Below are 217023 nucleotides of genomic sequence, written 5' to 3'. Positions count from 1 at the left end.
AAGAAGTCCTGAGTCCTCCGCAGCCGGGTTTCCACTCAGCAAAGGCAGGCGCTGATGAACACTGGACCCGGAGCCTGGGTCCCCCCCAGGCCACAGGTGGTGGCGGCAGCAGGGCTGTGCGTCCCCAGCCTTGCCCACCATTAAGTAGGGGTGGGGAGGAAGTGGCAGGGCCGAGCCTGTTCACGGAGAGGAGAGGCCGCGCCGGCTGCTGTGGCTGGCATGCCAGGGAGCAGGGGCGTTTGGCCTGTCGGGTGTCCCTTGTCACAGCTCGCCGGGAGCTCTGCAGTGGCTGGGTAGCGGGCACGCAGCTCACTGCAGTGTGGAGGGCACCTGCAGGGGGACAGGTTTGGGGGTCTTTGGTTTTCCCTTTTTTTTTCTTTCCCCTTTGCGTCCTTGGCAGGAGCTAGCAGCCAGGGCAGCGCCCCCTGGAGGAAGGAGGCTGGCGCTCGCTCTCTCCATGGACAAGAGGAGTCTCCTCTTGCAGGCTGCTGCCCATGAGTGGGGACAGGGAGGGTGTCCAAGGGACAGCAGGTGCAGACCCCTGCTTTGGACAGAGAATGTGCCACCCCCGAGCTGTGGGTTCAGTAAGTGGATGCTGTTGTCCCCCCATTTTACAGATAGATAAGTACACTAGGTGCAGAGGGAGAAAGCCGCTCTTCTGAGGGCCGACAATTGGTAAGGGCAGAACTGAGGCCCGAATCAGGTTCTGACCCCACATCCATGCCCTTTCTAGTCTCTTCCACAGTCCTTCTGTGGGGGGTGGCCTGTGGCGTTCTCCCTCCAGAGACAAAATATTCTTTGGGATTGAGCTCTGGCCCCACTGTGGGGGTGTCATGTAACTCCTAAGCCTCAGCTACTTCATCCTTTCCCTAACAGGCATCACTGAGCCCTGCTGGGGGCCAGGCCATGCTGAGGTGCTGTCACCCAGATGGGGATAATGACATCTGTCCTGCTGCCACCTAGGGTGACAGTGCTGCCCAGCCCCAGCCTGCTGCAGACCCTCCAGCCACGCCCCAAGCATCGCAGCACAGTTCTCCGGCCAGAGATGGCCGTAGCCACTGGCCACGTGTGGGGCTGGAGTTCAGGGCGGGCCATGGCCTAAGGACCTGTCTGCAATCAGGTGACGCACCACAGACCTGCTGCTAAGAAACAGACACTCAAAGTCCAGGCAACAGGCCAGGTTGGCCCCCCTGCCAGCAGAACGTTCCAGGATCTAGGGACACCCAGCAGAGCCACTGTCGGGAGGGGTGGGGGTGGGTGGAGAGGAGAGGCTGAGTATGTCACCTCTTTGGGGGCACAAGGTCCTCATCTACTCCCAGATCTTCCAACTCAAGGGTCCACATGGTACCAGCCCTGTGTGAAAACCCAATTCAAACTTGGTTATCCAACAAGAGAGTTTATTGTCTCATGTGACTTACAAGTCCAGGCCTGGCTGGATCTGGGTCCCAAGAAAGTCCCAGGCTGACCTGGGGGCCGCCCCACCCAAACTCCCACAAGACAGAGGGAGGCAGCATGGCACCAGGAGGAGGACAGGAAAACAGGGGGCGTCCACACTGCCATTGTGCTGATGTGCAGCTGGCAGTGGCTGGGACATCAGGGTCCTCAACACCAGCTGCGCGCCTACCCCCAGGCCCGGCGGCTCCAGCGCTCCCTCCTCCTTCAGGTCAGATGGACAAGGTCCCTGCAGAGGCTGGTCCTTCCCGCTGGGCCACTCCTGCCCCTCAGGGAGGCAGGCGGGAGCTGGCAGGTAGGAAAGGACCAGAGGTGGGGACGCAGAGAGGGACATGCACACGGCCCACCGCATGCTCACGGTTCCACCTCCCACCCCAGCGTGATGACCCACCACTCACTGTCCCTCGGAACTGTCCCGCTTTAGGTGGTAAACATATCAGCACTTGACGTTCTCTCATTTTTTGTTTCTTTCTTTTTTAAGATTATAAATGCAATATGTATTGCTGTAGGAAATTCAACAGAAAAGTATAAAAAGAAACCAGAAGTCATCAGAGCCTGAGCACTGCTAATGTCTGGGCATTTCCTCTCGGCCCTCTTGCCGCGTGGGGAGAAGTGTTTGAACAGTCTGGATTGGCCCATACACCCAGCATGGTATGGGGCTTTTTTGCTTCCTCTCCTTTAAGCCCCACAAGTGTTACAGCCCCTGTCCACACGAGGAGACTGCTCAGTTAGCATGCTGCCTGGTGTCCTGCAGACAGCACCTGTCAAATGCAGGTGCGCGGGCCCAGCTCAGGCGCACAGTGGGGCCCGCCCGCAGTGCCTTGCAGCCGGACCAACAGCAGGGCAGGGAGCCCCCAGGCCTGTGCCTCGGGCACTATCCTGATCTTGGCAAATCTTGAGGTGCAGGGGAGCGTGGCACTCTCCTTCCCCTGCTGCGGGAGTCACCAGGGTGAAGAGCGGGGCAAGCTGGGCTGGAGGGCAGATGCTGCTCCCCTGGGGCCTCATCCAGAGCACAGGCCAGCACCAGGCCGGCGCCCAGCCAGGGGCCTCACCTGAGGAAACAGCTGAGGGGCTGTTAGGGGCTGGTGGCCTGTTGAGGCCACTCTGTGCCCTCTCCTCGGGTGGGGAACGTGTGGGAGCCACTGTGCTTGCAGAGCCTCCCCTGGCCTCTGCCCTTCCAGTCATGGGGGAGGTGAGGCAGGGTCCCTGTGTCCCTGGGCCTTGGTGCCACAGGCTGCCAGGGAGGGGCTGGGGAGCTCCCCGCACCCCAAGCAGCCTTGCTTCCCCTCTATTGTGAACTAGGCGTTCATAGGCCATTTTGTTTGAAAAAGAATCTGCTGCTAAACACAAAAGAAACAAGAGTCTAAACGGAGAGCTCAGGCACCTCAAAGATGTTCTAGGCAGAAGCTGTGGTCAGATCATGAGGGCAAACACGGGGTCACAAAAATTAAGCCTCTCCAGCCTGTCCTCAAGGCTGTAAACAGCATGGTCTCCTGAGTTGGGTTAGCCAGGGGCCCCCAACGGAGGGCCAGGCCAAGGGACTGATGCCAGGAGCCACTCTGGGCTGAGCTGCATGCACTGGCATCCCTGTGGCCCGAGTGGTACAGGTCTGAGCCAGGCTGCCTTCCGTGGAGTGTGGAGGCCCAGCCTATGCCACCTCCATGGCTATCCTGGTGGGCAGGTGGCCCTACAGGGAGCCAGGCCAGCCACTCCATCACAGTATACCTGGAGCCAACTGCCATGTGGCCTTGCCTCTCGGCTGAGGGCTGATCTGATGGGCTCACGAGGGCTCTGTGAAAGGCAGCTTCCCATTGCTCCTAACTTGGAAATTACACAGAGGGGTGTCTCCACTCTGCTGTCTCGGGGTCCCTGTTTCCTGGCTGGAGTGAGGAGCTGGGCCCTGTCAACCCCTGAACACGCACACCTACACGCGTGCACACACACACACACAGACACAGCCCCGGGCTGTGCTGCTTGGACCATGCCTCTGCAAGGGCTCCCCCGTGCCCACAGTGGTGGCTGGGGCCAGCCCTCCCCCTCACAGTCACTCACACAGCCTCCTGCGTTCGAGGCTGTTGACAGCTCCGAGATGTCCGCATCCCCGTTTCATTGACCCGACCCTGAGGCTGAGGGGACGGAAGGGTCCAGTCTCTGTCCCTGCCAGCCCAGAGCCAGCGCGCCCAGGGCAGAGGGGGGACCCATCGATGCACCACTCCCAACAGAAACCACACAGCAGGCTCCCACGGGCAGGTGCTGAACCAGGAAGCTTTATTTACACAGTAAAAGTAACAAGCAAATTCCTGAGAGACTAGAGCGGCTCTAGTGCAAGACAGTCACGGCCTGCGCGGAGGACAGGCTGCGGCAGGCGGGAGGGGACAGACCCAGTGCCTTCCGCACCAGATCACTCTGCCCGGGCAGGGCCTGGCCCAGCACATGTGCTGGCCGCCACACCTCCCAAGGCTCTGCAAGACCAACAATGTATGGTTCGGGAAAGCACGCCATGGCTCCAGAAACAGCCTACACACCATCACCCGAGCCCCCAGGACGTCTCCTCCACGCACTGAAAACACAACTTCTTTGCCAAAGAGACTATGCTAGAAGGTCAGACTATCCTATCTAGGCTACAAGATCTCTGCTGCAGTCTGGGATTTTTTTAAAAATCTTTTTTTCTTCTTTTCTCTTTAAAGAGGCATGGTTTTCTCTTGACTGGTGCCCAGGGCAGGGATTTGACCAACTGTGCGGACCTGGCAAGATGTGGCATCATTGCCCACAAGGGAGCCGGGTGCCAGGGCGGTACCCGCTGGGTCCTGGCGAGGCTGCCAAGCCTGCTGCTGGGCTGTGCTGCTCACGCCCCGGCGGCACAGCCCGAAGCTTCCACCGTTCAGGTGACCAGCCCCAGGCCACAGAGTGCGGACGACCTGAACCCTGGGGGAAGACACGGAGGAGCTCGAGCCCAAACCAGTGCACAGCCCCCAGGGCGCGGTCTAGACGCCATGGCCGCCTGCTCAAAAGCGGGGCCCCTGCACTGGGGACCCACCGGGACATTTGGGTTTTTCTTTTTAATGTGGGCTTTTCCTTTATTTAAATTTTTTTTTCAGCATACAAATTCACAAAACTTTCCTGCTACAAAAATTTTGTTGAAAAATAAGGCTTTCTGAGAATGAAAATCCATGTATATGGTGAGCACAAGCTCCACCGTGGCCGGACGGTGCGTCTGCCCGTGGCCCTGCCAGGCCCGGCTGCCACCGCGAATAAGGCAAGGGGGTTGCAGGCATGTAAATGGCAAGGCCATGGCCCGAGCTGGAGGACGCTCCTCTGGAGTAGGGAGACGCGGGCCAGCAAGCTGCCCCTCCCCACGGCTCTCCTGGAGCCCTGATCCCGCTCTCGTGGTTCAGGCCCCGGGCAGGCGGGCAGCCTGGTACAGCCCTCCTCCCTGGCGCTGAACTCCCCCAGCCTTACCGCAGAGGCAGGAGTTTATGGGCATCGGCTGCGAGAGGCAGGGCCCCCACAAAAGTGAGGCTCCTGCAGGGCGAGTCCGCCAGCCCGCAGCTGGCCCGGCAGGACAGCCACCTGGGGTCGGAGAGAGCCACCTGGGGTCGGAGAGAGCCTCCTGGGCGAGCGTTCCTCCAAGAGCAGAAGTCTTGGTGCCAGCGGGTTGTGCACGAACGGGCCTCTCTGGGCAGTGTGGGCACCTTCTAGCTGGGGTCTGCTCTCTCCAATCAAAGACAAACATGAAACCAACTGACGGACATTTCTTTCTCTGAGCAGAAAGGACACTGGCCGTCTTCTCCCCTCACTGCTGCTGGTGTGGGCTTGGGCTAGGAGCTTCTGAGGGGGCAGGGACAGCCAAGAGGGACCTGAGGAGGCTGGAAACAACCAAACTCTGCCCTGCCCTGGGCCAGGATGGCTTCTGCCCGAAAGCGCCCTGGGGCTGGGCCTGTGGGTAGATGGGACCGGCTTGCAGGGAGGGCCATTTCACAAGCTCCTGCTTGTCCTTCCCTGCCATGAGGCCTGAGAGGGGGGAGGCGGCAGGCAAGGTCTGAGGGCAGGTCACCTGCACCACAGCCCTGTGACACACACCCACCACCGTGTACCTCCCCTTCTGGTCCCAGGAGAGGCAGCCAGGGCTGCTGCCCAGGCCTATCCTCGCTCAGCCCTCTGTCCCTCAGTGTGGCATGGACCAGGAGATGGGGCCCTGCCTCCCTTCCCAAAGGAAGGGCTGCTTTAGAGGCCATGCTCCTCTGTGGCCACTCTTGGTGTGGGCCAGGTGCCACACCTCCCACCTCAGAGGCATCAGCTCATGCTCTCCGAGTTCACATGCTGCCAGACATCACACAACTGCCCCAGCCTCCTCCGGATTTGCTCTAAGATGTGGTCTCTACAACCCACCAGGCAGGGATCAGGCAAGATGTCATCGTGGACCCAGAGCCGCCAGCTCTCTGAGTTGGCTCTCCAGGGTCCCAAGGGGATGTGCCTCTGGTGGGAGCCACCGAGGCATAGCTGGTTCCTGCCGCAAGGTGGCCCAGCACCCGCACACCCATTACACTGTCCAGACAGAGGCTTTCAGTGCAACCTCAGAGGGCCACTGAGTTAGGGATTCTGCCAGCATCTTAAGGCTGATTTTTAAGAAAAGCCACCTACAATCAGAACTTGAGCCATGACACTTTTGATGCAGTAAAAAAGTGAAGGTTTAAATAAAGTTTCCCAAACAGGGTCATTCTTTAGGAGAAAGAAGGTGAGAACCATCTGTACTCAACCTGTGGAAGTGCGGCATTTGCTGTCAACAGGAGAGGAGCTGAAGCAGCAACGTGAAAGCGCCTTGATCACATGTTGGCAATCCCGAGAGAGAACACCCCAGTGATTTTTAGCCTCATGGGAAAAGGAGCCATAAGTTGCTCATAAGTTGACCAAATTGCTATTGTCTGTAGAAGATGCCAAGTTCACTAAAAGCCAGATTCCAAGAGGGCAGAGCCCATGTGGTGTGTCTGCCGGCCAGGCAGGGAGGGCTGCCTGAGAGCAAAGCCTCAGGGGGTCAGGGAGTCCGCGGGTGGAACCAGGGCGGGTGTGCGCGTCAACCCCTGTGCGTGTGGTGGGACCACAGCAGGAGGCAGCACTTAAGACACTCTGTCCCACAGCCGACCAGCAGGTGGGCTTGTCTTGAGGTGGACGGCACACCTTGATTAAGGCCAGCTCTCCCCACCCACCAAGGAGAATGTGCCTGGAATCCTGCAGGGGCCTCGCAGGTCCCCCACCCAGGGCCCCCAAGAGCATCCAGCAGACATCCTTCACCCTCAAAATGTGACAGGGCCTAGATTTGTGCACCTGCTCATAGCTCCTGCCTCCTGAGGACGTTTTCAAGAGGTCGCTCTTTTATGGTGACATGTCTCCACTCACCTTAATCAACTCAGCTAATCATGTAGGGATACGTTAGCCACGAGGATGGCTGCCAGCTGCCAGCACGGCCCCCAGGGTAGCAGAGTGCCATGGGGCCAGGCTCTCCACACCACCGGAGAGGCAAGTGGGCCTGTCTTTTTGGCCAAGAGATCCAGCAAATGCCTGCCCAGCGCAGGGGACCTCTAACAAGCACCCCAAGTCGTTCCCTGGGACCCGAGAGTTCAGACGTGGAGGGCCACCCCAGCACCCCAGGGCCTCTGTCTCCCACACTTGGAATTAAGGCCAAGGTGCTACTACAGAAGGAAGCGTCTCCCGAACCTTCCCGAACCTGAAGCAGGGAGATGTGGGAGAGAAGGCACGGAATAAAACTGAGTGAACGGAGCTGTGGGGCCGACTCCCCAAAACTGAACCTGAGCAGGAGGCCAAGAAGGGCCTTGACACCACTGGATGGACCTGAGCCCAGGCCGCCCGACAAGCCCCGCCGGCTGGAAACCGGGATTCGCACAGAGAGGCCAGTCCTGCCGGAAGTGCCACAAGTGCCAGGCGGGGTGGCTGATGTCCCACAAGGAAACAGGGGCAAGAGACCCAAACCAAGAAGCTGCTTTATCGGCGACAGCAGTTCGCGGACCATGGCTGCCGTGCTGTGAGCGGCTGAGCGTTCCACCGTGTGGTGCGGCCGGGTCGCCTGGCCCTGGGCCAGGACCCCTGCAGGCTGGACAGCCTCTCCAGGAGGCGGGTGGGCTCGCTCCCTGGGACCCAGCGCCTTCCAGGAAGCTTTCATCAGGCCCAGGAGTGGGGCTCCCCCCTTCCAGTGCCCACCCTGTACCCAGAGGGAGGCCGTCGATTCTAATGCACCCCCACCCCTGACCAGGGGCCCGCAACCCCCTCAGTTGTTCTCTATCTGTTCAATGTCCAGCTCGCCGTCCAGGGAGCAGGGGCTGTTCTCGGTGGCCCTGCGGTCCCGCCAGGCCGTAGCCGACTCCCCCCTCCTGCCGCAGCCCTCGTCCAGGGCACAGCCATCTGACTCCTCACAGCACGGCTCCTCCTTGCAGGCCAAGTGGTCGTCAAAGGGCGGGGCGAGAGACTCGGGGACCGGGGTCCCGGCAGGGGTCCTGCCCCCCGTGCCGGAGGCCGAGGCCGAGAGCAAGGCGGTCCAGGACCTGGTGCCACTGATGAGGGCAAAGGGGCTGTGGGGGCCGCAGTCTTCCATCCCTGCGCTCAGACAGCTGAGGCTGCTGAAGGTCTGACAGTTCTGTGGGAGAGACAGACACACAGGTCACTAAGGGTCACACTCCCTTCCCAGAACCCAAGGACTGCACACCCCACAAAGCCCACGGGCCTGTCAATGGGGTCGCCAGGGGGTGGAAGACCACTCAAACCCTGGCTTCCTCCACCAGCTAGGCAAGGAAGAGGGGCCATCGGCAACTCACTCACGAAGAAATACCCCTGGCCAATGAATACGTGTTAATAAAGAAACGCAAAATTCAGTTATTCACCTACAAATTGGAAAGAGCGCAACTTGATACTCCCCAATTTGCGGAGGCTGCAGAGAAAAGAGCAGGCTCAGAACCCTTCCCGCACAAGCTTTCTGAAGGGCGAGGTGGTAAAAACAGATCAGATTCCTTCATCGGGCAACTTCACTTCTAGGATTCCTACCTACAGAAAACAACTGAGGATGCACGCACAAATTCAGCGATGTGAGCATTCCTATCAAGCTGCCAAAGGGGAAAGGAGAGAGCAAGCCAACCCCCTCAATGATGGCTACACAGGACAGGTCTTTTCAGGCGTGGGAAGGCTCTTCAGCAATTAAAAAGTCCACAGCAGGAGAGAATTGATGGATGCAACTGGAGACGTTGCCAGGCTGCACTGCTGCACATGGAGGGGCGTAATGCCCACCCCACCCACTCGCCACCCCGCAGATGGGGAGATGGCTCCACAGGGTTGAGCTGGCGTTCCAACCTGGTGCACATCACAGCCATCCAGGGAGCTGGTCTCCACAGGAGCCCTGGGCCCCGCCTGGAGATGCTGATTCTCCAGGTGAGTCGGGCCCTGTGCTCTCCACAGGCCCTCTGGTGGCAGACGCCACAGCTCTGCTGGAGGAGAGGCCCAGCTCTAGGCTGGTTCTGGTGCTCATCAGCTGGGGGTGTCACGCAGAGCCATCAGCCTCCCTAGGCCTTGGCTGCCTCATCTGTAAGAGTCAAGCAATGGTCCCTGCCTGTCCCACAGGACCCTTTGAGATCCCAGTGAGAGAGTGTGGCTGTCAAGAGCTCTCCACCCAAGTGCTGCCCCTGTGTGGGGCTGGCCTGGAGAAGTAGGCAGCCTGGGGCCTGCCGGAGCGGCGGACGCAGACGCAACTAGAACACCAGGGAGCTCGGGGCTACCGGAGCTCACAAGGCGGGGCAGGCCCAGCACTGTGCACAGAAGGTTCAGTTAAATGCCTGCTTTCATGGCAGAGCACAAAATCAGGACAGAGGATTGTGGCTAGGGGCGCCCACAGCCCAGCCCTGGAGATCCCCAATAGGACCAGCAGCAACATGGTCCCTTCTCAGAGGGGACGCAACAGAAGAGATGTGCGTGGAAGGCAGGGGAGAGGACTCTGGGCTTTTGCTTCTTCCCTGCATGCTGTGGGGCACGGAGGCACAGAGGCAAGGACGTGGGGCATCACACGCCTCCGATGCCAAGATCACAGGCCTGTCCCGAGGGCCCTGGTCCTTTCACAGGCTACAGTGTGTCTGTCACTTTGAAATAAAGATGACCACTGCTATCACAATGAACAAGCTGCTGAAACAGGCTCGGCAAATGGAAAATAAAAGGCGCCATCTCTGGAGGAAGGCGGCTAAGCCTGTCGTGCACACGCTCATTGTTCCCAAACACTCCATAGAGAAAACTGTTCTGATGGGTTTGCTTTTCATGGAATCTTTTGATTAAATGAGAAAAGTGAAGGCTAGCATATTGGGAAGCTCTGGGAAAGAGCGCTGGGATCAAGGAGAGAAGGGCTAGGCCACCCATTAGACCTGAGATGCTGGCCCAGGCCACGGCAGGAGTCCAGTCACAGCCTCACTGGACTGGGGACCACACAGTCCCCCGCCCCGGGCCACTGTAGGGTTCAGCAAGGCCCCCCAGTCTGCACAGAGCACATCCCCTCCCTCGACACAGCAAAGGCTGGCAACGGCTCCTCATGCAAAACAGGTCAGAATTCAAACCTGATGCTGGGTGAAGGCCCAAGATGCCTGTGATGGGAGGGTCTCTGAGCCCCATTCTCCTGGCTGGCATAGAGCTGAGCCAGGACAGAAGGAGAACTGGGTAGGGGCACAAAAAAGAGCGAAGACAGCCCAGCCTGGGCAGGAGGCATTAACCCCCACCCCCACCTGAGTCCCCATCCTTGCTGGCCCAGGCTGCCCAGGGCGGAGGAGGCCCAAGTGTGAGGCTGGGAAGCATCATGGAGCTCAGGAGCCGGGAAGCCAGCTCCAACCCTGACACTTGGCTGGGCAATCTGTCTCTTTGCCTGAGAGAAGTGGTGGTATGTAAGAAATCTCCCTCAAGGGCAATGTGACTCCTGCTAGTATAAATAATAACATTCGTTGTCAGTCCAGTGAGCTGCGAATGGCCCACAAGTGACACGGAGACACTGATGCCTCGGCCCTCAGGATCGGCCACATCCCTTCACCCCAGCGTGAACACCCAGACAGTGTCACTGTGTCTTGTGAGCCGTAAGGTGGACACAGTGGGAAGCACTGGCATCAACTGAACAGAAAGTGCCCCCGAGTCTGCATTCACCTCTTCATGCTGCTCAGATCATCCTGCCTGACCCTGTGCATTCCAATACCTAAGATGTTGGGGGGCAGCTCTTGTGCCTGACTTTATGGCAAATGTGACAGTGTGTGTCTGAGCACTGATCATGTTAAACATTAGCCATGCCGGCAGCCGGGTGCTGGGGGACCCCGGTTTGCTGGAACCTTTCAGAGACATAGCTTTTATCTCAAGTATCCCCCAGAGAAGGCTGAGGTCACACAGGCTGTGACAGATCTCTGCTACACACAGGCATCATGGCTTCAGACAAGACTCCACAACTTCTGGGCTTTGGCCCACCTGCCAAATAAGGGGTGGGCGAAGGGCACTCAGGGCCACCTCCATTCTGGCTGTCTGGAATTACTGTGTCCTGTTTGCTCTGCAGCAGGACAAAAAGCTGCAAGGTTTGGCTGGTGAATGTTAACACAAGCCAACTCCAGGATGCTAATGAACCCCACCCCCCAACCGTCCCAAAGGCATCTGCTCCTTGGCTGCAAAGCCAGTGTCTCCATGAAAACTTTGTTGACTCAAAACTCAGCCACTTCAGCCACCATGAAAACCAAGACCCGCCTGCTGAATGCCCCAGCTGGTGGCATGCCCCACCAGCCAGGGAGGAATGTGACTGCCACAATGAGGCAGCGTGTGTCCTGCCGAGACTCTATCCCCAGGTGAGCCCATCCCCTGCCATGTCCAGGGCGCAGCCCATGCCCAGGCCCTGTGCCCACCATGCCCTGGGGGCAGGGTCCCAGCCAGTCTCTCCTGGCAGCTCAAGCTGCCGAGAAGCCCAGCCCCCACAGAAGAATGCTGCATGGGCCTGTGGGAGCCCTGGAGGCCTGTGTGCCCTCAAAAATGTCTGGGGAAAGTTACTAACAAGCCCAAGGTGCAACATGAACACATCACTCCAGGGCAAATGGCTGTTCTGGGACAAACAGCCCCCCACTCCAAATTTTGTTCTCTCGAGGCCCAGCCCTGGCCCACCCATACAGGCTCAGGCCTGCCCAGGTAACAAAGCTCAGAGGGACTGTCCACGTGAGCTCAAGCTAGTGGCTGGAGACATCGGTCAGCACGCCAGTCCTAGAGTCTGGAATGACTTCAGAATGGAGCCCCTGAAAGTCAAGTTGTTCCATCAGACCCTCCAGACCTCAGCTCTGGCCGCCACGTCTCAGCCCACCCCAGCCAGTCTCCCAGGGCTTCTCAGCCAGGAGCAATGGCCTCTTCTGCACAGCCTTTCTGTGCAGATATATGTTCTGACACCCTCCTGGGTAGGAGGCCCCTGGCCAGGCTTTGGGGACAGAGACAAAGGTCCCTGCCTCCCAGTGCTCACCCGCCGGAACTCTGCAGCCCTCCTTGCAGACGGAGGCCCATCAGACCTGGGCAGTGAGAATACCCCGAGAGCCAGGCCTGGCTCTCCTCTCCACGCCTGGGCCTGTGCGCCCCACTGTGAAGAGTCTGGAGAGGGCTCAGCTCCTCGCCAGTGGAGGGCACTTCTGCCTGGAGCTGCAAGCTGAAAACCAAATGCCCCCTCGGAAAGCTCTCGCTAACTCAGCAGACACTCAGCCCCATCTTGCTGTGTGTGCCGACGGCCACCCACCCTGCCAAGTCCCAGGCGCTCGAGCTCCTTCCCTTCCCCAAGTACTAGGGCTCCCATGCCAGCCTGGGCAAGCACGAGGGAGGGACTCCAGAAACGTCTACTCAGCTGAGCTGCACCACACACCGTGTCAGTAATAACCCAGAAGTAAGGGGCGGGGCAGGGCACAAAAAGCCTCCCTGGGAACACTGCCTGCGTGCCTGGAGTCCCCACAAGATGAAGGGTAAAGGGCATCCCGGGGAAAAGGCAAGGGTGGGCTGTCGGCAGCTGTGGCTGAGAATGGGCAGCAGCAGCCCCCTTTCTCCTGGTCGTCTTGCCCTAAAGAGGACAGGCTCATTCCTGTCTCCCTGGGCCCTGACATGCCCCGAAAGCTGGAAGAGCATGGGGATAGAGATTCTGGAGTCAGAGAAATTGGGCCCAAGTCTGGCTCCTCCACTGACAGTTGCCTCATTTGGAAACAGGAACAGTTGTTACTGGCTGGGCTGCTTCACAGGAGAAAACAGAGGCCAAGACGGGGCACCCATCCCTCTGCTGATGGCTCCCCGCCCCTTCCTCCTGAGAACTGCCCTGGGCTGGAAAGTCTAGGAGGTTACCCCTCTTGGTGGGGGGGGGTGGGGGGGGGTGGGGGGGTAGCCCACAGCCAAGGTCTGGCTGACACAGGTGCCAGAGCTGCCCCAGGCCTCAGAGGGATCCCATCCCAAGGGCTCTTCACATTGCAGAGCTCCTTCCCCTGTCCCATCCACCTCCCTCCAGGTTTCTCCTGAGAGCCACTCCAATCAATCACTTGGACCAGAATCCCCATCTCAGGCTCTGCTTCTAAGGAACAGCCTAAGAAGGGAGGTGAAAGCACTTTGTATGCTAACGTAGTTGTGCATTATACAACTGCTCATCAGTACTGCAGTTCGTTCCAGAACAGGAACACCAGGCCCTGGCCAGAGGTGGCCATCAGGGCTGTCAGGAGTCCAGCTGCCAGAACCAGCTGGCCTTGCGTCTGCTGGGGAGCAGAGGTTGTGGGGGACACCTCTCCTTGGTAAGTGCGTGTCCTAAGCATAGTGCCCACATGAAACTTCCTCTCAGCATCGTACTGGGACAAAACCCATCTCCCCAAGGCGCACGTGTGCTTCCCCTTCTCAGACAAGAAGTGTGACAGAGTCCCCTCCACTTCCCTCTCCTGGCTCAGTTCTTCAAGGCTGGCACATTCGCTTTTCCTCTTTTTAATGCTATCTCCCTCTTTTTAACCCAGTTTTATGGATCTCTTTGTGTTACAGATTTCTAGGGGGCTACCTCAAATTCCTCTAGAAAGAGGGGCATAAACCAGTCCAAGCAAGTGAGGATCATCAGACCAGGTACCCAGGCTGGCCTGTGTTTCCTGACCCCCTGCAGCCACTCCGCTGGAAGCTAGGCCGAGGGATCCAGCTAAGCTGAGGCATTTCTTTCCCAAACAGACACTTTCACAAGAACAGAATTCTCCAAGTATCAAGAAAATACCAGGCCATGAGGATGGCTAGTGGCCTGGAAATATTCTAAGCCTCATTCACACTGGAAGCTGGCACAGAGACAACCAGGATGGCAAGGCATGTGGTTTCCGGGGTGGGGTTTGGGGGGCACTTATTAACTTTCTCAGAAAAGAGGGAAAAAGGCCCCAGCATATTTTTGGCCTATCTTTAATCCATCTTTGGTTAATCTGAATTTTGCATGAAGGCCAGACTCTCTCTCACAGGAAGGCCCGGCACAAGGGGTCAGGTGGTGGGGCTGCTCCCCCAGGCTGCCCTGGGTCGGAGCTGTGTTTGGTCTGGTGTCAGGCAGGGGCTGGAGAGGGCCAAGCGCAATGGGCGTGGGCTGACCCCTCTCAGGGCTGCTGCACAGGTCCCGCTGAAGGCCAGCCCTTCACTCTTGGCATCTTACCGCGCTCCTGCTACAGCCCAGTTTCACTTCCTGTGCGGGCCGGGTCAGCTGCTCATCCAGACCTGCGTCAGGCCCAGCCTGCTTCTGCGAAAAACTTACCTTTGGACCCCACAAGAGGCAGCCCTTTTGAGCCTGGGCTGCTTCCCTACTCTCCAGAATAAGGGAAATGCCAGCCCCGCAACCCAGACAGGGAAGCCAGGTTGCTGCAACCTGAAAATAGGAAATAAAATTGCCTTGGGGGGAGCCCCTGGGGCCCAGTGAGCACTGCTGATTTGGCAATGGATACTCGAGGCTCTTCCCAGATCACAGGTTCTACCACCAACAGCCCGGGGCGAGGGGGGCAGGAAAGATCTGTGGGGTGGAAGGATGGCCTTGAGCAGTTACTGGAAGTCCCTGCCTTCCTGCACCACATTTCCTCAGCTCACTCTGCAGAGGCCACAAATGTTGACTGAGCACCTATTCACTTGGCAGGCTCCTTCTCACCCACTAACGCCCAACTTTGCCTTGTCTCCTCTGGAAGCCAGCCCCAGCCCATGAGCACCTAGCCTGGCCCTGCACAGCCCTGACCCTCTGCCCCATTGCCTGGCTCAGAGGCCAGCTCACAGTAGGTGCCCAGGGCAGCCTGAGGGGACAGGAAGGAAGGACCCGCCCAGTCAGCCCCGCCTGGCTCAGCTTGTGTGTCGAGGCAGCCCTGAGGTCCCCAGGGTGCTGTGGGCAAGAAGAGGCCTTGGTGGCCCAGAGTCCCGCACGTCCTCTGACTGGTGGCCATCCCAGTGGCCCGAAGGCCCCTCTCTGCTCACACCCCACAGGCCACATTGTGGCGGACGATGTGTCTGCACCAGGCCCCCGGGGGGCGGATGGCCTGCCCAAACACAGAAGGTGTGGAAGCCGACGCCAAAGGGCCTCCGGCACTCTCACAATTGGAAAACAAACATTTTGTTTCTGTGGTGTGCATTCCGGCCAGCACACACTCAGGACGGGACATGTGAAACCACCTCACTCTCAGCTTGGCGTGAAGAGAATTCTTTGCCTAACAAAAGTTGAGGGACCTTTCCAAAGCACACAGGGCTCTGGCGGGAGGCCAAGGCTAATATGCTGCCGGGACTCATGCAGTACCTGGGGCGGCTTCTGCAGCAGGGTTAGGGGCATGGAAGATGGCTCCAAGGCCCTCAGAGGGCATGGTGGGCACTGGTTCTTGTTCAGCTGCCTGGAGCTGGGTGCCCCAAGGGCCATATCGGGCACAGGGAGATGGGCTGCAGAGCACTGGGGCCCTCTCGGCTCCACCCCAGCAGCTCCATGTCTGCGTTCCAGATATTGGCTTCCAAAGAAAGGGGATCCTTTTCGGAAAAATGAGCAAATTGCCAACCAGTTTAACAACCTCATCTGCAGATGGGCAGACTGAGGCCAAGAGAGGGGATGAGACTTGCCCCAAATTGCAAGCTAGTTGATGTGCAACCAGCCTCTTGACTTCTGGGCTGTGCTCAGGAGAACATTCGATCCTTGGGCAGGATGGTGGCCTAGGAAAGGCTGGACAAGCCTGGGCTGGAATCTCAGCTCCGGTCTGCCCTCTGGGGGACCTTGACAATCATTAAACTTCTGAGCCTCGGTTTCTCATTTGTATAAGGTTAATAAGAGCCCCAAAGTCACAGAACTGTTCGGAGGGTTAATTGCAGCAAGACCACCTAGGAGGCCAGGGCGGATGCTTGGCAAACCTGAGCACCCCCCTCCCACCCTCCGCCTACCCACTGCCCGCGGGCTCAGAGCTGTGCCCGTGGCTCCCTGTGGACACAGTGCTGCACAGCAAAGGGAGCTGTGGAGGCCAGGGGCTCAGCTTTGGGAAGAGAATCTATACCACAGGCAGTCAAACACAACTGCCCTTTTCAACTGTAACCTACTTTTAGGAGCAAGAAGGCATGCCAGCAACAAAAAAGGTAAAATCTCTAGGAATAAAAATACAAGAACTGGCAAAACTGATAGGAAGAAAACCTTAAAGAACACAAATGTAGACTCGAACAAATAAAAAGACATCCTGTGTTGTGGACAGGAAGACTTGAGCTCAAGAAGGTGTCAATTCTCCCCAAGTTAATTCATAAGTCTCGTACAATCCCAATCTAAAATATCAAGCATCCCCCTTCCCCCCACCATCTGCAGAGAAGATGATTCTCAACTTTTTAATGAAAAAATAAACAGATGAGATTAGTCAAGAAACCTCTGTAAAGAACAATGAGGCAGGACTAGCCGTATCAGGTGCTAAAACATATTAACAAAGCCGCAATAAGTAAGAGTATACTACTACATGAGGACGCACCAAGAACGTTCTGAAATAGACCCCATTCAGTAGAGGATAAAGGTGGGGTCTCAAAGCGGAGAGGAAATGATGGCCTTTTCAGTAGCTGGTATTGAGACAAATGTGCCAGATCAAAAAAAAAGAGTTTGGATCCGTATTTACACCACACACACAGGATAAACTCCACATGGACCAAAGATCGCAATATAAAATCGTAAAAGTACTAAAAGTAAACACAGGCAAATTCCTTTATAATCTTGGAATAGACAAGCTTTTCTAAAACTCAAAATCCAGAGTCACAAAGAAATAAGTTAATAAATTTGATAAAAACATATACATGTCAAAAAATAAAAGAACTGGTGGGAATGTAAAATTGTGCAGTCACTTTGGCCAACAGGTTGGCAGTTTCTCAAAATGATAAACAGAGTTCACAAATGACCCAGCAAGTCCATCCCTAGGTATATGCCTAAGAGAAATGAAAATACATGCCCACACAAAAGGGTGTACATAAATGTTCATAGCAGTATTACTCACAATAGCCAAAAAGCAGAAAGAACCCAAATCCCAATCCATCAACGAGCAATGGATACGTCAAATGCGGTCCTTCTGTACAATGGAATATTATCTGCCCATAAAAGGAATGAAGTACTGATGCTTGCTGTAACATGATAAACCGTGAAAACATTATGGAGCTCAGCGAAAGAAGCCAGTCACCAAGAGACCACATATTGTATGATTCCATTTACGTGAACTATCCAGAATAGGTAAATCCAGAGAGACAGAAAGTACATTAGTGGTTGGTTGGCTGGGGCTGGGAGTGGCTGAGGGCAATAAGTAGTGACTGCCAATAGGCATAGGGTTTCTTTTTGGCGTGATGAAAAATGTTCTAAAATTGATTGTGGTGATGGTTGCACAATTCTGTGAATATACTGAAAATCACTAAAATTGTACACTTTAAATGGGTGAATTTTATAATATGTGAATTATACCTCAATAGAGCTGTTAAAGAATGCCAAAAGCAAAGTCAAAAAACAAAACAAATTAGAAATAAACACTTGCAACTCATATCACAGGCAAAAACTAATCTCCCTAATATACAAGAGAGTAGAAAAAGACCAACAATTCAACTTTTTTAAAAGGGCAAATGAACACAGTAAAGGACCTATGAATGGCCTTTAAATATACAAAAAGATGCTTAAGTGATTAGAAAAATACAAACTAAAATGACAAAGAGAAACTATTTTTCACCTATCTAGTTGGCAAAATCCACATTAGACCAGTGTCTGTTGAAGGGGCAGTGGGGAAATGGACCACCTCCAGCCTCCATCACGGTGCACAGCTCCCACAACATCACCTGGGCAACATCCTCCAAGACAACAGACCACACAACCTGTGGCCCAGCAATCCGACTGGTGGGATGTGCCCCACATGAGATATACCTGCCACATCTGAAAGGATTCATGAGCGCTGCAATTCACAGCTGAAGGAGATTGCACACCGCTGAGGGGTCCATTAGCAGGGGCCTGGGAGAGAAAGTGGGGCACATCCATGCACCAGAACATCCTGCAGCAGGAAAAAAGGAGGTAGCAGCCTTTCCAACATGGAAAAACCTCCAGGATCTATTATTTAAGAAAGCAAGATGTGGAAAGGTAGATATAGCGTGCTATCTTTTGTATAAGAAAGCAGAATAAAATAAGAATCAAAATTTTTATTTGATTGTATCTGCATAAAGGAATTCCAGAAGGACCACAAGAAACACATAAGCAGTTAACCTGAGGGCATGGAAGATGGGAGAGATGGGGGTAAGACTTTCCACTGTATACTGTTTTAGTTTTTGAAGATGTGAATGTACCATGTACCAAAAACTAAAATGTGTGTGTATTTTAAGAGAAGGGGACACAATAAGTTAGGAATGGAGAAAAGGATGACCCACAGGCCAAAATCTTATTCAAATCGCCACTCATATTTCCCAAAAAAGAAGCCCCTCCTCCATCTCTATACTAAATCATTTTTGATGTTTCTCCACCAAAGTTCTTTTTGACTTTTCTTCTCTACTTATTGGCAGGAACAAAACTTAAGCATTTTTAAAAACGGCACTTTGCAAAACTGTTCGGACAAAAAACTCCTACCAGTCCCAAGGTTCCTGCACTTAATAATCACCAAATTAAATAGGAGTTTCACACAAGCACAGAATGTGAAAACATCAGGAAGAGCCAATCCCTGTATGGTAAATGGGCCACACATGTGCCAGACATCTGCATGAGGGTGGTCGGTCGTGCAGGCCTTTCCCCATAGCTGGTAGGCGCTTTCATAGGACACAGAAAGGGGAAACCCCTGGAAAACATCTTGCTGTTGTGGAGGTTAGCAAGGCCCTCTGCCTGCCTGACAGGGGCTGGCTTGGGGCTTCTTGCTCCATAGGAGAACACTGCCAGTCTTTGTAGGTGACCCAAAGCGGGGCTGGGGGCTGCTTTGTGCCTGAAACTCTGGCTTTCCTTAAACAAGGCTGCTCTTGGACTGCACACCAGCCTTGTCCAAATGGGCCAGCGTCAGCCATTCAGAGCAGCTGCCTGGCCCTGCCCACGGCAGCGAAAGAAGGAAGCTGCTTGTTTGTCAGAAATGGTCTGGGGGGAATGGCCCCTCATGTCTGCCGAGGCTCACTGCCACAGGAACGTTATGACACACGGAGGAAGATGGACGTTTGGGCCAGGTGTCTACAATTCTGGTGCGTGTGAACACGGAGCCCCTGTTTCCACCTGTCATATTTTTACACCTGGCAAAGAGATGAGAAGCAGAGATTAAGTTCAAAGTGTCAGATTCAGCTGGATTTCCTTTCACTTTGGGGGTGGGGGGAATCTCTTCTCTCCTCCCCAACAAAAAAACTTAAATCATAAAGAAAGGCAGACAAACATTGCAGAAACACAATTGACTGATTTATCTCCTCAAATAGGCCTCAGCATGGAAAACTCCAGAAGCAAACCACGCCCCTTAGACTACCCTTTTCATTGGTGAAGCACTCCCCTCTGGCTCGAAAGGACTATCAAGTGCTTTCATGCCCCTCTCACTCCCACCCTCTCTGGTTTGGTTCAACCCCTTCCGAGCTCTGCACCTTTAGGGCCCTGGCCCCGCACTTCAGGGAGGACAGTGCCTGAGCAGGACCTGGAGGACCACCTGCATGGCCAGGACCCATCCCACATCATTGGCTCCTTCCAGCCTCCACATCGAGATCAATGGCATTGCAGGAATGGACTTCACAGCAAATGGCCACTTAGCACTCATTCCAAGCTAAATGGCCTGTGCCAGAGGGCCAGGAGAGGAAAAAGAAACACACCCCCCACGCCTGCTGTCTAGAACCTCTGCTGTCTCCTAGGGCCAAACACTGGAAAATCCAAACACAACTTGCCACAGTCAGACTGAACTCCAGGCAAACCCGAGGCAGAGAGAGCCTGAGCCAACGATCATAGGATAAGGCCAGCTCCCTACTGTGCACGCACACCCCTCTTAACTCCTAGGAGCCACCATCTTGGCCAGTCCCACACAGAACGAGCTCACCTCAAGCTCAGAGCCTGTCAACGGAGCCAGAATGGGAGAACAGGTGTGGGGAGCAGGGACATGCTGGAGACCCCAAAGAAGGGGCCTCTCCCCCATGAGTGGACCGGCCCTGACCACCCACAGGGCATCCTGGTCTGCCCAGGTCCCCTGAGAGGGACATAGTAGAGCCAGTACAAAATGTCTGGCTGCCCTCACTCCTGCAGCAACAAGAGAATTCCCCCACCAAATCCAGAGGGGCTCCTCATTGGCTACGAAGCTGGCCATGTCACAAGCCATCCAGCCTCTCCCTTGCTCTGTGACTTGGTCCAAGGTCAGGAGTCCAAGGGCAACAGTACCCCCTAGGAAGGCACTGCTGGTGGGATAGTGAGCCCTGGCAGGGGCATCAGAAATGGGGGCCTCAGGCAAACCCTGCTCCCCTCTGGGCCTCCAACTGTCCTCTGTTCTGAGGAGTGGTCCCTCAGGGTCCCTCATGGCTCCAGGCCTCATGGCAGTCTGCAGAAAGCAGGAGACAACAAGCACATTCTAAGGGCACCTGATGGGGATGTGGGCACCTGGCTTCTGGCTCCAGCCTGCCTCGCACTGGGTGTGTCCTGGGAAAGTCCTGCCGGTTCTGGGCCCGTCTACACAATGAGGGAGTCATCCTGCACGAGCCCAGGGTGTCCCTGCCCTTCCTTGACAGGCTGCTGTGCCAGACTGGCTTCGACAGGACATGAGGCCTGGCACCAAATACAAATCGGAACTATACCTCCACTCCAACGTTTCATGGGCCTCTCAGCTCCACGAGTCTCAAACCTGACCCAGCACCTTCCTTCCCAGACCCTCATGAAGAGCAAACACCTCACTTCAGGGCCAAAGGCCTGACAGCCCCATCCCTGCCTCCTCGCGCCCTCCCTGCCCACTCAGGCTCCTCTGGATGCACTATGCTCTCCTGGGGGTGCCCTGCCTCAACCCCCTTAATAAACCTCTCTCTCCCTTCACAGTCCAGCTAAAATGCGCTCCCCTACACCCCTCCAAAGGCCTCTTAGAGCCTCCTTGCCCCACACCCTCAATCCTAGAGCCCCCACACCCACATCCATGGGCTGCTGGCAGGGCTGCAGAGGGCTCAGCCAGGGAGCAAGGCTTCTGCTCGCTGTATCCCTGATGACTAGAGGAACTGGGTCGGGTGGCTGAATGAAGTGTTGAAAACACTGACCCATTTGGGGTGGAATCCTGCCTCTGCCACTAGGATTGGTGTTCCCTTGGGCTCCTTATGCAACCTGAGTTTTTCTTTCTCTATCTGTAAAATGGGGAAACAAAACTGCCCTCACAGGGCTGAAATGACATCATAAACAGGGCCTGTCTCAGCAGGATTTCAACACTTTATGGTGCCCAGCTGCACCAAGATGGAGCGGAGGGCCCATGTTGCCACAGCAGCCCCAGCAGAAGCAGCATAAGGAGAACCATTTACCCGAGCTGCATCCCACCTGGAAGTGGTCTGTGAGAGCAGAAATCCAAGGCATGCTGGGGAAAAGAGAGGCTGTGCTGGCCTTCGCTGGCCACTGCGGGGGCGAGGAGAGGCGGCAGCCCAGCTGGGCTTGGCCAGCATGTCCCAGCGTGCCTGGGCAGGGCAGGTGGCCATGGACATGCCTGCTGGCGGTGGGTGCGGCAGGACATTCCTGGGCACATTCCGCCTCTCTGGGCTCGGCTGTCCCCACCCACAGAGCCAAAGGTGAGTGGCAGGGACACTATGGGGCCCTGGTGCTCCTGAGCCCTGGAGGCCCTGTTAGAGGGCTGCCTCTCCTGACAGCTTTATCTCACCTGGAGGCAGGCAAGACACTTAATTGGCTATGGGGGGTGGAGGAAGAGTCACCCCGGACTCTTGCACAGCAGGGACCCTTCCTGGGGTGACCTGCCCTCTCACCTGTGTCATTTCTGTCTCCAACCAAACTGTGGCAGGGCAGGGTTTGCATCACAGGGTGCCTGGGCAGCTGGGCAGGAGCCCAGTAGAGGGCCAGGAGCCGTGGTTTGGAGTCCTAGCTCTGCCCAGTGCCCCAGGGGTGACTTGAGTAGGTCTCTCATCCCCTCTGGGAGCCCAGTTCCTCTGAGCTGCAGTGAGAGACGACAAGGGACAATCTTGGAGGTCAGAGAGGGTGCAAAGATCTGGGAGGCTGCATAGTGCTCACCAGAGTTCTCCTGGATGCTTGTGGTCACCAGCCCAACACACTCCTCAGTCTTTGCTGCCCAGGGACGCCCTGGCAGGGAACCCCTAGTGCAGAGGCTCCTGGGCTGCAGGGGTGGGGGGTAGGGTAGCATGGGAAGGGATTCTGTATCTTCCCCCAGGACCAGGACAACCCCCCACCCCAGCAGGAGGTCCAGATTCTGGGCCAGGGGCAGGCACCCAGGAGACATTTTCTTAAAGGGCACTGGATGTGCCAAAGAGGCCAGAAAGCGGCCTCAGCAGCACAGCTGTGGCCTGGAGCACACTCTTTGCCACCAAATAGACGCAGGAGTGGAGGATATGCTGCTCTCCAAGTGACTCTGGGCAAGTCATTTTCCCTCTCAGAACCATGATAGGAATCATGATGCTGACCTCGCAAGGGAGCCTGTGGAGGGCCCAGCCCAAGGCCTCAGTGTGCTGACAGAATGTGGTTCCCACTTGCAGGCCTGACCGTGGGCTCCGGAAGGGCTGGCCAGGGCGAGTCCCTGCTTCTTTGACTTTCCCAGGGACACACCTCAACATAACTGTGAATTTCCTGATAGGCTTATTTTTTCCCTTTCTATTTTTTCCCTTTTGTTCATTACTATTTAAATGCTTGGCAGGACATACAAACACAGCACCCGCATCTTGAGGCATCTAGAAACCTCAAGAAGCCCTTGCAGTCAAAGTTAACGTACCTTAGGTGGATGCCAGTGGCCAGCTCTGGGGAACCTTTCGCCTCCATTATCTCAGCACCTAATCCCAAGAGACAGGCTCTGCCAGCATCCCCATGTGCATGCAGAGAGCCCAAGGTCAACTCCCACAGAGGGGCAGCGCAGGGCCAGGCTCAAGCCCAGTTCTGTCTGTCAAAGCCTGTGCCCTGACCCACCACGCTGCACCTCGCTGCTGCCAGAAACGCCAGAATTCAGGATGGAAACCCAACCTAAACTCTACCCCCAAGAGCGTCCAGCAACCCCCACTGCTCCTTGCTAAAAATTCCCAACTACAACGGCCGAAGGCTCTTGGGCAAGGACTCCAAGATGGCCCCCGAGGAATGCGCAGGGCTTGGAGCGACCCTAAATCACTCTTAAATCCAGACATTTCTTCATGTATAGCAAACCAAGCCACAAGGCTGAGCTACCATAAATTCCTCCCACCATTCCCTGGACTCTTGTCTGTTCCAGGGCCAAAGTCAGGGAATTTCTCAAAGTCAGGGTCTGTCTCGTGTCCTAGCAGCTGTGGGGCCTCTGACAATAGTAGAGCTAACATTTATTAAGCATTTACCCTGAGCTTCTCGGGGATTGTTCCACCGAACCCTCACACAACTCTGGGAGTGGTGGGGGAGGTACACTCTTGTCCCTGGAGGTTCAGAATCTTGCTCAGGCCACCAGGGAGCAAGTGGGGGGGATCTGAACCCCAGCAGTCTGCCTCTGGGACCAAGTGCCCAACTGCAGGAAGGAGAGAAAGAAAGAAAGGACAGGGCCTCCATGGTGCAGAATGCCAGCAAGGCAACAGCTATGCAAGAGGCCAGAGAGAGGAGGTGCCCTGGCTGACCCCACGTGGAGCCAGGCCCTTGGCCAGATGGGAGAGAGGGGCAAAGGCATCTATACTTTCCCCTAGAGTCCACCCCTAGGTGATGAATGATGTGTCAGGGGCAGAGGCTGAAAGTGCCAAGGAGGAAGGAAACCAACGAGACAAACAAAAGGAGCCAGCAGAGCACCAGTGACAAAACCCTTGATGCACACAGAATCCGGCGTCTTCCCAAGGGTCCCAGTTTGACCCTTGCTCCCTTCCTCCCTTTTGATGTAAATGCATGCACATGTCAGTGTGCATGCACATCTCAGACACACAACAGCTCCACCATCTTGCAATCATTTCAAGATGCTGCAATTCCCGCAGCATCTTGACTGATGACTGATGATGATACAGTCGATTTGATTCGGACCCCTCAGTGGTCCTCCCAGTCCAGACAGGTGAGGTGAGCTGTGATGGAGCAGTGGTGGTAGAAGAGGTGCCCACCACCAGGAGACCAGCTTCTGGGCCTAGGGCCTCAGCCTCTGGCCTAAGACCATCACTGGCTGAGCCCAGGTCAGGAAATGAGCCTTCTGTCTTGCGAAAATGTCTGATGATTTGGAAAAAGCACAGAACCCACAAGGAAGTCCCTCACTTTCCATCTGTAAGTGGCTACTGCAAAAAGGAGTATCATCAGCTGAGGCCCAGGTTCTCTTGGAAAAGGGAGCCCAGAGCCATGGGGGGACCTTGGGAGATAAGGTTCTAAAATCCCTGTGGGAGCTACCACCACGGCCTTGGAGAAAAGCAGACGTAGAGCCGACCCACCCCCAAGAGGCTAGGACACCTGCCCCTTGGACCACAGAAAAAGAGTCCCTTCTCTATCCTCTGTCTTCCAAGCAGCTACCCTCTGTCTTCAAGGAAACAAGAGCTGACGACACTTATATTCCCTTGAACTGGATGCCTACTAGGTGCAGGCTCTGCACTAGAAACTTCGCCCACTGTGGCCTCACTCGTTCCTCCAGAGCCGCTAGGAGGAAAGTGTGAGTGCTCCTACTTTACAGATGAGGAAACTGAGGCCTAGAAAGGCGGAGGAGCCTGCTGAGGTCACCAAGCAAGAGTAGGAGCCTAAGGCCATTCTCCATCTGAACAAAATGGCATGTGCATACACAGGCGCACACACGTGTGTACAACATGCCAGCGTGCACACACACACGCTGCCCTGCAAACCTCAAGGGAGAATGAGCCGTGGGGGCCCTAACCGGCAAGTCACTACAACTGAAGCCAGTGATCGAGCCAGGCAGGCTCGGGAGACAGAGCGCTCATTATTCTCTCCCTCTCAAGGACACTGGCCCTGCCGAGGCTTATCAGCAATCTGCAGAGCAAGCAGGTCAAGGGATCTTAACGAGGCTGGGGCTCCAGACAAGAGGGGATGAAAGCCAGAGCCACGCATGTGGACAGGTCCACAGTGATGGTCTCCCTCCCACACCAACACCTCTCCGGGCCGTTGTGGGGAAAGTAGGCCAGCTGCAAGGGTGGTGTAGAGGGCACAGAGTGATTTTGTCGCGACAGACGGGCTGCCTAGTGTAGCCCAGACAGCCCCAGATGCTACCTTCTCAAGCCTGGCACCTCCTCTCTGCAGGAGAACAGGCCTGGGTTATGGGCCCCACCCTAAAGGCCCAACAGAAATCCTGTGGGTCAGTACCCACCACGAGACATGTACACACACAATTTACATTCACAGAAGCTGTAAGACTGACTCCTGAGAGAAAATGTGGCCTTCTTGTTCTTTTGCACTTAAAATTGGTTCTCACTGCAAAACTAAGTATGAGCCAAGAATGCCCCCCTAACTGTTCTGGCAGAGTGGGGGTGAGTCCAGAATAACCCCCTCCAGACTGCATCATAAAGCTCTCGGCGGTCAGACAGCGCTGCCTTTCTAATTTCCGTGTTCACTTGCTCTCCCTCCTTCTTTAATCTCCGCTATTGTTCCCTCTAAGTGAGACCTCATAGTGTTTTCATGAAAGCAAGAAAAACTGACATTCCTGAAGGTATTGTGGGACCTGTCGAGGCGGAATCACTCACATATGCCTTTTTTCTCACTATTAGCTTGAGATGATCTTAGAGAAAGGAAAAAAGAGAGAGAAAGACACAAAACACAAACAAAAAAGTCCCCTCCTCGATGGCCGACGAGAAAGCAAGCGCTTACTGTCTCTCGAGAGAAACATCAATTGTTGGAGCGCTCAGGTTAACAGAGAAGCACAGACTCAAGCATCCCACTCACCCAGCTGAGAACAAGAAAGCAACTTCCAATTGATTGGGGGAAAAAAATTAATTGCAGCTTCAGGAAAACCTTTTCTCTCCGGCAGGGCCTCGGGGCCATTGAAGCCCAGGCGGCTCTGCGGGCTCTCAGCGGCCACCGCTATTCAGCGCTCGCAGGTGGCTGATACGTTTCCCAGGGCTGATCAGCGCGTGCTCTTTCAGCGAGGGCTGCAGGAATCTATGCAGGTCCACTTAAATCAGTCTGCAGCTGTGAAAGGCTCCATCACTCGCAGCCCAGGCCCAGCCGCCCAAACAGAGTCCTGGGAGGGCCGGCGGGCAGGCGCAGGGCCGGGAGGATGGTGCCAATTAAAATCTTGAGCCTGTGGGCCTTTCTCTTCCTCGTTTTCATTCCTACAGCTACATTGTGTCCACTGGCAGTGGACTCCAAAAGCAAGACAGCCGCTTTCACCTCCCAGGGCTTTAGAGCAGCCATCCCCAAACTAGGCTAATTAAAAGTATGGTCCCTCCCAGGCTGCTCATGGGGAGGAGCTAAGGCTGAAGGCTCAGAAAACAAGGCACAACTCTGAATACTGGACTCTCCCACGGGCGGGTGACAGGTTGGGAGGATGGGTCCGCATCAGACCATCGCCCCATCCTCAGAGGCACAGGGCTTCTGGAAGGAGTAGGGCCCGCTTAGGCATCTGCCCCCAGAAAAGCATGGCCCCTCAGGTCTCTGGAACATTCTAGTGCTCCCTGCATGTGCCAGAGGCCTCCAAACCTGCTCAGGAAAACAGGGCAAACTCGATGTGGATGGGAGGTTGGTCTTCAACTCACACAGCCCTGCTCCAGGCTGATGTGCCTCCGGGGTAAATTCACCAACCGATGCATGCTGAGGGTCAGCAAGGGGGTCACTGACTACTGAGACAGTCATTGGTGGGCGGTAAGAAGGGACCCTAGCCACTTTCTAGCTGTTTATCTAAGGCCCAGTCACTCCACCCCTCTGGACCTGTTTCAACTGGAAAATGGCGATAATGAAAGCGACCATGCAGAGTTGCTGGGCTAGCAGTGCATGGCACACACACAGCCTCACCCAGTGATAAGCCAAAGCTGCAACAACTGACCACAGCACTACCAAGTGGCCACCACCCTTTCTGAAGCTCTGCCGGCAAACCAAGGAGCTTTGGTTCCACAAAGGTAAATCAGAACCTCCGGAAGCGGGATGGGGAACCCTCGCTGCCCTCCCTCCTGCCTTCCCAGTGCCCTTTAGAATTCCAAGACAGCTCCTAGCCCAGCAATGGATGAAGATGTGGGTGGCAACTCTGTTCTTTCAGTGAAATGCACGTTAATTCCGGCTGACCTGTGAGGCATTCAGCAGCCCCTCTCCAAATTACCCGGGTATTGAGCTGCTGGATGAGGTCCTCCCGCAGGAACGTATCAGAAATGCAACACTCAGAGGTTTCTGCCAGAGAGGGAGGCCGGAGGCGACCTCCCTCGGTTGCTCACAGAGGCTGGGGATGTCGGTTTCCCAGACGGCAGTGGGAGAGACCAGCAAGGCCCAAGAGCTTGCCTGACAGGATAGGCGGGTCCTGAGGTGGCAGCAGTAATGAAAATGGGAGAGGGACGCAAAGCAGGGCGGCCTGGGGCGGCTTTTCCAGAGCCTCCTCTGGTCAGGAGGCCAGGAGACAGAGGGGATGGTGTGTTGGGTCCCTCTGCTGTGGGACCCTGCACTGCCTAGAGCATCTGTCCCCGAGAGGGTGAGGGTGGCCCCCACCACACCCAGAATCCTATGGGGCCTGCCTCTCACATTGTCCCCTGAATGAGAGGAAAAGGAGCTACATGTGACTGTCTGTCCACAGGACAGAAGCCAGGCCCGAAAGGCAATGACCCCAGCAGTGGTCACCTGCCTCAGGGGCAGCTGGAGAACAATGACCACACTCAGTCTCAATGTGTGTGTTGGGGGGACATGTCCCAGGGTGCTCAGGGCCCTGCAAGGAGCTGGGCTGAGCCCTCAGTGCAGAGAGGGGCAGCCGAGGCCAGCTCAAGAGCTCCCAGGAGGCCTCCACGCAACTCAGGCTCTGCCATCACCTCCTCTCTGTGGCCACACCTCGCTCCGGCTCTCTCAACGTCTTCCTCAACAGAATATCTGGGACTACTAGTCCATCTTCCTTTTTCTCTTTTAAGTTTTTTAAAATTGAAAATTGGGAATCATAATAAAATTAACACTAATTCGAAGTGAGTGCTTCCTCAGGCCCTGCTGAGAGATACAGCCTTAGCTCCTGAAACAGGCTCCAGGCCAGGGATGGGCCAAGGTTGGTGGCAGTGCCCGCCCCCATTCCAGCCCCCCAGGAGGGGCAATAGATAGAGCCAGCTCTGAAGGCAGACAGGTGATGGTAAATCAAGGAGGGCTTGTGCCAGGCAGCTGCTAAGATTGCTCCAAGAATCCCGAAATCCTGATTAATGAGCAAGATGGCTCAAAGCTCTGGCAGTGGGACGCAGGCGCCTTTTCTTATGAAAAGCAGTGGCGCACACTGCTGGCGGCTGTCTGGCGAAATGCCTGCTTGCCTGGCCTCCCTGGAGGGGCTCAGGGGAGACCCTGGCATTGCCCGAGAGCTGGCGGGAGAATTGGGACAAGAAGCCATCAGTGTCCACATCCTTCCCAGCTCCTGGAGACATGGACTCAGGGATGGAGAAAACATGGGGCCAACACTGCTAACTACCCAATCCCAGGGGGCACAGGTGCAGCACTGCCTGTGTCTTCAGGGACCAGGACACTCTGCTGCCCAGCGCCCCGCCCCCTGCATGGCACTGGAGCTGAGTGGACACTGAGAAGACACCTCTCCGTTGCCACTGCCCACTTCAGAAGGATCGGACTTCTTGTGTGAGGCCAGACACAAGAGGGCCCCAGGGACTGCAGCCACCAGGGAGGTCAAGATCTTTCACTCCCGTCAGTGATTCTCAACAGCGCAACGTTACCTCTGTCACACTTGTGGGGGAGGGTGGCGGGGACTATGGGCATCTGGTGGGTAGGGGCAGGGATCCTCCAACGCAGGACAGCTCTCCTGCCCCCAACAAAGAATCATTAAGACCTGAATGTCAACAGTGCCAAGGCTGAGAAACTGCTCGTGTCTTAACATCACAGCACTTCTCCCTCTGCCTGCCTTTTGGAAGCGCAGCTTGCTTTCTTTTAGGCATTCGCTAGGTGCCTCAAAGAATACTCCCACTGTGGCTCAGTGCAGACTAGCTAAATTGGCTCTGGCTCCCCAGTGGCGCAAACATCTTCCCTAGGCTTTTGGTGCCTGCCAGTAGAGAGGAGGAGAAACACACAATTCTACAACCAAGCATAGAAGGAATCCTAGAACAACGAGAGCCACTTTCTGACCAGCTGTCCCAAACTGGGGCTCTCCAGCTGTCAGGCCTCCACCCTCCGTGTACTCCCCCTCCATCCTTTTGCTCCCAGCCCAGGGCCTTTGTGATGTTAGGCCAAGGGCTGAAGACACGAGATTAGGCTCACAGTGGACACAGGGGTTTGTGGTGACTCAGCGTCCCTGCCCTCAGCCCAAGTGGCAATGGTCACTCTCTGTGGCTCTTTCCCCCAGTCTCTTCCTGCTGCTGGGAGACCAGTCTGCACCCACCCCCATCACGTGAACCCTGACTTCCCTTCTTTCTGAATCGTCAGCCTGTGATAGTAGGGTGATTCATATGAGTACAGGAGACTGGAAGCAGTCATGACAGAGGCCCAGGGATTCTGGGAGTACTGCTGGTGTCTTTTCCCCACTGCAGAAGTGCCTACGGAAGCAGAGTCAAAGTTTGAACACATGGATGCCACTCTCTCCACGTCTAAAGTGAGGTCCTATCCAGAGGATCCAAGGTGCCCAGGCACCCTTGGAATCAGCCCCAGGGACCATGACAGGGTAACAAGGTAAACCTCCTGACAGGGCCATCACTAGACACTGAGCCCTACCTGGGAGCCCAGGACCGGAAGGGATCAGTCCCGCCACTGCAGAGTTCACAGTTGGGCAAGGGGCAGAGCCAGTGAGGGGGTGCTCAGAGCAGGGTATGGGGCCAGCATTTGCAGAGCACTTGGCCTGTACCACGCGCTCTGCCAAACACTTTTGAAATATCTCATTTAATATAGCACTTCCCTAAGGGACTCAACTTTATTATTATCCCCATTTCATAAACGGGGAATTTGAGCCTCAGCAATTTGAATGAATGGCTGGCAGAAAGCCACTGCAAGTCTCCCCACCTCCAAGGAACTGTGGGAGCCCCCAGTCCTCGGCTGTTCTCCTGCCCCAACCCCCACACCATGACGATCAGGTGCTTCAGGGCCTCAAACTGGATGCTGATTTGTACATTTTGAGGAACCAAATTAACTGGAGGTGCCCTTCAAATGGGCAGGCAGGAGAAGGAAGGGAAGATGACCTGCTGAGGACCCACTATGTGCTGGATCTTTTATAGGAGCATGATTAAGTCCTTACCACAGCCCTGAGAGGAGAAACAAATGTCACCCACACACTAATGTGGAAGCTAAGGGCACACGCCCAATGTCACAGCCAGGGTGCAGCAGAGCACGAGGAATCTCCCCTGGGGTTGTCCCCCAGCACCTGGCTGGAAGTGTTGAGGGCAGACCCAAGATGAGCCAAGGAAACATGTCTGGCTCCACGAGATACACACTGTGGCAGATTTAGGATTCACGTGATGGCACTGTACTGGGGTCAGGGTTCCCTACAGGGCTTAGGACAGGCAGGGAGGCAAACACAGAACGCATTAGTATCTATACTTAGCTCTCAGCCAGCAGGGCGATCAGGGTGGGGCAAGGGATGGGAAAGGAAGTGGGTGTGGGTAAGGAGGGAGTCAACAGGAAATGCATTTGGAACGTGCGAGAAGCAGGCTGAGGCCACGCTGCCAACCCCCAGACTTCTGCATTCTCGGTTCTCCCTCAGATGTTGAAAATCTGCTCGCCTATGCAGGGCAAAATGGCACACCCTTCCTCCTTGAGAAGGCCCTTTCTGGGAGCACTGAGAGCACCCAAGCTTCTGGAAGGAAACAAAGGTACTGAGGCTCTTTGGCTCTGGGGACATTTGTGGGAAAACCTCAAGTTTGAGACCACAGGCCAGGGTACAGCAAAGGGCCAAGCCTGGGGCAGGAAAACTCCAAAACAGAGGGATGGATGGGCAGTGGCCCAGTACCCATGAGCCAATAGTCTCCAAGTAGGGGGAAAGCCTAGGGCCGGGCAGGGGGATGAACATCAGCCTACCGTGTCCCGGCCTGGCTCTACACCACCTGCCATAAGGCCGTCACCCATCTCCTTCCCCTCAGAGCCTCCATCTCCCCATCTGCAAAATGGCAATAATGGTCTCTGGCCAGCCCACCTTGTAGGATTGCCAGGAGGCCACAAGAATAGTTGTCATGAGGCTTTGGAAGGGAGAACCCACTAAAGTAGCAGCAGCAGAGCCCTCAACAAGCCCCTACCAACAAGCCCTGAGAGGTGTTTTTCTGACCTTCGCTTTTAGATGAGCAAACAGGCTCAGAGAGGCTAAGTAACTTGCCCAAGGTCCCACAGCCGAAAGTCGCCCCACCAAAACTTGGACGCAGCGACCTGCCCCGCCTGCTCAGCGCTCCTCTTGCCACAAAGAGGCCTGGCCAGGATTAGGAATCGTGGGAAGCTGCCCTGGGAAGACAAAGCACCATCTCAGCCCTTGAGGAATGTGCAGCATCACTGGCGAGAGCAGTGGAAAGTGCTTGCCACAACAAGAGAGACACTTAGAGGCTCAGGGCGAGGGCTGCGTAGACAGGACAGAAGCAGTGAGAGATGAGGCCACATCCCACCCACTTGCAGGAACAGCCGCAGGCCTGCTGGGGAGGGTGCCAAGATGGGAAGGGCAGGCGACAGAGGTGACAGAGGGCTAGGGGCTAGTCACCACCCTGTCACCATCTCTCTCACTATATGACCCTGGGCAAAGAGTTTCTCCCTCTCTGGGCCTCAGTTTCCCCAGATGTACAGTGACAGGATTGGACTAAGGACTCTTCAGGATCTGAGACTTATGGGTTCTAGCTAGAATCTTCCGCACCTCTTCATCCTCAAAACTGGGAAACCAGCCCTGATTATTGGAAGTTTTAATGTTGTCTTCCTAGAGGAAAATACTGTCATCTCAGTAGACACTAGCACACTGACCTTGGCAGGGGCCCCTGTATTGTTCTTGGACCAGGTTGGCACCCTCTGACCAGCCACCTGACCTACCAGGATGGGGGACGAGTCGAGAAAGTGCTGCCCAGCACGTTGGCCCAGGCATCAAAGGCAGTGGTGGGAAGCAGAAAGATCAGTCCTGGCCGGTCCCCACTCCACGTGAGTCAGCAGCTGTTTCTCCCAACATATTTTTCCTGCACCACATACCAGAGGGTGTTGCCAACATCCCAACAACTGCATAGATTTGGACAATGCCAGTTCTAAACAAACTTCCAGGTTAAGCCTGAGTCTGCGTTCACACAACTGTGTGAAGGATGCCTGCCGTGAACAGTGCCCAACTGGAAGATGGCAGGATTCACGACCCGAGAGCTGCCCTCCCCAGGAGGCACTCTGACAGTGCCGTGGTCTCCCTGGCACGCATTGGGAAGTGTCACTTCATTCTTTCTATTCCTTCAGGCTCCAGATGCAACTACCATTTACTGAATGCATATCTATCTCAGGAAATATGTTGTACATCTTTAGCCCTCACGATGCCTCTACAAAGCAGGTATTGTTAGCACCATTTTTCAGGAAAAAAAACTGAGGCCCAGAGAAGTAACTTGCCCAGGATCCCGCAGCTAGTGAATGAGAGAGGTGGGAGGGCCCTCTCAGCCCGAGGCCACTGTGCACGCAGATCTCCAGTCACCTACTGAGATATTTATAGCATTAAGAGCTAAAGTCATAAGATGATTTGGCGACACATACAGACGACATAATTATCTACCAGAAGACTATTCTCCCTAATGGAGCCAGAATATTTTATTCTTAGTAATATAATTAAGTACAGGATAATTTTAAGATACTGTAGGCTCTGCCTTGCTCCCAGAGTAAGCACTAAGGAGACAGCAACTAACATTGGGACCTCTCCCTACAAGGAAGAACTTTCTACCAGTTAGAGGAGGTCAAAAGTAAAAGAGCCTACTTGAGGGGGCAGAAGCCCAGATCATTGCAATATCCGTGAGATGACAAGTATCTTCCACTACGATTCAGAGAGCCAGGCATGAGACTGAGTCTTCTCAGTGTACTGGTTGGACTCTCCATGCTAGATGACAACAATGATGGTGACCATGGTAGCAGTAATGACGATGGTGATAATGGTGATGGTGATGATGAAAATGATGGTGATAATGGTGGTGGTGCTACTGATGGCAGTGATGATGGTGATGGTGGTGGTGGTAGTGATGGTGGTGATGATAGTAGTCGTGGTGGTGGTGATAGTAGTGTTGATGGTGATAGTGATGGTGGAGATGATCGTGGTGATGGTAGTGTTGACGGTGATGATGGTGGAGATGGTGGTGGTGGTGATGGTAATGATGATACTGTTGATGATAAAGGCAATGATGATGGTGGTGCTTGTGACAAGCAGCTACCATTTGCTGAGCACCCACAGTGTGGCCAAATACGCTAGGTGCTTTAAACCCTTTGGCTTATGTGATCTTCACACCAACCATCTGAGGTAAGTTGTTATTATCCCCATTTTACCAACAAGGAAACTAAGGCTCAGAGTGGTTACCGGGTGAGAGTGCTGAGGCTGAGATTCAAACCCTGGTCCACCGGATTCTAAAGGTGCTATTTCTCCTCTACCTCAAGCTTCCCCAAGTGACCCACTACAGATGAGAAACCACTTCTTCTGCTGATGATCAATTTCCAGACTCTATTTCCTCAGTACAAATGTCCCCAATCCCCCCATCAAGCCAACCTCCCTTAGCCAGCAGCATTTGTTTTAAGAGGCAAAGGCTTAACTGAAAGGAAAGCGTTCGTCCTAAAGTGGACTTTGTGAGCTCCAGACTCTGACCCCTCCCCTGCCATCGTCAATGAGAGTGGAAGCAAACTTCTTCATACAACAAGGAAGCAAGAACAGTGGGGACTGAGGGGTGCTGGCAGGGCACCAAGGGCTGCTGCTGGGCTCTATGCACCTCCCTTCACCAAGGGCCCCCCAACCTCCCTTCATAGGCTGCTTGCAGCTCAAACCACCCTAAGGCTAAAGCCACAGCAGCAAAGGGGGCAATGAGGCAGAGTGGCAGAGAGGGCCACCTGCATTCTAGCACTAAGGCAGAGCAAGCCCTTTGTCCCTGCCAGTCTCAGTTTCTGCCTCTGCACTATGGGGAGAGGGGGCAAGGTCATCCCTCAACCCTTCCCTCAGGGCCTCTTATGGTCCTGCTGCCAGCCTGCTACCAGGAGTTGAGGCCCCAAATGCCCTAATTTGGCTCCCCACATTCTATCTCCATCTGTGTGGAAGGGCAAGAGGAGGCCAGGAGGAAGGCAGGAGGGGCAGGGCTGAGTGGAGGGTGCTGCCTGCAGTCTCCCCAGGGGTGCCCTGGCCTCCAAGCTACATGAGACAGGCAGGGATGGAGCTGAGGAAGGCTGCTATGAGGAGAAGTACAAGGGCATGGCTGTGGCCAAGTCTTGTTCCTGACCGGCAGGCACCACAACTGGAAGCTCAGCTGCTGGACAAAAGCATGAGACCACACACATGCCCCAGGGACCCAGACTGAGCACCCCACTCTCCTGCCTCCTCCTCTTCCCCACCTCCCCAGCAACAGACATCCCAATCCAGTGGCCTCCTGGCTTCCTCCTCAGGGCAGCGCCCTGCAGATGGTCAGATGGTGGTGGTTCCTGCCCTGGGACCTCATCTCTCTGGAGGGGCAAGGCCACAAAGCCAGCTGGTGAACACTCCCTGCAGACACCAGGCCCCTGACCCAGGTCAGCATACCTCAGCTTCTCGAGCACTGACACATGGCAGGGACTTCCATGGTCCCTCTGATGGAGCCCAGAATATTCATGCCAGCCCTAGTGTCCGGATGACCTGAAACTGAGGGCCATTCTCAACCCAGAGGCCTTTCACTCACTGGCTCCTTTACTCGTCCCCATCCGTGAAGCACCCACTGTGCACCAGGTGCTGTCCTGAGGTCCATGGACTCAGGGACCAGCAAAACAGGCCCCTGCTTCCAGGAGCCCCCTCCCAAAGGACACACCTGCAGAGTTTCACCACCACACACACCAGCACAATTAGGACTCCTCCAAGTACGATAAGAATGAGAGTTTTTTTGAGGCTGAAATTATCTCCCCAAGTTCTTCATTTCCAGCCCTCTTTTCCACTTGGGTCCGAAACTTTCCCAAGTTTGTGAGGGGAAAATCATCCATTCCCCAAATGTTTCTACTCAGAAGGTCTGCACCATAACAGTGCTTAGGCCATGTGGGGTTTTATCATGCACACAGCACATCCACATCCAGCCCTGGGGGTGGGTAGAACGAGCAACTTGGGTCCAATCCGCAGATCAGGAAACCGAGGCCCTGGAACTTGTCCAGTGCATGCTGCTGCCAAATGGCAGACGAGGCTGTGGCCAGGGCCTCTCTGCTGTGGGCTTTGGGGAGTTCTGAGAAGGAGGCTGGCCCGAAGCTGCCCTCAGATCTGGTCCCCTGGTAACAAGCTGCTGGGTGACCGTAGGATAGCCACTTCCCTCCTCCAGGCCTCAGTGGCTTTGCCTGCAGAGTTGAGTGGTTGAAGAAGGTGAGTGATGTTTGGTTTTTCTGGGTGCCAACATGCCGGGCTTAATACCAGAAGTCCAGTGCCGATGGGAAAGGATGGTGTGTGTTCACATGGTTAGGGAAGCATCATGGCAGGCGGCCTCTGCCCTATCTGGTTCCCAGCTCGGGAACCCAATTCCTTCAATACGGAGAACAGCAGGAATCCCAGGGGAATGCTCTTGCCACTGAAAGGAAACACACTCTTTCCAGCTGACACCCTCAGGCGAGTCCCCAGGTCACAGGCCCCTCCTGCCTCCCTCCAGCCCATGGCTGCTCAGGCACGGGATACCCTACGTTGGCGTGGGTTTGACCAACCAAACTCTTCCAAGGGTCTGAGAATAAAAGGCCCCGCCTTCCCTGGTGCACCTGGCGCCCTGGCCATGAGGATACCCTGCTGCCAGCCCTAAGAGGAGGAGCCAGGCACCCATGACACCAGGAGAGTGCTTTCCAACAGGGTCCCCCAGGGCCATGCAGAGAACTCAGCTAAAGGGAGTCTCAAGCGTTGCCTGCTTGCACCTCAGGCGCCCCAAACACACGGTCAGGGTCTTGTTCTTCAAAACTACTTAGATTGGTGGTTTCTATCTCCACCCTGGGAAACGGCGTCCCCATTCCAGCTCCCTGGAGAGAAGTGTCAGGCTTTGATGAGTTTCTCTGGTGAAGTCCCAAACTCAAGGCCTACTAGAAAGTGGTGTTTTCCAGATTTCATGAAGAGCTATGTCTGAGACCAGGGTGACAGGCTTCCTCTTCGCCAAGAAGGTTGGAGTATGGCAGGGGCTTACAAGAAGGGCCCTGCATGGGGACTCCGATGCTGACTCAACAGGGGCATCTATGCAGCCAACAAAAGCTTGACAATGCGAGGGGCCCAGGCAGCCTGGCCTCACTCTCTGTCCTCTACTTTCAAGTGGCTCTGCCAGTAGCCAAGGATGGATAGGCTATGGGTCTGTCACTAGCGTGCCACTGGGATGGCAGCATCAGGCTAGGGGCCAGACAGACCTGCAAAGCCCTCTCTGCAGCCTCCTCCCCACTGTGTGGCCTTGGGCAGGCCCACTACCCTGGAGCCTCACTTTCCTCATCTATCAGTTGGGCAAGTAGAGCCTATTCAAGGGGCCAGTGGCGGGGGGGGGGGGGTGGGGGGGGTTGGTGTTCCATGAAAAAGAAGCAAAACAAGTTGCACAAACGTATTCTGTGACTCTAGTGCATTAGATGAATAGGAGGGCATACCCCACCACGTCTGGAACACCTGTTGTCCAGGTCAGGGCCAGCGCTGGTCAGACTCTCCAGCTTATGTTTTAACACTGATCAGCACTGGCCAAAGGCTCAGCTGGCAAACCACAGGGGCCGGGTTCTACCTGGCAGCCTTCTGGCAGCACCAGTCAGGCTTTTTCCCAGGCCAAAGCCTGTGAACGCAGGAAGGATGGATGCTCAGAGCCATTAAGGAACCCATGGGACACCAGCCACTAGCCTAGCTAGGCTGTCACATTTCTCCTTATTTGGAAAGAATGTGGCTCTGGAAACTCTTGGGTTTAATCCTAAAGAAAAAGGCTCATATCATTACCAAAGGAAATAATTATGAAGCATTAAATGGGAAAAACACGTCATGAGCTAAATGCTGTGCCCGGCTCATGCTAAGTACAATTGTCCTCTTCAGCCAATGCTACGGTGCTCAGAAAAAGATCTGAAAACAGAGGACCCGAAGTCTTGGTCCTGACCAGCCCTTCCAACCCCTGGGTCTGAGCAATGACATTCTCTCCACACTGGGACCAAAGCAGGTCTGCAGTGGAACAGAGCTCTGGGAACGGGGCATTTCACCTCAGTTGCCACACTGGAGACGACGGGAAGGAAGGGATGCTCCCAGGTGTGAGGATGGTGGCGGGGGTGGCAGGGTGGTGAGGGCTTATTTTCCACATAGAGTAGAACAAACAGAAGTGAGTTACTGGAAGGAAGAATCCACCTCTGATTCATCTCATCCACAGCCCTCCCTTCCCACGGCCAGGGCAGTGAGGCACATGCAGGGGCAGCCCAGGGCAGAAAACCTGAGTCCTCTCGTGTGCAAAGGGGCCGTGGCAGGAACTTGCTCCCTTCCATTACCACAATGGCCAGGGCTGACGAGGTATGCGTTTTGGGCAGGGCTGCAGGTGGCTCAGCCCGCCTGTGGCTGCTGACTTCATGATTTCCCGGCTCTAGAGTTCCTGGGTCTGCAGGCTGGCACTTGACAGAAGGAACCCTCATGTGACCGTTTACCCATCCATGTTTGGCTGGAGGAGGCTGGAGGGCGAGTTCAGAGCAGTGCACCCCAGTTTCTTTTAAAAGTGAGACAGGCAGGAAGGGCATGGGGATCGCTTTGCCAACAGTCAAGACTGACATGAGCCATGGGTCCCAAAACAGTGATGAGGTTACATGAGCCCAAGGCATACACAGGTCACAGGCTTCTCAGAAATCCTGTTTTAGCTGATGGTGACACGGGATACAAGCTTTAGTGCCCAACACTGCCTCCCCAGGCCCTCGGTCTAGCAGCCCATTCATAACTTCACTGCCACACCAGACACTCCCAGCCGGAGAGAGTGGACCATCCACTGTGTCCTGCTACATTCAGGTGACAGGGCTGCTAAGAAGCTCAAGGACCCCGTCATCCCCCATCTCCCACCCACACCCCAGGACCACTGCCATGACAATGCCCCCTCCCACACAGTAGGCAGTCCATTCTGAGGCTAGGTGTTTCCACGTGAATTAGGGATTTGTGCCAAGACCCACTGGGCTGGTGAGGGGCCCAAAAGCCACAACCCTCTTGGATGTCAATAGGAAAATGAGGGGCTCCTTGAATTTGACACCTTTCCCCACCTTGTCGCCTTTCTCCACCAAGACAGTCCCTCCCATGGACTCCCATGGACTTCCACTGCAGCCAATGCTGCAGGACATACAGGATGCTGAGGAAAGAGAATGGGGAAAAACCACCCAGCACTGGGATTCTGGGAGACAGCCTCTTCTTAGCCGCACCAGGTGATGGACCATCATCATCCAGGGCACTGCTCAGTGGCAGAGCTGGGGCTGGGCCAGGTATGAGTGCCTGACCCCGCACCGTGCTCATGCCCCCTGCCCCAGCCAGCTGCTGCAAACACAGCCAGCCACTGGGTTAATTCTAATGCCACCTTTCCCCACGGAAAGTCCTTCTGCTTCTGCCCATCATCTCCTCCATACCTATGTCTCTGGTCTTCTCAGCACTGACTCTGTCTGACTTGATCTTTTTTGCTCCTGCTTATTGTCTCCAGGAAGCCTCCGGAGAGCAGGGCCTGTGGCTATCCTGCTCCACACTGTATCCTCAGGGCCAAGAGCAATGCCTGTACACAGCAAGTACACACCAAACAACACTGGCCCCAGAACGAGTGGGATCCATTGAGAGGGAGAGAATGGGGTCTGGTTTCTATCCTTCCTGCTCTGTGGCACCTAGCACAGTGCCCAGCACACAACAGGTCCCCAGAGAGAGGTGTGCTGGACTGAAAGGAAGGTGACAGAGATAGACCTGAACCTAGGCCCTACAAAATTCAGAAAGAAGCCCAGATTCTGCCCCTGGCCTGGGGCAAGACCTGAGAATCCGGGAAGCAGACAGTACGTAGACACAATCTGGGTTTTCTCACACAAAATGCACACACTGGCTGTGCAGGGGCAGTGTAGAGGCACAAGAAGCCCCACAAATAAGTGTGTCCTGAATGAGCTCAGGGGGCCTCGGGCTCCGGGGAGTACTGCTGTGGTGGGGATGCCGGTATTCCCAGGCACCACAGCCCCAAAACGGAATGGTTTGCTTAGAGAAAATTACACAGTCAAACCAGCTCCGTGGACTCACGTGCATAAAGAACAAAACCGAACCAGCAGCAGGGCCCTGCCCACACGACATGCCTGCTCCAAGTCTGTGGTACAAGGCTGATGCTGGAAATGACTCTCGTGCTTGGATGGGCTAGAAACTGTGCTCAGAGCAGCCAGGCCAGCTCAGCTCTTGTACCCAGGCCCACGAGCCCCCGGAATGGATGGTGGGATGATTAAATCACATAAGGCATGTTGTCCAAGCTCATGGAGTGTGTTCTGTGGTGTTAAACAGCATATGACAAACTCATGATATAAGAGAATCAATACATTCAGAGCTTGGACCAAGGAGCCTAAAAGAACTCGACTCTATTTGTGCAGGGCCAAGAATTTTGTGGTATCTTTTTCTTTTTTTAACTATGTGTCTCCTTTTCTTATTGGATAGAGTAAGAAACTGGTAGTAGGCTCAGATATTTTCTATTTTTAATAAGTAGTATTTTTTTCATTTCTCTCTTTCAAAGGGAATGAATTCTTATTTCATGTTGTCATTCCACACACAGCATATCTGAACCTGAGGACTCAACAGACTCCAGAGGCTAGAAGGGGTGTGAAGAGTCTCCATTCAGTGTTTAGCTGTTTAGAAAAAAGACTGCAAGGATCTACATCAAAGATTCAACGATTATGTCTGCAAGAGGATTTCAGAGGAATTTCACTGTGTTTTTACATTTCTGAACTGTAAGTTTTTACTTTCTGAAGGTTAAATTTTTTCTATGTATGTATTGATTTTGTAATCAGAAGAAACAATAAATGTCAATGAACCTGGAAATTAATTGAGTTGGTACACAAGTTTGTCCCTATTCCAAGAATTGTTAAGTACCATTATGTCCTCAGTGTGAGAGAGACATCACCTCATTTAACTCCCTATTATTATACCCATTTTACAGATGAGAAAACTGAGGCTCAGGGTCTCACAGCTAAATCCGTACCCAGCTCTGTCTGCTTCCAAAGGCCTTGCTCTCAGCCAATCTGTTCCACAGCCTCTGGGCAAACTTGAGGGCTCCTTTTTACCTGCCTTGTTTTCTACCTGGCCCCCGAAAGCAGCTGTCAGACTAACCATAAACGGTTCAGAGACTATGGAACTGGGTGGGCACTCAAGGCATCTGGGTCATGACTGGTGACTTTTCTCCCACAAAGAACCAGGTCAGTTCCCAGTTTCACTAAGCAGACTGTCCAGTGCAGGGGAAAGGGGCAGGCCAGAAGGAGCCCAGGGAGGGGACATTGCTAGACACTAAACTGAAGAAAACACTAGGAGGAGGGGGATCCTACCAGGCAACATGGAGTTGCATCTTCTGTACTGCTCTACACTGTGCCACCCTGGGAGGTTTCAGGACCAGAAGCCCAGGGTCACCTCTGCAGAGGTCCCAGGCCACAGACCCCAGAAGAGATTTCAAGTGGGTCCCCTTCTGCTCACTGCCACATGCCCAGCCCTGATAACATGTTAATGGTGCTTCTCAAAGGCTGCTCTGCCACAGGGTCAGCCCCCACATGTTCATGCAAAATGCTGCCTTCTCCACTCCCTGTGGGGATACAAGTATGTTCAGGCTCTGAGAAGCATCACCCTAATGAGACCTTTTTAACCACGTTGGACCTTTGAGAACCTTCTGTGCAAGTCCAGCAGAACAAGAGTCCACAAAGCCCACCTCAGGAGACAGGCACGAAGGTGCACATGAGTTCCTGGGAACGGACCTGGCACTCTGGCAAACCTACCTTTACTTCACCCAGCGACCCAGAGGCAGAGCTTCGGTGCAGGGAGGTGAAGGGCATAGGCTGCCAGTGGCAGAACTCCAGGGCTGCATTCCTCACCTCCACCCACATTCCCCATCTCTACCTATGAAATCTTCTCCAGCCTCCAGCCCTCGGACCCTCTTCCCTGCATCTCCCGAGCCTGTGCCATGACCCGGCTCAGCACCCACTCCTAGCCACACCACCCAGGTTCAAATCCCATACACGTCAGGGACTGGCTCTGTGGCAAGGGGCAAGTTATTAACCAAGTCTCTGCTTCTGTGTCCTCGGTGGTAACCTGGCATGACAGTAACAGTATCTGTGTCATGGGTTGATGTGAGCATTAAGCGAGTTCATACAGAAATAGCAGTTGGGGCAGTGCTGGGAGCACACGGAGCATTAGAGAAGTGGCTGCAATTTCATTATCATCACCCAGTCTTTCTCAGGGATCCCAAAATGTTCCAGGGACCTCAGTTTAGCATAGGCCTCACCACCCCCCCTCATTCTGGCTAACTGCTTATGCATCCATCTCTCCCAGGCTGGGACTGTGGCTAATGCACACTCACCTCCAGCATCCTGTACACAGTAGGAGCTTAGCTTAGATTGGCAGGACTTACAGACTGTGTACAACCTGTGAAGCTAAACTCCTCTTTGGAAAATTGTGACCCCCCTCCCCACCCCCCAAGCCAGTCTTCCTGCTTCTCTGCTTAGGACCCTTAAAGGCTAAGCAGAGTTGCCTACTGCAGGCTGCCCCTGCAGGATAAGGCAGGAACAAGAGGACATGGGAGCAGCTCTATATAAAAGGAAGATACACATCTCATCATCATCCTTTCTTCCTCACACCTCATTTTCTCATGTCAGCCTCACAGCAGGCCTGCGCCCACAGCAATGGTGGAAGTGGTTCTTGGTTGTACTAAGAACTTTCCAACCACATTCCTGGGTCCCCAAAGATGCCCTGGCCCAGGCCACAGCCTCCTGGCTCTGGGCTGGCTGCTGCGGATTTCTCAGGCACAGGGGGCTCAGCCCTGGAACAAGCCAGGCTCTGTTGACTGGATCTGAGGTGGAGCACAGGATACAACCACGGCCATCTGAGGCTTTTAAAAGTCAGAGCCAACTCTCCCACCCTTATTTTCACAATGCTGTTCCAAAACCACCTCGCAGGCCAAGTTCTGTTACCACAAAGTTAATATCCTCTAGCAACTTCCGAGCTGGTTGTCCGCCTTGGGGGCCAGAACACATCTGGCCAGCAGAGAGATTTGTGGATCCTCAGCCAGGATGAACTTTCTAGGGGTTTGTCATGAATGACGAGAACCCCAGGGCCACCCCTGCTGTCTGCATCTGAGTTTTGTTCTCCCATACTGAGCAGAACAACCTCACCAAAAATCTTCAAGGGACAGGAGGAAACTGAGGCAGTGAGTGAAAGCAGAAGGAAATGAACAAGCCTCACTTGGGCCCATGCTTCTCAAGCACGGCAAGGAGGGCAGAGCAGCTTGGAAAAGACGGTGGCCTTGGGACTGGACAGGCAACCCAGAGCAACACCACTGTGAGGACGCGATTCATTAAAAAACCTGAGATGCTTTTGTGCACTGGGACACAGTGAACAGCTTGTTGCAACGCCAGGGCCCCAGGTAGCCGACACTCACACACTCCAGCTGCTCCTTCTCTGCAGCCCCCTCACCAGCACTGCGTTCTTATTTGCCACTTGAGCACAGGAAAAGCCCGCCCAGGGGCCAAGTTTTGGCTCCGCAGGGCCTTAGACAATTGGGCGGGCCGCGTTACATCACCCCACATTCCTGACCGCCAGGATAATAGTGCCAGGCCCTTTCTAGGACTAGCTTTCAGTGAGAAACTGCCAAACAAATTCCAGGAGATTTCCAAATGAGGAAACTGAGGCATGGGGCCATTTAGATCAGGGGCTGGTAAAATTTTCTTACAGGGCTAGACAGTAAACACTTTAGGCTTTGTGGGTTGTGTGGTCTCTGCTATAACACGAAAGCAGCCACAGGCGACAGTAAATATGTGAGTGTGGCTGTGTGCCAATAAAACTTTATTTGCAAAACAGGCAATGGCCTGTGCCCTATGGTTTGCCGACCCCTGATCTAGATGGTTTGAGGTGATGACTGTGCCCACTCCTGGAAGACGTGGGCTAAAACCGTAGAGTACCAATGAACCCCGACTCGGGAGGCCCCAGGGGTCCACTCGGCAGAGCTCTAGGCAGATTAAGTCTACTATTACAAAACATTAAGTCACATCCCATACAGAACTCAACAGACACTAGGCCTCAAGTCCCCTGAGGTCCTGCTCCGTGACAAGGACGCTTCCTATACCCCCTTCCCCACATAGGCCCAAGGGCTGAGGGCTGGGGGAGGTGCAGGCAGGGAAGGACTCATGGCTCCCCTCTGTCCCACCTAAAACCCCAGAGGAAGAGGAGGCGCCAAGAGACTGGAACAAAGGCAAATCCAGCTGCCCTGGACACCAGCCCTCCCAAGAGGCCCAACGCGGATTCTGAAACCAGGGATGCGGACCATGCTCCGCCCTGTGCTTCTCCTTCTTCCAGCTGGCGGGCTCTGGGACCAGCCTCACGCCCACCACCCTGCATTGTGGGGTCTCTCCAGGGTGCGGGGCTGGGGCAGTTGGGAAGGTCCACGGAGAGGAGGGAAGGGCTCTTCATTTTCTCCACCCACCACATCATGCTAGGCCTCAGAAGCATGGAGCTCCTCAGGCCAGTCCCTAGGCTTCACCAAGGCCACCATTAGCGCCCCCGTTTGGGCACTGCTCAGTGTTGCAGCTTCAAAATAGAGTTTCAGATTTCGGTCATAATCCAATTTTAGCCTACTTCATCCAGAATGGGGACAACTGTCACCTCAGACCGTCTAGACGGTTCCAACAGCTGGCAGAGCAAGGGCCGGATCAGGCTCCCCTGGAGATGTCATGTGAGATCCCAGCTGCCGTCCCAGAACTGGGCAATGACCCCTGAGTCTAACTGCTTGACTGTCCTCAAACCAGAGAGTTCACGTGTCCAGGAGCAATCAGTCCCACCAAGGGCCCACCACCACCGAGGAGGGAAGACCTGCGCCTGGACAACCCGCAGCTCTGTGACTCCGGCCCCTGCTGGCCTGACCCGCCATGCAGACACCTGAGATGGGATGGGCCTGGCACCCTGAGCCCTGCCAAGGCCCCTTAATGGAGAGTAGAATAAGCATGGACCTCATAGCCATGCCTGGCTCTGCCAGGCCTAGCCCTGTGAACTCAGCTGCCACTCTGAACCTCGGTCTTTTCTTGTGCAAAGGTGGGAAAGCAATCCCCATTTTCCAGAATTGTAATGAAGACAACATGTAACTACAAGAACACAAGTCTTGACCCTGGCCCATAGGGCATAGCGGAGCACAGGAACACAGGTACAGTGGCAAGCATGCTGTCACACACAACAAGAGACTCGTATGTTATCATTTGCACATTGACCAAAGTTTTAAGACCACACAAGGTGCAGGGAGAAAGGTTCCTAACATGAACCATGTCCTCATTCCTGAGGAGAAGGGACAACATGGGCAGCAGGCTGACCAGGCAGGTGACTCAAACCAAGGCACAAGTCCCCACTGTCTCCCTGCTCAGGAGTGTCACCTCCAGCTTTCTTGGCTCCCGGAGAAAAAGGAAGCCATTTGTGACTCAGTTTGCCTTCCCAAAGACAAACTTGGTCATCCTCCTCTTCCCCTGATGAACTTCCCTGACTGGGAGGGAAAGAAAGAGCTCTCCTGAGCAGCCATGCAGAGGTGGACTCAGCCAGCAGGCCCCCGAGTCCAGCCTGTATCAGGTCCCGGACTCTCGGGCCTGTAAGAACCAGAAAAGAAATTCTCTGAAGGCTTCAGGGCCAAGCAGTTCACTCAACATGGGCTCCCACAGCCCCCTTCTCCACAGACCACAGACATGGGCATAGCCTTCTCTCTCTGCCCTGGGATGTTCCCCAAACCTACCCACAGCCAGACTGAGGTTTAAAACCCCAGTCACCTTGTTCAAAACTGTCCGACTCCCCGGTGCACACAAAATAAGGCCCCAACTCACTCTCATGGCCCTCCACGCTCCATCCCAACCACAGCTCCAGCTGGACAGCTTGGTTTCCGGTCTTGGGAACATCTCCGTGCCATGTCTCTCCTTTCCACTCCAGGTGAGATGCAGCCCGGACTGCAGCTGGGCACCATGCCTGGGCCTACCAGAGAACTTCTGTGCTCCCCTACAAAGGAGCTGAGCCCTGCATGTGACAGGGAGAATCCATGACATGCCCCTTGTCCCTCCTGCTGGATTCCTGGACCACTCCTGCAAGTGTCCTAAGAGCCAAGTGAGCACCCTGTATTCATCATCTTACTTAATCCTGACCACAGCCATCTGTTTAACAGGCGAGGAGACAAAAGCTCAGAGGGCAGAGCTGCAAGAGCTGGTCACACTCTCCACATACATTTCTAAGTGACAACATGTTGGGGCTGTGACCTATGGGAGGCCAGGGTTGACTGTCCTGTCTACTGCTGCATCCCTGGAGCCTAGAGGGCCTGACACACAGCAGGTGCTTGGTGAGTGTGGCTGACTGAAGGGATAATGCCACAATTTGAATCCAGGCCTTCGAGGACACAACTATCTCATCAGCTTGCAGATGTTGCAGAAACACAGCTGCTCCCACCCCCGTCCCCAGAGCCTGCAAGCTCCTTGAAGGTAAGGACAGGGTCTTACGCATGCTGGGTTGCTGCTGCCTGGAGTCTGAGGGGCCAGAAAGTTCCCACAGTGCGTAGGGCCGTATTTGAAGCTCCCAGGCTACTGATTCTGCAGGCCTCACCTTCCTCTAAGTCCCTCCTGGCAGGGAGCACAAACTAGAACCACAAATGCAGTTTTCCAGGAAAACTGTGGATAGAAGGCTGCCAAGCCCCAAGGACAGGACTGCTCTGGAACCTTCTGCTTGGTCCACGGCCTCCCCTGCCACATTCCACATGTGCCGTTGCAGTCCTCTAGGCTCACACTCACTGCCGGAGTGCCAGTGGTCGTGGGACCCACCCCCGGAAATGGGGCCTGGAGCTGGTCAGCTGTGCAGAGCCTGGCTCAGGTGGTGTGCTCAGGAGATGTGTGGGGACAGATGCACAGCCCAATCATCAGAAGGCAAGACTGCAGCATACAGAAGCAGCCCAGGGCTTGTCATGCTGCAAAGCGTATCTCAGCATCCCCACCTGGACCCCATGAGAAGAGCCAGCCTCCCCACCCCTCGCCATCTACTGCAGCCTGCCTTCTCCCTCAGCCCTGCCCTGGCCATACACCAAGAATATTAGACTAAGTGGGGCTGCGTGGGTACAGTAACTTCTGTAGAAACGAGCACTCCAAAGACAAGGGTAGGATCTCAGAGAAATGTCCCCCACTCTGCCCTGTCTCTTTGACCCGATCTGCCCCACAGTGGGGCGGGGGCAGGCAAGCGCACAATGTTCCGTTGATGGAGCTGTCCCATAAGCATCCAAATGCTCATTGCTCAGGCCTCCTGGGGCTTGCTCTCCCCTCAGGCTGGTGCCCCGGCAGAGAGCACACAGCCCTGGACAACCCAGCACAGGGGTCAGAGCAGGGGCCTCTCGCCAGCCCCCTCCTTTACCAGCTGGCGCATGGGGCCTATCCAAGAAGAGGGTCTGAGTGGCAGGGCCAAGTCACTTAAACCAAGGCCGATTCCCAGTCCCATCTCTTATGTCCACATCCCAAAGCCTCCTTACGTGCTGTGCCATAAGCTCTGGAGTCTGAGAGCTCAGCCCTTAATGCAGTGCCACCTTGCACAAATGATCTGACCCTGCACTGTGCACTACGGGAGCCACCAGCCACGTGCGGCCAGTGGGCACTGGAAATATGGCCAGTGTAAACCAGGACGTGCTGTAAGTGTAATAAACGCCCCGGATCTCAGAAACTTAGTACAAAAAAATGAGTATCATCTCATTAATGACTTATTTCTATTGATTACATGTTGAAATGAGAGTGTTTTGGATATATTGAGTTAAATAAAATATACTGTTAAATTAATTTCACCTGTGCCTTTTTTCTTTTGCATTGAGGCTCCTGGAACATCTTAAATGATCGCTGTGGCTCACGTTCTGTTTCCAGTGGACGGAGCTGATGTCAACCCTCTGAGACACAGTTACCTCCTCCTAAAATGGGTCAGATGCGTGTACCTCACAAGGCTATTTTGAGGAGAAAATGCGATAGGTGAGTTTCTTCAGCAAATCTGCTCCCACCTCACAGCTGCTGCCTCTCACTCCACCCATGTAGTCAGAGGCTGCCCCTAGAGTGCCCCCTGTGTCCCCAGGCGTCCCATGCCACCAGGGAGAATGCTGCTTCCTTCGCGGGGCTGCCCATCAAACTAATGACAATGTGCTTCCAATGGGAAACTTGTAAGAAACAGCAATCCTGCTTTAACGCCACAACCAACAATTGGTCAAAGAAATAATAATAGCAATAGTGGGGACAATATTGATCCCAGCAGGACCAACACCTCCTGAGGGCATAGTGTATCAGGTCTGCTTTAAGTACACTTATATGCTCAATCTTCACATCATGCTGAAGAGGACAATGAGGGCCAGAGAGGGACAGTGACTTGTCCAGGGCACCCAGCTGGTGAGGGGCACGCCAAAATTCCACACCAGCCCATGTGGCCCTGGAGCACAGATCCTTCCCACAGGAGATCCAAGCCAGGGCCTGCCTTCCATCTCCTGCAACCTAGGTTTTGGGGCAGATGCTGGCACATGTATTTGCTCATAGTTTCCCCGTGTGCATCACGCTGAAGCTGTGGTGTCTCTGACAAGTGACAATTAACCTCACACCATTTCAGATACCATCTCCTTTCTCTTGCCAAATAGTTAATGCTGCATAATCAGTCCACATCTGCTAAAGCACACTGTGCTGTATCTCTCCTGCCTGGACTGTTTCTGAGCAGGCCCATACCCAGCAAAAAAAGGGTCTTTTCTTCCACTAGCTCCCCAGCCTGCATACTTGTTCCCATTTTAATTTGCCATCAATTCTCGGAAAATTCCATTGTTCAAGACTATTCCAGACTAAAGTGGGATGGAATTTCTCTAGGTGGACTAGGCCTGTTTAAAGCTGGTCCCAACTATCCAGGGGCTACAGGACACATGCGTTTGCCCAGAGTGGGTGCAGTTAGAACTGTCTGGACAACTGGACCATGGCACTGAGCCCCAGGCAGGATCTATCCCTCCACAGGGACATGCAAGGCTCCGAGACAGAAAGGCATGACAAGATAGGAACCCAGGCAGACAAAGACAAAGGCGAGAAAATGAGGTGACAGGCAAGAAGAGAACCGTGGAGAGGTGGGGCTGCAAGGGCCGAGAGGAGCCCGGGCCGCCCCCCACCTCGTGTGAGTGTGAGCATAGCCCAGGACCAGGCCGGGCCGAGCGCCCCCCAACCAACCCTCAAAGCCACCTCTCACGTTTTTTGCCAAGTCAGTTCAGTAAGGGGTGTGCTAGGCATCTTCATTTCACAGAAAGCCCTTTCCTCATGCCTCTTCTCCCCATGCCCAGGCACGCCGGTCACTTCAGAGGTGCCTCTCAGGGAGGACGAGCAGGACCAGGAGGGAAGGGAGAGGAATGCCCAGGGGCTGCGTCCAGAACAGCTGGCTGTTCTCGGAGGGGAGGCCGGCCAGGCCCGGGGCCTGGGCAAGTGCAGAACCAGCTGGGACCCCCTCCCCTCCCTGTGAGGAAGAGCCACACTGGGGATGGGGTTGGATGGCAGTGGCCCAGGGACCAGAGATCTTCCAGCAAGTTGCAAAAAATGGGAAGGCAAGGCTCTGCTTTGGGCACTAAAAGGATTATCCCAAATTCTGGAGAGGTCCACCTGAGGGACATAATAGCATTTTCTGGATGCCTCCTCTCAGCACAGCAGGGTCAGAGTGCCGGGCCGGTCTCCCTTGTGCCACAGCCTTGTACAAGAGGAGGACCTGGAACAGGACAGCTAAAGCACACTGCCTGGGCAGAGCTGAAGCCCCTCCTAGAGAGGCCCTAGTGCCATACACAAGCCTCTCTAAGGCCCCCGGTGCCCTGTCTACCAGCCAGAAAACTCACAGCTCAAGAAACGCAGTCTGCCCAAGGGCTGGGAGGACGAGTCTGGGCAATGGGGTTTGGATGGTCAGATATTAGAATCTCGAGGCAACTTCATCAGTGTATGGTCCAGTGGATATGATAAATAACAGCCATGCTTCCTGAGAATGTCCTGTGCACCAGGCCCTGGGCCAAAGGCTGTGAGCAGTCCCATGGTGAGGATGTCACCATCCCCACCTTATTGTCAGGGAACCCGAAGCCTAGAACAGGTCCCAGACTCACCTGGGCCAGTGATTCACAAGTGGTGGCAGAGCTCACCCCAGGAACGGGCCCTTTGGAGAGGTCATGGCCCAGGGGCCATGGGGGGGCCAAAGACTGAACAGGACTCCAGTCACTGCTCTGTCACTTGGCAGGTGAGCAGACAGCTGACACTTAATTTTCTTCCCTGAAGAGGAAGCAGAGGAGCCTCTCCCTGTGGTCTTCAGTGAGAAGACCACACCCCTGAAGGAGGGCCCAGAACAACCAAGCCCCCTGCAAACGCAGGCCAGTACAGTTGGGAGTCAGGACCCCGCTTCCCAGTGCCAGAGCCAGGATGATGTGTAAAAATGTGGAGAGGGGATGAGCCAAGGACCACGCGCTGCCACTGGCCAGCAGCGGGGGATAGGAGGTGGTATTCCACTGTGAGAGACACATGGCAGGAGGTGTCCAACTTACCCCTCCAGCCCCTCAGCCCCCCAGTGCCTGGGCCCCTGCCTCAGTGCTTCCCTCAGTGTGGTTTCTCCCTCACACACCTTCTTGCCAGGACCTCTTTGCACCACAGTCTCCCCCAAGTGCAGTCTGAGGTCCAATTCCCAAGGCATTTGATGCAGAGGGTCCCATCCCCAGTGAACCACATCAGATGATGGCTCAGAAGCCCCTATGGCTTCCTCCTGGGCTTAGCGCAAGGCGTGCCCAGGGCTGGCCCTGCCAACCCTCCAATGGCCTTCCTGCATACCCCCTCGCTCAGGACCCTGTCACATGGACTTGCTTCGCCCTGAACTTGCCACATCCATCCCACCTCCCAAGGCCTGTGCTTGCTATTCCCTCTACTTAGGATGCTCGCCCCCATCACCTTTGCGTGGCTGAACACGTCTCCTCAGTTGGCCCTTGGCACAAAAGTCACCTCCTCAGAGCGGCCTCTTCTGTCGCTCCAATCTAAAGCCAGCCACTGCCATCTCCTCTCCTCCCTCCTGGCACTGCCAGCCACAGCGGCCTGGTTTGTTTCCTTCGTGGCACTACCACCATCTGAACCGATGTCACCTGCTGCTTGCTTGTTATCTATCCCCTATCTGGAAAGGAGTTTACATGAAAGTGGCAATCAGGTGTGTCTTGCAAAAATATCTCCAGGGCCTAGCCGAGTGCCAGGCACCCGGCACACACCAGGTAAGTACCTGCTGAGTGAGGATGAAGTAGTAAGGGGTGGAGAAGAGAGAACAGATCCCTAGCTTCATGTTCTAGGATGCGAGATGGGAGTGAGAGAAGCATGCTTGGCCTGATGTTGACAGTCTGCCCTCTGGCCAGTCCCTCGCACATAGGAATTACGTGAAGGTAAGGGCAAGCAGTCCCACAGGCAGCAATGGTCAGCTCAGATCCTGGAGCTCCCCAGGTGTCTCAGCTCCAGGCTCACTCCTGCTTCAGCCCTCTGCTCAGGGGGCAGGGCTATTCCATCTGCTCCCGGAGAGGCTCTGCCAATAGGAGTATTAGGGCAGACCCTGAGGCTGGAGGAGGGAGGACAGCCTAGCATCTTCCTGTCTGCTTCCTATGGCTGTCGTTGTCACCCAGCCATGCTTCCTGACCCAGCAAGAGCAGTTTGCCCCATTCACAGCAGTTGCCTCCAGTTCACAGCTTTTCCAACACGTGCAGAACCAACTTCATCACCCTCCCTTTCCTCAACCCCAGCAGCCAGCGCCATCTCGTCAGGGTCTGGGTCCCAGCCTTGGGAGGCCCGTGGATGCCAAGCCTGCAAGCTTTCAGAATGGAGCCTGTTCCCTTGGCTGCCCCAGGCAGGGTGGGAGCAGCTTCCTGCGGTTGCTTCCTCTATGATACCTGGTGTTAGTGTCTTTGCTTCTCAGTTCTTCAGAAACCTAGTCAGCACTGCTCACAGTGAATTCTCTGTGGACACACAGGCTGGTTTCTGTCCCCTGACAGGGCCGCGGCTGGTCCAGGCGGCCTGCTGCACTCTCTCCTTGTGCAGAACTCTGGCAAGAAAACAGCTGCAGCCCCCCACAGCCCCCACCCGCTCCACGAAAATTAAATGCATGATGGGACCCTGCACTATTTCAGGGAAGGGGCTAGGCGCCCAGTGGCCTTCTGTGACATATGACTGATGTGGGCTCACTGCTACTGCTCACAAACGCAGCTTCTGGTGGTTGCGTTGTATTTTGGAACCAACTATTTCTTTTGTTTTCCAAAAGAGAAAAAAAGTCACCCCTCCCCAAAAGGAATTATCCAAGAGTTCCACTATGCCTAACTTTCAAAGGAGGCATTGTTAATCTTTTGGCCATAAATAGCCAATTAACACCCACTTCAAGTCCAGTCAAACCAAGTTCCTGCTGGCTTGGGGACGGCAGCAAAGGGTCTGCCCTCCTGTGTGGCATTTGCTTTCTGTAGTTCTCGACTGTGGCCTGAAGTTGCAAGAAAGGGCAGTAATTCAGGGCAGCTAATACCACAAAAATGTTATAGATAAATGTCTCATGTCAACAGGGGAAACCCTGTGTTGATGCCTTGCTGGGGACGACAGAGGACTGTGTCACAAAAGGCAAAATGGGCTAAATTAAGCTTTCATTCTGGGGCCAGCCCAGTGGTGTAGCAGTTAAGTTTGTGCACTCCACTTCGGCAGCCTGGGGTTTATCGGTTCAGATCCCAGGACCTATGCACTGCTTATCAAGCCATGCTGTGGCAGGCATCCCACATATAGAGTGGAAGAAGATGGGCATGGATGTTAGCTCAGGGCTAATCTTCCTCAGCAAAAAAAGGAGGATTGGTGGGTGATGTTAGCTCAGGGCTAATCTTCCTCTCCCCCCAAAAAAATAGGTTTCATTCTGTGCTGGTCCCCACGAAAAGCAGTGGCCTATACTGGGTAAAGCCAGCAGCAGGCATCAAAACTATTGGCTCTGGGCCTGGCCCATAATTAATCACATGTCGGTCTCAGTGACACCTCTCTTTGCTTCCCTGCCTCCAGCCCCTGGGGCTCTCACAGCCCTCCCTGGGGCTCTGAACGCCTTGGAGATCCTTCCCAGGAGGCGCTATCCCATCCCAGTATGGAAACAGGAACAGGACAGGGAATGCTGTATTCCTTCTAGGTCTGTCGAGTGCCCCCTTGCCCTGCATCCTTCCAGGTTGGGCTGGGATGACGTGGCTCTATTAGCAGATTCAGACAGGCCATCAAGGCCCCTCATTTTCCAGAGATGCTGCCCTAGCTATTGTAAACAGACCAGATGTGGCACAGCTGAGATGAGATCCAGAGTGACAAGCATTCAAAACTGAGAGAATCCTCCTGTGGCCTTATGCCACCCCAGCCTTCTCCAGGCCCAGTCCCAAACGGGGCACCCAGTTTCAAGTGGACAGGGACAAAGAAGCTTCAGCAAAGGAGTCAGAGGCTCAGAGACAGCACTGATGGGAAAGGGTAGGAATCAAGCTTCCACAGGATAGGAAAGGGCAGCCTGGGCTGGCAAAGCACCGATACATAAGGATTTGGGGGTGGGACGGCTTCAAGGACACTTGTGGAAACAAAATGAATCATGGTGATCGATTAAACTTCATTTCTACAAGATCAAGAAGAAATGTGAGCAAAGTGAAGACTGCGGGTTAGATAACAAGAGGGACTTACAATCAGCAAACACTAAACAGGATAGCTTAAAGGATGCTATCATCTTTGGAGATCAGGGTGCTTGATTCTTTGCCCATTGAGGTCTATGACTAGGGTGGGTTGGAAACCAATGACAGGATTAACCCATCGGCTGGCCCTGTTGATCCCACCTCCAGAATGCTTGAGCCTCTAACAGGAATCAACATGTCCACTGCCCCTGTCCTGGTCTTGCCCACTAGTGTGCCTGCCCACAGCCTCCTGCTTCCCCCAAACCCCTCAGTCCATGCTGTTCACTGCAGCCAGAAGGAGCTTTTTTAGGGGTGCTGTTGCTCCCCTGCTTAAAACTCTCTGATGCTTCCTGCTGCACTCAGAATAAAAGCCAAACAGCTCTGGAGGACCTACCAAGAAGGTCCCCTGTGCGCAGGACTTGTGTCCCCCTCATCCACTCTGCTCCAGCCACACCGGGTCTCCTCCTAGCCCCCTCCTGACTCCAATCTTTGCACGTGCACTTCTCCTGCCAAGGCCGACTCGCAGCTTGTTTCCCTCATCATACTGATTCCAGTGCACTCCATGACAATATTCTGGAAGCCTGGCCTCTTTCAAACACTACCAGGGACCAGAGAAGCCCCCCACACACAGCATCTGGACAGGGTATAAACACCCACACTGGGTCCTGGTCATTCACCCTGCTGCCGAACATAAAACTCGGGATATCGAGTGGACCTGCTTTTAACAACCCATGCATAAGGACTTGCCTTGGAAATGTCCAACACTACATATTAGACGTTTTTCCAGACAATTCTGAGGTAGCTACATCCCCAACTCAGCATAAGTCAACCCCAACCCCTCTTTAGTGCTCTGGAAGCTTCACTAGCAGGTGGGGATGCCATTGCTCTGCTAGGCACAGTGGCTCAGGAGGCCCCCGTCCTAGGGCTTGGAAGTTAGAAAACTGGGCTCTTGAATCCATTCTCCAGGTCAGGCCTTTCCTAATCCAGGCTGAGCCAGTTCCTCCTGACCGAGGGGCCGCAACTCTCAATGCAGTTTCCACATGAGACAAGCCCATCCCCCAGCCTCTGCAGAGTCACTGAGCTGGGCCTGTGCCCATCTCTGCTGCTTCCAAACCCCCACTCACCTGGGGAGCTTCCCAAACACCCAGGTACCAGGAGCCTGGCCCAGACCCACTGATTCAGACTCCGGGGAGAAGCCTAGCAAGCTGCAGCTTCTCAGCCACACTGGGCAGAGGTGCTTATGGTCAGAAATCTGGGGCTCAGAGAAGCGGGACAACTGGCTCAAGGTCACAACACAGCCGGTGCAGAGCTGGGTCTCAACCCAGGTCTTCTGACTCCAAGTGCAGCTCTGTTCCAACAACAGGCCACACTTTGTCTCCCTTGTGATATGGGAAGCATCTACACTGCAATACCAGGGGAAAACCCTGAGCTTGAAGTCAGAGAGCCCTGGGTTCAAAACCCAACGATGCAACCCAGCAACTCAACTCAGGCCCTCAGGCAAGCCTCTGGGCTCCAGCCCCTCTTCTGGGGAGGCAGAATACGGCTGAGAACCTCAGAGCTGCAGAGGCAAAGAATCCCCATGGTGAGGATCGCTCACATTCGATGAAGAGCAGTTTCTTCCTTCTGACAAATTTCTCTCCATACTCCTAAAAGGTGACTCCTAATAGGAACGATCGTAGCTAACTCTTACTGAGCACTCACCCTGGGCAAACACAAATAAACTCTTTTAATGCTGCCAGTAATACGATGAAAGAGGGCATTGCTACCCTACCTCATGGATGGGGAAAGTGAGGCACAGAGAGGTCACATAAGTTGCCCAGCCCCTAGGCAGGGCTCTGGCACAAGGCCCCAGTCTCCACAAGCCTCTGTCTCCTGGTGTCTCAACCCATACTCTGATTCTTCAGCAGGCTGGGAGTGACGTGAGGGTGTCTCTAAACCACCCTCTGTGGGCCCTTGGAGTCAAGCCGGGCAAAGGAGCAAGAGCCAGTTGGTTCACTGGCCCTTCCTACTCTGGCTTCCATGAAGCAGGACTGGGATGTCTTCAGATGTGCCTCTCCTGGGAAAGTTCCCTCTCCCTCCCACCCATAGGCTGTGGCCTCCTGAGGGCAGGGTTGTGTCTCCGGGGCCTCCACGCCCAGCGCTAGAGCAGGGCCTGGCAAGCTAAGGGTGCTCCAAACACGTCAACTGGGCAACTGGCTAACGAAGCAGAGGCCCTGACTCCAGAAAGCCCTGGGTGTCCCCAGAGCTTCATTGCCTCACGTCTTCTCAAACACTCTTCTACTCAGAAACGCTCTCAATTAAAGCATGGAAAATCACCAAGTGGCATTCAAAGCTGCCTCCCTGGCATGTCCCCAGCTGAACTCTTTCTATTTTTCATTTCCCTAGGAGATCAAAGCTATTGTGTCAACACTCGGCCCTGATCCGAGTGACCTTAAGCAAATTGCTTATGCAACCTGGTGACTGCAACTGGGGACAGCAAGGAGTGACCCAGGTGTCTGAATAGGGGTTTCCTCGAATTATGAGAATCCCCATCATGGGTTCTACGGTGTCACTGACACACCTATTTCTGAGAGAAAAGAAAGACTAGAGATAGCTGAAACTAGTCTCCTGGCTCGGGCCCCGACCCATTCCTCTGTTGGCAGGACCTGGGCCTCACACTGATACTGCGTATAACAGGAGTGGCAGGCCCAGCTGACTGCCGGAACGGGAGCTACAGGAAACAGGCTGCAAGGCGTGGCTTTGTCAAAGCTGCCTTTCACTGAGTGCCAACCACCAACCACGGCCGGATCCACACTACATGACTCCTCCCCATGCCCACGGGAAATAGGTACTGTCATTCCCACCTTAGACAAGGAAACGGAGGCTGATGGAGGGTGACTTGCCCAAGGACACACAGCTCAAAAGCAGAATGGGGAACTGAGCCCCATCGGACTCCGGAGCTCACACTGTTCACCTCCATGCCCTCTGCCCTGCAGGTGCCAGCTACCTGGAAGGGCTGAATGGGCAGTCCTCACCGAGGATGAAGCATGGTAGCAGGAGGAGCACTGAACCCGCATTCCAACATTCCCAGCCTCCTAACTAACCACGTGGCTTTGGGCAAGTCACCGACTCATCCTGGCCTCTGGAGGCCTCACCCTCAAATGAGGGAATAGACAAGAGCAGAGACGGTAGATCAGTTAGCAGTGGCTGCCGAGATCGCTGAGGGGAGGATTCTAAGACTTCCTGAGTTCAACCAGAAAGACTGCCACGATTGATTAGCGATGTCTGTCGAGAACACGGAGGCGGCACACTGGATCAGTGCCCAGAGCTGCCACTCCCTGGCCTCTGTAAGCTCTGAGAGTCCAGGTCTTAAAGGCTCTCTTCCTTGTTCAAGCCCATCCTGACTGCTTCCTCCTCAGAAGCAAGTACTCTCATGTGCCCACAGTATCTTTTGCCTTTGCTTTTATTTAGCATTTATTTCATTCAAGTTGGGATTCCAGGGCTTTCCACGCCTACCCCTCACCAGATCTTCACACCCGTCTGCATTCCATGTTGTAAAGGGTGATGCACCTCTGGATTCCTCTGCTTGCTGTCAGAACAACTCCCCGTACACATAGGAAGGGTGCTAAGGATGCAAGGCAGCAGGAAACTGAAAACAGCCACGTGGCCAGCCACTGGCAGAGTGGACAGGAGAAGGCCATAAAGGCCCGGGCAAGCCAGGCCTGAGCCCAGGGACTTTGCCAAGGAAAAGCACAGCTGGCCTGCAGCTGCTGGGGCTGCCTGAGCAAGAAGGTCGAGGAGTCAACGGTGTAAAGGGCCACCCAACCTAGTGGCCGAGGAGGGCCACTCCCTCATTAAAGGTGGCCCCCACCGGCACACGGTAGAGAATGGAAGACTGACCAGAGGGAGCCTCACCCAGGGATGCCCTTGCCAGCGAAGAACCACGAGTTACTGATAAGCATCTCAGATAACCCAACTGATGACTTTCTGTAGCAGCACTCACTCACCCATCAGAGTCCCTGGGCCCTGGCCAACCCCATTCTCCTGGACTCGTCCACAGGACCACAGCTCTTGGCGTCGTTTCTACCTCATGCCTCTTTCCTACCCCAAACTGCCCCCGGCCAGCTTTCATGCGCCCCTCAAACATCTGCTAACACAACAGTTGCTGCCTGTTCTGAGGCCTGCTCCAGGGGGTTCGGGGGACTCAGTGTGTGGGCAGCTGCAATCAATCAAACCTCTGTTTCAGCATCCCGACCCTCCTCACAAATGTCTTGCTTCTGTTTAAAGCACTGTTGAGATATACAATTTGTTGCTCTTTCAAACTCACCAGCTTGGAGTCAAAAATACAGCAAGGACCATGACAGCCAGGGGCACGGCATTCAGCGGGTAATGTTTCATTGTTGCTGTCTCTGAAATCTTTGTTCACACACACGTGACCCATGTCTAAATGGCCACACATAGCTCAGGTCTCTCTGGGAGTCAAACAACGCTTGGTGGTCAAACCAGGTCTCAAAAAAGCAATAACTAAAAATGTCAGCAAAAGTCTTGCTAATAAACAACTCATCTGCTCAGGCTGAGCCCTGCCCTCAATGGCACACACTGTCATTTTGCAAAAGGGAGGGAGCGGTTTCACATAAAACACCAGGCAGAAGGGGCCTCAGCAGACCACGTGAGGAGGAAAGCATGCGGGGAGCTTAGTAGAATCAAACCTGGGCAGGGATGGGGCCAGGCTGGTTTTCTGGGCTGCCTCTGAGCATCTTGCTCTGAGAACCAAGTGGTTGCAATTACAATTACAGGGAGGGGCGGGCCTTTCTGGGCTGGATCCTTGCATCATTTCTCCCAGTTGGGGCTCTCCTCACTATAGTCACCCTCCCTCACTCAGGACGCAGATGGCCTGTTCACCTGCAGCCTCATTCAGCATCTCTGCCCACGAGCTGGGCACTGAGGTTTTAAGAAGACATGAGCAAAGACAGTCTGAAACCAATTTCTAGCCCCATCCACCGCATCCCAGCCTCACTGCCACGAGAGATGAGAGCCACTGCTGCTAGCTGGCTGGACAGCTGTGCCTCAAACGTGTGCCTGGGAAGGGACAGGGCATCTGGAGGGGCATCTGGTGGGTTCCCAGGGTCATTTCCACTCTAGCTCCACAGGCGACGGATGTAAAACAAGAACACTCACACACAGCCAATCCTCTGGTAAGTGGCTATTCCAATTCTGTCACCATGTCACAACCCTCGGCTCTGAGCACGGAGCTCACTGCAGGCTGCTCTGAGCTGCAGGGCAGGCCTCCTTCCCATTTTCAAAGGAAGAGGATGAAGCAAGAAAAGGAACAAACAAGAAGAAATAAAGGGTGAGGTCAGAAAAGGGGGGGTAAAAACAGAAGGAAAAAGATGGACAAATAAAGAAAAAAGGGAGTCCTTATAATGGATTGAGTATGCCTCTGGGAACGCCACCCTCCAGGCCCAGTTCTGGCTCTAGAGTTGCACAGAACAAACCCACGCCTTTCCTCCCAAGTCCTGCAATTATGACAATGATAATAAATCTTTATCAGCATTCACCGTGTGCCAGCCAGTGCACGAGGTGGTGTGTGTATGTGTGTGTACAAAGATACACACACATACGTACTATAGATAGACACAGATACACATGCACACCCCTATATAGATACACATGGACATATATGTGTGTGCACACACATTATACACACGCACACATGTTATTTCCCTTGTTCCTCCCAACAATCCTATGTTGTCATTGGTGGTGATGGTATTTGCTAAACAGAGATGTTAAGCAGTTTGCCCAGGGCTGCCAGCCTCCTGCCCCTACTCTGGCGGCCTTCTGATTTGTTGATGTCCCCCCCTCAAATGCAGATCTACAGGTAAACCCACCATGCTCCAGAAGGGCCTCAGTTTCCTCAGAAGGGGCTGGAATGGACGAGGCCCAAGATTACACCTACCTCTCACACCCTCTGCTTCTAGCCCTGGAGTCTGCACCTCAAGGCAGTGTCTCGCTCCCAGGGCAGTTCTCCTGCTAAACTCACCGTGGGTGTGCACAAGGGCAGGGCCTTGAACCGCGGAGCTTCTGCCCTCCCCTGCTGGTCAGACTTTCTTGGGTTCTCTCCCTGGTCCATTTTCTGCAGGCAATTTGGAGGGACTCTGGCTACCATCCTCACCCTGGGTGCCCTAACTAATGGCCAGAGAAAAGCCCCATGCTCACACATCCCCTGAGAGGTCTGAAGGCCCCAGCCCCAGTCAGTGCCTCCAGGGAATCAGGATTTATCAGAACCCCCAGCCATTCCAAAGGTCTAACCAAAAAGGTATTTTTCACATTCAATCTGAGGTTCTCACGCATCTGGTCCCAGAACCCACGCACAAAGAGGCTCTTTGACATCAAAGAACCCCCCCAAAAAAGTGAACGTATAAACCAAGATCAAAAAACCCATGAAAGAGAGTCCATGATCCTGCTTGGGAAAACAATGGCAGGAAATGCAGAGGGAGCAGCCAACCCTTGCACAAGCCCGCCTTTCTAGAGATGTGCAGACCCTGCTCACCGCCCGGGGGTTACAAATGCCAAGTAAAGCCACAGCTACGGAGGCTAGGGTCTGTGGGCAGTAAGGCCCACGTCAGCTGATATGTGGCTGTGAGCACGTCCCTATACACCAGTGACATGCCAGCTCACAGGGTACCAGGCTCAGGGCCCCACAGGTTCCAGGCTGGGTCCAGAGCTCTTTTCAAATGCACAGGGGTTGCCCTGGGCCTGGCTTTCAAGGCTCCTGGAAAAGCAACACCCACCTCCTGAGGCCATAAGTCAGCCAGTGGAGGAGCCCAAGCAGACAGAGCCCCATGGAGAGAGGGCTGGCAGGGGTCTAGAGGCTTAGGGTGAGGTTGGGCACTCAGGGTCTACCCCCAGGGCTCTGGCCACAGCCCTTTTGCACACGTACTCCCAGGGGCCCCTTCTCCACTTTCCCCAGACTCTGCCCTACCCAGGCCTTGGCCAGGGAAAGACAGGCAGCCTCCTCAGCCTCTTGGAGGCCTGCCTAGAGCCATGAAGCAATCCACACATCTGGGCACAGCCCACCGAGCAATATATTTTTAAACGATTTCTACCCAATTGAGGACGGGAAACGTCTCCAGTGATGCCAGTGGTATTATTCCAACTTGTGGCTGGTAAAAGATAATAACACATGTAAGCTGTTTTTATTACCTATCTAGCTTATTAGCTAATAAAATAAGCCCAGCATTAAAAATTTAACTGAAGCCAGTTAAATTTTTGAAAAATTTATCACACCCAGAACTCGGGGCCCTGAGTTTCCTTCAGAAGTCACCCAAATCTGTCATCTTTCCAGTCTTTTTACCTATTTAAATTTTTCTAGAGAAGGAAAATTCCACTCACGTGTCCAATGTAAATGAGCGTGTTCGATCGCTGTCTAGCTACTAAAGTAAAAAATGTCCTCCACTTAGGAAAAAGAGGGACACACCTGGAGCGGCGATGGAAGAAATGGAAACTGGAAAATGAGGGGCAGAGAATGGACGTGTGCCCAGTCCTCCTTTGGGCTCTTCCCCAAGTGAACCCCATGGGCACAGAGGAGGCGGAGCACATGACGAGCTCGTCCTCCAGCCGTGCCAGGCCGTGGCCCGGGCTCTTGAGCAAAGGTGGCCAGAAAGTCTGGACTCTGGGGCCAGGTATGTGCTCCAGCCTTGAGATAGCTGCACCTCTTTTCTTCGGGGAGGGGGATCTAGGCTGGGAGGGGGAACTAAAGGAGGGAGAAGGAAACTTCATAAACAGAAACTGCATTGCCATTCTAAAACGAAAGGAGGCCCAGCTGAAACAGCAGCACTGGGCACGGAAGGAAGGTGGTCATGCCCACCCGAAAAGGAGTGGACATGATGAGGCTGCCTGACCAGACGTGGCCACATGCTGTGAGAGCAAGGCCACGCTCTCACTGCCAAGGTCTCCATCCCTGTCAAACCCAGCAATGACCAATGCTTACGTAACAAAACCAGAAAAGACCATAGTCAAACTGTGGCATTAAGCACCTGAGAGCCGCCCAGACACAGAACCCAGAGCACCACATTCCACCCACCACATCTCCCGCCCTTGAGTGGACGGGTCACAAGGGCCAACCCTACTCTCAGGGTCTCACCAGAATGCTCTCATCCTCGGGCCTCCCCCATAAGAACCAAACGCAGGTGGCACTCAGGCTTAGAGACTCCTGACAACGGTGTATTAACTCCAAGTTCATCTCATTCAAATCAATACCCAAGATCATGTTAATTCAAGGCAGGGCTCCAAGATACAGAGATAAAATGCAAGTGACGGGGCATGTGGCCGGAGGCCTCGCCTACAGGAAACGGCAAGGACTATTACAGACGTGGCACAGTGATCACAATTTCTTGATGGTCTCACATTTTTGACAATTTAATCAAAAGAGTAAGTGCCTCCCCCCATCTCGCACTCTCTAAAGCCATTACCCATGTCCCTGATCTCAGGATCAGCATAATCCAAATGACCCTGAATCCTGGTCTGTGTGAGCATTTCTTACAGCGGCTGCAAGGATGGGTTCCTGGGAGAGGCTCCAGCGAAGTGCTAGAAGGGAACCACCAGTGTTGGGTAACACTGGTCTGCCTGCTGACGCCCTGACTCTCACCATCTGTCTGCTCTTGTACCACTAGCACTGTGTTCACAGAGAAAGAGTATCTCTGATTTTAAATGCAGAAAAATAGACACACACACAAAAGACTTGATTTTAGCTTTCTTTGAATAGGACTTAAAAACAAGAAAATTGGCCCACTCCTGGGCGTTTCTGAAACTGGCAGCCTGCACTTGCCTGGGATGGGCCAGGACCAGCGGAGGCTCCACTGAGCACCTAGATGCCTCTGCAGCACCTTTCATGCGGCTGGGGCTCTTACCTGTGCCATCTTGGCAAGGTCTAGGGAAGGCCTCTGCTCCTGCACCTCTTCGGGGCGCCGCCGCTTAACGCCGACCTTCTTGTCATTAAGGACACACGGCTGGGAGCGGCTGCGGGAGAGCCCACTGGAGCGTCTCGCCAGCTCTGGCGTTGAGGCAGGTGTGCTGCTGGCTGAGGGTGGACAGTACTCTGCAAAGGAAAACTGCTCATGTGAGCAGGAGAGGGACCGCTGCATGTCAAGCCGGCCCCCTCCCACAGGGTTTGGGTCAGAACTCCAGATGTCGCCTGCCTGTCCACAGGTGGCTGAGCCTGGCACCCCTTGGCAGGGCTGGCCTCCAAATCGGTGGTGAAATCCCGCCTGGTCATAGGGCGAGGAGAGCACGTTGGCCCGGGAAGGGAGGCTGAAGCTGGAGCTCCTCTGCATGGTGCTGAAGCCATTGGAATAGCGCTGGACACTACCCCCACTGTAACATCGTCTCTTTTCTACAGGAGTCCAGACTTTGGACCCCAAGGGCCTCCATGATGTCCGGCAGCTGGACATTTCATCAGAGAAGGACAGTGACCGGCACTGGCGCTTGCTGGGGGGTGCTGAGGGGTTCCCGTTGTGGTCATTGAGGCTGAGGTCTTTGATCAGGTTGGTCACTGCACAGGTGGTTGCTGCCTCCCGGTGCCACAGAGTGCTGTCCTGACACTTCTCAGGGAGGCACTCCCAGATGCTGGCGCTTGGCTGGTCAATCTGAAGAGGGCATTTCCTGTCCAGGTCTCGCCATCTGTCATTTTCTGGTTTATAAATGACAAAGAGAAAACAGGATTTGAGAAAGCCTTCGTGCCAGCCCTCTTATCTCCTCACCAAGAGCCCATTTTAAAGAGGATTTTAGAGCCAGATGGTTTTAAAAACCATCCAGTCCAACTTCACTTCACAGATGAGAAACTGAGGCTTAGAGAGGGGACATAAGTCCCAAGGTGTTGAGTTAGAAGTAGAGTGAGACCTGGATCCCGGTATCCTCCGGGACACCTGATACTCTGCCGGCAGCAAAGCTGGGGCAACATGGCTGCTACACTCCATCTCAACGCTCTGCTGCTCTTGAGCTGGGACTCGACGCCTGGGCAGAAGACCACGACCAAAGATGAGTCCTCGGTATTTTAGAGGGTCAAGGTCAAAAGGGGCTGAGGGTGCTGCCAGGTTAGTTCATCTGAATTCCATCTTTAAAATACTTGCTGATAATAGAAACTGGATCTTTTACTGGTTTATGTCCCCTCCACAACATCAACAACCCAGGTAGCGGCCATTCACTGAGCACTCTCCTCAGGTGCACTTGATTTCTCCCTGAACCGAAGGATGTGTCAAGTGGTGAAAATGTAGAGGAGCAAGCCTTGGGCAGCAGAGACTTAAGGGCACAATTGAAACTTCCATATTCAAGTCTCCACTTGAATGCATGAATAAATAAGCTGACCCAGCTATGAGATGCTGGCTTTGTATTTGAACCTTCATTTTAGTGAAATATTCAAGAGCCATTTGCTGTTTTTCTACTATGGAATCATTAAAAGTGCTGAGAATTTTAGAAGAATGAAGATAAATTTGACATAGTTCTCATACTCAAGTTTATAATACAAAAGCAAAGTTAAGAAATATGTTGTGCTCCCCAGGATCAACATGTTAACATGTTCTATTTTTTCTAATCTATATATATTTATAAACTGTGCAAATGTGAATACAGAGAAAGCCACAGCTTGACTCAGTCAGTAGAAGGACAGAAGTGAAACCTGAAACGATATTCAGCAGGTACTTAATGCACACGGAGCCTCACAGCACTGCAATCAGTTCCTGAGCACCCACCATGGGCGGGGTAATCCCATCCACCACACTGCCACTGCCCAGATGGGGGACTGAGGCTTGGGGAGGTTGAGTAAGTGGCCCAGGGCCACACAGCTAATAAATGACAGGATGCAAACCTGGGCTGGTCCAACCCAAAGCCCATGCTCTTTTCACTACACTACAGCACTGAGGGGAAACACAGGGAAACCTGACGGTGGCTCTGCTCTCAAGGACCTTTCTAGTCATGCAAGATGGGCTGTTTGCTCAGAAAATTGTGATGTAACTTCCAGGCAGCAAGGACTACACATCTTTCTCCTCTCAGTGGCCACTTCTCAAAGGGCACTGAGAGACACATCTGAGGGACTGATCCCATGCTGAGTGTCACAAGCGGCAGCTTCTTGACAGGTTCAAAGGGAATGACCAGTGAGGCCCAAAAGGAGCTTCACGATCCAAAGGAAAAGCCACATCAGGGCTACATGTGACACTCCTTCCTCTAGGGCACCCTGCTGCAGTCACGAGACGCAGAGCCTGAGAGCCTGGGACCCTGGGCAGCGGATGCGGGAGGAACTGTCCAGAGGCTGCTCCCACGTGAGGGCCTCAGAAGCTGGAGGTGTGGGAGAGAGGTTGTCCTCAAGCCCAGTTAGGCCAGCTGGGAACAAAGCAGGACTGTCACTAAACATCCAGTTCACCTCATTCCTGAATCTTCCCTGGCTCTGGTGCACAGCAAACCTCAATACATGTTCCTTTAACTGAATTTGATAAATTATTACCCAAAATTAACTTTTTGCAAGTAACATATATGTTGTTCAAAATATGTCTTCACTACCCACCATCCCTTAAGTATTCACCATTCTGTTAAAAGTTTCAATTTGACATCGGTCAGCAGTAAAAGTGCAGTAAACTAACGCTAAAGTAAAATGAAAAGAAAGGCAAACCAGCACTGACTGAGGCATGTTATCTGATTTGGAAGAAAAAAGTTATCCTCAGGAAAAAGTAGAGATTTATGTACGATGATGTTCCTCAAAATGATATGAGTGATAGCAAAATGGTAAACAGAACGAAAATATCCTACTTGTTAACTAAAGTATCAAAGAAAAGCACGGAGCACGAAAAAAGCAGAGTTTTAAAAAGAATATCAATGAGGCTGGCCCAGTGGCACAGCGGTTAAGTGTGCACATTCTGCTTCGGTGGCTGGGGGTTCGCCAGTTCAGATCCCGGGTGTGGACATGGCACCACTTGGCAAGCCATGCTGTGGTAGGCATCCCACAGATAAAGCAGAGGAAGATGAGCATGGATGTGAGCTCAGGGCCAGCCTTCCTCAGCAAAAGGAGGAGGAGTGGCAGCAGATGTTAGCTCAGGGCTAATCTTCCTCAAAAAAAAAAAAAAGGGGAATATGAATGATGTGGGAAATGTTAACGATATAAAGCTGAGCTTAAAGAAACAGGATGTAAAACTGTATAGACAGCATGATTCCTCCTTAGTAAAATCTGTATGTTATACGTGATGATAAAAAGGAAATAAACCAAGATAGAGACGATTGGCAGATGGCTGGCTGATTTATATTTTCTCCTTTTTGTTGTCCTATAGTTTCTTCGACATTTCACATAAGGACAAATGTATTTCCAGATATGTGGGGGACGTGACCACCAAGCTTGCTTGTACCGTGCCAGGGTCACGCCTACGCCGACAACCCCACCCTCCTCTCCGTTTACTCCTTTGGTTTTTCGGGAAGTTCCCGTAGAATAACGCTAGCCACCAACTTCTCTTTTGGGACAAGGCACTGAGGCGCCAGATGGGCCATGAATGTGGCAGACTGAGAAAGGAACCAGTGGGCCCAGCCACAGAGCAGTGAGGGCCCTAAGATGGCACTACAGTAGCCCCGTAAGGAGCCTGAAGTACACTACAGAATGTGTCTCATTCAGGCCCTGGGAAACCCGTGAAATTAAGAGAGATTGATCCCATCTTCGGAGGACACCACTTTCTGTTCCATTTTTATTTCACTGGCCTGGAATTTTCCCCATCTCTAGGGAAATCATGAGAAGAAAGAGGAATTGGGAGCCAGTTAAGCATGAACGTGGTCTCTCTCATCTGGCAGTGCTGTTCCTCTCCTGCGGCCATCTCGTGATCTTGGTGCTTCTTGACTGGACTCCTCAGGCCTCCCTACCCAGTCCCACTTCCTCACTGCCTCCAGAGAACTTCCTGAGGCCAACACACCTGTCGTAGTCCATCCCCTTCAGCAGCTGCCCATTGCCTTACAGAAAGAACGCAAACATCTGAGCCTGCATCCAGGGCCCTGTCTACTTATTGCCTCCCCAGGAGACTCTACACACCAGGCACACCAAACTTCCTGCGACATCGGAAGTCAGACAAGAATCAGGAGGAATCAAGATCACCCTTGAAAATCTCTGAAACAGCGCATAGAGCACACTCCTCTTGGTTCTGTGGACCCAGCCCTGAAGAGTAACTCTTTCATACCAGCAATTCTTTATAAAACCAAAGTTTAACAAATGGACTGCGGAATGAGCACAGGTAACATCTATATACAGAGGGGTGGGCATTCAATTTATTTTTAAGTTAACTATCAAATCCCCAGTGAGGACTGGGGTTGGATGGCTACTTCTAACGTGTTCCTGCTTACCCGCGGGAACTACTCCACTCTGTTTTAAAGAGCCTCTATGACCTTAACATATAAGATGTCTTTGTTGTAGGGAGGATTAAAAGAGAGTTCTCAGGTCAGTTCACTGGTTAAATTTGAGGACTGCTGTGGATTTGCAGCTTCCCCCAAACATCAGCCTTCACAGCTTCGCAAAGGCCTGGAATCTTCTTCTCCTGCCTTTATCCTTCCACCAAGAGTCTCTTACTCATCATTTCAAAGCCAACTCACACATCACTCCCCTGTAGATACGCCTTCCCTGTCTCGGCCCTGGGTACCACCACTCCTTGCCTAGAGCTTCACTCATACGGCTCACATGTTAACTGAACCTCAATCATCTGTTCACATGTCTGCTACTTCTGCTGAACACAAGCTCTCAAGCACAGTCCCAGCATGGCTCCCCAATGCTGACCACGGAGCCTGGCACACAGCAGACCTCAGCAGCTGCTGGTGGGTGGAGGAAGGAGTGGATAATGTGCAGATAAAAGCTGCAGAGTAGGTCACAGGTGTTCCCTTGGTCTTGCTTGTCTTCGTCCCGGGCATAGCTGACTCTTTCTTGGGCAGGCAGATCCAACCTGGGCTCTGCCTTGATCTCCCCACGCCACTGGGGCCATGGATGGTTGTGTGTGAAGCAGCAGGGAGACTGGCCGATGGAATAATGTCGAAGATAATTCAAAAACGCAAAGCACTGCCCAATGTTGAGTGCTGCCGTTGTGTGTCAACACCAGCCAGGTGGCCACTTGTTCTGTCTGTGGGGCAGATAATATTTTAATTGTTTCTATCTTTATCGCTTCAAGAAGTACAATATAAGAAAAGTAAAAACAATCGAGGCTATGTTTAGCCCTTGTATTTTCCCCCTTTGCTCAGAGAACAGAAAGCGATTTATTGGGTCAGGTCACCAGACAAAAGAAACAGGAATAGAAGCTAATTTTTAATGGCAAACCGCCCTGAGCTTTCAGCCCCGACGTCACGTTGCACAAAGGGCCTCGGTAGGGCTCCGAGGAGAGGATACCGGACGCCCCCGCCCCTCCATTCAATATCACTTCTGCACAAACAACTATAACTCTTTCAGAAGTGACAATGGCCATGGACGTGGGGAGTGCACTGAGCAGGGGTCACTTGGTGTGGTGGGAAGCATGTGGACCTGGGTTCGAACTTCAGCTCTGCAAGCTAATCTCTCAGAGCCTCAGTCTCCTCATCTATAAATGATAGATGAGGAAACAGTAACTACCTCACAGAGCTCTTATGAGAACTAAATAGTTGCTTGGGATAGGGCCTGCGAGGACACAAAGCAGGCTCTCAATGACGGCAGCCGTCATGACTATGATGAGAACACTGGAGAATGCTTGTATAGTTGAGGCTCGGTGCTTCTACAACTGGGTATCTATCTCTGTGGGACCTGGCTGGAATGGGAACCTGTGTGCTCTATGCCAGGTTTCTCAAAGTGTGGTTTCAGAGCATCCTTTTGGGTGCTAAAATGCAGATTCCTAGGCCCAGTCCCTGACTTGATAAATGGAATCTCTAGGGCTAGGAATCTGCATTTTAATAAGCTCCTCAGGTTATTTTAATGCAAAGTTGTTGAGAATCACTGCTCTAGACTACAGGCTACAAAGGGGCCTGGCTTCTCCAACACCTCTGTCAGAGCGGTAGACCAGTCAAGACAATCCAGCTACACCCAGGAAACGTTGTGGAGGTTTGACGATTCTGGTCTCTACAAATTTAGGTTCAGAACATAATTGAAAGTTGGTGTTTTGATGTTTGTTTTGGGCCAATAACACAAAGAAGAACTATGGAGGATAACTTTACCCTTCAAGTATCTAGAGGTCCCTTTTCCACAGGAGGGGGTGGGGCCCCCGAGTTGCACAGCATGTTCTGGATGGAGAGCCACTGCAAGAGGCCTGAGAAGCCAACAACTCATGTGAAGGGGAAGAGGTGAGGCCTCCCACCTTCTCCCTGAGACATGCTGTGGCCTAAACCTTCTCAGGGAAGTCTCCGACACCAAGCCTCTGGCAGACATGGGCCCAGCACAATGGTGCACAGCCTGAGAGCACTGGCACTGGCCATTTAAGTTCTATGCCGCCCCATTACTTTACCCTTCAGGAGCATCTGAAGTCTCCCCATTTCCCTGCTGAGCCTATCTTCACAAGTTTGAGATTATACATGGGATTGTGTGTGATGTGTGTGTGTACTGTAAACACACACACGGCTCTGCCTGCAGATGGGAGGGCAAACCACACAAACACACAAATCACACAATCCATCCAGTTCTCTCACAGAAAGACTGACTCGGTGACCTCCAAGTGTCTTCCAAAGCTGAGGCTCGATGACTGAGCTTGGCTTCTGGGAAGACTACACAACCCTGGGAAGCACAGGAGAGCCAATCCTCACACACATGGGGACAAGAACCCAGAGCCCCCAGCCGCACTCACAAGGCTTCCGTCTTGCAATCCCTTGACGAGGGAGGCCAGAAGGCTGCTAGGTGTACAGATCTAAGGCTCAAAGAAAGAAAACACTCAGAGGAACACAAATAGCACTTGACCTCAAATGTTCTTGTCTCCATTTCTGCCCTTAAACTTGAAGGGAAATTCCCAGGAGCCCAGATTCTTAGGGGACTATGAGCCTTCTTATGTTCAAAAGATAGACGAGAGTTAGCCCTGGATAGCTCTAGGCTATGTTTTAGAGGTTGCCTTATGGTGACATAACCACAGCAGAATGTGGTTTCTAGAAAAGGTTAAGCACCTGAAGCACAGACCCAAGCTACAAGATTCTTGCAGCCTCCCAGGCCCGGGTAGCAGGCCTCCAGCCAGATGGAGACCGGCTGACTCATTCCTGGATTTCACACCTGTCTACTTGTGCTGACGATGAGTCTCTCCCCCGCCCCGTGGGTTGGGTTGTGCTAACTTGGCCTCAGGGCTGCAAGGACTTTGTGCTTGATTTGGGGGTCGAAGCTCACCAACCCTTCCATGAGAAACTCGAGGAGTCTTTCTGAAGGCAGTTTTACTACACCAATCTTACGAGAAGAGCACAGAGGGAACAACACATGGAGCAATGAGCACCATGGGCTATTTTATTTTTAAATGTCCTCTAGAGCCCCTGGCCCACTGGAGCACCCCTTTCACTGTGTCACAAGAATGGAGACTCAATTCAGAGCCATGTCAGGAAGAAAAGTTTCTCGGGCTTTGCCTGCCTAGGCCTCAGCCTCTGGTTGTGCCCTCTCACCTGTCATGAATTATAAAATGTCAGCTGCGTCTTGGGTTCAGGGACAGTGACACAGGATGCCAAGCTCCTCGGCCAAGGCACAAGGACAAGGGATTGGGATGGCTGGAGATAACACTCCACCAACCCCATCGAGGGAAGCAGGAAGGCTGGCCCAAGGGGCCCTGGAAGAAGCCCGAGAGGATCATTGGCTCCGAGTGGTTACCAGGGCCCTACCCTCACCAGCTGGGTGGGGTTGGCCCATGGCAGCTGTCACTGCTTCTGGGAAGTCTTTGCTCTTACAAAAAGAGGCCCAGCAGGAAAAAAAAAAAAGAGGCCCAGCAGGACCCAAACAGCGAAGAGGCATAAGAAACATCCCAGACTGAGCATTGGGAGTGTGGGCTTCAGTCTCCCCATCTGTAGGAGACAAGGTGAACTGGGGCCCTGTGACAGCCCTTTCAGCTCTGACCCAGACCTCCTGCTCCACTCCCCGACCTCCAGGGGCATTTAGAAATGTGCAGGGGAAAGATAGTAGCTGCAGTGGCAACAAAAACTCTGAAGGGACAGAAAGGTTAGTTTTATCCATCTCCTTTGGATTCCTATCCTGGTTGTGGGTATACACAGAGCATGGGAAATGGACAGCTGCTTGTGATTCAGCTCTAAACTGATGCTCAGAGTAAAACTGGCACCATTATACAGACGAGAAAACTGGCAGCTGGGAGAGCTAGTCAGGAAACTGTCAATAAATGCATATTAACTATTAATTAACTAACACCCCATCGGGATCCTTGCTGAAGCTGGGAAAGAGCATGAGTGTATATCCCAAGCACATTACTCATCTCACGGGGTCACAGCACTGCCCGTCTCACGGGTGGGGAAACTGAGCTTCAGAACAGCGTTACATCTCACCTGTGAACAGACAGCTAGCAAAGGATAGAGTCTGCAATCCCAAGGCCATGCTCTTGCAGTTGGGCCAGGCTGCCTCCTAACTTCACCATCTTGACCATCTTTCCACGTGGAAGGCAACCTGGCAATGCACCATGGCAAGTGGCACCCAAAGTCAGTCTGGCAGTTGCCATTCCCTGTCCCCTGGCACCACGTGGCCCCCTCCCCACCCCAGGTCAGGCCAGCCTGGGTGAGAAGACAGCCCAGAGGCTCCCTTTTCACTTGTCACCGTAAACAGCTTTCATGTGCCAACTACACTTTGCACCTACCTCCATTCTGTACTTTATTCCAGAAACACTGTCTGAAACCAATACATGGCGCAAGGAAAAATTTAAAGCACTCTGTATGAACAAACCTTAAAGTGTTTTAGAGATTGAAAAATCACACATATAACCACAATAAATAAAAATTAAAAATTAAAAGTAAATTTTTTAAAATCATACATATGTACACTTGCATATAGATGTACTTTTTAAAATGAAAACGAGTCTCACTTTAGCCTATTTTGGTTAATAAGCAGTTTCTCACAGAAGGCCCTGGTCTGATGATCATATTCAAAATGGCGCTCTCTGAGAGAGGGACAACACGGCAGAGGCCAGAATCAGACCTGAAAGGCTCTGGTTTTGGTATTGCTCTTGTTCATTTTGTTTCAGTCATGTGTTTGTTTGTTGTAAGAAACCTAACATGCTTCACCTCCAAATGCCAGCTTCTTCATTCGTGGGGCAATCACATCCCACTTTCAGCGACAAACAGTAGTGGAAAAGACCAAAAACTACCAAATCTCCAAGTGGAATCTTTTTGTCCTGCACGGTTCAACACAGCCAACTGGTTTATCCTGTAGAAATGAACACAGCGCCACCGGGAACAACCCTTTTATGTACCGAGCAGACTTTAACAGCCAAGTAATTAAACATAGAAAGGAAGGGCTTATAATTAAAATGCTGACAAACCTGAACCAGAGGGGCACAAGCAGGGCTGCTATAATATTTTTACAATTCCTTTTTATACATAATGTATGATCCTTCTGCTCAAGTTTCTTCTATGTTCTTTGCCTGTGAAATAATTTACATTAATAAATAATTTATTACCATAACTCCTAAAGTAATTATGGGTTTCCATCTAGGTTTTTTTTAGCATATGAATTGTTTTATTCTCTGTCCATTGACTGGTATTTACAAGACCTTTCCTCGTGGCCTTTTTGAAATAATTGATATTGCATGTGCTTTCTCACATATTATTTGATTTCCAGGTCTTCTCCTCGCCTGAGTGGTGAGGAAAATGAAATGTGTAGAGTGCATTGTCCCTGCAATACAGAACTCATTTAATGGGTGCAATTAGCCACGGGTGGTGGTGAATGGAGCTTGCTCTCATCCCACTTGCCCTATTTCACCAAAAAAGATTAAACTAGCACACTTGTGACCTTGGGTCAGCATGAAGAAGCATCTCCCATGGCAAATGACAGAGCACTCGAAGTAGCCATGTGCTAAGGATTCACATGCAGCCCTGCCTCTCCCAGCACAGAATGATTCCCCTAAGCACAGCCAAGCCCCTTTCTGCATCCACTAGAAATCATGGCCAGGAACAGCAGGCCTGCTGGGCCTGCTGAGCAGTGGGCGGGCCACACAAATGAAGCAGCCACCTGACCAAGGTTTCCTGTGTCAAGAACACAATAACTGGTCACGCACATGGCTCTTCCCCAGAGAAGCTGTTTGCAGAGGAAATTCCAGTTCAGCACAGAAGGTGTGCTGGGGATGGTCTGGGAGGTGAGAAAGGAAACCAAGAGGCAAAACATCGTCTCTGCTAGAAGTAGCCCTGCAGCGACAGGGCTGGGCTGGCACCCTACTAAGGGGCACAGAGCAGGCCGGGCAGCAGTGTGGCTCCACCCTGCCCTGCTTCTCCCATCCACACATCATGCCAGCTTTGTTCTCTCCCCCAATCTGGAAAAGCAGAAAACCACTTCTTTGTATCAAGTTCTCAAACTTGGATGGGGAGGGGTGACAAAGTTGGGGAGGTCCCTGTAATCCAGCTCACAATAATGGAGAGTGAATTACTTTAAAAAACACTGTTGTGAGCACTTGATGATATTAGTAAGGCATTTTATCTAAGTGGGTGCAGAGGAGGCTAAGCTACTTGAAAGAGTAGCTTTTTAAGAGGAGGCAAACAGGTACCCACTCCCCACCCTGATGCGTTTGCCTGGATTTTCTTAGGAACACTTAGGAAACTCCAACTTGTACTGGCTTCCAGCTAGGACCCTTGCATGGGCACTTAGGAGGGAAATGCCCAGAGTCACAGGGCCAAGCTGTCCCCAGCTCTCACAGGAGAATTCCACTGACCTCAGCCAGACAGGAGTCCTTTACCTCCAGCAGACAGGCAAGGGGGTTTGGTGATTATAATATGACATTTTAGCTTTGCTGCGCATCATTGTCCACCCCTGGAAGGGCCCAAAACCCTCTTGAAAGTCCAGTTGGACCCACGGGGTGTTCTCTTCCCTGCTACTGAAAAGTAGGCACAGCTAAGATGAAATCTTGCTGCTTGGGATGCCCCCTCCCACCCCCCCACCTCACGCCCGTTCACGGATTAAATAGGTAGGAGCAGCCATTTGAGCTTCCACCAGCACACAGGCTTGGGAAGGCCTCCGCAAGTGCAGGAAAGGGACGGAGGTGGGAGGGACTGAGCCAGCACCTCCTGCGTGCAGCTGTCTCTTTAAGTCCCACAAACAATTTTCCAAGATGAAGAAATCGAGACTCAGGAAGATGGGCTGATCTGCCCATAGTTCTAAGGGCCTGCTGTAGGTAAGTATCGTGGAAGTTGGCCTAGCCCATGGGGAATTCACTTCTCCTCGATTTTTCTCCTCCACTAGACAGAAACCCCCTTGTGGGCAGGGCCTGATTCACTCCATCCCTGAGCCAAGTGCCTGACTCACAGTAGGTACTCAATAAATACCTACTAGAACAAGCTACTGAACTGAACTGTGGTGAACAAAAGCCTTGGTACTGCACACTGTCAGATGGACCAGGGTCTTTCTGAATCAAGGAGAGGCTAAGAACAGAAAGATGGGCACGTCGGGGAGAGAGAAGCCAAGGGGAAGGATGAGGGGATCCACAGACCACCACGAGCACCGCTGCGCTGGCTGCTCCTCTATTTCCTGGCAGCGCCCTGGCACTGGCCTGCAGAGCAGGAGCGAGATAGGGCCCCTGAGTGACGGAGCACTTCCCGAGAGCCACTATGCAAACAAGAGCCTGGAGAAGCATCAGCACAGACCCTCCTGGAAACACTGGGCCGGGGAGAGGCCTCCCCCATGGAAAGCAGGCCTCCTTGGCAGAAAGCAGGGCAGAAAGCTGGGCTCCCCAGGCTCAGACGAATTCTGTTGGACAAGCTAAAAGGAGACCCTCCCCCCCGTGCCTCTGTCCCTGGGCCTCTGCCCTGGTCCCTGGGCCTGAGGATCTTCCCCCTACTTATACTCCTCTCCAAGGAAACCATGGTGGTCCCTTTGCTTGGGCGCAGAGGCCTTCTGCAGGGAGCAGGATTCTCAATTTAGGTCTCAGACCTCTTTTTCACCTACTACTTATGGAGAGCTCACTCTGTGCCAGTCTTCTCACAAACATCATCTCACACAGTCCCCACAGCAAACCTACAAGGCAAGCGCTATCAAAATAGCCATTTTACAGATGAGGAAACTGAGGCTTAGAAAAGTTAAGTAGTTCAGAGTCCCACAGCGCCCATTGCTAACCCACAAGAGTTCCACCTTATTATGATGTACTCAGTGTAAAGGGCAAGGAAGCCTAACATGTGGATGGCTGTGAAATAAAGACTAACATCTCCAGAGGCCAGGGCGCTAGTCTGGCCTGAAGCTCAAGTCCAGGCTGGGTAGAGGGACTGGGCATGCCTGGGAGCCTCTCCCCTTCCTGGGCACAACAAAGGAAGGCAGCTCAACCATAGCTAGGCTTGAGTCTGGCCTAGGGAGCAGGCAATGAGGCAGCCTTCTGAACCACGTGGCTGGCTTGCTAAGGGTTTGTTGAGAGCCGTTAACCACCAGCGAGGGGTTCAATCAAGCCCCATGTGGGGACAGGCCTCAGAAGTGTGTCACACGGGTAAACCAAGGCCAGGTGATCTCCCTGTTTCCATTTCCTCTGGGTGGCAGCATCAAGACGACCGCCTGGGGCTCTCCCATAGAGCTGTGGTTTGTGATTGAGAAGAAAACAATCTTCCTTCTCCCCTGACCTGGGTCCAACTCTGCCTACCCAGGGACTTTGGGGGAGGGGGTCACCTCATTAGGCCTTAGTTTCCCCATGTATGAATGGAGCGCCCCCGCCTGCCCCCTGTGGGCTGCAGAGTCAAGCAGACTGTGCATGTAAGAAGCGTGGCCCAGCACATTCTCACTGTGACATACCCAGCATCCCCTCTTTCCTCATCATCCCATCTACGGGAACTAAGTCTGAAGAAGAAAAAGAAAACAGTGTGCACAGAGAGGAAGAGCTGAGAAAAAAGGCAAGGAAGACTTCAGACAGTCCTGCGAAGATCAAGTGGAGATCTGAAAGCCCGCAGTGGTTACCCATCATGGAAGCCTGGTTTCCGCCTCAACACAGACATTACAGAAACTCATCTGGCAAGGTGTCCCCAAAGTGGGCAGAAGTCATGGAGAGAGGGCGAAAGGAGAAACTGTGCCCGATCATCTGAAGCATAGAGAAATCAATATAATCAATACAGTCATCTTTTCGGCCCTCTTATAAAAAACAGTAATCCATACTTGCATGGCAGCAGGGGACGGACGCAACCTTTCTGCAAAGATGTCAGCAATATGAAGCAAGAGCCTTAAAAATGTTCCTGCCCTCTGGCCTTTCTATCCCACTCCCGGGAACTATCCTAAGGAATAATCCAAAAGGCAGACAAAGACTTAGACACTTAGTCACTGTTAATCACAACAGCAAACAAAACAGCCCTTTTACCCAACAACCAAGAAACAGTTAAGCTGTTAAATACACTTTGATACATCCCACAATGCAGTACTATAGACTCATTAAACGGCATGGAATGGGCTGTCTTACTGCTGTGGCAAAATGATGGTTACTACCACTAAGTGAAAAAAGCAAAACAAATATTTTTTATATATAATCACACGTTCATCACGGACTTGGCTGTGTAAAAATGCAGAGAACAGGGGCCGGCCTGGTGGCACAGTGGGTAAGTTTGCCTGCTCCGCTTCAACAGACTCGGGGTTCATGGGTTTGGATCCCGGGCACAGACCTACACACTGCTCATTAAGCCACGCTGTGGTGGCACCCCACATACACAAAAGAGGAAGATTGGCCACAGCTGTTAGCCCAGGGCCAATCTTTCTCACCAAAAAAAAAAAAAAAAAAAACAACGCAGAGAACATAAAAATATACCAAAATATTATCAGTAGTTATCATTGACTACTAGGGATATGAGAGACTTTGTTTTATACTTTACACTATGGTGTGTTTTCTGAATTAAAATGATGAACATGATTACTTTAATAATCAGAAAGAAGCTCTCAATGTTATCGTTGGAAATGACATTTGTAAACCACACACCAGTGCCCATCCATTCAGCAGCCCCAGCAGCCCCCTGCACCACTCCAGCACTGCTGGGACTGAAACAGTTAAAACACACAGAAAAGAGTCCCCATGGCTGCTCTTTTTGAACCTGTGTCCAGAAAGTGCTTCCAGCATCTCACCTGGAGGACTCAGGCCCTGGAGAAAGGACTAGAGGAGGACCGTTCAGGGCCGCCTTGGTTACTCACCCATAATTCCACAAGAGAAAAGTGTCGGTCCTTGACTCATCTTCTTTGGCGTGTGCTGAAAACAACCAGAAAAGCTATTCACTCTTCAAATCATAAGAAGCACGTCTGCACATGACCCTGTACTGATCCCTTGCTAAAGTCACAATTAAAAGGGTGACTGCCTTTTGCCGACGTCAGACTAGGGAAAGGAGAAAAAAGTATTAAAAGAGACAACATCTGCCCATAATTAGGCCTGGACTCTTCGTCCGAAGTCTCCAGTGAGTTATGGAGTCCATCAAGTTAATGGGCTTTAAAAACACACCAGAAAGCCCCATGACTTCTGACATCGGGGGATTTTTCCATGTGAGTGATGTCGAAGAGAGCACAGGAGGAGGTGTGATGTAAACAGCTCACTGAGTTGGGCTGTAAACAGGCCTCCAACAGCCCAGGCTGGGAGAGGAGGGGACCTCGCGGTGACAGGAAGGACCCTGAGTGAAGAGCAGAGGCCCGTCTGCCACCCCCGAATCCCTCACTTCAAGATACAATGAGAACGGCTCTTCCTTCTCCACATAGAAGCATCAAGTAAAGCCCAAGAGGGTGGCCCTTTGCTCTACAAGCTGCTTTGTGGCTATGCGGCCCCCTGAGGCATCCTCTCTGAACTGAAACAGAAACTCAGACGTTATATTTGGTCTCAACATACAGCTATGGCGTTTGAACTCCTTGGCACCATTATTTCCACACTGGTTTCCCTTCCCACTGTAAACATTCTACATCTTCCCTCAAACCCACACCTAAGCCTCAGCTGAACACTACGGCCATGGGGTGAAAAATAGGCGAGTGAGGCCTAGAAGAACCCCAGGTCTAGGCACTTGCTCCACGGCTACACGGTAACCTGAGCATGGAACATTCCAGGGTTCCTTGCACTAGCTGAGGCCCAGGTCAAGAAGCCTGTTCCGAGCTCTGGTGAGGAGAAGACTGTGCCCTTCAGGGCTCTAGGAAGAAGGGTCTGCCTCAAGTATTCCAAAGACTCACTCATTCATTCATCCATTCATTCCACAAGTATGTACCGTAAGTATTTACGTGCAGGCTGTGCTAGGGGTTGATCATGCGATGGTGAAAGCTCTCAGCCCCAGAGGAGTCAGCAGTCATAGAGGGCTCCAACTTCTGAGAGGAGGCCCAGATGACAGGGACACGCAAGGCTTCTAGTTCAAGAAGTGGATGGGAACCCAGGCCCTGGTTCTTTAAGGCCTGGAAGGACAAGGGTGGGGCTGACTAGCAACACCTGGCCCACCCAGATAAGAGAGTGGCAAGTGCCTGGCACCATCTCCCCGACCCCTGTCCCCAGCTGCCCAATTTGGGGACCTTTGCCCCCAGTCAGCAATGTGTTCATCCACTCAGGTTATTAAGGGTCTGTCCTGACCAGCCTGGGACACAGAGTTGAAAGACACCCACCCTGGCCCTCAGAAGTTCCCATTTCATGGAGGACACAGTCACACAGACAAACCATGACAACAGAGAGAGAGTGGGATCGGAGGGGAGATGACCCAGGCCGTGGGTGCTGCAGTGCTGGAGGTAAGGGCTGGCTTCCTGGGGGAAGGAGTTGGGGTCGAAGGACCAGAAGGAGCTCACAAAGGGCAAAGGGGGGCAGGGCAGTCCTTCTCCAGTCCCCTCTCCTCAGTTTAAAACAGTTCTTATATTTTCAGGGCAGGTCACCCTTCTGGATTCCACAGTGACCTAACCATCCAATCTATAGCCATCCGGGGAAATACCAGGAAAGAGTTAAAGACAGCTGCATCTGCCTCCTTCCCAGCTGACAGTGAAGGCAGCAGGATGCGCACTGAAAGCCCACACCAAAATCACTGAAGGGAGAGTGGGTGACAAACACTCATGAGTCCTGCCTCCAGAGAGTGCAGCCCGGCTCCTAGGGGAAGGGTGCAGAGAGAGAGAGAAGTTGGGCACAGCCAATGGCACGCGCCCTGGCTGCTGAGGGAGACAGCTCCAACCCTACAGGAGTACCCACTGGGGAACCACAGCCCCCACCCCTGTGCTGGGGGGTGCAACGCTACCCAGGCTGAGAGCCCACACACACCCAAACCAGGATGGGGCCAGGGAAAGCAGAAGAGAGCAAGAACACTGGGGCGGCTTGTTTGCTGCGGTGGCGCGCACATACCACTGAGGAAGACTTGGCGTTTAGAGAAATAGCAGGAAGCAAACCAGTGACTCAACTGGCTGATGGTCAGTGGAGCCCCGCTCACAGGTCTTTTCCTTCCCCTAAGCTGGCGTGTTCCAGACAGAGGGGCACCTCGGGGCCCTCCCAGGGAATGTGGACACATGAGTGGGAGTCAGAGGTGCTGGGGTCTGCACCCACAGAGGGAAGCCACTGGGCCAGCGCACAGGGGCTCTGCAGGCCCTCATTCACTCATTGATTCATTTGTTCGCTCAGCATGGATTTACCTGCATTTGCTGCACACCCATTTCCCAGGTTGGAGAACACACACTTGGGATGTGAGCACTTCTCACTCCTCTGCTGCCCTACCCGAGCCACCACCACCCTCCACCAGAAAGACCAAATGAGTCTTCTAACTGGTCCCCACCTGTGCCCTGGGCCTGTTCTCCATTCTCTACCCAGAACCCAGCAGAGTTCCAGCCCAAGTCTTTCCTCTGCTTACAACCCTCCAACAACTTCCCATGGCAACCAGAATAAAATCCAGGCCACCCCCTCTCCCCACAGCCCACCAGGCCCACATGAGCCAAGCCCTGGCATCCTCAACCTTGCCTCTGTCCATTCCATCCTCACTCACATAGCTCAGTGGGGACCAACCCAGCTCGCTGTCACCTCAGGCCCTTGCAGTGAGGTCTTTACCTGATGGGCTCTGCATCTCATTCCTGTCATATGGCCACCTTGGTGGCGTTCCCTGACCATCTTGGCTGGAAAGGCACCTTCCCCACCAGCACCTTTCTGCACATGTTTAGCAATGGCACCAGTTTGTTTGTTTCTCTGCTTATTCTCTGCTCCTTCCAAGAACCAAGCTTCTTGAAGCTGCCACCTTGTCCACAATATTCCTAGCACAGAGCAGGTGCCACATAACTATCTGTTGACCAACTGCTATGGACACCTGTCAGCCCAAGCCTGTCTCACTCCTGCTGCCACAAACCCAGCGGACGCAGGGCCAATGGAAACAGATTTTCACTGGGCAGAACCTAGTGCCTCCCAAAATTGCTGGGCTCATGCCAAATCTAAACTCAGTGGGGAAGGGGAGAGAGCACCAGCCAGCCAGAGTTGGGGTCAACCCCTATGCCGACCTCTGACTCCACACCCAAGAGCATGGGTGGACTGGCGATTGCTCACACTGAGATTTTACAACTTGAAGGAACACCTTCTCTACGTCCCCTCTTCCAGGTGAGCCCCACTCCTGCTCCCCTTGTTGAGCATGTAAAAATGCATGGCCCCACGGTGCAGTCCCCTTTCTTCTCTAACAGCATTCCAATTTTGCACTGGGACTCCTCCCCCCACCTCCTTCACTGGAGAATGTCTTGATGGGACGATGCCTTGATCTCCCCTGGCACGGGGTGGGCCCAGGATGCAGATGTGGCTGACCAGACAATCCTCAGTCCAGGGCTCTGACTCCTGGACCAAGGGGGTGCTGGGACTGGTCACCCAGCAGGGACGTCCTGAGCCTGCCGTGAGTACCTGCTTCCAAAATCCTCCTAGCTGCTCTGTCCTGCCCTTTCTGGGGCCTCATTCACCAACTCTCCTCCAGGCCTATAGCACTCTTGGGTCACTCCAGTGAATTTTCTTTTGGTATAAGTTACCCAGAGATGGTCTCTGTTGCTTACAACTGAGGAACCCTGGCCAATTTCGTGCTTGACCAGACTTCAAGATGGGATCAGGGTCCTCATCTCGCTTTCTGAGCCTCATCTATGAGGCTGGGCTGGCAGTGGGCAGGCAGAACATCATATACCCAATGGCTTCCCAGGGTATCTGACTACTGGCAGGTTTCCCTGGGTCCAACACTGAGGTTCCCACTGGGCTCCAGTTTTATTCCCATTATACTTGGTAAATGATAAAATTCCCACTGGTTTGTGCCATTTTGCAGCCAGCCTTCCTAACCCTTCGAACCCTCCACACCCACTGCAGGAAGGATGAGCCAATCACTGTGTGGTCAGGCCGGACAGGCCCTGGGGGAAACTCTCACCCTCTAAGGTTTCACAAGACACTCAGCATACACACAGAAGTGAGCACCCAGGCCCTGCCTGGTGTTTGCAGTGAAACAGGACAATGAACACAGTTCCCCTTGGTATTTCTCCCACTGTGAGGCCTCTGTTCCCAAGCCTAGCCCCAGGCAGAGCCTGGTCTCTGTGAGATTCCTAAGATCACGAGAAAGGTTTTGGAATCAGATCTTCCCTAAGAAAGGCAAAAGCTGGAAATCAAATTGGAGGCTTCAGGGGCCATCTGTCCGACTAAGGAAAGAAGCCCTGACTTTAATAAAGACACAATTCAGGTCTTTATTTAATGAGGAACGAGCTCAGACAGAAAATGGCAGAGCTCCTCTCTGGCTATAATCGTGCTTCTTCATAACTTTCTTCTGTAGATTATTGACTAAAGCAGTCACGTCACTTTTTCCTTCTCTTGACACAGCGTTACAGGGAGCACAATGCAACGCAGACAAGCTCACACTCACGCACTTGAGGGGAACAGGCGGAGCACCCAGCCTCCGAAACGGAACACGGTGAGACTGCGGCAGTGGAAGCAGAAGGGAGAGCTAGTCAGAGAGGAAGAAGAGAAGCTGAGAAGGGAGCAGTGCCCTTGGGTGGAGGCTCTCAAAGACACTGATGGAGATATGGTGCGCAGCCCTCGCTCCCCAGGCTTCAGGGTTAGCCAACGCACCAGTTTGTTTGTGAAGACCCTCGGTGCCCAGGCAGCTGGGTACAAGGCCTGACATGGCCACTAACTCTTCCGACTGGATAAATAACCTAACCTTGGCATCCTAATCTGACAAGCGCAGAAGGAAGTACCTGCTCCCAAAACCAGTGCCAGCTGTTGTGGGAAAAACTCGAGTCTGGGGAAAGTGAGGAGGCCTGGAGGCACATGCTGCCCTCCACCCTGGAGCAGTGCGCCCACAGCCCTCTTTGGTCACCAGACTTGAGAGCGGGTTAGGAGGCTTGCTGGGGAGGCCTGGCCAGGGAAGATGGTCACTCTGGTGAGAGAGAACAGGCCCTGGGCCTGAGCGTGGGCGTGCGGAAGGAGCTGGGGGAAAGCTGCTCCCAAGGTCAAACGTCTGGGCTGCCTTCCAGCAGCAGCAACTAATGTTAGAACTCTAGAAGGAAGAGCCCACTCGGCAGAGGAAAGCACCCTGGCGGAGTGGGGAAAAGGGGAACTGAGTGCCGTCATCGTTGCTCATTGTGCAAGCCGAGCCAGGGCTGGGGGCGCAGTGGGCCCTCGGCCATCTCTCCCAGGCCAGGTGGGCCCTACGCAGGGGAGCGCATGTCAGTCCCTTTTTCTGTTTTCCTATATCTCTCTCAGGAGTAGAGGCAGTTATTGTCACCAGTATTTAGTTTTCAGGAAAAAGAGAACAAGAGACCATTGCACATGCCCCTAAGAGGACAGGGAGGGGCCCCGGACAGGTCCCAGGGGAGGGAGCTCTGGGCTTTTCCACATAGCGTTTCCAAGTCGCCCCAGGTGGTGCCCGGTGACTTTCACCTGCAGCTTTAGACTTTCTCTCCCCACTGCTATGCTCTGGGGCCTGCTTTCATAATTCCAAAGTGGCCTGTGGTGATTCAGGTTTTCTTTTTTAATCTTAAACCCCCACTTCTGTTATCTTCTTAGTCTGATTAGAAAACAAAAGAGAAATGCTTTTCCATCTTTCCTGTTGTTATCTTGATGGTATTTACATGAGGATGATGTTACCAGTTTAGGAAGCTGAAGCAAAACCCCCCTCAACTTCCTCTCAAGCTCACTAGCTGTTCAGAGCAAATTCTAACATGGGTTTATCTTACATTCTGTCTTGTGGATGTCACCACTAGACTGAGATTATTTTGGGTCTTTCTTTGGTTGTTTACAGCCTGTGCCTCTCCCCAGGGCCCAGCAGAGTCCTGAGAAGCCAGGCTGGGGTGTGCGTGAAGGCCTTGCACGGAGTAGACAAGGGCCTGGACTTGAAGCCTGCACCCTGGCACCCTGCTTGCCAGCTGTGCGACCTGGGCCCCCGTCCCCTGGGCTCTCTGAGCCACAGTTTCCTGTCTGTATAACAGGATAGAGACAGATACACCCCTGCCCCTCAGCGGGTGGGGGGGCTCCAGGAGAGGGAGGGGTGACAGGACCTCTGCAAACAGCACATAGAACACGCTTCCCCACCCAAGCCTGCCTGCCCGCTTGCCCACACTGTGCTTCCACTTGCGCTGTGCAAGCAGAACTAGGCCAGGCCAGGTACACGGCCTACAAGGTGTGATGCGCCAACAGACAGACAAGAGAGCCCGCTCTCCACAGGGAGCCACTCCCCACGGCTGCCCTGCCATCTGGGAGTGAAGTGGAGGGAAGAGGAGGATGGCCGAGCACTGTGCCAGGGGCTGGGCGACAATGAAAAGCCTATGACTTCCCAGGAAGGGGGGGGGGGGGGGTCTGGGAAGAAAGGGACCTCATCTGTAAAGCTGCAGGAGTGAGCACAGCAGAGCCCCTTTCGACGACCCATTTGCTTCCCTTGACTTCCCTTCCTTTCCTTTTCTGAGAAGACAAGTTTTCCTTCCTGGCTACGGCCAGGAGACCATGCTCCTCCTGGCAGGGCCTCAGGCCATGTCTCTTCAAAGAGTGTCTCAGCTGACCTTGGGCCCATGTGCCCTGGATCCAGCTTCACGGCCAAGCCCAGCCAGGCCACCTGAGACAAGACCAAGCTCAGCGGGGCTGTCCCAACAGCACAGCTGGGCCTGGGCAGGGGTCCTCCCTAGGGACCTCAGAAGGCCCTCACTCTGGAGGACGTTCCTTTCTGGGCAGAGCTACTGGAGATGTGTTCAGATTTCACCAGGAAAACAGCCACCAACCACAGAAAACAGGGCAACCTCAGCTGTGAACCTGAGCGGCAGTCAGAGAGGGACTAAAACAATGACAAGCTGAGAAGCACTGGGCTCCTGGAACCCACGCTCATTCACTCTATGATGTTCACTGAGCACCTGCCATGTACTAGGCCCCGGTATCAGGCACTGGGTATTCAGCAACAAGCAAAAGACAAAATTCCTCACCTTCATGAAGCTCACATGCTAGCGCAGGAATCACTCAACAAACAAGATCAAAATGTTCTAAAAGCCTAAGTGCCTAAGAGGAAAGGGCAGATAGGGGAAGGGACAAAGTGTTGGGGGATAGTAGGGGCAGGCTGGAATCACAGTTTAGGCCAAGTCATCAGAGAAGGAAGGGAGAGAGAGACTCCTACTACAAGGGAGAGTCCCAGGCCACGAAAGAAGTGCAAAGGCCCTGAGGCAAGCTCATGCTTGCCATGTTTGAGCAATGAGCCCAGTGTGGCTTAAAGAGATTGAATGGAGGAGAGTAGCAGAGAGAGAGCAGAGTGGTCTTGGGGAACAGAGTCTGTGGGGCCCTGTACATCCTAGTAAGAGCTTTAGCATTTGCTCCGCTTGAGACGGAAAACCAGTGGAAGGTTCTGAGCAGAAGGAGGACAGATCTGACTTGTATTCCCTCTGGCTGCTGGGTGGAGAACAGGCTAAAAGCGCCAGACACTGGGGACCAGTTACCAGGCGCAAGAGGACAGCAGGTAGGACCAGAGTGGCAGCAGTGGGGACAGTGAGAGGGAATCTAATTACATTAGATATTAAATGCAAATTGGAAAGGAAGCAGTGATGGGCAGAGACCTGACGCATCTTTCTTTGTGGAATTCCTCCAGCCCAGTGCCTGACACACCCAAGGTACTCTGTGAAGGCCTATGGAGTAGACACAGGTCTCGGTGTTTTCAGACACTCCTGCGAGGGCCAGAGACCCGCCTGCCTGTGCTCGGCTTGGTTGTTGGTGTGAAGTCGAGGAGAGAAGCCCACGGAGGTGCTAGTGTAGGTTCTCATAAGGGGCTGTGAAGGGCGTCATGAAGGGTGCTGGGCAAAGTGACCCTGGACAGTGGGCCCCCCGCTGACCATAGACGCTGCAGACAGTCCTGGGGACTTACCCATCTGCAAAACTCCACAAGCGTGTTTATGCCTGAGTAAGACTTCTTCCTGCTCCCTCCACAGGAGAGCAGCCCCACTCACTTCTGAGGAATTAGAGCTGGAAGGAGGGTTAGGAGGCTGTTTTGTTCTCAGTCTGAAAAGGCCGTGTTGTCTGCCTCTCTGGCCCAGCCCATCAGGTCACTTTGTCAGAGGCCAACTCTGGCAGAGGGCAGCCGGAGGGCAGCTGTCACCATGGCCCACCACCTTGGCCGCCAGGCCACGCCTTCTTTCTCCATCGTCTCCCACTCTTGACATTCCTGAGGCAACAGCTCTCCCTCTGCACCACCCTTTGGAGGTATGGCCTTATCTTGGCCCCCACTCGGGGCACCACCCCCCTTCTAGAAACCACCTCCCCTTACCGGGTGGAGACCAGAAAGAATGTTGGCCTCAGCCTGGCAGAGGCAGCAGAACCATGCTTGGTATTATTTACCAGGGTGCTGGCCTTCCCTCCTCACTCACCAGAGGACTCCAATCTGGGGTGGCTACTTCCTTCTTGCAAATACTTAGCCAGGCTTTGGTTACCTTGCCCCACTGGCCTGCCTGCAATGTCTCACAGAGCTCTGCTCTGGGGTACTCTGGACTCAGCGTGCTAAGCCTACATGTTCAGTCCACAGCCCCACTTGAACATCAGGCCTCAAAAAGGGCCATCAGAGAAATGAGGCCCAGTGGGTCCTTACCAGCTCAGGGTTGAAGGTCCTGCATGCTATGGAGTCAGCTCCCTGTTTGTCGAGGCTTTTACTTAGGATCATCACCATGGTAAGGACCTCAGGCGCTGGGCTCCATTCCAGGGTGGGCACGAGCCATCTTCAGTTGGACAGCCTTGGGCAGCGGCGACGTCCTGAGCACCTCCAAGGTGACAGACACCAGCAGAAACAGCTCCCCATCGGCCACTCACCCTCAGGGTGGGGCTCTTTCAGGAAATGGCCAAGTGTGGTCAATTCCCTGGAAAGACAAAGGAAAGGCAAAGAGATTCAGGACTGAGAAAGACCAGCACCCTGAGAGAGCTGCCCGCTCCCCTCCATGCCGGGACCCTGGTCGAGAATGGAACCACCTGCCTGCTGAAGGAGATGCATTCTAAGAGGGCCACGAAGAACAGAATCACCTTCTCAGAGTCCCCACCCACCCTGCTGGCCCTGGGACATCAAAGCCAACGCCCTGGTGAGTATAACAATGAATCTCAGTTCAGACACATGGCACATTTAAGACATATCTCAGAGTCTGAGTTGCTCACAATCTGCTGGCTCCAAAGGGTGCTCAAGTCGTGTAACATTTTACACTGAGATGGCTTTGCAGACAGCTTCAGTGTATGCCTAAGCAGGCTGAGGGCCAGAGGTGAACCAACCTCACAGTCAAAACTGAAGGGATCAGCCCTCAGGCAGCCAACTGGCAGCAGGGGACCCACAGTCAGCAGGACAGCTACTGCTCTCCACCCAGTTATGAAAAGAAGCTACTGGAAGAATCAGGAGAGTCCTATTTCCCATCCTTGGAAGCACCATGCTTCCACAATGACACATTTACAACACTGGGGGCCTTGGTAGCTTTGTTCCTTTCCCCAGAATGAGTCAAACCTAGCCCCAGCCTGTGGAGGGGCTGCCCGCACCACTCTGAGCTCCAGCAGTGAAAGGACCCACCTCATATCACCATTCTGCACAGCCCATCAGCACCTCCTCCCTGGTCCACCAACATCTCCCACCAAGCAAATGCTGAAAGAGTGCAGCTTTCAGTTCGAGTTTGAAAAATCACACCTTACAAAGTAATTTCTCTGATCCTAATTCCCCACCCCACCCCTCTGTGGTTACACCTTCAAGAGAAGTCACATGGATACAAGCAACCTGAAGATCACCATCAAAAAGTAAAAAATAATGATGGTAATAGTAATAAATAAATAAAAAGGCAGCTCCTGATCTGTAACGAAAAACAAACTGCTTGGTGCAGGAAAATGTTTTAGAATCTGCTGCTCTGTGTAAAAATTAATTGCACCCTGGTATTTACTTGCCGTCCAGATTGTAAATCATATTTTCCTGTTTACTTCGATTAGACTTTACAGTGGGTGTTACTGAAATTGCTCAATTACGGGCCAGCTGGCAAGCACAGGAAAATTACCTTCTACTGTTCTTCGAAAACAAGGTTCATCCAAAGTGCAAAAGCAGGGAAGGGGAGGAGGATCAATACGTTCTCAAAGGACTGACTGTTGGGGCAGCGAGGCCCAGTGGAGGCTGAGGCTCCTGGTCACACTGGGAGACCCGATGCGCAGTTTCTAGACCACATCAATCTAGAAGTGACACGTTCCCACCAAGTGTGATCTGCTCAAGGAAAGAATTTCAGACCACTCCTCCGAGTTCTGGCCAGATAGCCGAGCCATAAATGCCCGCCAGCCCCCTGGACGCTTGGCTCGGGAGCGGAAGTAGGGCCAGAGCCTGTGCCAGGCAGGAGAGCGCCCGGAGGGGTGCTGGTGGACTCTCCCTTCAAAGGGACCCTTTGTGCCGCCTCAGTGGCAGAAGCGAGGCTTGATGGCAGCCGTCTTCTTTCTGGGTGCAACCTCAATCCAGTTCTGGGGCAGCCAGCCACTGGCCCAAGGCCTGGGGGGTGACCCGCCCACCCCCCTATTCCTTCTTCCCTAAAGAGGCAGGAGGGTTTGGTGGACACAAGCCCAGGTCCTGAGTCAAACACACATAGGTTGGAATCCCAGCTCTTGAAATGTATTGTACAAGTGATCTTTGCCAAGTTACCTACTCTCTGAGCCTCAGTTTCCCTCCCCACAAAATAGGGACAACAGAGGCTGGCCCTGTGGCCGAGTGGTTAAGTTCACGCGCTCCGCTGCAGGTGGCCCAGTGTTTCGTAGGTTCGAATCCTGGGCGTGGACATGGAACTGCTCATCAGACCACGCTGAGGTGGCGTCCCACACGCCACAACTCGAAGGACCCACAACGAAGAATATACAACTATGTACTGGGGGGCTTTGGGGAGAAAAAGGAAAAAAATAAAATCTTTAAAAAAAAAAAAATAGGGACAACAGGGCCTGCCTCAGAAGATTAGTGTATCATATGAAAACTGAGTTCAAGCCCTTTGTTCGGCGGGAAGCTCTGGTTCATTTGAGGAAGTGCTCAATAAACAGCAGCTACTGTCACTAGTTTCATGGGGCAGCCTGTAGGCCCTGATCCTTCCTCAGCAATGGACACCCAAGCATCTGTCCTCTCAAATTTTTTAAAAGGGAAATCCCATCACATTTTTTAAACCTAAATTCCATCAAGAGGGGACTGGCTATATTACAGCCCATCCCTCTGGTGAAACAGTAGGTGGCCAGTAAAGACAATGCTGTGGAAATCTATTGCCATGGAAACATATTAGCCCATCAGGATGCAGCCAATACACAGCAAAAATGAAGCCGGACTGAGGCAGTGGTGCAGGCATTCAGTCTCTCGAAGCTCCATCCTCACCGCAGCCCCTCAAGAGAATAGGGCTCACAGAGGCAGCAGCGGGGTGAATACCGTAGCACCATAAGCTGGGAACTGAGTGGTCAGCAAACAGGGCAGGCGCTGAAAGTAGAAGGTAGGTCGGGTCATGGAAAGATAGCACTGTGAATGCAGGTGCTACATCTACCGAGGGCAGACAGGAGGGGGCACCGGAGCTGAGTCATAAACAGACCACTTTGCAACAGAGGCCAACCCCCCAGCGCTGCCTGTAAGAGCCCAGGAGTGGGGACAACCTAGTGCCATCAACAGGGAGCTGGTTACACAAGTCAGCATCGCTCTGTAAAGGAATACCATGTTGCTGCACCACCATTTTAACGAGGCCACTCTACTGGTAGAGATGTGAACTGTTCTGCAAGACACACTGCACAGGGACAACAGCAAGATTAGGAGGGCAGCACAGTCCCATCACCACTGCTGCCTCGAGCCAGGGACTGTGGTTCTGGAGCAGGAGGAGGCACCCTGATTGTACAGCCTCACATGCTGTTTGAGTATTTCGTCCAGCGCATTTGGTACTTTTTTGGTTAAAAAGAAAACAGGCAAATTTCAACAGGAGGCCAAGAGGCACGGGGGCAGAGGGAAGAGTGGGAGCAAAGCACAGGGAGCTGCCGCATACATGATGTGGGGACGGTGAGCACACGGGTGGCTGGTGTACAGGGTACACGGAGAGGGGGCAGCAGGACAAGGGGCTGGAAAGACAGATTCAAACCAGACCGAGGGCTCTGAATGCCAGACTGAATACAGACTTTGTCACGCGGCCACAGGGGCTCCCCAACAGACTGGAGTTGGTGCCTATGATCTGTTCAGAGTGACTTTTTCTGAACCCTTTGCACACCTAACATAGTCCCCCAATTACAGTAAGAGCTTGATACACATTTCTGGAATTAGGCTAAATCGTAGTAACATCTGAAATGATGCGGGCACATTCTCAGACCTTGTGAGGTGAATCCAGACCAGCAGGGCCTGGCACAATCTGGAATTCCCTGGGATTCCTTTGATCCGTGGCATGGGCCTGGCCAAGTTCACTGGGGAATGCCAGTACCCATCCAGAGACTTAGAGCTCAGTCTGAGAACAGGGCAGGGGCTTCTCAGCTGGGGGTTCAGCCTGTGAAGGGACAACTGGGTACACAGCTCTTCCCAAGGTAAAAAGGAGGTGCCCCAGAGCCCACGGTGGCAAGGCGATGGGCTCCTGAGGCCACCTCTGGGGCAGAGACCCTGCTCTGGCCTGCTAGGTTTTTTCTCAGCCCATATTAAAAACAGCTTCTACCTACTGAGCAGCCGCGAAGCATCAGATGCTTTATCCATATTAGCTACACAACAGGATCCCCCATCCCCATTTTACAGATAAAGCAACCAGCCCAGGGTACACAGGGTGAACTAATATTTGACCCCACAGAGACCAGCTCCCAGGCATATGCTCCCCACCAGAGCCCACCTGCAGCATGGCCCCCACCCCTCACCTGCCTCTCCATCCTAAACGCAGACTTCAAAAGCCCACTCAAGCAACTACCATACGACCCAGCAATTGTACTCCTTGACCTTCATCCCCAAAAAATGCAAACTTATGTTCACACAAAAACTGGCATATCAATTTCACAACAGCTTTATTCATAATAGTCAAAACTAGGAAACACCCAGATATCCTTCAGTGGGTGAATGGTCAAACAAACCATACTACAGTCACACTATGGAATACTACACAGCATTGAAAAGGAACAAACTATTGATACCTACAACTTGGATGAATCTCCAGACAATACACTGAGTGAAAAAACCAACCCCCAAAGTTTAATTATTGCATGATTCCATTACATAACATTCTTGAAATGATAAAATTATAGAAATGAAGAACAGATTCGCGGTGGCCAGGGATTTGAGATAGGGTTTAGGACGGGGGTCTGGGAGAAAGAGGGAGGTGGGTGTGGTTACAAAAAGGCAACAGGAGGGATCCCTGTGGTGATGGAAATGCTCTGTATCTTGACTGCGTCAGTGTTAGTCTTCTGCTTGTGATATGCCACTACAGTACCACAGTAAAGGGGACACAGGATTTCTATCATTTCCTACCTCTACATGTGAGTTTATAAAGATCTCAACACCTAAAATTTAAATTTAAAAAGCTCAATCTATGCATTTGTCAAAACTCATAGAACTAAACACCAAAAGAGTGAATTGTACCATATGTAAATACAAAAACTGTGAAAAAAAAAAAGCAGCCCACGTGGCTGCAGTTGCTATACCAAGGAGACCACACGCAAGGTGGGGCGAGGACACTTGCTGTGGGATTAGGCAGCCCTGGCTTTCACCTGGAGGTAGTCATTTGACTTCAGTTTCTTCATCTTTAAAATGCAAGTGATACCTTTGCTCTGCGGGCTGCTGGAAGACTTAGATAAGAAAATGTGTATGAAAGAGCACAGTACAGAGGTGGCCCCAGAAGTCGGTGCTCATTCTCCTTTGCACAAGTAGCCACTGTGGCCAGCACTTCCGTCAACTTCATCGCAGCACGTCTTCTGCAGTCTCCTTGACCTGTCTTTAAATCTCATATTGTCACTTCCCTGTCCCGTCATTTACCTCCCACCTCTTCACTGAGACTCCCTGCACAGTGCTCACGGTACACAGAGGGCCTCCTGCCCCGCCTCCACACGCATCTGGGGTGCCTGCTGTTTGCAGGAGGAGGGCTTGTCAAGGTCTCCCCTCGGCAGGTGCCCAGCCTATTCAGGGGGACATGCGCTCTCTGGCTCCGACTCCAGGAGCCTCTACTCAGTGATTCATCTTCCCCAGGATTTCCACTGAAAGAGCAAACGGCAAAGTCAGACTTTCCACTGACCCGTGACCCCACTTCCCTGATCACCCTCATGTTCCCTGGGTGCAAATGTGGTGACAATGGGCCCTGCCCACCCCTAAGTCCTTACCCCAAGGGTGTGTCTGCCCAAGGACAGTCCTGAGCCCCCAGCACTGTGCCCAGAGAAAGGCCTTAGAGTGAGAGGGTACATAGAGATGGTCAGCAGGCACCATGCGACACTGTCCACAGTCAACAAGAGGCCCCAGATCCAGCACCATGGCACCCCAGCCCCAGAAACTCCTCTGCCCCAACAGGCTCACACATCGCGTCAGTGTCAGTCTTCTGCTTATGATATTCTACTACAGTACCTCTCTGCCTCCACCTCCCTCCTCCCTGAGCACCAACCAGCGGCTGGGCTCCTCTCATTTAATCTCTCACATTCCTGTGAACAGGCATTGCTGTTAGTAGTATTCTCATTTCTCAGATGAAAAGACTGAGGCTTCAAGAAAATAAATCAAGTATTTGGCCAAGATCCCACAGCTAGCAGGGATGAGGGCAAGATCTGAATCCAGGTCTGCCTCCTCAGGCCACTCGCTCTCTGACACCACAGGGACAGGGGACAGCTCTGCTCTCTCACACAAGTCCTTCCTCACATGAAACCCTCTTGCGTTTGCTCTGCAGTCTTCAATGAGCCTTCATGTTTGCAGCCGTTGAACCCAGCTGTCTGATATCACTGTGGTCGGAGACATTTGGCTTCTGGCAAATAGGAAAGCTGCAAATAGGAAATCCTAAACGCATTTATATATGGAAAAAAAGTTATGTAAACTCTAAAATTTTATACAGCTTTTAAGACGATGAAAGGAGTTTACCCAATGCTTTGGTAATGCATTTTGAAGGGCTATCTCTTAAAAAGAAAGTGACCACTCGGCTGGAAATCACCAAGACAATTAATAATAATTTTCCTTCTTTCAGGATCTTTCCCCTGTGTTTACTACTTGCACTAGTTAGTTTTACAGCAGAAGAATACCTCACCGCCCTAAACACAGGACTCAGAGAAAAGCCTACCCATGACCTTGGCACTGACAGAGATTTTCCTGACGGCCCAAGCAAGTCATTCCCCTCAGAGCTTCCATTTCCCCCTCCTATTAAGCAAAGGAAATGGGAGGAAATCAGCGATTCTGCAAGGTCTTCAGGAAGGCCACATGCACTCTTAAACCTTCATAACTTTAGTTGTTGATGTGACAAAAGCTACCTGTAGACAGGATCTAGAAGCAAATTTATGAACATTTGGGGAAGCACATTTCTCAGTGGGTCATGCTGCCTTCTGCCAGACCCTGTGACAAACGAATAGAAAGGTTGAGAGGGGAGCTGAATCCTGTGGTCGGCAGGCAAGGCTCCTGTCTGCCAAGAGAAGGGAATTTAATCTGTCTGGGGATGCCTTTTGCTTGCTGTTTTTATAACTAAATCATCTGAGTTTAAGGGATAAAAGTTAAAAGCTGCCTAGGAACTTTATCGAAAGCCCATACTTTCCCAGACCGAGCCGATATTAGAAAGAGTCTGGAGTTTCAATAAGAAGACGTGTCCGGGAATGTGCGTTTCCCAGACTGCAGTGGAACATTTAAACTAACTCCCTCAGCCTAGGTTCCCAGGTCTTCAGGTCCTACTGCAAGATAAGTGACAAAAGACAGCTATCCTTTCACCACCTTTAGTACACAGACAGAAAAACAGAGACAAAATCTCTTTAGTTAGTACTTTTAACACCAAGGACATGCGCAATACCAAACAGTACTGATTTAAGGAAACTCCACAATACAGGCAGATTCCAGAGAAAAATAAATTTTTCTTTATCATTTTCCTAGTATCTTTTTGGTCTGTATATGCAGAAACAACAGGTGACACACTGTCTACCTTTCAACAGAGCATGAATAACATGAGTAGCCATAGCAACAGTGCCAGGCCCTCTGCTCACTGCATCCTCAGAGCATCCCTATGAGTGGGCACCATGGTCATCCCATTTTATGGAGGGACAAACTGAGGCCCAGATTCATGGTCACCCAGTTGTGAAGAGTAAAACAAGGACTCAAGCCACATCTGCTGAACCCCAAAGTCTTTGTCTTAACCACTAACCTTTCTTCTCCAGGATCCATAAATTTCATCATAATTATCCTGTTAAGTATTTGGTCTATCACTTAAACTGACCAAACGCTGAAGCATAGATGCTAGGTTCGCAATATGCCCCTTCTCTATATAGCTCATCCTGAGGCACCCCAGGCCAAACCTCAACTTTCTGGAACTTAATGTTGAAACACAGCACTAGGGGTCCCACTGCAGGAGGGGTGTGGGGAGGCAAGAGGGTGTCTTGGAGAGGGTGGGGATAGGACACAAAGTCTTTGCTTTCCATCCTTCACCATATGGATGGGCAGCTGTGCTGGGTGCCATGCAGAAGGTGAAGTGCCCCCCAGGAAAACCAGGGTGCTCCCAGACCTGGGGGAGTCGTGCTGCCTTCTTCCTACACCAGCCAGAATCTGTGTCCGTCTGCCCCCATCTCCCTGGGCCTCTGCCTCCTGCTGCCCCTCCACTACAGCCCACCCTGCCCTTCTCTCCAAGTCCATTCCAAGCTGCTTGTGGGGAGCCGTCCCCTCCACATGTGCAGTCTGGGTGCAGAACTGCCTCAGCCACCCTCTGGTCTCAGCAGAGAGCCTGCCACGGCAGGAACCTGCTTCACGTCCATCTGCTGAATCAGTAACAAAATTGGGGAAGAACATTGGACTCCGAGTCCAGAAGCTACACTTCAGTCCCAGCTCAGTCCCAGATGAGCCGTGGGACCCTGGGAAATTATATAACTTTGCCTGTAAAGTGGGAGCACCTTACGGAACATCCCTAGAGGTACTGACATCCTTATGTGAGCACAATTCCCAGCAGAGAGTAGGCCCTTGTTAAATGCCTATGAACTGGCTAACAAAGACCACACCTTCACAGCTACAGCATGGACTGCTGGGGGCAGGCAACATGCCTGTGAATCCTCCAAGAACTTCACTCCAGGGATGTGGCTGCTGGACATTCAAATCCATTGCTGAATCTCATGCTCACTTGGGTTCCCATTTCCATGTGACAGGTGAGGAAACTAGGCTCAGAGAGGCAGAGTGACCTAACTAAAGCCACAGAACTGGCATGTGGCTGCATCAGACTCTCAGAGGAACGAGGATTCTTTCTGGCTGAAAGAATAAAGCACGTACTGTCCTTAGAGAGGGCGTGCTCACTCCATCCCTTGCCCCTCACCCCAGGGTAAAGTGTGCCCTTGGAGGCGTTCTCCTCGGTAACTGGACGAATATACATTTCCTGGCCTAGTCCTTCAGGTAATCAAAGGTCACCAAAGGCCCACATTTGGGGAGGGACTGGCAGTCATATTACCTGACTAGAAAGGGACCCACCCTGTGTCCTTGGCTGAACAAAATGGCCCAGGCTCCCTTATGAGACTGTCTTACTGGAGGGGAAGAAAACAAAACAGTAAAATGAGCTGCTGAACCAAAACGGGACTCTGTTCTCTGGGACTTTACACAGTCACTCCCACAGCGTCGTAGGGATTTTCTGTTTTTTTAAGCAAATAACATTTTGAGAGGAGGGGGAGGACTGACATTATTCAGGGACATGAAAGTGTTGAGACCCAGAGCCAAAACAAATCTGAACATGGGAACGAGACAGCCCGTGTTGTTTCTTGAAACTGAAGCCAACTGCATGCATGACTTGTCAAGAGCTCATTTATCAATGAGAAATAACTGACAGATGAGTTTCCTATAAGCACTCCCGTAATTCTCGCTACCGTTCATGCCATTTTAACCCACTAAACACTAGGAAAGAAGAGTGTGCTATGGACTAGAATTTGCTGAGCAAACTCAAAAGGAAGGAAACGAAGGACAGGGGTAGGGAGGGGAGGAGAAGCAGTACTTACTGAGTGAGCACAGAGCCAGACACTGCCGTCCCCTCCAAACCAGGGTGAGGACAGAGGGCGATGAGACACAGCAAGGGCCCCAAAGATAATCGACTGAAGTGTTAAGCCACTTACCCTAAGACGACCATGACCTGGTCTTCAGACCTCTTTACAAGTACAATGAATTTAATCAAACAAAAAAGATGGGAGGTGACAAAAAAAAAATTAAACAAAAACAAAAATGGAGAAGCCCAAACAAGAGGCAGTGTGGTCTGTGTAAAGACAAGAGGACTCAGGAAACATGGGTTCTGGCCCTGGCTCTGGCACTGAGCAGCTCTGCCCCATTTGCCAAGTCACTTCCCTCTCTGGGCCTCAGTTCCCTCACCTGTCAAATGGCAGGCTGGACCAGACAAGCTCTGTGTCTGACTAGTGAGCATCTAAATGCAACATTATACCAGCTGTGTGGTTTAGCTGGGTCACTCTGCCTCTCTGAGTCTCAGTTTCCTCATCTGTCACATGCAAATGGTTCAGAACCCGAGTGAGCAGGAGACTCAATAACAGATTTGAGGGTGCTGTGTGAGTCGTGAGAAAGGATAAGAGCTGATGACACGTGTCCTGGAGCAACTGCTCTGGTGAACTGTGTGTAGGTTAGCCTTCCCAGTCCTGCTCAAACCTGACCTGCAGTGTTCAAGGTCCCAAGAAACTGGACAACTGCAAAGGCTAAATCCCTACTTGCTGCCATCAAGAGCCTCAATTATGACCTTCCATACAGCCAAGTGGGGAGCCAGAGGCCACATTCTGATCTCTTTGCAGTCTCTCGGGAGCAGGTAACACCTGGGTGCGAGGGTGGGGGAAGTGGGGTTGCAGAACCAGCCCTGCTCTCTACGGTGGGCATGAGGGTATTTGCACAAGTGCATTTTCCAAGCTCAGTCCTTAAGCACACAGGCACCTTGGTGTCTTTGAGCGACAATCACAACATTCTGAATTATGGAGCTTCTTGGAGAACCAGGAAGTTAGTCACTCACCAGTTGTCACACCTGCATCTCCCACCTCCCGCAACAAGAATATCCTCTTCCTTTCCAAAATGTTTATGGACTTCTAGGGTCCACAGACAGCTATATTCTCTCCCTCCCGAAAGACACTCCCCACCCACAGTCCAGGCTACACGCACAGCTTTCCTACCAGTGTGGCTCCAGAAGCTCTGAGGGCAGGGAGGGGCATTCCTGTTCTGGTCCTGGCTGCACAGAGGGAACGTAATCTCTCAGCAGCTGGCACTTGGGACACAGCTGGGAGGGTAGCAATCTCTTTATCTCAGAGACCCGGGGGCTGGTACTCAAAACAGTATCACACTGGAACACTGGAGGTGACACAGGAGGGGACCAAGGAGCTCTTTAGAGACTTGGGGACATGAGCCACCAGGTTTCCACATCTGCCACCCACTCAGAGGTCACATCCTGACCACAGCTCACACACCAGGACTTCACCCTCCTGATCCGACCGAGTCATATCTAGCAAACTCTTTTACAGGGCCTGGTGTAGAAATTAATCAGAAGGGCTAACCAATCTACGTTAAGCCTTCCGCCCTCTCTGCCCTACCCCTTCACACCGCAGGCTCTACCACATGTTCAAGATCTGCCAAAACAAAACTCTTTAAAGGGACACAGCTGCCTGACAGGTCTGTTGTGACAACACGTACACCTGAATCCACGGCACCTCGCAGGTCAAATCCCCAAAGCCATCTCTCTGGGACCTTCCAGGGCGTTCTAAAGGGCAGGACAAACTCTATTAAGAACACTGTGGTCGTCAGCTGCAGCACCATGGCAGGGGAGCCACTCTACGTAACAACAGCCATCTGTCTGCAGAAGGACCAAAACGGCAGCAGACTGTCAACTCTTTAGAGGGAGAAAGAGGCTCCTGTACGAAGGGCTTCCCTGAGGTCCCAACTCAAAGCAAAGCCCAGGCATTTGGCTCTGAATTGCTCAGAACTGGCCATGGAATGAACATAAGGAGCTTGGGGGAGCAGCTGCTTCTTGGGCCTTGAGCTCCTTTTTTATTTTTTGGCAGGGCGTGGGGGCAGGAGAAGGGAGGGGCACCTCATTTGCAAACCCCTCTCCACTTCCTTCTAAGCACTCTGGATATGACACCCAGGGCCTCCTCGAGCTTACAGCAAAGACCTCAGGGGTTAAAGAGGAAATGACATGGCCAACCAGATTCACCCAGCTTAAAGGAAAGGTATCTTAGAAGCCCTGCTGAACTCTTCCAGACCTTTCCGTCAGTATCTTGATGGCTCTAAGTGGGACTCAAAGGGCCTTGAAAGAGTTAACCTGACTTCCCAAGGTGAGCCAACCATCTTCCTCGTCAGAAGCGGCCCAGGCCCCAGAAGAAACAGAGATTCACTCCATTGGCCGTCCACAACATACCCCAAAGTGCCTGAAAAACTGCCAAACGTGCCAGCTGCTGGGTACTTGTTGTGTTATTGTCGCTGTCCCCCTGGTGGAGCCATCGGAACCGGGTTTTGGTGCAGGCCTGCCTTGTTCTCCGGAAGCTCACAGAGCCCGGTCTCAGAGCACCTCACAAAGCCAGCAGCAACCTGGCCTTCACCAGGCCGTGGAAGGGGCCTTGCCCTGGTCTGCAGCCTTGTCTGGAGGAGTTATCAAACATGCAAGAGCAGTAACTCTGGCTTTGTCAACCAGGCGTTAAGAGGAGGGGAAGTGGGCAGAGATTATAAATGCTCCCAAAAATAACAATAAAGTTTTAAAAATAAGCTGTCAGACTGAGTAAGGGGACAGGCTCAGAATGGATGAAATGTAACAAGTAATGGTCAGAGGTCAGCATTTGGGCATCAAAACCAAGTCTCAGGTGCTCTGGATGAATAGTTAGCAGCAGGCTGTCACCCCTGAAAAGCTTAATGGGATGTGGGGGGTTGTATTCATTCATTCAACAAGCCCTCATCCAGTGGTCACTTTGCCTCAAGGATGATGGTAGGGTTGAAAACAGACATAGGTAAGCCACAGGCTTTCCTCCCAAGGAAGCGACAATTACTAACGACTGATGCATGAGTGAAATAAAAAGCAAAATAAAATGTACTAAGAGGCAGAGTATGTTTTAAAAAACAAATAACATGATAACATAACTGGGCCTTCTAAAGTTCAGAAATTGGTGTCACATCCTTTGTGGGGTGAGCACAAAGCCATGGTGGGGTCTCTTCCCTCCGCACTCTAGGAGGTTCTCTGCCTGGGCAGACTCTTGCTCACTTCTATTATTAATAAATCAAGAAAACATTTACTAGAGTGGAGCTGTTTGCGAAGCACAAAGCCGAGCATACCCAGGAGTGGCATCCATGTCCACGAGGCCCCAGCAGGCAGGGCTGGCAATGCCAACACACAGTCTGCTTCTCAGCCCCTGGTCTGGTCTCGCCCCGCCGATGTGAGTGGTGGGAAGGTCAGAGCTGAGCACGGGTGCCTAAGAGGCAGTTTCTCTGAGCAATGCTGACTACACTCCTGGGTGAGCCACACTGTGTGAGCCCACAAACAGGAACAAATCAACCTCTAGAGAGATGAACCCAAAACATAACCTGGGCAAGTGTCTCTGTGCCATTCTACTGGCAACCTCTTACCGCTTTCCCCTTGAATTACATGAGCCTTGAATGCCAAATTAATCTGCCCTACAGTCAGTCCTGCTTGTGTGCAGAAAAATATGCCCCTTTGGCCCAGCCAAGACAGGAAGCAACCTAAGTGCCTCACACAGGGGACAGGATAAATAAATGCTGAGACATCCATGCAAAAGACAAGACGCAGCTTTTCAAAAGGCTGAGAGAGCTCAATATGTACTGACAGGAAACCACCTTCCAGCACAGTGTTAAATGAAAAAGCAAAGACCAGAACGGGGGTAGAGTAAGCTCCCAGTTGCGGAAAACTAAATAAATAATTGTAATAACAATATAGAAGTCTCTGGAAGGATACAGAAGAAACTTCACATCAGTCGTCTTCGGGGAGGGGAAGTGGGTGGCTGGGAACGGAGGTGAGAGGAGACTCTTCAAGGAATACCACTTTGTATGTTTTGAATTTTGAACCACACACAGTATGACCTAGGCAGAAATATAATTTTTGAATCCAAATTCTATATATCTGTTTATGCTTGCACATGCATGAAATATCTTTGGGAAGATAAACAAGAAAACGGCAAGAGTTCCCCCAGAGAGGGAAGGAGATGCGTAGCTGGGGGACAAGAATAGGGGGAGGGTTACTTTTTACTGTTGAGTTTGTACCACGTGCATATACTGCCCATTCTTAAAAAATCAATTAAATACACACACAAATTGCTTGTAGTTCCCCAAATACCCCATGCTGTTCCATGTGTCCAGATCTTTGCTCACACCGGCTCCCCTGGCTAGAACTTGCTCCTTGCTTCCCCTGCTCCCCTCTGGGCCTCCAGCCAGGCTAACTGCCCTCATCTTTTACGCATCTTTTAGATTCAGCTCTGGAGTCACCTCCTCCAGGAAGGCCTCACCCACTCTGCAGAGCTTGAATCATAAGAGCATGAAATGAACTAGCAGTGTGTCTGTCTCCCCTACAGACTGGGGGCTTCTGGAGGGCATGAACCCAACCTTAGTCCCTAGTACCTGGCACAAACTGCCGCTCAGGAGATGTCTCCCAAACCAAAACACACATTCGCCATGTTAAGTCAGGTCTTGTCTTTCCTGGTGCCAAAAGCTACTGAAAACTCTCTTGCTTGTGGGGTTTCCCACAGCTATCAAAATTCTGTTGTTATCACTAATCCGAAGCATCGCACCTCCTGGTCCACAGAGGGGCTGGGCTCGAAGCTGTCTGGGTTCCACAGCAGCAGAGCGCAGCAGAATCTGGGTCGGCACAAAATCCCTCTTATCTGATAATACTTGCACCTCCTCGGAAGCCTGCGAATGCTCATCACAGCCTCCGTGGGCGCGCAGTGGCAGATGGGCAGCCGGCGGCCCTTCTCCCACCCAATCCTAGCAGGCCCAGGGCCCTGCCCACAGGCTTTGTTTTCCATGCTCTGCTCACAGGAGAAAGAGCCAGTGCAGTCAGGGCTAGTGGGAGGCGGCACTTCCCGGGGCAGCCCTGGGCTCTGCAGCACCCCTGGGGACCAGTTTGCCCTGGGAACAAGGAGGCCCAAGATCCTGGGAGCCTGCACAGTGTGCAAGGAGGGTCAAGGGGCAGGATTGTCCAAGAGAAGTCAAATGTGTATGTGACGTTGGGCTCCAAACAAAGGGTATTTCCTAGGTGACTTGACTTTAACAGGCAAATCCTATGCACACCCTGTGCTGTGTTTCTCTTTTGTCATTATTTCCTCATGGTATCAGAGTCCCGTCCCAAGTCCAACACACCCCAGGCTGGCTGTGCCAGGGACTGAGGGAGGAAGGCAGATGTACTCAACTAAATTCACACAAACCACCAAGTGTTCAAGTAGGTACACCACGAGGCAAAGTAAGTGCCAGAATATGATGAATGCTACAGGACAGAGGAGTGAGCTGTAATCCCAAGGCAGGAGGGGAAGATCTGGGGAGATGTCCCAGAGGAGGCGGCATAAGTCTTGGGCCTTAACGGACAGAAAGGAGTTTGACAGCCAGAGTCAGGGCGAGGGCATCCCAAGAGGAAGGCAGTAAGTGACGTGTCCGATACCCCAGCAAGCTGAGGAGCTGGGAGTTGAAGGCCTCTTCCCAGCTTCTGGTGGAAGGAGCCCCACGCCGCCCAAATGGGCACTTGCCTGGCTGATGCCAGTGCCCCTCACATGGCCCAGGAGGGTGAGGGCTCTGCCACACAGGGCAGCCTCAGGCCACCACTCACCTCCCCTCTCCCTGCCTGGCCTCCACCCCGCTCTGCTCCTCTCTAGCTCTCAGGAGTTGCTCCACCTGCTCTCCCTTTTGCCGGTGAGACCACCAGGTGAATAAGCTGAGCTGTGAGGGGCACGGCTGGTGGTTTACTGAGCTGAACAAAGGCAGGTGAGCCAGGGGCTCCTAACAGAGGAACCCAAACCTCCCCCTTTCATAAAATGGCAGCACAAAGGTACAAAGCCGCAAAAGTTATTTCTCTCTCTCACTATACCCACAGCCCCTGCTCTGACCCACACAGCTAACCCAGAATGCCAAGAGACAATACGATAATTGTGTTCCCTCTTGGGAAGGAGGAGTGGCCTTGCACAGCCCTATATGAGAATGTCACAATCATCTCGGACTGCCGAGTTACAAGTATGTGACCAAGGCATGTGCTGAGCACGTGCTCACCACGTGTCTGCGTGGCTATGAAAGCACAAAAGCACAAGGGCCAACATGCTTCAGCTGCCAGGAACTGGCCTGGGGACGGCAGAGGACTGGGGCAACAAGAAAGGAGTCAGAAAAACACCACAGAAACGCTTCATTCAAAATCATGACTGCTTTATTGTCCCCTAGTTTTCAAGGAGTAGGAGTGCAAGGGGGACAATCCTTTACAAAACTGAAAGGAAAACTGCGAAGTGAGGCAAAAGTGGCGACTGCCATCACCTCCCAGCTATTCCACCATAAGCTAAAGACAGGAGATAAGTGTGATTTCAGAGTCACTCTGTATAACTGAAGCCACAGGCAGTCAACCACCAGTGACAACTCAGATCCATCCCACCGCTGGCTGACTCTCTATGGACTGAGCACATCCCTTCTCGGCGGGGCGTGTTTCCCCAGCTGTAACAAGGTCTCTTTCACCTCCAGAAGCCCAGGCTGGGCTCATATGTCATTGGGTAAGAGAAAGAAGGGATAAGACAGGGCCGTTGAATCTGGGCATCAGTGGTGTCCCAGTTCCCATTACTACATGGGAACACTGATTTCAGGGCACCTGAGACAAAGGGCACCTCAGCCTGAGGACTGACACCTCAGAAATCTTGGGAAACATCCAGAGAGCATGAGCACCGTGAGGGGACACACAGTTGCCCGAGAGAGTGACTTCAGCTGAGGCAGGTTACCCGGCATCTCCATGACAATTGTTAGCTCAACCCAACTGGGGGCTTTCTTTGGTGAGAATGGGCAAAATAAACTTATCTGAGAAACCAAAGCTCAAAACTCAGAATCACCAATGTTGCCTCCTTTGGCATCCGGAGTCCAGATAAGGCAGGGACTGTGGGTGGTACGCTGTAAGAGACCTAAAGGTAGGCGATAAATGTTTCTCGAACTATTACAGAGAGAGTCTGAAGACAGTTTCTGTAAAAATGGTTGGTGTCTTAGGGTGCCCAGGCTGCTATAACAAAATACCACAGACTGGTGGCTCACAAACAACACACATTTATTCTCGCAGTTCTGGAGACGGGGAAGTCCAAGCTCATGGTGCCAGCAGATTCCGTGTCAGGTGAGAGGTCTCTTCATCAACGGTTATCTTCTCACTGTGTCCTCACATGGCAGAAGGGGCAAGGGCTCTCTCTGGGGTCTCTTTTATAAGGGCACTAATCCCATTCATGAAGGCTCCACCCTCATGACCTAGTCACCCAAAGGCCCCACCTCCAGATACCATCACCTTGCACATTAGGTTTCGACATACAGATTTGGGGGGGCACGCAAACATTCAGTCCATAGCAAATGGAAAACAAAACATCTTTGGGCATCTAGAGTCAAGTTTCCCGGAATATAAGATGTTAAATGTGTATACCTCTGCTCAGTGAGAAAGTAAAAAGGAACATCATGGTCACAAGTTGCCAAAGGCAGACATTCATGCAGTTGGGACCCACACAGGCAGACCCACACCCTTGCTGGGGTAAACAGTGGAGTATTTGGCACCTGCTTCGACAAAGTGGTTTCAGTGCAGTGGCTCTCAAAGTGTGATCCTCGGACCAGCAGCAGCCTCACTTGGGAAACTGTTAGAAATATTAAGCTTCAGTCCCCACCCCCAACAGACTGAATCAGAAACTGTATGAGTGGGGTCCAGTAATCACTGCTTTAACAGGCCCTCCAGGTGATTCTGGTGCTCCCCAAAGTTTAGAAACCAAAGTTTTAATGGATTCGGTAAGCAGAACTCTGGCAATTAGGAGGATAATTTTGCAGATGAAAAAACTGGGGTCCATCAAGGTTGAGTCTCTTGAAAAAATACATGAGGTCAGTAAACGGTGGGAGGCCTAGGCTCTGCCTCCAGCACCTCCCCTTGGCCAGGGACCTGGATATCTAGATAAAGAGGACCTAGTGCCTGTCCTTAAAGAGTTCTCAGCAGTTCCCAGAATGCACTCAAGAACACTGGCAGAGTCAGGGCCTCGGGCACCTTCTCAAGAGTCTCAGCCCAGCGGAATCACGGATCGGACAAACTCCCCGGGGCAGAACAGACTGACCAGTGGAGAGGAGGAAGCCAACGGGATGGCACATCTCTGCTGCAGATCGGGGAAGGCAGGAAGGGCTTTCAGGCAATGCAATTCATGGCCCACATTTCTCAAATTCAGCAAACAACCTGGAATGACACTAAGAGCCCAAAGATTGACCAAGTAGTGAAATGTGTGAGAATCAGAAGAAAAAAAATGTTTGCAGAATATTTGCCACAAGAGGAAGAAAAAATGAGGTTGAGTGAAAAAGGTAAACGAAAGGGGTGGTGATGTTAAATATTTGGGGCAATATGAGAAGAAAAACAATTCCTAGAAAAATATAAATCATCATTTGGAGAATCTTTTCTTTACTTCTACTTGCCTCACTAAGTCTCTATTGAAAGGAATAAGCTAGAAGACTCTGAGAAGAGTGTTCTCATTGACCCTAAGAAATTTTTCTCTTTCTACCACCAGCAGAAGTTATCTACTTGATACATGGCAGCTAGACTGCCTGTCTAGATAATTTAAAGATAAAAATCTTTGTTTCAAAATAAAATCCTGCAGCATTTGTTCAAATCATGGAGACACTTTTGCACTAAGAAGATTAAACTGGGTGAAGCACCTAAGTAACTTTAGGGGAGGCAATCTGGAGTGAACACCATCCTGGGCCGAGACAGGCTTCTGAGTTAAGGGACCCGCTTGCAGAGCTGACTTCCAGAGTGTCACTAATTATTGCAGGAGCAGGAGGTGAACACTCTGCTGACATGAATGGAGAGTTTCCCCTTCTCTTAGCACTGGCTTATCTCTGTCAGTTTACTTGCAGGTGGAACAACCTAGCAGGATTATGGAGGGAATGACCTTGAGTAGTGGGCGTTTCCATGAGTAACTGCCATTCACCACTACTTGCCCTGTACCAAATACCTGGAGAGACAGAAAATCTGAATCTGTCTTCTGAACATCTTGTCCTCTCCAGGGATCTCAAACTCAAATGCCTTCCAGAGCCAAGCAGGGAACATAAATGGGTGAAGAGCGCAGGGTGGGAACTGTGATGCCACGCAGAGAGCACGCCGCGTGGAGTGTAAAGCTACTTGGCTACAGCTGACATGATGCGGTTGTATGGGAAAGAGGAACTAGGATAATATTAAATATCTTCTGACTTGTCAAGAAAAGCTAAAAATCCAGACTTCTTTGTACAATCCTGGTTTTTAAATGTTGTCAAGAAATACAAAAATTCATAAAGCATCATGGGGGCCAAACAAACCACGCCTGAGGACCACATGTGGCCCCTAGACCACCAGTGTGCAACCTCTGGTCTAACAGTTAGATGCTGACTACTGAAAACTCTGAAATCGCCCAGATGATTATGTTTTCACCTTGGTTTGAAGAGCCAAGTGGACTTGGTTGGCTTCAGTGCCCCACAGTCTTGTATATGCATCTGCATCACTCCCGGCTCATTCTGAGTTAGCTGAAGGCCTACAGATGACTGGAAAGTGCAGCCTGTCTGAAATCCTGAGCACATCAAAGTGATGCCATGAAACTCCCAATCCCAAACAGTGAGGCCTGCCTTCCCCCGCACAGACTTGGAGAGGTGGTTGACCTGGTTCGTTTCTCTACCTGGCATCCATCCTACAGGGCGAGCTGCGGCATTATTGGGAGCAGAGGAGGACCCAGGGTCTGCCCTGCCCTCACCAGACGAGAGCTCCCTTCTGGCCTCTTCCACATCGTGGGGTTGGGGAAGGAAAGAGTTTTCATGCCAAATACTTTAAACAAATGCAAGTAAACCCAGCAGATGGAACAGACAATTCTGGATCCCTGACGCCTACAGATGGCTGGCTTTGGAGGGTCATCATGAACAGAACAGCTGCTTCCTCAATCACAACTCCTGCACAGAACACAGGATTCTGTTTTGATGACTTCTATGCAAGATACAGAAATGAGAGGGGGGTTTCCTGCCTTTTATTTAAAGTAGCCTGGGACAAATGAAGACTTCTTGTACCATAACAACACACTCAAAGAGAAAGCTCCATGAAGTGGGTGTTCTTAAATGTCAGCCCACAAAGCAACCTACTTCTCTGCCCACGGGCCAAGACTGAGGAGCCCATCCAGAGGAGCAACAAATCTCTTTCAAACAGCAGCATGGTCCACAACTGGGGAAAGCACCAGGCATAAGGAGAAATGAGCTTTCAAACAGAAGAAACAGGGCCTAAGCCGGGCTCTGGCCTGTCAGGACTGCTCTCTCAGGGATATGGCTGGAGCTCAGTTCCTTCCCTATAGAGCTGTCCCAATTACCCAACAGCTGACTGTGTGACAATCGAATGAGAATGGACACACAGTGCTTGGCACATGGTAGGTGCTCGACAAATGTGAGCTGCCTAAGTAAAAAACAATTTCCACTGTAAACTTATCTGCCCCAGAATTATTCTGGGCACATGCAATTTCTCTTCCTTTCTGGGACAGCAGTGAGCAATTCTGGGGACAGCCCAATCTGCCATGATCTCAGCCCTCCACTGGCCACAGAAGGAAGACACAGGAGACCATTTTGGGAGTGGCTGGTGAGAGACAAGCAGAGTGTCAGAGGGGGGCACGCAATCAAGTCTGGCCTTCCAGGGCTACTCTTTTCCTTTTTAAAGCAAGAGGGGAAAAAAACCTCTCTTTGTGTGTCCTCTTAACCCCAACCTCCTCCTTACGAAGCGCTTCTTTCACACAACTATTCTATGGCTAAATTCACCAGACCTAACTGGTTTTCTCCTCCATTCTTGCCCAAGGTTCTGAAAGCGCCTCCTGGCATCTTGCATTTTATAAATGTTTTCATCCTGATTATAGAGGCACTGTCTAAGCTAGGGAGATTCATGCAGACTGTACCCATGTAAACTCAACTTGGACAGGCCTAGCCATTCCCACGAGCAGCAGTGCATCAGACTCCTGACAACACACAGCACTTCAAGACCCCCGAGCAGCCAGCCCTGGGCCAGGAATAGCCCAACAGTAAACAACCACACAACTTTTCTATACGTTCAGAGTCCATCAGCAAGCATGAAGGTTGGGAGAGATGGTTCTGGCTCTGATGCATTTATGGCTGGGTCCAATGAACTGAAAACCTATGTTCTCCATATCTGTCTTCACACCTCAAAATGACTCGCCTCTAATTAGCTTCTAAAGAGATTCCTATTCAGAGAATATTGGAACCAAGCAAGACAACAGCTACAGTTCAGCCCAGCTCCAAGTTAGTCAGTGGACTGCTTCGGAGTTGCAGCTGACACCATTTTAAGGAGAAAGCCATGTGATATGAGCTAGCTGAGGGACCTGGAACTCCTCTTCCTTCCTCATGCTACACAGTAGCCACCATTCCGAACGAATAAAGTAGTTCCTTATCTGTCGCCCATGGAAAACACGGCCATTTCCTCAGAACAAAAACGGTCCAATCCCAGCACAGTAGGAACAATGATACAACCCGTCAGGTCCAGATGGTCCAAAACAGAGCATGATCTGAATACAGGAAAGTTTGGATCTCAGTGGATTTCCGCAGGGCCCAGCAGGCAAACACACACAGGAGGGGCGTGCATGTGCTGAGCACAGCAGAGCTGAGGCCACAGGCCCAGGTGAGCCAGGAGCTGGGGTCACAGCCTGGACAGTGGGCAGGACTGAAGGGGTCCTAAAAGAGTAACTGGTCACTTGCAGTTAGGGGCTGTGGCCTGGGCAGTTTGGGTAGCTTGTCCACGGTCATACAGAAGGTCTGGAGGGCAGCTTCTTCACTCCAGGCCCAGGTTCCCTCTGTCACCTCACACTTTTCTCCATCACTTCTGACTCAATGAACTCATTTTCAATTCTGTGTTTTGGGCCAGGAAAGTCCAGTGTCCTTTCTTTCCCTCGAATGCCTCCTCTACACCTTCAGTTCTCTCAGATTTGGATTTTCCACACACGGAGAGACAATCTAGTATACTTCTGCCCAATGGAACTTTCTGTGATGATGGCAATGTTTTATATCTGTGCTGTCCAACATGACAGTGAATAGCCGCACGTAACTACTAAGCACTTAACATGTGGCTAGTGCAACTGAAGAAATGAATTTTCAAATCCATTTAGTTTTAATTAATTTAAATTTAAATAATCTTATAATTTTGTCAATTACACCTCAATAAAGCTCAAAGAAATTCTAACAGCTAATGTGGCTAGTGGCTACCATTTTGGACAGCACAGATCTGGAGCACAGAGCATCCATATAGAGAAGGGTCAGCACATTTTTCCTATAAAGGGCCAGGTAGTAAATATTTTAGGCTCTGTAGACCATATGGTCTCTGGTGCCACTACTCAGCTCTGCTGTTGTAGCATGAAAGCAGTGATAGACACTGTACACAAATGAGTAGCTGTGTGCCAATAAAACTTTATTTACAAAACAGGCAGTGGGCCAGATTTGGCCTGTTGGCTTAGTTTGCCAACCCCTGATATAGAGTACAGAGCTGGGAGTTCAAATCCCAGGACTACTGCCCATCAGCTGGATGACCTTGGGCATCTTTATCTTATTAAACCTCAATTTCTTCACCTATAAAAAGGGAATAATCATAGTACCCACTATGGCGGTTATAAGAATTAAATGGGAAGCCTGGAACACACTTAACACACTGCCAGCACAGAGTGGGCATTCAAAAGTACTTTCGGGGCAAATGGAAACTGGATACATACTGGGAGTTCTGACATTCTATTTATCCCTTCCTCTCCTGTGAAGCAGGCACTACTAGTCCCCGTCTACAGAGGAGTGCAGTGGCTGGTTCAAAGTCAAATGCAATAAAGTGGTAAGATTAGAATCCAAGGCTCCCATTTCCTGGTTCCGTGCCCTAGGCTCTCTTCCTCTCAGGCATTTCCAACTGACATCAGCCCTACCCAAGATTCCGCCTGAGTCTCTGGGCTCATTTGTACTTGCTTGTACTATAAGAGGCTTGCTCCTTTCTAAAGGAAATCGTTAAGAAAACAAAGTAGATGATTTCTTGAGGGCTCTAAGATGTTATACATTCCTGGTTCCTGTTCTGGAGCCCTTGTCAGCACCAGTGACCAGAGACCCCTCATCTAAGGCTGTCAATCACCAGTACACCACAGGGACGCCCTCACAAGGCGGCTCCCCTTAACTGTGCAGGGTCAGAATGAGTTTCGGTTGCTGCAGATCCACGCGAAGATCTGGCCGACACCCTTCACAGCACTAAGTCCTCCAAAATTGAAAAACGCTACCCCTACCATGGTGACAGGGGCCACAAAGAGATGCTCTCTGCAGTTCCTTACAGAGTCGCACAATCTTAGATGAGCAAGCCCAGCTCAAATATGAACTGAAAGACAGCTTCTTTCTTCCTCCATTCAACACGAAGACCAGGTGCCCTTCTAGCAAGGGAGAGTTGCTGAGGTCTTCTCCCTCATCTCCCTAGCAAAGTGTGCCAGGATCATTCCCAAGCAGTGAGAGGGCACTCAGGAATACCAGCTTCTCCTCCAGGGCCCTAAGACACCACTAGCTGTGACCACCATGCTGGTGTAGCTGCAGCAACCAGGGGGCTGGGCCAAAACCCGAGCAGAGGCCAAATCAGAGAAGGGCAGCCTGCCTGACAGGGAGCAAGCCTCCAGGCCCCAGCTCTCTCCTACCACAGCCAGGGGCTGAAATTAGGCCCTGTGTCCCAAGAGCACCTGAAGCCTAGCCATGCCGCTCGCTGCCTTCCATGAGGGACATCACCTGATCTCCCCCAGGCCCCATATTCACCCAGAAACTGCTCAGAAGCAGCCTGCTCAATCGTTCTCTCACAAGGCAGAAGGGCTGGGCCAGGCATCTTCACACAGGTTCAAAGTCAAGCAGGACGCTAGCAGGCCCAGGAGCTCCTGAGGCGAACACAGAGCAGACTCCATGCTGGCCATGCTCGTCCGCAGCAAAGCGGTGGGGCTCTGTGCCACGTTCCAGAGCAGGGACGTCCCGAAGTCTTTTCTATAGCACTCAAGGACATGCTTGAACCTCACACAAGTTTAAAAACCTGATTTCTTTTTAAGGCAGGCTAGAACCCATTCACCTGTGGGCCATCACACCTCAGCAGCCCAGGTGTCTGACCCGCACGGGTCTTGGCCTCTATTCCCGGCGTCTGGCTCTCCCACTCCAGTTTGCGGTTCACCTCTTGACCTACGTAGCCTCATCTGCCCCAGATCTCTCTTTTACGTTTCTTTCTAATAGGTGAGGGCATTTGCTAACCTCCCTGGGAATCAGATGAATGAGGAGGTTTATTGCCAAAATTAAGGCCATTTGCAGCTAATTTACTTACTTCTCTCATCAGGACTAAATAGTGATCAGCAAGACCCTACAGGGCTCGGAAAAGACACCCCAAAAGCTCGGGGGTGGGGGGCTGAACTGCTCATCCTCGTCGACTCATTATTTTCCTTAGTTCTCTCCTCTGGGCCCGAGTCACATGCCACATAGTCATCAGGGCCTGGAATCTAGGCTGGCATCTAAGGGTGTGGAGGCCACAGGAGTGCCAGGCACCAGAAGCCAGGTGACCCAGGCAGAACATTCTCGTGTGTTTGTGTCAGCGACTCCCCCACCCTTCGAGAACACCAGTGAGAACACGCCACGACACAGCCCAAAGGGCACTGAAGCTCCTTTTCCAATCACACCAACATGGTTACTTTTTTTTCCTTTAAGGAAAAACAAAAAGGGTAGTTTTACACTGAATCAGATTTTTTCAACTCATGCAATGCCAAAAGGTTTTGTTCGTTTTGATTTCTTTAGTTCCAGTGCAGGCACAGGCAAGAAACTTTGGAAGTTCTTGGGAATCCCAAGTGCCCCCACTGAAAGCAAGAGCTTTGACGAAAAACAAACAAAGACCACATGCCCCTGGCTAAGCAGGCAGCACTTGATGAAAATTCCATGTATAGGGGGCTAGTCTTATGCCCTTCAAGGAGGTCACTCCAAGGTCAAAAGGACTGGGCCCATAAGCAACCTCCCTGGAAGGTGGCCCCCGGTGAAGCCACTGGAGAAGACTGTTCCCTCTCCTGCTTCCTCACCAGCACCCAGCTGGTGACGGACCAACTGCTACCTTTCAGCCCTCACCCTGCCCTGGTTCACCACCTCTCTCCTAGAGCACTCAGTGGTCTCCCCGTGGTCTGCTCCAACCCTGCTCTGCACTGCCACTCCCCAAACGTCGAGCCTTCGAAAGTGCAAGCAAAAATCATACAGCTCACCAGCTCCCAGCACTTCAGGATTAAAGTCTCGACTCTCTCATCTTGCACCCCCTGCCATCCCGACCCTGACCAGCTCAGCTACCAGCCCAGCGGCACTCTCCTCACCCAGACGCCCAGATCTGGGTTATTCTCAACCACCTGCTGTTGCCCCAAATGCCCCCAGAGGCGGTCTCACGCTGCCGTGCCTCTGCACACACTGCTCCCTGCTCTGGAACATCTCCTCCTCCCCATTCTTCATCTGTCTAAACTCCTGCTCAGTCTTCAAGACTCAGAAAGCCTTCTCTGCCCTCCTCCCTTTGGTTTGGTTTAAATGACCCTCCTGTGACCACAGCACAACTGAGGATTCACCAGTACCTTGTGTACCCAAACCTCCATTACATTTATTACACTGTCTGGCACATAGTAGGAACTGAATAAAAACAACCGCAGTCTGACTGTCCATGACACAAGCCAGTGGGCTCCTCAAAAACAGGGATTCAGTCTACTCACCTCCAAACTCTTCAGGGCCTACCACCATAGTTTACTAGATCCTAACTGAATCGGATGTGCCTGGGGGACCACCAGCATGGCAATGTTCTGTGGTCACAAGAGAAAGAGTGACATATCTGAAGAGGCGCAGAGGGCAAGGAAGATGAGTTCTGTCACATCCACCAAGATCAGAGGCAGCTGAGACACGTTCGCTACCTTCCTCACACAGCCCCACAGTCACAAAGCTTCATGATGTCAAGACGATGGTGTCAAGGCCACCCAAGCCCAGCCACTGTGGTGGGTCCTCTGGAGAGGGTTCTCTAAGGCCGCCCCAACCACCTGGCGCCAGCCTCTGAGAGGAGGGGGCTGCTGTAGCCTGGAGTCAGGGCCTCTGCCCAGAATTCACTAAATAATACTGAATCTTCACACCCTGGTACCAAGGGGTCTCCCCCAAAGCTGCCCAAAGTACAGTAGGCAATCTCCTGTGCCAACACTGTCCACCCTCTTCACCCCACGGGATGCCAGGCTGGGAGGTGATAAGGTGTGACGCTCAGAAGACATGGGGAGTGGAGACGGCCAAGAATCACTGGCTTGTACCAAGAGAAGCTCAGAGACCACTGGGGAGTGTATAGGCCCATCCCTCGGTCATCCAAGTAATGGGCTCGTTTCAAAAGCTTTGATGAGCTTAGATGAGCTCTTTTCTGGAGAGACTGCCAGTCATGTTCAGGTGGTGGGGGGCTCTGGAGGCAGCCAGAAGCACACCCCAGGAGTCGGTGAGAGGTGGCCAGGCTGGGGGCAAGCCCAGCTGGGACCACAGAACCTGCACCAGGAGGATCCTGACTGCAGTTGTGAAAGGCAGCTCACCAACTTGAAAGTAGAGGCAAAATCAAATAAAAGACATCAGCTGCAAAGAATCTAAAAAGGTAGTAAATGGACCTCCCACTCTCAGTCCAGATAGATGTGCAGCCGTTGAGGTTCTCAAAGAATTCATTCACAGAAGTTGGTGAGAGCAGAGCCAAGATTTTGAGGCCACATCATGACACTTATATGCACTTAATTTCCTATGTTTAGGACCAAATTAAGTCACTTTTGGTAAACAGAGATTTTGTTTCCTAAAGAGAAAGCTTAAAAGATTTCACCAGTCTTAACTGTTGTTAAGAGACACAGTGCAAACTAAATTATAACACAAGCTTTCAACTCTTCTTCCTGGAAAAAATCGTAAGACACCTGAGAACAGAGAACACTGGGTGAGGAAAGGCTCTACTTGCCCCAGTCTGACCCATCGAGCCGAACTCAGCTCACATTTAAGTCCCCTCTGCTCTGTCCCTCATCCGGTCACCCACTGGGGCCATCAGGACAATTGCCCATGTCCTTCCAGCCCTCCATCTGTCTTCCCAACAGCACATGCCTGCCAGAGACTGCACGAGATGCTCACTAACGTGCTGGGCTCTAAGTGTCCTCACCCACGGTCTCAGTGTCCTAAATCCACGGGCTGGGTGCTGTCAGTATAGCCATAGGCCCAGATGAGGGAACCCAGGCCAGACGAGATAGTCACCTACCTAAGGACAAATGGTCAGCAAAGGGCAGATCTGGGATTTGAACCCAGGCGCTGATTCCAGAGCTGTCTTGGCCCTAAATGATACAGACCTGGGTTTCACCTACACTCTGCCCAAAGTTCCTCAGTGGGTCTTCCCTTGTTGGCTCGCAGCCTGCCCTGGACCACGTGGCAGAACTTCTGCCCATCCAGTCAAACTCACATCTCCTACCTCGCATCCTTCCGGATGGCACTGCACCCTTCACAAGAGGCTTAAGACAGGCTCTTAACCAATCCTCCTAAAAACACTGGGAGGCAGGGCCAGCCAGATGAGAAACCTGAGGCCAAGAAGGTCACACAGCAAAGTAGGTCCAGCAAGTGAGCAGCAGTGTACCCACTACCTTTCATCCAGGGAATACAATCGTTTGACTGCTAAAGGGCCTTCACAGGAGGGGTGCCCCCCCAGCCCAGCCTCAGGACCATGCCACAGAGGGGCCCCTGCATTCAACACCCCCTCTGGAGTCTCAGAACCACAGACACCCCGTTCCCCACCAGCCCCAGGAGACGACTCCCTCTCCTCACCCAGAGCATGGAGGCGGCTGGCTGCAGAGGACATTGTCTTTCTCCCTCCAAACATGCAGAGAGGCTGCTCCCAGCCAGCAGATGGAACCTCCCTCCACTCCCAGGCCCCTGGCCAACGTGAATGCCAGAGCAAGGGGAATTCCAGGCGCAGCCCAGGCCTCTCCCAGCTGGGCCTTGTCCGTCAGGGCACTTCAGTCAGAGGGCAGCCGGGAAGGAGGGTGGCCTTCCCAGGGTGGAGGACAGGCAGGCAGCAGCGCTAGAACCCCCACAAGCCACCTCCTCTATCCAGGGCACTTCTCAAACTGCCAGGCCCCAGACAGGCCCTGTTCTCCAGGAGCCCACAGGCCCACCCAGCAGGTTCTGCCACCTGGCCACCTGAGCCCCTTCTGGAAGTAGCAGCGAAGGGGGTGCCCAGTCGGTAATCGCCAGGGCACGCCCCCTGGACAAGGCACCCTGCTCACAGCAGGAAGTGTGCCTCCTCTGCACGGGGCAGGCACTGGACAAAGAGGAAGCACAGCGTGGTGGAAAGAATACAGAACTGAGGCCAGCCAGAAAGAGCTGCAATGCCACTGTCCCTCTCACCCAGGGCGAGTAACTTCTCTGAGCAGTAGTGCTTTCAGCAATAGCTGGAGCTAGTCCCTCAGCCACAGACTGTGCTGAGGATTAAATGAACTAATGAAATAAAGTGCCCAGCTCCACTCAGGACACTCAGCAGGTGCCCAATCAATGCCTGCTAAATGAATGCAGGAAGAATGGGCCTGGAGAAAATAACCATCCCCCTCTGCCCCACCTCATTAGGCCCAAACCCAACTCCCAGCAGAGGAGAAAGAGCCCTTTTTACCACCACCACCACCGTGTAGAAGAGCAGATGGACAAACCTTTGCCAAAGCGACCAAAACCCTTTTCATCAAGCTCGAGGTTTCAGCACTTTCCACTGGGACTCAGTTTCCCCTGCTAGGAGTTTAGTGAGCCCACTCTCTCAGCAACCTAAGGGATCCTTGCTGAGCAGGCATCAGGAAAGGAGGTAAAAAATGGGATGGACTGTCAAAGTTGACCAAGAGTGACAATGGCGTGTTTCACTTGGCTAAAGAACCCTCTGAACAATGATCACAGTGCCTGTGGGTCTGTGCAGTGTCCTGCAAGCAAGAATGTGTAACGTGAGTCTCACAGAAGAGAACACAGCCCTTGAGCAGGGGACTCAGGAGATGAGGGTTCTGGCTCCTCTGGGCACTGGCTGTGTGACCTTGGGAAAGTCAGCACACCTCCTAGGGGTCAGATTTCTCCTCCGCAACATTACATCAGCAGGCCAGAGAAGCTCGTGCTCTCCTTAGTGCCTGGTCACTCTAAACACAATTCTACGAAATGTAATCCCAAGTATGACTGCAGGAGGACAGGTTCCGAGCAGTCAGGTACAACCAGGTGGCTAACAGTGTGACAGTCACTGCAAACCGAGGTGAAAAGGACCAACTGCTCACTGAGAATCACCAAAATGTACCCTGAACCCAAACTACATCTTCCCTCCCCTGAACCCCGGAGGGTACCATGAGCAAACCTCCAAAAGGGTCAAGAAGCTGAAAAGACCAGCACAACAGTGGGGATGCATGGCCCGCACGAGAACTGCCCTGAGACAACAGGCTGAATAAAACCTGCCCTCTTCATTCCAGAAAGAAGGTGGCTCAGAGGGTCTGTACCGAATCCCATGCAGGGAGGCACACCCAACACCTGGACCAGCAGAAACAGTAACTACCTGGATGATGCCTATGGCAGGCACTTCACCCAGGGGTGGTGACCTTTCAGATTCCCCTTCACTGAGACATGGCGGCAGCAGAATATTCCAATAGGTTTATTCCACAACTTAACAGCAAGGTTCTTAATCCCCTGCTAAGGGAAGGGTGAGTGGGGTCTATTCCAGCCTTTGTTTCTCAGTCTTAGATGCACAATAGAACCACTCAGAAGCTTTGAAAATACCAATGCTGAGTCCTACCCCTTCTCTCCAAGATTCTGATGTAATTGGTCCTGGATGCAGCCTAGGCATCTAGAATTTTTTTAAACCTCCCCAGGTGATCCTAATGTGCAGCCAAGTTGCGAACCACTGCTCTAGATTCTAGAAACTCAGCACACGGGGGCCTCAGCCCTCTCCCACAAACTCTTTAGGGACCGAAAGAGCAGCAGACCCAGCCAGGCAGGCCTTGCAGGAGATGGGTGCCCTCACCCTACCCCCGCCCCCACCCCCACAGGATCAACCTGCGAAGAGCCATCTGTCTGAGACAGAATGCAGGGCCTCTGCCCAGCCCGGCTGGCGCATACCAAGTTCCCACAGGCTAGAGGATGTACAATTGGGTTTCGTTATTTGATTACTTCAGGCATGTAACAAAACGTGATACTGTACAAACCTGGGGTAGCAGGCACCACAAATGATTTACTTTGAGACATCTGAATTACAAATGCAAAAAAAAAAATGCTGGAAACCCTTTTAATGATCTCTTTGAATGGAAAATGGAATCTGAATAAGTGGTGATGCATCTAGTGGGCGGCCAGATTTATTTCCCTTTTCCCCGAGAAGGTCACTGGGAATAATTATATTTTCTTGTGAATCTGTCTTTTGTAAGGATGAAGCAAAACATTTCAGTCTTCCCAACTGAGGCACTGCCTTCGGTCCTACGGTAGATAGAGAATCCAATCACTCATTAAAAAACAAACAAACAAACCAAAAAAAGCTGTAGGAAAGCAGGGGGAAGGAAAAGAAGCAGTTAAAATTTCTAAGTTTCCCTGTGGTGTTAACAAGACTAAACAAAATTTATGCTTTGAGATAAAACAGACCCCAGGGCCTCTATCTTATGAACACACTGACCAACAGCATGTGTATGGATGGCAAGCAACCTCTGATACAGACAGATCCGGGCAGAGCTACTAGCCTGTCAGCCTTGCAGCTGTGCAGCCTTGGGCCAATTACTTGGCCTCTCTGAGCCTCAGTTTCTTCAGCTCTAACTGCAGGATTGCTTTGAGAAATAGAGGGTATGTAAAGCCCCTGGCCCAGGTTGGGCCTTCAACTACCAGTGGGCACTATTATTCTTTGAACAATCCACACCCACATCAGCTGAATCCTGCTGCACCCAACTTTTCATGGTCCTGAATCTTGGGAACTTGGGAACCACATTACACCAGCACAGAAGGAGAATCTGTTTCTTTGTTTTGTGGGAGAATGAAAAGAGAGCGAGCAGTCAGGAGTTGGCCTGCCCCTGCATTCTGGGGTCAAATGGGCTGTTTACCAACATGATTTGCTTTCACCTCCTGAGAACAACCCTGTGGAAAAGTCCCTCCAGGGACCACAGATGCCTAAGGGGTGCTGCTGATTCCTTGATATTCCTGCATGGTCTGCCCAAGCTACCCGCCGCCCCCCCACAAAGGCAGCTTCCCAAGTAGCCCCCACAGCAGGAGAGGAGGAGAACGGTTAGAGAAGCCGGTGTGCCTGTCACACTGCTCCGTAACCCCTGACGTGATGTGAAATTCTACAAGGTAGACCCTTTGAAATGCAAAATCTTCCAGAGTCCTTCAAACGTGTTTTTATTTTCTCGGGTTCCTAAGGCTGCTTTCAGACCCACCCATCAGCATTTCCCCTCTCAATCAACCTACATCTAACAAAAAAAGAAGACGACTGCTGGCTGCAGCAAAGACATCTCTGTTTTTTGAAAAAGTTCAAGTATCTCCAGTCGCAGCGAGGAAAAAAAAAATTCCTGTCCTCAGCTCCAGCCTCCTCGCATCCCTCCTCCAAGACACCCTGCAGCCAAGTTTCCCCTGCAAGATTTCCTCCCATCCTAACCAGCGCGGCACTAACTCTGCTGCTGTTCAGGATCTCAGAGAACTTTCTTAAGACAAGAATCCGGGTGCCCTCTGACCCGAGTTCGGGAAGGTTAAGACAGGCGCCACCAAAACCACAACCCGCAATTCTCGAAGCCCAAACCTGGATCCCAAACAGTGTGCACACAAGGTTTGGATTAAACATCAAAGAAGAAGTTACCTTAAAACAAAGTTGTTTGGCAAAGAAAATTACTTCACCATAAGAAGAACCCTAGGGAACAGTAAATTGCTTTTGAATATAGACTTTTCAGTGGCACGGTCATTAATCATGTTAATGTAAACTGCACTAAAACAAAAATTTTCTAAGCAAGTCTCTGGGCACATCAGCATATCTAAGCCTCTGGGTTTGTTTCCAAAGTTCACATCCCGGCACGCAATGAAACTGCTGTTAATGGGGTCAGCTATTACAGTGCAGTCCCCGACCTTGGGCCATAATAAAGGTGACTCAGCCATGGAGAAAGAACCCTCATAAAGTTAGGCAGGAAACAAACACAGAAATTAATCTGAGAAGGAGAGTCAATGATTTTGGAAAGTGTATTCATTGGGCAAGTTCAAACAGCAACTCTCCCTGGACAATCAGATGTTTCAGAAAGGAGTCAAGGGAGACCAGCCGACACTCCCTGCAGCACCCAAGTCCCTTGGCCAGGCCCTGTTTTGTGGGGTGGAGGACAGGGCAGCAGCTGGACAAGGCGAGGAGGGGAGTGGAGCCCAGCAGAGTTAAGCTGTGCTGAGCCCCGCCAGACCCGGCCATGTGCTTCGTGTTGGCAACAAACCGGTTCTTTCAAGAGAGGAAGAGTCTGACAAAAAGGACAGCTGCAGCAAAGCAAGGAGCTGAGAAGCAAAAACCTCAAAAAAGCCCCGGGTTTGGGATTCTCTCCTCAAGTCAAAAAGAAAAAAAAAAAATCACCTTTGGGGTTTGCCAGGGCTAGTTAATCTATTAAAGTGTCCCCCTTGCTGGATCAATTAAAGAGAGCCCCTCCACATCTGGTTTCCATCTAAAACTGAAACTTGTATTATCAGCATATTACATAACAAATTATGCCTGCAGGTTTCTTTTTTTACACATCAGAGAGGTGTGTGTGGTGGTGGTAATGATGGGGGTTGTGCTGATCTGAGTATTTGCTTATTTCAGTCTTCTTTTGAAGGACAAGAACAAAAAGTTTTCCACACAGTATGCAATTCGAAAAAGTCACAGTGCCTGGGTAACACATCAGCTGAACAATCCGACAGTGGGTCCGGCCCTCAGTCTTCAGGGCCCATTGCACCAAGCAGTGGGTGAGAAGGGTGTGCTTTTTAAAGAGCAAAGATACACCAAATTGCTCTGAGGCGTCCTCTGCTGCCAGCTCCCAGATTTTACACAAGGCTCCCTCCTCTCCAGCCTCTTGCAGGGGAGGAGAGCTGGCTGGCCTTTCCTAAGCTTCGATCATGGGTCAGGCGCCCACTCCATGAACCCAGTTAAAGGACATTCAGCCCACTAGGTTTCTACAGACCGGGGAGATGGAGAGACCGGGGGATAGTGAAGGAAGCAACAAGGGGACAGAGAAAGATTAAAAGATGTAGCAAGAAAGAGCCTAAGAAATAACAACAGGACTTCCCACAAAATGTCAATTAAGTGTAGCCACCATGATGACAATAAGGTATCTTAAAGCTCTTCCCAAAAGAACTTTATGAACTTCCAAAATGCTACGACATGTGACAAACCCTAAGTTGAAAACAGAAGGGAGGAACTGACTAAAAACACTATCAATCAAAACAAGGGAATGCTCTACTTGTCGTGCCAGCCTTAGAATATTCAAGTCCACTTCTACAGCGCTGGTACCACTAGCTTTTACTTAAAACTTGTCTTGATATTAAAATGATAGCACATCAATATCACCTTCTCAGGGAAAAATAAGAAGTTCTTGGGGAAAATTATTTGAACCGGTCTTAAAACCACCTTCTCCTCCGGAGGGGCATTTGGGAGAAAAACACTGACCTGCCCCACGCCTCTCCTTCATTTGCTGGACTGGAACAGCACCCTGGGAGCTGGATCAGCATGCTCCTAGGTCTGCAGGATAGCTAGCAGCATCCAGACCCTAGCCAGGTGCAGACCCAGGGTCAATGGCTACCAATCCTGAACTTAAGACATAAACCTTTTCCCACTAACAGGGGCCTATCAACTGGGACAAGCGGCTGTTCTGTTTATCTAGTTGCCCACAGCTAAGGGAAAGAAAAAAAAAAAAAAGCCCTACAGATCTGCAATTCAGTATCAAAACTGTAACTAAGATAAGTTACTGTTAAGTGGATAAATTAAAATGAAACCAAAACCCGGCCAAGTCAGGAACAGCGAGTTTCACCCGGTCTGCTAACTCCATTCCTTCCCAAGTTCTCAAGCCGGTTGGCACTTTTTAACCCGGAGTCCAGGATCTGGAGCAAGGAGGGATCCCCTTCCAGCCGGCAGGGACTGCTGGGAACACATATGCTAGTATGTCATTTGGAAGTCTGCTAATATGTTGTAAGCAGCACAAGACGCTTGCCTGGCTTCCCAGGCCAATAAACAATGCCATTCCAACTCCTGCAGCAGTCAATAGAAAACAGTCCCTTGTCTCCACCATCCAACAGTTCAACAAACATTTGTTCCTGTTGAACCACCGTCAGCCTGGCTCCATCTGCACCCACTCCAGCAAGGCGAGCGTGGCGGCGGCGGCACAAATACCCTGCCCAGGGTCCCGGGCTCGGAATGCAGCCCACCGCGGGGGCTGCTTGCCCATACCACCGAGTCCGGAGACTGTAACGTACGGAAGACTCGGAGTGTGGCCTATAGGAGGCAGAATCCCATTCATCAAATGCTGCAAAGAGCTGTTCTTTGTTCACCATCTTACGAAGTACAGTATGTGCTAATGAACCCCGGCGGTCAGATGGAGGGAGCCCGGCTTCAGGGGGCGTCCAGGGGCGAGGGATTCAAGTAACCCCGCTTGGGCGACTCGCCGGTGCTCCGCTGCCCTGTCCCGCGCCACGAGCATTGTTCCCTAAGTCTGCGGGCGGGGGTGGGGAGCTGGGGGGTGCCCGAGAAGCCACTTGGGACAACGCACACTGAGGGCCCTCCCTGGACTATGGGTGTCCTTACCTCACCAAGGGAAACCCAGAACGGGGAAGCCGACTCCCAGGGGCTTGCAAATCAAAGACTGGCAAAAATGTGACTCAACCAGTGTGCCCGTGCCGGACGGCCCTTCTCGCCATGTGCAAAAGCCACGCCGGCGTAGGAGCCCCCTATTAAGCACGCCCCCGTTGCAGCCAGCCCGCGGGTTTCCCCCGCCAGGGACCGAACGCCCCTCACCCCCAGCGTGACCGCCCCGGCCAGTCAGGCAGCAGCGGACCCCGCCGCTGTGCGCCTGCATCCCGGGGGTGGTGGACGCAAACTTCCGCGAACAAAAGAGTTGTCTGCAAATGATGCGGGAACTTCGGGGCGAGCGGGACACCCCGGGTCCCGGGGCTCGGCGCCTTCGCCGCCGCCGCGAGCCAGGGCTCAAGTTGACGCGGAGAGGAAGACACCCCCGGGCGCAGCCGTCCCCGCGCCCGCCCCGGGAAGCGCAGACTTTTCTGCAGGGGCCAGGCTGGTTCGTTCCCCAGGCTGCGCTCTGACAAGTCTCACGCCCGCACCAGAGGCGACACTCAGCGCCCCGAGGAACCACCCGACCCACTGCGAAACAAGGCGGAAAAAAAGGAAACTAGCAACATAAAAAATAAACAAAAATTTTAAAAAGGGCAAGCCCAGCACACACGCGTGCAGAGCTCCCTCCCGCCGGCGGCTGGGGCGCATACAGCAGGGACCTCCGCTCTGGACCGGCCACCCGGCCGCTGCCGCCGCCGCCGCCCGGCCCGGGGTCGCTTACTGTGCGCGGCGGGGCGCTCCGGGCTCGGGCCCCGCGCCGTCGCCGCCGGCGCTCGCCAAGTCGTCCGGGCTGCCCGCCGCGCGTCCGCCGCGCGCACGCTCTCCTGCCGGCGCCGAGCGCTTTGTACCGAGCGGCTCCCAGCGAGGAGGAAATCGACTTGTCACTTCCTGAACTGTTTGCAACTCGTCCCTTTAACCGGCCCCGGCCAGGCCGCCCGCGCCCGCCGCGCCCGCCGCCGCCGCGGGGCCGCCCGACCGCGGCTGCGTGTCGCTGGAACCGGCGCTCTGCGGGCGGCGTCGCGGGCCCGGGAGCTCGGCGCGGCGGCGGCGGCGGCGGCGGCGTGCAGGAGCCGGGCGGCGTGCGGCGGCGGCGGCAGCGGCCGAGTGTGCAGTGCGCGTGGCCGCCGGTGGGCGGGGAGTGGGGGGGTCGCGGCGCGCCGCCGGCGGGGCTAGAGGGCGTCCTGCGAGCCGAGCCGCGCGCCGCTCGCCAAGCTCGCGCCTGCGAGGCCCCGGGACGCGGGAAGTGGCCCCCAGGCTGGGCCGCTGCCGGGGCGCCCGGATCCTGGGCCAGGGGCCCCGGCCCCATGAGCGTCTCACCCCGCACCCCGCACAAGCCGGGACGAAGACCCTGGGCCGCGTGGACTTGAGACGTCCAGCTTCCGGGTTGTTGGGTTTTTGAGGTTTTAAAGAAACGATCATTTCAGTGGCGTGCTGGGCGGCCTGGGAGGGGGAACCGTGTTAGTGTTGTCACACTTCGGGAAAATAAATCGCTAGTTTCCTAACTCGGGGCGCTAATCGAAATAAAGGAATGTGTACTTCAGAAGCCACATCCAAAATATATGCAACTGGTGAAGGAAGGATTTGTGGTTGCTAAGCAGAGGCAGAGCATGTTTAGTTCTGTAACTTAGGATGTTGACTTAAGTTCAGGAATGTAACCCTGACAGAATAAGCAGAGTATTTTCATTGTGCTGCTCACCTGGGGGAGGGGGATTGTTTTCCTTGTGAAGTGAAGCCCCAGATTTCCCATTACTCCTTCCTACTGTGTATGTTATTTTACTGACCTTGTATCCAAAAAGAGATTTTTAAAGAGGAGGTTTTTAAAAAGAACTCCCTATGCCTGTTGTGTGTTCTCCTTTGCCAAAAAAACAAAACACCTCATTACTTTACATGGATTGTGTCTGCACCATTTGAATGGTTCTATTCATAAATCAGGAAACTTTTTCTGTTGCTTCTAGGAACATTCAATTGGTTTTAATCCAATGTTTCAATCCTAGTATCAAACATAAATGAACAATTAACTTCTTGAGCTTGTGTGCACTTGGAAAACTATTATATTTCACGGCTGTTGCTGAAATATTTGTCTCTCATCACACTGGACCCATTCTTTTTTCAGAAAATGATGAGCTAACATCTCCCTTCACACTACAGCTCACTCCAGTGATTTCTGCTGCAAGATTAGGATGGACAACAATCAGGAGAAGGATGTGACTCTCTTCATTCAAGGAGATGATGTGGGATATAATCAATTTGTCCTAAGAAAGCCAAAATGAACTAATATGCCGAATTCTAAGATACTGATAGCCTTATCCATAAACACTGCTTTAAAAAAAATTATCAAGGGACAATATTGAACAGAGCAGTACCAAGTCTTCCTAGGTTGAACAAGCAAAGGCACAAGGGATAATTTAAGAATACTGCTACACTTCCCTAATGCCATCTTATCACAGTGTCACCTCAGCCTTTGAAAGCTTTAAGGATATAGTTTAATTTACTTGTTATTAGGAGGCCTAGAGTGACTCCTGCTGGCAAACATTCAGTTTATTCCTGCAATTACTAGGTTCATCGGGTCAACTTAAAAAACAAAATGCAGGGGTCTCGAGTCTGGAAACAATTATTGCAACCATTATTCTTGTTGCTTTCAGGATGATTTTACTCTCACAAAATTCCAAGGATTGTAGTTATGGCAAGCTCCTTCGCTGTAACACCTCCTTTCCAACCTAAAGCAGCCTGTTTTTCTGGTTCTGATGCTTTCTTGAGAGTGTACAGAACTAAAATATCTGCTTAAGGAGTTGTGCTCCTAACCAATGAATAGCTATGTCTCATTTACTTAATTTGAATCTTCAAAGGCTAAAAATATATACACATTAAGGCCTGTCACTTAACCTTCGATACTATAGGTTCTTCCCACATTATGTAGTAAGTCCTACAGATATATAACACTCCCACTTTTTAGGGCTATACCACACAATTCTTTATTATAAAAAATTCTTTTCCAAAAAGTTGTATATTAAGAGTTTTGCTCAATTCAGAACAGTAAATATAAACTGAATCGAACTCTAGATTTAAAACAATGTAAACTGCAATCGGGGGAAAGGGGGCTAAGCTGTCTACCTTTGTTCTATCATAAAGGGTCAAAACCATATTAGAGTACAACCAGACACCTAAACAAAAATTCATAAGCCAATTTAGAAATAAATCCATAAATAATCCAAAAATGACCACTTGTAACTTTTCCATTATCATCAACCAACAGTAACCTGGTTAAGCCATGGAACGCCCTGGTAAATATAAAATGTAGAGATTACGTACAGTCTCACTCCAAGATCAATATATGAAACCCAGGGATAAAAGCCAGCGCTCTCCTGGCTCCCCTCAAAGCAGAACCACCAAATGGAGGAATGCCTGTGTGTGGTATGCATTGTATGTCTACTCAAAACTGCCTGGGAGATTTAAACTGAGTATCCCTCTATACTAGAGAGCTCCCCCATTCCAAGTTTAAAGCTCTTAAGTAAAAGAAGACAATACGGGTGTATTTTATGAAGAAAGGGTGTAACCAGCTATACTTGTATCAACAAGCTAATAAAAGTATTCACCTAAGCACATTTGTGCAGAGGAGGGTAAAGGTTGGATTTTGATACGCACTAAGGAGTGTCCTAGGTAGTTAGTGGGTATTTTCTTTCTTTATTTTTTGTGCCTTTAGAACCAGATAAATGTGATAATCAAACAACAAGGAGTTAAGCTTTGAAGTTTGACCAAGTACCAGTCAATGTTGTTTACTTTTTCCCATCAAACCTATCTGTACCTATGGTTGTAAAAAGAGCTCACCACTAAAAAATAATAAAAGAGTGTCTCTGAGAATAACATATTATTCTTTTTAGAGTAACAAACTGAGTGAAACAAACAGCAAACGTGTTACACACTGCACCCAACAGCAGTGTGCAGATGTGTGTGTTAACCCCTTTATTCAGCTTCCAAAAGCCACTGCCTCTTTGTCACAACTGTTGTATTAAAAGCCAGTCATTCACATTTCACACTGTCCTTTCTACATCTGAAAAGATCTTTTTAAAAAACAGAACCTTTTAAAATTGCTTATAATAGATGTGGGAACGACAGGCATCACCAAGTCCACCTGAAGCATTTTCAAAGAGATTGGCTACTGGAAACAAGTTAGTAAAACACATATTTTTGGAAAACACGGAAAGCTTTTGGTTATAGATGGAAGCCAAAATCTGAACCTACTATGGGGACAATTTTCTTATGTGGATCTTATTCGGAAAAGTAAGTTCTATAATTGTTCCCACATCTATGATCCAGCTACAGCTAATGAGCCTACCTACACTACCTACATAAGCATGTTATGACACACTAATCCTTCTGTTCTCTCCTTTCTGTTCGTTTTATCTTGTGTTCTGAAACTTTTCCACTGATGAAAATTGATTTATAGCCCTGGCTGGAGATATATACACACACACACACACACACACAAAAATATACATATGTGTGTGTGTGTGTGTATAGATATCTCCCATATCTATACACACACATCTTTTTAAAGAGGTATTTTGGTTCTTAAAGACAAAGTTACTTTTTGATTCAACGACTAAATAAAACAAATTTATTTTCATTGAAAAATAACCACAGCAGTGAATTTAATGATACCAATCTAACTCCTTTGATACAAAATGAGAGTTGAAAGCAGCTTGAAGGGGAATGCCTATTGAAATTAGTGCATGTGAATCTGCACAGCTTTGTAACCAAACGTCTAGCACCATTGAGGTACGAAGCATGCCAGCTGGGACGGCATTGTGCACCACAAAGTACGGGTTGTAAGCCTAAGTCCTGAGCACAAACCCTGGTTTCCAAGTTGGCAGGTGCTGAAAACACAGCAAATGTCACGCTTGCAACTCATTGGATGGAAGAGCTCTGGGTAAAGTAAGCTAAAAAGAACAGAGCAACAGTTAAAACTTATTTCAATTTGAGTTTACTTTGTTTTTGGTGGTTTTTTTCCCACAAAGTTAATAGTAGCTGTTGGTGTTATGTGCTATAAGAAAACACAAGCATGAAAAAATAGACAATGAAAAGTTTATGCATGGCAAATAAGCAAAAATAAGTAGAATGAAGGCTTTTCACTATCTACATTCAAAGTTACTGGCATATGTAAAACTTACCAAACCTATTTTACTATTTGAATACTAAGATTCAAAAGCATAATTAATTCCTGGCTTTTCCCTCATCTATTTATGATCTTAGCTGAAGTAGATTCTAATTAGTATCACTATAACATAGTCATCCATAACCTAGTTTGCCTTAGTTACTCCACCAAAAACAGCTAAAACCAAATTACAATATTTCATATTGTTATATTGAATTTAATCTAGAAAATATTTCAACAGCACACCAAGACTCAACGTTTCTCATCTTGAAATGAAAATTTCAATTTTTTTCTTAAATATTCTTTAGTGGAATTCAGATTTAGTATCTGAGACACAAGCCCAAAATTTAACTTAATTTTTCTCTTCTGTCAACTATCTGCCATATAAGTCACTGCCTCAAGAAAAATCTATTTTTAACTCATCGCTAGTGATATGCTCAAAGCTACTGCTATCCTGACTATCCCCACAGAAATGAAACTGAGTAAATTTCATTTGCATTAGGGAGAGAGGAAACTGTGAAACTACACAGTTTCTGATTTCACAGAGTTTAAAATCTAAAGACTGAATCCTTTAGATTTAAAATATCAAGAAAAAAAATTAGTCTCTGGCTCCAATGGCCAGAACATTCCTGGGAGCAGGATGAAAAGAACATTCGCCCTACACACTATACTAGCCTGTGTATTTCTTAACTCTCCTCAGCAGTCTGTCAATCTTCTATATTAATCAAAAGCAAGGCTGTTTCGTTTTATTATACCTATCACTATTTGTAAGAGGGACTAGCCTTGCCTGTTTTGTATGTGCATATCCTGCAGCTGACCTGAATCTAGAAAAGAAGTGATATGAATGAGGACTTGGCTTGCAATTTTAAATACTACTTACAGCTCCTGTTAACTCTCATAAGGAACCAAAAAAACAAAAACCTTGATCAAAACCAGGTTATTCAATCATTGTACTGGTAAACTACCTAATTTAAGTAGTGAAGCTTAGGGGCCGCGTACCTGAGTGGTTAAGTTCGCGTGCTCTGCTTCAGCGGCCCAGGGTTTCACCAGTTCGAATCCTGGATGCGGATATGGCACCGCTTGTCAAGCCATGCTGAGGCAGCATCCCACATGCCACAACTAGAAGGACCCACAACTAAAAATACACAATTATGTACTGGGGAGCTTTGGGGAGAAAAAGGAAAAATAAAAATCTTTTAAATAAATAAAGTAATGAAGCTTTATGTTCTGTCCTAAGAATGTACATCATATCATATATTAACCTCATCTCTGGAGAACTTTTTGAAAATGGTTAAAGACTTAAACTAGAGAAACTAGGTTAACTAGAGAAAGTGCGACTGCTCTGGCCAGCATTTCTATAGTCATACTAAGCACTCCAGGCACTGGGATAGATATTCACTTAACCATCCATAAAAAGGTTAAATCAACAAATCTGAAAAAGACATTTTTTTTAGACTAGCATAAACAACTAATTCACTGTACTTTACATACTATACTGTCAGTTCTAGTATAAACTAAGGACAAATCAGATCAACTATTTAAAGTATTACCCAACATCAAACTTTAAAATGCCACTGTGAATGGCACTTTTAACTCAACTTTATAGCAAGGAAAACAAACATGACTCACTGATGAAAGATATCAAATCTAGATGAGGCAAGGTGGAAATCAATGGTAAAATCTTAGTCTACTGTTTCCTCAATACCCAGTAAAAGACCCAAATCCAACTCAACAACTTTCATTAAAACCCAATGCATGGTCATTGGGGCACCTGCTCTCTGTTCTCTTCTTTGATATCACTGGAAACAATGCCTCAGCATTCAGATCTAATGAAGGAAGGTGCACTATATCTGTGACCATTTGTTTTCAATTCAAAGGCACCCTCATTAATATTTTCCCCATCACGCTGACATACATTACTAAATAATTACCACTTTAACAAATAACTATCTTAAATCTGAGGGGTATTTTAAAGTCTGCTGAAACGCATCAGAAAGGACATTTTGTGAAAATCTGGCATCTGGTGTATGGTCCTCATTTCTTAACTAAATGAAAAGGTGCTTCAGCACCAGCCCTATCTAGCGACTAAGGAAAAAGGAGCTACACGGTATGATTTTTTAAGAAGTTCTGAACTTTCCCTCTTACTTATCTACCACTCATCCTCCTCTCTTCACTCATCTAATCACTCCTGGAATACAAGCACCTTACAATGAACTGAATACATTAACTCAGTGGCAGTGAGGATTAAAATCCTGAACAATTCAATACATTAGCTCCAATGGGAAGAAGGGTCCTTGGAGAAAAGAATATTTATTTGGCATTGCTGTACGCTAGGAATCATGCTAAGCTGCATTACAGTTATTTTTCTTATTTAATATTCACAACCCTATTATGTAGAGTCACAAGTGCTTCTCTCTCCACCATATGAAACTGCTTCAGAGAAATGTACTGAAGAAAAACCAACTTTAAATAAGTATCTACTACTCATTAGGCACTTTGCTAGCACCTTTAACATACTTCAATTTCACTGAGGGGGTAAACAGTTATAGACTGACAGTAGCCCAGAGAGGTACAAGGCATAAAGAAGGGCAGACGCAGGTACCATACCCAAGCATGGGTCTCTGTGTAGCATGAGAAAGAAGTTTCAAAGCCCTGGGACTTTAGAGTGGTAAATTAGGTCATCTGTGAGTGTGTAGTTTCTATGTGTTTAGAGTAGGGAAGAATCAAACTAGGGAGATCCTTCAGATTACCCAATTTTGCTTATGCTCAATCTTGATCTCAATATTTCTATAAATAAAATCAAAGTGGACTAAACAATTAGATGTAACTTTCTGAGTTTCTTGGATAAAACATCTCTACGGTCAAATGAATACAAACAGAATTATCAAATATATATCAGAGACAATACTCAAATCTAAAGATGTTTTTAGATTGAAAAATACTCATGCGATTGCTTCAAATGTTTTATTATATGTACATATATTTTTTCACATACATGAATAGATACCTTGGTTTAAAAGAACCATCAAGTAACCTAACAATTGATATTTAACTAATGAAGTATTTAAACTTCCCATATATAGTAGAAACCTATTTTGTAGGCCTTTCTCTGAACCCTTAAATCAACTTCAGCGGTTATTATGGACTGAACATTTGTGTCTCCCCAAAATTCATATGTTGAACCCCTAACCCCTAGTGATGGTATTTGGAGATGGGCCTTTGGGAGGTAACGAGGGTTAGATGAAGCCATGAGGGTGGGGTCCTCATGATGGGATTAGTGCCTTTATAACAAGAGACACTAGAGAACATGCTCACGCACGCTCACTCTCTCCCCACAAGCATGCAAAAAGAGGTCAAGTGAACATACAGAGAGATGACAGCTGCCTACAAGCCAAGAGAAGAGGCCTCAGAATGAAACCTACCTTGCCAGCACCTTGATCTTGGAATTCCCAGTCTCCAGACTGTGAAAAATAAATTTCTGCTGTTTAAGCCACCCAGTCTATGGCAGCCAAGCTTACTACAGGGATAGAGAAGAATTTTTAAGTATCACCTACTGAACGCCTTTATTTTCAGAGGAAAAAAACAAAGCCTAGAAAAGGAAAGTGATTGGCCTAGGTTCCAATCATTTTTCTCTCCAAAACGTATTATTAAAAAAATTATTTCTCTTCGATAGTTATTCTCTTACCTAACAGATTTTAAACACAAATTATCCATTACTATAATGAAAGGAACCAAAATAAATGAAATTTCAAGGTCAGAAAATAAGCTGATATTGCATTTGTCACAAATTAAGTCATTAATCACACAGACTTAATAACAAAATGATCTCTCTTACTTTGGTTACATAATGTCTTTATCATACAGAGGTTCCAAGAGGAAACCTCTGCTTGTTACATGAACAAACCTTTGGAAAAGACAGGCTTATTTCACAGTAAGTTACAGCATGTGGAATTCCCCTCATAGTTTAATCCAGTTAATCACTTTTTAATTAAATAATAACCACAACAATTGGCACTTCCAACTACAAAATCATATGGAATTCTGTCCTATCTCTTGAACAAACTATATTATCAGTGATTTGACCAACTGGCTCTCTTCACGGAATCAGAACTTTCCTTCTAGACCTATTAGGGTTTTCAGAGAGAATAAACAGCTCTGACTTGTGTGCCTTGCTTATGACTGCTTCTCAAAAATCAACAAATATTATTCTCATTAAAAACAATAGCATAAAAGCAGTTTCACTGATTCACAAATGGACCTCAAAGGTTCTATTTGTAAATAACATGTAGTTTTCACTCACAATTTCAGGCCTTTCTTCAAAACTTGCACACAGCTTTTTAATTCAGCTGAGTATGTTCTATTAAAGACCATATTATGATTTTCCCCATTCAGACTCCAACTAGGCTTTTCGCGGAGGATATGGCAGGAAAACCTAATTATTGCTGCTTCAGTGCATCTAAATTTATTTCATTACCAAAATCAACAGAGTAAGGGCTAGATGCTGTCGCAGAAAGGCAAACGGATATGGAATGTAAACTGCTCTTTCCTCTACTCTTCCCCCATCCCACTCCACCCTTCAAAGTTCCATGGTTGGAAATCATCCTAACATTTTTCATCCTAACGTTTTTTTAGCCAGGATGTACTAAAATTAGATGGGAACAAAGGACTGACATTTTCATTTTAGAGGAAGAGTTAGGGGAAAAATGTGAACTGGCAGCACCCACTCTCGTCTACATTTAGCCTCTTCCTCCTGACTATTCCGTCTTTGAAGCGGTAAGGAAGGCAATAGCAGGAGAACTACAGCCACCCAACAGCGCTTCTGTTCTGCTCTAATCACCGATGATAATAAACTGCTGCATCTGTAACTGTTAGTGAAGAGTGAGAAGTACAGTTCATGGTCCCCTTATTCAACCAGAGTATTTTCATACTTCTTTCTAAGCTGCTCCGATAATATACAGGATATGCTAATTGCTGGTTCACGTATAAATTTTTAGGTATTTGGAAAAACAAATGGGTTAGATTTGCTTTTCTTAAAAAGCTTCTGGATAGCATGCACAATAAAGATCACTCACTAACATACTTATCATTTCCTGATGCAGTAACAGCAATATATATTTAAAAATATAACAGAAGAATTTAGCATTTCTTCAGAACAGGCTATTTAAAAGTGAAAAAAGTAGATTTTGGTTTTTTACATCATCTTCTAATAAACTAGGCAAGTAATTTGCAAATACTTTAAGGTACAATTGATCCGTTGGTTCTAAGTCTTTCTTACAATGGTATCAGCATGACAAAAGTACATTCTGCCAGCCTCTACATCCCAGTTTTTGAAGTCCTACTCCATAAAGCAGGATATTGATACACTCACGTCTTGGGAATTATTCCTATCTAAATTTTTAATTTGGTTTCCCTGGGCCTAAACTACAGGTCCAAACAGTGACAGCTCAAAAATCAGTTAGAGAAGTCTTTTTAATGATTAGTCTAATGTACTGTGTTGTAAAGATTTTTAAAAACTCAGTAAATACCGACTCAAGCTCTCTTTTTTTACTGGTTACTGGAGCCCATCTTGACATCTAAGCTGGAACTGAATGATCTTTCAACAACACTCCAGGGATTTTGCTAAGGTCATATTCAATCATTCATTAGGCTTCTTACCCCTTGCTTTTCAGAGTTCCATTGTAGAGCTGGTTTTATTCAGCATTTACGTAGCCTGTGGGCTTGGGTATTTGTCTGCTTAATGTTGAGTTTCATTTCTATGCCCTTAACATGGAATCCATCAATTGACCAAAGAATTTCAAACTATCCTTTTACTTTTCTAACAAATTGCACGGTATGTATGAAGAATAAATTAGCATTAATTTTCTTCCATTAACTGTTAATAAAACATGCTCATGTGCTCCCCCTTCTTCTAAGGACATCTCTGTTTCCTGCCTAACCAAGAGAAATGACAGGGCTTTCCTAATTTTTTTCCCACTTTGCAATTGTCCTTCAACCTACCATGCTCGTGGCTTCCCACAATAAAGCTCTGGGTCATATGCAGCCTCCTTCAGCGAAGTGTACTAGACAAGACTCCTTTCAGAGCCCATCAACACCCCCCCACAATTAGCCAAAAAGGTTACTACTGTGGAACACAAGACATTTGGTCTCTTGCTCTCAAAACAGAAGGCTGTCTCTGGAGCACATACACCCTAGCACAGTGCCAAAAACAGGAAATCAAACCCAGGTCTCCCCACAGCAGTAGAATGCTGGCCTGGAGAGCAACTGATTTTTCACATTTGTGTATATTTCCATAGTTGGTTACCAGACACACACACACATGCATAAATATATAAAACTTATTTAAGAGAACATAAACAAAATCTATTAACATAGGCAGAGATAGTCTACTTGCCTATTTCTTAGCAAATCAACTAAAAAAATTATTTCAGAGCCATATAAAACAATTATTAATTTAGGTTCCTTAAAAATTAAGGTTTCTATTATACTCTGGATAAATGTGAATTAAAGTTAACATATAATACTGCATTACAATATCATAGAAATTTAAAAATAAATAGTAACTGAATTGAAACACGTAGTTCATACAAAGTCTTTTTGTATATGTTTACCTCCCTTCTTCCCCAAAAGTAAATAGAAAATCACATGCACATCACAGATGAAGAAGAAAGGCAAAGTCGTTGCTACTACAATGGGAAGAAAATCATTCAAGGACAGTTTGTACTTATTTTAAAATGGCTTTAGTCAAGCTGCCAAGCGTAGTGTCAGGTTTGATTCTCATATGCATAAATGCCAGTCCCAAAAAGCAACTCTAACTTGTGCACCTGGCTTAAAACAAAATGTTCTGAAAACTTTCTATCTGTTACTTGGTGTAACCCGCCCATTCAGGCCTCAAATCCCTTTGGACTTGCATACGCACTTCCTACACACAAAAGTGGCCTGTTATGCAGCAATAACATCATAATGAAAAGCAACAATACTGTGCAGGCTCCACAGAGAAATCTCGTTTGCATTTCAAACAAGTTTCCTCAAAATAAGAGTGTCTTTTGATGAAATAAAATTACAATTCCAACTTCTTATCCAGAGAAAACAGCATTCATTCTATACTTACTGCTCCCTTTTATAACTGCATAATTCCTTTCAGTTACCCACATATTCATATGACTTAACAAAACTACGTTTAATAATAATGTATTTATAACTTGTTTCAGTAACTTGGGGACATTTACTGGCCTGTTTTTAAAGCATAGTATTAGTTGAAAATATTAATTTATTGTTCGCATTTTTGGACCTTCCATTTGTTTCAATTTTGGCCTCCAAGAGGCTGGTTTCCAGTAGGACTAATAGAGGAGATAACAACTCCTTTTTCCTAACCTTATCAACAGCTAATGATTCCCCCCCAAAAATCCTTCATTTTTGCAAATGGAACACACATAATACCCCCATGATAGTGACTCAAGGAGCTTTTCAACAAAGGCCCACTCCAAGCCATCAGTGACTCAAACCCAGTGTCTCAGTCTGGTCGCACAAAAAGCCTATTTTGTTAGATTGGTGCTTTAAAATAGCATATACTTAACAACTCAGAATTCTAAACAAGTACTTACACACTATTCTCATATTTGAAATCAAGGACTATTAATGTGAAAAAGCAACAAAGACCAGATCTCCTCAATAAATTATAAAACTATTTATATGTTTCCATGGTTTAAGATCCCATGTCTAGTTTGTAAAATCAACACAATTTTTTTACAGTTTAAATCACACATATTTTGAAGTAATTTCTCACTTTTCGAATGTTAAAAATTAGAGCTTTTCAAAAATGTTATTTGTGTTGAAAGTTTATGGAAATGTCTTCAGTTACCTTGTGCAAGGCAGGTAGTAATCTTAACAAACTGATTAATGTTGATGTAAATCAAACCATCCTCCTCCCCCCGCCCCCACTCCTGGGCGAAAATGAAAAGAAAAAAGACGTAATGCTAGACTGACTGACTACAAGAGTAACATTTGCCAAACAAAAATTGTTCATTCAGTAAGCCAACAAGCCCAAAAACCTGAAAATCATCAAAAATTACATCACTTTAAAAAAAAAAGTGATTGACCCCAATATTAAAATATCAGCCCAAATACAAAATGGTATTAAATATTAATTACCTTAAATATACCTTAAATATTAATATCCCTTATCTTTTCAAAATGTTAATAAACAAACTGTTTCTCTTACTAATTAGGCCCTAACTAAAATATCTTTGTCCCTGTATCCCTGAGGGCTTATAAATATATATAACTCACACCACCCTTTCACAATGACACGACTCACTTCTTGATTAGGCAAGTCTTTTAAGACCAGTAGGGAGATGGTGAAAAGTAATGAAGGATGACTCACTATTCTCACAGTCCACAGATCAACACTGCCACGAACAAGGAGCTGCAGAGCTCCTAAAAATAACTGCCCAACTTCTTTAGCAGTATTTTCTACATACCAGTCCTAGTTCCCCAACTGAACTGTAAATCTCATAAAAGCAGAGACTTAGCACCTGGGAGGCAGAATATACTAAGGGAAGAGAATGGGTTTTAGAATGAGAACCAGAGGAGAATCCTGGTTCCATCCTGTACTGGCTGTTTGATACATACAAACAGGAATAATACACACATACCTCGAGAAACTATTGGGAGGATTCAATGACTTAGTAAGATAATATAACTTAACACAGTGCTGGCAGATAACAGTATCTCTTAGCTGTCTTTCCTTCTATTTCCTATTCATCCTTCACAGTGTGTAAAAGACCAATAAGTCGCAAAATACAGGCACAATAAATATTTCTTGATCAAGTGACATATTTATCTGATTTGTTTAATTATATACAAAAGGCTAGGAGACCTTCTCAGATATTAAATAATTTTTTTAAAAAAACCACCATTCAACCCAAAATATTATTATGTTTCATAAACAGTCTAATAAAACACTAAGAAAGTTGTTTTATCTGTTATTCTCACTCTAAAATATTTTGGTCAAATCTTAATAAACAGCCATATTCAATTCACTTTACCAAGGCACAAAAATCAAGAATACATGCTTTCTGTAAATTCATTTACTGCTTTAAAGTTTTTAACTGTTCAGCAGTTACAGGAAATTTTTTTTACTAAAAAAGAAAAATATTTACATTTCCAACACAAAAGAAATTTTTAAATTATTCTTGGTTGATCTTTAAAACCCAACCACTTACACACTCATGATTTTTTTACCAACCCATCATTTCTATTCAACACATGCATCCTGTGTACTTACTAAGCATTTATTTGCACTCGCATTTTCTGTGTCAGGTTTACTTTGATGTAGAGCTTCTTAAAAAAGCTAACTGAATTTGTCCAATGAACAGTCTCACGTTTTTTGGAAAACCAATGCTGCTACACTGTTTCCAGATCTGCCTCCAAAGCTGAACTTGGGTGTTGGCAGCTCTTCGAAAAGTTGAAATCCTGTCAGACAAAATTAAAATACTTTCATTAGGGATTGAATCCCACAGTTAAGGGAAATTTGTATTAACAATGTACTTTCAAAGTATTATAAAACTATGTAATTCCAAACTCTAAATTGTGACTGAATTTCATTTTATGATTTTTCAATTGTACTGTATACGTATGTGTGTACACCCAAAAACACTTTGAATTGAACAAGAGACAGCCAAGACCAAAAACAAATTGCAGAAAAGAGGCTTTCCATCCATCCCCCATTTCCTCAGCTTCCTGTTTATCATCCCTTCAACTCTGCATCTCCTTTAGCCTACTTCACCATCTTGTCTGTAAGAAACAGCTACCCTGTGCTGAGTTCTTACCATGTATCAGGCACTGAGTCCTTTACATAGTAACTCAATCCACATCACACATATAAAAGCACTTAATTCAGAAAGGTTAAATAACATGCAAATAAAAATGAATTTTTCTGGAAATGGATGGCGGTGATGATTGCACAACAATGTGAATGTACTTAATGCCACAAAACCATACACTTAAAAATGGTTAAATGGTAAACCTTATGGTATATATATTTTACCACAATAAAAAAACAGTCCACAACCAAAGATCAAGACCCAAACTGAACTAATGAAGGGTCTGGGAAGACAAGGAGGTAGGAACCTTCAAAGCGGCACAGTGTGGTTTTAAAAAAAATTAACCTGGATTCAAAAGACCTCAGTTCAAGTCCCAGCTCTACCACTTACTCGGTGAAAGATATGCTGGTCAAGTTACCTTAACCAGGATCCTCAGTTTCTATGCAAGGAGATTCCAGATACGAATGCCCCTATCTAACTCACAGTGATTTTGTGAAGATCAAAATAAGATAATGTGGCGTTTTCCTAAAACATAAAATAAAATGGAAATTTAATGTTTAATTATTCTGCTTTTAAAAAATAAGACAAATAAGGCTGGAAGGTCACTCTTAGTTAACTGGTTTTCCCTCAGTGACAGGACTCCTAGTTTTGGGGGATTTTTTTCCTTTGGTGTGGTGTCTACATTTTCCAAGTTTCCATGTCTTGAGCTTAAGCTCAAATAACTCTTGTAAACAGAAAAAATATTTTAAAAGGATATACATTATTGTATCAACTGGTCTTTTACACTTTGCTTCATTACACATTCTAATTCATATTCTTAATTAAACTTTACTAGATCTTAACAAATAGCTAAATATTGAAATGCTCATTAAAAACTGATGATAAGAAAACTCCTTCTTTTAAATAACATGATATATTTTAATGCTGGAAAATGGAGCCACTATGGTGGGTACATGGGTATATACCCATATTTGTTTTCTGAAATTTTACATATGCTTAAACTATTTCATAATAAAAATTTTCAAGAGAAAATGGAGTGTCTGTGTGAATTTTCCAGGACTAATCTTTTAACTCCCTGGACTAACCCTACAGAATTGAAGATACTGTACTTTAAGAGATAATACACCAAAATATTTAAAGTGATTGTATTCCAGTCATAGACAACAAATGATTTTAATTATATTAGTCTATGTGCTTATGTGTTAAAGTTACTCATATTCTTCCACTTTTTCCCTAATGAATATGGATTACTTTCGTAGTAAGATAGGAAGGAGAGAGACATCAGCATCACTGCAGCGTAAGTCGTTCCTCCTTTCTCCCGTCCCCCTTTTCTTTTAGTAAGATAGGTTTTTTGTTGTTGTTTTTTAAATTCAGTAGTTGTAAGAAGGTCAAGTCCCTTGGATATGAAATCAAAATCTCCTAACATGAAATGTTTATTATAAGTAGGGCTATAAAAGAAAAATGAAAATCCATTTCAACAGTTTTATGAACATTTAAGTTTCAAATAAGGAAAGAAGCAAAGAACCTTAAAAGATTGGTGAAGTAAGCTTTATTCTATGCAAAAGGGACCGTCTAAGCCAATCCTGGTAGTTAGTGACAAGACCTTCAGCAGTGATGCATGGCAGTGTGCTCTGTTAGTGTCCTGCAACTAACTCCAAAAACTATTTTCTAAGAGACATATGCCTAAAACATGCCTTCAGTAGTATATAATCATTTCTTTAACATTTCCTGTTTTAACATTTTGCTTATTTAAATTCTGTATTAACCTTTAAAACTGAACATAAGTTTAAGAATGTACTCAGTAGTTCTCAGACACAGACACATTTTTAAGCACTCTTTACCAGGATAAAGTCTGTTCCTCATTATCAAAAACAGACAAATATGTTTTTGTCTGGTGGTTCCAGGGGTAAAAGAGAACACCTGTATTTGAAAACCAGGAAAGGAACTTGCCCCTACACAGTGTAACTCTGGACATTTATTAAAACTGTCAAGCCTCAGGAAGAGGGAAAGACTTTTAATACGGGGCCTCACCAGCTCTAAAGGAAACAAATTTAACATGGAAGATAATAAAATTAATGGCATGAAATAAAAGACAATAAATCACATATATGTAATTCCTGTTTTCCAGAGGCAATAGTAGTGAACCCACAAGGTGACATTTCAAGCCTCAAACAGCTCAGATTTTACATTATATAACCTGCCAAAGCCACTGAGTACACACACAAGGACGTGTGCTAAGTGTTCTCCCCACTACTGCCTATTCCCTTATTACCAAAAAAGAAAACAAACTCTAACATAAAGTGCGTTCAATACAATTATAAATCCATCTCCCATTAGCTTGTGACAACTGAGGTTCAAAATTTAACTACAAATTTAGTACCATATCATTTATTAATACTTCATCCCGAAAATTTTCTACATTCCTGTGAAAAAACTTAATCCTAACCTGAAAAGGATTCTAAGGAAAAAAAGCAAATATCTAACTATAGATTCTCAAGGTACTTTCCCGGAAATGCATGTGCACTGAATGAATAAATTGGCAGGTAAAATATTCCTGAAAAACATGCAGGAAACAGTCTCCCAAAGAACTCAAAATATTTATGTATAGATTACAGATTCTCAATTCTCCCAAGATCTCCACTTAGTAGACACAGCACTAATTATACCTTGTTCATGGGGCAAAAAAGAATCCTATCTTGGACCAAAATCTTGAAAAAGGTAGAGATCTCCTCAAGAATTAACAGGTAATATTTCTACTATCAAGCCCCTACATTTTGTTTCTGTGCAATGTTAAAAATAATTGTTCTTTATACACTGAAAACAAATCTAAATACCTAAAATCACCACTAGCAAGACATATAAAGTATCTATAAAATTAAAACTCTCATCATGTAAGACTTTAAAAAAATACTACTTCCATTTGCATTATTACTGATTACTATTACTACCGCTTCCCAGTTTATCAGTGCACTGAAGTCAGAAGCACAATATATGTGCTTTCTTTGTTTGATTCTTTAAATAATAGATTATACAGCTTAAATAAAGAACTTAATTTTTACAGGCTCATAAATTTTAGTATTTAACTACCAGGATTTCTTGGAAAATTTTTAAAAGGACTCTGGATCTCAACCAATATTATTTTTTTGTCCTTTGCATATACAGTTTAAAATATTACCAAGGTTATTAACAGAGTAGAAAAGCAGGCAAGTCCTACAAATAGAAAACTAAAACACTATAATACCAAGGGAAAAAAACCTATTTAAGTGTATTAAACATTTGAACAAGATATAGCCATTTACCTTCACTAAATTCATTTAGCAACTCTTCCTTGGTCCAATTACATGAGGTTATTAGAAAAAAGCCTTTCACTTTCAACACCCGGGAGAGAGATTTCACATATTGTTTCCTCTTCTCAAGTGCATTGTCAGGATTAAGGCTTATGGCATCAAAAGTCCCCTTGTCAATACAAATATGAAATCCAGTCAGTTTTGTGGAAAGATTCAAAAAGTCTTCTACCTATATTAAAAAACAATTATCTATGTGAGAACAATTAACACACAATCTTTACTGAATTTAAGGGATAATCTGTAAAAAGTTATAGATAAAAAGACCCATTAATTATGACGGCATTTTACATATAATAAACATATTTTCAACTTTATAGGTAACTTTTATGTGCTTCATTCTAAGATCATTAAAGCTAAGATTAGTGAGAGAGATTGACAGTGTTTCCTGGACATTCCAAATCTCTACAAATTTGGAAACAAATCAAAGCCAGGTGTATCGCCTAATAATACCAGCACATAATAGATCTCAGAAGCCTGGGTTATGAAAAAGTTATTTGTCGAAAAGTAGACTATTTGACATATTCTTAAAAATGACAAAAATTACCTGGAACTAAAACTCACTGGATCATTGGAAATAAGATAATTTTTGGCTGATATTACTAGTTGTGTGATCTATAGTAAGCATGGTAAATAAAAAGTTCTTTTGCCTTGACTCAGTAGGTTACAAAGCAACTAACAGATGTAACAAATGGAATACAGCTTAAGAAATTAAATGACTATTTAAACTGCAATTACTTAACTTTATAAATACAATGCACTTCAGATTTTGAAAGTTATATATCAGCATGTCATTCATTTTCAATAACCTACTGACAAATTATAAGCATTTGAAGTAGTGATATCTCTCTCAATTTCATAAAATATTCACAATGATTTACCAGTGAACTTAATTCTGAAAAGTTACTTTAAAAAAGTAATTAAACAATTAGCTCATGATTATTTGTACAAACTTAATAAAGTAATCACAAACAATGTATTATCTAAAATTCTCTTATTGTTTGACTTTAAAATGCGGATTTTGGGGGCCAGCCCAGCGACGTAGTGGTTAAGTTCGCACGCTTCGCTTTGGCAGCCCGGGGTTCACAGCTTCGGATGCTGGGTGTGGACCTAGCACCGCTCTTCAAGCCATGCTTTGGGGGCATTCCACATAAAATAGAGGAAGATTAGCACAGATGTTAGCTTGGCAACAATCTTCCTCAAGCAAAAAGAGGAAGACTGGCAACAGATGTTAGCTCAAGGCCAATCTTCCTCCAAAATAAAAAAATGTGGAGTTCATGCTTATTTATATTTGAAGATGGTTTTTTCCCCTCCCTCTCATCCAAGTATTCACTATCCCTGAAGCAAAATAATGACTACTGCTCTTAAGAGCTAACTTTGGAGAAGCTTCCTATCCTAAATGCCTGTGTAAAAGTATTCATTTATTTAACAAATATTTCGTGGACACCTATTCTATGCAGGGACTTTTCAGGCCCTGGGAATACAACAGTAAACAAAACAGAAAGGTCCCTGTATGAGAATATACCCTATATTCTCTAAAGGGAGAAACAAACAATAAATAAGCTAACCAAATAATTTCAGAGAAAGTGCTATGAAGAAAATGAAAACAGAATAACGAAGACATTGAGTGACTGGGAAGAGAAATGTTTTAGAAAAGGCAGTCAGAAAAGGCCTCTCCTAAGAAGGTGATATCTGAGCAGAGATCTGAACGATGAGAATGAGTCAAACAAGCTAAGATTTGGGCAGAGAATATTCTAGGAAGAGAGTAGCAGGTATAAACACAGAAAGACAGGCTAGACATGTTTCTCAAGCAGAAAGAAAGCCAGTATGACTGGCATACTGGTGATAAAGAGGGAAAGAGGTAAGAAGTAAGGGGCTTTGTAAAGCTAGGTAGGGGTTCAGAGTCTATTCTGACGCAATGGGGAAGCCCCTGGAGGCTTGTGAGCAAGGAAGTGACACGAGCTGATTTACGTTCCAAAAGATCACTCGGTTGTGCTGTGATAATAGACAGTGGGGTGGCAAGACTGGAGATGGGAGCGCAAATAAGAAGTCATGGTAGTCAGTTAGGCAAGTAATGATGGTGGCTGGGACATGGGAGGTAGCAGTGGAAATACCAAGGAATGATCACATTTCTGATATACTCTGATGATAAAAACAACAGAATTGGATATAGGATTTAAAGGAAAGAAGACAAAAAGATCACTCTTTGGATTGGGTTAGTGCAACAGATGAATGGTGGTATCATCAATAGAGATGGAAAAGCAGGAGTAAGGAGGAAACCAAGAGTTTCCTTTTGGATGAATTGACAGACTATTAGCTATCCAAGTGGAACCGTAGAATACATAGGTTTTATATAATTCTAGAGCTCAGAGAAGAGGCCTGGGTTAGAAATATAAATGTAGGAGGCACCTTCTCACAGATCACAGGACACAAAGATAACTAAGTATCTTTGGTGGCATTATACTCCTCTATGCATTAACAACTGTTTTCTTTGGCCCTGAGCTAACATGTGCCACCAATCCTCCTCTTTTTGCTGAGGAAGACTGGCCCTGAGCTAACATCCGTGCCCATCTTCCTCTACTTTATACGTGGGATGCCTGCCACAGCATGGCTTGACAAGCGGTGCCATGTCCGCACCCAGGATCCAAACCGGTGAAGCCTGGCCCGCCGAAGCAGAACGTGCAAACTTAACCGCTGCACCACTGGGCCGGCCCCCACAACTTTTTGATCTAGTTAATCCAAAATTACGAATTACATGCATATGTTAGCAAAGGAGAGAAAGAATGAACACACTTCTACTCAAGGAAGAAGAGAAAATAACTTCCACAAGCTGACGAGACAAAATTTTAAACAGTTATTTAAAAATGTTTCAATTTGGATTATTGATTGATTCCTCATTCATATGACTTCAAAAGATGTCAGCAAATTAATACACCTAGAAACATTTAAACTTTATAACTTTTATTACACATAAAAGTTATAGTAATATAAATAATAGTTACCTTCAACTTAATGTTAGATAAACCTTCTTTTTCTATAATACTTCCAGAAAGCTGTATTGCAGAAGGAGAGTAATCAATTCCAGTAATATTAGAGAAACCAAGTTTTGCCTAGAGACAGAGAAATAATTTTATACTTTAGTTTTAAAAAGTTTTAGTATAACGTTTTGCCTATGAATTATAATAGCCCTTTAGGACGGGGACTGTTTCATTTATTTTTGCAATAGATCAAGTGAGATACACTATCCAATAATCTATAATGTTTAAATTTTATTGTAGAATCTAAGTAGAAACTAAAAGTTTAAGTTTATATAATGTGACAATTCATTTGCTTTTATAATATTTGATTTCTTTTCCAAAAGGAAATTCATTTTCTCAAAGATAATGAGAATATATGTATATTTCTCCCCTCAAGTAGAAAAATGTAGTATTAACTTCTGATGTTAATATGCTCTAATTCACACATAAATCTGTCATAAATTTTACTTAACACAATTAAGTTATATGAATACATTAAATCATATGTAATAAATTCTTGATTTAAACAGTTTTCCTTCAGTGTAATTATAAATTATGCAATTCTCCACTAGCCATGTGATTATTAACCACCTTACATTTATACAGCACTTACGAAATATTTTTTGAAATATTTCATACATTCCAATAGATCTTTTAAAAAACGTGTGAAAAGTGTTGGGCAGGTATTAATATTCCCAGAGTTAAAGAAAGCTCATTGAACTGAAGAGTTTGAAAGTAAAGCTGTAGTCTCAGCTATTTACCAGCCATATGAATCCATTCAGGGTGTATGGAATCTGTGGCAAAAGCATGATGGCTTCTGTTCTTCACTCCCACCTCCTAACTATGTTGAACATTTAGACTAGTCAGGCTAAAGGTAACTTCAAAGGAAATTCAAAAGAAATAAAGAAGTCCCAAAGCACAGTGTAGCCTGAAATTCTCTTTCTGCTCTTCACCACTTACTAAATGGTTACTTCCTTCAAAACTTAACCTACTCCCACACCATCCATTAAGACTTGTCTAGACTTTTCAAACCTAAGGGACTGATTCCTAATCCAAACTCAAGTAACACACCAATTCTTTTCTAAAGAGCATTTTGCTCCCTTTGATTATTTTTATATTTTAATCATACGATCTATTACCCCTTTTTTGATGCCAACCAACACTCTTTTAGTTGTCTTACTCCATACTCTTTGAGATCTTCATTTTCTCCCAGTTTTCCTCAATTCCTTCTCTATCAGACCTAGAACCCAAGATGATTCTATTAATTTACTCTTACCAGTTCCCTCTTCTCCCATGCCTCTTTATTCTTCCAGTGGAACTTATAAAAACCATTTATAAATGTTCTAGGTTTCTAAAACAATCATCCAAAGCCTCAAACTATCTCCAACATTTTTCACATTCAATTTCTGGCACTCAGTGAAAAGTAAGCAGATATTCAAGGACATAATAAATGGCCAAACCAAGGGGAAAAAACTGACACTAGAAAAAGACCCACAGGAGAACCAAATAAAACAATGATCAAACACAGATTTTAAAATAACTGAATAAATAACAATTGGGAGAATTCTGACAGGAAAGTGAAAACTGTAACAAAGAACCAAACGAATAACATAAATGAAAAATGCAAAAATTAAGAAGCTTAAGGGTAGGGGGCCAGCCCCATGGCATAGTGGTTAAGTTTGGTGCACTCCACTTCAGCAGTCCGGGTTTGCAGGTTCAGATCTCGGGCGCAGACCTACACCACTTGTCAGCCATGATGTGGCAGTGATCCACACATAAAGTGGAGAAAAACTGGCACAGGTGTTAGCTCAGGACTAATCTTCCTCAAACAAAAACACAGGAGGATCAGCAACAGAGTTAACTCAGGGCTAATCTTCTTCAGCAAAAAAGAGAAAAAGAAACTGAAGGGTAGACTTGATAGCAAATTAGACACAGGAAAAAAATTTAGTGACTTGGAAGAAAGATTAGAAGAAAATGCTCCTGTTAAACAGGAAATTACAAAAGGATGGAAATTAAAAACAGGAAAGAACATAATACGACACAGAGTATAAGATCTAACATATATATAATAAGAATCTTAGAAGAAGAGGAAATGAGAATGGGACAGAAGAGGAAATGACATATGGCTTCGAATTTTGTAATAGTGACAAAGGAGCCCAAGTCACAGATTCAAGAAGCACTACAAACCCAAGGCATGACAAAAACAAAGAAAACCAGTATACTATACTATAATATATCTGATGAAAACGAAAAACAGAAAATTTCAAAGAAATCCAAGGAGTAGGAGAGGGGTCGAGGGGTACATGGGGACAGATTACCTTCAAAGACCAACAACAGATTGATAACCGACAATAAGTCACAAAGAATGGAAGCCAAAGGACAATGAAAGGAAAATGCCAAACTAAAATTACATGCCCAGCAAAAAGAAATATTTATCAAAAATGTAGGTGATCACTGAAAAAGTACTAAATATAAGCAATGGCTGTTAACATCACAAAAACACAGACAACAAAACACTACGTGCCACATAGGCAAATTTACAGCACTACCTATTAAGTTTACTTCTTAAAAGAAAACTGAATCCGATAAAAATCTCTGGATCAGAAGTCAGCAAACCTTTTTCTTTAAAGGAATAGAGCATAAATATCTTAGGATTTGCCAGCCATACAGTTTGTCACAACTACTCAGCTCTACCACTGCAGCACATAAGCAGCCACAAATAACATGTAAATGAATAAGTGTGATGTATTCCAAGAAATATTTATAAAACAAGGAAAGCCCAGATTTGACCCACAAACTGCAGTTTGCTGACCCTTATTCTAGATCTAACTTCCAACCTACAGAAAATGCAGGGAACAGAAAACATGTTAAATGATACTATAGAGATCAGATTATTTAATTTTCAATTAGAAAATCCACACTGTGGAAAATCATTTGGGACTAATAAACTACCTTCTACAACAAATACATGACAAAGTTAAATAAAGAAAAGGTGTAGGGAGAACTTAAAAGAGTCTTAAGAGACTATCGCCAACTGCAATATGGGGACTCAACAGCAGAATGGAAATGACAGAAAAGTCACTGAACTTGAAGCTACATCAATAGAAATTATCAAATCTGATCAAGAGAGAAAAATAATTAGACAAAAATGAACAGAGCCTCACGGAACTATGGGACCATACAGAAAGGTCTAACATATTTACAGATTCCCAAAAGGAAAGAAGAGTGAGATATAGAAAAAAAAATTTTTAAAGAAATAAGGGCTGAAAACATCCCAATTTGGCAAACAACATAAGTTCTCAGATTCAAAAACGTCATTGAACCCCAAAAAGAATAAGCACAAAGAAATCTCAGCACATCATAAGCCAACTGCTAAAAACTAAAGGACAGGGGTCAGCCTGGTGGCACAGCAGTTAAGTTCACAGGTTCCACTTCGGTGGCCCGGGCTTCGCCAGTTTGGATCTCGGGTGCAGACATGGCACCACATGTCAAGACACACTGTGGCAGGCGTCCACATATAAAGTAGAGGAAGAAGGGCACAGATGTTAGCTCAGGGCCAGTCTTCCTCAACAGCAAGAGGAGGATTGGCAGTGGATGTTAGCTCAGGGCTAATCTTCCTCACAAAAAAAAAAAAAACTAAAGGACAAAGAAAAAAATCTTGAAAGCACCCAGAAAACTGATGCATTACTTATAGAAACACAACAATTCAAATGATTGCAAATTTCTCATCAGAAACCATGGAGGTCAGAAAGAAATGACATAGCATTTTTAAAGTACTGAAAGAAAACAATAGTTAATTAAGAATTCTATATTCAGCAAAAACATCCCTCAGGAACAAAGGTAAAATAAAGACATTCTCAGATGAAGGAATACTCAGAAAATTTCTTGCCAGGAATCCTTTCTAAAATAATTCCTAAAGAAAGTTCTTTAGACAGAAGGGAAACAATACGAAAAAGAAAAAAGGAAGATCAGAAATGAAGCAAGAACAACAAAAATAAATATCTGGGTGAACACAATTAACTATTATTCTCCTACTGAGTTGTTTAAAACATGTTTGATGTTTGAAAGGAAAAATTACAGCATTATGTGATAGGATTTTCAATGTGCATAAAGGTAATATTTAGGACAACTACAATATAAAGGGAGGAAGATAAAAAATGTACATGTGGTTAAGGTTTTCCACATGCCACTTGAAACAGAAAACACTGATTTTAAGTAGACTGTGAAAAGTATGTATATTCTAATCCAAACAGCAACCAATAAAAAAGCCATACAAAGACACATATACAAACAGATACATCTCATTAAAACGGAATTCTAAAAAATGTTCAAATAAACTAAAAGAAGTGGGAAAGAAGAAAGGAAAAAACGAAAAATAGAGGTAACAAAGAGAAAATAAATCATAAAATGGGAGACCTACATCCAAACATAACAATAATTACATTAAATGTAAATGTTCTAAACACACCAACTAAAGTATAGAGATTGTTAGAATGGATAAAAAACATGACCCAACCATATACTGGCTACAAGAGACTCACTTCAAATATAATGATATAGGCAAAGTAAAGAAAAGTACAAGCATAGAAAAAGATATACCATGCAAAAACTCATAAAAAAATTGAATTTCACACCCACTAGGATGGCTACAATCAGAAAGTCAGACAATAAAAAGCGCTGGTGAGAATATGGAGAAATTGAAACTCTCAGACAGTGCTGGTGGAAATGTATAATAGTTTCACCACTATGAGAAACAGTCTAGTAATTTCTGAAAAGGTTAAACATAGAGTAACAATATGATTCTCTGCACATACCCAAGAGAAATGAAAATATATATCTACACAAAATTGTGCACGAATTTTCATAGCAGCATTTTTTATAATAGCCAAAAAGTAGAAACAACCTAAATGTTCATCAATTGATGAATGGATAAACAAAATGTGGTATATCCATACAATAGAATATTATTTGGCCAAAAAAAGGAATGAAATATTGATACATGCTACAACATGAATGAACTTTGACAACATTAAGTGAAAGAAGCCAGACACAGAAGGTTACAGATTGATGATTCCATTTATATGAAATGTCCAGAACAGACAAATCCATAGACATGGCAAACAGATTAGCGGTTGCCAGGAGCTGAAGGGAGAAAGGAATGGAGAAAGGACAATAATGGGTACAGGGTTTCTTCTTGGGGTGACAAAAACCTTCTGGAATTAAGATAGTAGTGATGGTGGTACAAATTCGTGAATATATTAAAAACCACTTTAAAAGGATAAATTTTATGGTATGTGAATTATATCTCAATTTTAAAAAAAAGATGAATTGGCTTTATTATTAGCATAGAAGTCAAATTCAAAGCAAATAAAACTACCAATGTTAAAGAGGAACATTATACAACAATAAAAAGGTCAATTCATTGACCTTTTACACACACACACACACACACACACACACACACAATCCTAAATGCGTATGCTCCTAACAACAGAGCTTCAAAGTACATATAGCAAAAACTGAAGGAAATGAAGGGAAAAACAGATAAATCCACAATTATAGTCAAACACTTCAACAATACTATCTCCATAATTAATAGAACAGACAGAAGATCAGCAAAGATATAGAACAGAATAACACCATCAAACAAATGGACCTAGTTAACATTTATAGAACACTCCACCCAATAATAGTAGAATAAAATTGTTTTTAAGTGCACGTGAAACATTCACCAAGATGGACTATATTCTGGGTCATAAAACAAACTTTAACAAATTTAAAAGAATTGAAATCATACAAAGTATGTTCTCTGACCATAATCAAATTAGACTAAAAGTCAGTTAACAGAAAGATAAGAGAAAAATGCCCAACATTTGGAAATTAAACAACAGAATTCTAAACAATCCATGGATCAAAGAGGAAAATTCAAGAATATTTTGTACTGAATGAAAATGAAAATACAACATATCAAAAGTTGTGGGGTGCAGCAGAGCTTACAGGAATATTCATAGCTTTTATATCATTAAATGTTTACATTGAAAAGAAGAAAAGTCTCAAATCAATTATCTAAGCTTCTACCTTAAGAAGCTAGAAAAAAAGAACAAAAATAAATTAAAAGCAAGAAGAATGAAAAAATAATGAAAATAAGAGCAGAACTCAATGAAAACAAAAGCTGGTTTTTAGCTAGGATACAAAAAATACATTTCTAGCATCACTGTCAAAGAAAAAAAAAGATGCAAGTTACCAATATTAGGAATGAAAAGGGAATTATCACCACAGACCTCATAGACACTAAATGGATAACAAGAGAATACTGTGCAGAACTCTGTGCGCACAAATTCAAAATGGACGAATTCCTCAAAAACCAAAAACCATGCAAACTCACTTAAATGAAATAAACTAAATAAGACTGTGCCAATTTAAAAAATTTAATTAATACTTAAAACCTTCAGGGGCCAGCCCGGTGGCGCAGCAGTTAAGTTCGCACGTTCCACTTCGGCAGCCCAGGGTTCGCTGGTTCAGATCCTGGGTGCAGACATGGCACTGTGTGGCAAGCCATGCTGTGGTAGGCATCCCACATATAAAGCAGAGGAAGATGGGCACGGATGTTAGCTCAGGGCCAGTCTTCCTCAGCAAAAAGAGGAGGATTGGCAGCAGATATTAGCTCAGGGCTAATCTTCCTCAAAAAAAAACCTTCAGAAAAGAAATCTCCAGGTTAAATGGCTTCATTGTGAATCCTATCAAACATTCAAGAAGAAACAACACAGTATCTTCAAAAAATATAAATGAGAGAATGGTTCCCAACTCATTTTACAAGGCTAGCAAGGCCCTGAGGCTAAAACCAAATAAAGACAGTACAAGAAAGGAAGAATGCAGACAAATATCCCTCAAGAACATAGATGTAAAAGTTCCCAACAAAATACCAACAAATTGAATCTGGCAACATACAAACAGAATTATACACTATGACCAAATGGGTTTATTCCAGGAACACAATGCTCATTCAATACCTGAAAATCAATCAACATAACCCACCATATTAGCAGTCTAAAGAAGAAAAGCCTCATGATTATATTCAATTTTTTTTTACAAAATTCAACATCCATTCTAGAAACAGAAGGGAACTTCTTCAATCTGATAAACGGCATCTAAAAAAATCCTACAGCTAACATGATACTAAATGGTGAAAAACTGAAGACTTTCCCCCTAAGATGGGAGCAAGGCAGAAACGTCCTATCACCACTCCTAGTCAACATTCTTATCGGAAGACCTAGCAGGTACAATTAGGCAAGAAAAAGAAAGAAAAGGCATACAAACTGGAAAGGAAGAAAGAGAACTGCCCCTATCCAAAAATGACATGATTGTCTACATAGAAAATCCCCAGGAAATCCACCAAAAAACTCCTAGAACTAATAAAATGCAAGATTACAGGATATAAGTGCAATACACAAAAATCAACCATATTTCTAGCAAGAAACAATTGAAAACTGAATCTCAAAAAGCAATATCATTTAAAATACCCACCCTCAGGGGCTGGCCTCGTGGCCGAGTGGTTAAGTTCGCACACTCCGCTGCAGGCGGCCCAGCGTTTTGTTGGTTCGAATCCTGGGCGCGGACATGGCACTGCTCGTCAAACCATGCTGAGGCAGCGTCCCACATGCCATAACTAGAAGGACTCACAACAAAGAATATACAACTATTTACCGGGGGGCTTTGGGGATAAAAAGGAAAAAAAATAAAATCTTTAAAACAAATTTGAATCATTTAATTAAAAAAAAAAACCCACCCCCAAAAGAAATAGTAGGTATAAGTCTAAAAAATATGTACAAATCTATATGCTGAAAACTAAAAAATGCTACTAAAAGAAATCAAGGAAGACCTAAATAAATGAAGAGACAATATGTTCATAGATTGGAAGACTCAAGATAGTCAAGATGTCAGTTCTCCTCAAATTATAGATTTAGCTCAATTCCAATAAAATGTTCAGCATAGATTCTTTTGTAGATACAAATTGATTCTAACATTTATTTTGAAAGGTAAAGGACCTAGAACAGCCAAAACAACATTTGAAAAAGAAGAAAGTTGGAAGACTCATACAAGTCAACTTCAAGATTTACTAAAAAACTACATTAACCAAGACAGCATGGCGTTGCCAAAGGGATATCAGTAAAACAGAATAGAGAGCCCAGAAATAAATCCACACAAATGTGACCAACTGATTTCAGACAAAGCTGAAAAGGCAATTCAATGAAGAAAGGATAGTCTTTTCAACAAATGGTATAGGAACAAACGGGCATCTATATGCAAAAAAAAGAATCTCAACCTACACCTCACATCTTAAAAAATTAATTCAAAAGAATTAAAGGAGTTAATTTCAATTCAAATTGAAAGGATAATTAAAACAAAAATTAATTCTAAAGGGATTATAAATCCAAATGTCAATAATAAAACTATACAACTTTTAGGGGGAAAAATGAGAAAGGGGATTAGGTGAAGAGTTATTAGACATGACACCAAAACCACAACACATAAAAGAAAAACTCAGTAAATTGTACTTCACCAAAATTATAAACTTTTGCTCTAAACTTTTACTGTTCATCTGTTAAGAGGATGAAAAGACAAGCTACAGACTGGGAGAAAACATCTGCAATCACATATCAGAGAAAAGACTTGTATCCAGAATATATAAAGAACCCTCAAAAGTCAACAGTAAAAAAACAAACAATTCAATCCAAAAATGAGTAAAAGACTTAAACAGAAATTTCACCAAAGAAGATATACAGGTAGCAAATAAGAACATGAAAACATGTTCAACATCATTAGCCATTAGGTAAAAAGAAACTAAAACCATGTTTGGATGCCACTACATAGATATGAGAATGGCTAAAATAGAAAAATAGTGACAATTCCAAATGCCAGCAACAATACAGACCAAGTGGAACTACCATACATTGTTCATGTATGTAAAATGCGAGTGCAAAATGGTACAACCACTCAGAAAAATGGCTTGGAAGTTTCTAATAATGTTTAACATATATTTACGCTAGAGAAATTAAACATGTTCACACAAAAACCCACACACAAATGTTTAAAGCAGCTTTATTCCTAACTGTGAAAAATTGGCAACAACCCAAATGTCTTTCGACAAGTAAATGGATAAACAAACTGATATATCCATAGGACAGAATGCTTCTCAGCAATAAAAAGAAATTACTATTGATAGATGCAAAAATGTGGATGAACTTCAAAAGTATTATGCTGAGCAAAAGATTATATACTGCTTGATTCTATTTTATAAGACATTCTCAAAACACAAAACTAGAGACAGAGAACAGATCAGTGGCTACCTAGGGGAAAGGATATGGCTACATAGGATGGCATGAGAGAGTTTTCCAGATGGAACTATTCTGCCTCCTGACTGTGATGGTGATTACATGAATCTCTACACGTGTTAAAATTCATAGAACTGTATGCAAGAGTCAATTTTACATGTTAATTTTTTTAAGTTTAATGGGAAATTTTGAAGAACTTCATGTCAATAAAATTTAAAAATATAGATAAATGGACAAATTTCTCAAAAAAGACAAAACTGACTCAAACTCTACCAAAAAACTCCACATCCAGAAGACGTCATCATGAATTCTTCCAATTAAGGAAGAAACAAAGCCAATTTTACTCAAATTCTCCCAAAAAATAAAAAGAGAGCCACATTCCATGTCTTTTTATGATACCAACAGAACCTTCATACAAAAACCTTACATGAAAATTGCAAGTAAGGAAAATTATTGGCTTATCTCTCACAAGCTATACAAATCCTAAGCAAAATGCTACCCAATGAAATCCAACAATACATGAAAAGGATAACATACCACAATCAAACTTGCTTTACTTTAGGAATGAAAGTTTGTTTCAACATTCAACAATCAATGACTAAAATTATCTGAACAAAAACGTCAATTAAAGAAAACTGAGGACCCCCCCAAAATCAACCAATTCAACATTAATAGAATCAAGAAGAAAAATCATCTGATCATCTCAATATATATCAAAGAAAGCAAGTGATCAAATTCAAACCCATTCATGATTAAAAACTTTTAAACTAGGTCTATGAAGGAACATCTTCAATTGATAGACTATCTATAAAAACCTACAGCTAACATCATATTTAATGGCGGAATATTAGATTTCCTCTTGTAACAGGTTATCTGCCTTCATGATTTCTATTGAACATTGTACTAGAGAGTGTACATTTTGATAAACAAGATATTAAGACTGGACAGAAGAAATAAAATTATTATTTACATGATATTACCGTATATATTGAAAGTCCAAAAGAATTTATAAATAAACTATTAGAATTAATGTGTAAATTACTGGATAAAAGATCAATATAAAAATCTGTTGAACTTCTATAAACTAGAAATAAACTACTAGAAAATGAAATTTTAAAAGCATAACAATAACAACAACAAAAAAACCCAAACATCTAGGAATCAATCTAAGAAAAGATATGCAAGATCTCTACAGAGAAAACTACAAAATATTACTGCGAGAAAATGAGGAACTAAATAAATGTAGGAATACATGACATTCATGAATTCAGAAAGTCAATAGCATAAAGATGTAAATCCTCCCCAAACTGATCTATAAATTCAATGCAATCCTAACCAAAATCCCAGGGTGTTTTTTTTTCTGAAAAGTGATAGGATAAACCTAAAATTTAAATAAATATGCAAAGAGCTAACTAACAACAGCCAAAACGACAGTGAAAAAGAGACCAAAGTTGGAAAACTTCCATTAACCAAATATGAAGACTTAGAAAGCTGCAGTAATTAGGACAACGTGGCATGACATAAGGATAAACAAACATACCCAACGGAATAGAACAGAGGACCCAGAAACAAACCCAAACATACAGAATTACTTGAATTATGACAGAGATGTCACTACACCATCACTTGATTTTTGACTTATGACAGAGGTATTGTGGGGAAAAGAATGGACATTTCAACAAATGGTGCTGGGTTACCTGGATATTCATAGAGAAAAACATAAACCTCAATCTCTACCTCATGACATATACAACAACTATTCGGCACCTAATGCAAAAAGGAAATAAAGCTTCTAGAAGAACACAGAGTAAAATATCTTTATGACTCTGGGTAGGCAAAGATTTACTACATAGTATTCAAAAGCATTAATCATTTTTTTATGATATATTAAACTTTAGTAAAATTAAAGAACTTCTGTTTATCAAAAGATACTACTATAAAAGTGAAAAGGCAAGCCATGGACTAGATGAAGTTATCTGCAATACAAAGGTCACGTACCTTTGTATTGAATATACGTGAGAAATATAAAGAACTCCTACAAACCAATAAGAAAATGACAGGCAATCCAATTTTAAAATGGACAAAAAATCAACAGGCATTTCACAAAAAAGAACAACCAAATAGCCAAAAAGCAAATGAAAACATGTTCAACATCTTTAGCCATCAGGGAAATGAGAATAAAACCACAACATACCACTCAACACCTACTAGAATCACTGAAATTGCATAAGCTGACAAGACCAGGTGTTGGCAAGGATGTGGAACAACTGGAATTCTCACATACTGCAATTAGAAGTGCAAACTAGTACAACCATTTTGGAAAACTGTTTGGAAGTATTCATAACCCAGTACTAGAATACCCCAAATGTCCATCAATGGGAGAATGAATAAATGACTAAATAAATAAATTGTGGTATTTTCATATAGCAAAACAGTATACCAGAATGACACGAAGCAATCTAGTGCTACAAAATATGAATGAACACGGATAAACCTCACAAATCCATATTCAGCAAAAGAAGCCAGATCAAAATAAAGTGGAGGCCCAATGATATCATTTATATGGAGTTAAAAACAGGCAAAACTCAATGTAGTGGAGAAAGGATAATCTTTCCAACAAATGATGGATGGAACATTTCAACATTCATATGCAAAAAGAAATCTCAAACCTTCACAAAAATGAACTTAAAACAAATCATAGATCAAAATGTAAAACTTTTAGAAGAAAACATAGAGCTATGTGACTTTGAGTTAGGCAAAGAGTTCTTTAATATGACAACAAAACCATAATCCATGAGAAAAAAAATCAGTAAATTCGACTGCCTCAAAATCAAGAACTCCTGCTCTTCAGAAGCTACCGTTAAGGAAAAAACAAGCCAAAGAATGGAAGAAAACATTTGCAAATCACATACCTGACAAAGAACTTATATCCAGAATACATAAAGAATCATCAAATCTTAACAATAAAAAAGCCAATTTAAAAACAGGCAAAAGATCTGAACACACACTTTTCAGCAAAGAAGATATCCAGATTGCAAATAAGCACATGAAAAGGTGCTCACATCATTAGTCATTAGGGAAATGCTAACTAAAACCACAGTGAGAAACCAGCACAGCTAATAAAAACAGCCTACCATATGTTGATAGAAATCAAAATAGCGGTTACCATTAGAAGGGAATGAGTGAGATGGGGCACAAGGGGACTTCTTCCATCGTGCTAACAATATTGTATTTCTTGATGAGGGTGGCGAGTTACACAAAGGTGTTCATTTTGTAAAAGCTGTACACTTAGGACCTGCTCACTTTTCTACATGTATATTATACTTCATTTAATAAGTCCATATTAAAAAAGAAAAAAAGTTCCCATAACCAACTCCCTATCCAGGTGGCTTCACCAGTGAATTCTACCAAACATTTAAGGAAGGAAAAAACAACAATGTCAATGAACTCTTTCAAAAAACAGATCCACTTGGCAAGCCATGCTGTGGCAGCCGTCCCACAGATAAAGCAGAGGAAGATGGGCATGGATGTTAGCTCAGGGCCAGTCTTCCTCAGCAAAAGGAGGAGGATTGGTGCCAATGTTAGCTCAGGGCTAATCTTCCTCAAAAAATTAATCAATCAATTAATTAATTTAAAAAAAAAACAGATCCTCAATTTAATGATGCCAGCACAACCTGATCCAAAACTTGACAAGGACACTACAAAAAAGGAAAATTACAGGACAATCCCTCTCATGGACAAAGTTGCAAAAATCCTAAACAAAATATTAACAAACTGAATCCAGTAATACACATAAATTTGGTTTATTCCAGGAACACTCAACATTTGAAAATGATCAATGTAATTCACCAACATGAATAGACTAAAGGAGAAAATTCCTTTTGTTATTTCAACAAACACAGGAAAAACATTTGATAACAAGATTCACAAGAAATACAGACACTTCACAAAGAAAGAATAGAGAAAGCTTTCTGAATCTGATAATGGAGTTATCTACAAGACAAATTTATAAGCTAACACCATACCTAACAGTGAAACATTGAAAGTATTCTTTGAAAAGGGGAAAAAAGACAAGGATGCCTTCTGTCATCACTTCTTTTCAACATTCTACTGGAGGTCCTAGACAGCATAATAAGGGGGGAAAAGTTATTAGGATTAGAAAGGAAGAAAGGGCCCGGCCCAGTGGCATAGTGGTTAAATTCATGTGCTCCACTTCGCGGCCCAGGGTCCACAGGTTCTGACCCCAGGTGCAGACCTAGCACCGCTCATCAAGCCACACTGTGGCAGCATCCCACATAAAACAGAGGAAGATTGGCACAGATGTTAGCTCAACGACAATCTTCCTCACAAAAAAAGAAAGGAAGAAATAAAACTATCATTTTTCAGTGTGCATAATTTATGTAGAAAATCTAAAATCTATTCTTTTAGAATAGTTTAACTAATAGTTAAACTATTAGTCTCAAAAGATAAATCATTGGCCCCTACAAGAAAACTATTAAAATCCAAAAGGTGGGCCCAGCCCTGTGACCGAGTGGGTAAGTTTGCACACTCCGCTTCAGCGGCCCAGGGTTTTTCCAGTTCAGACTCTGGGCACAAACCTAGCACTGCCTGTCAGGCCATGCTGAGGTGGCGTTCCACAGGCCACAACTAGAAAAGACCTACAACTAGAACGTACAACTACGTACCTGGGGGCTTTGGGGAGAAAAAAGAAAAAAGATTGGCAATAGATGTTACTTCAGGGCCAATCTTAAAAAAATAAAATCCAAAAGAATCTACAGGTAAACAATCTACAAATGAATAGATAAAACTGGTATAATCAAAGGAATCTTACACAGCAATGAAAATAAATGAACCACTGCTACACGGAATAACCTGAGTGAATCTCACAGAATGCTGAAAGACACCACAAAGAACACATACTGAAGACTTCTATTTACATACTCAAAAAGAGGCAAATTACTCTATGATATTAAAACTCCTTGTGGTCAGCACATAGTGGGTAGCTTTAGAGAGGAAGGAGGGAGTAATTTAAAGAGCACTGGTAGTGAGTTCAAGGGCAGTTTCTAGAGTGTAATACTCCTTGATCAAGGTGATAGTTACATAGGTGTGTTCACTTTGTGGTAATTTATTGAGCCATACTCTTTTGATTTGTGCACTTTAATGTACATATGCTATACCTCAATGTTTAAAAAAAGTTCATTACAAGTTTCTGAATCATATTCCACTGCTTAAAACATTTTAATGGCTCCTCATAGCCTAAAAGTAAAAGCTAAGATCTTAGACAAGGCATAATATGATATGGCTCCTATCTTTAATTTAATCCTCATCTCTGTCCATCCCACACATATACTCTATATTCTAATTTACAAAATTATTTACAGGCCCAGTACATGCTATGCTGCTTCAAATCTTCATGCCTTTAGATATTACTTTTAGTGCTTGAAATTCTACCCCTCTTTACACTCCACCCACACTCACCACACCCTGCCCCTGGACTTTCCACCCAACTTGGACATTAGCTCCCCCAAGATCCTCCCTATCTCTCTTCCACTGTTAATCACTCCTTTTTGTACTCAGTATATCTATTGTTGCACACATCACACTATGGCATTAACTGCTTACCTATATGTCAGTCCATCTTCTATTATACTGTGAACAAGTCAAGCACAAGGTCTAAATTTTCATGTTGCCAGTGCCTAGGACAAGGCTTGGCATATGATAGTCAATAAATAAATTTCACTTATGCATGTATCCTTACAAATTAAGACCATAAAACTATCTAGGATGAAGCCTAAGTCATATACTTCCTCCATAGCACATGGCACAGCAATGAACACACTACACGCCCATAACAGTGATGGTTTAGCTAGTAGCAGAACCTGTTCCAAAACTCAGTTTCATGAACAAAATGCTCTTTCCAAACCATATGCTCACCTAAGATAAGGTATATATGTCCTACTGAAAGTGCAAAAAGTAATCTTCCTTTTATACAAAAAGATTTCTGGAGTTTTGAGCCAGAAGAAACCAACAGAGATCATCTAGTCAAAATTTCTAGGAAAGAGGGGGCTGGCCCCTGTGGCCGAGTGGTTAACTTCACGCGCTCTGCTTCAGTGGCCCAGGGTTTCACTGGTTCGAATCCTGGGCGCAGACATGGCACCGCTCATCAGCCCACGCTGAGGCAGCATCCCACATGCCACAACTAGAAGGAACCACAACTAAAAATACACAACTATGTACCTGAGGGGCTTTCCGGAGAAAAAGGAAAAAAAAAAATTTCTAGGAAAGAACTGAAAAGAAGTGGCTTGCTCAAGGACAAGGATATAGCCAGGAGTCAAAACTAGGACTCGGATCCCCTGGCTTCTCATTTAGTGTTTTCTCAAAGTCCATGCAGCTTCTCTTTTGGACTATGTGACTTCTCAAAGGAAGTGGTATGACTGCTTTACTACTTTAGATTTAGATAGTTAGTATCCTAAATTGCACAATTTTTTTAAATTTTCATTTTAAAATTTGGCTCTAACACATGAATACTAAAAGTACCAACAAGTTCAACCAGGAAAACACCATTTCCAGTTCCAATATCAAGTACTGAAGCATCCAAAGGAATCTTGTGTTTTTGCATCCACCTTATTAGTCGGTTCATACTCTCTTCTCCAAACCTATTAGAAACAGAGAATCAGTTAATTAAATAACAGAGGGATATACAACAAAAGTTACAACTATATTCCATTTTATCAGCTTATTCAATATGCTCAATTAAATCTTTTTTGGAAGTAAGAAGTGATATCTGTGACGGCTTAAGCTTCATCTTTATTATTTAGGAGAAAACACCCCCAAGAACAGAATAGAATAGATAAGTTTGGTATGTTACTTATTAATGTTTCTCTATATCAGCATTAACACTTGTACCTGTTGGTGGCTCAAAATTTTATTGCTTATTGAAAAAGGACAATTGTAGGATGAAAGTAATTTCCTAAGACTCTGATCAAATTTAAATCTGGGCCATTAAAAAAGAGAAAAGAGAGAGATTATTTAAATCTACCCACTAATGCCAGAACCAGTCCAAGGTTTCCAAGATTTTTAGACTATCTTTCTTTGGGATAAGCACTTAAAAGATACATACATACATACACACACACACACACACACACACACACACACACACATCTTCTGGATAATTCCACTATTTTTTCTAACTCACCATATTTCTCCTGTATCTCCACATTCTTGGAAAGTTTGCAGTTCTCTCTCATAGACAGCATCCCAACTATACGAATAATGAAATGCAAAGCAAGATTCTTGAATTAAACTGTATCATGAATTAAATGTATGTTTCTAATACACTACAGAGATATTCATGACAGAAATTTAAAACACTATTAGTTATCAATAAGTGCACATAATCTCTTAACAACCTGGTGTTAAAAGAATGAAAGACAGAATAAGTCGACACGTATAAATCACTCAGAACAATACCTAACATAAAAAATGCTATATCTTTTAGCTTAAAAAATACTTGAAGTATTTGTCCAAGGATCCCTAAGTCCCAAACACCAGTCCAAAACTTGACTGTACAGGCATAGTGTAATTACAGCACTTTTCAGTCTAAAGTGTGCAGACACAAGGATTTTCTACCAATACAGTGGTGCCTCACAACGGAACTCACCAAAGATAAGTTCTGCTTAAAGGTTAAGCTTTCAGTTTAAGATTTACTCTTACTCCTATTAAGTACAGTTTCCCCTCCCCCATCACTTGCCTTCCCTTCCTACTTCACCTCTCTAGAATCCCTGCTCCTCTCACCCCTCCAAGTTACTCATCCTTACCTTTCCCCACAGTCATTCATTCCTCCATCTAATAATTCATAAAATAATTACTGAGCGTCTGTTTTAGGTCAGATCACTTTCTCCCACCCCAAGATGCCCCACTATCTCCTCGCTCCCTCCTCAGGTCACCCTCCACTCCCACCCCTTCCTGCTCCCATAGCCCTTCCCTCGTCGTCTTAACCTTGTCAGCTCCGGGGCCCAGCAGTTCCCTCCGCCTCCGCCACCCCCAGCTCCCCCCCCCCCCCCCCGGCCTCTTACTCTCGCCCACCAGCCCTATTCGTTGGTCCCGCCCCCTCTCCCTTTCCCCAAGCCCGCCCCTTAGGTTCAAAACCCTCAAAAGGCCTCCCCAAGAGCCTCAAAACCCGTCCTGCACCCCACGAGCCCCTTAGACGTTAACCTCTTGAAATGCCTCTTAACCGCCCCCGGGGTGCCCCTCGGGATTTTATCGCTTCAATCCCCCTTACCCTCGCCCAAGACAGCCCTTTTGGCTTCCTCCCGTCACGCCCCCAAGACTCTTCCCATCTTCTGGGGCCCTCGGGGCCCCATCCCTCCGTTCCCTCCCGGGGTCCAGTCCGGACAGCTCCGCTCACCCTCCCCTGCCCTAAGCCACACTCACTGCTCTCGGGTCCCCAACGCCGACGGTACGAAGTCATCCGCTCCTGGACTGGCCCCTCGGGACCGCGCCTCGGTCCCAGCGCCGCCGCCGCCGCCGCCGTCGGCGCCCGCGCTCATCCCGCTCCGCGACCCGGACGGTCGTTGGGACCGCCATAGAGACGTGGCGCGGGTAGAGCGGATGGGAGGGGCTGGCGCCTCCAGGCGGCGGGAGGCCGCCTTCTCTACTGCTCCCGGCCCCTTGCCTGGTCCTCGGTCCTTCTGCGCTTCTCTTGGCTCCGTCTTAGTCCTTAGTCGGGGATGTCAAGCCCAGGCATGGGGCGGACTGGGCCTCGCCTCCTTCCCTCGCCCCCTCCAGCCAGCGTCAGATGCACCTCCTTCCTCGGGGTGGCTGTCTAGGCGCCACTGTGTTTGGGAACGGCTGTTTATAAGGGACTATTCCAGGTCTTGCAGTTTGGAAAAAGCTGCGTTGGGGAAGCCACACTAAATACCTAAAGCCGACACTGCTCAACCCAAACTCACAGATCACCTCATCTCTCCACGTCGTGGGCAGATCTTGGAAACGTTATTTGGTTTCCTGGCCGAAGGCTAATTCCATTTGTGGCTGGGATTCTGCCTTGAACATAGCATTCTGACTTCTTCTGACTTGACGTCGCTGGTGGACATGGGAATTTATGCCTAGAGAAATGAATACCCTATAACCGCCCCGCCCCCCCCCGCCCCACATACACACACACCCCCGAAAATACACCGATCAGGGGGATCAGAGTGTTGTGGAAGAAAGAGTACTAAGTGAGAGTCAACATGCCCGATACTGGCTCAGCTCTGCCCCTAACCAGGGATGTGGCCCTGTCCAAAACCCCTAACCTCTGTGTGTGTCCTTCACCGGTATGACGCTGAAATAGACGGTAACTTGTTCGATGAGATCGCTCCCAACCAGTGAACCTGAGATTCATCTGCCTCTTGGTCTGACTGCTGTTGGTAGTTCTGCAGTATAATGTGGGAGATCTTATGGGCCAAAGGTCTGGGGGTTTCTGTAGCAGCAGTGAAATACTGGTAGTCCACTGTCCCAGGCAAGGATCTCAAAAGCCCCTAGCAAGGCTGCCTTCCAACCAGAAGGAATGTTTCCTAGCCACGTTTCTGTTGACTCTGCGGACAGAAGGCCAATAACAAATCCCTTGAGGTAAACAGTAACAACAGTTGCCTCTCCAGCTCATAGAAACCCGGATTAGAACCAAATGTGCATCTCCTCCTATACAAGATGTTCCAAGATCTTCAGGCAGCCACTGATGATAGAATAGGTAAAAGACAGATGGGAATCCATGTGCATGGTGATTAAAGAACTCGAGAGAGAGTGTAAGTAACCTTATTACAGAGTAATAAAACCACCAGATGCCATAGCCAATTAGTGCTGTCCTGGGCAAATGGTTGTTTTGATCTTTTTGAGACTCCAGATGCTAGGGAAAGCAACCTTGAAACTTGAATGTGACTGAGTGGGTCTTAAAAAGTTTTAGGTTCTAATGAAGAAGCACCCATGAAAGATAAGGCCATCTTCAATCTGATGTCTTGCCAACACTTAAGATGTTTTTGCTATGTGTGATGAACGCTATAAACAACTGTTGGTGGAGCCCTGGAAAAACCCACGGTTTATACAGAATTCCTTCTCTGGCTCCAGGATTACTCTGGCTGTTTAGTCCTGAAGGCTGTATGAGGCACTACCTCTGATCACCCAGAGCAACGGGATTCCTGGTAGGGGTGGAGAAGCTCAATCCTAGCAGAGCTGCCCATCACCAGGGAGAAGCTGGAATGTGCCAGGGAACACAGTCCCTCCCACTGGGTGCCTATAACATGAGACAGGAGGGAGGCCCTGCCAGTGCTCCAGGTTGCCTGTCTCCCTCTCACTCTGCCACTCCCTGAAGCCTGGAACCCTGCTCACCTGCAACTTCCCTGAAACTGCGCTTATCGAGAGTCCTCAAATGCTTCCCAATTGGCAAACCAGGAGTCAAGTTCCAAGCTTTATCATCCGTGATCCCCTGTATCAGTTGACACCGCTAAGCGCACTCTTCTTAAAATTCCCTCCTTGTTTTCCCAACACCACCTGTTCTTTTGCTTTTTTTTTTTAAGGATTTTATTTTTTTCCTTTGTTCTCCCCAAAGCCTCCCGGCACATAGTTGTATATTCTTCGTTGTGGGTCCTTCTAGTTGTAGCATGTGGGACGCTGCCTCAGTGTGGTTTGATGAGCAGTGCCATGTCTGCGCCCAGGATTCGAACCAACGAAACCCTGGGCCACCTGCAGCGGAGCGCGAGAACTTAACCACTCGGCCACAGGGCCAGCCCCCACCACCTGTTCTTAAGTGAGGCTTTAAGAAAGGAGGCAGGGCACCCTGCTCTGGAGTTGGACTGCCAGGTTTTGAGCCCTGGCCTTACCATGTGTGACCCTGGTCAAGTTCCTTAGCTTCTCGGAGCCTCGGTTTACCCATCCTTATAACAAGGATAATAATAGCATCTATGGCATGGGGCAGCTGTAGAGATTAAATGAGATGATTCTTGTAATATCCTACACGCCTGACACATGGCAAATGCTCCATAAATGCCAGCTCAGTTTCTTCACCTATAAAATGGACTTCAGAGGGTTATTAGGAAGATTGAATAAGCTAATACACTGTACATGTAAAGAGCTTAGAACAGAGCCTGACATGTAGTCAGTGTTCAGTAAATGTTAGCAATCATTCTTTTTATTAATGACTTCCAATTCCATCCTCTACCGCCAGCTCCAGACTTCTATTGCAGCTGCTTAGACGTCTCTTGTTACATTAAATTCAGCCTGTTCAAAACCAAACTCTCTTGCACTGCCTTCTTCCCACCACCCATGCCTCCAAACCCTCTCTTCCCTGTGTTCTCCACTCAACTAGTCCCTGACCATCCTACTGTCACCCAAAGCAGAGCAGCATCCTTGTCCTTCCCTCACCCTCCCCATACAGCCCCTTCTGGTCTCCTCTTGGTCTCTGGGCTCAGGGGCATTCTTCCATCCTGTCACCACTTCTCTTCCTTCCTTTGGGCCATGTAGGCTTACAGCTCACTGGAGCCATTGCAGCAGCTTCCTGACAAACCTCATGCAAGCCACTCCTCACCAGGACCCTTCTCAGGCAACAGCTACGCCCTGTTCTCCTCTTTTCCTCCAGAGAGGCCCCAAGACTCACCCAAGTTTTCTCTCCTTCAGTGCCTGACACCAGTCACTCCTTTCCTTTGCATTTTCTTGCCTCATCATGAACTATGGAGTCAAGCCGACTTGAACTTCAATCAAAATTTCATCCATACCAGGTATGACCTTGGGTAAGTTATTAATTTAAATCTCTTAAGTCTCGGTTTCCTCAACTACAAAATGGGTATAATCCAAATGAAATTGGACTTTCTTATTCCCACTTTGAGATTCATCATAGCAGAGTGTGGCATTTGCATGCATAATACACACGCAGAAATACATTATTTTGATAGATATATATAAATGGAATCTTACCATCTGCCTTGTTTGCAACTTGCATTTTCACTTAACAATATTGTGGTGATATACTTAGAAGTCTTTTCCTATCAACACCTATAGATCTCTTTTAGCTTTTAAACTACTTCTTGATAATAGCAATGATGGCTAACATTCATCCAGCTGTCACTGTGTGCCAGGGACTGTGTTAAGCATGTCCAATATATTACCTCATTTATTCCTAAAGATAGCCACGTGAGGCAGATACTAGAATCCTCATTTTACAGATGAGTAAACCAGGGCACAGAGAAGTTGCCTGAGGTCACACAGTGAGTGCTGGAGCTGAGAATGGAACCCAAACAATCTACTGTAAAACCTTCAAGCTTAGCCACTACATGGATGTGTGCTACCACAATAGATGTTTTGCTGAAGGTTTTCATGAGGAAGGCAGCCGAGAGGAATGACACACAATGCTAGATCCTAAAATTGCCTTATCCTCATCTCTCTCCCTCTCCCTCTAAAGTCCAGAATCTCACTACAGCTACTCATTTTCCCTTCTTTCTTTCTCCTTTCCCTCACAAACTCTGCCAGTCCATCAGGCTCTCTTTCCTCTCTCATCTCATCCTGCATCCCAAATTGTTTCTTCAGTGGGCAACCCAAGGCACCTCATTTATTAATAATCTTACTCTTTTTATCAGCTTCTTCTGTTTCCATCCCCCTCTTGCACTCTGCTGATAAAACAACCGTCTTCTGTGGGGCCCTCCCCCTTTTTCATGCAACAGTCACTCAACAATCAGATATCAAGCAACATCTACATGCCAGGCATTATTCCAGATGATGGAGATACAACAGTAAGCAAATCAAAGATGAGTCCCTGTCTTCCTGAAGTTCAGAACATGCTAGTGGAAGGAGAAAGGCAGTAGATTGGAAAAATAAGTAAAATAGAGGTGATGTTAGCTGGTGACAGTGGTAAAGGGGAAAGTAAAGCGGGGAAGCCATATTGAGAATGTTGAGTGAGGGTCGCAGTCCTGTTAGGATGATAGAGGACAGTTTCCCTGAGAGGATGGCACTGAGTGAAACCTAAAAGAGGTTGTCACAGGTTGTGTCCCCAGGGAAGCAGTGTCTGAGACTGAGATGAACATGGAAGAAGTTTATTAGGGTGTGCTCTCAGGATCACCCCCTATTGGGGAAGGGAAAGAAGCAGGATTGAACAGAAGAAGTAGTTGGGCTGGGGTACCATTACAACAGAGCCTCAGCTACCACTTCTTCCCCCGACAGGGCGCTGGGATGCTGGGATGACGTTTTGGAATTGCCCCAAGTCAGAGTGAAGGCACTGGGCCTTTATTCATCTACATTGATCAGGCGTTGAATGCTAGTTACCCAGAAAAGGAGGATTGACCTTGGGCAATGAGATTCTCTTTCATTGAGGATAATTCTAGGAGAGGGCTGAGAGCCCAGAGCTGTCAGCTGACAACTTCCCCAGCAGCTGGGATAATAATTCAATCAATCCTGCAAGGGGAAGTCTGGGTCGCACATTACAGCATCTAGAACAAAGATAAAGGAGTAAACCTTGCAGCTTTCTGGGAGTAGAGTATTCCAGGCAAAGGGAACAGTATATGCAAAGGCCCTGAGGTAGAATGAGGTGAGGATATCCAGGAAGCAGAAAGAAGACTAGGGTAGCTGAAGTAGAGTGAACAAAGCAGCAGTAGCAGGAATTGAGTCAGATGGGTAATAGGAGCCAGGTAAGGTTTGGGATTTAACCAAGAAGCAACATAATTTGAATTTAAGTTTTGGCATGACCATTTTGACTGCTATGTTGAGAACAGATTTGCTAGGGAAGGAGTTAAAGCAGAAACTAGATCACAGGGTTTCTCGACCTCATCCCTTTGATGTTTTGGGTAGGATAATTCTGTGTTGTAAAGGGCTGTCCTATGCATTGTAGGATGTTTAGCAGCATCCTTGGCCTCTGTCCACTAAATACCAGTGGCACCTTCCCCCCAGTTATGACATCCCAAAATGTCTCCAGACATTGCCAAATGTCCCATGAGGGGGAAAACTGCCCCCAGTTCAGACCCCTTGAGTTAGAGGCTGTTAGAGTGATCCAGGAGAGAGATGATGATAGATTGGATCACCGTCATAGGTATGCTGGTGGTGAATTGGGGGCGGGGGGCGGGGCGGGGGGAAGCGCGGTTGTCAAGAATAATTCTAAAGTAGTTGGCCTGCACAACTGTAAGAAAACGGTTCTGTTTGCTGAGCTTCGAAAGAGTGTGGTAGAAGGAGCTGTGTAGGAGATCAGGAGCCCAGTTTTGAACCCGACCGATTGAACAAATTGAAGAATAATGATTAGAAAGATTAGTCCCTTCCGTAAGTTTCTTTTCCTAACTTTGTTATGATTTATTTACACTGTTATTTTTTATTTATGTTGTTTTCATCTTCTTTCCATGGTTTTTCATTAAATTTGTGTTCTTTTGTACCCAGAATCCAATTGCTCCTTACCACCTCCACTGCTACCACCATTTCACTTCTTCCCACCCCCAGCCACCGTCGTCCCGCGTCTGGATTATTGTGTTAACCTCCCTTCCCTCTTCTCCCTGCCCCAGCACTGCATTCGCCACCTTGCAGCCTGAGTGATCATGTGAAAATTGAGAGTACATCATGTTATTTCTGTGTCAAACCTAAACGGTAAAATTGCCTGAATCATGTCACTCTTTTCATCCTCGAACACGGCAAATATTGGCTTTTAATACTAAGAGTTGCATTTGCAAAGAGAAAAAACGGTTTGGGGAACTATCAAGGGCTATACAGAAGAGGCAGTGTGCTGCGCGCGAGACCTAGGCAGAGAGTATGACGTAGGAGGCGTTCACTTCTGGTAAACGCGCTTCTCAGCGCTCAGTCCCCCGCACCCCGGGCCCTCGACCTCCCCAGTCAAAGACTTCATTTCCCAGGATGCCAAGGGGCGGGGCCGGCCGGAAGTCTGTGTGCCCTCCGTGGAGCATGATGGGGGAGTTGGAGATTTCCATCATGGCGGCTTCCATTTCGGGCTACACCTTCAGCGCTGTGTGTTTCCACAGCGCCAACAGCAACGCCGACCACGTAGGTGCCGGGCCCCCAGCTGTGGCTGCAGGGGCCTCCACCCTCCGTCTCAGGCCGGCGCCTGTGGCCAAGCCGGGACCACCCGACGCTCGCTCCCCGGTCTCCAGGGCCGGCCCGGGAAGCTGGTGACCCAGGCGGCTCCCGCCCCCGGCGAGCTTCTGCTGCCTGAGGTTCCTTCGCCCCCCGGGGTGGGCCCCCTCGCTTGGTGCCTTCGGCCGCCCGGCCGTCTCAGGACAGCCATCTTCCGTTTAGCAAAGCTTTCCTGGCCGGCCGTCGGCAGTGTCAGGGGTCGTCTAGTGGAAACCGAGCGCCTGCCCCTCCCTGAGAGTCAGACTTCTAGACTTGTGAGGGGCGCCTGGGGTCGAGAAAGACCCGAGCGACAGGGCTTTAGTCTGGGAGCCGAGGAACCCAGCCCCGCCCGCCAGTTTCACAGGTTGTTGTGGGATGCGACGAGGGAAACCATGGCTGTCACTATTCATACTTGTTAGATACGATCGTTTGTTTTCTTTGCCTCGATGGGAAATGGACAATGTAAACAAGAGTGTTAGGTGTAGGGTCTGCTAGGCTTGAAGCTGCATGCTTAGTTCTTTTGCGAATGTTCTAATGCCACGGGACTAAGTCGCAGTGAAATAGGGAAGTGATAGGCCTAAGTATGAGTGATCGGAAATGCACAGGCTTCGGAGCCCAGAGAGGGAGCAGCGCCTGTCTGCTTCAGTGTCTTTATTTTACGAATTGTCTTTTAAGGTCACTGGCCTCTGGTTGCAAACTAGATAATTTTTATCTTTAAGCATGTATTTAATTTGCCCACCAAGTTGGGGGATTGTTTTTAAATGTTAATAGTGAATTATTCAAATTCGTTAAATAGGTGTGTGTGTGGGGGGGGGGGGTTGTGGTTGTCATTACAAAGCAAAATGATACACCCCAGAAGAAGGAACTGAATTTGGTTTGATGTCAGCAGTCTTAGCTTTCATTAATAAAAACTGATTTCATAGAGGTGATTCCATTAGTAAATTGGATGGCATTAAATTATTGTACTTTTCATCTCTTCAGTGGCGATGGTAGAGAGTAATGATAAGAATGTACACAACATGGGTTTTTCCAGAGGCAGCTCATGTCTCTGGACATGAAGGCCTTTGATACTGCAGCCAGCTATTTAATAATGTAATACAGTTCCATATATGGGTAGTTTGTGGTACTCCTAGTGTCTGTGGAAGTATTAAATACGGTTTCAATAATGCTTCTTAACTGCTTTAGTTCTTGGAGTGCCTAGTAATATCGCAGTTTATGTATAAGGCAAGATTATTTTAAGAATGAGTGGCTACCTGTTAAAAAGTGGATAGTTTTCCTACAAACTACAGGGAGATGGCCGGGTTTCTTGAGTTGTTATTAACTTAATTCAAGAGATCTCTCTTTAATATCTATGCTGTGCCAGGGATGGTGCTAGACTTTATGGACATTTTCACCAATGACAGTAGTTTGCATCTGTGTCTTAAATGACCTTACCTGTTTGTAATAACCTTGCCACAGATGTATATGTGGACTACTTTATTTTCAATTTTACATATTTTAAAGTTGAAGAACCAAGAATTTTCTTTTGTAGTACATTCTTGTTTTATCCAGGCAAGAAATTAGTTTAAAACCACTCAGTCCACAGAGCTGGCGTTAGCAAACTTTTTCTGTAAAGGGCCGCATACTAAATATTTTAGGCTTTCTGAGCCATGGGTCTCTGTAGCAACTACTCAATTCTGTGTTGGAGGGAGAAAGCAGCCATAGACAATAAATAAGTTAGGGTGACTATTTCCCGTAAACTTTATTTATGGACACTGAAATTTGAATTTCACGTAATTTTCACATGTCATGAAATGTTATTTTTATTTTTAATTTTTTCAACCATTTAAGAGTGTAGAAACCATTCTTAGCTTGTCAGCTGTACAATAACAGGCATCAGGCTGGATTTAGCCCACACATTGTAGTTTGCCTTCTCCTGCTATAAAGTAACAGTGGCTCAAATAATCCAGACCAGTAGATAAATAAGCATTCATTTTATACTTGGAGTTAGAATGTCTGGATGTCACTGTTGGCTTACTCAGACTGAGGACTGCAGTAGGGTTGCCAGATAAAATATAAGGCACCTAATTTAATTCAAATGTCAGATAAACAATAAATTTTTTAGTTAACTATATCCCAATATGACATAAAAATTATTTGCTGTTTATTTGAAATTCAAATTTAACTAAGTGTCTTGTATTTTTATTTGCTAAATCTGGCAACCCTAGACTATGGAACACTAGGAATATGTAGATAATGTTCTTAAGGTCTAAAGTTCTGTAGGAATTTTAAATTGGTTTTTTCAATTTGGTTAAAACTTTTTTTTTAATGTGTTACAAAGACAAAGCTGCTCTTTTCTGGTGAGAACTCATAACTGAAAGACTTTCATAGGGTAAAACAAGCTTCTTTAGTCAATATTTCTCAGACCAATAGCCATGGATACTCCTTAAGGTCTGAGAAAAAATTTTTAAAGAGGTCTCTATATTACTCAGGTTCGAGAAATGCCCTGTTCATGATGGTTTGGAATTTTAGGACACTCCATGACCCTAATCCAATACAAAGCTATACCATAAAGCATCTGTCTCTCCCTCTTCACCTCCTGAGATTCTCACTTCTAACTGGGAATGTTCTTAAACTAGGAACATTCTTTAATTGATTTGAAGGATCTACTTAGAATAGAAATGTATATAGTACAAGGGCATTGTTTCAACCAGTACTTACTGGGCACCTCCTCTGTGTTGGGCTCTGTGCTGGGTGCTGAGACCTAGTGGTGAACAAGCACAGAGTCCCTGCTCTCATGGAGCTGACATCTTAGTGGGGGATAGGCATTTATTTATTCATATAAATATGTAATATGATGGAGAGTGAGAAGACTGAGAAGAAAAAGAATGCAGAGTGAAGGGGCCTGAAGTCTGGCAGATGCTGTTTCCGTTACATTGGCCAGGGAAGGCCTCTGATAAGGTGCCATTCGAGTAAAGAGCCTAGTGGAGGGCAGGAGTAAGTCATGTGGGTATCTGGGGAGGGCAATTCAGGACAGCCTATCAGTTTACCCTCTACAGGAAAGTTATTTTGACATTTAGGGTCTATGTTCTTCAACTTTGCTTATCCTCAACAGGATAGCAGGTACTCAAACAAGTAGGTTATACACTAAGTAATCCAGAATTGATTATCGTGGAATATGTTCTCCAAAGGTGTAAATAAATTAACCTCTGCCTTTCTTAAAGGAAAACTTTGATGTGAGTTCTAGGAAATTTAATTTATTTGCTGAGATCCTAATTTCCCATGCCAGCCTATACAAGAGCAATTAGCTGTGCATTGTGTTAACTTCTTTATCCTTTTGTCATTAGCAGTGTTTTTAAAACAATGAAATAAATTATATGCTGTTTTGAGAAAGCAGCCTTGGACTATTTCTGCTTCCTGAGGTTTTTTGACGTGGGTTATTACACTTAGTAGGATTTAGGTCATGAGTTCACTCTGCTTGTTTTTACTTCAAAAAAAACCAAGGAAGACTTGAAGGGATTAAAATAATATTTCATCTTGTTATCAAACAATCCAGTTAATAGATGTATCTCAGGTTGCTTTAGTCTTCTTGTTCCTTTATAGGGTAGTAGTTTACATGGCAAGCTTATTTGGACTATTGTTTAAATTATAATGTCCTCAATTCCTCTTAATTCCCTTAAAAACTGTCTTTAGTTTTAGTCTGCAACTATTTTCTTTTATTACTTTTAGGAAGGCTTTTTGCTGGGAGAGGTAAGACAAGAGGAAACCTTTAGCATCAGTGACTCACAAATCAGCAACACAGAATTTCTGCAAGTGATTGGTAAGTTTACTACTGACCTTAGAAATACTCTTTCTGTATATATACTATTTGTTTTGTTTTTTGGCCCTTAACTGATTTTGATCCAAAAGATTAAAAGAGTTCATGGAAAACTACTAAGATCACAATGCAAATTATTTGCACTAGTAAAAGATAGGAAATGTTTTTGTAAGTCACTGTAAACTTACAGTGTGTAGCTGTAAGTTTAGATATTCAGTAGAGCTATCCCTTTCCCACTAACTGGTCTGACTTTACTGAAGAGCTTTGTGCTATTGCACTTGATAATCTCTTGAAAACCATCATGAACCTCACATTTGCATATTGGGCTAGCCTGTTGCCAGCCTCACATCATACCATAATGAAAGGATGTGCTGTGCTGGTCCTTCCTGGAGGGATCTGACAAAGGTGTTCACACTTGTTTACATGAGATTATTTGTTAAACCTACCCAGCCTTCTGAGGAGTGAGCCAAACAGTCAGTTTGGGGGAGATTGTTGGGGAAGGCGAAGGAGTGTGTATAGACTCACCCCCTCTCTTTGGATTAGTCTCCTTTTGATAAATAGGGATCGCAGTTCTTTCAGCTACACCTCGAGCATATCACCAAATAGCATATCAGCAAGGGACATTTCATTCACTTATGCAGCCAACGTTTATTGAAGAACATTCATATGTGAGGCATATGCTAGGCAATGAGAGGACCATCCGGAGGCATCCCTGCCTTCCAGGAGTGTGGGGAGGGCAAGACATGTATATAGAAGTACTAGACAGTGCAGATGAGTGCTATAAGAAGAAGAAAAAGAAAGTCCCAGAGGTTGAAAATAAAATAGCTAGTGGGTGAAATCAGTAAAGGCATCATAAAGGAGGTGAACTTAGGGCCAGTGGGTGGTGTATTCAGTGGAACATAGAGCAAAGAGTGCATAAGACATAGAGGGAATCTGGCCTATTTCTATGTGACTAAAATACAGAATGGGTGATGGTGAGAGTGAGTGGTTTGTGGTTTGAAATACTGCTGGAAGGTTAGGTTATATTGGAGCCAAATCATCAATTTTAAGCCTGTTCTGATAACCTTCTAGTGCATGTATTGGGAGGCCAGGATGGGGGTTGAGGTGGGCTTAGGACTGGGGGGAGACCAGAGACTCAACTGTGTCCTAAAGGACCAAAACTATAAAACCACTCCCACAATATTGACTTGTTAAATAAAGACTGGATATACAGAGATAGGTATTCTCTCATTGAGGTTTTGTTTTTTGTTTTGCTTAACTCTTTAAAAATTCTAAAATAGAGAAATTGGTTTCATTGGATATCAGTGTGATTATTTGTTGTTTGCATTTGGGTTTTAAAAATTAATTTGGTAGATGAAGGTTAGAATGGCAGATGTAATTAACTGACAGCAAACCACGCAAGAAAGAGCTCTCTTATCTGGCATGATCACAAAATAGCATTTCTGATGAATATTCTGGCTATTTATTTATTTTTGAAGAAATAGAGTGGTAAACTAATTGAAATTCTACTGCATAATGTACTGATTCTTTGATTTATAAACCTTCTGGTTCTTGCAGTGAATATGTCTCCATGGTATTGTAGCTATGGAGGAGTACCAGTTGATAGAGAGTCCCGGTGAATACAGTGCCATGACAACCATCTTTTGCTGTACAACCTTTAATTTATTAGCTACATTCAATTCATTGTTTGAAATGATTATGGATCACATGGACAAAGTATTTGCTATTGTTATCTTAAATGTATTGTTATATTTTATGTTGTAATATTATATTGTTATATTATATTGTAATATTATATTGTTATATTGTAACAGTTTTCTTTTAAGAATACAGTAATTACTATATACAGTAAGGACGTGCTAGGCAATTTATATAGAACACATCTTGAACACAAAGTATATCTGTGTCTTGTTTGAATACATATCAATTTTAAAAGCTGTGCTAACTCCCTTTAAACAGAGCTGTCCACCCTCAGTTCTAGGAGTGGTAGGGAGGAGACAACAGAAGAGCTTCCGTTGTTGTTGAGGTGTTGCAGTAGAGTGACTGGGAAGGACGAAAGGGGAAGGAGAGGAGCTGTCCCGCGCCCCCACCAGGAGAGGCAGAGACAGGAAGATAAGCAAGAACAGCAGTGCGTCCCATGGGGTTTAAAGAAATGAGGGCAGAGACGACTTCCGTCCCTGAAGAGGAGGCTCCCGTGTGGTTAAGCTCTTGAGGTGTGGGAAACTCTGGAATCCCAGGTTCCTGCCTGCTTCCAGAGGTCCACCTATCAGCTGTGTCTGCCACTTTCCTTCCGATCTGCAGCTTTATCACGTTTGAGCCTGTCACCCTGTTTGCTCCATGGAGTGCTTTATTAGGAATTGCAAAAAATCGTATGCAAGAAAGCTTTAACTTCCTTTGGAAAAGGCCACATGGTATCTAGAGCATATCTTTGTGTACTTCCAGTCCAGGTGGTAAATCATGGGAGACGTCTGCTGGGGGGTGGACTGGTGACAGGAGTGTGTATTCAGAGTTCAGAATTTACTCTAGGGATTTTCTTAACATATTCTTTCCTTTAAAGTGGAAGATGAGTTTTTTCTTTTTCCTAAACTCTAGGTAATGATTTTGCTACAAATATTCCACATTCTAATTACTTTACTAACGTTATCTCTGAAATAACTTATGGTGGTATACTGTATCATTTTTGGTGATAAAAGAAGGAACTATTTCTAGATGATGTTTTCTTATTTGCATCACTATGTCAACAGCCATACTAGGCACGTGAACTTTTCTTTCCTATGGAAGTACTGCGTTTGTGTGTGTGTTTGGCAGCATTAACATCAGCACAGAAGCTAATAGCCCATGTCCTTCAGGGTTGTGGTTCCATTTTAATTGAGTTAAAATTGCAGCCTGGAACTCTGCTGCTGTGACTTTTTAAATAGCAGGTAATGAGTTGCTCTCCAGAAGAATGTGATTAATAGAATTGAATGGTTAATTAGTCTCATGCTCTTATAAAGCAACCCAGACCCTAAGCCCCCTGATGAGCTTCAAGAAATTGTTCGCTCTGGTTAATCACAGCAATCTCTTCAGAAGCCATTAGGCTCTGCCTTATAAATGACAGTCTCCCTTGGTGCTGACCATCTTTGAAAGGGTTAACAGGCTTCCGGAGTTTCCTCCCTTCCCCTTCAAAATGCCTGGCCCCAGTTGTCATGGGTTGTTAGCAGGTTATTGATGGTAGGGTGGTTAAGACCCTCCTCTCCCCAAGCTGTCCTCACGGCTTTTATCCACCTTGATTAAATGCCTGCAGTCAGTGGTTACTTTTTCCTCCTATGCTTTGTTTAAATAGCTAGGATTGGATAAGGGCACACAATAGCTGCGTATTCCTGAATAAGAGCTTTCAGATGTGTACTCATCATATGTGGACAAATGGAAACAGAACTTTTGGTATCTACTTTATTTTGTTCTGCGAATGTGTCCTGGAGTTTGAATATTAAGAGGAGTCACTGCCTTCACTGGTGTACACACAGCACCTATTTGGGAGAAGAAAACTGTCTTTTTATTGTCTGAGATTTTGGTTAAAAAACTCCTGAGCAATTTTATAGTTGCCCGTGTCTTACATGATTAACTGATTTCATCTTTCTAATTACAGAAATCCATAACCATCACCCTTGTTCAAAACTTTTTAGGTAAGCCACGTCCTTCTTTGTAGCTCTTAGTCCTTATTAAGAGATTAATTGATTAAAAACTAGTGATTTTAGACCTGTACCCGATTATGGCTATAAAATTATAAGTATAACTGAGGGCATCCAAATTCATTTATTTATTGAGTGTCAGAAGTGTGTGTGGCACTGTGTTAGGTTAGGAAGAGGGGAGGGGACCGTATAAATCTTGACCTCAGAGATTTAGGATGGAAGCCTTCCCCACCAGCCTCCCTAGCAAGGGCTCTGTGACTGGTAGAGAGGGAAGTTAATCAAGGATCACATATAGATAAAATAATTTAATGGGTGTTTTTAAGAAGAATAAAAAATGTTCAGTGTTCAACTTTAAGATGTAAGAAAAGGGAACATAAAACCTCCTTTTTGTGTTTAAGTTAATCTACACCAGTTGCATCTTATGACCAGCTAAGGGACAGAAAGAGAAAGCAAAGGGAGGAGCGAAATTCAGAAGGGAGAAAGCAAATGGCAGAGAGACACATGGAGGGGAAAGGGTGAGGAAGAAAAAGGCCAGTATCTCCCACACATTGGACTTTTCCCCAGACCACTACCCAGGCCCCTGCCTTCTTTCTCAGCCCGAAACCCTTCCATCTGATGGCTGGTATGATGATTTCAACTGTGTTTCTTAAAACTCCCTGAGACCCTATTCTCGTACCTTCCCAGAAACCAGGCCAATACTTTCCTTCCCATGCTGCTCACACTAGTACAATTCAGTGTTCTTGGTTAGCACTTCCTTCTTTAACACCTGCAAACCCTTGTGCCTGGCTGCGCCTGCTATGTGTTCCCTGCAGCTTTCACCCTGACCACTCTCCTATCCTCAGCTGGCCCAAACATCCAGCCCCCTTGCACCCAAGAACCCCTGGAGACTTGTATCATGTTCTTCCACACACAAACACACCTACCCATTGATTATTTCAGAGGATTGTCATCATGCAACATGGCTACCTGTAGATGAAGCTTCAGAGTAGCTGAGAACTTGATCTTTTTTAGATTTACACAGAACTGCAAGAGGAGTGGGAAACAAGACGAGCAACCAGCAGTTCATTTGAGCAGAATCTCAGTGCAAATAAAATGATTCGGGCCCTGGTCCACACATTGCCTTTGTCTGATCCATGAAAGTGTCCTAGGGGCCAGCCCAGTGGCACAGTGGTTAAGTTTGCACATTCCACTGTGGTGGCCTGGGGTTTGCCGGCTCGAATCCAGGATGTGGACCTAGGCACCACTTGTCAAGCCATGATGTGGCAGGCGTCCCACGTATAAAGTAAAGGAAGGTGGGCACAGATGTTAGCTCAGGGCCGGTCTTCCTCAGCAAAAAGAGGAGTATTGGTGGCAGATGTTAGACCTAATCTTCCTCCAAAAAAAAAAGATAATTTCTTGTAGGCCCCATGGCCGAGTGGTTAAGTTCGTGCGCTTTGCTCCTGCAGCCCAGGGTTTCACCGGTTAGGATCCTGGGTGTGGATGTGGCACTGCTCGTCAGGCCACGCTGAGGCGGCGTCCCACATGCCACAACTAGAAGGACCCACAACTAAAATATACAACTATGTACTGGGCGGATTTGGGGAGAAAAAGCAGGAAAAAAAAAAAGAAAGAAAGAAAGTGTCCTATTTGGCCCTATCCAAAGCTTTGCTAGCTGTGCCCTACCTTGCCCTTCCAAGGAATTCCTTAAAACACTGTCAGCAAAGCTGTACCAGAATAAGAGTTTAACTAAGTTTAAATCATAAACTCATAATTCTTAGAGCTGAAAGAGACCTTAGAAATTATGTTTCTAATGCCACAACTAGAAGGACCCACAACGAAGAATATACAACTATGTACCGGGGGGCTTTGGGGAGAAAAAGGAAAAATAAAATCTTTTAAAAAAAAAAAAAAAAAAAAAAAAAAAAAGAAATTATGTTTCTACTCCAAACTCTTTATTTTGGAAAAAAGGAAATAGAGGCCAGATTGGTTGTAATCATACAGTGAGAAGTAGAACTGAGCTGGAGCTGTTATCTCCTGATTCCCAATTCACTGTTTTTGCAATGTCTTAAACTCTTTTCTGCCTTATAAGGCCTGGGATTTACAGTGGAGGGAGGGGGAGAGAAAGGGTGACGTTTCTGAAACTCTGACCAGTGGTAGACAAGCCCACCCATCATTACGCCTGGACTGCTCACCGCAGGGTCCTGGTCAAGTTGGTCTGTCTGAGGGTGAGTGCATTCAGTTGGCACCTAGCCAGACTTGGCTTCAAATCCCAGCTCTTCATCCTCCAGCTCTGTGATTTAGGGCAAGTCACTGAACGTCAGTATCTTTATCTACAAAAATGGGGATGAAGCTTGTTGACTTGTTGGGCTGAACTAATACTTGCCTCCCAGCATTGAGATAAGAATGAAATGAAATAACATAAGAAAGCATGCAGCCGAGCATGTTATTGAACATTCAACAATTGTTCATTTCCCTTCTTCATTTCTCAGAAATGAGCTCCTGAGTTCTTTTTTTTCGTAAGTAATTGATACTTAGAAAAAAGGAAAAGATGTCACAGCCATTTGAAACCACACGTTTTGTAATCACTTGCTATCAGCACCTCCCGCATGTGGAAGTTATACCCTCTGAATGTAGCAGTCTCTTGAGTATTCTTTCATGCAAAAGATACCTCATGTATAAAGCATTTAGATTGATTTCTCTATATACCTATTGAAGACAAGCAATTATATTTTTACTACCAACTTTTAGGGTTAGATGACCCGTAGACACATGTAGCTACGCATATTCATTGCAAAATACTATGTAATTTTAGTAAAATATTTTTTCTCTTAAAAAAACAGTTTTTATGACTATGCAAGCAAAGTTAATGAAGAGAGTTTGGACAGGATTCTTAAAGACCGGAGAAAGGTATGTTCTATTTGTTGCCTAGTCTGATTTGGAAATCGCTTCTTACCACCCAAACTTGAAACCAGAAAGGAATAGAAAAGGAAACAATGTGATATTTATTTATGAGAGTTCTGGTAAGTAGATTTTAAAAGTAAATTGTGGATGTGAGACAATGTTTACAGTATATCAATAGAAAAAATGTAGATATTTGTAGTATAATTCCATTATGTAAAAATCAGAAGAAAAGCAAATGAAGTATAATCCAGAAAGTTAACAATAGTTGAGTTGATTCTGGGTAGTTCTCCCTTTCTATTTTGTAATTTAAAAAATAGTTTTGCAAGTGCTGGCCTGGTGGTGTAGTGGTTAAGTTTGCATGCTCCACTTCAGTAGCCCAGGGCTCACAGGTTTGGATCCTGGGTGCAGACCTACACACCGCTCATCAAGCCATGCTGTGGCAGTGTCCTACATACAAAATGGAGGAAGATTGGCACAGGTGTTGGCTCAGCAACAATTTTCCTCAAGCAAAAAGAGGAAGATTGGTAACAGATGTTAGCTTGGGGCCAATCTTCCCCACCAAAAAAAAAATTTTGCACATTTTTAATACATATGCATTAATTTTATAATCAGGAAAATATTTCTAAAGAATGTAAATTGCAATCAAACATCTTTGGATATGTTACTCTTTCAAGTTCAATTACCGTTGAGCATAGATGTTTTTCCAAAAGGTCAAGCATTTATTATTTCTGTCCACCTATGCATATGATGTACTGATTGTGTATGGTAGGCAAATCTGAATCGAATTGAAAATGAACCAAAGTTTTGTTGCTGAAGCATTGTCTGATGGTCTCATTTATAATTTACTCTATTGTACCATGTGTGGGTTTTACTTTTTTACCTTGGGATATTAATTTCAGAAAAATAGATTGGTTATTAAACCATCACTTGAGGAAAAAAGTACCAGTAAAAGTTTTCAGTTTGTCAAACAGAAAACAGAATGCCTTTGTTTAAAAGAAGCGTATAGTATAGAAAATCTTCTAAAAAATTCTCCGTGGATAAAAATAACCCTGGCGGTGTGGGCCGTGGGCCGTAAGGCGTCTGAAGAGGGCGCTGGGAGAGAGTGCAGTTAGAGTAGGTCAGCCTCCTTCCCCTTGGACGGGCGGTTCAGCACCACTGTCAGTGCGAGGCAGAAAGGACAGCAGGTAAACCCAGAGGAGGGTGGGAAGCCTGGGGGATAGGTGGGACAGAAGGACAGATAGCTTTTCTAACGAGAATAAGCTCAGGAGGGGCTCGGTGTTGGCAGAGTCTGACCCAGTCACCTGCCCAACTAGGAAAGAGAGAGCAGCCACAGGTGTCATGGTCCGGCTCTCTCATTGTCAGTGACTTGCCCGAGAGCACGCATTCTGGAATCTCTTAACAGTCTATCCATCTCCCAGCCACCGCCTTGCCTCCTCATGCTGTTTATTTTCATATTTTGGATAATGAACCTTTATTGTACTTTCTAAAACTAAAATTTGTTCCACGAAAATTCTTATGGAGCACAGGTCTCTAGAGCCCTCACTACATACGAAAAGTACTAGGAAGTTTTTTTTTTTAATAGATAAAAAAAATTTTAAGTGAGCAAAAATGAATAAAGAATATGAACAGGAAATTCACAGGAGAAAAAAAGAGATCCACAAATGGCCAAGAAATAAATGAAAAGATGTTCAACTTCAATCAGGAAACTCAAATTGAAACAGCGTGATACTATTTTTTTGCCCATCAGATTGGCAGAAGCATGAAAGGATTGCTAGTATTCACTGCTGGCAAGGCTGTGGGAAATGAAAGCTGTAGTTGGTGGGAATGTAAGTTGATATCGACATTTAGAAGAAGAATTTTGCAATAACAGAATTTTAAATATGCAGTTCCACCTCTAGGAGTCTGGCCCAAGTAAATAATTGCATCTAGGCATATGAAAAACTGGCCTTATTGAACACTTAACTCTGTGCCAGGCCACACTCTAAGCACTTTTCAGGTATTGACACGTTTAATCCTTGCAGCAGCCGCATGAGGTGAACTGGTGTTGTTATCATCCCCATTTTACAGTGGAGGCAACTGAGGTGAATTCATTTGCTTAAGGTCACCAGTGGGACGTGGGGGAGCCAAGGCTTAAACCCAGCAGTCTGGACTCTTAATCAAGTGTACAGGGATGTTTGTTGCATCTTCGCTTAATAGTGAGAAGTTGGAAAACAATCTCAGTGTCCTCCAGTGGGGAGTAAATTGCGTTGGTACCTCCCTACTATGGGACACAAAGCAGCCACCAGAAAGAATGTGGGAAGTTCTCATATAATGTCATAGAAAGGTCTCTAAGTTATGTTAAATGAAACAAGTAGTATTATAATTTGAGCCTGTTTTATGTAAAAGCAAAAGCATGAGTGTGTGTTTAAATGTACAGAAAAGGATCTGGAAAGAAGCCAACTGCACTTAAAAGGGATGACTTTGGGGAGTGGAGAGACGCTGCTGCTGAAGTGAGACATCATTCGAGAAGCTGGGTTTTTTTGTTTTTTAAAGATTTTATTTTTCCTTCTTCTCCCCAAAGCTCCCCAGTACATAGTTGTGTATTTTTAGTTGTGGGTCCTTCTAGTCGTGGCATGTGGGACACCACCTCAGCACGGCCCAAAGAGCGGTGCCGTGTCCGCACCCAGGATCCAAACTGGCGAAACCCCGGACCACTGAAGCAGAGCACACGAGCTCAAGCACTCCGCCACGGGGCCGGCCCTTGATAAGTTTTTTTTAACTGTATTTTATAATTGAAGATAAATTGAAAAGAGAAAAGGACTCTACTCTGTAGTTCTTCCACATTCCAATCAATTCAGGGATTTTAAAATTGGATTTGCTGTTTGAGGACACAGTAGACCAGTCATAGGTTGTCACCTGGAGTTAACTTTGCTTTACCTGGGGCCAAGATTCTCAAAAAAGTTAAAAGTTGATCTGCAGTTTTGATTTTATAGAACTTTGTGCTAAAACAAATGTTTATGTTTTCCTTTGCAATTAAATTTATGAGTTTGTTGCTTCAGTTTACTTGGAAATTATGTTTTATTTCCCATGGTATTTGTTAAGGGCAAGAACTACTATATATTTCATTGCACATGTTTCTTGCAGCACCTTATACATAATATAAACTCTGTAAGGATTTTTTTGAAAAACCCAAATTTCCAGCGCAAAAGCAAAGATGATATATGTTTAAACGACTGAAAAGCTTTATAGTTGATTCTAGTTTGAGTTGTTTTCTCCCAGGAAAAGAACAAAATTGTATCTTCACCTTGAAAGAGTTATTGTACTACCCACGAAGGGACATTTAAAATGTTAGGCTTAAGATAGAGGCTATTGTTTTTGATATGAAAATCCTCCAGTAGGTACACCATGGTTGTGTGCTGAAATACTGCCCTGGCAGAATCATAGAATCATAGTGTGTTCACGAAGTTTCCACAAGCCTCAGGTTTGGGGCTAAGGCCAAAAAAGCAAGTGAGAGGAGTATTTCTGCCTTCTGGAAGCATCTGCTCTGAAATAGATAATGATAAACATAACAGCCATCTTAATATCATTATAAGGCCGAAAAGGATGCAACCTCAAGATAATAAATGTGCCCAGTGTTGGGGATAATTGCTTTGACTCCAGAAAATGTAAGTGACTATCTAGTATAGAGAGTAGAAAGGAAAGCCTTTGTGAAAAATTGTCTATGAAACTTCAGCAGAAATAAGGTTTTAGGGAAAGATGTCCGTAATTTTGCATCATGGCCCAAACATAGCTGTCAAAAAGGTGCTTTTCAGCATTGGCAACCTAGTTTGTCAGTAGCCTCCCGAGTAACTTGTTAGCTCTAAAAGGCAGTTTTGTAGCTGTCACCAATGTGAATTAAGTTGGCTTCTCATCTTTAATTGATCTGAGTGATGGGAGCATCTTTTTTGTCAAGTATCAAATGAATAAGTTGATTACTATCAGTTGGTATCCAAAATAATTTATAAGGTTCCCCACTTCTCAGAAAATACAAATAGAATAAAACGATTGGAATCAACGTAAGTGAAAAGTACCATTAGTCATCCAGTAAGCACTTGCAAGATTCTGTTAAACAGCAAGTATTTCATGAGAACAGCCAGTGTACTGAGTGCTGCTCAGGCCTTTGCAGGGATGCAGAGGGAGTATGAGACACACCTAGTGCTTAGAGGAGCTAAGTCCAGCATTAATACAGAGCACTGAGACTTAGGACTGATATGCCATGTTCTTGGACATCCATAGCTCTAGTCTGTTGATAGGACTATCGCACATAAAGCTGCTGTGACCCTTTGTATATAAGTGTTTGTGTGGATACATTGAGAATTAAATTTGTAAGATTTCATGTAACTTTTAATGCTTTTTTCCTTCTGTTTTTGTTGCAGAAAGTTATTGGGTGGTACAGATTCCGGCGAAACACACAGCAGCAAATGTCCTACAGAGAGCAGGTTATCCATAAGCAACTCACCCGCATCCTTGGGGTGCCCGACCTCGTCTTCCTTCTCTTCAGCTTCATCTCCACAGCCAACAATTCCACCCATGCTTTAGAATATGTTCTCTTTAGACCAAATCGAAGGTAAAGAAAGTGTTCCTACCAGCCTCATATATAGGAAAGATGTTGGTAGAAAAGCTTTTGTAAGCTTTGTTTTTTGTAATTAGAGAAGGTACTTTTCCTTGTCGGTTAGTTGTATAAATTAAAATTGTTTTTGAATCAAGAAGGCTTAGCAAGACATGTTAATTACGCATAAATTCTTATAGGAATAAACAGCTGGAAATCATCGTTTGCTTCTCTGTAATCCATTATGTAGAAATACAGTTTTGTTGCTCTGAAAGTCACTGTAATTTTAAAACATAGATTTCACAGACAAAATTGTAAAATTGATCCACCTACTGGTTAATGAAGGTTTTGCATTGTGAACTTGTTAAAGCAAAAAAAAAATGACCATCTGATTATGGTGTCTGTCTGTAAGCAACAGAAAGGTTTCCCTCTGGAAATTCATTTGCAGAATAAATTAAATTGAGATCAGTGAAAATAGTTATTAATTGTTAAATAGCCATTTGCAGGATTTTAGTAATGAATCAGTAGGTATTTCTTGAGCACTTAGAAGCTCCTCAGCACTCTGTCAGTCACTGCGGGGATGCAAAAGAAGTGTAAGACATGACCTCTGCCCTCAAGGAGTTTATAATCGGGTTTCCACTTTACGAGAAGGAAAAGAGCAGCTAATTCCTGCATGCTCGGGCTGTGTGTGGAAGCAGGCCCTCCGTGAGCCCTCCTGTTAGCTCCTCGGGGCAGAGGCTCGGACTCCTGTCGGCAAGACCCAGTCTTCAAGCAGAGCATCTCTCTCATAACATCCTCTCTCTCCATCCCCCACAGGTATAATCAAAGGATATCCCTCGCTATTCCCAATTTAGGCAATACTAGCCAGCAAGAGTATAAAGTGTCCTCAGTGCCAAATACTTCTCAGAGCTACGCCAAAGTTATTAAAGAACATGGGTAAGTTGAAAGTAAAAGGAAAGTGTTCCCTTTCTTTTGTTAATAGTATTTAAGAAGTATATGGAGAAATGTGGAATCAAGTTTGATATAATTAAAAGTGAAAAATGCTGTAAGGTGATTCTCTAGGACACCACCACTATATAGCAACATTTTATTCCTATTGAAAAGATGGTTTACTTTTACTAATACTTATTTTTTTTTATCATTTGTCATGTTTTTTGTGGGGTTTTTTTGCAATTGATATAAACGTTTGGGTAAAGTTTGTGTATTTCTGAGGTTCTAAAAGCTTTAAATGTGGTCACTGAAGAATATATAGCTTATATTTTTTAAATTGTCTTGGTAACAATGGTTCTTTTTTATTTCTCTTCTGTAATTCTAATAGTGTGGACATTATTACTGAGACATTGTCACCTTGGAGTTGCAGCATTTAAGTAACAGATTACAGTAGAAGTGATAGGAAAATGCCTTTCAGGTTTACAGCAGTTTGAATAACTGTGTGACGTCTTTTTTCTGTCTGTCTTCTAGTACTGACTTTTTTGACAAGGATGGAGTAATGAAAGACATCAGGGCGATTTATCAGGTTTATAATGCGCTTCAGGAGAAAGTGCAGGTAACTGATTTATTTACTAGTTTTCATCTTATTTATATTGCCCAAATGCTTTTAATTCTACTTTAATTTTTAATAATCTCCCAATTGACAAATGAATTGTCTGAAAGTTGGAATATGCTTTCCCAAAATAATATCAGATGTATAGGGTAGTTACTCATGCCATCCTGCAAAAGCCTGTCTCACTCGTGCCTGAAGCAGAGACTCTGAAGTATAGTATTAGTATTAGTGTTTTAAATACCTATGACCCTGTTTATAACAGTGTTTTTTCTAGGGAAATGTATTCTGAGATTAGGGAAGGATTGCTAAGAACGCAGCTGTCTCCATTGGTTATACTCTAAGTAGAGACTACATCACGAGGCACCCATAACTCCGTGCAGCTCTGCTTCCGTCATTCTAGTTCACTCGCTTTGCCCCCAGCTGCCTCCATCGAGTGGGAGGATCACAGTGGAGCCTGTTCATTCCTAGTCATTCATGCAACAAATATTTATGGAAACATCTCTCACAAGCCAGATACTGAGCTAGGTGCTAACAATACTTTCCCACGTTCTTTTCATCAGCCCCAGTGTGTTCTTAGGGGTAATTTGCTCTAAAACCCTAAGAACAAAAGAGCCTTTGAGAACAAGAAGGAAAGTGGTAGAACTGAAGAAGCTGTCCCAGGCTTGGAGAAAGCCTAACTTTGAGGAGGAAGGCCCCGAGGAATAGAGAGAGGAATGAAGGCAGCTAGTAAAAAAGAGGAAAGCAGACTGAGTTCAGCCTGGAGCAAAAGAAGAAAGCTTAGGATGGGCAATTTCCACTGTTAGTGTTCCAAACTAGGGTCACGGTACACCTGGTGGTGTAGGGAACTTTTTACAGACTCACTGGTCACTGGCTTACTTTCCAGCAGTTTCTGGTATTTCTGCTATGGAAGGAACGTGCAGTGAAAAACAGCTTTTTGTCCTGAATTCATGACCATGCTCTTTTGAGACTGTCAGCACTGCCTAATGGACTTCAGAGTGGCTGTTGTACATTTCTTTGCCAATTGAATGAGGCCTGCTCTGCAAACGTCACTATCGTGCGGAGTGCCCTGATCTGAATGGTTAAATTGCAGAGGTGTAGTCTCAAATAGTTAGTTTATGAAATCTTAACTTGGAAGCTTATTTTCTTTTTCAGCTTTCCCTGATTATAAATATTTTCTGTTGAATAAATCTTTGTGTCATCTGATTTTTGATTGTTGTTATAAATAAAAGTCAAAGGCATCTCATTCCTGTCGTATCTTTTATTCTTCCTTTGTATACTAGACTGATATCAAAAATGCCTTTTTCATTTCAATAAAAATGAATAATCAAAGGAAAAGATTAAATCTTTCCCATCTGACCCTTATTGGTAAAGAATTTATAAATGAAACAGCATAATCATCATAACAAAATTAAGGAAGCGACTCAGTGAATAACAGCGATAGTGCCGGTCTCGTGGACCATCGTGACTTTGTTCTGCCTTCCATGTCTGTTTCTTAACTCAGTAAAGCAGCTGGTCTCCTCCTAGGATTCAAGTTGGTGCTTCCGTATGGAATGCCTTGTGCTTGGATTTGAAACTAATTGTTCTTGTTGTCATTTTTCCCTCAGGCAGTTTGTGCAGATGTAGAAAAGAGTGAGCGAGTTGTCGAATCTTGTCAGGCAGAAGTGAACAAATTAAGAAGACAAATTACTCAGAGGAAAAATGAGAAGGAACAAGAAAGAAGTGAGTTTCTTATTAATTGTACCATTCAGTATCAGGGAACTGTCTGATTTTAAACATCAAATTATACAATAGGGGCTGGCTCTGTCGCCGAGTGGTTGAGTTCGCGCCCTCCACTGCGGCGGCCCAGGGTTCGGATCCTGGCCCAGACGTGGCACCGCTCGTCAGGCCATGTTGAGGCGGCGTCCCACATCCCACAACTAGAAGGACCTGCAACTAAGATATACAACTGTGTACCGGGGGGGTGTTGGGGAGATAAAGCAGGGGGAAAAAAAAAAAAAAGATGGGCAACAGTTGTTAGCCCAGGTGCCAATCTTTAAAAAAAAAAAATTATGGGGCTGGCCCCGTGGCCGAGTGGTTAAGTTCACGTGCTCCGCTGCAGGTGGCCCAGTGTTTCGTTGGTTCGAATCCTGGGCGCGGACATGGCACTGCTCATCAAACCACGCTGAGGCAGCGTCCCACATGCCACAACTAGAAGGACCCACAACGAAGAATATACAACTATGTACTGGGGGGCTTTGGGGAGAAAAAGGAAAAAAAATCTTTAAAAAAAAAAATTATACAATAAAATACGCGAATCCTTCCACACTCATCAAGCCCCAAGTTAAGCTGTTTGAGGGAGAGCACGCACTTGCCTTTAAGCTTTTCCAGAAGAGAAGTATGTTTTTCGTAGCATCCCTCTCAAGTCTCTACCTGGAAGAAAAAGACCAAAGGTAGAAAGACTGAAGCACGGTTAGAATAAATCCCGAGAAGAGATTATTGCAGACTGGTGCATATATTGACAGATGTAATCCACTTAGAATGGAGGACGGGCTGTGGGGTTTTTTACTAAGTCCACCCTGGCATGCCTAGCATGCAGGGACTGTGTCCTGTTGATGAGAGCCACGCAGAGGAGCTACCTACAGGTCTTTTAACCTTATATTTGATTCATAGTCAAGGTCACAATGAAGGCTTTACATGTCTTATTTTTGGTAGCTGTGGATGAATGGATACCATTAGGCTAAGGAACCAGCTGGCTGAATGAGAATTAGGCCCAAGAATCTATTAATTCTGGCATGGTAACAGACATATTTGCTACAATGCCTTCAAATTTAACATTCGTAAGCAAAATGTATTAAATGTATGGCAGATAATATCAAGTGTAAAGAGGTAAGGTTGTGGCTAACCTTTTCTAATTTAATAAGAACATTTACAAACCAATTAAAATGTAGCTTTTTTTAAATGTAATTTTTATTTCCAGGTAAATGATGTCTGATTTATTTTTATTAAAAATAAGTTATATTTTTCTAGAAATAATTAGAAATGCAGACAGGGATTTATGTACAAGAATGTTAATCACAACTTTATAATTCTCAAATCTTGGAAACAACCTATTAGAGTTGTTGAATAAGCAACAGTAGAATAGCTGAGTAAATTCCAGTGTATCTATGTGATGAAATATTATACAGCCGTTGAAGTGAATTTTTAATAACATGGGATAACGCTTAATATATAATCTTAAGTGAAAACACTAGGATATAATATGGTATAAACATCTGGTCTCAGCTCTGTTTAAAATACATATATCCCAAACACATACACAAGGCTGGATAATGACACTGGAGTTCGGAAAAGAAGTTGGGGCCTGACACTTAAAATTCACATCTTTTAACGCCAGATCTTTTGGGTTTTTCACCAAAATTCTAACAGTGTTATCTGGATGATAGAATTGTGGTAAATTTTTATTTTCTTTGTTCTTTTCTAAATTTTGTACAAGTATGTATCTCTCTCTCTCTCTTTTTTTTGCTGAGGAAGATTTGTCCTGAGCTCACATCTGTGCCAACCCTCCTCTATAGTGTATGTGGGTCACTGCCACAGCATGGCTGACGAGTGATGTAGATCTGTGCCTGGGATCCAAACCCATGAACCTGGGCTGCCCCCTGCGTCATTTTTATAATATTAAAAAATGTATTTAAAACACTTTTAAAGGCTGTATAGACTTGTAACTGTGCGACTGTTTCAGAGCATTCATAAAAATGCTTAAAATTATGGCCTAGTACCCGGAAAACTGGTCATCTAACAGGGCTTTTAACGTTTTAAGGAGAAAGACACATATAAGTGTATTGTGACAAGTAGTTGTAAAGAAGTGTTTTCTGATGTGAGGCCTGTAAAGAAAAAAATTTACATTCAAATGACTTGCCAAGGGTGGTAGGGACTATTTCTTTCATCCTCAGGCCCCACAGCCTTCGAGCACTGTAAGCAGCAGGGGGGGAAACAGCACAGGGTTGGGAGTTCAAAGACCTGCACTTTGCATATCAGGTCCCCGAGTCTAGCTATTCCCTTAGTCAAGTCATTTAATCTTTCTGAACTCTGGTTTCTTTGCCTATAAAATGGAAACAATAATAGTAATAATGATGACAGTAATACTTCAGAAGCTTGTTATGAGGTGAGAATGAATTGGTGTATAGGAAAATATTTTGTAGATTATAAAGAACTATGCAAATTAAAATAATAGTAAGAATTGATTTTACTGCCTTGTTGCTATTTTCTAGAACTTTTAGGTTGACCATTTAATGCATTGAGATGCAAAGCTGTGACAATATAGAAAGTATTACAGTTTTTTTCCTGTTTTCACCCAGGATTGCAGCAGGCAATGCTCAGCAGACAGATGGCGCCTGAAAGTTTGGAACCAGGCTTCAGCCCTCGGATGCCCTATTCTGGGTTTGTGGCTGAAGGTAGAAGTCCACTTGGAGATGCAGAGGCCTCTGATCCTCCTCCCCCTTACTCTGATTTTCACTCAAACAATCAAGAAAGTACTTTGAGCCATCCTCGCATGGAAACTAGTGTCTTTATGCCTCGACCTCAAGCCGTGGGCTCTTCCAGTTACGCCTCCACCAGCGCCGGACTGAAGTACCCTGGGAGTGGAGCCGATCTTCCTCCTCCCCGAAGGGCAGCTGCAGACAGTGCTGAGGAATCAGACGACAGTGATTATGAACATTTGATTGACCCTACAGAGCCCTCGAATAGCGAATGCTCACATTCGAGGGATTCTCGACCCATGACACATCCCGACGGGGGCTCCAGGAACACTCAGACCTCCCAGATTTGACTAAACAAAAGAAACTCTCCACTTAGCACTGTTTTTGTTAATCCCTTATTGAGAGAGGTTTTCGAGGACTTAATTTGGGGGGAGAACTGCTTTCTCAGACCCCTGGACTCCCAAGAGGAGAGTCCTTGGGCACAGAACTGTAGGAGCCTCGCCTCCGAGGGTCCTCACCTGCGGACGCAGTGTGCAGGTTTCACGGCAGAATCATTAAGATAATCAAATTGTCCTAATTCTGGTGCGATTCGTGGATGTACTGGTAAATTTAGGCAAAGTGAAACTTATCAACGTAGTTTCTGTTCTTTAAAATAAATTGGAAGTTAGAGACTAAGCACAATTAGTCTATAAATGTTCTATAAATCAAAAACTTACCTCTTGCACTATCATGCCTTGAAATTTACTTTTTCAAAGGGAAATGAGTTTAGCAGCAGCCTTCAAGAACTTTCTTTCTATGATGAGCCAAATTCATCTTTGCCAGAAAAGAAATTTTGATAATTCCAAGAAGCCTGATTGGAACAAATCAGATGTACCTTCTCTCATCTGCATGACTTTGTGAGATTGAAAGAGAGGGCTTTGTTTCAACTTTTTTCTACTAGCCTGATATGTATTGTCACTTAAAATGGTTGCCTTTAAAAAAAGATGTAGAAATACTAATTACCAGTAAGTAATCATCCAAATAAGTATGTCATAAAATAAATCACTTATTTTTCTTTTGGGGAATTACAGTGACTGCTGTGTTGCACTAGCCACATTTATGGTCTCTGTTCTGGAGTCTTAAATGAAGGACACCCAGCAGTGGATAACGGAAGGGAGTTGTATTCCAGACCTGAGCTTTATGGTGAACAGATTCCAGACATAGTAGATGTAGCCGAGTTCATATGTAAGGGAGATAATTCATTTAGAGCTTCTGACAAATCCTAGTCTTAGTTTTATTTGTGGAGGAAAGACATTTAATAAACTGTCTTGGAATCTTGGTAAATAAAGATTCATTTTAAATCTGCATAACCATACTTATTTTTTCTTTTAAGTTGCCATTTGGAGGAAAATTGTGGAATGTATAGAGATTTCCTGTTGGGACGCACTTATATTTTTGTTTACTACTTATTTTCTAGTTTTGCCCAGAATGTGTGAAACCACTAAAGATGTTCATGAGCATGTTAGGCTCCTCGTTTGGAAATGACAAGACCCACCGTTTACGATGAGGTCAGCCCATGAAGTTAATGCTTGGGAATATAACTGCCTTTCCTTTGGACTAGTTAAAACCTGTAGGACTAAGGAAGTTGTTAAAGAGGCTTAAAGTCCACGTTCTGAAAAAGTAGTTTCATTTTATAGGAAAAAAGTTTACTTACTGAGCTCCAGTTCCAATACTAAATTAGACGATATAATAGGGACTGCAAATGAAATGCTAAAACTGCCATTCTTCAGATACCCACCTGCTGGGGTCTGCATTTTACTCCTCTCCTGGTTTTGCTGGCCTCCTACCACTGCCATTTGATTTAAAATGTTGGCAGATCACTTTACCTGCAAATGCGTTCCAGTTTTTATCAGCTACCTACTAGCGGCTTCAGCACCAGTGTGAATGAATGAGTTTTTTTTAAGTGCCATTGCCATCTCCTCTGTTAAGATTCTGACATTCAGGAAAATGTTATTTTATGCCATACTGAAACCTACAATGTATATCTGACAAAGCAGTTAAATGTGACAATAAAAACTTATTTAATCATGGAACCATTGTTTTAATGTCTGTCTCAGCACCCAACAAGGTCTTGCCTCAGTTTACTCGTTCTGGCTGCTCTTAGTAGACTTAGTACAGTTTTGAAATGGCGCTAAGCTTCATCTCTAGACAGATGTTTTTGTCAGACTGGTTTCAAGGGAAGTCGAAGAGCCCAACTTACTAAAATGTTTCTGTAGATTTCAGGGAGAATGTGTTGAGTATCAAGTTACCAAGAGAAGTGAACATCAATTGATAGAAAATTTAATCTTAGAAAGCCCCCAAAAGGCACCTTTCACATAAGGACTGATGTTTGAAGAGCCTCCCCAGCCTGGATCACCTAACAGTTGAGATGTCGTCGTGGAACTTGGTGCTCTCAGAGTGCTGGGAGTTGTGGAGCCTCCTTAGAATGAGAAGTGTTTTCTGGATTCTGTGGGCTGTTCCGTCTGAGTGGCGGGTGTCTTCCAGAGCCCAGGGTGTCTGTTTTCAGCAGGATTGTAAAATGTGGGTTGTAGCCTCTTAGGATCCTATTCTGTGTCTCCCCTAACCATTCAGAGAAAAGAAGACTGGATTCTTTTAACTTAGAAGTCTGGAAATGCTTAATTACATGTTATAATTGGCTTTTCTGAAGAAAGATCAAAACATAATAACAGAAATCTCATCCCCAAACATTCAGGCCCTAAGGATATACATTTTAAAATTCCAGACACAGTGGGGCAGTAAGCATGACTGCTTTAATAAAAAAGATTTAAATTGACTGTCTTGTGAATCCATACTGTAAGAAAGTGAAGTCTAGGGTAAGGCAGAATAAAAACAGCAGAAAGCAGTAATGGTTTGTAACTGTGCTGGGTCTGGTTTGCCTTGACTATAGGTTTCGTTTCAGTTACTTAAAGATCTTCACTCTTTCACGAGGTTCTACTTCATCCTTTCCCACAGCAAACCTTAATTCTGCTGGATAGGGAGCCTGAAGGCAACTGGTCCTGCAAATGTGGTGCTAATAAATAATGGAAAATGTTTACTTTTCAACTTTATGACAAACAGATTTGGGAAAAGTTCTGGAATTTAGCTTAACTGTGTTCCTTTTGACAGTGATTTTTGTAATGCCATAAATAAGGCCGTAGAGTCAGGACACAGAGTACATCCAATTTGGGTTACTCTTGGGCTACTCTGATCCCTGGAGATTGGGGGAGGGGCACCCTCTAGCAGCGAGGCCTTGGAACGTCATGGAGATGTCCTCTCGAATGCCAGATGCTACACATGGTCCAGATTGTAGTACTTAGTAGTGGCCTTCTATTTGTGCAATGACTTAGCAAAAGAAGTTCATTGCAGCATTTTTCTAATAGCAGAGAACTGGAAATTAATGCTAATGATAGCAGAATGGTTAAATTTTGATACGCACCCAGAAGAAATGTCTGCAACCATTAAAAATACTGAAGTAGAAGTCAAAAAGATTTCTTGGCATGGAAAGATGGTTTCTAGATACCAAATGAAGAAAGCCAGGTTTCTAAATAGTATGTAAGGTATGATCTGATTTTTGTGGGGAAAAAAAATTTTATTTAATATTACTGTTGACAGAAAACAACCCTAAAGGATATTCACCAAAGGGTTAACAGCGTTGTCCGTAGGTCATGGCAATACAGGGGATTTGTTTTTCATCCTTCACTTATTTGCATTTTCTAATTTTTCTGCAATAAGTGTTTATATAATAAAATACTTCAGAAATGATGAGTCGTTGACTACATGAATTATTTCATGCACATTACCCTAGGAGTGATTCTGGAAACATTCTTGGTTCTCTGGGTCTCTTCACCACCGCACTTCAATTTTTTAGGTTTGTGGCCCATGTAAGATCAGCCTTGTTGATACAGCTAGCTTCCCTGCATTCAACTTTTAGCTCATTTCCAGATGAAATCATGTACTTACATTTTTTGCATTGACACTGATTTTTTTTCAAATAAGTCTAGAGCCAATTCCACTTTTTGTAGTTCAGAATCCATTTCCTAATTTCAAAGAAGCACTTAAGACATGCCTTCTGAGATTGAAAATGATTCAAAACTGGAGCAATTATTTATAATATTTCTCTAAGGCGAAAGTGCTGACTAAAAAATGGATTTTGGGAGACTTAAAATGTAAGAATGATTTCCTTGGTCTTGCAGATAACCTTCTGCAAGATACACATGTCCTACTTGCTGCTATTCCTCGGTGCGGTTCCCTTCCATCATCGCAGAGGCGGACCCGTGATAGTCCACTCCACACGTAAGCAAGTCTGGAGGCGTTTGGTTGCAAAGCAAATGTGTGCTTGCCTGGGACCTTTGCTGTGGCCAACCAATTGTGGGCCCTGCTTGCTAGAGCTCGGGGCCATTAGTCGTGAAACGTGACTGATTAGAAGCAGATGTGGTTTAGCTGAACTAAAACGTGGCTCATCCGAAAGGCCTTGCAGACAGTTTCAGGGTGTGCGCCTGTGGGAGGAATTCAGGGACAGTGAGTGAACGGTCTCTAAAAATAATAAGTCCAAGGCAGATCCCTGGCATGAGTGAGATGGAGAGTTCAGAGGTGGATGTCATGCAACTTGAATCTTTAAAAAGTTCTCCATCCTCTCAATCTGTCGCAGCCCTACTCACTGTTTAAGGCCCAGCTCAAACACCACCTCTTTTAGGAGAGCTTGCTGACTCACCTGGGAGGTGCTTGCCCGTACATTGATACAGCCCTCAGCATGTCCTATATAGTTATAGTTAATCTGTCTGACTCCCCAGCAGGATGCGTAGTCCTCGAGGGCAGGACAGGGATGGAGGCATCTCAGAATTCCCAGCGCCAGCACGGTCTTGGCATAGAGTGAGTATCAATAAATATTTGTTGTTCTCATGTTTAATGAAAGTAGGAGGACCCAAATAAAACTGCCCCGTAGATAGACTCATTCCTGAAGAATCAGGCGATAAAACAAAGATTATCATCTGGACAGGTTACTGGTGAATTTTTTTTTTCTTCTCCCCAAACCCCCCCCCCCCCAGTACATAGTTGTATATTCTAGCTGTAGATCCTTTTAGTTCTGCCATGTGGGACGTCGCCTCAGCATGGCTTGATGAGCAGTGCTAGGTCCACGCCCAGGATCCAAACTGGTGAACCCTGGGCTGCAGAAACGGAGCGCACGAACTTAACCACTCAGCCATGGGGGCTGCCCCAGTAGTAAAAATTTTTACTTCTTTAAACTGCCCTTGTATTGACAACCTTCTTGACAAACAGTTCCGTACCTAGGCCTTTGGGTCTTTATGCAGTGCACAAGGGTGGGCACAAAACCAGCATCGTGTAGAGGCAAGATTGATGATTGAAGGAAGATTTCCCTTCAGGACCAACTGCACCCTGTGTTAGCTGTGTGGTCTCCAGAAGTCTCTTAGCCTCTCAGGGCCTCCGTGTTCTTATCTATGAAACAGGCTTAAGAGGGATGCTGCGCGTCCTGCAGGGTGGGTGGGTAAATTGCTGAGAAACACGTGAAAATCCCTTTGTAAATGGTAAAGCGGGACAGAAGCACCTACCGTAGAGCTGCCTAGACCTCATTTTAACGTCTTCCTAGGTTGAGGTCCCTGAGACACCAAGGCCGTCTCTGAAGAGAGTTGCAGGCTGTCCCCCAGGGGAACCTGGAAGGGCCTGACAAGCGGTCCCATGAGGATCATTGCTTTCATTGATTGGGTTTCCTTCCAAGGCCAGGATGGGGTTCTGCCAAGCATATTTGAACCCAAAGCCCCGTGCGGCTCCCAGATCTATCTCCTGAGGCAGGACTGGAAATACGCACGAAGGAAATGTGACATTACTCAACAAAACCTACCTCCTTCAGCCATTTTGGAAAATTATTTGTGACTTTTACTTGGGCAAACAAGGGTGAGTGAACTTTAGAAAGTTAAGATTGGCAAAAGGATGTTTTACCCTTTAAAGGAGTGGTGAGAATATTCTGATCCGTTTTATAAAGTTGGCTGCGTGGGCATTTGCTTGGTGTGCTGTGAGGGCAAGAAAATCATTCGACACTGACCGTAGACAATGAGTCATCTATGGGATTTGCGTTCCAACCAGTTACCAGCACATATTCAGGATTTAGCTGTGTTTGACTTCATCATCTCCAAATCATTCATTCATTCTTTTTTTCTCCTTTCGTAATATGAAAGTTTTAAAGGATAATCAAAAGCAGAGAGAGCAGTATCAAGAACCACTATTTTTTCCTCCCCCAGCTTCAAGGATTATCAACTATTTGACACCCTTGCTTAATCTACCTCTTTTCCTCTAAAAAATCATTGCTGTGTTCTTTTAAAACATATTCCCAACATCTCATCCTTTTACCTGCTCCTAAATACTTCTTAAAAATAAGGACATTTTCTTACACAATCACAAGGCCATTATCACCCCTAATGAAATTAATTCCTTAATATTATCTAGTATTTTGTCCATATTCCACTGTCCTTGGTTGTCTCAAAATTCTCTGTTTACAGTGGAGAGATCTCACTCTCACTCCCTTAATCAAGTGAGTTTAGCATCACAGACAGGGCCACAGAATGACATCAGGAGACTCCTGGTGTGATGCGAATCAAGCGCACGTCGCCCATGAGGTACGTCAACCCACTTTCCACCAGGATTTAATCAAATCTTCAGGCCTAATTTCCAATCTACAAGAAATACGCAGGAACAAGCTGACCCAAACCATGAGGAAACCATGAGACAAGTCCAGAACACGGGGCATTCTATAACTGGCCTAATTCCTTTAAAAACTCAGTGTCATGGGAGAAAAAGGGTGAAGGGACCACTCTGACTAAAAGAGATTATAGAAACACAACAACGTTGATTGGCTTCAACTTTGAAAAAACGATACATTTAGAGAAATTTGAATAGGGACTGCGTTAGATAACATGAGGAAAGTATCGCGAGTTTTCTTAGGCACAGTAATGATGTGGTTACGTGAGAGAATCTCCTTATTTTTAGGAAATTTTTCGGCTGTGTGGTTGGAGGGGAGAGTCATGATGTCTGCAGCTCACATTCAAATGGCTCAAAAACCACATGTACAGAGGAAGACAATAGGGCAAAGGTTAGCAATTGCTGGACCTAGGTGATGGGTATACGAGAGTTCATTCCACTCTTCTTTCTATTCTTCCATATGTTTGAAATTTACACAATGAAAAGTTGGGAAAAAATAAAAGTAAAACAGCACTGATGATAATTCTGACTTCGCTATTCCACAGGCAGGATGATATTAAAAATATTCAGTGACTGATATGGAATATAGAAATAAATTAATATATTTTCTTTTATTCATGAAATAACCTAAAATACATAATGGTATTTCATATATATATACATAAAACAAAGGGGTGTATAGTGTAATATAAATTATTTATCGCGTTATTCTAGTAATTTGCAAATCACTTTTTGACATTTAGAAAATGTTAGTGATCTTTAGTTTAGCATAGCCGTCACTAGCTAAATGGCGCCCCTGTCTGGGCCATGATCTGACTTGCAAATTGCATCAAAGTTTTCCAATGGCTTTCTCATTAAATCAATAGCACTGACTGACACACAGTCTCAGTAAGTAGAAAATCACTTTTATCATCAACAACCTTGCTCTGAATGCTAGAATCTCTCTCAGCTTCTACTTAACCCAAAACATCTACATCTGGGATTTTTCTAGCCTTTATCACAGTAGGGGTTTTATATAGCCAATCTCTCTTTATCAGCTGTCTTGGAAATACTTTATTAGAATGTCATATAAGTGTTTAAATGTTATAACTTTTTTTTTTTTTGGTGAGGAAGATTGGCCCTGAGCGAACACCTGTTGCCAGTCTTCCTCTTTTTTTCTTGAGGAAGATTGTTGCTGAGCTAACATCTATGCCACTCTTCCACTATCTTGCATGTGTGACGCTGCCATAGCATGGCTTAATGAGTGGTGTGTAGGTCCATGCCTGGGATCCGAACCCGTGAACCCCAGGCTACCAAGGTAGAGAGTGCAAACTTAACCACTATGCAACTGGGCTGGCCCCTATAACTTTTGGTTTAGTTAAAATCAATGGAGCTTTGCAAATATCAATTGGTCAAGTTTCAGGATTAAATAAAAGACATCAAAGTTTACTATATTTATTTATTTTTATCATAAAACAGCAAATATGTTCTCACGTAACATCTTAGACAATTTAGAAGTTTTTACCTAGGAATTGCCACTTTGTTGTTTCAGAAGGCATATCATATTTCTTTGTTTTTCTAATGCCTTCTGCTCCTTTTCCCTGTTATCTGTTTTATACATCCAATCGCTTCTATTATTTTATCAGCTTCAATAGCCGACACGCTTCTTGTAGAACGAAAGAAAGTCCTGACATCTTGGCTGGAATATCATTTATTAAACCCAAATCTGTTTAAGTGTTTTCTTTTTCCAAATGTCAACCACTCCTATTTTATAATTTCTATTAAAGATAATATTGAAGACTCAATTCAATTGTCAAACTACCTTTGCAGCTCTAGCGCCTCAGAGCTCACCCATTGAGATGCAAATATTCTTCTAATTTTCCATTTTTAGGTTCTCTGTAAGATACACGAATTTTCTCTGACGTTTATTTGATGTGATAGTAAGTAGAATGCTTTTTCAAGAAGAGATTTTAAGTGATTTAATTGAGTTACATCTTTTATTGCATCATTCACAGAAAATTTAATATACCCCCTAAGTATCAAACTAAAACACGCAGAAAATCTTCTAAAGTTTGGCCAGAACTTAGACTTTCTCACTAGCAACACGCAGATACACTAGCAAAACACTATACAAAATCAGCAGTGTTTGCTTGTAAATTCTCAGCGGGATCATTTTTCTTGAGCGCCAGCAATAAAGCTCAATATGTTACTTCAACTATTGTTCCATGAGGACAACAAAAACCATTAAATATCTTTAAAATCTTAAATTTCACTTCTAGGTAAATTATCAAGATATTTCTATATATGAGATGAAGTTTCAAAATTTTATTGCCTTGATTTACACTTTCCAAAAAGACGTTTTCTTATTTTGGTAGATTTATTTTGCAATAACTTTTTTTTTCACTTGTTTACTTTTTAAGTAATAGCATTATTAAAATATAATTCATATAACATAAACTTCAACCTTTTAAATTATTCAATTCGGTGATTACTAGCGTATTCACAGATTTATGCACCCATCACCACTAATTTTGGAACATTTTCATCACCCCTAAAAAGAAACCCCGTCCTCACCTCTCCCCAGGCCCTGGAAACCACTAATCTACTTTCTGTCCCTATGGTTTTGCCTACGGATCCCTATAGATTCTGGACTTTACATATAAGTGGAATTGTACAATATGTCATCTTTTGTGTCTTGGTTTTATTTACCATAATGTTTTCAAGATTCATACATGTTGTAGCATATATCTGTGCTCCATTCCTTTTTGTGGCCAATAATATTACACTGGATGGAAATACTGCATTTTGTCTATTCATTTGTCAGATGGTAGACATTTGGGTTGCTTCCACTTTTTGGTGATTTTGAATAATACTTTGCAATGAGTTTTGCAAATATACACGACTCCTCCAATTAAGAGGTAGGATCTATTTCCCTGCCTCTTGAATCTGAGCTGGTCTTATGATTGGCTTTGGCCATTAGAATGTAACAGAGGCCCGAGTGCTTCTGCTGTCCCTCTTAACCCCTTCCTCCACCATGAGGACAAACCCAGGATGGTCTGCTGGATCACAAGAGACATTGTGGAGGAGAGCCCAGTTGTCCCAGCCAAAACCATCCTAGACTGGGTCTGCAGCCAACTGACCCCCAAACAGGAGTGGAATAAAGTGGCCCCCAGAGGGAATAAGTCAGTTAACATCTAGATCACTAAGGAAAAGCTCAAGGTCAGGGTCCCCAGCATCCCACCGCCAGCACAGAGGGCACTAGTGCACAGTAGAAAGAGCGCTGAACAGCATGTGGTCAAAGAGACCTGTTGTGAATACGCTGTGATCTTGAGCAAAACACCACACCTCCCCAGATCTCAGTTCCCCGCTCTGAAAAAGTAAGGGGTGGCACTAGGTGACTTCTGAGGTCCCATGCCCTCCAAGCTTGCATGAGCCATCTTGCTGGAAGGTTGCAGGCAAAGTCAGCGATCATAGATCTACTCGTGCTCAGGAAACCCACTACTGAGAGCATCTCAGAGCGCAGAATCTGGCGGAGTACACATTCGTACTGCTCCTCTGGGTTGATCTTGCATCTAAGACTTGGTCTTCATATCCTGGTGGTTGGTGGATCTGCGTCTGACCTGCCCTCCAGGCCCCGTGACCCTGCTAACCCAGTGGGTCCAACACCCTACCCCTGCTCAGGGGGACAGGTCGTGAGAAAGGCCGTGCACAGTCTCTGGAAGAATAGAATCCTGGGACAAGCCTGGCATGGATGGGGCAGATGACGTGACCTCTTGGAGGCAGGTTCATGCATTCGTACGTTCTTTTTCTCTACAAAACTTGAGCGCCTGCTGCGTCAGGCAGTGTGAGGTGTACAAGACATAGCCGCTACCTTAGCGGACATAATATTTTCCTGCCCCTCCCTCTCCATGTGGTTCTAGAAGGCTCTCAGAGGCCCCAATCACCCCAATCGTGGTGGTGGGCACCAGACGGAAGCTAGGCCAATCAGACTCTCTAGAAATTTGAATGTTGAGCCGCGATACCCAGAGTCGGAAGGTGACTGGAGCCGAGTCACCTGGTGGCCTGAGTTGTCCCTAAATCCCAAGATCCTTGGAGATGTCCCAGTTCCCGCTGTGGCTCTTCAGTTCTTCCTCTGAAAGTATGTCTTACTTAGAATTCTCCTAGTAAATCCTGGTTTCTGCCAAAGTTAGAAAAGTTTAGTTTTTGTTCTTTGCAACTTTAAAACCCTTGCTGATATACAACCCTCAAGGAGTTGCCAGTCTAGAATTCCAGAGAGCACCCAACACAGCCACCCCCCCACACACACACACAGCCCCCCCAGGTAAATAAATATCAGCCATTTGGATAATTGGTAAGGATGTAACAGGTAAATCAGTGAATAATCGGGGATGGGGGGCTGCAGAGAGAGGCTTCAGGGGATCTCCCAAGAGTCTAGGGGGAGGCAGCACGGTGTAGGGCATTCCATAGAGGGATACTGGGAGACGCTGGTGTGTGGGGCATTATTCTAGGCCCCAAGGGTGAGCGTGGATGAGACGATAGCTATGAAGTAAATTAGAATGCAATGTGATATGTGAAATAATAAATACATCTTCCAAGTTCGGGAATAGCACGAAGGAGAGTCAGGGAAGGCTTTTGGGAGGAAGTGACACCCAGGCAAGCTTTGAAAGACGAGAGGAGATTGCCAGGCCGACAAGCGGGGATGGATGTCAAGGGCGAAGCCTGGGAAACAGGAAGCAGCTTGGTGTGCTCAGTGCTCAGCGGATAACCAGTAGTTGTTTGTTTTTTTAATTAATAAACTTTATTTTTTAGAGCAGTTTTAGGTTCACAGCAAAACTGAGCAGGAAATATAGAGAGTTCCCATACACCCCCAATTCCCACACGTGCACAGCCTCCCCCACTATCGACATCCCCCACCAGGTGGTACGTTTGTTACAAGTGTGAACCTACATTGGCTCATCACTATCCCCCAGAGTCCGCAGTTTACATTAGGGCTCCTCTGAGTGCGGTACGTTCTATAGGTTTTGACAAATGCATAATGACACGTATCTACCGTTGCAGTACCGTACAGAATTGTATCACTGCCCTGAAAACCCCACATGTTCCAGCTCTTCATCCCTCCCTCAGTCTGTGCCCTAAACCCCCGGCAACCACTGATCTTTCTACTGTCTCCGTAATTTTGCCTTTTCAGGTCGTGTTCTTTCACTTAGCAGTATGCCATGTCATTTCATGGCTTGATAGCTCATTTCTTTCCAGTGCTGAATAATATTCCTCTGTCTGGACGTAGCACAGATTATTTATCCACAGTGACCAGTAGTTTCGTGACTGAGGGTGCAATGGAGAATATTGTGGTGGGCAAAGCCCACTGCTGCTAGAACACAGAGGGCTTTCGCATGGCACACAGGAGTTGGTCCCTGTCTAGTAGGTGTAAGGGCCCCACAAAGGGATATTCAGCTTGAGGGAGTAATGGGGGATTGGGTCTTGGTTTGAGGAGGCCAAGCCTAAGACCGCACATGGACCACGTCACTGGGTGGGGGTTCCATCACTTAGCTATGCAAGCTTCTGAGCCTCAGTTTACTCACCCTTAAAACGGGCTGATGCTAATACTCAACCTGCCTATGTCACAGGGTTGCCATGAAAATGACCTGACAGGATGCAAGACAGGGCTTTCTGTGAACTGCTATGCATGGCACCCAGTAGGGATTAGCGTCCCAGACAGCCCTCCCCCGCCGCCCCCACCTCACACTCTGTTCTCCTCTGGCTATTTAGATGAATGCTATGCTAGCTTATGTTTCTTCTAGTCAAAACCCGGAGCAGATTCCCTTCCAGAGGAGAGAGAGAGTGGGGGAGAGATGAAACGTCTTCCACTCAAGTGGGGACACACAGCCTACCTGAGAGCTTTCTCTTCGTTCCTTTTCTACCTGAGGTCAGTGGGTATTTCCTGAAGCCTCTCAGAACAGGAGCACAGCAAGGGTTCTGTCCTCAGACAGCACTGGGCCTCCCATTCTCAAGCCAGCCCCTCCTGCTCGGTGGCTGGCAATCCCACCCTTTTCCTCCTGTCTCAGCAACTGTGCATTATTTATTGAGAAGTTCCAAGCTCCCAAGTGCTCGGGCATTTTCGTGTGCGGTGTTGGCATGGGCGTTTCTGGCACGTCCAGCCTGCCTGCCAAGCCAAGCTCCCATCATCTTCCTCCGCTCGACAGTTCTCAAAGCGCCTTCAGCGGCTGAGGCCCATGGCGCCTGCAGCATTTAGAAAGTGAAGATGAGTTTCCTGGAGAGTAGCCGCTAATTAGGGTGACCAACTCATCCTGGTTTGCCAGGAACTTCTCATTTTAGCACTGAAATTCCCACATCCTGGAAACTTCTCAGAATGGTGGTCATCCTACATCCACTGGAAACTGAACTCAGGGATCCAAATGACGTTTCAAGGATGGTGATTTTTTAGGATTACCATCCCTACAAACCCCTGGTGATTTCCCCAGCCTGCTTTAATAGTTGGTTCTTCCTTGGGTGAAATTGGCAAAGCCTGGTGCATCCTGGGCCAACCAGAGCTAGTAAAACTCCATGTGGAGTGTATTCACTTGCAGGCTGTATAGACTAGAAGAAATGAGCACACCTGGATGAACAATGACCTTAGGGTAAATAAAAGCCAAAGGGGAGAAACCCACGGCAGGGAGGAGGGGAGGAGGAAAGGCAGGGGCAGGGGCAGGGGCAGGGGCAGGGGAGTGAATAGACCAGGCCTGGACTCCATGGGATGTCTTAAGCCAGTCGGGGTCCTCCAAGTAGCCAGGACCATCTCACCTGCTGCGTGGTGTTCTTTAAGAGCGACTTTCACATTCTCCTTCCTTTCAGAGACAAGGCACTAGTCTGCACTACCCCCCACCTGTCCAGGCCGTCAGTTCTGGTCCAGCTGGACAGATTCCCTGTCCATTCAGCTCTGGCTTCTCTCCTGAGCCCCCTCCCCCAGCACACTAGCTGCCCCAGAGAAGAACTAAGGCGTTCTGCACAAACACATTCCCCGTGCAGTGGTGATGGAGACCCCCATTATGGAGTGGTGATCTTAGGGGCTTGCTGGCCACCTCTCCTAGGCCTGGGAAGTAGCTTAAAACAGTGCTATGAAGTGGCCTTTGGAATCAGAATCACCTGGGGTTTGAATTCCTCAACTGTGTGCCCTGGGGCAAGTTACTCAACCTCTCTGTGCCTTATCTGTACCTAGAGATGGGGTAATACCTTTTCATAGGGTTAGTGTGAGGATTAAGTGAGATAGAGTAGGTGATGTCCTGAAAACAAAGTCTGGAAGACAATAATAAGTGCCGATTACCTGGGGCTACTGTTGTCTCGAACCACGTCTTCATCCCACACAGCTTTATAGATAGTTGGCAAGCACTGGCGCTGGAAGGTCTTCCACGGAAGGGGCCCCGTGGAGGAATCTGGGGGCCAAGTGGGATGTGAAGAACGTCAGGAGCTCAGGGCGCCTCTTCCTTATTTTATCTGTTGACTACACGGGGCTTTGGGTAAGCTTTGGTGGGAAGAAAGAGTTCTACTCACTAATAAAAAAAGGTCATGAAACCACAGACTGGTCTAGCCCAGCATGGTCCGATAGAACTTTCTATGGAAACGTTCTACATCTGCACCATCCAATACAGTAGCCACTAGCCACGTGTGGCTACCGAGCACTTAACATATGGGCTAGCACAACTGAAGAACTGAGTTCTTAATTGTATTCCATTTTAACTAATTTGAATCCAGATTTAAATAGCCAGTGGCTACCATATTGGGCAGCACAGGACGCTAGGCCTTTATGTCCCAAAGAGGGACTGAGGCAAGGGCAGTGTTGTATGGGCCCCAGGCCGTAAAGCTGGTGAAAGAACCAGAGTCCAGGCCTCCTGCCTCCTCCTTCAGCTGTGTCTGCTCCAGACCATCATGGACTCAGGAGGTTAGCCCATCTCAGGGGACATTTGTCCCAGATTGACGCAAACAAAGAACAGGCTGCAGCATTCACTATGGAGCCCCCGTGGGGTTTGGCATCCTGCTCAGGAAGCTTGGCTGCCCTTGGCTAAGCCTGCAATGCCCTCAGTGGTGTCCTGGCCCTACAGTAGCAGGCAGGCCAGAGCCAGGCAGGGGTCAGGGGACCTCGCCTGGGCAGCTGCAATCTAGGCGACCCCTTCCTGACCAGCACACTCCTCCCTCTGCCCCAGCTTGGGTAAGAAGGGCTGGATCAAGGTGGAGGTCAGTCATATGTCTGCGGCTCACGCGCACGTTCCACCTGCTCATTCCCGAGTTCTGCCCACTCACAGGTACCCAGGTGGGGGATCAAATTAATCCCCATTCTTTATCCGGAGGCTGGCATTCAAGTCTCCACCCACCCAGGGAGAGTGGGCACAGAGTTACAAGCTAGGCTGAGTGACATCCAAGCCCTCAGGAGAAGGGGGCTGGCAGGAGAGATCCTGGCACCTTTCTCTCGCCATCTGTCCCCCACCAAATCCTGCATGAGTGCGCTTTACTGCAGCCGATGCTGGGAAATCATGCTCCGGGCGCCTGGAGACCTGGTGGGACCGATTGTCAGCCCCGTTTCCTTAGTGGGGGATGTGGTGTCTTCTCTCCCTCCCTCCCTTGCTCTCTCTTTTTCTGTTTCCCACCTCCTTCCTCTTTTCCCCTTCCCTTCTCTTTTGTTCGAGTAAATTTTTATCAAAATGTAACGTATATATAGAAAAGGACACAAAGTGTAAATTTATGGCTTGTTGAATTTTCACAAAGCAAGCATACCTATGAAACCAGCACAAAAATCAAGAAATACACATATTGTGGCGATCATTTTGCTACATATACATATATAGAATCATTATGTTGTACAATTGAAACAAATATAATGTTATATGTCGATTATATCTCAATTTAAAAAAAAGAAATAGAACATACCTGTGGATTAGAATGCTCCTGCAAGCTCCCTCAGTCCTCACTCCTCCTCTCCTGACTCGTCTCGTTGTCGTGGACTGAATGTTTGTGTCCTCCCAAATTTCATGTGTTGAAACTCTACTCCCCAGGGGGATGGTATCTGGAGGTGGGGCCTTTGGAAGGTGATTAGGGCTCGACTAGGTCATGAGGGCGGAGCCCTCAGGTTGGGATCAGAGCCCTTATAAGTGGAGAGGGTTTGAGAACCAGGCAGAGGATCCTCGCCAGAATTCCACAACGCTGGCATCCTGATCTCAGACTGCCAGCCTCCAGAACTGTGAGGAATACAGTTCTGTTGTTTATAAACCACTCAATCCATAGCATTCTGTTCTAGCAGCCCGAGTTGACTACAACACTCTCCATAAACTAATTTACTATAAATTAATTTTGTCTATTTATGAACCTGTCTACTTCTTTCTCTCAAGATTGTGTTTGTAAGATTCCATGTTGGTGAGTACAGCAATTGTTCAGCTGAATGGATTTTTGAGACTTTTCTGGAAGAGGGTGCAAATAATGCAGGTAGGGACATTCTCATCATGTGTTTTGTTAAACCTACATCTGTATTTCTTTGGTGTATATATTAAAGAGTAAATTGCTGGTCATAGGGATGCAAATGTTCAGCTTTAGTAGATACAGCCCACAGCTTTCCAACGTTGTCACACCAATTCATACTCCCATGGCAAAGCATGAGAGTTCCAGGAGCTCCATCCTCACCCACGCTTGAGTTTGTCAGTTTGAAACATTTTAGCCATTCTGGTTAGTGTGAGCAGCGATCACTGTGGTTTGAAATTGCGCTTCCCTAGAAACTAACGAGGCTGAGCACCTCTCTGTGTGTTTATTGGCTGTTTGAATAACTTCTTTTGTGAAGTTCCTGTTTGAGCTCATTTTTTTTTATGTCTGCCCTTTTTTTATCGATTTGTAAGAGTTCTTATACACTCCAGACATGCTTTTGAAATATGTATGTATGCATATATGTATGTGTGCGTATGTTGTGTGTCTGCATTTAAAGGTGTTTTCTGCTGAACAGAAATTTTAAATTTTAATCTAATCCAATTTACCAGTTGTTTTCCTTTATGGTTAAGTTTTTTTGCAACTTATTTAAGAAATCTTAACCTATTCCACAGTCATGAAAATGTTCTACTGAATTTTTTTCTAGGAAGTTTATTGTTTTACTTTTCATATTTTAATTTTTGCATATGGTGTGAGGTAAGGATCAAAATTTTTGTTAAATGATCTGAGCGTCAAAATTTGTTTTTTCCCTGTGTATATCCAGTTGACTCAGCACTAGTTATTAAAGATAGTCCTTTCCTCATAACACCCCACCGTCACATTTGTTGTAAATCAAATCAGATCTGTTTCTGAACTCTCTTTTGTTCTCATGGCCTGTTTATTGTAACATAGGTTTATAATAACTGTTGATATCTGGTAGTATAAATCCCTGAGGTTTGTTCTTTTTGGACATTCTTGGCTCTTTGCACTTCCATATAAATTTTAGAATCAGCTTGTCAATTTCCACATCCCCCAAATAATCTTGCTGGGATTTTGATTGCATTGAATCCATAGATCAATTGGGAAGAACTGACATCTTTACAATATTGAGTCTTCTGAACCACAAACCAGATATACCTATCCATTTATTTAGGCTTTTATTAATTTCTTGCAATACTGACTTGTATTCTGTGTAGAGATCTCGTGCATCTTTCACTAGTTTTATTCCAAGGCATTCGATGGGGTGGGGAGTGGGGGTGGCATGTACGTGTGCGTGTGCACATACAATATTATAAATAGCAATATTTTTAAATTTCATTTTCTACTTGTTTGTTGCTAGTATACTGAAATACAACCAACTTTTATGGATATTGACCTTGCATTGAGCAGCCTTGCTAAATTCACTTATAATTCCAAGAGTTTATCTACAGATTTTTTGACTTTCTATGGGTGCAATCATGTTTCCTGTGACTAACAACAGTCTTATTTTTTCCCTTCCATTCTTTATACCTTTTACTTATCTTTTTACCTTTTTGCTCTTGCTTGGCCCTTTGTATAGTGTTTAACAGAAGAGTCGGCACGGCTCGTCCTCGTCTCATTCCTGATCTCAGGGAGAAAGCTTTCATTATTTCCTATTCAGAAGGATGCTCACGACAGTTTTTTTGCAGATATTCTCATATTGAGGAAGTTTCCTCACTCTTCTATAAATTTCTCTTCCTAGTTTTCTGAGAGTTTCTTATTATTACTATGAATAAATATTGAATTTTATCAAATGCATATGATTTTCCCACTTATTTGGTTAATGTGATAAACTACCTTGATTGAATTTTTTTCTTAAGATTTTATTTTTCCTTTTTATCCCCAAAGCTCCCCAGTACATAGCTGTGTATTTTTAGTTGTGGGTCCTATTTGTGGCATGTGAGATGCTGCCTCAGCATGGCTTGATGAGCAATGCCATGTACGCACCCAGGATTCAAACTGGCGAAACCCTGGGCTGCCGAAGTGGAGCAAATGAACTTAACCACTCAGCCACGGGGCCAGCCCCTGAATTTTTTTTTTAATGTTAGAATAATCCTTCAGGGCCAGCATGGTGGCATGGTGGTTAAGTTTGCATGCTCTGCTTTGGTGGCTTGGGGTTTGCAGGTTCTAATCCCAGGCACAGACCTACATACCACTCATCAAGCCATGCTGTGGTGGCATCCCACATATAAAATAGAGGAAGATTGGCACAAATGTTAGCTCATCAACAATCTTCCTCACACACACACGCGAAATCTTACATTTGTAGAATAAACTTTCTTGTGAGGTATTATCCTCTTCATATATCACTGGATTTAGTTTCCTAATACTTTGTTAAGGGATTTTGCGTCAGTGTTCAGGAAAAGATTCACTTGTAATTTTCCATTTCTGTAATGCCCTTATCAGATTTTGAAATCAAGATTACGCTGGCTTTGCAAGATGAGTTGGACAGTGTTCCATCTATTTCTATTCTCTGGAACAGTTTGTGTAAGATTGGAGTTATTTCTTCCTAAATTGTTCAAAAGGATTCTCTGGTGAAGCCATATGTACCTGGAGTGTGTGTGTGTGTGTGTGTGTGTGTTTTACTCAGTTTTTCTAGTTGTTTTCAGAGAAAATTGGTCTTCCTGAAGCTACTGCATCATAGCTGGAAGCAGAATTCCCTGAAAGTCTCTTAAATCAAGTTTTGCTGCAAGTGGATCATGACTGAAAGAAGGAGGTGTGAGGAGCTTAAACCCTAGCTCCACATGCACTAACAAGATGCAAGTCGGGGCAGTGGGCTCGCCCAGCAGGCAGTCTCAGGCCCACATGGGGAGAAGGGGGCAGGGTGGTTTGACAGAAGTTTCAGGGACAACTGGCCCTTCAGACTAGGGAATGAACTCTGGCTTAGCAATTTTATTCTAGGTGAGGCTTGAACTAGTTACCAATCTTATTTCTTTGTCTATGAAATAGGGACCATACCTCCTGCCTCACGGGGATCCTGCGGGAAGTAGGATTTGGCTAATGCACGTGAAGGAGGTAATACTGGCCAGACACTGAGGCGGCCCTCAAGAAAGGGGTGGTAACGAAGTTGTTGTTGTTATTGTTAAAATCACTGGACCTCAGTCCTTAGCCTTTTGCAGACCACTAAGGACCTGGAAGGGGTGTGAGGCCGCTGCCGGGTTGGCCCAGCTGTCAGAGAGAGGCTGGTGCCATTCCTGGACAGGCTGTACTTCCCAGCCCGTGGGTGGGTGTGCTGTTGGGCCAGGACCCTTTAGGCGCAGCCTGTGGGCATGCACAAGGCAGCCCCACCAGGATCGCAGCCCAGGTTAGGCTTGACCTCTGACCGCAACAGACTCCTGAGCAAGGGTCCTACCTCTTCCAGACCAGGGCAGTGGAGCAGGCCCTGCTGGCTGAGCTTTGCAGTCCTGCCTTTGTGTAACAGCTTGTAACTTGGCCTCACAGTTGGGATGGGGCTAGTTGGCTGGCTCAGCTGTGCTGAATTCACACCTGAAGGTCACTGGCCTTGGATTTGTAAGTCTAAACGATCAACTCTATGAAAGGCATTTCTCTAATCAGGGTTCTCCACCCTGGCTGCACTCTGATTCTCCAGGGATTGTTAGCAACACACCAAGACCCAGGCCCCACCACTGGGCTCTCGTCTAACAGGGCTTACCAGGTGATTGTGATGCGTGGTCAGGGGTGAGACGGCCACTCTAAGTCTGCACGACCATTCAAGTGGGCAGCCTGTTGAAGCAGGAGGGGCCCAGGGCACCTCCATCCAGGCATCTTCTTATGAGGGGTGACTGAGGCCTGGGAAGATCACCTGGGCTCTTAATGACAGGGTGGCAAACAGGCTTCGTTTCCTGGGCTGGCCACTCTGCAGCTGTGGCCTGACACAACATTCCCTTTGTAGAGCACAGCATGGCACTGTGACAGCTTCTCGGCCCCAAACCAGGTCAGGCTGGTGGGTGGAGTCCAGGCCCGGGTGACCACAGCTGCTGTCACTCAGGGCACCCCCACCACCCGCCAGGCTTGGGGCACTTTACATGCATCATGCAGGTGGCGCCATCCACACTCTGTGATGATGGCAGTGAGGCCACCAGAGGGAATCATCCTGACTGGGAGGCCTGCGTGTGTCCCCTTAACCCTCCCTCCCAGGGGAGGCCCTCCAGAACGGAAATCAGCCAATGGGGCCCCTCCCCAGGGCTGCCTGCAGAGGATAGGGAGGGAAGAGCAAAGATCCGCTCCTCTGAGCGTCAGTTTCTGGCAGCCCAACGGCCATCTGGTCCTCGGTGCAAAAAAATATTTCTAAGAAATCCTGTCCAACGATGGCCAAGTGTCCCCGGCCTCACCTCTGGATATTTACATATTCATCAGCACAAGTCTGCCATTAAAAGAAAATGATGGTCATTTGACACCCATATGTTCCCTTTCAAAACGACAGACTGATATTTATCCTCCCGAAAAGAGCGAGTTCTAAAACAGACGGCTGAGCACGCATGTCCCTGATTTGCAAAGAAACAATCCTCTAAATTAAAAAGGTGTCAACGCAGCCCACCAACCAGTGGATCTCTGTCCACAAGTCAGGTTAAGGCTCCCACTCAGTTTTGGCTAAATCTGAACATCATGAGGTTTACTTTCTTTAAAAGGAAAGTGTTTAAATATGTTGGCAGGAAATGTATTCTTCCACCTTTTGAATTAAAAAAAAAAATGCTTCCAAGGACATGAGGCCTCCTCGTTGGTTTTCCCATGTTGCCTTATGGCTGCAGGGAGCCCCTGCAGGAAAGGAGAGGCCTTGGGTTCTGAGGACCGATTGCAGGTGCTGTCCCCAGCTTGGCCACCAACTGGCTGCAGGACCTGGGGCAGGCCACTTCCCCCACCTGCGCCTCCGTTCCCCTAGCTGTCCAGGGAATGGGGAGTTGGACTAGCTCCGTTGTCCATGAGCCTGGCCACCCCACTTGGAGAGGTTTTAGTCTGTGGGCCTTTTAAGCTCTCCAGTCTCTTCTGAAGCACAGCAGGGTTTGGGAGCTCCTGGCCCGCTGGCCGCCCAGGCCCTCTCACTTGGACATCCTGCATCTGGAGGAAAAGCAACCGAGTCCTTGGCTGCACGGCACCTCTGACCTGAGATTTCTTGCCCGCTTCCATCTCTGGTGTGTTGTAATTACAGCAGATCTGGTTAGTCCCTGGTGGCATGCTCAGGACAATGACCATAGCCGACATCTGTCAAGCCCTTCACAGGGTCAGCGCGTGCTGCACACAGTTATCCCATTTAACCCTCGGAACAGCCTAGGAGGCAGCTACTAATACTAGCTCTATGTACAGCTAAGGAAACCGGGAGACTAGCTGGCGTGAATTCAGGTTGTAGGACTTCTGGGCAGCAGAGTCAGAACTAGAACTCCGGCAGCTTGGCTGTAAGCCTGTGCCTCAGTAACTCCATTATTTGGTCAGAGTCACGGGGCTGCCCCAAGAGATGCAAGGTGAACTGGGCCTTTCCCAAAGCAGCACACTCTCCCCTCCCCCAGCCCAGGTGTCCCCTGACAAGGATATTTTACTGCCTTCCTGAAAGGTGTACAGCTGACCTGGTTCAGTCTTAGACATCGTGGCCAACAATGACCAATTCCCTGGACATCCAGTTCCTTCCGAAATGGATGGGTCATCTATGTGCTGTCCTTCTCCCTATGACTCTGGAAGAGATTGCTCCAGAAAACGCCAGCTGCACGGGTGGGAAACATGAGAGGTGGGACACTGGACACACCTCACATGTCGGCAGACATGGATGCATGGCTGCCACCTCCTGTCTGTTGGCTAGGCACTTGTTGCTCAGCTGCGTCCCTGCCCTTGGTCCTGCACGTGGGCCTGGCAGGGCACCTCTCCTGTGCCAGCCACACAGGAGAACTTATCTGATATCCAAGGCCCCTTCAGCTCTTGTATCAGCTCCAGAAAGTTCAAGGAATCTTTGATCTGCACATTATTTTTTTTTCTTGTTTGATCTTTCCAAACCACAATCAATTCATCCTGGACATAGGATTGGCCCTCCAATACAAATGTGTGCGGATACGTGTGCCCTTGAGGAAGAAAGGAAGAAATATTTAGCCAAGGAAACAGACTTCAGATTGCTGCTTCCGGGGGTGGTGGGGAATCAGCTTGAAAAACAAGAAAAGGCAAAACCACATTACACGTCGGTGATTGCGCTTTTGAACAAGCGGAGCCAACATTCCAAAAAAGATTGTTGCTAATGTGCTACATGTTTAACTATTTCAGGCACACCCAGCCCCAACTGGAATTTTTTTCCCATCCAATTTGTCACGAACTTGTGAAATGCAAGTGTACACCAGCTGTCAGAGGCGCTGGTTGCTGGACTTACGTTATAAGGAAGGGCCTTGACCTCACAGGAAGGCACGACATCGAGAGACAAAAAGCCTTTGATGTGTGTAGACGATGAACCATCTCTTTCTTGCAGACTTATTTCTCAAACGTAATACTCAATGAGAAAGCAGATATCAAGGTCCTTCAAAAGAAGGCATTTCATTGAAGTGCATGAGGCCGGGCTTGATGAAGCTTCAAATGCACAGGAAGAGGTTCTCCTTCAGGTCAGTGTAAAAGCAAAGACCTTGATGTCGTAGTCTGTAGCGCTTACTCATCTGCATGTGGTAGGTGCTTTCATGATGTAAGAGTGAATCTATATGAGCAAAGTGTCCTCCAGGATGTCCAGCCAGGATGCATTAAATAGATTACGGGCCCTCCATACCATGGAAGACAGTTCCATCTTTCTCAAGAACTAGGCATATCCAGATATTGACCGATATGAAACAAGATATATTGTTAAGGAAGACTTACTTTCACTTTTTTGCATGTTTTGAAGTTTGATTTTGAAACTTGTGAATATGTAACCACTTAAAAAAGGAATTAATTAAAAATATAATAAAATCGGTTAAAAAGTGACTGGGTTTGTGCAAACTAAGGATATTCACCAAAATGATCATTGAGGCTATCTCTGGGTATGGAATTTTGGATAATTTCCACATTCTTCTTGATATGTTTCTTTATTATTTTTTATAATAAATATGTGTCATTTTGATGCCTGGAGCTTTTAAAAATTACTAAATAAAAGTCAAGGACTTAAGAACATTTCGTTAAGAAGAGTAGCAAATGAAACAAACATGGAATGTCTAATTGGTTAACAACTACATCAAGTAAACAGTGGTGGAAAATAGAGATAATAGGAGAAAAGGTGGAAAATCATGTGTTTCTAGAATCACACAGGTAAGATAGTATTGCTTTAAAGTGTTTCATGAAAAAAATAATACATAATGCAGCCAGCCCAGTGGCACAGCAGTTAAGTTTGCACGTACCGCTTCAGTGGCCTGGGGTTCTGGTCTGGATCCTGGGTGCAGACCTTGCACCACTTGTGAAGCCATTCTGTGGCAGGTGTCCCACATATAAAGTAGAGGAAGATGGGCACGGATGTTAGCTCAGGGCCAGTCTTCCTCAGCAAAAAGAGGAGGATTCGTGGCAGATGTTAGCTTCCTAAAAATAATAATATTAATAATAATAATACATATACATTAAATTAGAAAAACTCAGAGCCAGTCCTGATCGCCTAGTGGTTAAGGTTTGGCACTCTCACCACTTTGGTGGCCTGGGTTCACTTCCTAGCTGTGGAACCACACCACCTGTCTGTCAATTGCCATGTTGTGGCAGAGGCTCACATAGAAACACTAGAAAAATTTACAACTAGGATATACAATCACGCACTGGGTCTTTGGGGAGGGAATAAAAAAAAGAGGAAGATTGGCAACATGTTAGCTCAGGGTGAATCTTTCCCTGCAAAAAAAAAAAAAAAAAAAAATTAGAAAAATTCAAAAACATAGAAAAAAGTCACTTCTAGATTCCTCCCCTACACAATCACTGTTAATATGTTCACGTATTTTCCCTAATCTTTTATTCTAGACATAGGGATCCTTGGTGTCAGTTAGGCATAGCATAACCACATGACCGCTATTAACCTGGTCAGTCAGCTACTGAAACAGCAATAGGCTTAACTGGTTCATTAGCTGTGGGTCCCCAGGTGATGTGGTTGAAGTCAGTGTTTAATGTCCTCTAGGATGCTCACAACATGGACCCCATCCCCAACAACCGTGAAGATGTTGATTGAGTGTAGATCCCACCTTCAAAATGGAATGTTTCTGCTCTGTAACCACAGACCACCAAGCCTGGAAAGATTGTGGCCACCTGGCCCCTCTGTCTTGCCTGAGCAGGTTGGCCTCCTGCTTTATGCCTGAGCACCTTGGGCACACTATTGATGCCACATGGTAGAGTCCAGCTTCCCACGTGATGGGCATGCTGGGACCCAGGCACTTCGAGCTGGAGGAAATTGGATTTAAGGATCCCTCAGAAATGACTATTAACTATCACCCCCACCCCAACTCCCCCAGCGGCTGCAGGCTCAGTCTCTGTGTGAGAGAGAGGGGATGAGGACGGAAGGTGAATGTCATCAAGGGAATGGGCTTCAGAGAAGCCAGCCTTGTGGGAATCTAAAAAGGCACAGCCACTATGGGAAACAGTATGGCAGTTCCTCAAAAAATTGAACATGGAATTATGATATGATCCAGTAATTCCACATCTGGGAATAGACCCAAAAGACTTGAAAGCAGCATCTCAAAGAGATATTTGTACACCACGTTCATAGCAGCATTATTCACAATAGTCAAAACTTGGAAGCAACCCAAGTGTCTATCGGTGAATGAATGGGTAAACAAAATGTGGTATATCCATGCAATGGACTACTATTCAGCCATGAAAAGGAAGGAGATTCTGACACATGCTACAACACGAATGAACCTTGAGAACATTATGCTAAGTTAAATAAGCAGTCACAAAAGGAGAAATATTATATGATTCCACTTATATGGTGTACCCAGAATAGGCAAATTCATAGAGACAGAAAGTAGAATGGTGGCCACCAGGGGCGGGGGAGTCAGGAATGGGGAATTAGTGTTTAATGGGTACAGAGTTTCAGCCTTGCAAGATGAAAAAGTTCTGGAGATGAATGGTGGTGATGGTCACACAGCAATGTGAATGTACTTGATGCCACTGGGCTGTACACTTAACCATGGTTACAGTGGTAAATTTTAGGTTATATAAAAAAAGAAAAGAAAAGCAGATCTCCTCTTGAATAGAAAGCCCCTCCTGGAACATGCTCCTGCTGCCCCTCTGAGGAGACACGACTGGCTGCATAATTTATGGATCCCAGTAAACAATGAAAATATGGGGCCCCTTGTTCAAAGAGCAAGGAAGAAGCTCTTTCCTTTCTTCTATGGTCTTTACGTGTCAGGGTATCTGATTTGCTTTGGAATGTTGTGCTCCTTCAGGCGTGGGGGTCCTGGCAGGGGAGTGAAGACCCTCAAAGGCACTCGGGACCCCACTCGTGCTTCCATGTGCAAGACAAGAGCAATGGGCCTGGGTCCTGCCCGCACCCGCAGGCAGGCTGGGGCTGGAGGGCGGCAGCAGTAGCTGCTGGGTGGGTCGGGGAGGAGTGGCTGAGAACCCCTCCGAGGGGGCCGGCACACACAGGAGCTGAGGCTCAGCGTCCCTCCTGCGAACTCCATTGCTCCATCACTCCATCAGACTCCACTTATAAACACAGATTCAAAGATAAGATTATTGCGAATTTTAAGATGATGACAGCAGAGCATGAAGCCCAAAGGGTGGGTAGCGTTCTGAGTGTAGGGTCCTGTGCGACAGCTCAGTTTCCACACCCACGAAGCTGGCCCCAGGTGGGTATTTCTGGTTTCCGTGAGTCTCTGTGCTTATTCATCTACATTCTTTCGTATCTTTCCTGAGTCATCTGCAGGGGGCTGAGAGCCAGGGTGGGAGGGTAAGGCCCGGCCCACCTCTGCAGCCATCTTCCTTCTCTGTCTGCAGAGGGGGCCCAGCCAGGGTCCCAGGTGGCAGGACTTGGGTCAGGCTGTAAGAACCCCTGCCTTTGAGCACCTGCTTCCCATCTGCCTGTGACTCTGTGACTGCTCAGTCCTCTGTCCCAAGGGAGGACAGTGCCTGTCAAAATACAGTCTGTTTGGATGGAGTGACCCAGTGGGAGGGAGCCGATGTGGTGGCCCTGGGCCTGGGCTGTGGGCCCAGCTCCCTCATCCTGTCCAGCAGGACCCTCGTTTTGGTCACCAGAGGTTCCTAGGGCCTAGCAAAATGCCTGGCACATAGGGGGGACTTGGGAGGAATGACGGAACAAATGGCTGGGTGTGAGACGCTGGGCCGCTTCCCCAGACACCATGGTCACCCCCGGGGATGGGGGTGGGGCTGGAAGATGCGAGAAGAAAACCTGCTCTCAGGACTGCCTCTGTGGTCCTGATGTTGCAGGCTCCTCTGTAAAGCTGGGGCCAGCCCAGAACACGAGGATTTGGGAGCAAGGCCAATTAACATGGATAACATGGACTGGGGGCTGCCAGCAAGCCCACAGTGGTGAGCCCAAGTCAGCTTTTGGGTGGGTGGGGGTGTGTGTGACAGAGGCCAGGTTAGAAACTGGACAGGCCCAAGGCTGGAGTCTGAAGGCCTGAGGTGACAGCCGCGTGATCCTTACAGGCTGCCCAACCTCCGCCTCCCAGAGCCCTGGGTTTCTCACCTGTTCAATGAGGATAATTACCTGCCTTCTTCACAGGCGGTTGTGAGATCAAAAAGCTAACGTGTGGAACAGCGTTTTATAACCTACAGAGAGCAAGATGACTTGTCAGGTTTTACCTTCTTCCCTCCCTTCCCCGCCCCCCCCCCCTCCGCTCTCTCCATTGAAGCCCCTCAACCTCCTGCCTGCTACGTCCTTGTGCCCTCTTCACTCTTGAAAGCAAATGCCTCTGACCCCGCCTTCTCTCTGGGGAAGCCTCTCCTTCTTCACCTTTCTCTTCTGATGGTGACGGCCGCTCAGAGAATCCCTGACGCAGCCTCAGTCTCCCTGAGCCTTCAAAGCCATGGCCGGTGGGTGGGGGTGGGGCACGGAGCTCTTCGTAGTAGCCAGAACTCACACACCTGCAGGGCCACCCCAAACTCAGGCGGGCAGGGCCACCCCAAACTTAGGCAGGCAGTGCCTCTAGGGGCATTATTTCTCTCCCTGTGTTAGTCATCCAAAGGCTGGGCCCACTGAAACATGGGAGCCTGTGTGCCTGACGACCTTGATCACAGCACCACCACCCTGGCCTCAGTTTCCCCATGTTCCAGAGTCTCCTCTGAGGTCCTTCCCTGCTCTGGAATTTCTGTTCTTGCCCTGCTGCTGGGGCAAGTCCTGGGCTGAGGGCAAGGAGACGCCAGCGGCTGTCAGGGCTTTCCTGCTCCTTCCTGCCCCACCATTGCCTGGGTGAGAGAGGAAGGATCTGAGTCCCAGCTCCAGGCTGCAAAGTAGCATTGTGGACCCACCTACCTGTCCAGAATCCCAGCTGACCCTGCCAGGTGGAGGAGCTGCTCCGTGCCAGGCACTGCCTCACTGCCTCGACCTCCCCAAAGTGTGGGTAGTATATGACCCAGGTTATGTCTGTGCATCCTCGAAGACGCAGACACAGGACAGGGTCAGATAAGCAGAGATTTATTGGAGGAAATGCCTGGGAGGGATGAGAGAAGGGAGCTGGAGAGCAGGGAGCCCTCCCATGAAGACGGTAAAGATGCAGGTCTAAGCCCTGAGCAACGGGAGGAGACAGGAAGGGAGACTGGGTGGTGTGTTAGTCTGCTCGGGCCGCCAAGACCAAACACCACAACCTGGGGGCTACCTACACAAATCTGTTTGCTCACAGTCCTGGCGGCTGGAAGTCCATAATCAACTCCCTCGGCAGGTTGGGTTCTTCTGAGGCCTCTCTCCTTGGCTTGTGGATGGCCACCTTCTTGCTGTGTCCTCACCTGGTGTTCCCTCTGTGTGCGTGCACGTATGTGTCCTAATCTTCTTATAAGGACGGCAGTCAGATTGGATTAGGCCCTGCCCTAATGACCTCATTTGACCTTAATCACCTCTTTAAAGGCCCTGTCTCCAGATACAGTCACATTCTGAGGTCCTGGGGGTTAGGACTTCAACATAGGAATTTGAGGGGACACACTGCAGCCCATAACAAGTAGGAAGAGCCTCAGGCCTCAGGGCAGCTCTAACAGAGTCTCAGCCAGACTGTTGGGGAGGCCCTGAGCCCCAGTGCCCAGTGGGGAGTCCCATGTCCTGGAGGAATGGGCTGGCACAAGTCCCCATTGTTTGGTTGTTGGCAGGGGTCAGCTGAGGCAGGTGGATCCTAAAGGGCAGTGCTGGGGTGTCAGCCATCTGTGCCCACAGCAGCAGGTTCTCTCGAAGAAGATACAAGTGGTGTTCCTTTGTGGCCATCACGTAAGTATTTACCCAAGATAAATGGAAATACACATCCACCAAAACTGAAGGAAAAATGCTCTTAGTATCTTTATCATAATTGCCACCAACTGGAAACAATCCAACTGTCCATAGACACGTGGGTGGATACATATGGGTGGTATGTCCAAACAATAATGGATATAAATCAAGAGGAATAAAGTGTGGATATGTGCAGCCATATGGACAAATCATAAAAACTTATGCTAAAAGAAGCCAGACACAAAAGAGTACATATTGTGTGACTGTGTTTATAGGAAGTCCAAGAAAGCAAAATTCATCTCTGGAGACAGATAATGAGTGTCTAAGGGGTTGAGGGCAGGGAACCGAGAAGGGAATTCACTAGGGTTATGGAAATGCTCTATATCTTGACTTGGGTTTTGGTTATACTTTGTCAAAACTCATTGATAGTACCGTAAATTCCGTGTATTTCACAGTTTATAAATTTTACCACGATGAAGGAAAAAATCCCCAATGTATAGATGAGGCTCAGAGAGGTTAAGGATTTGCTTAAGATGCTCAGCAGTTGGGCTTGGGGTGGAACCCTGCCTGCCCAACCTCTAATCCATGCCCATCCAAGATCTGGCTGTCTTGTGATGCCCAGGACTGACCCAAGAGTCTCCTGTGCAACCACATAAATTCCTGGGTCATTGCCCTGGCATGTGGCTGTTGTTCCCTTGATGGCTGGGACCAGAGGATTCCAGAAGGCTCCACAGGTCCTGGGCTGGGGTCCAGCTCCTGTCAGCAAAACTAGAATTTGGCGGAGTGACGTCAGCATCGTGGCAGAGTAAGCTGTTTCCTTGGTCTCTACCCCCTAAGTTACAACCAAACAGAAATTCATTAACCAACAGAGGATTCCCTATAAAGCACAATAAGACATCTGAGAGATCCACGCAGCCATATATCTGAAGGCAGGGGTACTGGATCCCTGGGAAACAGTGGAAGGAGGTAAGCAGATCCCCTCCCCCTCCCCAGCAGCAGCAATCTAGTTCACAGATCCTCACACAGCAGCCGATGTGCAACTGGTAAGAGGAGGCAGGGGAGCAGGCAGGCCTGCAGGTGAACACTTTCACTTTCAGAGTTGCAGCCCAGTCCACAGGAACGCTCTACACTTAGTGGTGTGGCTCAGCCACTACATGGGCACCCCCACCAAGTGCAGCAGCCCAGATGAACCACCCATGAGCACAGAGTGGGCCGTGCAAAAGAGCCCCCCTCCCCCACCTACAGCACCAGCTTGCGTGGTCCTGGGCAAGGCAGTGGATCCATACCAGAGTGCCTGCGTGTGTGTGTTTGACTCACCAAGCAGCTGCGGCCAGTGGGCAAATGCAGACGAGCTGTATCAGCACAACTTCCAGCAGATGTGGTGGATTCAGAAAACACAGCTCCTGCCCCCGACGGTGGTGGCAGATGGAATCTGTGACCTGATACTACTACTATGCTCTGGCAAAGAATACTTCATCAAACACTGTGAAGAACTACAATAACACTCCAGAATAGAAGGAAAATGACAAGTCTCCAGAAACCAATCCTGAAGTCACAGAAATTTACAATTTAAATGACAGAGAATTCAAAATAGTCATCATAAAGAAACTCAACAAGTTACAAGAAAAGTCAGAAAGACAGTTCAATGAAGTCAAGAATAAAATTAATGAGGAGAAGGAATTCTTCACAAAATAGATTGTAACTCTAAAAAAAAAACAAACAGAAATTCTGGAGATGAAGAACACAGTGAATGAGATAAAAAACAATCTAGAAACCTTAAAAAACAGAGCTGACATTATGGATGACAGAATTAGTAATTCAGAGGAGACAGAAATATAGAAATGCTTCAGGTGGAGGAAGAGAGAGAACTAAGACTTAAAAAAATGAAGAAATTTTTTGAGAAACATTTGACTCAATTAGGAAATGCAATAAGGATTATAGGTATTCCAGAGGGAGAAGAGAGGAAGAAAGGAGCAGGGAGCTTGTTCAAAGAAATAATAGCTGAGAACTTCCCAAACCTGGGGAAAAAACTAG

The 217023-nt window shown here is 47.4% G+C and overlaps 3 protein-coding genes and 1 long non-coding RNA gene across 21 annotated transcripts; 1 reads left to right on the top strand and 3 right to left on the bottom strand.

The window, feature by feature from the left end:
• Positions 1-3697: 3697 nt before the first annotated feature.
• On the bottom strand, positions 3698-134413 carry FAM53B (family with sequence similarity 53 member B). Of its 6 annotated transcripts, none has more exons than XM_070631555.1 (5): positions 134275-134413; positions 85267-85531; positions 76415-76469; positions 62043-62821; positions 3698-8098 (listed from the first exon to the last, which is right to left on the bottom strand). In XM_070631555.1, the coding sequence occupies exons 2-5, from the start codon at positions 85342-85344 to the stop codon at positions 7733-7735; spliced, it is 1278 nt and encodes a 425-aa protein (XP_070487656.1). In that variant the 5' UTR covers positions 85345-85531; positions 134275-134413; the 3' UTR covers positions 3698-7732. The 6 variants fall into 6 exon arrangements, with proteins under 6 accessions (XP_070487656.1, XP_070487662.1, XP_070487648.1 ...); XM_070631561.1 differs by lacking the exon at positions 134275-134413 and adding an exon at positions 125991-126121; XM_070631547.1 differs by lacking the exon at positions 134275-134413 and adding an exon at positions 120561-120866.
• Positions 124425-159254, bottom strand: EEF1AKMT2 (EEF1A lysine methyltransferase 2). Of its 11 annotated transcripts, none has more exons than XR_011543412.1 (9): positions 158942-159254; positions 157704-157769; positions 157047-157161; positions 141159-141266; positions 138112-138328; positions 134275-134462; positions 128414-128508; positions 125991-126155; positions 124425-124776 (listed from the first exon to the last, which is right to left on the bottom strand). XR_011543412.1 is itself a non-coding variant. In XM_070631658.1 (7 exons), the coding sequence occupies exons 4-7, from the start codon at positions 148830-148832 to the stop codon at positions 134368-134370; spliced, it is 555 nt and encodes a 184-aa protein (XP_070487759.1). In that variant the 5' UTR covers positions 148833-148848; positions 157043-157161; positions 157704-157769; positions 158942-159076; the 3' UTR covers positions 133806-134367. The 11 variants fall into 11 exon arrangements, 6 of the variants coding, with proteins under 6 accessions (XP_070487759.1, XP_070487751.1, XP_070487738.1 ...); XR_011543418.1 differs by having other exon boundaries at positions 125991-126126; XR_011543422.1 differs by lacking the exon at positions 125991-126155.
• A 6118-nt stretch (positions 159255-165372) lies between these two features.
• ABRAXAS2 (abraxas 2, BRISC complex subunit) lies at positions 165373-188557 on the top strand. The gene is made up of 9 exons (XM_008521058.2): positions 165373-165508; positions 169286-169376; positions 172999-173035; positions 175861-175927; positions 180316-180506; positions 181305-181424; positions 181950-182034; positions 183636-183750; positions 186366-188557. The coding sequence occupies exons 1-9, from the start codon at positions 165410-165412 to the stop codon at positions 186833-186835; spliced, it is 1275 nt and encodes a 424-aa protein (XP_008519280.2). The 5' UTR covers positions 165373-165409; the 3' UTR covers positions 186836-188557.
• On the bottom strand, positions 184308-202419 carry LOC103551543 (uncharacterized). Of its 3 annotated transcripts, none has more exons than XR_011543368.1 (3): positions 202110-202247; positions 200512-200688; positions 184308-184440 (listed from the first exon to the last, which is right to left on the bottom strand). It is a non-coding gene; the product is annotated as an uncharacterized lncRNA (long non-coding RNA). The 3 variants fall into 3 exon arrangements; XR_011543365.1 differs by lacking the exon at positions 184308-184440 and adding an exon at positions 195180-197370; XR_545022.2 differs by lacking the exon at positions 184308-184440 and adding an exon at positions 197969-199430 and having other exon boundaries at positions 202110-202419.
• Between the last annotated feature and the right edge of the window lie 14604 nt (positions 202420-217023).

This window comes from Equus przewalskii, chromosome 1 (assembly GCF_037783145.1).
Source record: "Equus przewalskii isolate Varuska chromosome 1, EquPr2, whole genome shotgun sequence".
Lineage (NCBI taxonomy): Eukaryota > Metazoa > Chordata > Mammalia > Perissodactyla > Equidae > Equus > Equus przewalskii.
The sequence above is the reverse complement of the archived record's forward strand: the minus strand, read 5'-3'. Positions and strand labels throughout refer to the sequence as shown.

Coding starts and splice junctions, on each gene's coding strand:
- ABRAXAS2 (XM_008521058.2), top strand. CDS start 165,410: ATGATGGGGGAGTTGGAGATTTCCATCATGGCGGCTTCCATTTCGGGC. Junction 173,036..175,860: donor CCTTGTTCAAAACTTTTTAG/GTAAGCCACGTC, acceptor TTAAAAAAACAG/TTTTTATGACTATGCAAGCA. Junction 182,035..183,635: donor CGCTTCAGGAGAAAGTGCAG/GTAACTGATTTA, acceptor TTTTTCCCTCAG/GCAGTTTGTGCAGATGTAGA.
- EEF1AKMT2 (XM_070631637.1), bottom strand. CDS start 159,057: ATGAGCGCGGGCGCCGACGGCGGCGGCGGCGGCGGCGCTGGGACCGAG. Junction 157,770..158,941: donor GCGTTGGGGACCCGAGAGCA/GTGAGTGTGGCT, acceptor TTATTCGTATAG/TTGGGATGCTGTCTATGAGA. Junction 141,267..157,046: donor GTGTTTTCCTGGTTGAACTT/GTTGGTACTTTT, acceptor CTCTGTCTCTAG/GCAAAACTTGGTTTCTCTAA.
- FAM53B (XM_070631555.1), bottom strand. CDS start 85,344: ATGGTGATGATCCTAAGTAAAAGCCTCGACAAACAGGGAGCTGACTCC. Junction 76,470..85,266: donor GGACCTTCAACCCTGAGCTG/GTAAGGACCCAC, acceptor GGTTGTTTTCAG/CACACGCCAAAGAAGATGAG. Junction 62,822..76,414: donor TTTCTCTTGTGGAATTATGG/GTGAGTAACCAA, acceptor TTTATAAACCAG/AAAATGACAGATGGCGAGAC.